The 288358-nt window shown below is 37.0% G+C and overlaps 1 protein-coding gene across 1 annotated transcript; it reads right to left on the bottom strand.

The window, feature by feature from the left end:
* Positions 1 to 62861: 62861 nt before the first annotated feature.
* Positions 62862 to 212105, bottom strand: LOC131044972 (golgin candidate 6). The gene is made up of 19 exons (XM_057978469.2): positions 211676 to 212105; positions 186206 to 186261; positions 148743 to 148870; positions 148599 to 148651; positions 148102 to 148248; positions 147923 to 147996; positions 147761 to 147830; positions 144032 to 144085; positions 143786 to 143881; positions 138183 to 138233; positions 138004 to 138093; positions 137536 to 137649; positions 137363 to 137434; positions 128006 to 128191; positions 70949 to 71058; positions 70640 to 70688; positions 68993 to 69058; positions 64043 to 64846; positions 62862 to 63937 (listed from the first exon to the last, which is right to left on the bottom strand). The coding sequence occupies exons 1-19, from the start codon at positions 211718 to 211720 to the stop codon at positions 63368 to 63370; spliced, it is 2835 nt and encodes a 944-aa protein (XP_057834452.2). The 5' UTR covers positions 211721 to 212105; the 3' UTR covers positions 62862 to 63367.
* Positions 212106 to 288358: the final 76253 nt, after the last annotated feature.

The raw sequence follows: 288358 nt of genomic DNA, 5'->3' as shown, positions 1-288358 counted from the left end.
TTTCTTCAGTATCCATCAAAAAACTTGCAGCAATCTCCCAAGCAAGTTTAAAATCAGGACAACATACCTCTGGGTGCCAATTCGTAAGATGGATTCTACATGAATCACATACTGCAAAATCTTGTATATTACTAGAGTATCTTGGGTTTTCTATTCCAGCACTTAGCTTTGCCACAAGGTTCATCATTCTTTTCACTTCATCTTCTGCAGTGAGTTGAATATAACCTTGACCTTTAACTTGCAAGGCTTTGGGATTCTCATCTTCTTGCACAACATCAACTTCATCAATTTCAGGTAGCTCAACTTCTGACTTTCTTTTGGAAGTATGCTCTCGATCAACTTGACCTTCACCATCCTCAACCTCATCATCAACATTTTGCTGCAACAAATGATTAGTTTCATACAACAAATCAATTTCATCAACATTCATCGCATTGACTGGTCTGTTTTCATGGTTGAGGTAAATCTGATTTAGGCATTCATCAAGGAATTTCTAATTTAGATTCATCCCTTTGTTTGTGTTAAAAGATTGATCCACCAACTCATCATCAAAATGCAAGAAACGATCATCTACAACCTCATCAAGGAATATGTTGTCTTCCTTCTCATCATTGTAATTCTACTTACTTGAATCATCTTGGCCTTGGAATTCAAGTGAGAAAATTTTGTTATCACCATCTACGCAGCTGATTTCAAACTTATTACCCTTGTTAAGACAAATGTAGTTATCATTCACCTTTTCAATTTCACAATCTTTTGCAAGATTAGTCCCATTACTAACAAAATCAATACATAGATCAACGTTGTTGCTTTCGAAACCAATGGGACTATCATTCCTTACTCCAATCACATCAATATTAATCATCAACTCAGCTTCTTTATTCAACAAATCCGAACACCAATCAATATTGTTTTTACATGGTGAATTCAATTTAACATCTCTCTCATGTTCATTGATAGAGGAAGGCATAAACACCACCTTACCAGCTTCATGTGTACTTGTCATAAGTTCTCCATAATGTTGACTTTAATCAAGCAAATTGCCTTCATGAGTGAATGGTTGTGAATCCTCTTGTGCCTTAAGTAGTGGGAGTTGTTATCTCAACTCATTTGTCAACTTGAGGTCCCAATGATCTTCCAAAGGAGTGAATACATCCTCAAGTTTAATCATATGTTTGTTTGTGTAGTGTATTCTCTCAAGGAAAATGCAACAATTAATCTCTCAAGGAAAATACAACAATTAATCTCATAATGTTTGTTTGTGTAGTGTATTCTACATCCATCTATCCATGCAAAATCCTCAAAAGACTTAGAGACACCAAACTCTCTCAAACTTTCATCCAAATGTTTATGCGTAAGTGTAGTATCCAACCATAAAACAAAATTTTGCACACCTTCATCACGTGGTTGATCATCATGGAATTCACCTTGACAATGCATATGAAACCTTCCACTTGTTGATTCTTCATTATAAAAGTGTTGGGGAAGTGTTGTGGCAACTTCAAATTCTCCCAAATCTTTGCCAAAAGTGGTTGTTGAATCACCTCCAAATCTGATTTTCTGTTTGTAATTAGAATTTGCAGCCACTTCTTCTTTATTTTCAAACAACCGGTTCATGTGGCATGACTGATCATTGACTTTCGTAACCACAAATTCATTGTAATCTTCTCTTCTTCTTCTTCCTGAATCATGACCAAAGAAAGAAGTTGTAGCCATACAAAATTCATTAGTAGACATAGCATTTTCATTCATATTTGAAAGTTGTATTCGTTGATTACAACTAGGTTGACCTATCATGTTATTTGAAGTCATAGCAGATAGATTTGGGAAGTTGTAGCTTTTGAAAGCTTGTTGGTGGATAGGTGTGGTGTATGCTTGAGCACAAGTTTGCACATACGAACAACCTCCTAACACAATTTCATTATAATGGTAAAAATTATTATTCACAGCTTCATATCCAAATTGTGCTAAGATTAAGGCTATTCCAAGTGCCTGATGTACATCATTGACTTCACCAAAACTTTTAATCTTCTCTGCAAACATAGCACCAATGCCCCAAAAGTAATGACCTTTCAAAAATCTTGCATCTATTACTCTACTTGTAGATTGAACTCTTTGATACATAAGCAAGAATCTATGATTGAATTGAGCAATTGATTCACCAGGTACTCTTTTCACATTTGCAAATTGAATTAGTGAATCTTCCAATCTTGTGAAAGGATCAAATTGACTTAAGAAAAGGAATTCAAATTCATGCCATGAACAAATCAAGCTAGGAGAAAGACTTGCATACCATTGTGATGCTGAACCTTGAAGAGTTTGAACAAACAAACTACAAGAAACACCCTCTCGTGTGCTTTGAAGAAAAACACTTGATGTTTAAAAACATTTACATGGTTTGAAGCACTTTGTCCATTCTCAGGAAAGAACATGGGAAGCCCATTATACACATGATAAGGAATTGTATGAACAATCTCGGGTATGCACAGTGGACTACCCATTGGAGTCAAAATTTCCCAAGGTCTAACTCACTCTAACTTAAGCAAATTGTATACACATAAAAATTGGCTATGAGCAATTAAATAAATATTTTATATTTATTTAATAATTATTCTTCTATTAAATAGTTAATTTGAAAAGATTAATTTATTAAATTCCTTTTATGTCTTTCTATTAATTAATATTTTATTAATTAATTCATCTATCCTATTCCTCTAAATAATTAAATATCTAATATTTAATTATTCCTCTAGCCAAGTTAATTAAATATCTAATATTTAATTATCTCCTCCAAGCAATTAAATATCTAATATTTAATAGTTATTCTCCTATCCTATAGTCTCAAATATTAAACAATTCTTAAAATATTTAATCTCTTTTCCAACTCACCTTCCATCTCCACTTCATCTTCCCTTTGCCAACTCATCAAACATGTGGCTAAGGAAATTAATATTTCTTAAATATTAATTCATGATTTATCTCCAACTTCCACATTCAATGAAAATTGTGTATGTACACATATTTCTTAACCATTTCCTATATTCTCTCCAACACCCCCTACATCTTAGGAAGGACTTGAGTCCACTTGTCCTCTCATGCCTAAATTTCCTCTAACTATCCCTAGATTCTCTCAGTCAGCAACCTAGTCAAGGTGAGATGAGTGACACTTGTCTTCTCCTTCCCCCTTTCTCTCAACCTTCACCTTTGCTCATAGCCAACCAAATCTACAGATCTGATCATGACCGTTGATCTGAGCCACATCATCTAATCCTCTCAAAGTCTATAAAATCAAGAGCTTCAGTTGAGAGAGTTAATCTTCAAGTTAGACTTCAAGAGACTACAAGTGCATTTTACAAGCTAATCTTATGCATCTGTGAGTTTTTGAAGCAAATAGCAAATAGCAATTATCATTTAACAATTATCATATAGCATAATCATTTTAGCACAATCATGTAGTATTGCATATCATAGTACCAGTTAACTACAAGTTATCAATCCATTCTTCATATGCCATCTTGGAAGCCAAAAGTGCATTGTCTAAGAGCACACTATCTGTAACCAAGAATAGTGGAGTTAGGACAAAATGAGACATAAGTCATGAAGGTAAAATAATGTTTTATTTTAATATGTATTTCATGAAGTTTCATTGGTTGAATTTGGATTTCCTATATGCATTTCCATTTGTATTTTGTGAAACTAACTTATTGCAGGTAACATTTTGAGGATGAAATTCAAGCTCACACATTTTGGCGCCCACCGTGGGGCTGGACCTCGCATATACCTTTAAAAATCTTGAAAAAAAATAAAATTAATGCATTTGTAATGCAAATTCACGCATGTGTGAATTCTGATAGCGCTTTTGTTCAACAGGTTAGCGCATTTGCATCATAGGTTCACGCATATGTCATGTAGGTTAGCGCTTTTGTCTAAAAAACTATGTATTTGCATCATAGGTTAGCGCTTTTGTCTTAAATTATGTGTATTCGCATCACAGGTTCGCCAATTTGCATCATAGGTTAGCGCATATGTCGAAGAAATCGCGCTTTTGTATCCACAGAGCAACGCTTTTGTAGTCTAAGTTAGTGCTTTTGTTCCGCAGGTTAGCGCTTTTGAACATAAAAATAGTGTATATGTTAGGTTAGCGCTTCTATTTATAAGACTGATAAAATTTTCTTGTAGGTCCGAATGTCCAAGAAATCAGATTTTTCAGATTACTAACATGTGTGTGTAGGATGGCATTTAAGGCAAATTTTATGCATTTCCTCATCTAGTTAATTAGAAGTCTTCATTTGGGAAGTAATATACCATATCTTGTTCATCTAGTCATTTTTGATATTTTCTCTAAAATAGTTACACATAGACTTTTAAAAGGGCTAAAATTAACACCATGCTTGTTGGAGCAACATCTCCAAATGGGACTTAGCCAACAATTGCTTTGAAAAGGTTAAAAAGAACAGTTGTATTCCATGTCTCGAAAGTGGTAGGTATATGCTCTCCCTTTAATTGGGTGACTAAAAAGCCAAACCCACTCTTTTACGCTTTCTTTATTTTCAAGCAATTAAATCCTTTAGAGGGCCTACCTTCCTGAGCTACCTTGAGGGGGCCAGTGAGAGGGGAATGACCTAAAGTGGAAATGGGCTAATATTGAGTCCTTCCAATCCACTATAAATAAATCGTGTTTGTGACGAAAGTCACAAGCAACCTCTATAGGCTGGGAACCTTCTGTATTTATAGAGCTGAAAGTGCCGCATGTATGGCCACATGACCGAAAGCCTTTATTAAAAACCACTTATACTAGTTGCCAAAATCCTTCTAGTTGTTGGCGTAGGAGGTCGGACCTCTGAAGTGGCTCACATACATACGGTTCCTAGTAGAGATATAAAGTTTGCCATGGGGAATTTTCATGGAAACTGATGCTTGGCTGCCTTGAAGAAGTGAGTGCTGAGGGTGGAGCCAGTGGGGTCAAGCATCTAAATATCTGCTTTGAATAGCGTAGCCACGGGGGAAACTCCACGTGAGATTCAACAACTATTGTCTCAGCCTGCCATAGGGATTGTACTTGCTTGTGCATTTTGTTTATTAAACATTGTGTCTTCTATGTCTATAACATATTCCAAATGGTCAAAAATTGAAGAAAATTATCATCTATAAGTGAAAAAACCCAACCAATTGCTGAAAGAGTTTGGTCAAAAGAGTAATACAAAAACTTTCCAACACTTGAAACACCAGATCAAAATCTGTAGTACCCCTACCCTAGTCTACTTCTAACCTTGGTTTAATCTGGATTAGTTTATCGTAATATTATGATTAATGTCAGATGTTGATTTTATGCATAGCTATTGATGTGGTTCTTACACTAGTTGTATGCAGGTTATTCAGTGTACCTATTTCGTGATGTTAGTATCGGACTAATGATTTCATTAGATTTTATAAATGTATGCATGTATGATCTTTTGTTGCAGGAGATTTCAGGTGCAAAGTCGCATGAGTGCGAGGTTCGTCATCACCTGGTTTTGCAGGTTTGAGTGTACCCTTGTTAATCCCTAGAGTCGGATTAGGTGGTCGTCAGACCCTAGTCGACCTTAGTCGTGCTCTAGTGAGCATCGCCAGTCGTCGTCGGTAATCCCTTCTTGTTTGGGTTGCGAGTCATCTGTTTGGTTGACCTTCTCGGTTTGCGTGCATGGTGTGATTGGTTAATTGATTAATTAGTCCTTAGCATTATTTTGAGTATTTATGCGTTTGTGCAGTGAAGATTAATGGATTAAATTGATTGAGAATTCGTTATGCGTTTTTCGTTGTTAATGAATTGCTCGTTTTAAATTGGAAGTAAATTTGAATTAAATGACTGATCTCGATTATTTAATGCATTATAATTATGCTGTTGAAAAGAACGTTTTAGATTTTATCGCCATAGAGTTAATTGTGTTCTGTTGGCTTATTTGAATTGAAAGGTTAAATTTGATTATATGAGAGATCGACTTTTGATTTGAAAAGCAAGTTATTTTGTTGTTATAAATAGAAAAGAAGTAATTTTTAAGTATTATTTTTTTAATAAAAGTTTTTATTCCAAAAATGGAAATTTTTGGGTCAACTCTTCCATATAACCCAAATTTGGGGAAATTGGAGAGGATGGACATTTTTTGGAAAGTTTTGGATTGGAGATGGAAAATTGGAGGCTTTGGCAGCTGAGATTGGGATTCTTCAGCCGATCTTGCCAGGATTGCGAGATCAGGTAGGATCCAACTCTTTTTTTTAGTTTTTGGTTTAAAATGAAAATGAAGATTTTATCTTGGTTTTAATATCTCCTTCGAATGCCATGTTTATGGATCGATTTGGTAAATTCCCAGCTTGGCTGGAAGTGATTTAGAGGCGCTGTTAATTCCTCTTGTTTTTTTTTGTTGGGCGTTTGAAACCCTTGGCTGTTTGTAGAGAATGAGAAAACCCAACATGAAAACGTGATTTCAATCTCATTTTGTTTAACCGAATGTATAGTAAATCAAAACTTCCTTATAAATCTTTGGGATGGGCGTTTGTGTTTATTGAATTGAACTGTGGTTTTTTTTATATAGCAAATTTATTGGAAAAAAAGACCAAGCTGTGTTTTATTTTGATGAGCGCTGTGTTAACGCATCATCACCGACTGGGCGAGGTTGAATTTATTTAAAAAAAAAAAATTGAAACCGAAGTTTGGGGAGTGGAGGCGGGGAGCGGAGCTCCACCCGCTCCGCCTCCCCTCTCCCCCACTCCTCCCCTTTCTCCTCCCCTACGTCCCGCGCTCCTCCTCCCGTTCTCTTGCTGTCTCGCAGACCGTGGTGCCTGCGGCTCACGGCGGTGGCCGCAGGGGCCGCGGTGGCCGCAGGGCGTCGCGGCGCCTGCGGGCATCGTCGTGAGCGCCGCCCACGAGGACCCCAATGCTGGCGGTTAGGGTTAGGGTTAGGGCACGGCCCGCCCTCCCCCTTCGCCTAATGCGTTTTTTCTTTGGATTTAAAAGAAAAAGGGTTTATTAAATGTTTTTTTTTTAATGTGTTTTTTTTTATCATTCAAAAAAAAAGAAAATGCAAGCGATATGTTGTTAATGTATGTTTTTTTAAATGATGAGTTTAATTAGTTTTTAATCTTGATTAAGGTAGCAAAAGGATGATAAACGATAATTTGATGTTAATTAACTCTATAATGGAGTTTGTAAGTTAGTCATTATCCAATCTCATTTCATGACTTATGCTCTTTTTCTGTTTAAGTTCTAAAACTATTGATTATCGCAATTGAATATTGTTGATTATATTTTGTCTGATCTTGGATTAATAAACCTAGATCCTACCTGCTAGCTAATTAGAACACTTGGCTAATCGAGGTAGTACTAGTTAAAAATTCTAGAGAATAATATGTTATTGGAAGATCATTGATATTACGAAACTGTAGAGGTCAGTTTTGGACCGGTATGTTAATAATGCTTGTTGGAGATTAAAAATATCTTATTTTAGTGATTAATGGTTGTCTGAGATTTCTTAATATGAATTGGTTAAGACTCTTTATGGCTTAATTTGCCTGTTCGATGTTTTGAACTGTAGGAGTTAGAAAACCAAGAACATCTTAACCCTTGATGAGATAGATAACTGTAATCGGATTTAGATCTTGTAGAAAACTTGATCGTCTGTAATGATTAAATCAATTTAAGGAATATTGTCTTTTCTGATTATTGTCTTGTGAGTTTAATTACTGTATTCGCTTTAATTATGAAATGACATGTTTTGCTTTGTTTAAATAGGACCCTGTCGTATGGATTGACTTGGTGTACCTGTTTCAGTCCTCGAATTTTGAGTTGACTTTGGATTGTGATGTTGACTTAGTTGGTTTTATCCTCTTTGAGTGAGTCGAATAATGATTCGTGGCTAACCTTAGTTGTCAGGTCTCTAGTTAGAGTACCGTCAGTAAGTGATTACCCTTGAGTCGTGTTTGACCGGATGATTGTATCTCTCTTCTTGAACTCCGTTCGTCTTACCATGTGTATTCCGTGGTTTGAGTTCGTCTGAGTTAGTCTAGTGTCGTATGGGAAAGTGGCTTTCGATTGGGGGCCGCGCCCAAAGTGGCTGCTGGATAACCCGTCGAAAGTGAGACTAATAAGTGATAACCTAAGTAGATTAGAAAATAATCTCTAAATAAGATAATGTGCCTCACACATGGGATGAATGCTATCATAGATTCGGCATGTTGTGAGAAGGCCTGAAATGGCAAACCATCTTCCTTGTCTTCACGAGAGGATGTGTGGGTCCACATGAGGCTTGGATGGGCCGGAAGTTCGGATTAGGTTGCCAGGGTTACCAGTGTATGGGCCGGGACCTATGAAGACTTGCCATGGTATCCATACCAGGTTGTGTGATGACACTTGTCCCTACGTTCGCTAGTGTGTTGTTGTTTGTCCTGTTTTGAGTACCTTTGTGAGTCATCCTTTGTCGCTGCCCTTGTGAGTATCGGTTTCATGTTAGACCCTTGGGTGGTGATGGTTCAGTTTTATGGATGCTCTCATGGACTCTTATGCTATTAGCCTTGATTATGTTCAGCTGGATCCTGTTCCTCGTAAGGATCGTTTATGTATTGATTGACCGATGTGGTTGCTTGTATAATGTTTATGTATCGCCTTGATGGCTGGATTGTATAGTGTAACCTCTTGTACTCTTAACCTTATTATTTATCCGAGGGGGTCTTGCAGTTGCGCAGACTCGGAGATGTAGCCCTTTAGGGGTGAACTCCGAGATCATTATGGTGTTATGTGGTGTATTCTCTTATGTCTCTTTACTCAGCTTTATCATGTATGTTTAGCTTATGTAAAATGGTTAAGTGGATAAATGGAATTAACTGTTAATGCTTATACTCAGTTCTATCTTGAATGCCATGTGGATCGAATGCATAATTGGTTGAGATGCGATTTATCGTAATGCATGTGTGAAATCGTCCTTTTTAATGCAATAAGTTGGAATATGGAATAATGTATCTTAGAGTAATAGATGATATTCAGTTGTTGCTAAGGAAATTTAGTATGCTTGCAAAGATCTCTTATGTTATGATGAAATCCTAGTGAAATAGAATGTTAGATGTATGGTTTGTAATTTTAAATGAAAAGCTTGAATGAAGATTATGAATGGAACTTAATGATGCATCTTGCTTGTGATTTATGTTTCCATCCTTTAAAAGAAATTATCCTGATTGTGAATTATCCCGTTATTAAGATATTCAGCTTTTGGATTAATTGGGTGAGTAAAGTGTATTGTGAAAATTAAGTAATCTCGTTGGGAAACTCTTTAGGTGTTAGTTGAAGTCTTCCGCTTTGAAATCTGAATCTTTGATATCTTGTTGCATCTTATGTGTTGTAACTTTAAAAAAAAAAATTGCACTCTATTCTTGTAATTTTGGCTTATCCCTTCGGGGTTTCCTGGCGGGGCATTACAAAATCAAACTGTCAAAACATCAATATCAAAATAATTCTTGGAGTAGGTTTGTCTCTAAACCATCATGTATTTTTCAAAATAGCTCAAACAACTAGGTTGCTAATCCAACAGGTTATACTCAAAAGGTTCTATAAACATCAACATTTAACAAGCTATCGATTCAACCATCTTAAGTGCAAAAATCAACATCTTTGTCAAGTTTCTCATCGGGATAATCAAATCCTCTATCACGAAGCTTGATCAAATCTATACTAGGTTCCTAATCTTGGATATATCTTTCCTATTTTGAACCTAGGTTATATCAAAACCAAAATCACACCAACATTGGAATCAAGCAAACTTGTGAATTGTCAAATGCTTATATGACTTTTAAGTATCACCTTAAGAAAAGAAAACCCAGATACAAAGCTACTTAGAAAAGAACAAGATTCTTGTATATCAATCACAAGATCTTATTGAAACATAGGACATTCCTACACCATTTTCGTCACTACTTACGTGGCTGCAGTACAAAATTTGATGGTGAAACTTTACAAAGACGTGCCTTTCAACAAAGAGACGTTTTATCCCAACGAACAAAAAATAGTGGTAAGATCAATAAAGCATATCTTCCTAGACCAATAATCACCTATTGACCTTGTCCTTTGGAACTTTCAACAACTTTAAAATAAACACATGCTAGTTTGGACTAGAGCCCAACACGAACAACTTATAAAACAACAACAAATGGAGGAAGAAGATACTCCTATATTCCACACTTTTGGATTTACTGTTGTTAACGAAGAAGCAGTCAATAGCACCATTAGAGATCTAGAGAAAGATTTCAAATTTGATAGGCTAATGGAAAAATTGTTGGCAAAACAAAAAGAAAAATATCTCTTGATGTTGGCAAAATTTGGAGCTAAACTACCACAAGACTTTAACATGGAAAGCTTGAAACAAGATGCAGAGACAAGTAACACCCAAAACATAGATGAGCAAAATAACAAAGATATGAACAACGAAGAAACAAGGAAAGAAAGGGATGATAAAAGAAAAGAGCGTACTGACAAAAAAACTCATGACAAAACAGGGAGAGACTATGTAGATAATCCCTTATCAAACCTTACTCAAAAAATACAAACTCTACAACAACAAATACAAGACATGAAAAATGGGACAAGCTCCAAGAAATATTTGTTACAAGATATATGACCATATCCTTTTGATAAAAATCTGAATATGATACCATTTCCGCAACATTGCGAGATTCCTAAATATGACAAATACGATGGAAAATCTGATCCTCAAGATCACATTAGGGAGTTTTGTACTATGAGCATGGAATTTGCTCATGATGAAACCTACCTTATGCATCTTTTTCCTAGGAGTTTAAATGGACAATCAATGGAGTGGTTTTCATGATTACCATCTGGAATCAAATCCTTTGAAGAACTTGTGAATAGATTTATTTCACAATATTCCTACAATATAAGGAATGAAATAACAATGCTAGATCTCTGCAATGTTAAACAAAAGAATGGTGAATCCTTTATGATTTTATTACAACGATGGAAACACATGTTTAATAGGTATCCCAGAGATGTACCTAATCAAGAAAAGATGGACATATTCATTGATAATCTTATCAGTGAAATAAGTTATCGACTAAGGATGCAATGTCCTCCCTCTTTTGCCAAAATGATTGAAAATGGTTTGAAAATAGAAAACGCAATGGTAAAGAAAGGAGAACTAAAACTTTACAACAACAACAACAACAACAACAATGACAAACCTAAGTTCTAGTCAAAGAATAGGAATGTCAGCAATGAAGGGAATGACGATAATAGTAATACAAAACAAAAACAACCAATTTTCAATCTATCAAGTCAAAACCCAAGCAATAACAATCCAGAAAAAAATAAAGCCAAGTCCTTTTTCTCCAATCCTCGAAGGAAATTCACAAACATTGGAGAATCTTTGGAATCAACTCTAAAAACTTTGCTTGCTAACAAATTGATTGTTTTGCCAGAAGCAAGAAATTATGAACCACCAGTCAAGCCTAATTGGTGGAATGACAATCATTTTTGCAACTATCATAGGAATAAAGGACACCTAAAAAATGATTGTTAGAGATTGAAACACCTTATTCAAGATCTAATTGATAATGGAACCATCACAATGGATAGCCATAAAACAAATGAGTCACACTTGGTTTTCAAAACTCCACTTCCGAATTATGACAAAGGTGAATCGTCCCAATTAAAAGATGACAAAGGAAAATCTGAGGTGAATTACACTTATACCTATGATGATGTAGTGAATGTAATCATTGTTAACGAAAATTCATCTTCAGAACCAATCAATGTTATCACGAGAAGCAAAGCAAAGGTTGCTTTCCCAGGTATAGCAAAAGATCCAACATCCAATCCACAACAATACAATTTAGTAGAGCAATTACAGCGAATACCTGCTCAAATATCAATTCTGGAACTTCTCAAAATTTCACCTATGCATAAGGAAATTTTGGAGAAAGCTTTAGTGGAACAACAATTTCAAAAGATTTGGATGTAGATCAGTTCCAAAATATGGTAGGAAACCTTATAACTCCTCATTGCTTATCATTTTTTGAAAATGATGATGTGTCCTTACAACATCCTCACAACTCTCCCTTACATGTTGAAGTCTCCATAAATAAAAATCGTGTCAAACGTGTGCTCATAGATGGAGGAGTTGGATTAAACATTTGTGCTCTAAGTTTGATAAAAGCTTTGGGATATTCAAAGAATGCAGTAGATCCAAAAAAGAAAATAACTATCAAAGCTTATGATGAAGCAGAACATTCTTCTAAAGGAACTGTTGTGCTACCAATAAGGATAGAACTTGTGGAAAAAGATACATTGTGTCAAGTTTTAGATTTGAACCTCTCCTACAACATTCTTCTAGGGAGACCATGGATTCACAAGATGCAAGCAGTTCCTTCTACATATCATCAATGTGTAAAATTTCCTCATGAAGGGAAAGAGATCACTATAATTGCAGACTCTAGTCAATATTGCAATAATTTGAAACCCGCACAAGATACAAGAGTTCCACATAACAGAGAATTAGTATATCCTACCAAAGAAATTCAAGCAAAGTTATGGGAAACTTTTGAAGAAAAGCTCAAGTTAAATGATGGAGGAATGGGAAAGTATTCTTTGCAAAATTTCCCACTTTCCCCTAAATCATATGGAAAACCTACAGATATTCAATCAAAGACATCAGGAAAATCAAAACATATGTTTAAAGGAACCTTTGTTAGTGCTGGAACTCTTGAAGAAGAAAATGAAGACAAATACATTCTTGGTTGGTTGTACAAAGATGAAGATAAAACTACAGCAATAACAACAGAAGTCAATATTCCCATAAAACAATATGGCAAAGGATATGAAATCATGCAAAAGATGGGATATGGAGGAAAATGACCAATTGGTAAGCAACATCAAGGTATTTCAGAACCTATTTGTCCACACTCACAATCCATAGAAGATAAATCCAGGCTAGGATATCTAAAGTCTAATCAAAAGCAACATAATCATCAGCATCAAAAATGGAGAAAGAAAATAGTTTCTAAAGAAGAAAATTGGCAAGAAAAGCTACATCAAGTGGCCAAAACAGTAACCAATAAGAAAAAGAAGCAAGAAGAACATGAAAAGAAAGAAGAAGAGACTACTATCAAAGGTGAAGACAAATCTTGTCAACAAGTTCTGAAAATACAAACAAAGGCAAAATCCGAACAAGATATTCTAGAAGCAGTAAAAATAGAAATGGCAGAAATCAAGGAACTTTTTGCACCACATGACATCCTAGTATAGTATAGTGGAGTAATCTTAGATCAAGATTCAGAGATAGATTCCAATGAATATGAATGGAGTCTAGATACCGTATCCACTACATCAAGTAAGGAACACAATGAAGATCAAGCAGCTATCATGAAAGAAGACTTGTCTATTGCAAAACAAAAGATGAAGTTAGAAAGAAGACAAGAGAAACTCAAAATTCAGAGAAAAGAGGCGTATGCAAAAAGAAAAGGGAATGACAAAGATAGAGAAACAATGCCACAAGAAGTGCAAACAAAGACTAGATATGGAAAAACCATAGAAGAACTAAGAGATAGCCAAGTTGGACTAACTATTAGTCCAGAAGAAGTTGAGTTTGAAAGGAGACAAAATCTATTAAAAGAATCTATTGTATCATGTGCACAAATATGTCAACTTCTAAATGCAAATGAGGTCAATCAAGAAGGAATTTGCAGTATCAAAGATGTGCATGTGGATATAATCCATTCATTTAAGGGACAAATGTCAATTGAAGAACCACTTGAGTGTGAACTACCAAATGCTAATATAAATTTTGTTAAGACTAATTCGGAAACGCTTGCGAAAGACAATTCTCACAAACATTTAATCTATGACATAACCTATTCTATGCCAAGCTATGATCATTATGTCATGAACATTGAAACACCTAATGATGGCGATGATTATGATTTACCCCTTCTGCATCCTGAACTAATTGATTGGGATAATTTAGACAACCCTGAACTGAATGTCTTTTCTAATGACCATGACTTAGCCATATACCTTAACATTGTTTAACCCATCCATCCTAAGATATCTTCCATTGCAGAGTCAAGTGATGTTTCTCATAGTCAGGAGAATGCCAAACGTTTCAGTCGTAAAAGTGAAATAAAACAAGGAAAAAGACCTATTATTGAAAACCATTTCATGGCAACATTAGATCAATCAAAAGAGAAAACAAAAGGCATATCTGATGGTGAAAAACTCCTTGAGGCACCAAAAGATGGAAAGTTTGACATTCTTCCTGCATATTTTCAAGAGAGATCTGCTATCTTGATAGAACCAATAGAAGCAGTAAACATTGATACATCAAAGGATCCTAAAATACTTCATTTTGCTGCCTCGTTATCAGAAAAAGAGAGGAAAGAGTACATGGAATTCTTTAAGAAAAGATAAATAAATTTTGCTTGGTCCTATGCAGATATGATAGGACTTAACCCAGATCTTATTATGCATCATCTTAATGTGGATTTAAAAGCAAAACCTGTTAAGCAGAAGCTAAGAAAGATGCATCCACATATTGCTCTCCTTGTCAAAACCAAGCTTAAGAAACTATTAGAAGTGGGTTTCATAAGACCAGTTGCTTATCTAGAATGGTCTCAAGTATTGTACTAGTATCAAATCCAGATAAGAGCATAAGAGTCTACACAGATTTCAGAGATCTAAATAAAGCATGTCCAAAAGATGATTTCCCACTACCAAACATTGATATCATAGTAGACTTATCAACAGGACGAGAGATGTTTTCATTAATGGATGGCTTCTTAGGATATAATCAAATAAGAATCGCACCTGAAGATAAAGAGAAGACAGCTTTCACCTGTGCATGTGGAATGTACTGCTGGAATGTTATGCCATTTGGGCTTAAGAATGCAGGAGCAACTTATTAAAGGCCTATGATGACAATTTTCCATGATATGATGCATACATTCATGGAAGACTATGTCGATGACATACTTGCAAAATCTCACACAAGAAAAGAACATTTGAACATTTTAAGCAAGATTTTTGACAGGCTAGAAAGATATCAATTAAGATTAAATCCAAAGAAATGTGCATTCGGGGTAACCTCTGGAAAGCTCCTAGGATACATTATATTAGCTCATGGCATTGAAGTAGATCCTGGAAAAGTTGAAGCTATCATGGAGATGGAGTCACCTAAAAACATAAGTCAATTGTGATCTTTACAAGGAAGGTTGCAATCAATCAGGAGATGCCTTCCATTTACCCATCTTTTACATAAAAATGTTCCATTCAAATGGGATACAAAATGTGAAGAAGATTTCTTGCAAATAAAAAAATATCTTATGAGTCCTCCAGTACTGATATCACCAACCAAAGGGAAACCATTGTTACTCTATGTCTCAACAACAAGTATGTCATTAGGCGCTCTCCTAGCTCAACATGATGATGAAGGAAAAGAAAGAGCGGTTTATTATATCAGCAGAACACTTGTTGGCTATGAGTTAAATTATTCCTCAATTGAAAAGATATGTCTAGCAGTTGTATTTGCAACCCATGACATTATATGTTGATTCATTCTATAAAACTAATAGCAAAGATAGATCCTCTCAAATATCTGTTGAGCAAGTCAACATTGATAGGGAGACTAGCCAAATGGGTTATGATATTGAGTGAATTTGACATAGAATATGTTAACCGGAAAGCTATCAAGGGAGAAGTCATCGCTGATCAATTGGCTGATGCACCTTTACAAAATAACATGCCTTTGCACATCGAATTTCTTGATGCAGATATCTTGACAGTAAGTACAAACTTTTGGGAATTGTACTTTGATGGTTCTTATACCCAATATGGTTCAAGCGTAAGAATCTTTTTCATCACACCTCAAGGACACACAATTCCGAAATCGCATACCATGCACCAATAATACTGCAGAGTATGAAGCATTGGCTATAGGGCTTAAAATGGCCATTGAATGGAATGTCAAAGAACTACATGTCTATGGTGATTCACAACTTGTCATTAATAAAATCAATGATGAATATCAAACAAAGGATGATAAGCTTATGCCATACACACAACTGATAGAGGAATTTAAAGGACACTTTAAAGAAATCACATTCACTCAGATTCCCAGAAATGAGAATAAAGTAGCAGATGCGATGGCTACAATAGCATCTCTCTTGCAAAATAAAGAGAATCAACAACGTTACAAATTTCTCGTGGAAGATATCTTAACCCCTACCACCCAATCCTAGCATACCTATCGAATTTGCCATATATCAGGAACTAGTGAATCCTTATACGATCAAACCTACCAATATTTGAAAGATCATATCCTTCCTCTGGAATTATCTCGTAATCAACGAAGAAACTTTATCCGTCAGTCCTCTCGCTATACCATTATTGTTGATATCATATATAGGAATGGTCTAGATGGTACATTGTTGAGATGTCTTGAAAAAGATTAATTTGAGAGAGTTCTTAATGATAATCATGTGGGTATTTGCAGTACACACTCAAGTGGTTTAACATTGGCTAAGAAAATTATTCGTATGGGTTATTTCTAGCCTACTATGGAAAGAGATTCATTCACCTATGCTAAAAAATGTAAACAATGTTAGATCCATGGAAATCTAATTCATGCACCAGCACAAGAGTTATATCCTATGACGGGATCATGGCCATTTTCACAGTGGGGCCTTGATTTGGTAGGAAATATCAATCCCTCATCTTCTAATGGACATAAGTTCATTCGGATTGCTACTAAATATTTTACTAAGTGGATTGAAGCAGTTCCTTTAACAACAGTGACAGGAAAATAAATATCATCATTCATCTTGAATTACATAATCTGTCGCTATGGCGTTCCTATGACCATTATCACTGATAATGGAAGACCATTCAAAAATCAAGATGTGAAAGAGCTATGTGAACAGTTTCATATCCAACATAGGTTCTCTACTCCATATTATCCACAAAGTAATGGTCAAGCTGAGGCATCAAACAAAACTATCTTGAAAATCTTGAAGAAAATAGTCAATGAAGTTGGAAAAGATTGGCACATTCAGCTAAATCCTGCTCTTTGGGCATACTGAACTAGTGTCTGCACTCCAACAGGGGCAACTCCATATTGTTTGGTCTATGGATCCGAAGCTATATTACCTATAGAAGTAGAGATATCTTCTCTACGAGTATCCTTGCACGGTCTTATACCAGAAGAAGAAGAACAAGTCTCTCGACTCCAAGAACTAGAATTAATTCAGGAACGTTGCCAAAATGCAACATAACATTTGAAGGTATATCAACAAAGAATGGCAAGAAGCTATAACCACAGAGTCAAGCCACGTATTTTCTAGATTGGAGATATAGTTCTAAGGGAGAATCCAAGAAATCAGCAAGACCGAGAAAAGAAGGGAAAATTTGAACCGAATTGGCTAGGACCTTTTTTCATAGTAGCAGCATATGGATCAGGAGCATACAAGTTATCTACCCTTGAAGGTGATTGGTTTGATGAACCTATCAATTCCATCCATCTCAATAAATTCTATGCTTGAGATATAAAGTCCTGAAAAAATCAATAAAAAGCATATAAAGTCCTGAAAAAAAAAATCAATAAAACATATAAAATCCAAAAAAAATGCAATAAATTTAGATAGTGAAAACCTGGTAAACATGCGCTATCTAAGAAGTAAGTTCCTCCATCTATGAGATTTCTTTGCGCACCTATCCACTCCATCCTATCACATCTATCGCTTCCATCTATCTTAGCTTATCCATTCCATCTTTCCCATCCATTGCTCTTAACCATTAGCAAGAAATATGCAACTTACCAACTGTTATCAATCTTTGACATACTTGTCGTAGTCACTATCTTAGAGCTTATCAACATCGATCAATCTGCATTTGTATCTCGCCATGGTTTGGATCTTGATCAATTCATACATCCATAATAAATTTTTATTTCCACTAGGGGCAAAATCCTAATTCCTTTTGCTAAGGTGATCTTTTGAATCTTTAAAATCCCAAAACATTCAGAAAACTTAGAAAAACCAAAAGCACCTAGGATTGTGAAACAATTAACGAGCAACAAAGCAATGAAAATCAAGGCATTTTATCAACAACTGAATCATAAACTCATAAAATGAAGAATCAATCAGCAAGTAATAAAGGATTATCAAAGATCATCAAGATGATTATATTAGTTAATGACCATTAGAACATGTGAATGACATGCAAGATTCAGTGTTTTTATCTTGATTTTATTGCTAATTATGTACTCTATGCAACTCAAGGATGTCCATGACTAGAGAAGCTATGATGAGGCATGATTATTTTTCTTTGATTGTTGTATGTGGTTTATCTCTTACTACAGTATGAACTTGTCTCAGGATATGATCGGCAAAAGATCAAGGAGGATGTTCCAAGTCATACATGAAAGGAGATAATCGTTGTCTGTTCTGCAAGCAATACTCAGGTCAACTTGATCCATTATATCAAGTTGCTTGTATTAACTTGCTATATCAAAATCCATGTAAGAAATAATCAGGTCATCTTGAATCTTTATGTCAAGTTGTTTGTATTTTCTTGCAACATTTTAAAGCTCAATGATGAAATCAAGCACTGTTACAAGATCGCATATGAAGAATGGCAGTACAATTTTTAGTTAGATCATTTCATTAGCTTATTATTCGTCTACATTATAAGCATTCATTTGTCAAGTTGCATTATAAGAATATCATTTCATTAACAAATCAACGGTCATAAATAAAGATTGAGTATACTTGGACAAACAAAAATAATTTGCATTTAATCATTGTAGGTGCATTCATTTTTAGAATCATTTAATTCATCATTCAAATCATTTAATTGCATTTTATCATTACATTAATTTGCATTCAATTAAGTGCATTTCATCCATCATGTAGTGTATCATCATCATTATTATTTGCATTATCATTCCATTAACGATCATTTAGTTGCATCATTGCACTTAGATTCATAATCATCATAAACATTGCATCATAAAAACTCAAAAACATTTCATATAGATCATCATCAAAAGCAAAGCAATCATTCATTTGCATTCTCATATAGATCATTACATTTACATATCATTTAAGTTAGAAATCATTTCCATTTGCATCCAAGATCATCAGGAAAAATAAAAAATCAACAAAAGCATTTATCATTGCATCATCATATAAAGCATCATCATAATGAAAAGAAAAGACAACTATCATCCATCTAATCATTGTATCCATATATAATCAAAGCATATAAGCATATAGATCATCAAATAGAATAACATGCATAATAAAGATCATCATCATATAGAATCCATGTCTACATATAGATCATCATAAAACAATAAAAGTCCAAGTATACAATGATATCAGATAAACAATACAAATGCCTCATCAAATACAAATCAAGTCAAGGCTGTCCTGTACCACTACCACCTGACTCTGTCCATCTCTATGGCTGTGGGCGCGAAGATCCTCCAGATGCCTGTCTCCCATGATCACCACTCCTCTGAGGAGGTCCCATAACCCCACCACTGCTAATCCATCAACACAGTGGTATGATAACTACTTGCTCTCTGGATCGCTACAACTACCTCCTCATATCATCATTGCTAGTAGGAAGTCTCCTTCCTAGCCCGAAATAATGCTCTAATAGTATCCGTCGAGAGAGTACCTAATCCAACCTACTAACTATGATCAAGAAGGCCCTGAGTATCATGTTGTCTCCTAACAGCTCTATCCCGCTCAGTAATAAGAGTCTACACCTATGCTCGAAGCTGATCAATCTTTGCTCTCAGACTGTCAATAGTATCTTGCCCTAGCATATCATGCTCTGGTATAACCACATCTGGCATATCATGCACTGGTGCATCCTGCTCTGGTACATCCTGTTGTGGTACATGAACCCAAATCTCCTCACCACCAACCTGTCCAACTGCTAGAATCTCAGTCTGAGTAACTCTCCGAACTCATTGTCTAATCACGGGAACATGATCCTCAGGATTATCATCATCTCCACCATGCGCTGCAATAACTTGAGGATCTGGCTAAATCTATCCAAAATTAATACCTCTCCTACAACCCCCATCCAGTCCAGACACCCTACCTCCTGTCAATGGAAACTCTCTCGGTGATCTCATACCAGTCCTGCCATGCTCTCTCCCAATTTATCCAACATCCCTCCCACCCATAGGACGTGGTCTCTCAATCCTGCCAACTGGTCCAAATGGTCCTCCACAGACTCTCAATCAACCTCCCCTCCATCTAGGTCTCCTACCACCACCACCTCCATCCCCACCATCATCTCCACCTCCTCCAGCCTCATGAGCAGCTCTAAGCTCTTGTCTCTATCTCCGTCTCCTAGAAACTGGATCATCTGAATCATCATCCTCATCTCCTGAGCTAGGAGGAGGATCTATTGGATCAGTAATATGAGGAAATGGATGAGCTAATATATACTGGGCATAATCTGCAGTAACCCCCAGATCAATAATGTGCAATCTCATATCATATGCCACTCACGGAGTAGCAACAAACTCTGCACGAGCAATCTCAAATGACAACGATGGTCCCCAATATCGCCTATCTCTATACCGCTGAGCATATATTGTCACACTAGTAGGCATAGGTTGGATGATACCAAACTATCTCAAAATCCGACCAATCAACTGTCGCTCAACAATGAAAGGTGTTCGCCCAATGAGGTATCTACTCTGCATGATACATGGTAAAGTCTGAGCATCATCCATCCATGGCTCACAATCAAGATATGGTCTCCAAATGATGTTGTCCAAAGAATCTAGCACCCAACGCCAATACTCCATCTTACCCAACTTATGCTAAGTAAGGATACCTGCATAAAAATATACGTATGGCTGCCTCTCTCCATGAACTTTGTGATGGATAGGCTGAGTAACAGCAATATGCTCCCAACACCAGATCTGCAATAAAGTGCACCCAGTCGACAAACTTGCACTCTCATCATACACTACCTGGTGCAGATCATGATATAAATGAGCTAACATGCAAACACCCCAAGCATATCGAGTACAATGTTGCATCATACTCAGGAGAATCTCAACCCATCCAAAAGAAAAACCTCGTGATCTCCTATCAGGACATATAAATCCTCCAATCAAACTAGTGAGAACCACAGGAAGAGCCTCATAATACATCACCATATCAACCCATCTGATCTCTCCTCTACCGATGCTCTCATCAGCAAACACGACTTTGCATGCCTTTGTCCCCACTCGATCCTGATAATCATACTTTACTAGGTCACCAGTCACTGGGATATGCAGAATCCTGTAGACATCCTCAAGAGTCACACTAATATCACTCGTCGGCAGGTGGAAAGTGTTATGCTTGCTATGCCATCTCTCGGCCAATGTTGTCAACAAACCCCTGTTATGCGTAATCTCAGGCATATACAATAAATGACGTAAACCACAAGCATCTATGTGTCTAATCTCAGCCTGGGTCAACTCCAGAACTAAATGTCGCACTGCCGGTAATTTCTCCCGACACTAGAGAACATCCAGTTTCTCCTATTTTGTCAAGAGAATTCAATCAAATCAAATCTATCGATCAAATCATCATCTATCAATCGAAACTGAATCAATCATCAAATCTATCTATCTATCAAATCAAATTGAAGCAACTTAAGCTATCAAATCATTTTAAAACTATCAATCATGGTTTTTTATCAATCACTGAGTTTACTCAAAACTCTGCTAAGCTCCTACATCAAAAACTAAATTGGTTTCTTAGAAGCTACTCAAGCTAATCAAAGCTACCTATCCAATCTATCCAATCTATCAAATCTATCAAATCAAGCTAATCAAAGCTATCTATCAAACGATTCAATTCAAAGCAACCTATCAATCTATCAATCACGCAATCATGCAATCAAGCCCTTATTTTCATCATCAATGCATATTAAACATGTTAAATCTACTCATCAAAGTGATTTTTAGCTTTTGCACTTATCAAAATTATCAAATTTAAGCAAAAACGCTGACCAATTGAGCATTTGCGCTAAACCACAACAAATGCGCTAAATCTAATGGCAAATGCTCTAACCTAGTGCATATGCGCTATCCTTTTTCACAAAAGCACTAAAACTATAGGCATAAGCGCAAATCTATGCAAAAGTGCTACCTTTCTGGGCATATGCACTAACAGACAACACATAAGCACAACCCTATGCATAAGCGCTAACATCTTGCACATAAGCGCTAACATACAGTGCATATGCGCTAAACTAAGCATTTGCGCTAAATCTAGTTGTATATGCGCTAAAACAAATTGCAAAAGTGCTAAACTAATGCCGAAAAAATTGATAAAATTCAAAAAACCAAAAAACCGCCTAAAAACATGAAAATTTGAACGAAAATTTGAAAACAAGGCTCGAGATAAGAAACATACCGGATACCCATACTCGGGAGGTCGTTGATAACGTCGAACATGCTCAAAACGATGGTTCTCCACAGGAATAACCATTTTGCCACCTCAGCAAGAATATTTTCTCCACAAGCTGACAAGGATAACAATGAAATTAAAATTAGCCTTGGTTAATTTTATATTTACTATTTGAAGATTAATTAATTTCAAATAGGGCAATTTAATTTTTTTTTTTAACAAATGAATTTAATTGACTAAATTTTTTATCAATTATCATGAGATTAATTGTTCAAACCAAAATTTTCGACAATTTCACGATCAATCTCCTGAGGGGGCACACAATCAGAATTTTCAATCTCTATCAAGCACATTATCAAGACTTGATTTAATCTTTGAAACAATGTTGTCTCAACATCATTTCAAAGAGGGGCAAAATGTATACACATAAAAATTGGCTATGAGCAATTAAATAAATATTTTATATTTATTTAATAATTATTCTTCTATTAAATAGTTAGTTTGAAAAGATTAATTTATTTAATTCATTTTATGTCTTTCTATTAATTTAAATTTTATTAATTAATTCATCTATCCTATTCCTCTAAATAATTAAATATCTAATATTTAATTATTCCTCTAACCAAGTTAATTAAATATCTAATATTTAATTATCTCCTCCAAGCAATTAAATATCTAATATCTAATAGTTATTCTCCTATCCTATAGTCTCAAATATTAAACAATTCTTAAATTATTTAATCTCTTTTCCACTCACCTTCTATCTCCACTTCATCTTCCCTTTGCCAACTCATCAAACATGTGGCTAAGGAAAATAATAATTCTTAAATATTAATTCATGATTTATCTCTAACTTCCAAATTCAATGAAAATTGTGTACGTACACATATTTCTTAACCATTTCCTATATTCTCTCCAACACACCCTACATCTTAGGAAGGACTTGAGTCCACTTGTCCTCTCATGCCTAAATTTCCTCTAACCATCCCTAGATTCTCTCAATCAGCAACCTAGTCAAGGTGAGATGAGTGACACTTGTCTTCTCCTTCCCCCTTTCTCTCAACCTTCACCTTTGCTCATAGCCATCCAAATCTGCAAATCTGATCATGACTGTTGATCTAAGCCACATCATCTAATCCTCTCAAAGTCTATAAAATCAAGAGATTCAGTTGAGAGAGTTAATCTTCAAGTTAGAGTTCAAAAGACTACAAGTGCATTTTACAAGCTAATCTTATGCATCCGTGAGTTTTTGAAGCAAATAGCAAATAGAAATTATCATTTAGCAATTATCATATAGCACAATCATGTAGTATTGCATATCATAGTACCAGTTAACTACAAGTTATCAGTCCATTCTTCATATGCCATCTTGGAAGCCAACAGTGCATTGTTTGAGAGCACACTATCTGCAACGAGGAACAGTGGAGTTAGGACAAAATGAGACATAAGTCATGAAGGCAAAATAATGTTTTATTTTAATATGTATTTCATGAAGTTTCATTGGTTGAATTTGGATTTCCTATATGCATTTCCATTTGTATTTTGTGAAACTAACTTATTGCAGGTAACATTCTAAGGATGAAATTCAAGCTCACACACAAATAATTCAGAAATCATTACCTGGCCCTCTTTCTAGCACCAATTTCTATTGACGGGTGTTTTGACACACTCACTAACAGTCAGGTATTATTTGTGAACACTCACTACCTCTCTTGAAAAGCAATAAGTTTTTGGAAACTAACTACTCCAAGGTCTCTATAGTCGGGTCTTGACGGTGATGGGAAACTCAATGGTTGATGCAGTTGTACATGTTAAGGGGCCTCCTAGTTGAAACAACTTCCAATAGCTTAACTTATTTATTTTTCTGTATTTTATGATTTATATTCTCCTCCAAAATAAACAACAAAAGATAGATTAGGGAAACAAGAAAATAACAATGAAACCAATACAATAACTTAATGAACTACTCAATTAGCACCCTACAATCTAAATATCATCAATATCATTCAAACCAACATTCAGTAACAAACTTCCAATAACATGCAAAGTCATGAAATCTCACAAATTCATGGAAACGAATATCACCACAATATTGTTCAATTCTCATACACCACTTGCATGCGCAATATTATTCATAAAATGATAAAACATAAGATCAAAACAAGTTGTTGATTTCAAATAATAGACATTACTAGATTGCAAAGAGAAAATTCATAGCACATATGCATAGATCAAGCAATCTATAAGCTGCTTCTTGTATTAACTCCAAAGAATGTATCATAACATCTACTCAAACTCATAAAATCTGCATAAAAATCTCTAAAAGAATTTCTAATTGGGCCTCAAATCATTAATTTTGTGGACCCTTACAATGAAATAACTTCTCTAATTTATATAGTTTCTTGTCCTACTTTCTAGGATATAAACCTATCTAAATTAAGCACTAAAAAAGAAAGGAGTCACAATTGACATACAAATCTCTGTCTCAAACTCTAGTTAACTACTACGAAACTGTGACTAGGTGACCATTACGAAAATGGTGCTCCATGAACCAACACTTCGTAATCATGCAAAACTTGCTCAATAATTAAAGTACATGCCGAAGTAGTAGTTGAAGTCCCAGTACTAGTGACATTCAAAATTCTCAAAATTGCATGTGCAACAACTATATGTTCATCCTCTACTCCTTTTATAGCTCTGCATGATAAACTCAGGTGGCTGCATCGACTGTGGGAAGATAGTTGCCTCTACTAGCCCCAACCTCTTGATCCTTCTATAAGGAGCATCCAACTTGGTTTTCCCAACTGTGTTCTAATATCTTTTAGTTCAATATGTCCTACTTTGGTATCGATCACCCATTTGATCTGATCCTCCAATTTGGAAGCATAATTCTGACCTTGGTAGTGGTACTTCATGGTTGTAGGTAGCTTATCCAATTCCTTAATTTTCTTGCTGGAGGTTGGGTCTATTTAATTGCTCTAATTTGTAAGAAAGAACAAAAAATTAGCCTATCACATAGTCAAAATATCAATTTTATCACCCACTTCGGAACTCCAGGGTTCCAAGGTGGAAAACTCCTTCAAAAATAATTAACTTCATAATTTCAAGGTTCCGGGGTAAGGATAAGCTAAAACAACCAAGCTCGGAGCTCCAGGGTAAGATAAAACAATAGAGTCAGGAACTCTTGGGTTCTGGGGTTTCATTAAAGTCCCAAAAGGATGGTCTGGAACTTTGAGATTCTGGGGTTCCGGGGTTGAAGGCGTGGACAAAGGGAACAACTTTGTAAGCCTGGGGTTCCAAGGTTCTAAGGTTGTGACGGGCAAAACAGAAGACTTCGGAATCCTAGGGACCCAAAATCCTGAACCTAGGGCACGCAAAAAACACCAACATGCAAAACGAGAAGATAAAAAATAAAAAGCCAAGGAAAATCTACACTAGAAAACTAGAAAATCTAAACAAAAGACACAAATTGGAAGAAATCCACCAACCTGGTGGGAGAAAATGTGCAAAATCTTGGCAACACGGAGGCACAGACTTGGGAGGTCAGAGATAGAAAACTAGAAAGCTTGAATGGACAAATGAACTTTCAACGTTCATTTTCCCTATTTATACCCCCTCGATAATTCATCCGTACGATCGCCTTAAACACGACCTCGGGAGCTCGGGGTTCTAGACTTCCGAGGTGACAAACAACAAAAACCATGAACACACCTCGGAACTTCGAGGTTCCGGGGTGTGTTTCAACAACAAGAAGGACACCTCAGGACTTCGGGTTCCGAGGTTCCAAGGTGGAAACACAAAACAACTACAGGATTTCGGGGTCCGAAATTATGAAGTTCACAAACAAACAGGCAACAAAACATGAAGAACTCAAAGTTCTTGGATTCTGGAGTTTCAACAAAAAAGAACAAGGCAAGACCTCAAGATTCCAGGGTTTCGGGGTGAAGACCAAAGATAAGAAACAAAGGGGGTACCTCAGGACTCTGGGGTAGAACTCAAAATGAAGCAAAGAACACGTCGAAACTCTGGGGTTTCGGGGTTCCGAGATGCAAAAGGGAAAAAGATAAGAAAAACAAAACTACTACAAAAAGCAGAAGAGAGGGGACCCATATTTTTCAAGACAAAGAAACTAATGGGGTTAAGTATGCAGGGCATAATAGGACGTGCTGATAGATAAAATTTCTCATCACCAATAGATGGTTAAGAAGATGTTTGACAAGAGAGCCAGGCAGAGAGATTTTACTATTGAAGACATGGTACTCCTTTGGGATAAGAGAAGAGAACCAAAGGGCTTACATAAGAAGTTTTATTCATTATGGAAGGAACCTTTTTAGATCAAGCAAATCCTTGGCAATAAGAGTTTTATTCATGATGGTACTTCATTGCCTCTTGCCTAAAATGGACAAGATTTAAAAATCTTCAGTTAAAGCATTGTCTTTCCCCTTTGTACATAGTTTTGTTTTCCTACTTAGTCTATTGTTCTTGCTTCCTTTCATCTCTGTTGCCCAATGAATAAGGCTTAAGCCAAGTTTTCTAGATCCTCTGCATTCTAAAAGTCCTTGCTCCCATTCAGAGCCAATGTGTTACCCCTTGTCAAGTGGAAAATTGGATCCTAGTGACTCCCCACCTAGGAGAGAGAAAGGAAGCCACTAGGATGATTTTCACTTGGGAGGAACTTAACATTCAAAAGAGGGTCTCGAATCCGCTAGATCCAAATCTAAGGGAAACAAGGATATGAATTCTAAGTGGATTGCAAGTGGTTGAAGTGTGATTTACTCTCTTTTGTAAATGAGAAAGTTGTCTTGTTGACTATGTGGAAAAGAGAGAGGAAATGAGTGAAATGAGAAGCTACCAGTTTGGGATCATGTTGTAACTTTGGATCTGAGCTAATTAGACTGATGCAGATCTTCCTTGCAAATTTGGAGAAATTCATCGAGATCATGGCGGTAATGTACATGGTCCACCACAAAATCCGCGAAACAAAAAGGGTTCTTTCATCTCTACAAATGAAGCCCAAACCTGCAATTACAGCTGCAAACCTGCAACCTACACACATAAAAGAGAGGGAGAATGGTTGTGGATAGGGTTTTGCCTCAGTCAAACCCCGGTTGAAGAATCAACCTTGAAAGAAAGTAATTGCAAATGCTTGAATGTAAACAATGGAGATGTATACCTTATAGATATGCAACTTGTTGATGATGATTGCTTTGCTTCTTGAATGTAACCACAAATGTTGTATGGAGCGGCATGTAACATGAAAAAACCCTAACACACACACATGCTTGCAAATTAATGTTGTAATATTGCTCCAATGGATGAATGAAGAAGACTTGAATGCTTGAATGCTTGATGATGACCTTAAAATATTGTATCTTCTCCTTATGCTCCTTATCCCTTATCCCTTGTTTCATCCGTCCATGAATGAGGGTATTGAATTCTTTTTTATACATGCCTCAATGATTAATTTTCAACCACCGAAGGCTGACAAAGAGGAATCACAAACCCCGAGGACAAATTGCGCCTAGGAGACTGGGAAGACTTGCCATAGGGCCACCCTAAGGGATGGGGACAAGGGTTCCACACCCCTATCCTAGGGGGACAGGGGTGCCATTCCCCTGTCCTGCCCTATTTTGGGGCCCGAACAGGGTCTAGAGCAGCCACAGGTCTTGGAGAAGGAAGGGTGAAGGGGTGAGAATGCAGAAATAGGTCTCGGTTAAGGAAGGAGATGTCGTCGCCAAGGTGAGGACACAAAATGTGGTTAAAATTGCAAGGGTCACAATTTTATGACACTACATTTAGCCCCCACTTTAGTGGGAGTATGGCTTATGCCACTACTGCCGGTAAAGTAGAAGAAAAGAGAGAGATGAAGATGAGAGATGCAAAGCAATACCACAAGGAGTATAAGACATCACTAATATTGAGGATCAAAAAAGACCCCAATCTTAGGGTCTCAACTCACGCCAACATACACAAGAGATCACAAAAACAAAAAGGCACAAGACACACAAAACAAAGACAAAGCCCAAAAAGACACACGACAAGAACAAGACACAAGACGACAAACTAACTAGTCGAAGAGATCTCGAGCTAGACCGGGTGTAACTTCAACTTGGTCCCGACAACTTTTCTTCAAATTTGCAAGGCAGGTCCGTATTAGTCTAAATACCCCAGAGCCGAAGTTACAGTGCGATCCTGAATCGGTAGCTCCTTATTTCACCCATTTTGTCTTCATTTTCTGCATAATCAACAAGTCAACTCTTCTACTTACAAAAGAGGGTAAATTGCAATTAGTATTTAGATCCTTATTGACTCTAGGGTTTGGATCTAGTGAATTCAACCCCTCTTTTGAATGTAAAGTATCTCACAAGTGAAAATCATCCTAGTGATTTCCTTTCTCTCTCCTAGGTGGGGAATCACTAGGGTTCAATTTCCACTTTATAACAATGTTATGCATTTTGTTGGCCTCTCTTGGCCTTCCCCAGATTCAGGATTCCTACCCTTCTTCCTGTTTGATATCTCCAACATAATAAAGTCTACAAAAAGAATCAAGTTGTTGAAGAAGTAATAATAGACTAGACTTTATGATTCATTGGCCCTACGACCTACAATCTAGATGTCTGAGGTCTCCCGGGTGACCACTGACGGGTCCCCACTAAATAAGAATGAACTCAACAGTGAAAACAAATAGAGATGAATTCAGAATAATATTACAACACTTCAAAAATATGATCACTCACCTTTAGGTCACTAGCAGTCATCAATGCAGTCAACAACAATGGTTGTTCCTGGTCTGAAACACTGCTATTGATCTGAATTGAGAGCCCAGAACCAACCAAATTGTGTAGAGATAGATTTGATCTTTGAATGTATTTATACCAATCCTTATTTGGGGAATTCGGTGGGAATTTTATATGGTATACAAATATTTGGCGAATTTCGCTTTACCATAACACGTCTTATGTAATTTCTGAGGTGATTATGGGTCGTCCAATTAATTGGCAAATATAATAGAGTTGGCAAAAATTGGGGTGAATGGAGACACACATCCACAAAATGCTAGGCGAATTGGGTCCTCCTGGCAAATAAATCTTTATATGGCTATTGGCGAATTATGGCCTTCTATTAAGGCAACCTTAGAGAGTGTAGGTGAAAAAATTGAATTTACCCTGTGGAAAACCTGGGTTCTATTGGCGAAATATTCACATAGATACAATTAATTACATAAAACAATCGGTGATTCGATCGTGCATTTGACGAATATTTATAAATTCCTGGCGACATGGCCACCCTCGGTCGATACAATATATTCACCATTTTCCAGGTCGTCGACGTGAAATATTTGCCATTGGCGAATATTCGCCACTAAAGTAAACTCTACTACAATTCTTTGTGTCAGATTGTTGGAGAAGATGTTGAATTAAATATTCTAATTCACTTGAAGATATGATGCATAAGAAAAGAAGGTTTTGACAGGAATTTGAGTCCAAATCATTTTGTTTACCTGATAGTTCATTTATGATGTGTTTGGTTTGAACAAGGCCACAAACAAGGTGATTAAATTTGATGCCTTCAGAGAGACATATCAACTCGACAAGGGTGTATACAGATCTGTACACATCCCAAGACACAAAATCAAAGGCTCAGACACAAAGCCAATCAAGATCTCATTTTTTGAGGAGTATTTTGGATTGGAAACATTTGAAGACTATTTTGTGAAGATCTACCATTCTCTATGTCAGATTTTTGGAGAAGATGCTAAATTGAAGATTCCAATTCACTTGAAGATGTGATGCTAGAAAAAGGAAGGCTTTGATAGGAATTGCAGTCCAAATGATTCTATTTACACAAAAGTTCATTTCTAATGTGTTTGTTCTAAATAGGGCCACAAACAAAGTGATTAACTTTGATGCTTTAAGAGAGACATATCAATTCATAAGGATTTATATAGACTTGCTCACATCCCATGACATAGAATCAAAGGCTCGGACACAAAGTCAATCAAGATCTCATTTTTGGAGAAGGAGCCTTCTTGATTAGATATTTTTGAAGACTATTTTATCAAGAGCTACCATTCTCCATGTTAGAGTGTTGGAGAAGATGTTGAGTTGAATATTCCAATTCACTTGAAGATATGATTCCAAAACAAGGAAGGTTTTGAAAAGAATTGGAGTCCAAATTATTTTCTTTAACAAAGAGTTCATTTTTGATGTGTTTGGTTTGAATAAGGCCACAATAAAAATTGATTAACTTTGATGCCTTCAGAGATACATATCAACTCCACAAGGGGGTATATAGACCTATTCACATCCCAAGACATAGAATCAAAGGATCAGACACAAAGCCAATCAAGAACTAAGTTTTGGAGGAGCCTTTTGTATTGGAAACATTTGAAGATTATTTTTTCAAGACCTACCGTTCTTTGTGTTAGAATGTTGGAGAAGATGTTGAATTGAAGATTCCAATTCACTTGATGTATATGACATCAAACATTCAAGATAGTATGGTCAAAAGTGAATTTATTTTTTTAGCCTTCTTGGTTGAGAAAATGCATGAGCAAATGGTGGCTATCAAGACCAGTGATACAAAATTTGACTTCAATTGGTATTCATTGATCTGCTACATGTTACTATATGTTGGTAGAGGTTTGTGAAACAAAACCTTGTAAATTAGAGATGTTGATGAGAAGAATAATCCCTTCTCGGTGCAGTGTTAGACTTATGTCTAGGATAAGGATTGTGATAATTCAAAAGTTTTATATTTTTTGAAGAATTCTTTATTACAAAACTACTAGAAGTTTTGGAGAAGATGTCGATAGGATTTTAAAGGAGATCAAGGACTTTTTGAGCCCTTTCAAGAGGATTCCACAACTCAGAATCAAACACAATTGGGGTGATTGGTAATTACACACCAACACAACCTCATTCAAAATATATGGTGCCCTGTCAAGCCCCATATCATTCTAAGATGTGTGCCAAAGAGAATTGTGTATTTGGAGATAATTTGGTAGCTAAATGAGCCAGTTAAAAATCATTTAAGGAATTAGAAAAAGGTTCATTCTTTCCTACCTCTTTGAATTTTTTTGATTTCTTGGCTACTGACAAGGAAGGTATAGATCAAATCTATCCAATTTTGTAGACATATAGGATGTCCTTTGAGTGTCCCAGGACTACTTTTGATTGATAATTGTAGACGTATAAAAATGACCATATTCCTAAATGAATATTTTATGTTCATTTCTCTATTTAATTAAATCCAATTTAATTAAATTACCCGCATTCCTCTATTTAATTAAGTAAATTACTCAATTAAATTCACTATACCCATTTAATGAATAAATCATTTTATTCAATTAAATTCCCCCTATCCACTTTTAATTAAATTCAAATTTAATTAAATAGTTATCCTAAATTGAATAAATCTAATTTATTTAATTTCCCCAAATTGCAACCAAATTGAATTAAATTAACTTTAATTCAATTAAATCCTATTATCCCTCCATCCACTTGCAAAATCCTACATCTCCCACTTACCTTCCTAAACCCCTTTCTAATCTCTTCTAGACTCTTCTAATCACTTCTAATTAGCCTAACCCATCTTCTAAACTTTGTCACATCCCTAAGCAAGGGGAGGTCACTTCTCAAATCCTCAAAGTCTTTGATAACCATTAAAGGCTTCAAGCCTTCAACCACTTAATTCCTCAAAGTCTTTGATAACCTTTAAAGGCTTCAAGCCTTCAACCACTAAATTCCCCAAAGTCTTCATAACCATTAATGGTTAACTCAAACCCTCTTACATAGTTAAAGAATTTCTTTTAACTCAACCTTTATCCAACCCAAGGGTCTCATCAAGCCTTTAATGCTTTGACCATGATTATCTCTTAATCATTTGCACAAGGGTTTATCCTTGGATTAACTCTTAATCCAATGGGTAATCTTAATTTAGGCTTGACACTTACCTTCTAGATAACCATAAGGTCTTCTCAGGCATTTAATGCCTCCAACCCCTTCTCTCAACCCAACCCTATGTTGACACTTGTCACCATTTCATTGGTGCAAATTGCAAACATGGATCCCCAACTTTCAAACTCAACCCTTGATCAACTCTTTCAATCCTGACCATCCATTGCCCTATTTTTGCAATAAATAGAGCTCTCATTCCTCCATTTTGAATCATCCTCCAAATTTGTAGTATCACACTTATGCTCAAATACATTCAAGCTTTCATATCTCATTTTATACTCATCATTTAGCCTCTCTTTTAACTAGAAATTAGTCTAAATATGCATGTTTAGAATACTTTCTTTATCATTTAGCTCAATCATAGACTAAATATATCATGTTAGGATAGTATTTATACTAACCTTGTCATCTTATAATCTAGTTTATTGCATTTCTAGAATCATGCATAGTTTAGGATGCATCTCATACTAAAATCTATCAAAGCATCTCTCGTTCTTGCATTTGCCATCCCTAAACCATTTTGCTCAGTAATCTGAGAGCAAAAATATTGGTTTGAGGGACATTTTAAGATAGAGAACCATGGGACCAAACTTGGGAAGCTGAGTAATACTTCATTACTCCATAGCTTGCACCAAGAAGTCCTATGTGTGTGTGTGGACAAGTCTTTTTGAAACATTTTTCACATATTGAGTTCTACCGACCCGCTTTTCCCGCATACATTTCTGGCACCAACCATGGAGCTCAACCCCATATATCAAATCGGTTTTTAAATTTAACCACTTTTGCAGGCACGTGGGAAAAATGAATTAGCGCGTTAAGTTCACTGTTTAGCGCATCTGGTTAATAGCCTAGTGCATCCAGTTCACTGTTTAGCACGTGGAGTCCATCATCTAGCGCGTGTAGTTAATATATTAGCGCATCAAATCACTAATTTTCCTGTAGGTCTCAGCGCAGAAGAAAAACAGAGCAGTGCTTTCGACGCACAGAGTAGCGCATCAAGAAAACAGTGTAGCGCATTGGGACATTATTTTAGCACATCTAGGTTATATTGTAGCGCGTACAGTCCTTTCTATAGCACATCACAGATAGAAGGCAAAAATTAAAATTGTAACCGAAATTAAATTTAGACTTGTAGAAGTCCACCAAAATCTAGATTTTTCTAACTATTTGATTGGAATTTTTGCAGGACTCTGACAATTTCTTGCAGGTAGAGCTGGATTTTATTTGTAGAATTACAAATAGTTTTAGATTTTTGCTAACTTAGTTAAGTTAGTTAAAATTTAGAGTCATTTTAATTCTTGTTGGATAAAATTGAACTCACCTTACTTTGGGCTGTAAAACGAACCACAACAACAATCTTTTCTTACTTTTCTAGGAGAAAATTTCTCAATTTGGGTTCTAAAAGGAACAAAACAATCTTTATTTTTGCAAGAAAGGGCTAAAAAGAATATCACCATCCTTCGGTGCTTAAAAGGATCAATTTTACATTTTACAAGAAAAATGAACCCCACTTTAATTTTTTTGTTTAAAATCAAAAGAGGGAAGTCCTTCTCCTTTTATCGATTTCTTTTGTTGACCACCAAGATCGAAATTTTGCTTTGTTGACCAAATTATTTTCCTAGATTAGAAAATCATCGCTTTGAAGGAAATAAAAAGAACACCATGTTTTCATGGAGCAACAATCTCCATATAGATCTTAGAAAATCATTGACTTGAAAGATAAAAAGAACCTTGTTTGCCTTGTCTCGAAAGTAGAAGGTATATGCTCTCCCCTTAACTGGGTGATCAAAAAGTCAGCCTACTCTTACGCTTTCAGTCATACTACATTTAAATCTTTTAGCAGGCCTGCCTTCCCGGAGAGTTGAAATCAACTCTTAAAGCCGTTTATGGCCGGTGTGAAGGGAATGACCTAAGTGGGGAACGACTTTGACGCCAAGAATTCCAACCCACTATAATCAAACGTGGAAAGTGATGAAAGTCCTTTTCAACGGTTGCGCGCAGCGATTAGCCTTCCCCCAGTATCCTTGAGATACGTAAAGCTTCAGTTCTAAAGGTTGGGAAGCCTCCTGAGGGAGTTTATCACTGACAGCCGAACAGGAAGCCTGATTACGAACCATAGAAATAGAAGCTTTGAACTGAGTTAGTAACCAAACATTTATAACATCATAGTGCAAGGGTGGAGAAGAATCTGCCCCCAAGATTACTCAACTGTGAAGCGATTCACTTTGGGTTAATTTCTAGTAAAAGGCAAAAAAACGGGTGCCCCCTAGGGGGTGACACAGCTGTTTGAGCTGACAGAGTATCGAGACTAGTGGGCTATGATGTTATTTGTGACCTTTGAATAAAAAGTCTTTCTGAAGTGTATTATTCGTATCCAAACCTGTTAAAACATTGGGGATTTGAACACATCCTCACAGAACATACACTTTTTGTTAGATTAGGCAAAATGGTTGTAATTTTTGTGCCGTGCTTGCATTTACTACAAAAAATCATCCATCAAACTTGAAAAATTTACGACAAAAATTCAAAATTCACAAAAAAACCAACCAAAGGAAAAATGGGGCAGTTTAGCACATAAGAGCAACTTCTTAGCGCATGAGGACCTTCTGTTAGCGCATCCAACCAACAAATTAGCGCGTCGGTTCCAAACAGTAGCGTTTCATCTCAAGGCAAAACAGTGTGAAAACATTGAGCGCATCAAAAAAATAGTATAGTGCATGGAAGCATCAGCTTAGTGCGTGGAGGCTAAACATTAGCGCATCAGGTTCACAGGTTAACGCATTGTAGGCCCAGGGTAGCGCATAGATTTTTCAAAACAAATAGAAAACAATTTTGAGCAGTCAAAACTTTAGCGTGTGTCCGGGGGCAGCCTAGAGCGTGGGGTCATTATTTTAGCGTGTGGGGTAATTTTTGTAGTGCATATAGTCTCTGTTTTAGCGCGCGATCCCAAAACATAAAAACAGAGGGCAAAACAGTGAGGAATTTTAAAATTTTCGAAAACATTTTCCGAAGCCTTCTTCATCAAACATCGTTTTTCATCAAAACAGAGTAGCAAAAACAAACCGTGAAGACTATTTCTTGAGCTAAATTTGTGTCAAAACAGATGTTGTAAAATCCTAAACAAATCACACGATAAAACATATCTATCTTATCATAATCTGGAAACCTCATCATTAAGTATCAACAAGATCCTTTACCATCTTACGGATTTTATCTCACAAAAACACTTGTTTAAAATTTTCAAGTTGTCAAATCAAGTTTCCATATCGGGAGGCTTTTATCCATATCATTTGACACACTTTGTCGTGAAGGGGCATCTAAACCTTCACTTTGATAAAGTAAGATTTGAAATTTTTCAAACAAGATCAACTGAATCCAAACAAATCAAAGGAAACCATTGATTACTCATGCATGACTAATCCTCATATTCTGAGAAGAAAGAACCTTTATCGTAACATCACGTTGAAGAAACAACAAAGTTTTTCCAAATTCATCAAGAGAAACAAGTTTTTATACATCAATCGTCAACTATTCAAATCTCATCGGGTATTCCTTCATCACGTCAAACGTTATATCCAAAACAAATCCAACGAATTCGACAAAGAACCCTTGAAGACAAGAGCCTACTGTCAAAAGTCTGCTTTTAATCAAATCATAAACCGCGGAGGAAAAATCAATCCAACATTCTTGCCCGATGAGTGTATCACTTATAACACACCTCAACCAGAACCACCCACCCCCGAGCAACATATCAACAAGGCTTTTGTCCTTTTCATCACTGAAAGTTTCTACTAAAATGCCTGTTACTCGCTCTCAAAGAAACCAACAAAGCGAGACACACGCCGACTCTAGTATGAATCGAAGATTGTCAAATCCTTTTGAAGTTCCAGCCTTAGAAGAACCTAAAATTTCTAAAGCACTTCTTCAGGAATGTCAGGAAAATCCCTCATTCCAAAAGCTTGTAGAAAGGCTCATGGAAAATGACAAAGAAAAATATCTGCTCATGCTTACAAGTAAAGGCGTTAAACTTCCTGAAGATTTAGACTCAAACATCTTTAAAACTGGATCTCGACAATATGCATATCAAGAACAACAAAGAGAAGAAGAAACTCGTAACTTTGAACAACACATACCTGAGCAACACATTCCAGAACAACGCATACCAGAAATGCATATACCTGAACTAGAAACACCAGAGCAAAATATACCATTTACCACACCTTTTCAGCTGAGAACAAATACAAGGGAAGAACTTTTCCCTCAACAAGACAATATACCTTTGGCTGCCCTTACTCAACAAATGCAAATGTTGCAAAGGCAAATACAGGATATGCAACAAGGGACAATAGTGTAGTACTCTTTAAACGAAATCTGTCCTTATCCATTTGACAGAAGATTGAACATGGTGCCTTTTCCTCCCAACTCAGATGTTCCCAAATTTGATAAATATGATGGGAAAAGTGATCCCCGAGATCATGTTCGAGAATTTTGCACCATAAGCCTTGAATTTGCTCATGATGACACCTATTTGATGAGGTTATTCCCAAGAAGCTTGGGAGGGCAAACCATGGAATGGTTATCCAAAACTACACCACCTGTCAGATCATTTGATGAATTGGTTAACAAATTCATAACCCAATATTCCTACAACATCCAACATGTCATAACCATGCTAGATGTTTGCAACACCAAACAAAAGAACAATGAAACATTCATGATATTCCTTCAACGCTGGCGACATATGGTATCCAGATATCCTCGAGATATTCCCGAAAAGGAGAAAATGGAAATCTTCATCGATAACTTGAATGGTGAAATGAGTTACAGACTAAAACTTCAATGCATACCATCTTTCGCTAAATTAATTGAGAATGGCATTCAAGTAGAGGAAGCATGTGTCAAAAAGGGAACAATCAAAATTTACAAGGAAGGAACAAACTCATCAAACTACAATAACCAGAACAACACCAACCTTGACAAATCTCGATTTTGGACTCGAAACAAAAACGAAGGCACCAATGAATCATATGATCCCAAATCTAAGCAACCAGTGCTCGCATTATCTGGGAATCCTCAAAACATGAAAAATCCTAAAAATGCTAATCTAAATGCTAACACATATGCACCAAGCACCGATCAAGGACAACTCAACACAAACAACACCAATGATACTCAAAGCAAAAACATGAATCCAGGACCTAGCAACAATTCATGCAACAACGCAAACAATTTCCAAAAACGTATCTTCACACCACTGGGGCAGTCACTAGAATCAGCATTCAAAGAACTTTTGGCACACAAGATTCTTTCTTTGCCTCCAATCAGCAACTATGAACCCCAGATCAAACCACCTTGGTGGAATGATTCACACTATTGTGATTACCATCGTAATAAGGGTCATCAGACAAACGATTGCATGAGATTGAAACACATGGTGCAAGATATGATTGATCAAGGTGACTTAACAATAGATGGTCTCAAAACAAATGGTGATCATGGAGCCTTTAAAAATCCTCTTCCAAATTACAAAGATGGAGCTTCAACCTTGGATAATACACGCGGAGCTCGTGTCAACCATATCTACAACAATACCATAAATCACATATCAGCTGAAGATCATCAAGTAAATGTCATCACCATCCGAGATAAGCGTGATCATGAATCTATCAATGTAACAACCCGACCTCAGAAATATGTCTTGAAAGGACATACTACACCTACGACTACCACACCAAAAATCCAATATGACTTGGTTAGCCAACTACGTAAAACTCCAGCACAGATATCCATACTAGAATTGCTGAAACTATCACCAAAGCACAAAGACATATTAGAACAAGCACTATTGGAAACCAATGTACCTCAAAATTTGGATACAGATAGATTTCAAGCTATGGTCGCCCATATGACTGGACCTCATAACCTCACCTTCTCAGAGCATGACGATGCTTCCTTAAGCCATCCGCATAATACTCCTCTCCATATCAAAGTCATTGTTTGCAAACACCGAGTAAAAAGAGTCCTAATAGATGGAGGAGCCGGACTTAATATATGTACTTTAAAGCTTATCCATGCATTAGGCTTCTCAGAAGAGTCTATTGATCCCTGCAAGAAAATTACTATAAAGGCATATGATGATGAGGAAAGGTCCTCTAAAGGAATTGTGATATTACCTATTCAAGTGGGACCAGTGCAAAAGGATACTATATGTCAGGTCTTGGACATAGATCTTACCTACAATATTTTGTTAGGTCGACCTTGGATACATGAAATGCAAGCAATACCTTCTACATATCATCAGTGTGTCAAATTTCCTTATGATGGACAAGAAGTCTCCATATTAGCTGATCACATTCCATTTCAACATTGCAACACAATGGGGGTAGCCCAAGACAGTTTGGTTCCTCATAATAGAGAAAAGCAGCGATCTTTATCATCAAATCTACAAACAGCAACACCCAATTCCTTATCTAGAGATTTCGAACAGCACATGCAAATCAAAGACCAAGGTATGGGAGAATACTCTTTGGAGCCTTTATGTTTGGCCAAATTGCCAACATCACCTAGATCTCATGGATTGCCTACTACATCAACACATCTAGTCACTTAGCCCATCACCAAATTTGATGGTACCTTTATCCAATTGGGCACTCTAGCACATGAATCCGAAGACAAGGACGTTCTTAGTTGGTTATACAAAGATGAGAAAGAAGATAATAGAGCAGCTGCCCTGGACATTGTTCTACCTACACACCTATATGGAAAAGGATACTTAATCATGTAGCAAATGGGATATGACGGTAAAGGACCTATTGGGAAATGCAAGGAAGGAGTCACTGAACCTATAGATCTTCCTTCACGGCCCAATGGAAATAAAGCAGGATTGGGTTGTGAGCTCACTTTCCTATTAAAAAGACCACCCCACCTAACTATAAAACCTCAATGGAAAGTGAAGACGAAGTAAAAAGAAGAATCCTGACAGGAAGCACTCTTTGAATCACCAGAAACAATCCGCAAGGCACGGGAACGTCAAGATCAGAAGTTACATCAGGAAAAGCTTCTAAAACACAAAAGGGCCATATCTGTAGCAGTAGCTCATATTCAAACACCCATATCTCAAGAAACAATAAAATCATCTCCGGATACCATTATTCCTCCCCGAGGAAGCACAGTCTATGAACAAATACAGAAAATAGAAGACGGATCTGAAACAAAATCAACAAAAACTATCAAAATGGTATCTATCATCAAAAATTTGTTTTCACCATACAACATACCAGTTTACAACACTGATAGAATCTGGGATGATGCCTCAGAGACTGATTCCAATGAATATGAATGGGGTACCTGCTCCAATGCTACTACAGATATCCCTGATGATACTGATTCTATATTCCTTCCTCAAGAAGAAAATAACGCAGAAGATAGACCTCTTGAATTTGGACCACAAAATATCTATGATGCCAAGGAAAGCGAACAAGAACATTATGAACAAGTATATGCGGAAGATAATACCATCGAAGACCTCAAAGAAATCCTGGACTTCTTTAAAACCAAGAACAATCATGATGAAAACTCTGTCCTAACACTCACAATAGCCGAACTGGATCCACCTAACGATTCCTTACCACTTGTCTTTCCTGACCTCATCAACTGGGATGAACCTGAAATCCATGATATACCAATTTTTCCAGATGATGAATCTATTATCTATTACCTATGTACCATAAATCCGGAAACAGGCTCTACCAGTGAACAAAGTAACAATATCTGCAAACCAGGGAGTGCCAAGTCTCTCAGTCGCAAAAACGAACCAAGTAAAAGATCTGATGCTGAAAACCAGTCAATGGCAGCTCTAGATCACAAAAAAGTAAAAATAAAGGACGCATCGAAAGGTGAAAACCTTTTTAAGGCACCTAACGATGGGAGACTTGACACTCTTCCTGAGCACTTTCATGACCAATCACCCATATTGATTGAGCCCACTCAATCAATCAACATTGGTGCCACAGAAGCAGTTAGAAACCTACACCTTGCAGCATCTCTGACAGAGGAAGAAAGATCAGCATTCATCATCTTCTTTAAAGAACAACAAATTAACTTTGCTTGGTCATATGTTGATATGCCTGGAGTGGATCCACACTTAATCATGCATCACTTGTCCATCTCTTTAGGAGTTAAACCAGTCAAGCAAAAGCTACGAAAGATTAATCCACAGGTGGCACTCATGGTCAAAACTGAACTAAAGAAACTATTAGATGTCAGATTCATCCGACCTATTGACTATGTAGAATGGATTTCCAACATCGTTCCAGTATCAAAACTAGATGGTAGTATCAGAATATGCACTGACTTCAGAGACGTCAACAAAGCTTGTCCAAAAGATGACTTTCCTCTGCCCAGTATCGACATAATTGTAGATCTCACAACAGGCCATGCAATGCTCTCACTAATGGACGGTTTCTCAAGCTATAATCAAATCAAAATAGCCCCAGAAGATCAAGATAAAAATGCGTTCACCTGTCCTTGGGGAACATACTGTTGGAATGTTATGCCTTTTGGCTTAAAGAATGCAGGGGCTACTTATCAAAGAGCAATGACAACAATATTCCATGACATGATGCACACATTTATGGAAGACTATGTGGATGATTTACTAGCTAAATCCTTCACCAGAGCAGAACATCTTGGCATCCTAACAAAGATATTTGATCGATTGGAGAAATTCCAAGTCAGGCTCAACCCTAAGAAGTGTGTCTTCGGGGTTACATCAGGCAAGTTACTAGGCTATATAGTCTCAGCTAAAGGTATTGAAGTAGATCCAGCAAAGGTACAAGCCATTATGGACATGCCACCACCGAAGAATATCAATCAACTCAGATCTCTACAAGGATGACTTCAATCAATCAGGCGATTCATCACTCAACTAGCAGATAAAAGTCTACCATTTAACCATTTACTACACAAAAATGTACCATTCAGATGGGAGACTAAGTGTGCAGAACCTTTTTACCAAATCAAACGGTACCTGATGAATCCACCAGTCGCAGGAAAGCCACTTATCCTATATATCTCAACAACAGATATATCGCTGGGGGCACTATTGGCACAAGAAGATCAACAAGGAAAGGAACGAGCCATATATTACATCAGTAGGACACTAAATGGATATGAACTCAACTATATGTTCATTGAAAAAGCCTGCCTAATAGTGGTCTTCACATCTCAAAAGTTCCGACATTATATGCTAGCACACACCATTAAGCTAGTCACAAAATTGATCCTCTCAAATATCTACTCAGTAAGGCAGCTCTTATAGGCTGATTGGCTAAATGGGTCATGATTCTCAGTGAATTTGACATCCAATACACAGAAAGATGAGCTATCAAAGGACAAGCAATTGCAGATAAGTTGGCTAAAGCAATGCTACCAGGAAAACAAACCATGGAGATTGAATTTCTGGATAGGGATGTTCTTGCTCTTTCTACTAAACAATGGACCCTATACTTTGACGGATCCTATACCCAACATGGTTCAGGTGCTGGCATTCTGTTCATCACTCCTGAAGGACACACTATACCAAGATCATATAGGCTTATGTTTCCATGGACAAATAATGTGGCTGAATATGAGGCATTGGTTATAGGCATCAAAATGGCCGTAGAATGGAAAATCACAGAGTTAAAGGTCTATGAAGACTCACAACTAGTCATCCATCAAATCAACAACGACTATCAGACAAAGGATGACTTGCTACTACCCTACAAGCGAATGGTGGATGACTTCAAACAGTATTTTGTACACATCACCTTCGAACAAATACCAAGGTTAAACAACAAAGCAGCCGATGCAATGGCTACTATCGCTTCACTACTACAAATTCCAGAGCAACAGAGTCGTTATGAGTTCCTGGTAGAGCAATTGTTCTCCCCCGCCTATGACCACTCTGAATCCCAGGTTATCTATGCCTTGACTGGTTTAGATTCTCCACTATATGGACCAATATACGACTACCTCAAGCACAATATCTTACCAACTGACCAATCCCGTAACAAAAAACGTAACTTTATCTGACAAGCTACCCGTTACACCCTTACCGCTGATACTTTGTATCGTCGAGGTCTAGATGGTACTCTTCTTCGTTGCCTTGATCGTAATGATTCTGATTCTGCTTTACACGAGCTTCACAAAGGTATTTGTGGAACACATTCAAGTTGTACTACTCTTGCTAAAAAGCTTCTATGGATGGGATACCACTGGCCTACAATGGAGAAAGACTCATATCACTTCGCTAAGAAATGCCCTAAATGCCAGATCCATGGCAATTTGATACATGCACCAACACAGGAATTGCAGCGATTTACAACATCCTAGCTCTTTTGTCAGTGGGGACTAGACTTAGTTGGCAAAATTCATCCTTCATCTTCAAATGGACACAAGTTCATTATAACTGCAACAGAGTACTTTACCAAATGGATAGAAGCAGTTCCCATGACCACAGTGACTAGGAAACAAATTGCCTCTTTTATCCTCAATTATCTGATTTGCAGATATGGTATTCCAAGTTCAATCATCATAGATAATGGATGGCCTTTCAAAAACCAAGATGTCCAAAAACTATGTGAAAAATTCAAAATCCAACATAGGTTTTCTACACCATACTACCCACAAGGAAATGGTCAAGCGGAATCATCTAACAAGACAATACTGAAAATCCTCAAGAAAACAGTGAATGATGTAGGCAAAGATTGGCACGTACAACTCAATCCAGCACTTTGGGCATACCGAACCAGCATCCGCACACCTACAGGAGAAACACCATACTCATTGGTATATGGATCAGAAGCCATTTTACCCCTGGAAGTAGAAATCCCATCTCTCAGAGTCTCCTTGAAAGGCTTAATCCCAGATGAAGAGTATCGAGTTAACTGACTACAAGAACTTGAACTATTAGATGAAAGATGTCAGCATGCTTATACTCATCTCAAAGCATATCAACAACGCATGTGCAGGAGCTACAATCACAAGGTCATTCCCCGCAACTTCAAGCTTGGTGACCTAGTCCTCAAAGAAAATCCAAGAAATCAGCAAGATCGAGAAAAGAAAGGGAAATTTGAACCTAACTGGTTGGGTCCCTATGTTATCATATCAGTCTATGGATTAGGTGCCTATCAGCTCACAAATTCAGAAGGAGATGTGCTCGACGAACCAACTAACAACATCCATCTAAAGAAGTACTACACTTAAGTAACCTAGTGCACGAAAAAAGCCAAAAACAAGCAAAAAAATAAAAAAAATCCAGAAAAAGCAAAAACATAAAGTACAATAAAAACAAATGGTGAAAACCTGGTAAACAGGCGCTCTTGTGAAAGAATGGCTCCTCTATCTATCTCCATACCATTTTGTCCGTCCAAACACTATCGGCCATTGCCCGACACTTAGCAAATATCCATTCAAGACATACTTAGCGTAGTCACTATCCTGGTTTATCCATATATATTCCTCTTACCACCAATCCACCATGGCTTGGAAATCACTGTACATATTCACATCAAGAGGCACACTCAGCTAGGGGCATTCCAATCGTCTAAATATTGCAAACATTCAAGACATCAAGGCTATTTGCAAAACTCAAAAGCATGACATCCAACAAACCAAAACTACACTTCGTCACAAAACAAAACAAAACAACTCACAAAAATACCAGTGATGGATGATTTTCTGAAGTACTGGATGTTGCATTATAGCATAAAATCTTGACTAGTTTTGCATTTTGAATTTTTTCGATTATTGGATTCTCTTCCTTGTCTCACTAAATGCTTCAAAGTTAGAGATCATGAGGAACTTCCAATATTTTCTTAGTCTTCTGTCTGGGAGGCGATCACTTGTATTGTGTGAATACTTGCCTCGAGACGTGATACATCGAATATCATTGAAGGCCTGATTCCACTTCACGCATTCAAATGATTTAATCTTGTCTATTTATGCAATACACACTCAGGTTGTCCTGGTTCAATTATACCTTGACGCTTGTGCTATCTTGCAAAATCAAATATCATGTAAATTTTTCTCAGGTCATTATGGTTCAATTATACCATTATGCTTGTATAAATTTTCAACATATCCTAAACAAATCAATGCTCAATGATGATACCTAAAAAGACAGCACATAAATATGGCTATATCGGATGGCAAATACAGAATGAGGATGCTACCAAAAACATAGTTGCATATCATTTTACAATTAGTTGCATATCATTTAACATGTTTGCATATCATTTTACATTTAGTTTCATATCAAAACATACATCTCATTTTCAAGATACATCTCACAGCATATAAAAGCATACATCTTGCATCATACATTTAAGCATTGCATCATCACATAAACGAAATAACCCACATAACATGCATCCATATAAACACTCCACATGATCAACGAAAATGGTGCCATATATATATATATATATATATATATATATTATCAACACTGTGTCCAGTACAAAGAATATAATGATAAAAAATACAACAGAGACCCCGTCTCTCAAGTATGACTATCCCTGGACGGAGATGGTCTGGCTCCAGATGTACCCGCCCCTGGATCTCCAAGAGGGTCTTATCTCGATAGTCCTGTGACACCTCGGCTCTCAGATCACGACCCAGTATCTCACGATCAACTGGATCTCGACTGTGTAAAGCTCTGTACTCGCCGGTCCCTGGGTACCGCAGCCTCATAGTGCCGTCGGTAGTACTCCACCTCCTGAGCTCTCAATGCTAGCTCTCTCAGGGTGTCTCTCATCGGACCACCCGCCGCTGCTCTTTACATACTAGATACCAGCTCCTTCGCTCGCCCTCTCCGCTCTATCTCCGTATCTCGCTTAGTAGTCAACTGCGCGATCTACCGCTGATGTGACAAAACCTGTGCCTGCAGCTGTTGTACAGTCACCTGTAGGGTCCGGATCTATGCATCCTCAATATGTGTAGGGACCCAAACCCATAGTGGTACCTGTGCAGGGACAACTCCTCCTACTTGGCCAATCCTCGGTGCTGGAGGTGGGAGCACATCTGTCCTCCTCCTCTGCGCTGGTCGCCTTGCCTCATCAGTACCCCCCATTGCCACTAGCACCTCCCCCGCTCTCCCCTCTCCACCAGCTCCAATCGCCAATCCACCTCTCCCCCTGTCTATCACCCCTTGTCTCACTGCTCTCTCCACACCCCTATCTCCTCTCCTCCCTCTACCTCCCCGCCTCCCTCTGGCTCCTCTCCCTCATCCATCTCCTCCATCCTCTCCATCATCATCATCATCTCCCTCTCCCTCCTCCTCATCGAAATCAAAAGCTAGCCTCATCTCCTCCGGATCCGATATCCTGGCCACCGCCCACGCAACAAACAATCTGGCAAACTCATCGGTCATGCCCGCATCCAGAATCTCTGGGGCATAATCCCATATCTGCCTTGCCAACCCGACAAACTCCTCCACCGCCACTGCGCTATCAATGGTTGGACCCCAATCACCTACATCCTGCCTCCGATGTGCATATAGGCATGCTCCCTGTGGAATACCCTGCTGGCATCCAAATTGTCTCAAAACTCGGGTCACCACAAACCTATCTATCACAAATGGGGTCCTCCCGATCAGGTATCTGGTCATAAAAACAAAAGGCATCTCCAACTCGTCCTCTACCCACACCTCGCATCCTGTATACGGTTTCCAGGTGACCGTATCTATATCATCGAGCACTCTCCTCCAATGCTCTACTTTGCCCAGCTTGCGGTGGACAACTAGACCCCTATATCCATAGGCATACGCCGCTCCAACAGGCCTGTCTCTGTCTGCTAGTGGCCTTGCCGCTGGAATGTGCTCCCAGCACCATACCTGTAACAATGTCACACCAGCTGACAAACTATCGTAACCAAGGTATACCACCTCATGTAGGCCCCTGTACAGATGGGCCAACATAGCTGATCCCCATGAAAATGTCCGGCCCTGTGTGACCATCTCCTCCAATACCAGCCCCCATCCCACAAAGAATCCCTTTGACCTACGATCAGGACAAAGGAATCCACCAATAAACCCTGCTAGTACAGATGGTAGGGGTGCATAATCCAGGTCTAAGAACTCCTACCACGGGATCTCATAACCACAGACCATCTCATCATGGAAAATACGGCGAAGAGCCTCTGTACCACCCTCCTCCGACTGCTCATATGGTAGTAGTGCACCTACTACGAGAATCCGCAGGATCTTATAACAATCCTCTGGTGTGACTGTCATCTCTCCGGTCGCAAAATGAAAGGTGTTTGTGTCACTATGCCACCTCTCTGCCAATGTTGTCAGTAGCCCCCGGTTCACAGTGAACCGAGGCATATCCAAAAGAGAGGTCAAACCACATCTCTCAATGATGTCGAGATCAGCCTGAGACAACTGTGGTATCAATGACCATGGTCTTGAAAATCTCTCTTGCAACTGCACCACACCCAATTGCTCCTGTCAACAAGCAAAACAAATCCAATATCAGTTTCCACATCAAAACAAAGATATCAAAATCAAACTCACATCAACAACATGAAACAATTTGCTCATCTACATCAAGTTCAAAATCCTATCATTTCATCTCAACTTGTAACACAACTCAAGTTCTCACAAACCATATCAAAACTTGTAACACAACTCAAGTCTCCACAATCACATAAACTTGTAAAACAACTCAAGTTTCCCACCCATAGCAGCTTGTAACACAACTCAAGTTTCCAACCCATATCAACTTGTAACACAAATCAGGCTTCACACATTGAACTTGAAACACGGTACGCAAATAAATCATATTTTGATCAAAACACCACATTGATATCTATACCTAACTTGAAATATCGCAAATCAAAACAAGTTATATCGACACTCATATTGGACAAATCCATAAAATCATGACAGACAGACACAACAAATTTACAAACCACCTCATCTTGCAAAGTTTTTCCAGATGCGCTAAAACAGACTCCCGCTGCGCTAAAATTCACCCACGCGCTAGGTTGTCTTTCCTACACGCTAATCTATTTACCCTATGCACTAGACTGACTCTACGCGCTAAATCTTCCCCCCCATGCGCCACCTAATCCACCCTATGCGCTAAAACCTACCCATGTGCTAATCTATACCTCCCGGGCGCTACCTGTTTGACCCTGTCCGCTAGGTTAACCCTACGCGCTAAACCCCCTTACCCATGCAAACCCCTGTGACCCCTATGCGCTAGGTTAACACTACACGCTAACCTGCTGACCTGACGCACTACCCGACTATCGCCATGTACTATTCTGCGTCTATGCGCTAACCTATTTTTCCTATGCGCTACCCTATTTTATTTCGGACGCACCCCTAAAATAGACTTGATGTGCTACTTAAAACTTTGTATGCGCTAATCTATGACTTTGACGCACTAAAACGCTAAAACCGAGTTTTAAAAATTAAAAAAACGACTAAAAACGACCAAATCAAAAATCAAAAGAGGGTAAAAAACGTTGACTTACTGGTGGTCCATACGTTGCAGGTCTCTGGTACCTCCGAACGCGCTCGAAACAGTGTCTGGAATACGGAATAGGCATTTTCTCTTCAGACCAAATTCTCTTTCTCCAAAGTCAACAAGGCATAAATGAATCAAATCAAAGCTCTTTTCCCCTTTTTATAGGAGGAAAATGAAATTAGGGTTAGCCAAACGGCCCTGTAATATGGTCGCAGTCTCCCCTATACCTTACACGATGTACATTATCGAGAGATGAATCAATTTACCCACCTTTCACATAGACGAAATCCTACACATCACACACAACTCATCAAATCAAATCAAAAAATTTTAAAATATTGATTCATCTCTCGAGGGGGCATCACGCATCAAATCAAATCTGGGGCATGACTTGCAAATCAAAAGACGACACAAAATGACATTTGATCATAAATCATGATAACGCATCATTTTCTTTGAAATAACATGTGCACACACGTCACTTCAAAGAGGGGCAAAATGTAGACGTATAAAAATGACCATATTCCTAAATGAATATTTTATGTTCATTTCTCTATTTAATTAAATCCAATTTAATTAAATTACCCACATTCCTCTATTTAATTAAGTAAATTACTCAATTAAATTCACTATACCCATTTAATGAATAAATCATTTTATTCAATTAAATTCCCCCTATCCACTTTTAATTAAATTCAAATTTAATTAAATAGTTATCCTAAATTGAATAAATCTAATTTATTTAATTTCCCTAAATTCCAACCAAATTGAATTAAATTAACTTTAATTCAATTAAATCCTATTATCCCTCCATCCACTTGCAAAATCCTGCATCTCCCACTTGCCTTCCTAAACCCCTTTCTAATCCCTTCTAGACTCTTCTAATCGCTTCTAATTGGCCTAACCCATCTTCTAAACTTTGTCACATCCCTAAGCAAGGGGAGGTCACTTCTCAAATCCTCAAAGTCTTTGATAACCATTAAAGGCTTCAAGCCTTCAACCACTTAATTCCTCAAAGTCTTTGATAACCTTTAAAGGCTTCAGGCCTTCAACCACTTAATTCCCCAAATTCTTCATAACCATTAATGGTTAACTCAAACCCTCTTACATAGTTAAAGAATTTCTTTTAACTCAACCTTTATCCAACCCAAGGGTGTCATCAGGCCTTTAATGCTTTGACCATGATTATCTCTTAATCATTTGCACAAGGGTTTATCCTTGGATTAACTCCTAATCCAATGGGTAATCTTAATTTAGGCTTGACCCTTACCTTCTAGATAACCATAAGGTCTTCTCAGGCATTTAATGCCTCCAACCCCTTCTCTCAACCCAACCCTATGTTGACACTTGTCACCATTTCATTGGTGCAAATTGCAAACATGGATCCCCAACTTTCAAACTCAACCCTTGATCAACTCTTTCAATCCTGACCATCCATTGCCCTATTTTTGCTATAAATAGAGTTCTCATTCCTCCATTTTGAATCATCCTCCAAATTTGTAGTATCACACTTATGCTCAAATACATTCAAGCTTTCATATCTCATTTTATACTCATCATTTAGCCTCTCTTTTAACTAGAAATTAGTCTAAATATGCATGTTTAGAATACTTTCTTTATCATTTAGCTCAATCATAGACTAAATATATCATGTTAGGATAGTATTTATACTAATCTTGTCATCTTATAATCTAGTTTATTGCATTTCTAGAATCATGCATAGTTTAGGATGCATCTGATACTAAAATCTATCAAAGCATCCCCCATTCTTGCATTTGCCATCCCTAAACCATTTTGCTCAGTAATCTGAGAGCAAAAATATTGGTTTGAGGGACATTGTAAGATAGAGAACCATGGGACCAAACTTGGGAAGCTGAGTAATACTTCATTACTCCATAGCTTGCACCAAGAAGTCCTCTGTGTGTGTGTGGACAAGTCTTTTTGAAACATTTGTCACATATTGAGTTCTATCGACCCGCTTTTCCTGCATACAATAATAATTCATCAATAAAGTCAAGGCCAATATCAAGAGGTGTTGTTTCATTCATCAGGTCTATTTTGATGAAAATGTAACAAGGAATTTGCCTCACAATTGAGGAAGTGATGGAAATAAGAAGATAATAGTGTGGGATCATTGGGGGTGAGCATTTGAGAACATAAAAGAACCTTAAGTTTCCTAGGTCATTTGCAGATGAAAAAAATCAAATGGTCAAGATTCAAAAGATGTTAGTAAATTTAGGTCAATTTATGGTAGTAGAGGAGAAAAGGCCATGATTTAGAGAGGTATTGATGCTTTGATCAAACCATATGTCAGAGAAAGGAGTGAGGAGCAAGGTGAGAAATGTTAAGCTAGTGCCATCCTTGAAGGGTGCAATAAATTAAGAGGCAAAAGATCTCTGATCCCAAGGAGAAAGGGGAAGGTATTGAAATCATGATTGAAGATGTGGTAGAAGAGTCGATAGGGAAAGAGGCTATATAATTTGAATCCTCACCTTCTAAGATGATTGTCCCAATCATGCCTACAAGTAGAAGTAGGGATTACCTCAAAGTTGTAACAAAGAACACAAGTGACATAAGGCCTCTAGCTTGTTACAAATTTTTGTTACATGATGAATTTGTTAAGACCCATCAAGACCCAAGTATTCAAGGATTATGTTGTGAGGGTTAGGAAGGGTGAGTATAAATGAAGACTAGCTGAAGAGAGAAATAAATTTGACCATTCAAAGTGGTAGGAGGTGGAAAAGAAAGTTTTGCCTCAAATTTATTTCAAGGTGGACAATATCACTCCTAAACAAGGCATACAAATGGTGAAAGAAAGTGGAATGATATTGTTGCCACACTATGACATAACACATATCTTAGCCTTCAATACTATAAGGAAACAAAATAAACAAGTGTATAGTACAAAGGAACAAGTTGAGCATGCCTTCTTTGGTTAAGGGTTTAGCCCTATTTTTGAGACATTGGCAATTTGGGCATTGGATCCAAATACAAATAAGTGCAATATTGTTAATAGTGTTATGGAGCTTAGAGGTGATGTGATGATAAAAAGAGTGTCTAAAACTCTTGCCTTGTAAGAAATATCATTAGCTGTAATTACCTACTCTCTTCAGTGTGGCCACAATGAAGAAGTTGCAAGCCCTTCAAGCTAAGAAGACGTATTTCCATCTGATGGAGGAAATTTCTTCTTTGAGATAAGGAGTTGAAGGAGCATGTTCAAGGAATTAAAGAAGACAAAATGTAGATCCTAGGCAAGGTGGTAATAGATTTGGTTAACCATAGGTTATCAAAAATAAATAGAAAGGTTGATAAAGCATAAAAAGCCTATGTAGATCTAAATTTTTCCTTAGACAAACATGATTTCAATCCTGCAAATATCAAGGAAATAAGAAATAAATGGATTCCAAGGACCCCAACAATAAGACAAATTGCCAAAGTGTCAAGGTTTTATTGTGATAGAACTATAGAGATAAAAGAGACCAGTGAAATGATTGAGGTCTTGGAGGAACTATTAGTCTATATTTGTAAGATTGACAAATAGTGGAAGGAGAAGATGAAGTTGATTGATTTAGTGGAAAAGAAGGTGATGCTTTACATCAAGGATGAGAAGGGTCAAGCAAAAATCCTTGAAAAATGGAAATAAGAGTTTAACAATGTGGATCTCTTCATTGGAAAACATGTGATCTTTGGTTTTTTTATTAAATTAAAAACCAAATATTGTATTGGGCACAAGTTCTCAAATGTATTTTGTAACAAAAAATTAAAATATTGCAAAAAGATGTTATTAGGTCCTAGGCTGACATGTTTTGCCTTTTTTCTATAAAAGGGAACTTGTAATATTGTAATAGGCAGATCAATTAGTAGTTCGAACTAGATCTAGTTGAAAGCTTTGCGATTTATGGAGATATTCAGTAAAGAGATGTATTGTTCATTATTGTAGAACAAATTTTGCATGTAAGTGGAACACTTTGTATGAAAAATTTATATTCGGATTGCAACATATGAAAAACACTTTATGTGTGTGTTCTCTGTAATTGTCTCCTTGAATGTATGCTTTTTACTTTTAAGAAAAGAAAGCAAGGATTTCTAAGCTTATCAATATACATTTTCTATCTGGTGTATCTTGTTTCCCACTTCAGTTCAAGTAATGGATTAAACATGCTTTAAATAAGATATGGGGAAATATGTGGTGTGTCAATGGATCATTAAGTAGAGTTGTGGATCACACCTCTTTTTGGACATATAATTGGAAAGCAATGATACTCTAAAAACCTTTGATTATGAAATTTGGTTGTTAGATAAATACAATTGCATATGATCATTTGAATATATAGCCCTATATAGGCACTGATATAAGAATATTTGTGGTCCAAAACTTAGATTCTCAAAACCCTAAAAATACAAGCAACATTTTATTTTCTTTTAATATGTTCATGTTGTTCTATGTTCTCAAGGTGTTGAAGTGGATAAGTTCTTAAGGATCTAGCTAATTTGATATAGAATCATTCAAACAATAATAAAAATTGTGAAAACATGTCTACTTTAATCAATATCTTAGTATATAAGAGATAATATTTTAAATATTGCAATAGCGCTATCCCTTAGGTCTAGCAAAGCCTATAATGTAGAGGAGAACAATTTATTGTCTCCTATTTGTTGGCCACTGATATGAGAGTGTCAATGACTATATATAGCTACTTTATATAGATAATTAGACAATTAGTTGGAAACATCGGTAGTAGTTATCAAATTTTTTAGGATGGTGTATGATATTGGATTATGAGTGCAATTTAATGGAAGGTTAGGTTTATATTGGCTTTGGTTCATATTGGTTAAGTGTTGTTGTAAGGTGGTGATATTTTGTAAAAGTTGGATTATGACAGGATCAATAGGTGATGTGGTAGAATGTGATGGACTACAACTAACTAAAGGGTGATTGACATTTTGGTAAGTTAAAGGTGGAGGTGATTGGCTAACAAACTAGTGGATCGGTGTTTGAGAAGTAAAAAGAAAAGTAGAGGAGGGTAGGACAAAGTTATATTGTTTTATAGGATTCCCACATGTAACTCTAAAACTAGTGTGAGCATTGTTACTAGATTATGTAGAAGTGGTTATAACAATAAAATTAAAGGTTGGAATAGGATATGCCAACATGGGTATTGACACCTATGTCTTTACTTGATTTTGTTGAGACACATTATTGAGAACTTTTACACAACTAGTTAAAGATATAATATTTGCGTCTGCTATTTGATCTAGGCTACATAGAATTCACACACCTTATGAATCATTTATTAACAACCTCCTGATATTATTTTATAGAGGAATAGCCTCCTTGGTTGAGGGTTCTAAGATCAATAAACTATGAAATCTAACCAATTTCTTGTCTAGCTTTCGAATTCGAGCCTCAGGAACCTAAAGCGTAGAGTGGTCCATCTTAGAGAGTCATGAGGTGATTGTGACTTAGAGATCATTGAAAAGATAGGAATAATGTTAAAAGAAACTTGAATTCTTGAATTTCTTGAAGCAAAGGTGTCAACGTACTCATACTCGACACCAGAGCTATTCAAAGCATGGGAAGCCATTATTTGACAAATTCTAACAGGAATTTTAGATTCAAAGCACTAGATCATGAGACACCTAAACTAGCAAAAGTTTCAAAACACACACATGCTCCTAGAAAGCAATAGAATGGAAGAAAGTGGTGACATGACATATATGAAAATGAGATGTTAGAAGAAAGTGTTTTAATGTTTTATTTTCCAAGATAGACACTTTTTTTTTTTGTAAATTCCAAATATGATACTCATTGTGACCGAGAAATTAATTAACTAATTAATCAAATAAAATAATATATGAAGAAAAACCAGAATGGTTGCAAGTGCAAGTTATGTTAGATTCACCAAAATGATGTGTGATAAGTGATTTGAGACTAGAAAATTGCATGAACCTAGAATCAATAATTTTCACATACAACATCATTAGAAAGGTTTGAATTGGTTTGACTATAGTCCTCAAGGGAGAGCCAAATTGTTCTAGATCCACACATTTTTCTATTGAGGGAGTTGTATCCGATTGAAGATTGATTGAATGTGTATAATAAACTAAGTTGAAGAAGGCTAAATTGAACAAGTTTGACATAATGGATGAAATATAGAAAATAAGTAAATAAGAGGAAGGAAGAAATGGAAATTAGTTGGAGAGAATAACTTGTAATTGAAATCTAGAGTTGGCTAGGTAGGACTTTAGTGTTGGGTGCTAATGTCCAAGCACTATGCAGACAAGAGCTAATGTCGGGGATGGTTTGAGTAGGAATATTGGAAATTGTCCTAAAATATTAGATCCAAAATAGGAGGATAGAAGCATTGGGCACAACGTGTCTTAGGATTTCAGTCTAGAACTCTTCACCATAGTCTGAATCCTTCGAATTTGCACTTGCACACATGAAAGAGGGAAAACTATCATGTTGTATAGGGGCTTTCCTTGGTCAAACCCCATGTTGGTGTTTCTTCCTCCACAACAATAACAATGATGATGATAACAATCACGTGTTCTCAAAGGAGTAGAGGAAAATAAATAAGGTAAATGATAATGATTACCATAGGCATAAAACCCTTGCTTGGATTCATGCAAAGTGATGATGACTTTCTCTCATGAAGTCTTGCAAGATGTTAGCACAAGTTTATAATGGAAAACAATAAGCAATGAGCAATTCTTAATAGTAAATAAATGTATGCTTGATGATATCTTCAGACTTCTTAGCTTGATAGATCTTGATTGCTTTGGTAGATAGATTGGATCATTAGAGTGCTTATATTTTCATTAGCTTTTTCAAATGAGGAAGGGATTCAAAACTATATGTGTCTTTCATCTTTTTGTAAATAACTGTTTGGGAGAGATCAACAACAAGGTCATAACCATCAAGGGCCTGAAGTCAACATTTGAACTTTCAAATTTAGAGCCAAATTGGAGAGACACTAGGGGATATGATCAAGATTTCCAATATGGATCAAAGACAGGCACATTCACATAGGATTAGGCACAACCACCAAAATAAGTGATAAACCTAATATGAAATTGTAAGTGACACAAATTTATGATGCTATAGGACACAAATTCAAATTGGGTAGGTGATTGCTAGGACAACAAGTCTACTTTAAATATTTTTCTTCTTGCTCGGTTTTGGTCTAGTTTACTTGTCAAGCAACAATCAAATTGCAATTGTTATTTCATCTTAAAGGTAAGGTTGAGTATTGAGGGGCAACTTATACCACTTCTAAGGATATTTTGATTCATAATATTCTCACCGAGCTTGTCATTCCATTTAGAAATCCTAAAATTATCTTTTGTGATAATCAAAGTTCAATACAAGTCTCAAGAAATATAGTCCCTCACTAGTGGACCAAATATATTGAGATTCATATGCATTACATTAATGAACTAACTCAAGAAAACATCACTAATCTTAATTACTATCCCACATTAGAGTAGATCACAAGCATCTTCACCAAACCTTTCATCAAAAGTAAGTTCCATCAACAATGAGATGTGTCAACGGTGTGGAAAGTGTCTACTTGAGGAGGGTCTCCCTCTCTCTACTTTTGGGGGGTATTTTCTCTCTTTTTGAGGGCTATTCCTCTTATGAAGGGCTTCATCCTCGGAGGGGTTTCTTTGTACATAGACACCTTATTTGGTTTTTTCATCCGAGTAATTAGGCTCAAACATGTAATTTGGCATCTACCAAGTAGCTAAAACTCTTGCATGTTTAGAGAAATTGGAATTTTTACACGTCTTGGACATGTGTATGCCCCTATTTGTGCTATATACACAACACCAACCTTTCTTCTTTGTTAGTAAAAAAAGAATAAAGTGAGCATTGATTATACTCTCATGTTTTGTCTCTTTTAAAGATTCTCTCTCCATTCTATTATTTTAATCTTTGATCATGTATTGATTGGAGTGTGTGAGATGTACAACTTACAATTGATCCTAGGTCAGATTCTTATTTCTTATAGAATCTAAAAAAATTAAGTTGTGTATGTTTTTTGCATGAAGCATTTTTTTTTGGAACACAATATCATCATCTGTAAAATTAGCTTCATTTACAGTAAGTAACTAGTTATGAAGTTGCAATGTCGCTGAGAGCTGCTCCCGTTGCTAGGGTTTTGCAGGAATGGAGGCTTCCTTCTGGGCGACCCACGTTTAGAGACCGAGGAAGCTGGGCGGCTGTAGCCAGACAAGGTGTTCTCCGTAAGGGTGTTGTTGATGCTTTGTACACTTTAGGAAAGAAGATGGGGGGTTGGGTTTCAATGGCTCTTGTCGGGGTGCGGAGAGGGGCTTCTCAGCAGCGTGGAATGGTCAGTGAAAAAGGCCCTCGCGTGGCTTTGATGCAGAGAAAGGAGGTTTTAAGGGGGCAAAGAAAGGTAATCCATAGAGTTGGATAGAGTCGTTGGCTATGTCGCATCAGGAATCATAGCTACAATACGTTGGAATTTTGAATGAACCCATATCATTAAATGGAGTTTTAAAGGCTAATCCTATCATAGTTAGTATGATAGAGGAGGTGGATCACAACGAAAGGGCTTTCTCAGGGTTAGGGCTTATTGGTTGTTTCAGAGGTGTATGGCCAAGTTTAGGTGACCTGCATAAATGAATTTCTGCTCATTGGGAACCTGTATTAGATGGTTGTTTTCATATTTCCACGCATGCACGAGGGTTTCTTGTGTAGTTTTCGAAAATGAGGAGGACAGGAATAAGATTCTTTGTGACTATCAATGGTGTTGGGAAGATAGTCGTATGTCCTTTAACTCTTTGTCGGAATCTTTTGATCGGATTCCTCTTTGGATCAGGCTTCCGAATCTTCTTATGCAACTTTGGTTTGACTCATGCTTTGAGGCTATTGGTAACTCTTTAGGTACTTTTTTGATGTCTGATGAAGGTTCTCTAATTCTGCTACATACCACTTTTGCCCAGATTTTGGTGGAGATGGATGTGTCTAAAGAACTTTCATCAGAGATCTTTCTTAAATCTTTGAGAGGGAGTTGGGTTCAGCCGGTAGACTTGAAGGGGTTCCCTTTAGATGTAGGAGATGCTTTAAAACTGGACATATTGCTACTTCTTGTGACGTGTAGAATTGAGCGTCTAGCTTCTTGGTGGAAGGAAGAGGTTCCCTAATTTTACATGGTGGAGAAGGTGGTGGTGGATAATTGCTCCCCTCAAGCTTTGAGTGGTGGGCAAAATGGTGGCAATGAAATAGAGTCAGAGATCAGGGTAAGCTCGGGCCCATTAAAAAGAGGGGAGATAAAGCAAGGAAAGATTGGGGACGCTGCCACAGTGGTGAAAGTGGTTTCAAAGATGGGGAGTGTCACATGAGCCACTGTGGAGAACAATATTGATCCGCAAAGTTCGGTGGTGGGGGGGAGGGTTGTGTTTGGGGATTCAAAAATGAGTGAGCAAAGGCAAGAGTTGAAGGCTAAATTTGGTTCAAAGATGGGGTTCATCACAGGGGTAAATGATGTGAACCATATAGATCTGCAAAGCTCGGAGGAAGGGGGGATGGAACTTTTGGGAGCTTCCAATTTGAAGTTATTGGAAAATGCAAGAGAAGAAGGGTGGATTGAGGTTAAAAGGAAGAGGGATAAGAGAGCCAAGGATGATAGTATTAGGTTGATCTTTCATTCTCATGAGATGGAGGAGGTAAATCAGCATTGTACACAATGCCCTGTTAATGGGTTAGTTGTGACTATGGGGAGGTGGCTCCCTGGTTGTAGCCCCACCTAATTTGGGCCAGGTCAAAACGTGATTTCTTAATAAAATCAACAACTATTATCGACCAAAGAAAAAGAAAATAAAAAATAGTTATTTTTTATTTTTAAATTTTATTTTTATGATAGTTTACAATTAGTTCATATTGTCTTCTCTTCCTTTCACATCATACCTAAAACATGTTCTTATACTACTTTTATATTCTTATTCTTATTCAAAATTATGTCTTCATGTGAACTTCGTTAATTTTCCTTGTTTCATAGTATATGTCCCTATTCCTTGTTTCATAGTATATGTCCCTATATTACATTTCCACTTTTCTATACTATGATTCTATTACGATGATCCTTCTACTATACAAAACTTCCTTTTCTTTTAATTCCGTTACTATAAGAAAAGAGGAGGATTATATTCTAGTGATCATAATTTTACTGTCCTAATAAAACTAATTCCAATCTCTCAAATCCCTTTGTTCTCTCTTGTGTGCATGCATTCTATAATTGTGCTCTCTTACCTACTTGCAATATTTTTCCAAGTTCATTTTTGTCAATTTTCACCTTTCTTATTTCTATTATTATTTATATTTATACGTTTTTTCAATGATTGATATATGTTTATTTTTCTTTCACATGTCCAATGATCACTTTACCTATCTATATTTTGTAGTTTGACATACACACCTAATTTTCTGTATTATTTATTATGCATTCAAAGCTACTATTGATACATACAAACACTTCACTTGATAGATTCTTATGTGCTTGTTATTCACTTCTCTCTTTTCACTTTACCATCTTACATTATGACCTTTAATTCTTATAATCACCTATCTATTCACTACTCAACATTTTCCCTTCTCTTGCTTTATTATGCATTGCCTTTCCCCAACGACATTTATCTTCATTCTTGGGAGAGGGAATTGCCTCAAAGAGCATGTCTTCTTTTTCTCAAGTCACTTTGTATTTTCATATCCTATATATCATATATCATTCACACATGATAGTTGACTCTTATCTAGAACATTGAGCATTTTCCCATCAATTCCAGAGATTAAAAAAATAAAAAAGCTGTTCTTGTCTCCTAATATATCCCTTTGTTCTTAGAACATACTATCCTATTATTTTGGTAAAAAATTCCTTTATCCCTTTCCTTACTTTAAATTGATTTACTTTCTTTCTTTTTTATGATTATTTTAAGGAGTGCTTATTTTAGAGATTATTTATATGATGATTGTTCTAACATTGTCATTTAGCTTAGTCAAGCATCTTTTACCTTAAAATGGCAATTGTAAATAATTGAGTGACAACATTACCATCGGTTTTACCATGTTTTAGCTTCAACCCGATCCTTAAAGTGGTAACATCATATAGCAAGGTGGAACCACATCATATATTTCACTTTATTGTTATTATTTTAGGGTAGGCCTAGCCCCATTTTATTTTGTGAGAATAACATCACCAACTTATCTCTCTCTTCTATGTATCTTGATTTATGAAATGACCAAACCTTTGCCAAGATGTTATTCCACTTTGCATCTCATTGAAATCCTCGTGTCCACTTGTGTGCTATTAAAGTAGTTACATAGATTAATTCTAAGATATTTGTGTACTATTTGTTTCAACATTTTTATTTTAGTTTCTTCTAGCATGATTTTTCTTATGTGAGAGTGATTGTTTTTCTATTTACTTGGGTGCATTGCGAGATTAAAGCATTGTTTTATTTTATTTTATTAAATTATTGTACTCTAACATAGTTCGTCATTTCGTGTCATGAAGCTACTAAAGTGAAGGATATGTAAGGTAAAAAATAACCTACTTTGAAAGTTTCACCTTACGTGTTTGCATTCATTTTGGGCTTTTAAGGACCACTTTACTAATCACAAAAACAAGAAACATGGAGAACTAGTGTTAGGAATCACTTGTAAGACATCCATGAAAGTTTAAAGAAAACAATGTATTCAAGACTCTAATATTATCCAAAGCTCAAGTTGGCACAACAGTTTTACCTAATGCTTGTACCTATGTTCTAATTTTGAGTTTTGATTCCCAATAACCATAACCATAGCTCTTATGTTTTCAACAACCATATTATATTTTATTATTATCAATAACCCCCTAATTTTACTCTCATTTTGTTAGTTAATCCAATCTCACACATGCATCAAAACACTTTCAAGTGATCAAGGAATCTCCATTTTTGTGCAAGGTATCAAGCTATAACTTTGAAGAGTGTACATTGTGATCACATTGAGCCAATAGAGCTATAGTTTTCATTTGATATGTATCCCCTATATATTCTCCTATCCTTTGATCCTCCCATTTCATTCTTTAATACCACGACTCTTATTTCTCATCCCCTTGTGAAGATAGCCTAAAAATATTTGCCATAACCTTCATGTTATAGATCTAGAATTTGTTTACATTCTTAATCTCTGCATTTCCCTTTTTTTTTTTTTTTCAATTTTCATCACCTACTTGACCTCCATCATTTCACACACCATAAAATCATAGATCACTCTATAAATTTTGAATTCTAGACATGATTTATTTGCATACATCATTATTGACAATATCACTAGGGTCTACCCACTCAAAAGTTTTTTGTGTTGTTGAGTTTGAAAGAGCTCAGATAGGGGACTGACTAAAGTATTCTCTTAAAACACAAGTTCAATTTTTACTCTAGAGTTAGTTGAGTAGATCTTCACTTTGAGACATCATATTCATAAGTCTAAGTACAAGAAACATTAGAAAAAATTGATGAGTATTTTTTTAAATTTGAAGTTCACCTAAATGCCCAAATGGAGGCATGGATTGAAGTTTAGTCATGTGGCATGTGTCACATGAGGTGTAAGAGCTAGGAATGCTCACATGTCTGAGAAAGATGATGTGTGGAGTTATGATCACGTGTGAGCAAAGGAGTGAAGATGAATCAAAAGATCAAGGGGTGAGATGGAAGCTTAACATGCCTACAAAATAGCATGCTCACACATGTGAGCAAGGTGTGCATAAGGTTAGCATGCTCACACATGTGGGATAATGGGAGGGTTTAGGTACAAGTAAAAAATGCTTCACATGTGAGCAAGGAGTAGTATAAGATCACATGCTCATATGCGTGAACATGGGAGAGGGGTAACATGGAGATGATGGCAAGTTCGAATTTTATCCATGTAGATGGATTTAATGGCTAGGATTAAGATGACAAGGATAAATGATGGTGAAGATTTAAAAATTCTAGAGGAAATGGTAATAAGAATTAATTAGTCTAAATAAATTAGTTAAATAGGTATTAATTTAATGATTTAATTGGAAGATTTGGGAACCTAGGATGAATTAATTAGTGATGAATGGTGAAGGCAATTGATTAAATAATTAAAAATTCGTCACTTTATGGAAAAGTTAGTATGACAAATTGGTGGTAAATTTTGGATTTTGACAATTACAAATCTGGTAACAAATCTTGTTCATTCCATAGTTAAGTACAAAAGGGAGAAAATTTAGACTACACTCTAAGAAAACAAACTTAGAATGGTAGGTTTAAATACCTTATTTTAAAAATTTGTAGGATTGTAGCTCAATATTCTTGTAGAATAGTTACAAAGATATTCTTAAATCGTGTAAACTTCAATACATATGCTAAATTAAATCTAACTTAAAGAATAAAATAATCGACCAATACACTCATGAAGAAATGAATGAATAAAGGACCATTGTATTAATCAGACTAACCAACAAGTTGCATTCTATAGAAAAACAAGTGGGGATGAGATATTTTAAAATAGAACATTTCTCTCAAAGACTAACTAGAGAAAATAGTAAAGGAAAACAAGCTACCCTTGGAATTATCTAAAAAATATATAAAAATAAGACATTATTTATAATAGCTAGAAAAGCAAAATAAATATAACTTAAGGTGTAATAGTGTAAGATTTACACCAACACCCTCTTGTAAGTGCAACTATAGTGGGTGAGTGTATGTCCCAATAGCTAAGTCAAGTTAGGTACCCATGTATAAAAATGCATCTCCTCCAAAGAGATGTTCCACCAAATAACAACTTACCCATGCTAAGGCTGAAATAATTTGTTAACGAGTGTTGAAGTATGTTCCCCTTCTTCAAATAATGCATCCTTCTTATAGAAGGAACCCCACATGTTGTATATCTTTTGAATTCCTACTCCAAAGGTGGAAAGGAGAAAAAATGATCATACGTCCCTATGCATCAACGATGGCTTCAACAACTTTTTAAGGATCTTTGACACCCACAACTTGATCCCACAATTATGTATTGAAATAAGCAAAGTGTGTTAACGATGTCCATGAATAAAGTGTTTCATGCACACACAGTATATTGAAGCGATGATAACATGTTCTCAAAAAAGAAATTGAGCTAGTTTATACACCAGCAATGAGCAGCTTCCATGTCTTCACCAAACCTTTAAGCAAAGATAAGTTTGTACACTTTTGAAAAGACGATGGTGTTAAATGTTCTTATTTGAAGTATGTAGATTTCTGGATTTGATTGTGTGCAAGTTTTTGAACATCAATGTTTCAGATCACACTCCATGATCCATCATCAAGATGAATGAGAGTTCCTATTTGTACACGGGTTGCTAATAAGCCTATTTGTTCTAGGCAACTGCCCCCCTTAGTTGTTTTGTGTGATGAAATAATTATAGGTGAGTGTTATCCTTAAGCATCTGTTACATAGGGACATATCTGTATGTAGACACATCCGTCCATATATTGTGTCTATTTAAACGAACTTTAGATCCCTAAATAACATAGAGCAAATCTATTAAAGTTTAAAATTCAACAGGGTGGGACCAATTATTGCATTAACCAGTGTGCATCCAAAAAACAGCCTCGGTTCTTCTCTTATTTAAACATGCATAATAGATGCATCCAGGATAATTAGCAATTACAATGAAAATTTACCGGATATGAAAGCAAAGTTGCAACGCTCGATTAGCATAATGGCTAAGCAAGGGCCAAAAAGTCATCTTTAACTTTTATACAGCAACAACAAAACACTTGAAAATGCTGAGTTAGGAAACATGTATAATTGTCCTTGATCAATTTAAACGTGACGACATTTGGAAGAAAAATAAAAATTGCTTTATCAGTTCTGTGATTGTAGGCTTTTTCAGGGGTGTATAAACTGGACTGAACAGAATATTCATTTTTATTTTAAATGCAATGAGAAAAAAATCAGAGTCAAAAAACCATCGACACTCTTCAAACCATGTCATTTGAAAGGGTAAATATAACCATCAGAGAGATGGTGGAATGCCTGATTTGGCATATAGTTGATGATCTTAATTGACAATTTTGCATATTTACAGGAGGCAAAATGGCAAAACCTTAGAAAGTGTTTAAATTAGACCAATTGTTCAGGCCTCAATGGAACTTTGGTAGGTTAAAGCCTGTACCAACGTAAACAAAGAATCAAGGATGTAAAGGGACATCCATAAATGTTTATTTGTAAATATGTTCGTCCAAAATAACATGCCTAATATACATAAGCCTGATAGGCATAAGATCGTGTATGATAAAAGATATCACAATTGAACCCCAACTTCCAATGGTTGAAGAAAGCTGCGAAAGAATTCCAAATTTGAGCAACCTTACGACATTTTTAGGATGAAAACAAATAAAGAATTCATTTGAATCCTAGTCCTCTTCCTCATCATCCCCTTGAACTTCACCTTCATCACCAATATTCTCAAGTAAGACATCAACATCCTCACCTAATTCTGCCAGTCTTGAACTTAGTTTCTCCACTTTACTCTGTTCTTGACCCAGACAAACCAGTAAGTCATTCAATTCAGCTTCACTCTCCTTCTGTGCTTCCTGTCTTCCCTCTTCACGAACTGCTTCAAGATCTGGTAGTATGGACTCATTACCACCTCTCGCTCTCTTCACTTCCAACTCAAGGTGAAAGTTGGCTTGCTCCAGACTGTTATATGCATCAGACAAGCTCTTCAGATCTGCTTCATATTTTACAGCCAGCTGTTTGTAAGTTGAGATCTCATCTTCACATTTCCTTTTTTCAGCTTTCAGTGTTTCAACTCTATTTCGAGTTTCCTGAAGTTCCTGCCTAAGATTATCAGCTTCAAGTCTTGAAGTGATCCCATTTACAGTCCCTTGCATTGCACTGTTATGTCCTCTTATAAATGAGTTGGAATCACCTTTTGTTTTTGCAAGGTCATCAGCTAAAGCAGCATTTCGGCCAAGAAGTTCCTGCATGCAAGCATAAAACAATAAAAAAAAATTCAAACATCAAGTATAGTGTACACAAAAAATACAAGTATATGCAGTTTTTCAAAAATATTTGAAAATGTTTACCTGCATCTCGTGGCACTGTTTTTCCATAAATGACTTTAACCGTATAATATAGTCACTGTCACTCTCTCCATTTTTCTTGTCCAAACTTGCTGGAATTATTGTAACCTTACTCTTGGGACGGCTGAAAAGCTCTACAATCTTTTCTCTTACAAAAGGTTCCAGGTGTTTAATAAAGCTAACAAACGCTGAATCATAAAATGAAGTCAACAAGGGATCAACAGGGCTTGTTCTGCTTTCATCAGTCTCAAACGGTTGTTCTCCATCTTGTGCATCTGAAACACCAACAACTTCAGCAGCTGTTGATCTTGTCAATGGTTTTGGAAGCCGTGATGCAGAAGCTGCTGATATAAACAATGGACTGATTTGCATTTCCTCCCAAATATGGAAATAGGCTGTGAGTCCAATCCTTTGGCTGATGGCATCAACTACCATGAAGGCATCTCTGTTGTCCTTGGCTGCTTTGTTGAACACAATACACTCACCTAAAAGAACAGCTGCCAAGCCAGCGACATGAACACTTGCTGCAGAGCTACGGCTCAAAACCAACTCTATCATGTATGTTAGATGTGCAGGTGATTCAAGAAAACAATTCACAGCATCTGGGCAATCTGCAAGCCAAGTAACCAAGAGCCTCAAAAGTACGGGCTGTAGCCATATTGATTTTTTATTGGATATCATGTGGTCATGGGTCTCTTGCTTGTGTGATATTGGAGATGCAACTGCGAGATATTTAACAATACGAGGCATGAGAAGCTCTGGTGTTGATAAGGCTGAAACTGGAATTTCAAGTTGGATACGAAGCACCTATGCAACACAGCAAGCAATATATATAAGATATCCAAACATCTAATATAAATTAGTTAATAGACAACTGGTTATAAAGCCATATTTTCATTTGTTAAACATTACATCTACCATTTTTTCTGAAAAATAAAGGTGCAGGTGTGTGTGTATGGGTGAATCAGGGGTAGAGGGATGGATCTGTGTGAACAGTGGCAGAGTTTGGAGCATGTGGGAGGAGTATTCAATTTACAAAACAAAACTTCTGTCGGAACCCTACTATTGTTTATTCCCCCAGTGAGTAGGATATTAGAAGCTTTGCAACATCAAATGAGTCATGTGTGTGTGTGTGTGTAAAGGAGATGGCAATAAAAATACAAAAGCCAGACTCTTGCTTATGGAAAGCCTAGAGTTGTGATCATCCATGATGACAATAAACATAAAATTACTAGTGCATGCTAGTTCAACTTTAAGAATAAAAAGCAGAATGTGGAATGCTAGTTGTGCTAGGAGTGGATGGTGAAGGGATCCTCATTCTGTTCCCATACCAATTTCCTTGAAGGTTAAGTAGAATCTTATATAACCAATTTTGGGCTAAACTTAACTCATGCAAACTGAGGTATGGATTGAGTAATTGCATGAATAGCTTGTGCTGTGCAGATGGGCATCTTTAGGGCCATCAAAGCTTGGACCAGGCTACAAAAATTAGGTCCTCCTTTCAGTATTCATAACATTCCTTGTTCAGTGTGGTCAATCAAAAAGTTAGCCAAAAGATCTACCACGCCTTTGTGTCTACTTCATTTATGATAGATTTGAAAATCTTGAGGTGTGTCAAGAAGATCAATCATTTTGAAGACAATGTTGGCCTTTTTTCTTGTTAAATGTGGTCAATTGTAAAGTTAGTAAGAAGATCTACTGCTCTTTTGTGTTTACTCCATTCAAGATAGATTCAAACATCTTGAGGTGCGCCCAGAAGATCAATTATTTTGAACATCTTGTGATCAGAACTGTGAGTGTATACATAGCAGTATTCAATTTGGATCTGTGAAAGAACTCATATTTGTGAAGGAAAGACTTACATCATTCAAAGTCACATTTGTCATCAGAATTGTGAGGGAAATATATCTGTATTCAGATTTTGTGAAGACATATCATCCATTGAAAAAGTTGTAGGTTGGTGCTCACAAATCTTATAAGAGGGGATTGTAGTTTCCAGTGGGTTGGTGCTCACAAAATTTATAAGAGGCGATTGGTATCTCCAGCAGGTTGGTGCTCACGGAGTTTATAAGAGGGGATTGGTGTCTCCAGTAGGTTGGTGCTGACAAAGATTGTAAGAGATTTCTATATATAAAGCAATATTTTGCTGTGGTTTTCTCCCGCAATGGGTTTCCACATAAATCATGTGTTCTACTTATGTTGCGTGATTGTTGCATCTTATGTGAATGATATTGTGCAATTGATATGCTTATTAAGTTTGAAAAAGTAAAAAATTCTATTACACTGATTCAGCCACCCTCCCCCCCAACCTCTCAGTATAATCGTGTGCTCTTCAGTTCCTCCAGACTTTTAGTCAAAGAACATGTCAGGAATCGGGCACTGAGTCATTCATGTTCTGCTTCTGAATGTCAATTGTCCCGTGTCTCCAAGTGCAGAGATGCAGCAGGCTGCCAACAGTGCTCAGGTCCCTTGGTTGCAAGATTTGCAGGGCAATATAAATGTTCTACATAAAAAGATTTTGGCAGTTTTCTGTCAGCATGTAAAGATGTCTAACTTTTGTAAAGACCTGGTAATGGCTGCTAAGCATCTCGCTGTCACTTACAAGAACAAGAGTTTAGGATTACAAATCTGTTTAGTGCGCCCTCTTTTGGAGACAGAAAACTGTACCTCTCTGCCAAAAAAACCAAGGTGTTGGTAGTCCAGTTTTAATATCATGAAGATTGTCCATCTAAATCTCTGCCAGTTAAGGCTAATGCTCCTCGTTCTTCTGTACGTATGGCAAAAATTCCTCTAATGGATCTGGATCAGGTTGGGCTGACAAAGTACTAATGATAGTGTATTGATTTTAATTTATTTTGTTCAAAGCTGATATGAGTCTTATGCCATCTTTTAAAATTTTGACTTTTGTGTTGAATGGACATGTATCATTTTGTTGTCAGGCTTCTGAGGTGAGTAGTGATTTTCTCTGGTATGTATATCCATCTATGGCCGAATGTTGTATATTTTCAATTTTAACTTTCAAACAAGGGCCCCATTGGAACCTTCAATTGCCTATTCAAAAAAAGGAATATGGTAATAATATTTTAAATTTTATTAGTCATAAAACGTACATAACTTCTGTATTATGAGACTGCAGACACTTATCCCCCTTATAATCAGCCTGAATTACTTTAGGCACTTTCAACTCAAATGACAAGCTACCCACAATACAGAGCTACTTCAGACATAAAATGGCCTCTCCCAAAGCACAATATACAAAGCAGTAAAATGTTACTAGGAAAATTAGAGAAGCTTAAGATAAAATTATCAGCATCATTGTTTGCCAATACGCAACTACCTAACTCAGCAAGCTATTCATATCACAAAGTGATAGTTGGTAGAGAAATAAGGTGATTTCAAATTTGAGACCTCAAAAAAGTTTACAATATTAAACTTAAACCTTTAATATTCATGCATAAGTTCTGTCTGCTATTGTTTGTGAATCAAATTAATGGCAATTTCACATACATTTTGGGAAAAACTCATGTTACAATCCCCCTCTTTGATCCAGGTCAATATTCTTGCTTTCCCATACACTTCAGTAGTGTAGGTGTCATCTAACTGAACTGACAAAAGCTGCCGCCAATGAAAAGAAGAGCTACATCTTTAACCATTATACTAAATTAAATCTCCCTTGTTACTTAGCTTCTTTAGGTCTGGACGATATCAGCAGATACATTCTTATTCCATAACTCAAAGAGCTACTCAGTCTGCTTCAACTTCTCAAACAAATGAAAAATGTTATTAGCAGTGTGATGTGGCATAGTAAACCACCAATGTCTCACCTAATTCTTGATATCTCCATGATATGACATCTTAAATATGAAAAAAGTATTAGCAGGTGGGTCATAAACAGATATTCAAACTAATTAGCCAATGCTGAGAAAATGACACCATCTTAACATGCTGAAGGTAAAAAGAAAGCCATTCTTCATCAACATCCCTTCGAAAGATAGACATTTTTCATCATTGTCCCTTAGAAACATATCAAGATAGCCTTCTCAGCTATCATATATGATATGAACAGAATAAACTGCTTAATGAGATTAATATTTGAGGCGTAACCCTTGCAACCATGAAAACCATAACCAAGCTGACGAGCCTAGACAGCATATGTATTCTAAGACCATAATTTTGAGCTCATTGTCAGTAAAGACCGACATCATAGGATACTGGTTCTATGGAACTTGCACCAATCTATGATTTTGATGCACATAAAGTCAAATGTTAACTGGCTAGGTCAAAACACAGTCTGCCAAGAATAATTCGAGGAGCCTTTATTCTAAATCTGCACTCATTCCTATAATATGCATCAGTTTCTACATAGTGAATCAAAATTTATACACAAAAAATCAAAAACTGATAGTTATAGATCAATACAGCTGATACGTGCGCCCAGGATTTTTTCATTTTCCTCTAGCCATCCCCAAAATGTGCCACCTGGTACTACAACATAGGCACAACAACATGGTCACTAGAAAGCTTTTAAGGGATAGGCACCCCGCCAGTTTTTAAACCCTGACACACTCAACTACCACTTTCAAACATTTTCCTTTGTTTGTTATGCCTTCGGCATTTGGACTTCAGAAAACATCACTCCTCCATGTTGACACACTGATATCCTCCTGGAAGTTTATATCCTCCCATTTTCACTACCTTTGTGTACAAACATCGATGTGGATCATTTTTTCCACTAAACTTTGATTCCATGTAGAGTATACAAGATGAAGAGACCACACAATTAAAAGCAGAAATAAGTTTTTGGGGAGAAAATAAAGATTTCCTAAAGATTCACATCCAATCCCGATCCAAAGCAAGCCATGTTGATAAACTATCATTTTACGCAGAAAATAAACTATTCTAGCAAAGAAATGTTGCACAGTGAAAAACTATATAGGCCATTCATTTACATACCCGTTCTTTGCACTGCACATTATCTTTCAGGATATGAGATAAAATACTTGCAGCCCTGCAGCTTGCCTGACATATCCATAGAAAATGAAGAACAAATCATACACCTTGTGAGACTGATTTTATTTTATTTTGGCAAAGAACCAAGATGAGACCTGTTTCTGCTTCTTTACAAAATTATATTAACAGCCAAAATTTCTACAGTAATTATATTAACAGCCAAAAGTTATACAGTAATTAAATTGACAGCCAAAATTTCTATAGTAATTTTGTTGACCTTCACCATTCTGTATTACAAAATTGTAATATATAGGAATATATGGTAATAACAGCAAAGTAATAGTGCAATTAAAAATGGTCTAAAGAAACATATACTAAATAACAACTCTTGAATGATACATCTGTAATGAGGCATGATTTTCCTAATGAAATGAAAGGAGATTTTAACCAACGATGCAGTTCCCTTGCTTGGCTAAAATACGATACATAACTTTCTATATTTGTAACTACCAGATCATCACTCTCAAACCATTATTCATCAAGTTACATCAATATAGATAAGAGAAAAACCTATTTAATAATTTTTTTATGTCCATTGCTGAAAAGCCCTATTAAGGCTAATTTTAATTTTAAAAATGCAAACTCAGTACACAAGTGCAAACAGTTTCAGAAGGTCCAAAACAAGCATCATAGGTGTGCCCAAAATAAAAACGAACACATTCTTTTCTACAGATTCTAAAGGAAGAGAGACGTACATATGAATAGGAGATGTAGCCAATAAGGACCCAAGAGGTTGACACAAAAGGCAGAAAATGGATAATAATATAGCATACAACTAAGTTTATGAAGAAAACTTGTTAGGGAGACCTTCAAGGAGATCTAGAAAATGGGGTGGTATAAAAATATTAAATGGAAAGAAAAAATAGCATTTAATTTAGATACTCATCTACAGAACAAGAGTGCCAGAGTATGCTTTCAGGATAAGTCCAAATCCCATTATGAAAGAAAAACACAAACAGGAAGCAGAAGATCAAAAATAGGAGTCGCATAATCCCAGGAAGAAAATAGCAGATGTCAAATGAAAGTGCAGCTTATGCCATTCTTAATGCCATAAGAATCAGGAAGAAAGTAGCAGATGTCAAATAAAAGTGCACCTTAGGCCATTCTTAATGCCATAAGAATGAGGAAGACATGTGCATCTGGGGATAAATAGGAAGTGTGAAGATTACCTGATGCTACCTAGACCATACAAGAAAAACATACAAACAAGCCTTTTCTGACAGTTGCAATGTTGTGGAACAACATTTGCAGGAGAAAAATATTGCCATGATTCAATGGTTTTCAAGGGAATTTTTTCATGCAGATAAGTACCTTAAGGAGTAAAACAATGCAAAACTCTTTATTTCTTGGGATGACTACTGAAATGTTGTAGCAACAACAATTTTCTATAAGTATACATATTTAATCTGCCACTGAAAACGTTGATGATCCAATGGTAGCATGCCTTCATAAATCAGCATCCTCTGATTTTGGCAGTCCCTATATGATGCTTTCTTCCTGTAAGCGATTCGAGAATTCTATTGCAGTTCTTGTTATACAAACAATAATGCATTGCTTTATATCAATGCATAAGAGGTTTCATCACTTTACCTCAAGATCATTTTGACCTTCACTTGAAATAAGGGCCTGAACAAGGATACTGTGTAACAGAAAAAGAATTCATATTAGCCACTCCTCTCATTATTAGGATTTTTCTACAAGCAAAACTCTAAAAATTGAAATACCAAAGTGAAGCTAAAATTTCATCCTCGTGCTAAACAAAACAATTGACCTTAAAAAAGGGTGCAGATTAAAATTTCAAAATCAGGCCCTAGCATCAAGCCAGGAATTATAATGAGGCAAAATCAATATTATTAAAGATAAAGTGAAATTTTCAACAAGAGATTTTTTGAAGGCAACCTTCCAAATGACACTCGATTGGCATCTTCAATGATTTTTCCACCATGCAAACTTGATTGTGGTAAAGGAGTAATGGTGGATGCTAGCATCATCTGTCCATCTGGGTTGCCCTGCATAAAGCATCAATCATAGATCTAGTTAGAATAAACCTTAACGAACATACATGTATCAAACTGAATATTTTACTAACAAAGTGGTCCCATGCAGCTACTTAACAAACTTTGCCACTTAATTTTTAGCAGCAGAGATGGTCCTATGTAATTTTTTTACTAAGCACTAGGGATTGGAATGTCAGCTGTAAATAAATAGAGGGGCAAAAACATGCAGCCACTGCTTAATGAAAAATGTGCCACATGGCTGGACATATTTCCTTCTTTTCTGCACACATTTATTTATTTATTTATATGGTTAAATACATTACACAACTACTTAAAATAAGCAGAAAATTAAAAAAGAAAGACCACTAGCACCCAAAGAATTTGAGCAGTGACTGTTGGATAAAATTAGCTAAGCAGTTGAATGGAAGCACTCTGTAATTGTTAATTAGTTATATAGTGCAAAAAAAATAAAAATCAAACAAAAAATTATTTAATAAACTATAATTTATTAGTGTTTTTAAAATCGTGGTAAATAATAGCACTACACATTTAGGAGATGAAAGTACTTGCAACACAAGAATGCAACATGCTCATCATGTGGGAATGATTAAAAACAAACCAAAATTAGCACTCTTCAAAAATCATGCCATCCATATAGATCAATTTAAATTTATTATCTAATAATCTACAAAATTGCAGCATGCTAATTACATGGGGAAGTTAACTAAACTAACACTAGCACTCTTAAAAAAAACAGGCCATTCATACAAGCTAAGTTAAAGTGTTAAATTAAGGGTAAATCAGGTTTTGAAGGGCCCCCAAAACCCTTTACATAAAGCTGACCAAAGAGAAAAGCAGGAGAAACATGAACACCGAGAAAGCCCTCACCAGAAAAAACAACAGCTAATAGAAAGCCATCAGTGGCCGAACAACACAAAAAAAAGCAGAAAGAACTAGAAAGGGAAAAGAAACCAGCACCACGCTTATAATTTCTTCAATGTTTCTGCAACCTCCAATTCCTGTTGGTAGAACTACTCCTAAAGGCTAGCAAACATAACCAAGTCTCTCTTTTCATTTTCGAAGTTTCTCTTTTTGCTGCCCCTAGTGGGAGAACTAGGCCTGGCTTGATCATTATTCTAATCTTTTCCCTGGTTGAGCTACTCTTCCTGGAGGTTCTTCAACTTCTCGATGAGGATGCAGATGCCCTTCACACTATTTTAAATTGAGCAACGGCTAACCTTCACCACCCTTTCAAGATTGTTTCTGATGATTTTTACATCATGCTCCATTGCAGCTTTTGCTTCCAATTATCCATATTATTAACCTTGTGGTCCAGGTCTTTTCTAATGCTCCCAAATCCGAATCAATTTTATCAATCTTGGAAGACCCTCCCAGCCTATCAAGATTTTTATCTCCTTTGAGCTACTAATTTTTGCTTGACCTCCTGTTGATGTGTTTTTTAGACACCTCTAACATAGAATAAAATACCAAAGGCATTTTATCCTCTCTTGATAGGATGCGGAATTATATGATCAACCAAGATGACTCCAAGGTTTCTATAGTCTGGTCTTGACGTGTGGATAGCTTAATTGGTTGGTGTGATTGCTGGTAATCCAAGGGGACTTATGTTGAATACTTGAATGTTGAATGTTTGGATGTTGCTGGAACGTGGAAATTAACTTGATTTTAAAAAGGGGCAAAAGGATTGGGTTTGAGAAGACTACACTACTCTAAGATCAAAGATAACAATGAATGTTACTCAGATAGAAAAACCCCTTCATATCAAATCCTGCTTCGCCATGATAACAACAACTACACAAGATTGATGTGATCTTCTAAGGATGAGAAAGGTTTCATATCATGAATACTCATGGAAATACCCATACATGATGCAAGTTGAATAAGCATCCACAATTGAACTAAACACAATTGTAAGGTTCAGGCTACCTTTGCATTATAGCATACAATCAGCAAGCTACAAAAAGTATGAACCAAGGAGTTCATCAAAATATCTTCATAAGCATACATTATAATCCATGAGCTTTAATTAAACTATGAGAAGTAGACAAGAAACCATGCCACAAGTGGAAATAACACTAAATTCACCATAACTTAAATGAATTAAGTATTACTCCAACAAGCCTTTGCAACAACCTCAAGTTTTCCTCCTCCTACTCTAACTATTAGCTAATTGCTATCTAACTACTGCTCTTCTCCTTGTGTCTTCTTATTCTACTACTCCTATGTTCCCCTTTACAAATGAGAAAACCGAGCCTTATATAGATAGCTCTTTACAATGAATAGCTTAGATTGATTCACAATCAATGGCCAAGATTACAAGGTGGAAACCCTAATTAGGGTTTGTTACAACAACTCCGTTTGGCCAATAAGAAAATCACATTTAGGTACAACATTGAATGTGAACCAATAGAAAATGAGGTTAGGTATCTTGAGTTTTGTGCCTCCATGGATGAGTCAGATTCATTGTATCCGGGCATGCTGACTTGGAATCTTTTGGTTGGTTGGTGATGACAAGGATGCCATCTCAACTTGTATTGTAGACTTGATACTCAACATCACAAGCAAGTGTTGATGCCTCGAGCAATATCTCTTGATACTCAACATCTCAAGCTTAATCAATGTGGTGATGATGATAAGAAGCATCATTATGGTCAAGTCAATCCTTTATCTTTGCTTGCTTAGCTTGCTTTGCTCAGCCTAACTTGATCAACTCGCCCCACTACTAGTTGTCTTCTTGGTGATGTTTCGATGTGTACCATGTGATGCTCCCTTGAACCTATCCTTCAAATTGTGAAACCTTTCCCTTTCGTGTGTTGTTGATGGATCATCCATCCATCCTCTTGCATCATTTGACCCTCCGCTCTAAGTGGTGAAAATCCTTCTTGATGTAGCCTTGACCTATCATCCCCTTGTGATATTGAAATTCTAACCTCCTTTCTTGCCTTATCAACTTGATGGATCCTTATAGATTTTGATCATGATCCCATTCCTTTGATGTTGAAACACCATCCTTGGAGTGCTGCTTTGATCACCTACAATAAGGCCTGCCCTTTCGATTTCCTCCTTTGTCACCTGCAAAACAAACAAGAAGGCATCAAACATCATAAGGTACATATTAATTTTACCTATCCTTCATCTCTATATGTATGATTTTGTCTGATCAAATGATGTCTTAAGGTCTGATTGCTCTTTCTCTAGGTCTGATTTTATGTTTGCTCCAGGTCTGATCATGTGAGGAATTCTTCTAAAATCTGCCCAGGTTGCCCTCAAAGTGAGCTGGAAATGCTTCCAAATTAAGTCTAAACCCTTTTAAGCAAAATCGCAATACCTTAAGGTAAATTTTGATCAATGAAATGATCAAACTTTGCTACAAAAATTGCTGCCTTAAACAAAATTCACCTTAGGAGTATGATCAATGAACTGATCAATAAAATCGCTGACATTTATCTTTGCCTTAAAGGTTTTTCGCTCTGCTCTTCAAGTATTGATCAGAATTCTGGTTGCTTTGAATGATGTTTAAAATGTGATGAAGTATCCCCTCTATATAGGCGTGGATAAGTGAGGGGGTATGTCTCTTTACCTCATTAGGCTGGCTTGTTTTAAACAAACAAAATATTTTAATTCCCTCCTTGCTGGGCACTTATAGTGTTCAAGATGATAGCCGACTTTATCATTGTTGCTTGATGGTGTTGGGGATGTCAGCATTTAGGAGTTCATTTGCACATTTAAGTCGGCCTTAAGTAATCCGTTTGTATACTATGCTTTAGGAGGCATGAATTCAGCCTTAGACTATTCATTTGCATTATCAAGTTTTAAGCAGCTTTGTTCTTCTTTATCTGCACAATGAATTCAGTCTTTGATCATCCATTTGCATCATGATTTCAGCATCAAGGGCTTCGTTTGCACAATCTAGGCGGAATTTTGATCATTGTTTGTATATGATGACCTTGCTTGGGCAGTGTTTAGTGCCTCATTTGCACTAACTAATCGGCTTTCATGGTCTTATTTGCACAAGCAGATTTGTTTGATCAATTGTTGGACACTTTATTACATCAAAGCAAATTGGTATTAACTTGGTCATTTGCACAACATGAATTTAGTGGCCCTTTCCTCCTCAATTGCACAAAATTTCGGGCATTGATCATCCATTTGCACAAGCTTTGGGCGGCGATTTGAGTATTAGTTGCACAAGCGAGTTAGTTTGATCAAATTTGAATTACTTTATTGCACCTAAGCAAATCGGTATTTTGTGCCTCATTTGCAAAACTTGCTCTGGATGTAGCATATCCTTGCTTTTTGTTCACACAAGGGTGGCGGCATTTTTGGTGCTCATTTGCACTATGGTCTCTTGCTTGGATCATATTGGGTGTAGCGACATTCAGGGTTTCGTTTGTACAAACAAACTTGATGAAAGTATTTCCTATATCCTTGTTTGAACAAAAACCTCTTATTGCTAAATCGGCCCTTTTGCTTCCATTTGCATAAGGTTGGCGGTATAGAACCTTTCATTTGCACAAACTCCATCTTGCTTAGGCAGCCTTTTATGCCTTATTTGTACAAACAAGTTGGTTTAGAACCTTTCATTTGCACAATCAATTCTTGCCTATATCATGTTTGGTGTGGCGGCATTTAGGGTTCCATTTACACAAAACCCTTTGGGGTGGCATTTTGATCTTCAATTGCACAAGAGGGGCGGCACATGTAGGTTCATTTGCACAATCTGAACTTGCATCTCATCTTAGCTATAGAAGGTTTTGTTGATTGAGATAGTCCATTTGATGCATCTTTATCTCAAACCACCTTTAACCTAGGCGCAATTCCACCTTTCATTCATACAATTACCTCATAGTGAGCAAACCCATGCCAAGATCACACCTTGAGCAAAATCTAGACTTAGCCAAATTTTCATCTCAAAACTTTGATGAGCTTAATGTTTCCACACTTCATCATTTGAATATCATTTCATCATGGAAAGCAATTCATGACCACCAAGCCTAATCTTGACCTAGCCTTTGACATCGAAAAAATCCTAAGACCTATTCATGTTTGCAAATGAGATCTTGATGACTTGATTACCTCATACAACTTAATCGTGCAAGTCTTAGTCCGACAGAACCAACCTCCTCCTCACAAGCAAAGGTTAACGACTAAGAGTGACACCTAACTAAGACAATTAACCGAACACCCTAAGCAAAGCGAAAAAAGTAGGGGTCCCCATTTGCAATGGGGCAATGTGTAAAACGTCACAACACCTCCCCACCTTCAACTAAATAATTTCCACTTTCATGTTGATATGGTTAATATCATAGTTGAAAAACTCGGACTCGGCAATGACTCGACAAGCACAAAATATTTATAAAACTCGGGACTCGCAAAAACTCAAGGAAAAACGCGGCAATAACTCGGCAACTTTATCGAACATTTGAAAGTATATTTTTTAAAATATTCTTCGAAAACACAAATTTATATAAATTTAATGTCATTAAATTTATTTTTAATTATATTAGAATAAACATATATTAATAGAAAACTATTTAAGTCATAATAGTATTAATTTAACATCATAGTATTGAAAATTCATGTCTCATAGTATTAATTTTACATTAAATACGTTAGGTTTTTATGTCTGTGAGTCTTTCTGCGAGTGACTCGGCTGAGCAAATGACCCGCGAGTACTCGCGAGTCCTGCAAGTACTCGCAGAGTTTTTCAACCATGGTTAATATCAACAAAAAACCATTTTGTAATTTTGTGTTGGGAGTTAACCACATCCATCACAAAATCTAGAACCTTCTTTTAAGTTGTTGGCATTGATAGCATTGAAAACCTAGAAGGAAAAATCCAAAGGAATTTTTGAAGTAGTGTCAAAAATGAGCGGAAAGGGGACTCCCACCTTGTGGTCTTTCACCTTGACATTCCCAGTAGAGTCATGATCACCTCCCTCACAAGGTTTGTTCCCCTTCACCAAATGGTTATGCCCCAAACCGACAGTGTCTCCACCCAAGTCCTCTCTATCAAGACTACCCATTTTCTCTTTACCTTTCCTCCTATAGGAATTCTCTTCATTTTAGACCTTTGTACCCTTACCAATCTCATCTTTGCATCCATTACTTTCATCCATCTCTTTGGTATAGTAATTGTAATCCTCAAGCCACAAGGTAGCAGCAACCCTTTTCCATTTTTTCTTAGGCCCCTTGGAAGTATCTACCTTATCGTTCCTTTTATTTGGTAGGAGTAGACACCTCCTCCCAAATAATTTTTTCACACAGTCCTCAAAATTCTATTCGTCAACCCAATCTTCAATATTCTCTCAAATTACTTCCACATAGTCCTCAAATATTCTATTAATCAACCCAATCCTCAATATTCTCCTCTTGCCATTTTGAAAGGGAATCCTCGTTGGTTATTTCCACAACCCTAGGCTTTTTAATCTAATGCTTTGTTCTACTTGAAGTGTTCCTGCGAGGGGTTAGAGATTGTCTCTTGCTAATGTGCTCCCATTAGAAATTCATGGAAACAAACAGGGGTGTCCATCATTTCAGATGGATGGAAGGATACCAAAAATCGGCCATTAATTAATGTAATTGCAGTGTGCCCTAAAGGGGCAATGTTTCTGAAAGCTGTTGATTGTGAGGGACAGGTGAAGGATGCACAATTTATTGCTAACATCCTTATACAATGCATTCAGGATGTGGGACCTCAAAATGTTGTCCAAGTAATAACGGACAATGCAAAGAATTGTAGAGTTGCAGGTATGTTGATTGAGACACGGTTTGAACACATATTTTGGACACCTTGTGCTGTCCACTCTCTCAACCTCATGCTACAAAAGATAGGCAGGAAAATACATTGGATCAAACAAATTTATGCTGAGGCTGAAGAGATCCAAATCTTCATCACAAACCATAACATGTCATAGGCCATTTTCAGATCATTTTCACAGTTGGTGTTGCTAAAGGTAATTGAAACACTTCAATTTTTAAAATCTACATTTCACTTTGGTAATCATTAATTTTTATTTTTTTTTATCATGTCTTCTTTGTATTCTAATTTTTATTTTTAATTTTTGAATAGGTTGCCGAGACTCGATTTGCATCCAACACAATCGTCTTGAGGCGACTTGTGAAGGTGCGACAACCACTTGCTAGCATGGTAATTAGTCAAAGTTGGTCCCTATGGAGGCAATCCAATACTAAAAGGGCAACAAATGTAAAGCACATGATCCTAGATGACACTTGGTTGGATCGAGTGGAATATCTTTTGAGTTTCATTGAGCCCATCATGAGTATGATCCGTTATACTAACATGGATCACCCATGTTTGGGAGAGGTATATGATGGCATTGACTCGATGATTGAGAAAATGAAAGCCATCATCAATGCAAAAGAGCAAGATCTCGAAGAAACTTTCTTCAAAGAGGTTCAGTCAATTTGTGTTGAGCGGTGGAACAAAATGACCACCCCACTGCATCTTCTTGCATTTGCATTGACTCCCAAATTTTATAGTGATGAAATGTTTGCTAAGCCATCAAGGGTACCACCATATAGAGATTCAGAAGTCAGTGAAGGGTGTAGGACAGCACTTACTAAACTCTTCCCCGGTTTTGAAACAGAGGATTTAATGACAAGTGAGTTTGCTGATTTTGTAGCCTCCAATTGTCAAAGTGTTTCCGCTCTCCGTGACAAGTATAAGAAGGATGCTCATGCTTGGTGGTACCTCAATGGCCATACATCACCAAAACTTCAAACTCTTGCAATCAAAGTTTTATCGCAAGTAAGTTTCTTAATTTTTATTGCTCTCTAAATTTATATTTTTTTACTATTTTATAATTGTCGCCCTCTCACTTTGTGTCAATTATTCAACAGGTTGCTAGTTCCTCTTCATTTGGGCGAAATTGGAGCACATACTCCTTTATCCACTCAGTGAAACGCAACCGACTGGCAAGAAGTAAGGCAGAAGAGCTCGTTTATGTGCATTCAAACTTGCGCCTTCTTACTCATAAACAAAATGAGTACAAGGATGGGAGCACAAAGTTTTGGGATGTAGATCCAGAGCAAACTGATTTGGATTTTCAGCTGCCACACAATCTTTACTTTCTGGGGAGTCCAATAGCCAATTTGCTGCTAGTGCAAGTGGCAGTGAGGCTGCATGTGGTTCCAGTACTCTACCTACATCATCTAATGTCAATGATGATGTTGATCTTGATATTCCTAGTGACCCATATGATGCTATTGCTGAGTATTAGTTGTGTTATTTCATTGTTGAACCAATGAACAATGAATTCGATATCTATCATAATATTCAAAGTTTGACAAATGGATATTTCATATTAGATTAGACTTACAGTAAATTTGTAATTTTGTTATAGTTATATGCAAAGATGACACACTCGCCGAAAACTCGACGAGTGACAAAAACTCACCGAGTTTTTGTCACTGGCGAGTAGTAACGACTTCTACTCACCGAGTTTTTGGCAAAAACTCGACACGTTTTTGGCGATTTTAAAAAAAAACTCACCCGTGTTTCCTTTACAGCCGAAAACGGCTTAAAAATTCATTTATTTTTTGTTTTCCAATTATGTTTTAGGCTGAGAAGGGGGAAACTCATTTGGAAGGCTTGGAAGGTGATTTGGGGTGGTTATTGAGTGATTCCAAGTGGATTTGAAGGGGATTTGAAGGGAAAATCAGATTCCAGGTAAGTTTTTTAATTTTGTTTTCTATGCTTTTTTAAAACAATTTGTTTATTTTTTGTTGCATTTAGATTGATTACAAATGATTCCTAGGTAGTCTAAATCATTTCTAAGTTATTTACACAAGATTTAACACAAGTCTTGTTGAATTTTCACAATTTTTTTGAAGAATCTAGTTTTCAAAAAAAAATTCAAACCCTAATTTTTTTAAAAAAAAACTTCGAATGATGTCTAAATTTATTTAAACTAATGTAGATAGTTTGCTTAGTGCTAAATTGTTTAGCTAAAATGTTAATTTTTTTTTGCACTTTGTATGTGTAGGTTAAGTAAGCATTAATCATGGCAAGGGAGCAATGGCCACTAGATCCATGCCCATCTGGATTTATAGGCACCCGTCCTAGAGGTGCTAGAGATGGGGCATGGAGGTATGCCTATGAGGGACCCGATCCTGGGTCAATTATATGCATAAAGTGTGAGAGAATACTTCATGGAGGCATCAACCGCCTCAAATACCACCTTGCAGGAATAGATAGGCATGATGCTAGAGCATGCCTTGGGACCAATGAAGAAATAAAAAGACAAATGAATGCCCTACTTGCAACTGGGGAAGAGAAGAAATTGCAAAGGGAGAGGGCAAAGCTAGCCATGAGATCAGCCATAGCTGAATCTCAAGGTATTTCTATTGACCTTGAAAAGGAAGAAGAAGCACTTGAGGGCATAGTGGGGTCTTGGCGTGGCCCACGTATCCGCAAACCCACCATCAACTAGCCCATTGCTTCTGCTTCCTCTAGTAGAGTACCTGGCCCTGTTCCACTTCCATCACAACGATCAGGGTCGATAGGTGATTATTTTGTGCCCAGAAACACACCTGGAGCACAACCATCATTAGAGGCTAGTGGATGGAATAAGGAGGTACATGAGAAAACTGACATTGCAGTTGCTGATTTTTGGTACTTCAACAACATTGCATTCAATGTGGCGGAGAATGCTTATTGGCTGAATTTGGTGACTGCTGTGACAGTTTCAGGAAAGCGGTACAAGGCCCCTTCTCGCAGGGATTTGAGTGGGAGGTTAGTAAATTACTACATAGTCCACTTGATTTCATTTTTAATTTTTTCTTAGATTTCTTGTTTATTAAATCAAAATTGTGTACTAATACCTAATTTCACTTTGCACTTACAGGTTGCTCACAAATGCAGTTGCTAGGGCAAGAGAAGTGATGGAGGATCAAAAAATTGATTGGGCAAATTATGGCTGCACCATTCTTTCTGATGGGTGGACAGATGGCAAGAACCGCACCATCATCAATTTTTTGGTCGCTTGCAAGGACAATGTAGTGTTCTTGAAATCTGTTGATGCCTCCAACAAGGTGAAAAATGCAAAAACATTGGCTGGAATGTTGGAGCGTGTCATCATGGAGGTGGGGGTAGAGAATGTGGTGCAAATCATCACAGATAATGCAGCAGCATGTGTCAGCAGGTAGAATCCTTTTGAATTATCACCTTTAGGCATTAGCAATATTCTCATTTGTTGTGGGCTTTGTTTTACTTGGTTGCATATTTCTTAAGAATAAATTCTTCTTTTGCAGGAAGAATCCTCCAAGAGAGGCACCCCACTCTTTTTTGGACACCTTGTGCAGCACATGTCCTTGACCTTCTTTTGGAGGACATAGGAAAACTTGAGTGGGTGACTCCAGTTGTGGAAGATGCAAGGAGGATCACCAAATATATCTACAATCACCCTTGGGTCCTAAATTTGATGAGACAACACGCGCAAGGGAAAGATTTGGTGAGAGCTAGTGTCGCAAGGTTTGCAACGATTTTCTTGACGTTGCAAAGCATTCTTGCTGCATTGACTTCTTTGAAACAAATGTTTGTGAGTGGAGAATGGCTTAACTCACCTTATTCAAAGAAGCCTGAAAGAGAGGTTGTCGCATGCATAGTCTTCGACAACTAGTTTGCACAAAGGGCTGCAGAGATTGTGAAGGTTGTTACTTCAAAACTTTAATTTTTAAATTTTAGTTATTCTTGATTCAAGTCTCTCATTACTAATTTGTAACTTCATTATTTAAATTTTGATCTTTTTGTAATTTGTATTTTTCAATTGTAGGTGTCAGAGCCCTTGGTTTGAGTTCTTCGCTTGGTGGACGAGGATAAAACCCCAATGGGATATCTTTATGAGGCCATGGATAGGGCCAAAGTGTCTATCAAAAATTACTACAAGGGGGATAGGCTCAAATTTGATCCCATTTGGGAAATTGTTGATAGGAGGTGGAACAATCAGCTCCACCAACCCATTCATGCAACAGGGTACTTCCTCAACCCTCGTTTTAGGTTCGGGGGTTCTTACTCAGATTTGAATGGAGAAGTCATGGAGGGCCTCAGTACATGCATTGAGAGGATGGTACCTGATGTTGAGGAGAGAGACCTCATTGTGAGTGAGCTCCAAAATTATGAGGGAGGAAGGGGTAAGCTATTCTCTTCAGAGCTGGCTAGGAGAGGAAGAACCACTCAAACCCCAGGTATAACATTTGCCATTTGGATTTTGGGATCTAAAGACTAAAATGATTGATAAATTATGTTTTCTCTTTTCTCTTTGCTTTCTAACTTTTCCATTTTATTTATTTTGCAGATGCTTGGTGGCAAAATTGGGGTGGAAACACCCCACATCTCAAAAAATTTGCCCTCAGAGTCTTATGTCAGCTTTGCAGTTCATCCAATTGTGAGCGCAATTGGAGCTTGTTTGAAGCAATCCACACGAAGAAGAGGAGCAAGTTAGCGCAGAAACAGCTCAATGACCTTGTCTACGTGCAATATAATCTTCGATTGTGCATAAAGAAGGTAGAGGAACTAGAAGGTGGTCCAATTGACTTGGATGATATAGATCCTTACAGTGATTGGACATCACAGGAGCAGCCTCCATTGTTTTCCGACACTGACATCACTGATTTGGAGAGGCAAGCTATGGAGGAGGGGGGTGGATTTGGTTTCAGGCTGGATGACATTGAGGAGGATGAGGATGAGGATGAGGATGAGGATTCATTACCAGTGCCAGAGGCAGGTGGAGACATAGCTTCATCCAGGATGGAGGATGAGTCTCAATCAACCATACTGAGTGAGGAGGCACAGTCACGCCTAGTCCCATAGCAGACTTATACGACTAGACAGTCTAGACCCTCTAGTTCTACCTCTCCCCATGTCTTTGCTAGAGCTGCGAAGAGGAAGTTGTAATTGTAATTTGTAATGATGTATTTACTTTTGGTTTTACAAAAACTATTTAGTAATTTACTATTTTGCTTCAGGCTTCCAGCCATCAGCATTCCTCATGAGGATGCGATTTTGTAGACACTTTGCATTTAAATATATCTAGAATCAGCTTGTTTCTTTTGTGTTATCATTTATTGACTCATTGGATGCATCTTCTCATTAAAAATTGCAAAAAAATGCGTTTTTTACTAAGTGTAAGCATGTTTTTAAGTTGCCGAGTTTTTTTCCCAAGGGCTTAGTGAGTCGAGCCAAGTCGCGAGTAGTTCAACTATGGTTATATGAATCATATATGATAGTTCCAAGTTTTGTGTAGCATATGGATGATATGTGGGATTCTAAATTTAATTTTTGTTTCTACTTGTTAGATTGCATATATGTATATATTTATGATTTTTACTTTTTTTGTACGGACATACCCATCCCCCCCCACCCCCCCCCCCCCCCCAAAAAAGAAAAAATTGCCATACCAGCATGCCGTACCCACGTATCCGTACCCGTACTGGCAACTTAGGTTTGATGGGAAAGGCCTCAGATTGAGGCACTGTCTCATAAAAATGGTGTTGCACCCGCAAAACTCAAGGGGGATTAGGATTAAAAAATTTAAAAACCCAAGGTATGGCATTGGCTGCTAAACGGATCTTCATGGTTGCCCAAGGTATTGAGCCCTACAAGGTCTTAGTCAGGAATAACCTTGCTATGTCAAAACCAAAAATAGGCAGATTTTGGTCCCATATAAATATTTATGACATCCTCTTTGGCCAATTTGAGGTCAAAGCCTATGGCTTGGTGATCTTCTCCTCACTATGGAAGGCTTGGACATATGTGAGAGAATTGATTTGTTATGGAACAGCGGTGGGAAAATCCCCCCCTTACACTATGATTGAAAGGTCTATTTGGTGGGGTTTATATGTGAATAATAAATCCCTGGCTCTTACTCAAGGGTGCTCAACTAAGGCCTGGTTTGCAATCGGGATTACTGCCCTAAAGGAAATCTTGATTGAGGACCGGTTAGGAACATGTGATCAGCTGTCTTGTAAGTTTAATATCCCACCCCCTCATAAAAAAACTTACACTATGATTTCAAAAGCCGTGGGTGACCGGTTTCCTGGTAAGCTTATCGGTGAATCAGAACTGTGTAATGTTCCCTACTTGAAGCTGCCATAGTTTCAATAATTTATCAATCATTACTGAACAAATTACCAATCTATCATACTTAGTAATTAATTCTATTATCCATAATCCATAATTTCCAATGCAATGTTGAATCCTTGTTACTACCCAGTCCTAAAGAGGAAGGAAATAATTATGTTGTCAAGGCGCTTAGAAACCAAACTACAATGGTCTCCCTCAAAGTTTATGGATACAGGCCCTTACCCTATCTTGGAATCATGCCCTCAAGGTTTATGGAACGCTGATCCTTACCCTATCTTGGGATCACCCTATTGGTTGAATTTAGGCTGCCCCTCCCTGAGAACAAATCAGACCCCTTCTTCATAGGTACTAACAGAAATAACAAGAATTGAACCATTTTTATATAGATTCTTCTTAACATTTACTTAAGAGTTCTTTTTGTTAATGCATGGTAGCTTATGCAAGATAAGATCTTCCTAACCTTCCTTGTTCTGTTATTTATCTACATGCTTCATGTCTGATTTATATTGCATATGATTATCGGATTGTACAAACATTGCTTATCATTATGCTATCGGGCTAACAACCCGATAGCATATTAATGTCAATTGTTAATTGGCATTAATATGCTATCGGGGTATTAACCCGATAGCATATTAAATGCTATAAGTTATCGGGTTAAATTTGCCGATACATACTTGCTATCGGGTGCATAAACATTGGCACCGATTCACATCTGTTATCGGGCTTAATTATATCGGGCATATTTGTTATCGGGTTTAATAAATACACCGCTTCATTTGGCATTAACATTGGTTAACAAATGCACCGGTTGGATTATATACATCGTGCACTTTGAATCATCGGTGTTTATATGAACTGATTCATTATATTGATCAGTCATTATATTATGATATTACAATATGCTATCGGGGGTTTTTGAACCGATAATCAGCATTGTGTTAATGGTATAATTGTAAAGGCACCGATCAATGGGTGCATTGATCGGTCATGCCTAAAAGGCATGACCGGTCAATACACCAATTGACCGGTTGCCTAAACGATATATATGCCAATTGAATTCATTTGGAGAAGACATAGAAAATATTAAATGATCTCTCTCCTTCAGACCTGCAGATAAAAATCAGAATTATTAGACAAGACATTGACATAATTCCTCATATCCATATATAGCATTCATAGTTCATAACTTGTTCTTTAATTGAAATTGAAATAACTTTACACTTTTCTGTTTTGTAATCCATTATTGATACTGTTATTTGTCTGATTCATTACTTAAGAATTTATGCATCCTTCCATTTATATTTCAGTTATAATTATGAATTTACTGTGAAATGTTATCAGAATGAATTAACAGAATTGTAATAGTAAGTATTTCAGCGTACCGGCTATAGCATAATGGCGTATTGTCCTACTGATATCTCCCATGGATATCCTTTTCTTTTTTTTCAATCCTTTTCCTGCCCCTTCTACTATCTCGTTTGTTCTTCTTATACCCTCCTCCTTTCGCTGGAAGGATGTGACACTTGGGTGAGTCTTTTCTTTGAAGGGAGGCGTCTCCACTAAACTTTTAATCGCTGTTCTTCCCTTGACTAATCAATGCCTTAACCGTTGTCTTTAACTAATTAACAACTTAATTGGTCGCTGAGTATTATCATTTTTTTCAATCCTCCTTTCGCTGGAAGGAGGAGACACTTGGGTGAGTCTTTTCTTTGAAGGGAGGCGTCTCCACTAAACTTTTAATCACTGTTCTTCCCTTGACTAATCAATGCCTTAACCGTTGTCTTTAACTAATTAACAACTTAATTGGTCGCTGAGTATTATCATTTTTTTCAATCCTTAATCATTGTTTATGTAACATGCACAAAGCACTTCTCTTATCCTTGGTAGTCGCATCCAGATGTCTAGAGTTATGAAATTGTAGAGTCTTGCATGCAAGAGAATTTCAGGTTTGGGTCTGTTGGATCGGGGTCATGACAAACTGTTGGCACAAGTTAGATGGAAAGATGGCTCCAAATTCCCAGAGGTTACTGTTAAGAGATTCTATGAGATGCTTATTAAGAACAATGATATATTCCTATGGCTTAAAGCAGTGTGGAATATTGACTAACCGGACTCCAAATGGCTGAAAACCTAAAACCATTTCTGGCATAATCCAACTGAACCTAAGAAAGTCTGTTTTCGTTGGCTCTTACTGCTAAAAAAGCTTGCTATTGATGAAGTCCTGAATGTGATTGGCTTATCCACTAGAACTTGTGATTTGTGTCAAAGACCTGACACTTCTAAACATGTCTTTTTTGAATGTAAATATGCTAGGTCCCTCTGGTCTTTGTTTTTTAGCTTACCTGTTAATTGGAATGTCAGGGAGGGCTTTTCTTGAATAAAATTTTTGGCTGGCTATGTTGAGATTTTTTATGCTAACTTGAACAGATTTTGGTTTGTCTTTACTAATGATGTTCTTTGGCTTTTATGGAAAAGGACAAATGAAGAGCTATTTCAGTGCAGAAGAAGATATCTTACTGAGTTTGGAAGCAAACTCACCTATCTTTTGATTATGCTACACGTATCTGCCACTATGGAGCTTCCGAAGGAGAGATTTATGTTGTTGCTACAAGGAGGTGTAATGTTAGTCTATAAAATTGACATCCAGTCTGCACATTTCTTCCCCCATGGGAACAATAAGCTGAATCAGGATGAATTAAATCTGCTCAATCAGTACTTAAAAGAAAAAGGAATTACCAAGAATAAAATAGAGGAAGTGAACACGAGGCCCAAGCCCAAACAGGAATTCAGATTGGATGAGGTTGCTGAAGCTGGTATTGTCCCCCACGCCTCCCTGGGTGATTTTAAATGTGACGCTGCAGAATGTAGCAATAATATTATTGGGTCATGGGATTGAATATGTCTCAGCAGTCTTAGATATCTATAACTACTATGCTCATAATTGATCATATGTGAAATAATCTGTTTCAATTTTTTAATGTGGTGGTCGAACTCAATTCTTTTTGTATATTGGTGATCGAACTCAGTACTGATTGGAGCAGCTGCTCCTTATAATGTACAGTTTATATACTATCTTTAATATATAAAAAAAGGGACTCCTCGTTAGATATTTCCACAACCCTAGGATTTTTCATCTAATGCTCTGTTCTACCTGAAGTGTTCCTACAAGGGGTTAGAGATTTCATATGGTTGACAAATAGCAAGATACGCCCCTCGTGGAGAATGAGCATTTTAGGGATCTTTCCATGCTCAAAGATAGAGAGCTCAAGCAAGGTAGAAAGACAAGGAAACTAAAATTTTATGCCTTAAGTGACTTAATAGAGTAAAAGGTGACCGTAAATATTCTTATACCGACCCTCAAGGGTCGCATACCTCATTATCAGCTCCACTATCACAACCCATATGAGTTTGATTGAGGTTCTCTTGTAGCCAGAGTTAAGTTTCACTAATTTCCTCCTTTCATCACCATTAAAGAAACTCTACATGGCTTCTTCACGTGACATTTTGTCTTTGCAGATTTTTCTTCGAGCTATATAAAGCCCAGACACTTGCACAATCAACTCCTTATTAACTATAAGTCCCACCCAAAAGCCAAGATTTTTCTGTTCTTCCTAGTGTTCGCCACAATTTTGGTGGCATTTGGGTTATGGTTGTGGAGTTATTCCATGAGCTAAGCCCGCCCTCCCTCCTTCAACACCTTCCATATTTGAGGTTTACATTGGATTCCAACACAATTGATTCTATTCTATTTCTATCGCCCCCCATCCTTATCAAACTATTTACAATTCTCTTGCCTGGGACCCCACTTCTATTCAAAAAAAATTCTTTTTTGTTAACTTAATCATCCTTAAAACACCTAAGTCTCTTTTCAAAGACTTCAAATGAGGATTGGTTGATCGCCCAGACTATGTGTGAAGTTACCTTGAATTATTAAAGGGATATTGTCCATAAATTCCTTCATGACAGGTTTAATCATTAGAAAGAATGTTTTTGGCTAGTGGACGGATCTTCCCAACTCATTAAGTTGACAATAGTCACAAACAAATTCATGAAAATGTCAACCAACTTATTACCTTCATGTAGCACATGGGTAAACTCGACCTCCTCAAAGTCTTTTGCCAACTCAATCGAATCATTGACAAAAGATTTTATAGTCCAACTAGGCTTTTGAGTGCCTTTTAGGCATCAGACTATGTTCCGGGAATCCCCTTCAACACATACTTTTTCGAACCCTTTACAATGGACCAATTTAATACTATAAAAAACAACAACCTCTTCAACATGCTGATTAGTGTTGAGTTTTGATCAGATTATAATAGGCAGGTAATTTTAAATTTTATTTATGTTTTGACCACAATCTGATACTGATAGAATATATATAATCTTCAATCTGACTTATATATATGTTTGATCTGCTGTATATGATCTGCCACAACCGAATACAACTCCCACAAGGAATTTGCTTTGTCACGAATGAAGATTAATCTGCAGATAATGATCTACACCTGATGCACTATCGCTCTGCAATATTGATTTACAATAAGGTATATTCGATCTGATTCAGTAATTCGATCTGATTCAGTAATACGATCTGATCTTATGATATTCGAATAGATAGAATATCAAAGAACCACGAACTATAGTTTACACCCGATCTGATTCGCCTTGAATACAATGATCGATCTGCACTAAAATAAATCCGATCTGCTATACTTGGTTTACTGTTGTCTATCACCAAACTGATATCCACGGTCTACATTTTTTCTTTCTGAACTGTTTGATTTGGTCCGACAGATTTTTTTTGCCCAATATATCTCTTTTTTTTATCTGTTATGGTTGCTATGTTCTTTATATCATGATGAGAGTCGTATCTCCTCGACTTCTCATAAAGTATCGCACCCTTCCATAAGGGTGACAGGTTATAACAATAGCGCTTGTTCATTAACACAGCGATTAGTAATAACAAGCGATCATCTACTATATCGCTTTTCTTAACAAAATTGATTAGATTAATAATGACTTATCAATACCGACTCTAATTAACACTAATTTGTTTAATAGATATAAATATCAGAAATCGGCTAAGGCAAGAAGTATGATTAAATCTAAGTGATCGAATTACCAAATATGTAAGGTCGATAGGCCATTCACATATTTGGTCTCAGTCGGTATGAAGGATTACTACTGACACTACATCATTAACACTCCCTCTTAGCTAGGGAGGAATCCTTCTTAACCTTTACAAGTTACATCACCTCATTGTGATGATTGACCACAATGGCTACATCCATATGTGGAAAGAAAAAAAAAATCACCTCACTATGATATCAACCATCATGACTCATCCATAAATATCACCTCATGTGATATCAACCATCATGACTCATCCATAGATATCACCTCACGTGATATCAACCATTATGGCATATCCATAGATATCACCTCATGTGATATCCACCATTAAGGTTTATTCATAGATATCACCTCACGTGATATCAACCATTATTGTGAGATCGTCACCTCACAATGATATTCGCCATGGCTCATCCAAAGGGTAAACACACAAGTACAAGAAAAATCATCACGGACTCTCTCATGTGATGCTGTCATGGCCTCACACACATGACTTCCGCCATGAACCATATCAGAGGGTGGAGATAAGGGCTTTCACCTTAAGTCTCTCTCAAAGAGAAATGCATTAACAAGAGTTTAAACATTAAACATCTTATAAAGAGAAGAATACATTAGTATAAAAATATAAACAAATCAATGATGTTGAGACTCAATCTCAGCTAGGGCTTAATTCTCCACCATACCAAGCTTACCTCAAAAGTACACAACTTTATTTTGGAGAGAGGTTTGGTGAGAGTGTCTGCCGTCTGCTCATCAATATTAATGTATCTTAACTGAATAGCATTCCTTTCCATCATGTCTCTAACGTAGTGATACTTGACCTCCACATGCTTTGAGCTATCATCAAATACAAGGTTGTGTTGTGAGGTATTCACACATCGCCCCATTGCAAATGGGGACCCCCACTTTTTTTTTTGCTTTCTAGGTTGTGTTAGAGTCGTTGCTATTAATCTTTGCATTCGAGGGATAGAGTTTCTCAAGTAGCTAGAGGGTCATCAAGTCAGGTTGGTCTCCTGAGTGGAGTGAAGTAAGTCATCAAGCATGTGGTAAGAATGATTTATGGGTGAAAGACTGGAGGATTGAACAAACTGAGCAAAGTCAGGTGAAAAGACTAAGTCACAAGTCTTTCTTAAGGATGCATACCTTGCTCCGTCACTGGAGCGAAATTTGTCTAAGTACCTTGACCCCGTACCTTGCTAAGGACATAGACTCTCGTACCTTCTGAAGGATCCAAAGCGAAATTGCCATGTACCTTGCAAAGGTCCTAGAGCAAAAATCTTCACAAGGACGTGTACCTTCCAAAGGTCCTAGAGTGAATTTTGAAGTCATGTACCTTGCTAAGGTCCTAGGGCGAATGTCCTTGTCAAGGATCAGGAGCGAATTTTGAAGTGATGTCCTTGGAAAGGTCCTAGAGTGAATGTCCTTGGAAAGGTCTTAGAGCAAACTTTGTCCAAAATCAAGCATGTACCTTGTCAAGGGTCAAGAGCGAATTTGGAGAGATCACGTACCTTATTTAAGATTGAGAGCAAACTTTGTTATGTACCTTCTAAAGGATCCAGAGTGAAATTTTCATGTCCTTCCTAAGGGTCCGGAGTGAACTTGAATATGTGTACCTTGGAGACGTCTTAGAGTGAGCTTTGTCTACAATTGTGTGCGTACCTTCCAAAGGACAAAGAACGAATTGCATTTTAGGTCTTGTCCTTGCCAAGGTCAAAGAGCAAATTTCATCATGTCTTTACCAAGGTCTTGGAGCAAAATTCTTACCAAGGTCATGTACCTTACAAAGGACACAGAGCGAAATTTTTATACAAGTCATGTCCTTGGAAAGAACACGGAGCGAATTCTATTTTTAGGTCTTGTCCTTGCTAAGGACATGGAGCGAACTATTTACCTTGACCTTGTCCTTGCTAAGGGCATGGAGCGAACTATTTACCTTGACCTTGTCCTTGCTAAGGACATAGAGCGAAATTTTTTTACCTTGACCTTGTCCTTGCTAAGGTCCAAGAACGATTTTCAAGTCTTGTCCTTCCAAAGGACACGAAGCGAAATTATTGCCTTGACCTTGTCCTTCCAAAGGACATGGAGAGGAATTTTTGCCTTGACCTTGTCCTTCCAAAGGACATGGAGCGAAATTTTACTTAGGTCCTGTCCTCCCAAAGGACATGAAGTGAAATTTTATTTGGGTCCTGTCCTTCCAAAGGACATGGAGCGAATTTTTTGAAATCATGTATCTTGCCCCTTGTCTTGAGCAAATTACTCAAATTCAAGCATTTTGGCAAGAGAGGATCAAGTCGGCTGGCATGATAGAAGCAATTTATTTTTTTTACTAAATCAGGTCGGCTATGCACTCAAGGGACATGACTCTTGCTTTAAGCACCTATAAAGGAAGGGTTAAAACATTCATTTCAACCATTAATTCAAGTATGTTCTTCTCTCCAAGTGCGAATTTGAGAGCAGACCTACTGAATCTGACCAGCAAGACAGCGAATTTCTCCAGCTAGACATCAAATTTTGTCAGCATATAAGCGAATTTTATCAGAATATAGTTGAGTTTCTGCGGCACAAGGGTGAAATTAGATATTGAAGGTGCGGACCTGATGATCAAGGAAGACAAATTCGAGCATTGAAGATGTGGATCTGATGTTTAGGGGGACGAATTCATCATAGAGCATCAGAAGTAAACAGAGGAGGAGCGAATTTGTCAAAAAGGGAAGCAAATTTCACTATTAAGCAGTCCAAATTCATCTAAAGAGCAGCAAATTCATCTTCCACAAGGCGAAATCCCTTCAGCTACAACGAGTTCCTTGATTATTATCAATCCTCTTTGATCAGATTTAGAGAAAATCACAATCAGAATGAGGGATTCAGTCAAAATGGTAGTATGTAAAGGTTATATACCATGTATGTTTGATCCCCAATTGTTTCTTTTGCAGGAGGTAAGGAAAAAGATCAAAAGGATCAGGTTGGAAGAAGATTGGAGTGAGGATCTTAAGGAGAAGTCATACAATCACTCCAAGGCAAGCAAGCAAGGATAGAAGGACTCAGCTACATCAATAATTCCCATCACCACTACTTTGAGCGAGCTAGATAATGTTGAGTATCAAGAGATATCTCTTGATATCCCTTCATGATGATGAATCCAATCAAGTCTACGAAGTGCAAGATAAAAGTAGCATCCCAGATGGCGTCCCAGTCACCATTCCTCTAGTCAATGAAGTCCACATCAGCATGTCTAGATGTAATGCACCTAGTTCATACATGGATGCACAAACTTTAATGTACCTACCCTTGATATTTATTGGTCCACACTCACTAAATGTAATTTTCTCATTGGCTAAGGAGAGTTTGTTGTAAGAAACCCTAATTAGGGTTTTCATTGTAAAATCTTAGCCATTGATAGAGATTTGATCCTGGTTGTTAATTGTAAATGAGCTCTCTACATAAAGCTCAAGCTCTTCATTTGTAAAGGTTAATAGCAAGTATAATAGCTAATAATCAATACCTAATAGTTAATAGATAGTTAGTGAATAGAATAGCATAGAATAGAAGTTAGAGTAGGAGAAGCCAAAGATTGTTGCCAAACATGGTTGTAAAGAACAATTGATTTCATTGAAGTATGGTGAATATGGTTTGTTACTTCTACAACTCGCATGGTCTTTGCTTCTCAATTTGCTTTTATGTTTATTAAATTGAGTGGAGGAATTTATTGAATGTATTTGTGTGGAATCTGTTTTGTACATACCACTAGCCTCTTGCTGATTGTAAGCGTGCCTTGTGTGGTCAACTGGAATGATATGAGCTTAACTTCGAATCGTTCTACACTCATTGCTTATGCTTTAACTTGAATGGTGATCAATGTTTGATGGTATTGATTCAAACATCCTTGAAACGTCCTTAGAAGATTGCACTGAGCTTGTGTCAAATTGTTCAGTTTGATGGTGAGACCTCGCTTAGTAGGATTCCATTTAGTCATTCATCCATCTTCTTACACTCTAGGCCTTAATATAAACTCTCTCAACCCTTTCCTTTTCCCCCTTATTTTAAAAAAACTCTAGCTAGTTTAGGATCAAAAGCATCACCATATTGTAACATCAAATGATCTAAGTTCCAACAAATCAAGCATTCAAGCATTCGAATGTAAGTCCCCTTGTGATTCCAGCATAATCACATCAAACCAATGAGCTTATCCACACATAGTGACCGTACATTCATGAACCTTGGAGTTTTCTCGAGTGATCCTTAAGCTAATCTTCAGCATCCGAGAGATTTTGTTCAAAAGAGGATAAGATACCTATGGTATTTTATTCTGTGTTCGCATGTGCCTACAAAACACATCAACAGGTTGGAGTCTGCATCACTCTTGGTGTATTCCAAGCTCACCAAGTATCCATCTATCCAGGAATATCATGACCTAGGAGTCAACATAAAGGCCTTCTTGCCTACATACATGGGACTCCATCCCATGAATCATAGTCCTCTGACTGATCACTAGAGAAACCATCTCGACATGGTCCACTCCCTCTGAACCAATATGACCAAGATCCTCGGATATCAATCGAAGCACATCTTCTTAGCTGCTCCCTCTATCACAAAAGCATACCCTGCTCACATGGTCCTGTTGTGACCATTTCACACATCGCCCCATCGCAAATGGGGACCCCCTCTTTTTGCTTGTTTTTCGCTTGTTTTCGCTTTCGTTTTTAGGGTTTTGTTAGTCCGTTAGTCGTCTGGATTTAGGGCTAAGCCTTAGGGTTTTAAATATTGCCTTTTCAAGCCAAAATCCAGTCACTTTTGAGAGCTTTTGAGCTTCTTGTCTAGAATGCAAATTTTGAATGCAATGATTTCGCCAAAATGGTCTAATTTTCAATTGGAATGTTCATGTAGAGCTTAAACTTGTTTAAATGATGACCGTCAATGTGAATTTTTGTCTGATTGAATATTTTGACCAAATTTTGACTTTTTTGAAGTTTGATCCTAGGCATTGGAATTGATTTGTTTTCGCCTCGTGAAGTGTTAAAATGTGAAAAATCTTGTTATTTTGGCCTGTAGGAGCAAAATCGCTCCTGTCCCTCAGTGAAGGACGGGAGCTCATTTTCAGATATCTCATCATCCTTGTGGAGTCCGGACAAATTTTACGTTTGAAGTGATAGAGAACGACAAGATCTTTCATTTGAATATAAATTGAAGATTTTCATGAGCGCGGAAAGGCCTCCAGAAGGAAAATCGCCCCTGTCCCTCAGTGAAGGACCGGAGCTACAATTCAAATTTCGCCATGTCCATGCAAGATTTTGATGACTCAGCAATTGGAGGACGTCCGAAGGAAGATACTTTGCCAAATGAATATAATTTGAGATGCAAAAAACGAAGGAAAATGACCTATATTGACTAAATCGCTCCTGTCCCTCTCCAAGGGACCAGGGCGAGGTACCTTGTAGCTCTCGTCCCTCTCCCAGGGACCAGAGCGATTTCCTCCATTTTGCAAAATCCAGACAAGGGTCAAGGCAAGTTTACGTTCAAAAACGAAGGAGAACATGAGATGAATGCATTGAATATAAATTGAAGATTTTTTGGACGTCCATACCAGCATTAAATGCCTAGTTCGCTCCTGTCCCTCTCCAAGGGACCAGAGCGATTTTTGATATAATTGCCTTTGTTGCAAAATTACAAACAATGTCAAGGCATGGGCGGATAGAGTGAAGAAGGACGAATCCGTTGAATATAAACTTGGAACCTGGCAAAGTAAGATGAAGGCCACAAAGGAAGGATCGCTCCTGTCCCTCTCCAAGGGACCAGGGCGATACAATGGTGAAGATACGTCCCTCTCAAGTTCAAGGTCGTCCCTCCAAGGTTCGAGCCCGATCCAAGCCAGGACGAAAGGTGGCGAGGACATTTCAAGGCGCTTTCATCATGCGTAAACACTTAAAGGACGTTAAAATGAAGAAATTGACACCCTATAACATAGATCGCTCCTGTCCCTCAGGAAGGGACCAGGGCGATGTTAGATGCATTGGCCATTTCATGCAAAATTTACGTAAGGACAAGACATTACAATGTTTTAGAGGGTCCATGGTACGACAACAAGATGATAAACAAGAGTTTTGAACGTTAAATAATCACCAAAATGGATCTAGGAACCATATCGCTCCTGTCCCTCTCCAAGGGACCAGGGCGATTTGCTTTGGATTCCTTGTTTGTTTCAAGTTCAAGCTAAGTCAAGACGTCCTAAGATAGCATATGGTCCAAGGCGTCGTTTGAAGATAATTCGCAAGGGTTTTGAACGTCCGAACATCACCAAATAATGTAAAAGCCTCACATCGCTCCTGTCCTTTGGACAAGGACCAAGGCGATATCATCAAAAGCACGCACGTTCCTTCAAGATCAAAGCGAAGCAAGGCTAGGTAAGGTGAAGGACGACGTTTGAAGGACGTTACAATGAAGATCGAAGTGCAAAGTTGACAAGGTCAAGGAAAGGACATGGATCGCTCCTGTCCCTCTCCAAGGGACAAGGGCGATGATCCCTTCAATACGCTCAAAACTTCATGCGAGCAAATGGAATAAGCGCAAAAGACACGAACAAAGGATGTTATTCGCCCACAATAAAAGATCGAAGTTAAAAGATGCAAGATGGACATGAAAACAAGAAGATCGCTCCTGTCCTTTGGACAAGGACCAAGGCGATGTACACTCAAAAGGCACTTAAACACACATGCAAGAGGATCAAATGCGAAGAACCTATCAAGATGATCAATTTTTAACGCGGAGATGAAGAAGTTGATCGTGAAAAAATGCAAAACCAAGACGAAACAATGAATCGCTCCTGTCCCTCTCCAAGGGACCAGAGCGATGAGGTACGTCCCTCTATTTACATATTTTTTTTTTTGGCGCCAAATTAAAACAATTTGAATTTTCTTTAAATGCTAAATCAATTTAAAAATTAAAAATCCATTTTTATTGGCATTTAATATGGCGTTAACACTTATTAATTATTTTTGCCTTATTTAAAAAACCGAAATTTGCAATTTAAAAACGCAAGGCATTAGTAATTAATTAATTAATTAATTAATAAAAAAATCGATTTGAGCGCTCATAGATGGGGTCGGCCTTGTTATGTCATTGCAAATCATTTAAAAAATGGTTTTATTTTTTATTAAGTCGGCCTAAGGGGGTAAAGGATGCAAGCGCTATATAAAGGGGTAAAAGTTATCATTTCTACATCATTATTTTACCTTCCTTTATACGAGTTGACAAGAGGCGAATATAGTGCGAGTTTTATTTATCCAAGGTGGCAAAGACACTCCAAAGGTGGTGCGAATTGCATTGAAGACCAAGGGTGGCGCGCTTAGACATTCCAAAGGTGGTGCGACTTCAAACCAAAGGTGGCGTAGACATTCCCAAGGTGGTGTGAGGCGTGCGAAGTGTGTTGGAAGAGGTGTGAATTGCATTGAAGATCAAAGGTAGAGCGAATTTGAAGATCCATCCAAGACCACGCCTAAGGCGAATTTGCTAAGGACTTGGTGATTTATTTGTGCGAAATTGAAGATCACATTCTCTCCAGAGGTGGCGAAATCAAATTTGAGGGGATCATATTGAAGATTATCTTTATACCTCAATTTTGCTTAGGCAAATTTTGTTTTTGCATTCTAGAGTTAGCTCTCTATCGAGGTATGGCGATTTAATTATTATTGTTTTATTCATTCATCGTCATATTTCAAATGTTGAATTTTAAAATCTCTTAGCTCAATCGTTGTATTTTAGGAAATGATAACTCTAGGGACTTATCATGAGGTTTCCTAAAATCTATCTCTCTTATCTACGTTATTTATTTCAAAAATCTATTTCTTATAATGAAATGTTGTGTAGGTATGGCGACCCCAAAGGCGGGAGCATCCACCAGTCGCTCGGCTCTCATAAAAGAAGATCAGAAGACTGAAGAGGTGGAGACCAAGATCATGTCCAAGTGGAGTAACATTGGAGATACAAACTTGGGAAACTTTAGCACGAAGAAGTTCCGAGAGGTCCCTTACATCGGCAAGCCATCACCTGTCGCCCGGAGAATAATAAAGAGTGGCATCATTAAGGCGGCCGGTTTTCCTCCAGCCATTCAGTGTCACGAGTTGATGATCTAGTGTGCCCGTCATTACAATCCACAGTCCAGGACAATTGTGTCCAATGAGGGAAACACTTTGGCGTACCTTTCAGAGGAGGCCATAAGTGAAGCCTTCCATCTTCCAGAGCACAGGGACATGATATACAAGAGCATTGAAGGAGCCAGATCAGTGTACGATGATGATCCAGATGCTTGCCTAAGCATAATCAACAAGAACTGGCTACTTAAGAGTCGTCCCCGTCTGAGCAAAGTATTTGAGGTACTTCGTACCATTCTTGGCAGGAGGATCGAGGTCGAGACAGATGTGGATTTACAAGAATTTGAAGATAGAATCAAGATCATCTTTCGCAAGGACGCAGATGTTACAGATGAGCAATATGATCAGATGTATGCTACCATGCTCCTGATTGATAGAACAAAGGAACTTGAACCTACTTGGGACACAGCTCTTCTAGATGCATTTGATCAGGTTATCCACTTAGAAGAGAGTATCAAGAATCTTCCCGAGATTCCAAGCACAGAAATCGAAGGAATCGTGGCAAAATTCATTGCATATGCTAAGAAGGAAAATTGGAAAGGGAATAAGATTCTAGATGAAAGGTTGTTACAGATGACATGACATCTTATTTCTCATTGGTTGATACCTCCTAGATTTTTGTGCCAAATTTAATATTTGGCTATGTATTTAATATTGTTCAGTAAAAAGGAGGTCATTTGTAACAAACCCTAATTAGGGTTTAGGTGTCATGATCTTGTCCATTGATTTACTTTCAATCTGGACCTTTCATTGTAACTGGGGATGCTATTTATACCCCCATTTTTTCATTTCATTTGTAACAGAATAGTCAATAGAGAAATAGAGAATAGAGTTGAGAAATTAGAGTTGTAAGCAATTTTTATTTTGTAGCAAGATTGAGTCTTGAAGAGAGAAGTTCAAGCAATTGTTGTATATGATGACTTGGAAATCAATAAAATATTGAAGTTATGGTGTTTTGTTGCAAGTTTCTTGAGTTATCTTCATGGTTGTTGGATGTACTTGAATCACGCTCAATCAAAGTAGTTTGTTAATTAGAAAGACTAAGTGTGAGATTTGATATTTGGTAGGATTCGCAATCCAAACCACTAGCTTCTTGCTGATTGTAGGAACGCCTTGTGTGGTCGACTGGAAAACACCTTGAGTCCTTAACCTTCAAGCATTTTCGTATCTAGGATATGTACTTTCGTAGTAGTGTCCTTGGTCTCTGATGCATTGAACATCATTATTACCTTAGAAGATCGCACTAATTTCAGTTGAGTTGTTGTCTTATGGCGAAATTGAAATTGGTTGAGTCTTGCCAAATCTCATTCATGCTAAGTCGTTCCTAGGGTTAGGCTAGATTAGATTTACTTAAACCCTGTCCCTTTTCCATTTTTTTTTTGAAAGTTCCTTTTAGATTAGTGAAATCTTCGAACTATTGAATCCGTAAGAAGCCTTGAAGGAAACAGCAAATCACATCATACCACTAAAAGCTTGTCCACACGTGGAGACCCCACTAAAAGAACCTTGGAGTCCACCTAACTGATCCTTTTTGCAGATCTTCAGCAGTTAGAGACTATTTTCTCAAGAGAGGATAAGATGCCTAATGGTATTTTATTCTGTGTATGATTGTGTACAAAATACACGTCAACAGGTCCCAATCATGGAAGATATCTTACTCCAGAAGACTCTCATAATCTAGTATGATCTACATACGGCTGAAAGTGCTAGATCCAAGACCACCTTGGACCTACTATCATAAGATCGAGCCCTAGACCATCCTGAGATTTAAAATAAAATCCCCTTGCAATACGTTCCCTCTCAGTGGGAGAGGCTTCTTGTCTCAACTTTGCTTTGTAACCCTAGATGCTATCATCACTTGCACAAATGCCTTGATAGTTTTCCCAAGTGGACTATTGCACTTTAGCAGGTAAATATTTGTTTTATAAAAATGGAAATGCAAAATCTCATAATCTCCACTAAAGTCCCCTGCATATTCCTCCTGAATTTCAATATCTTCATCACAAATAGAACTCCAAAACTCTATAGCCTGAAGAGCAACAGGCTGTGATTCTAAAGATGTCCTCTTTCAAATCAGAATCTCTTCAAGTGCTTTGATGAGTCATGGAGTAAGGCTTGAGGAGGAAGAGTGCAAAGTCTATAATCACATCCATGACGAACTCCAATGACTTGAGTTGTCTTGATGTTTGATTCCTTGGGCCATGCAAGGACAATGCCATCTATGAATGCAATTCGATGTCCTTTGTCTTCCAAGGCTGATATGGAGACAAGATTTCGCTTAATTCTCGGAATGAATAGTACATCATTCAATTTCAAGGAAATGTCTGATTTTAAGTGAAGAGAGGAGGCCCCAACTCCTTTTACGGAGTAACTAGTGTCACCTCCAATGATCACTTCTTCATTTGAATTTCTCTCCACCAAATCATTTAGGTGTCCTCTAAATCCGGTAATATGGCGAGATGCACCACTATCAATTATCCAAGTATTGTGGTTGGTAGGCACATTGCTTGAAAGGGCTGAATAGAATATGAATCCATCTGAATCCTTTTGTGGAAGAGTCTCGCCAACATCCGCAATGGAAGCTTGAGGCATAGTCCCGGTTGGACATTTCATTGTGTAGTGACCATATTTGTCACATCTAAAGCATTGGATTTCTGAAATATCCTTCCTTCTTCTGAATGTAGGAGCACCATTGGATTCCTTATCTTTCTTCCTTTTGAAATGTCCTTTCTTACCTTTCTTCTTTGAGGAGTGTGAGGCAAGAACATGAAAATGTCAGCCAACTTATTACCTTCATGTAGCACGTGGGTAAACTCGACCTCCTCGAAGTCTTTTGCCAACTCAATCGAATCATTGACAAAAGGTTTTATAGTCCAACTAGGCTTTTGAGTGCCTTTTAGGCATTAGACTATGTTCCGGGAATCCCCTTCAACACATACTTTTTCTAACCCTTTACAATGGACCAATTTAATACTATGAAAAACAACAACCTCTTCAACATACTGATTAGACTAAGAACTCAAAGGTATCACCACTATTGCAAGAAAATTACCTTTCGCATTTCTAAGCACTCCTCCATCCCCTACTAGCCTGCGGTTACCTTTGGCTGCCCAATCAAAGATAATTTTAGTTCACCCCTCAGGTGGAAGCTTCTAGAAAACCACTTCACTAGAATTTTTCATGTACTTAAAAAACAGGACCGAAATGTCAAATTGAAGTTCAAACCAGTTCACAATGTCAATATCATAGGAGGAAACTCTAATCTTAGTGTTCTTCAACATTTTATCAGGAATTTGAATTCTAAGATTCTTATTGGTAGCCGTAATAATTCTATTAGCAACACTATCAACACATCCACCTTGATCTCTAAAGATACGATTATTTCTCTCCCAAAGTCCTGAAACAGTGTGAGGAAGCAAGAGAGACCATAGAAGCTTTAAGGAAGGATTAGAAGAGCAACACCATTGAGTGATGACCTCCTAAATATAAGATGGGAAAACCCAACAAACATTCCACATGTTAAGCGAAAGAGCCCAAACCGATCTAGAGAAGGAGCATTCAAAAAACAAATGGAAAACATCTTCAATAGCACATTGGAAAAGAGCACACCTGTTGGGAAAATCGAAGCCCCTTTAGCACAGATTGTCACAAGAGAGAATCTCATTCTGGACCATGAGCCAAAACAAAATATTTATTTGGGAGTAAGCTCAAGCCACCACAAAGAAGCCCAGAAAGAGGGTTTGCTAACTAATGAAACAACAAAAGCGTACCTTGAGGCAATTGAGAACGATCCTGAAGGATTATTATACTAGGCCAAGTCATCATATGGCAAGGATAGGGGAATATGGAAACACGAAAAAATGGAGAGTGAAGCCTGAACAACAACTCCAATGGATCAGCATCGCAAACACACTTCCAAGACCCATCTGCAATGTAGTCCACCACCCTATCTCCAAAAACTACACACAAGGTTCTTTCAAAGATCTAGCCAATCCACAACAGCGGGGGGAATCCAAATCCCACTTGTCATCCTAGAAGTTTATGGAAGGGGCCATTTCACAATTTCCATTTCACCCTTTTATAGATAAAGTTTCTACTATCCAAGATGTTCTTCCAAATATTGGATCCAATAGGGAGATCGGGACTGCAAAGTAAGTCCTCCATGTTTTTGTTGTGATTTGGGTATTTTATCCTATAAATCTTGGCCCACTCATTCTTTTCCTTCATGAACCTCCAAGTAATCTTATAGCCAACATGGCAATGTTGAAGTCCTTAATTTTTCTGATACCAAGGCCTCTCAATTTCCTTGGTAACTCACTTCATCCCAGGCTACCAAAAGATTTTTTTTTCTTATCCTTTGAGCTTGACCATAGGAATCTCTTTTGCATCTGTTCCAATTTCTCCAAAAATCTCCCAAGAATTTAAAAAAGGCTCATATTGTGTAGAGGAAGAGATTTTGTAGAGAAGCTTTAAGAAACTTAACTTTTCCAACCTGGTTGAGCAAAGCCCCCTTCAAACTAGACAACTTGGAATGAAACTTGTCAACTAAGTCCAACCAAAAAGATTCTAACACTTTCTTGAAGAAGAGGGGTAAGCCAAGGTACTTTGAAAGAAGATCCTTGGTCTACACTGAAGAATATTAGCAATCCTTTGTTGAGCAAAGGGTGTGTTCAAAAAGAGGATACAACTCTTGGTGTAATTGATTTTTAACCAGAGGCCTTTTTGTTGATCCACACCAAATGGGCCACCTCATAAATATAAATTATTGAGTCCAGAATTTGTCTTCTACGAAGAAAACTACTTTGTTGGGGAGCACTCTTTATAGGAAGGAAATCCTGAACTCTATTGACAATCACCTTAGAGAAGATATTATACTCTGAATTGTAGAGGCCAATAAGTCTGAAATCTACAAAAGAAATAGTGCCAACCTTTTTGAGAACAATAACCTAGTAGTGTTTAACTCCTTCAACAAGCTTCCATAGCCAAAAAACTCTTTGGTCATTGCGATCAAGTCTCTAGCAAAAGTATCCTAGTAGATTTGAAAGAAGAAATTGGGGAAGCCATTTGGACCAAGGGCTTTAGAGAAAGTAGCTTCTCCAATTTCATCAACTGAAGGAATTTTCAAAAGAAATATATTATCCTCACCCATAAGGATTTTAGGAATCACACTTAGGACATCATTCTCAACCAAAGGATCTTCCACCACACCCTTCGAAAGGAGGCTTTGAAAGAACTCATTAGCCGCTTGCCTAATCTCCAGGTCCTCAATTATTTTTTAATCATTAACTTGGGTAGATACAATACAATTAGTAGACCTATGCTAAAGTGTAGATAGATGGAAAAACTTGAGAGCTGTGATCTCCATTTTTCAGCCATAGGATTATAGATCTTTGTTTCCAGAATTCTTCTTCTTTGGATATGATAGTGTGGAGCTCCACAAGGAGGGTATTTTCTTGGTTGAGCGGGTCTCCAACTACACCGAAGATTGAATCTCTTTTTGAATCGAGTCCAATTTACTCTTGACAATCTATTTCCTTTTGAAAATATGCCCAAACGAGTTTTTATTCCAAGACCAAATTTTAATTTTAACAAAAGAGAGCTTCTTAGCCAATCTGTACATAGCTGACCTTTCCACATCAATCTGCCCACATTCTTGAATCTTCCTCTCCAACTTCGAGTGGCGAGTCCACATTTTTTCAAAGTGAAAGGGAAAGTTTACTTTTGTCCTAGTCTCCCATAGGGAAGTGGTCTAACCCAAGACTAGTGAATAGATTCAATCTTATATATGAGGAAATTAATAAAGACAAGAGAATCAAATGGTGCTAATCTTTTTTATTACTTAGGAGCATGTGATGTCCCCATCTTTGACCTAATAATGAAACAACAATAAATCACATATAAGGTGAAGGAGTGGCAGGGCTTAAGCACCTCAAGATAGTTAGGAAATAGTTAATAGTAAATTGTACATAGCAAATAAGAATTCAAGTAGATAGTTTGCATATTCTTTCCATAAAGAATCAACAAGCATCAAGGGTATCAAGGAAAATCGTGAAGTCTTATCAAAAAGATGATTTTCCTACTTGGCATTAAGAGGCACAGCAAAATGTGATATGAGAATAAGTCAGGATCCACGGTGTCAAGATCAAGGCAACAAGGAGTAAGATACTTAATGTAAATATGGATGTCTCATAGAGAGTATTCATAGCATAACCACCATCACAACAATGATAATGAGATGATAATCGTTAGTAACATGCTGGGGTTATCAAATGGAGGCTCATAGCATAAGGGCAAATCGTCTTCAATATCTCTATCATACCAATACAGAAGGATTAAGTTATCAATCAGCAAATAGTGATCAATCATATATGATATAAGTGGTTGATAATCACCATACATTAGTGGATCGTTCATGTCAAATAATTGGAGAATATATGGTCAGTGCATGCAAAGGAGCAATTAAGGATCAACAAGAGGATCTGATAGTTCATGGAAATGATCAGAACTAAACCATCCATCGAAGGAAGATTCAGTGATAAGTATACCTACACCATTATCATCATTGCACTAAGAAGGCAGAAGAAATATCATTCTCCATGAACCATGTTTGAGCCATTAGACCAAGCAATCGACAACGACTGATCTAAATTAATGTAGCAGCATTCAATCATTACCAAATATCACTTCAAAACCAAAGCAAGTCAATATTAAGAAGAAGTTGACTAATCGAATGATTAGTCATAAACAGTGATTTGGGATACTAATGCTAAACGGTGGTTATGATGACAAAACTGACTTGTCATGAAGAGGAGCGCATTGCATAAGGAGAGGCATTCTTAAGAAGAGACAAATCTCTTAGAAGGCCACCCTTCCCATCGTACAAGGATACATAATAGAGTTTGAACCCATTCAACAAATCATCATTGGAATTTCTCTCGTCTTTTATTTGTATCCTAACGGATCTGCTCTCTTGAGCATTTATTGCCTTTGGCAGCACAGTTGCATACATCAATATATATATATCAGAAACAGCACCATTATTGCACGAGTTTCAAGTAACAATCAGAGACAGCAATCATCTCTCATCACTATTAGTGATTGAGAATCATTATCAGCATATTTCTATTGCCAAATCAGACACAGCTGCATAGCATTATTGCTATAATCATCAGAAGGAGATTTGAAGCATACATTACACCGTGACACATCAGAAAGAGCAGTGACATTGTTTACATATAATAAATAATATCTGAATATAAGTAGTATCAATTATATTTTATAAGGGCAATCATTCATTAAGTGATATCATAAACTATTATTTTGCAATCAAGTAACTTCTTCTATTATTACCTTAAGCATTATTTGAGATTTTCAAGAAAAGAAGTCTCTTGCAATTGATTGATAGAGTAAATTGTTCCCTATCTCATAAAGAATAACATAAGGGGACATTACAGAGCAGTGTAATGTATATATTTATCTACATATATATGCATACACACATATGTATGTATAAACACACACACACACACACACACACATATTTGCAGCCTAAAAACATGAATTAAGTTCCAAACAGCACATATCATGCATATGCTAAACAAAACTGCTATAAATACTACAATTACAATATACTAATTCAACATTAATTTGTCGAACTTGAATGTCATGATAATTATTCATTGTTCAATATTAAAAATAAAATAATAGAAACAGCAATTAGCATCATATGGGTCTTCATCTAGACTAACATAATCGTCATCAACATTAGATGGTGTACGTAGATCGAAAGAATCATAAGCAGTCCCATCTTTATTAAGACCAATGTCATCATCATCATTTTCTGCATGGAAGAAAGTTTCTTGAGGATCTTGCTCTTTTTCATTTATGAACTTCATCTTCTCAATCTAAGTCAATGCCATCACATTCCTCTTCCAAACATGGCTAATCCATGTCAGTAAAACGGATCATACTCATGATGGGCTTGCTGAAACTAAGAAGATATTTCATGAAATTCTACCAAGTGTCATCTGAGATCATTCGCTTTACATTTGTTGCCCTCTCACTATTGGATTGCCTCCATATAAACCAAAATTGATGAATATGCTCAATAGCACTTCGTACACCTTCACAAGTTGTCACAAGATAATTGTGTTGGAAGAAAAGTAGATCTTAACAACCTATTCAAAACTTACATTTAACTAAAAAGAAAAAAGAAAATATACTTAATTATTTTTAAAAATTACAAAAGTGAAACATACAATTTAAAAATAGTATTATTTCAATTACCTTCAGCAGCTACAATTGTGAGAATAATCTAAAAATGGCTTGTGATATGTGGCAGTTTGTAAACATTTGGATCTCTTTGGCCTTAACATGGACTTATTTGATTCAATCTACTTTCTTGCCCTACTTTTGCAACATGAGGTTGAGCAAGTGGACAACATAAGGTGTCCAACATATATGTGAATATTATGCCTCAACTAACATATCACCCCTATATGTTTCCACGAACCTCTAATGGGCTCCAATGAATTTTCTATAATTTTGACCTCTTTTGGCAATAAAGATTTTCACGCCTTTTCATAACCTAGGCCCATATACCATATGGGAGCAACATTTATTTTTCTCACTATATCTCGCCAAAATGGTTATCGAACAATGTTGAAGGGAATATTATTTGCATAAAGGCAGCTTGTCATGATTTGATTAATAATCTCTCCAATAGCAATTTGAAATTCACTCTTTAATAGCCCCTTTGTTCTCTTCACAATTAGAAAGCTCTTCTTCATTCCTAACCAAAAACGAGTGACTCTCAACCATAGCTTTAGAGATGATGCTAGATGGGGAAGTAAGGGACCATCATGACTCCCTTACTCTACTCAAAGGATGCCCTGTTTAAAGGACACCTTCTACATTTGCTTCCTCTTGCTCTTTGATATATTCTTCTATTTTATTAGTTGGGATAATTAAACCATTCTTCCTTGGGCAAGCTTTGATTTCTATGCAGTGTTCCACCGGCGTTGGGGACGGGGGGATGGCGGCGGGGGGGGTGGCGAGGTGGTGGTGCTGATATAGTTATACATATACATATAATACTTGAAAAACTAGTTTTGAAAAGATGTATGACAGTATAACAGTATAAGAATTACATTTCAAATGAAACTATAGGAAATTTGAAATACTAAATCTAAATACCAAGATTTCTTCAATGCTAATTGCTAAATAAAATTTGACAAATGAAATTGTCAAATTGGAGATTTCTATTATATCGAAAAAGGAAAATATGAATATCTGATGCCATTGCAAAGTCTATAATAATAAAGATGATTACATGATTCATCATTACAATGAGTAGCCAAATACAAATACGTGTAGCAATAGCATTACAAAAGAGACTAGAGTCAAAGACAAATGACATAACTCAAAATGTAGCTAATGGAGGCCTCTAATCATCTACAAACTCCTCCTCACTGGAACTCCTGAAGATCAAGATCCCTCAAGCTCACACCAACTAGCCCTGCATCTGAAGTGGTAGGATCATCCTCATCAATCTGTGAAGGCTCCTCTGGCTCTACATCCCATTGTGACACTGGACTTTCCTTGTACACAAGTTTCTTGTGGTCCATTAGACGCAAAGCACTGTGTACAGCCACAAGCTTCTCTGCTCTCTTAGAAGTAAGTTTGTTACTCTTAAAAGAGTGGATGAAGCTATATGTAGACTAGTTCCTCTCAGCAACTAAAGAACTGGAAACCTGGGATAGCAAACGGATGGCTAGAGTGGTGGTCAAAGATTCCGGGCCATGACAATTCCACCACAAAAGTGGGTCCTCTTGTGCCATAGTGTCTATATCCATCTTTGTCGCATCTGAATAACCTCTAAGAGTGGCAAATCTTTCCCACTTAGTGCAAATTGTGTCGACATCTCTGGAATCAAACATCTTCTCTACACACCTAAAGAAACCCGCCTTCACCTCATCATCCTGAATCGGTGTCACTCCACCCGGTCTAGCCTTGTACCACTTAGGATTCAAGGCAAAGGCAGCCATATGCAAAGGAGTGTTCAACTTGTCCCATCTACGCTGAATGATAGGTCAGATTTGCTCATTGTAGAATGCGAGAGAGGGGTCCTTCACTCACACAGCAACCCTCATCTGGTCAAGCATAGAGTCAATGCACTCATACACCTCTCCAAGGTTAGGTGCATCCCCATCCCCATATCTGATTACCCGGAATATTGGAGAAATGATGGAGACAATGTATTTCGCATCAATCCAAAACACATCACTCTTCACTATCTCCTTCACCCTTCTCCCCTGCTCTGTCTTGGCCTCACCCCACCTATTCCACTCATTAGTCATAACCATGAGTTGCAATGCCTCTTGCAACTCAATCATTCTCTCCAAGAGAATGAAATAGGATGCATATCTGGTCTCAACTGGTTTCAAGAACTCCTCCTTCGCGAAGGTCCTCAAGAGTGCATGTGAAGTGTGGTGGTTGCAGATAAACATCTACACATCTCTCACATCAGTGACCACTCCTCTAATCCAGTCAATCTTCCCCATGTCCTTGAGTGCATTGTTCATGGCATGCACACAACATGGGGTCCACCAAATGTGTCTATAGGCTGCCTCAATGAGTCTCCCTGCTGCTCTACACACATGGGCTGCATCTGTCACTACTTGGACCACATTTTGTGGCCCAACCTCCTCAATAGCCTCCCCGAGGACCTGAAACTGGAAATCAACATCTTTATGATGCCCTGTACAATCAACTTCTCTAAGGAAGTATGGGCCCTCTGCAAATGTGACTGTGATGTTGATGAGTTGATGATGGCTAATGTTCGTCCACCCATCCATAACTATGCTGCACCCTGATGCCACCCAACATGCCTTCATCTTCTCCATCAATATATTGATCTTGGAATAGCATTTATCCAAGATCGAGGTCCTCATTTTCGTCTCCCCTGGTGGCACATAAGATGGTCCTCCCTTCACCACCATAGCCATCATCTCCCTATAATAAGGAGACCGTGTAACATGAAATGGAATGCCATTGGCAAAGAAGAACTTGCCAATGGATTCATCTATCTCATCTCTTAGCTGCACATTAAACATATCAGGAATGGGGTTACTTTGTGGTGTCTGCAACCTATGTTTCCCTGCCTTGGCAGTGGCGTCACTAGAAGTGGAAGTGGATGGAGATCCAAACATCATTCCTCCCGTCTACGAAGCATGAGAAGTATGTGGCCGATTTTGGTTGTGCTGAAGGGCTGCCCTAGCAGACAAAGTAGTAGGCATTGAAATATTTGTGTCATCTGGAACCCCCCAAAGCTTGTTAAACTCAATTTTGTACTTTATATTTTTAGCTTCCTCCAAAAACTTACAAAGTCTCACACCTTTTCCTCTCCAAAAAAGAAAGTGTGCATTCACCCTACTAATGCTACCAAACCATTTAGTGTCACAAATGTTGCACTTCCACTTCTTTGTTCCCCCACTTGAATGTGATGTGCCTTGTACTGATATTGTTGAAACAAATTGTTTGAGAGGAGACTTAGGATCAAAAGGACCCCTAGCATACGGTGCCAACAACTCTAAAGGGCAACCTGTACTAGCTGGTGCACTCGCCATAGATCTAGATTGGGCTCCAGGATCAGCCCCATGGTCACCCCCCTCATTTTCAAGTTCAAATTCTGAATCATTCTCACTATGAGAATGGATTTCGATCTCATCCTCACTCATGCCTTGGGAGCTCAATGTGAAATTGACACTGCATTTCACAAAATAAAAATAAAAAATAAAATCAGTCTAGTTTAACAAATAATTTTTTTTTCCTATTCATCCCATTTTGAGATGAATAGGAAAAAAAAAAAAAATTAAAGCTAAACAAACAAAGAACAAAAAATGACATTGAAAATCAGAAAATAAAACCAAAAAAAAAGGAAAAACCCTACCTTGTGCTTGAAAAATCTCTCCAAAATGCAGTAGAATCTTCTTCCTCCTCTTCTTCTTGCTTCTTCTCACTCCTATCACACTTGCAATCACTTTTCTCACCCCTTCAATCGGTCTTCTACAAGTTTTTCCTCCTCTTCAGCTTGCTGGAAAAAAAATCAGTCTTTCAAAATGAGAGTGAAATGAACAAAAAACATGGTTTTGTGCTGTTTTGGGGGAAAAGGTGGGGCCCACATCCAATTAGGGTTACCCCTTAACCCCCAAAAAAGTTTTTTTTTTTTTTAAATTTTCATTTTAAAGCAAGGAAAACACGTGGGGTGACGGGAGACACCCAGACGTCTCCCAAGGAGACATGGAGACGTCTTCGCGTCTCCTCCCCGTCTCCAGCAGCGTTTGGGTGGCGGTGGCGAGACGGCAGGGGATGTCGCGTCCCCGTCCCCGTCCCCACCCCCTGTCCCTGTCTCTGAGACGCAGCCAAAAAGGGGGGGGACGCGTCCCCGTGGAACACTGTTTCTATGCCAAGGATGCCATAAAATTGGGCTTTCATCAAATTGTATGAGCTTGTATAGCTCTAAGCACACTCACTACATATCTAAACATATGTCCCACCACCTAGAACCTACTCTATTATTTCTACATGCCTCCACAGAGGTGAACTTGGGTCAATTTGAAGCAAGGCCACAAAGCAAGAACTAGATGCCATTGCAATCCTTGAGACAACAAGGAAACAAACTTGAACATGTTCTAAAATTCAAGCAAATGAAAAGTTGAGATCCAAAAAATATACATCTTTTAAGGCTATATCATTGAATAATTTAAAATTTTTAACTACAAATGTAAAAGAATGAACATATTAAGACAATATCAATAATATGATAGTGACGAATGTATATACTTCTAATTTTTGTGTTTTTGCCATTTTGGTTTCAAAATGAGGTACCCAAGCAATTAAAGTCTAAATGTTTCAAGCAAGTGTAAGACTCGCCTAGACTCACCAAAACTTGGTGAGTCTGAGGCGAGTCAAGCTCAATTCTGAGGGATCCAGACTCGGACATGGTTGAGTCTTTCCCAGGCCTACTGAGTCTATGGACTTGCAATACTCATTGAGTCTAGGTGAGCCTGGGCCTAAGACTCGGAAATTTTTATTTTTTTTAAACTCACAAATTTCTATGCATTTTTGGTTTATGAAATGCCCATCTAGGATTTAAGAAAAAGCATAAAAATGGACCCTGTGAGGGGCATTGCCTGCATACCTCAGCAAGGGGTGCTACCCCGAGACCTCCATGAGGGGCATTGCCCCTTGACCTTGCTGAGAGCGTTGCCTTGCGGGGTGCTACCCTCAACCTCGTTTTGGTGTTGCCCCCAAACCACCATAAAACTATAATCTAAGCAAGTGATAAGCCAATGTTGAGTCATGATCATAAAATCTACATGATACATATCTCTTGCTAAAAATCTCTACATATTGTAATGTCCCCTTCTCAATGGTGAGAAGTTCAGCTGGCCATTAGCCTATTCCTGAGACCTGTAGGCTAATTGGAGGCAGAAATTAGGGTTTCCAACTTTTGTGGAGGTTTGCAAGGGTTGTTTGATGATTGACGAGTTGGAATTCTACAATTCAGATTGCGGATTCCTTCTGGGTTTTCCGAGAGCTTCGTAGGGTGTGACATGCATTCAGTTCAGAGAAGTTTTTTGAACTTACTATTTTTAGTAAGTTGGTGGCAGCTATCAAGATTTCAGGGTTTTTTTGGGTTTTTTGAGTTCACCCATAGGGTTCAAAGAGCAATCTTTTTGGTGATGTTTTCAGGACTTACTATTTTTGGTAAGTACTATATTTGGCAATACCATTTTTAACAGTGCAGTTCAGAGCTCCAACTCAGTTTAGTTTGGTGATTTCTAGCACTTCAGTCTCTGACTCAATTTGGCGATAATCAATATTTGAGGAGAAGGTATTTTTAATATATTAATACCTTAGGCATAAGGTTTTAATATTTGATTATTTTGGACTTAGGAACGGAGGAAATAATAATTTTATCCTAAGTCTACTTGGGCGAATTATTTCACCCTCTTGACGCCAAAGTACAAATGCATTATTATTATACACCTTAAGTTATTTCCAAAAGTTTGACTTAAGGAAGGGGTCATGTTTGGACGCCATATGCTACGAGGAAAATATGAAATGCAACGCCAAGTCTAGGTGGTGTCATGAAATGAAATGAAAGTGAAATGAGGGGAATTTGGGCACCATTTGGATTTGAATTTGAGCCTTTAGAATCTATAAATATGAGTGTTGGCCTCTTATTTATGACCTTTGAGAAAATATTATAACAAAGTGCTATCAAAATGCAAAGTGAAGCTTTAGGGAACGCTTACCTCCTAGCCATTGCTTGATTTCTTGCTTGCAATATAGCAACTAATCGAGCTAGAGCTTGCTCTTCATCTCAGAGGAGTGGATTGAAGATAATGTCGCAGATTTCTGTATTGTTTTCTGATTTTTGGAAGTGTTTTAGAGCGTCCAGGTTGTTGTTCATGTGGTGTGCTGAAGAAGGTTTTTGTTCGTAAGTCTTAGTGTGTTATTCTTCTCGTTCTGGGTATTTCCTCTATCTCTCTATTTGGTTTAGGCGATACATTTTGTGAGTTTATAGAGCTTCATTTGGTGTCTTGGATTTTATCTTTGCAAATCGCTCCCTTAGTTGGCCGTACCATGTGGCTAAGTGCTTTGGGATGCATGAGTAATGTATTTGGGTCAGTTTGATGTAGTTTGTTGTTCTAGGCTTGATCGCTTACCTCCTAGGAATCATATGCTTTTAGTCTCATGTCATTCGGTTAAGATTTGAGGGAGTTGTGAGTGTTTTAGTGGGATTTGGTGTTGTTCGTCTGTGTGTTTTCAGCGTGCTGGAAGTTTGTCAGATTTTGAGTTTTCTGAGTTTGGAGTGATTTTTCTTGTGTGGAGAGTCCCTTGTACCTTGTGGAGCTGATTAAGCTATATGTGCAACTGTGTTCGGTGATTTACCTTTCTTGCAGACATGATAATTATTGTAATGCTAAATAGTAGTACTATCAGCAAGTTATATTTGGAATTGCTCTTCATTTCCCACTAAACAAGTGGAAGAGGCTGGCTTGCCTCCTATATCTTATTTTGTATTACTGTCCTCCCGCTGCATAAGCGGTAGAGTTGATTATTAATTTCATTCCCAGTCCTCCCACTGGATAAGCGGTTGAGTGATTGTTATTTCAGTTTCTTGGCTTGTCCTTGGCTGGTTTACCGCCAAGTGATTTCTTCAGGTATTTATGTCACCCGTTGTATAAGCGGAAGGGGCTGTTGTGCCGCCCAAGCATTGTAATATTTCCAGTTATTTGAAGCTAACGATCCCCTCAACACCGTATGCTCTCACCTTCCCATATTGGGCACTTGGTGATCAGAAAGTGGAAGGGTTACAATTTCAGCATTATTATATTTCGATTTCCTAACCTTAACGGGTTCTTGTTGTGTTGTAACTGGAAATTAATTAAAAACAATTGTGGGGACATTACACATATTCACAGTCATGCCTTGCATAGACAACAACTAGAAGAATTCCATCTACTAGTATCCTAGCTAAAGTCAAAGTAGAACATAACCATATATCTTTTTACTTAACCACTCCTCTTTGTTAATGAGCTTGTCAACAAAACATGCTATATTGAAGGCTTCAAAAACAATTACTAATCAATTCCTCACTTGAATATACACACCAGTCATTGAGACACAAGCAAAAATCATGGCTACATCTTCATCCAAGACCCATCTTAGGTGCCAATGCATGACTTGTCATGATGTTGGGATGAGTGATGCAACCTCCTTTGAGTCATAGTCTTATAAATTTAGTTTTCATGTTTGTTTTGAGCCATGGATTTCATATTCCATTAGTTTTGTATACATTTGACAATACTTATATATCTAAGTGTGTTATTTCCTTCAGCTACAATTTGTGTTTATACTTATGCAATCGATGTATACTTGTATATGTGATCAAATTAGTTTTTATTTGATGATGTTATTGTGTCTTTAAGGTTTATATATTAAAGGGTGCATGAAACAAGTTTTAAATCCTTTAAAATCTCTTAATTTCTTGGGCATTTCACTTTGTCGAGTTTTTGCTGATTGTTTTCGCAGAGTCTAAATCCGAGCCGAATACATGCTTGACGAGTCCAAGGCGAGTCTGAGTCTCCTAAACTATGGTTTGAATACAAGGTTCAAGTTTGGGTTCCCAATATAGTTGTTTTTTCCCAACTTCAATATGATTAGGTAAAGCCATACATATATGCTGAAAATATATACAAATACTCATAATTCATTGATTCAATATCAAATGTCAAAATGAAAATTACAATCACATTGAGAGCATCAAAGTCAACAATTGGTTCATTTGAATGACAAGTGCCAAAGTGCCACACCTACTAGCCATGTTATAGCGCCCACCATCTTAATGGATTCTATGGGGATCTTGGCAATGAAGTCTGCATTTTCACTTGCTTGTAACAACTACCTTAAAAAATGTTGCCCCTTTAAAAACACTACAACATTAATTAATGATCTATTTTTGTAATCCTTCCATCCATAAAAAATGGATGCTTCTATTTTGGACCATATATCCTTGATTACCTACAATGATGTCTCTTGAAATCTTTTTCCTTGGACAATAAGGTGGTGGGCACCTTTTCGTACCTAGGACTAATATAATTAGCGGATGCATTAGTTATCATCATTTCCTACCAATATGGTGAAACTACAAGGTTGAAAGGAAGCCCATTGCCATGAGCAATGCATTGATTTGCAATCTCTCTCAATTCATTCTTGAAAGCATTTTCCAATGGGATCCTTTTGTTGGAAACAAAGTGGATATCATCTTATCAGAAAAATGATGGTGGAATACAAGGATGTGGGTAGCCGATACTATAGAGCCAATTGTAGGCTGTTCAATCTTTTCTTCAACAAAGGATGTGATTTTCTTTTTTCTCTCACTTACAATGTCAACATCTTCTCGTTCTTTGATTTGTGTCATAATTTGGTCAATTGGCAGCCCTTTTTGTTCAGCCTAAACAAACTTTTCTGCCTAAGTTGATAATAGCACATAGGTGAGCTTTCACTCAACCATACAAACTCTTATACTTATTCCCATATTGACTACTCAATCATGGTCACATGTTGCTAGAAAGGTTGCATTGAATTAATTTTGAACTACCTCTCTATCATTTGACCAACTAAACAAGAAGCAGCCATTTTGTATGAACAATAAAATAAAACCAAACAAACAGAAGAAAAGCAAGATTACAACCCTAAAAAATGTTTTAAACGTGGGAAAAAAACAGCAACAAAAAAAATTGAAAAAAATCTTGATAACTTAAAAAAAAATTAAAAAAAAGAACCAATCACAAGATAAACTTACCTTTGATTGACAAATCTTATAGGTGCCCATGCATCCATAACATTCAACAAACACAATAAAATCCCTTTATCAATCCTTTATGTTCAAAAAAGTAACCGCCAACCTTCAGCAATGAAATATGATAGCTTGGAGGCAAAGTAGTGTTTTTGCTTCTTGTCCTTGTGAATTGAATGTTGTTTGAGTGACTTTAGGCAAAATAGGTCAAATTCATGCAGTTCAGGTTAAATTAGGCTTAAATTTATGTTTTTTGGTTGAGCCTTTTTCTTTTCTTTTCTTTTTTCTTTTTAATTAAATTCTAAATTTGTGTTTTTTTGTTGTCTTTTTCTTTTCTTTTTTTAATGACAAAAATTGTTTGTTTAGTCTGTGGATTTGATTGAGTATGGCCCAAGTTCACCCAAGGTCTAGACCGGGCACCCTAGGTTCCATGTGAGTCCAACTCAGGGGACTGAAATCTAGACCAACCACAAATATCTGCAATACATCGACCTATATAGAAGAACCCTATATTATTTTGTGTACACTTGCACCTCTACATACCTAAGTATGGGGAGTTGGCCTAGGTGCCACATACCACACCTTGCTTAAGATGTGCAAGTACACAAGATGCAAAGATGCAAAAGTTGGGTCACAAAATGATGCCAAAAGTAAATTAGTGAACCTTTAAACATCAAAAGTAAAAAATATAAACTTAACAAATGAAATCATCAAATATAAAAGTTCACAACAGGAGATCATCACAAAACTTAATAGCTCCAATAAAATAATTTATAATCGAAGGGTTTGTAGCATCTAAAGTCAAGAGATCCTTATTCACAACATTGTCATACGACAATGAGGTGATACATCCAAATTCAAACTCACTTTTCTTCTTCTTGTTATTTACGCATGTTTTTATGCTATACACAAAGAGGTAAATGAAAAAGGCAAATAAAAAGAGATGCCTAAGGTTTTCATTTTACTTGTGATGTTTTCTTTAATGTGTTGACCTAATTGGGGAGTTTGTTAATTTAACTGTGTCTCTAAATAGACTCTAAAATTTAGCTTCCACTCTTCTCTAAAGTACACTTATTTTTCTGCTGACTAATTTCTTTTTAGAACTATCTATTTTTGTACTTAGTTTTTTCTCCTAATGCAAATGAGCATTAAGTTGCGGAAGGTGTGCTGGATGCACACCCAAACTCAAGTACATAGTGCAAGTCTATCCCCAGTGCAACCTATTGATGTGCGTTTTATGACACCTCAAACACAAAATAAAGTATTGAATGCTCTATCCTCTCTTGAACAAAATCTTCTCAAATGTTGACTGAAAGGATCACTTGAGATGATTCCAAGGTTTATACTATTTGGTCTTGACGTGTGGATAGCTTCAATGGTTGATGTGATTGTTGGTAATCCAAGGGGACTTACATAATAGTTCTTAGGAGATGAATCTCTCAAACGCAGGGAATGCTCTATGGGTCTAATTTATGCTTTTGAATGATATGCAATGAGGCTCTTTGATTACTACTACTAATGAATGCTTGATTAAAAAAGTGCAAAAGGATTAAGGGTTTGAGGAATGCTAAACTAAACCTAGGAATGCAAGAACAATGGATGATTTTGGTGAAACTAAACTAGGCTTTGCTTTGACATGCAAAGAACAACTCCGCAAAGCTAGTGCGATCTTCTAAGGTAAGCAAATGATATTCAAATCACAACCAACAACATGGACACCATCAATGTGATGCATGTCAATGGGCGAGTAGCAATCGAAGTTAAGCTTATATAAAGAGTTCAGTTGACCACGCAAAGTATTTGGCAATTAGCAAAATACCAGTAGTATGATCATACAAATTTCACCATTAATCATCAACAATGATCTTTCATTCATCTAAAACACTTGAAGCAAATCTATTCTATTCTATGTTTCAAAGGATGAAGAAACATGCAAATACTCCAAACACAATAAGTCACCAACACTTCAATGATTTTATTATCTCTAGCAGCATCAAAGCAACAATCTTCAAAATCTCACTCTCTAATTATATGAAGTACAAATGAAATGACTTGATCTTATATAGAGCTCTCAATACAAATGAGTAGCCAAGATCAATCCAAAATCAAGGGCCAAGATAGGACCACCTAAACCCTAATTAGGGTTTGTTACAACAAAATACCTAATTATTGCATATCCTTAAGTATCGGCCACTAAGAAAGTAACAACTTTCTGGCACAAACTACAAGGATGAATCCTCCAATGAGAAAATTCAATGCCACATGGGATCATAACAAACTTTTATCTAGAAGTTTGTTCCACTTATCTCTTTATCTACAAGCAAATTCAATGAATCTAGACATGATGCAATCAAGCTCATCCATTGGGACACTTGGCATGATCTTCAATTGATTCTCCATGTAATCTAACTCGGCTAAGAATGAAATAGAAGTCTTCTCCCACTCAAGCCCCAAGTCCTAGATATTACTCACAAGCATCATGAATGACTGAATGTCCTCCAGCTGCTTCTTTGAAAGTGATCTAACTGTCCGGAAGAAGATATACCTCACTCTTTTTGTCAATCTATCAACAGTTATTTCTACCTCTTCCTTCACCTCTTTTCCAAGTATTGTTTCAGCTACTGCCACAATTCTATCATTTATCACCTTGATCATTTCTTTAACGCGAGTGCAACCACTGTTGATACCTTCATATATGTCCCTCCTCATTCTAAATGTGCAATACCATCTGTGGAAGTCACATATCTGTCCCTCCTTCACCACTCCAACATTCACCAAAGTTTTCTTGGGGATATCCATCAATACTTGCAACCTCAAAACGGTTAACTCCTTGGGTTGACTAAGACATCATAAGAAGTAGCAAGCGCCTAGATCCTGTCAAGAATAGCTGAAACTCTCTCAAATATGTGTGATAACTCTCCCATGAACTCATTTGCCTTTGTGAAGGCATTATCAATCCAACTCTTCACCACATGAGAGGTAGTCCTCATTTCTTCCAAATCATCAACTGAATCAGGTGGAAACAATGATGGAGGAATGCATGAAGGGTCAACTTGCCTTATCAGATTCCTGAGTTGTTGGACATAGCCTCTCAAGACATTCAATTCTTTCCCTAGCTTCCTCTTATCTTCTTGCACAAGCTTCAATCTATCCTGGATTGTCTTCACTGACTCACTTAGCTCTTCCATCTGTTGATGGTAGCAGAACCTAACTCAATGGTTGTTAAGTCATAGTCGTCAACAGTGATCTGATCTTCTGGCTTGTCCATTTTTGGAGTAACTATCTATATAGTCCAGGACCCTGTATTATCTCTTGTAATCTTAGAGATCTTAGTAGCTTTCTTCTTCTCAACTATTTTACCAATTCTCTCCAAGAAGCTATCTAAGTCATTTGTTGTCTCTTCTTTTGCTACTATCACTTCCCTAGTCACTCTTTCTCTAAGCCATGTTGGGATAGTGGACTGCTCCTTCTCTACTTCCACTTCCTTTCATTGATGATTTTCCCAGGGTGGAGAGATTATTTCCTCATTATCATCTTCATCCATAATATCCACATATTCATCCCCTACGGCTGTGTTGTCTATAGCTTGCTCTTGCACTGCTAGAGTATCCTATGTTTGAGGTTGCTTTCCTTTGACTGATCTTTCACCTTGATTATTTTGTATAGTAGATTCCAAGGACTCACTCATGCTTTGATCTACGCCTCTCTTAAGTGATTGACCTTCATTGGTGGATGCTCAGTTCACTGCGACCTCTTGTATGAATGAGGTGTTGGTGGAAGGATGATTTGAACTTGTCTTGATCCTTCTTTGTGACTTCCTTTCCTCTTAGAACCCTTAGGTTGAGATGACTAGATGGTATCATCACTCATGCTTATTCAGTTTGTCTCTTCATCGAATGAATCCAGATCTCCCATCATATCATATGTTAATTGAACATTTTGACTCTTCAACTTGTTGGTTTGAGCATCCACCCACCTTCGTATGTTTGCTAAGACAAATGTCATGAACTCTTCTAATTCTATGATCTTAATGTCAATCCAATAGACTTCTATATCCTTGTCCTTTTCTTGGTCATATGCACACTGGAGGCACCTTCCATCATCCTGCACTTGATCAAGGATAGGGAATACTCTACAAGTCCTAATGATCTCTATAGGTAGCTTGGAGAACATCTTCCTTCTGATCTCAAAGTCATCCTTGGCATTCATCTAGTAGCCCTCAATATGCAGCCTGTGCTTGTGCCTACCACCATTTATCCTCCTTATGTTACCATATGGATCAAAGTTGGTTCGTGAAACATATTCAACAAGGGGATAGAATTTCATCTCCTCTTTTGACTTCTTGGTCACTTGTATAAATGGACATACATTTGTTGACCGTCCAACTAAGATAGGAAAGGAAATTCTAGCTTTATGCCTATTCTTCTAAATCTTATCATAGATGACCAATTGCCTCAAGAGTTCCAATAATACCATCTTATCCGTAGGATACCATGGAAGCTTGTATGGTGGTGATGAGCATCCTTGAACTCTTATGTATGTGAACTTGGGATATTGAATGAACCAAGCTCCATATTTCTTCACTAATTCCTTCGCTTGTGAGGATAGCCTCTAATGGATGCCACCTTGCAATGTTCTTACTATGTGCATGGAGAAGGCATCATTCGCTCTCTTGAAGTGTGCCTTGTTGTGGAAGTGCAGTTGTGTGCAGCACTCACACACCCTTGTCTCTCTTTCTCCGTTTCCAACTGTGCCTCTATATGTTAGTGCTTTGTATCCATAAGCCCTTGCAAGTGAGTAGATGATATAGGAACTCATGTAGAATTGCTTGGTGCACTCTAGCCTTCTCGATTGTTGATCAATGTTATTACTTATGATCCTCGCCCAATTGACCTTCTCTCCACTTGATGTCACTGCTTCCATGTAGTAAAACATCCAAGTCTCAAAACAAGAGGCTTGAAGACTCCCCATGATTTGGCTGAGTAATGTGATCAAGTCACCATATTCCTCCCTGAAGTCCACTCAGTGAAGCTTATTAGGCATCTTGAAGGAATGAGACCTAGCCTTTAATATCCAGTATTTGTTGATGATGCTCAAGCACTTCTCAGGGTCGTCTTCATAGATCATTTTTGTTCCTTCCTTATTCTTGTATATCATGTTCTTGTGATCTAATATGTTGAATGCTTCACTGATGGCGACTTCCAATAGGGATGCTAGGAACTTGCCATCAGGTGCCACTTGCTTGGTACATTCAACTATCAGCTCATTGCATTGGATAGCTGGAGCAAAGCCAACTACTTGCACAATTCCACTCTCAATCATCTTCTTTGATACTTCAAAGGGTTTGCTCTTGTACAAAGGTCCCTAGAACTTCTTCATGTCGATCTTGCCTAGGTTGGTATCTCCAATGTTAGCCCATAGTGATACGATCTTCGACTCTGGTAGCACTCCTTTTGAATCTTCTTTAATAAGAATTTGCCTTGAAATTCTTCCAACCTTCAGGGCCCAGTCCTGAGGACATTCCGGGGACTTGGGGACAGCCAGGGGTTGTTCCCCCCCCCCCCCCCCCCCCAATTTTCTAAAATTCCCAGGGGACGTCTTGAAAATGGGGGGGACTTTGGCCCCAACCATGGGGGACGTCCGTACGTCCCGGGGATGGTCAGACGTTCCCCACAGCTGAGGCCTTTTTCATAAGTTAAAAAAATAAAAACAAAATGTATTTTTAATTTTTTTTGCCTAAAGTGGGTCCCATAAAGAAAAACCCTGAATTGACTTTTCAACAATAACAAATATTTATTATTATGAAGTTATGAACGAATTTTATTTTTCACAGCAGAACATTCCTCGCATTCCTCTTTCTATGCAGTATTGTGCGAATTATTAAGGGCAGCAACGATAATTTTTGTTTGACCAAGTTCAACGAAAATCATAGGAGGCGAAGACATTTCGGATTTTTTGTTTCCACTTTCAACTTTTCATTGTTTGGCTTCAGCGCATCATGGGGATTCTGGATTATAGGAAAGAAATAATAAAAATCAGGCTTTGGAGAGGATTTCGATAATATTTTGGCTGCATGGGGATTCTCACATATTTCTTGGGTTGCGACTTGCGTGGCTTTGACAGGAGAGTGGAGTGAGTATCGTGGTCATGTGGTCATGGTGTGAATGTGGGACGGTTCAGATTTCTCATTTCAGTCTTAAGGCTTAAGACTTGAGCAATTAGCAATTGATACAAATTCACCATTAAGCATTTGATACAGCATACAACTGATAACTCAGGCTGCCAAGCATTATTGGTCCCGCAATTCAAGGTTAGGCTCCCATATTTTCCATATTTTGTTTTTTTAATTAATATTCTTTTATTTTCAAAATTTTTGAATTTGTCATTTGAAGAATGAAATGGAGAAATGTCTGATTTTTTTTAATTTTATCAGTTTAAACCTAAGTTACCGATTTGGGTACGGATATGGATACGGATTTGTGGATTCAGCAAAAAAAAAAAAAAAATCTTGGATACGGGTACAGGTACATCCATATATATATATATGTGTGTGTGTGTGTGTGTCATATATTATATATGTTCAAACATACAAATATGAAACATACAACGTAACGTTCCCATACAATGATACATAAATGATAACAGATAAATGATACATAGTTGTTTTTTAATTGTTTTTTTTTACTTTTATGACCCGTGGGCCCCGTTTTTGGGAACCCACGGGGCCTTGGTTCTCTCAAGTCCGCCTGGGTTTTCCTTGGGTCCACCCAGGTCCCGCCCAGGAGGTCGGGTTCTTTGTGGGTCCTGCGTGGTCCTGCCCAGGAGGTCAGGGTCTCTATGGGTCCTGCCACACAGAAAACCCGACCTCCTGGGCAAGACCTAGGTGGAACCCAGGGAGAACCAGGCTCGGACCAGGACCGGGCAAGAACCAAGACCCGGACCCAGCCCTTTTCCCCAAGAACTGGTATCTTAGGTTTAAACCTTTATTCAAAGAATCAAACTCAAAAAATATGAGCAGCAGTGGGGGTGACAGTAGTAGTGACAATGAAGTGGAAGGGGTTGGTGGAAATGCAAGTGGAAGTGCTAAGAGAAGCAATGGGCAGCAACTTGGCATATTTAAATGCCCTTCAAAAATTATGGAAACATATGCAAAGGGCCCTTTTAATAAAAACAAACCTCTTCTCCAATATGTTACACCTAGGCCTAGGGGTGAAAGGAAAAGAAATTTGGGAGGGAGTAGGGTGTGGGATTGTCATGTTTGTTTGAAAGAATTTAGGGGCAGCTACACAAGGGTAAAATCTCACTTTTTGGGTGTTCCAGGCCATGGGGTCATAGCTTGTCCAAAGTTAACAGATCAACAGAGGATAGAGTGTCATAGATTGCACATAGAGGCGAAAATGGGGAAACAAGGTGTGGCAATACCGACACCTTTTGCATCTTCACAAACTTCTGGTTCTATGGCATCCACTATTGGTAGTGGTAGTCAAATTGAGACAAGAGGAAAGAGGAAGGTGAGTAGTGAGAAGGGAGGGTCAGTAGAAGCTTTGTTTAATACACAAGGACGTGAAGCTACAGAGTCATCCATTGGTAGATTCTTTTTTGCTAATGTCAACCCATTTCATGTGGCACGTTCCTCTTACTTCAAACAAATGGTCAAAGATATAGCCACTTTTGGTCTCACATTCACACCCCTTGGAGATCATAAGCTACGGACTACTCTCTTAGAGAAAGAGTATTCCAAGGTTAATGTGTTAATGGAGGATATGAAACGAACTTAGATGAGGACAGGTTGCTCTATTGTGATGGATGGGTGGACTGATGTTAGACATCATCCACTCATCAATATCATTGTCATATGCCTTGTTGATTTTTATTTTCTTAAATTTGTGGATTGTTTAGGGAAGCGTAAGGATGCAGAATTTGAGTTTAGCATTTTGAGAGATGCCATAGAGGAGGTTGGGGCTGCTAATGTTGTAAAAGTAATCACTGATTCAGCAAATGTGTGCAAATCAACAGGTTTGATGGTGGAGGGTGCTTACAAGCACAACTTTTGGACCCCATGTTGTGTTCATGCATTGAAAGACATAGGAAAAATAGATTGGGTGAAGCAAGTGGTGGTAGAAGCTAGAGACATTCAAATTTTCATTTGCAACCACCACACCTTACTTGCTCTCTTTAGATCATTTTCAAAGGAGTTCCTCAAACCCATTGAAGCAAGGTATGCTAATGCCACTTAATTTTGTATCAAACTTCCAATTTTTTATTTTAATTCTCATTGAATAAAATATAGATACGACACTTAATTTTTTTATTATTTTAATGAATGTAGGTATGCCACTTCATCTTGTTGGAGAGGATGCTTGAGGTGCATGATCCTCTACAGTTGATGGTGGTGAATCCTAAGTGAGCTAGATGGTGAGAATCAAACTCTACTAAAGGAAAATCTGTCAAACAAAAGATCCTTGATGACAATTGGTGATCCACTGTGAGGTAAGACATCGCTGATTTTATTATTAAATTGTTGAGAGTTTTAAAAATAAAATATTAAATTGTTGATTTTCATATTCTGATTTTAATATTTTGAACTTTGCACTTGCAGATATGTTTTCTCTATCATCTCACCTATTGTAGATGTCATCCGATATGCTGATACACTCTCCTTGACATTTGACAGTATGCTTGGGAAGATTAAGCAAACAATTTTGGCTAAGGATCCTACTTTGGGGTTCCATGAGCAACATATTAGGCCCATTGTGACACGGAGGTGGAAAATAATGAACACCCTGCTTCATATGGCAGCCTATACAATGAATCCCAAATGGTATGAACCAAGGGATGGAAGGATGCCTCCATGTAATGATGATGAGGGTTTCGATGGGTTCACGTGGGCCATTGATAAGATATATACAAAGGAGCAGGCTTCCATACTTCATGCACAATTCCTTGACTTCACAAATCTTTGTGGTCCTACATTGAGTAAACCACAGGCAAGGTTGGGCATAGCTATATTAGCCCTGAGAGACACTATTGGATGGTGGACATGGCATGGGTAGGATACACCACAATTGAAATTGCTTGCCACTCGCCTACTTTCACAGGTTGCTAGTTCCTCTGTTGCAGACAGGAATTGGTCCACATATAGCTTTATCAACTCTATCAAGAGGAATAGACTTACCTCTGGACGAGCAGAGAAGCTAGTGGTCGTGCATAGTGCTCTTCAACTTCAGGATCGTCAGACTCCAGAGTATCAACAAACTCTAGCTTTATGATGGGATGTTGATCCCGAAGATGTGGCCCAGGTTGATGAGGAGGAGGCACCAAAGGGATTGGTTGGGATTCTATTAGATGAGGTGGATGTGGACCATGACAGTGGCAGAGACTCAGAGGACTCTAATTTTGATGCAATGTTAGGAGATGCAGATTATGGGCAGCATTATACTTTGTTTTTTTGTATTTACTATTTTGATTTTCATATCGTAATTGACAATGAAACTATATGGCAGCAGTGTAGCCTTTGGGCATTTTGTATGTTATTTATTTAATATCTATTATGATATGCATATTGACAATGTGAATGAATTGAAATTCTGAATTATGAATGCATATTGAGTATTGACAATGTTTTATGTTCAAAATTTACGTTCTAAAATGTTTTCAGAGTATCATACACATGCTATATCCATGTTTCCGTATGAATATAATATATATATGCATGCTTTATCCATGTTTTCATATGAACATTTAGAATTTTCCTATATATTTTAAATTTTCCCTATATTTTATATAGCCATCTTGGCGTCCCCGTCCCCAAAATTGGCAAAAAAAATCGCCATCCCAGAAACTCGTCCCGCCGTCCCTATCCCGGAAACTCGGGGTAACGTAGATATAAACCTAATGAATTGCTATAGCTTAAGTTTCAATTCAAACCCTAATCCTCCATATGACTGAAATTTTGCTTAATATTGATCATGACAATGCAATAATATTCAAATAAGAGCAGAATTCATCAATTAAGGGCTGAAAATAAATAATATTGAAAGAATTTAACAATCTACAACCCTTTATAACTCTGATCTGGACCTGCGCCTACCCAAAATCAGGTCTAATTCTGGTAAAAATGCTTCAAAATCGCTAAAATCAGACCTGGTATGAGTGCTGAAAAATAATCAAATGATGTTTATGCTCAGAAAAATCGTCTCTAAAGCTGATGGAATTCACCCAAACACTGATTGCCAAGATAAAGGTCGCTGAATCTTGCTTGAGATGTTGATCATGAATCACTGCTATAATATGTAATTTGCTGGAACTTCAGGTCTGCTGATTGTTGTTTGAAAGGATTCGCTTGAGTTTATGAGAGAAATCGTTGGTGATTGAAGAAAATCGCTGCTTATAACACAAAATAAGCTCTTTCCCTAATGCTTCAGGCCTGCTGATTGCTGATTGAAGGAGGAAATTTGCTTGGATGCTGAAGAAGTTTGCTGGAACTTGTTTCAGTGTTGATCAAAATTGCTTCTGATTGAAGGAAATTTGCTGTATGAAGTAGTAAATTGCTTGAGTTGATGATCAAATGGAATGATCATCAACTCCTCCTAATAGTCGCTACACCCTAAAGACGTGACCTTTGGCGTTTTAACTCCCAAGTAAGGCCAACCCTTCACATTAATTGTTTGCAATGATTCAAATTCCCATGTGAGGCCAACTTGTTTTTGCTCTTTTAAAATTTTGAATTAAAACAGTTATATTCCAAATGCCGACCTATGCCTTAGTGCCAAACATACTATCTTATCACCTTAGGTCGCAGATTTGAACAACCCAAGGATAAACCTTTTCCTTGCTCATGGATTTTATCAACCCAAGGATAAACTTTCCTTGGTCACGGATTTTGGCAAGTGAAGGATAAATTGTATCAAGGTCGTGGATTTTGAGGGACATAGGAGGTGGTTGATCACCCAGTAGCAGAGAGGGCCCTGATATAAGTATTTCAGCACCAGAGACGAAGGTGGCGGAGCCTAAGACCAAAACCCCGACCTTCCAAATAACGCGCCCGGTTCAATGGGAGGGAATAGTGAAGGATAAATTTGATCAAGGTCGTGGATTTTGGCAAGTGAAGGATAAATTTGATCAAGGTCATCAATTTTGGCAAGTGAAGGATAAATTTGATCAAGGTCGTCAATTTTGGCAAGTGAAGGATAGTTATCATCATTATTCATTCTCGCCAACTCCAACACAGTATGTTATTTTGCCTTCGCCATGTTGATCTCCATTCTCCAAGCAAGGATCAAGTTAGTTCATCGTTTCTTCTCTCTTCATGGATCAACCTTACCAACTTTCATGCTTGAGGAGTGGTTTTTAGCAAGTCAAGGATTATCTCAAGTAATGAATTGATCGTCGTCATTCACTTTCAACATCAAGATGTCCTCATTCAATTCACTTCAAGGCATCTTCATCATCATTCACCAAGGCATTAGGATAGCATCGTTCTCACTCATCATTGCTTTCAAAGCTCTTCAAGCATTGGGCCTCCACAAGTTGTGTATTCTGGCAACTCAGGGATAAAAATCATCATTCACCTCCTAGGTCGTGGATTTGAGCAACCCAAGGAAAATTGTCACCTAGGTCGTGGATTTTGGCAACTCAAGGGTAAATCACCTAGGTCGTAGATTTGAGAAACGCAAGAAAAAATGTCACCTAGGTTGTGGATTTTGGCAACTCAAGGATAAATCACCTAGGTCGCGGATTTGAGTAACTCAAGGATAAATTTTATCACTCACTTCCACTTCAAGTTGATCACTTCATTGCTTGCCTAAGTTGATCATTTCAACGGCTTTGCTTGCAGTCTTGGAGGATTCAAGGGATAAATTCACTCATTGCTACTTCTATTTAACATCATCATCAAGACCTTCAAGGTCGTGGATTTTGGCAAGTAATGGATAATTCAATCCGACCTCATCACAAACTGATTTCACCAAGTGTATAGTGATTTCTTCATAGAGTTGACTTGGTGCTCTCTTTCCTACTATCATTGCTAAGACCTTGATTCATCTTCATCAAGCACTTCATCTCGGTTAGTTGATCATCACTTCTTGATCGGTTCTCGCTTCTACCTTCTAACCTAAGGGCATTCACTCACTCGCTTGACTGCTCATCTTATCTAAGACTCACTTGACTTGACCTAGAGGTTAAGCATGCCTTAATGACCATCTTGACCTCTATCTATTACTCAAGCACTGAGAGCTATAATGACTTAAATCTGATCTAACGAGAGACTTGACTGCTGCTAGACTGCCTAAGACCTAAAACTACCAGTAAAAAGAGGGGGTCCCCATTTGCAATGGGGTGGTGTGTGAAAAGGTCACAACACAACCATATCTAACACGCATAAAAATAATATATATATTTCATTCATTTAAAATTTACTATGTTGAAATGTCCCCAACCCTATTATTGTGAAGTGCTGAACAAAGAAAACATGTTTTGATTCAAAATTTGCATGTAAAGTACAGTAACATATGTGGAGGGCATCATTGGGGCTAAGACCTATCCTCCTAAGCTATAAGAAAAATGACTCTAATCAGTTCTAATAAAGCAATTTTAGATTAATAAAAATTCATTCATTTGCTTTGGAGAAATAGGAGATTTCTTTATGTAGGAGTGTCTCCCTGAGGTGCTTAGGGTCGTCCATGTTATGGATTGTACCTTATAACAGATATATGCATCTGACTGTTTGTGTCTTACTCTGATATTCAAGATAGTCTATTGCTAAAAACAAACTTTGTTGAAGCACAAATTGATAGAGCAAATCTTTAACCACATAACTGTATGTCAAGATGCAACTTTTAGGCTAATCATTTACAGGGCTATACGGTGATTAGTTGCAATTCAATATGTTGCGTTTTTCCCTAAAGTTTATTCCTGGATTTGCAGATCTGATACTGCATATTCTAGCCTGACTAATTTTTCCAGAATTTGACCTGCAGTGTTTTGCCTGCAACTATTATAATTTTTACTTTTTCTGAAAAAAGGTTTTCCTAAATGAATTTTTACATTTCACGATCATATAAACAATTGCATTTGTAGGGGATCGAAATGAGACCAGAGATGAGATAGGTATGTTAAATAATATCTTTGCATAAGTCATTATTTAAACTTGATGTAGACAATGCAAGTTCATTAAAACCTTGCCTCACAAAAGCACTTGAAAACAAATTCAGCTGCAATACACTCTTGTAGGCTTGATGTGCGAAGGAATATCCTCAGAATGGAATTAAGAGCAGGTTCTACATCTGGATCCTCCCCAAGAAGTTTACTGCCAAGAGCATCACGGTTCTGAGCATGCCCAAGAATCAAGTCCCCAATGCACCTTAATGCCTGCAGAAGGACACTAATATGTTAAACTCAAAATCAAGTTAATGCACAAAAGAAATATTCAAATGAACGCTTTTTAAGCAGAAAACAAATCGAGACATATCCACCAGGCCAAACTGCAAAATTAAGAATACTGAGCATCAAATTAAAAGTGCGTGATGAATTTCCACCTTCAATCATTGACATTTGCTGAATTGAAAGCAAGGATTGCAATTGCTCAACAATCTAGAAAATGAATAATCATGATTGCACTTGCATCTGGATTGACAAATATAGCAAAGTTGTACAATTATGATTAAGCCAGCTAGTCAAGCTTGAAATAAGATTTAAAAGATTTTGATAAAAGAATATGAATCTGTATTCTTGATTAAAAAACATTCAAATTTACAGCTAGTCACCTTACAGAAACAGTAAAAGTTTTGAATAGTTTCATATCCAATTGTATTAAGTGGTAAATTCTACTTTGAATTTCACAAACAATTTAAATCTCAACCATATCTACTAAGCATCTAACCAAGAAAAACGTAATTCCTCCAATTTTCAAGTTCTCAAATGAGCAAAAGCATCAAATGGGACTGGTACACAAAAAAATATATTGCAAACAATTGGTAGAAAATATATACCTATGCTAGCTGCCATAGAGCAGATAATCATGTTATACGGCTAACATGGACTTGACAGGGTGCCAAGATCTTACATTACAGATAAATCCCATTCGAGAGATGATTGTTAAATGGACATTTGTTCTTCCCATATTTTTGAGAGAGAGTTGGCATATGGATTATTGTCTTTACACATTAAAAATTTTCAACACTTTAACGTTGTACCCAGAAAAGTTTCCTCAGGGATGAAAACACACTACCAAATTATGACAAGAAAGGGAGATACAAAGAGGTTAAAAAAATTCTGCCCATCCCTTTGGTCAGTGACATAGTGCAGACACCATCTTCTGGACTGACCACATGCTAGGGATGTTTAAATTCCAATGATTCCAGAGGATAGGTCTGGAGTTCCACCAACTCCAGAGAAAACTATTAGACGTCAGAAGGTCTAACATCATAAATTGATTTTAGAAGCCCAGCAAACAACTACATAAATCTGATGATATAAGATTGCAATAAAGTACTAATTCCAGGGAAAAGTTATTATGAATAGAAATCTTCAAGTGAATGGGAAACCAATATTTTAGATTCAGAAATTAACAATAGGCAATCTAAAATTACCTAGAGAGTGGCAATCTAGAAAAACGTTACCTCACAGGAAAAATGATGATAAGTTATTCAGCAAACCATGTTGTAAGACTGACTTCCTTAGACCTAACTATATTTATGCTGATCAGAAAGAAAACATAAATTGGCTTAATGGCCATGAACCTAAATTTTTAGACCTTTCCAGTGTAATGATTTTGAGAGCTGGTGATGAAGAATTGCTAGCAACCAAGAAAACAAACAAACACTAATTAGCATTGTAAAGTGAATTATACTTAGGTGAGTTAAATATCACACTTTCATATATGCATATACTATTAAACACAAGTATTGCATAACAAGATACTAGAATCAATGGCTAATTTAAATGACCAGAGATTGGAGCTACAAATCTGTAGCAACCCCTGCAGTCCTGTTGATGTGTGTTTTATGCACATAACATTTCAGAATAAAATACCAAGGTAATTTACCCTCTCTTGAACAAAATCACCTCAGATGCTAAGAATGAGATCAACTAAAATGATTCCAAGGTTTCTACATGTCAGGTCTTGACGAGTGGGTAACTCAATGGTCGATGTGAATTGTTGTGTTCACTTGGGGACTTAGGCAAATGTTTGGATTATCTTCTTCGATCATGAAAATGCGGAATAGGTGTACTAACAACTTAGGTTTATCAATGAAGCTCCGGACTTAATTCTTCCTAAAAAAATGGGCAAAAGGAATAGGGTTCAGGAAATCTATTCTAAGCCTATGAATGTAGGAAATGATAAACAGATCTAGTGGAATCAAACTAGGCGAGGTCTCACAAACAGGTATTGACACAAGCTTAGTGCAATCCTCTAAGGTATACTTAAGAATTTTCAGACCATTACCATTACACATTGACACCATCCAAGTTGATGCTTGTCAAAGGTTGCATAATAGTTGAAGTTAAGCTTACTCAAATTTCCAGTTGACCACACAAGGCGCACTTACCAGCGGCAAGAGGCTAGTGGTATGGATTAAGGATTCCACACATATATATTCAACAAATCTTTCACTCAATCTAACATACATGAAAATAAATTCTAAACTAAAATTCTAATCTAACTTGGAGGAATTGAGAACCATGAATGCAAATACAACACTTGAAGAGCAAAATCACCAACAATTGAACAATGATTATGATTAAAATAGCTGCAGCATATACCAACAATTCTACAAAAAACTCTCCCTTACAAATGAGAGACAAGGAGGTATATATAGAGTCTCTTACAAAATGGATGGCCCAGATTGATCCAAGATCAATGGCCAAGATCATGCCAACAAAACCCTAGAATTGCCCTAATTAAAGTTTACATTAAAAATGGTGCCACCTACATATGGCCCAATAAAAGATACCTAGTCATCAAATAGGGAATCTTCTAGAAGATTCCTCCCTACATCTCTCTCTCTCTCCTAGCATACTCCAAGAATCTAGCTAATACTAAATCTAACACCTCCATGGAAATGCTAGGCAAGGTATCCTGTTGTAAATCAATCACATCCAGCGAATCCAAGCAAGCGTCCAAAGTGTTCTCCCAATCTGGCATGAGCTTCTGCGAACTATGAACATGAATCAACAAAGAGACCAAGTCGTCTATCTGACTCTTCTTTAAAGAGTCCAACTGGCAAAAATACATAAATTTCATCTTGTCTCTTAATTCGGCTAAGTGTAAACCACTAGCATCACTAACATCAACACCCAATAATTCCTCAATTGAGGCAAGGATCTTCATCTGAATGTCCTGAATCAATCCCTCCATCTCCATAAAACTTGATTGGGCGTTCTCATAAGTTGATCTCTTCACAACTAATGAACAATACCAGCCATGGAAATCGTATTTGTCTCCAATGTGCACAATGTTCTCGCTGACCAAGGTGGAATTAGGAATCTTCTTCAAAGCCATGAGGCATGGAATAGTCTTGGCCGGAATTCTTCCCAAACTCCCTCCAAATACAAGATTCTAAATACGAGCCCTGTTGTCCTATCATATGCCTGGACAAACTGAGTAAGGAAATCATCTGCCTGCATTCTTGCACTCTCAATCCACTTTTCCACCTCCAAGAGTGTATCTCTCGCTGCCTCATAGTGTGAATGTATTCCATGGTCAACTGCAATAGGGGAAATAAGGGTGTGATTTTCACGCCTTATCCCTGCAATATACTCTCTAAGTCTAATATTCTCTTCTTTGTACCTTTCCTTCTCTGCAATCTCTCTGTCTAACCTTGCGTTGATCGCCTTGAGGTTCTCACCAACCTCCTAAAATTCTTGCTTTCTGGATGTACGACCAAGGGCAACTGAAGTGATTTGGAAATCCATAGGAGTAGCAATGTCCGTTGTCACACCTGCAATAGGAACAACCTGTGCAATCTGCATTCCTGTCTCATCTCTAGCTATGTGCGACAAAATCTCCGATTTTTTGGGTTCCTTCTCCTTAGCACTCCTAGCTAGGTAGTCATCAATGCTATCAATAGGCTGTACCTCTATCATTTTCTTACTTTTCTCCATACTTCTCATCAAACAATCAAGAATAGCAGCCATCTCCATACCATCATCGAGACATATTTCTCGATCAAGTCCTCTCAATGCCAAGATAACATCATCATCATCATCATCATCATCAAGATTATTCCTGGTCAAATCGTATATCTCATTTCCCAAACTAACTTCCAAAAGGACAGTAGAGGATCCCGGTTGATCATCATTCTCATTTGGAGGTGCAGATGTCGTTGTGGCATGTAACTCTTGAATATTCTCTGGTAGTATCACTATGTTGGAACATTGTTGGGTTTCCTTATTCTCCTCTATTATTTCAATCACCTTAATTGATGAGACACTGAGAGGTGGTGAAGGAGTGGTAGGTGGAGGAATGATAGTCTTTTGTTTCTTCTTCTTCACCTCCAAAATCTTCTTCCCTCTGGCCCTGACTTCTGGCGTGTTCTTCCTTCTCTTGGGAGCTTGACTCTCTTCGTCTGCATAAATCCTGACATCACCGATAGTCCTCTGATCATATTCGAAAGTAGACTCTTTCGGCTTCATCTTTTCATAAGTGAAGGGAACACCCATATCAACTAACTTATTCATCTGTATATATCTACCCATGCACGGGAGAAACTCAAGACCTCTCTCATCAATACATTCAGGTCAATCTCTTCTGACTTTGACCAATTAGGCAATAAGATTGCCTTCTTCATTTCATTCTCATATTGTGGATGTGTATGATCCCTGTCATCTAACACCTGATCAGGAATGAGGAAAAGTCCACACTTCCTCATGAAATCCACTAACATTCTGGACCACATTCGTCTCTTCACTACTTGCTCGTCTAATCTTCTATGTCTACTTCGTGGATGAACTTCTATCCCTTGAGCCTTCCAACTTTCTTACCTGGATCAAATCTTTCTCTTTTCTTGAAGGTTGCAAATCGATAGAATGCAAGCTCCTCACTCGCAGTGCTAGCGGCTAAGGCAGACTGGCAAACCTGTGATGTCTTCCCAACTGAAATAGGGAATGTCATGCATGTCCTATGCTTCTCTCTTTGAATGGCATCAAACTCTAGAAGTTGTCTCACCACTTCCAACAAGATCATTATGTCGGACGGATACCTAGGAAGTCTGTAGGGTTCGGATTGAAACCCATGGATCCTAAGGTACGTGAAAGTGGGAAATTGAATATACCACGATCCATATTTCTCTATTAGCTTTGTCGCCTCCTTGGACAATGTTTTGTGGATTCCGCCTTACAGCATCTGCGTGATGTACATAGTGAATACGTCATTCACTCTCTTATAGTCTTCAATTTTATACATGCTCAGCTGGGGGTAGCATTCATGACTCCTGAATTGTCCTTGCCCACCCGACTTCACCTTTGCATATCAATCCTCTGTATGAAACGAACCGTGCAAGCAAGTATACCAGGTAAGAATTCATGGCGAATGACTTGGACCGCTCTACATTCCTTAGCTGAAAGTCCAGATTGTCACTTATAATCTTAGACCAATTTACCAATGTCCCTCTAAGACAATCCTGGATGAAATAGAACATCCATCCATCGAAAATTGCACCCTGTGGCATCCTCATCACTCTGTTGAGCAGGAATATTAAGTCACTATACTCCTCTTTGAAGTCTGTGCACATGAGTGTCTTGGGAGCCTTGGAATGATGAAGCCTAGGTTCAATCATCCACTCTTTATCATATTCTTGCAAGCACCCATCTTCTTCGTGTACCGCTCTTTATATTCATCCTTGGTCGCATCCTTCATATCCGTTCCGCGTGGAATTCCAAACACCTCAGCAATAGCATCCTCAACAAGGTAGGCAATGACAACGCCCTTAGGAGTCTTGATCATTCACGTGAGAGGATCATAACATCGTGCACACTCCAGGATGAGCTCACTGCACTGTATGGACTGTGGAAATCCAGCGGCATGAAAAATACCTCTTCATAATGTTCACATATGTCAGGGAAGGAATCTAATTTCCGACTCCGAACATCCGCTGTCGTATCTGGTTCATGTCTAGGAAATGCATGTTTGTATCTGTGATCTCCTTCCATCTGGATGAAATCTTGAGCTCTGGATAGAATCCAGTCTCCAGTATCTTCAGTAGTTCTTTCCTTTCCTTAAATCCAAATTTTGACATCGCGCTTGTACGAAGCTTGAAGTTAGAACTTAGGAAAATAAAATAAAATTCCTGACTTTCTAAAGATTTTGTGCTAATTAGAGCATAAAGTCGGGAAAATAGTCCACACTCTTGGTAGATCTTGACAATTAGATTCAAAATGTGACAACACTAGGGCATGGATTCCCTCTATAAAATTCATTAATACCTCCTTATACTTAGAAATTATGCAAACTAAAGTGCAAAGGAGTATACCAGATCAACGATGACTAAGGAAAGGTGTGAAAGGTTGTGCTTTCACACAAAGTATGTCTAAGGACACCTTCCGCAGTCGACAATGGAGGTCAACAAAATCTGAAGACAACTTGAAAATTAGACTTCTAACACATGTTGTAATCATCTAGATATGCATAAATTGATGAGAATTATCCTTCCAAGGCAAACACAAGAAAATGTGAGCATATATGTAGGGCTGGAAATGAAAACTTAGTCTGAAGACAAATCTGGAAATGAAGTTTTCAGACTTACCAGCACCCTTAAGAATGATTAAATACTCAGAAATAAACTCTGGAATGAAGCAAAAATGCTTCCCAAGTGAAATCACAAAGTAGGTAGGTGGCTGGTAAAAATTGTTTTCTGAGGACAGCACCCCTACAATGGAGTTTCAGGTCTGCAACAATGGAAGACAACTCTGAAAATTGATTGAAAATGCCTCCAATCAGCTCCTTGGATAAAATTTCTTAAGGCACAAAATAGCTAGGAACAAGGTACAAGTCTGAAAATGATTTTCCAGCCAGCTATGGAGGTCAAACAAGCTGCAACAATGGAGGACTAACTCAGATCTGCAACATATCAACAAGTTGGGAATGATAGCAGCCACCAAGTGTGAAAGGAATTCACCAAAACAATGGCACAAAACACTTGCCAAATCAAAATCACAATTTCCAGCTATGCCGCCATCCTTGGAAAATCTGAAAAATGTCTTCAATGCACCTCCAATCTGCCAACATTCTGCAACTCAAATCTGGAACAGCAAGCAATAATGGTGGAAAATCACCAAAGCTCATCAAACACCAAAAATTGCCACCTTCCAACAAAATCGTGATTTTCACCAAAATAGGCGAACTTCACCAAAATCGAAAATCTAGAAAATATGGAGGCAATAAACCTCAATGGCAGCGATGGAGAGGATCGCCAAGCTGGAAAAAATGGAGGCCTTCAATCAACACTTCGCCAAAATTCGCCAATAAGAGAGAAAAATTGCCAAACATGGAGACACCTGGCAAACTTAATAATAAAATATTGTTGGAGACTCCTGTCTTATACTTGCTTTTGCCTCTCACTTTCACCACACAAGCAATGTGGGATAAAACACTTGCTTATATACTTGTTTGGTAAAACTAACTTGCTTCTAGAAGAGAAAAAACATTAAATGCTCATTGCAAGTTATTTAATTTTGTTTTAAATTTTAAATAATCCTCAATCATCATTTAAAAACAATTAAAATGGGGCTCATTTATTAAATATTTCAATTTTAAGTCAAAATTGAGCCTCTGGGGAAAATCGATATGGGTAGGGATTAAGAAATCCCATTAAAAATCATTTAAAACACCCAAATATTCCCCACAAGGGAAAATCGATCTCAATATGGACAAAAATCCATGCTAAAATTCATCAAAATGCATACAAAACAGGCCAGGGGAAAATCAATGGGGGCATGGACAAGAAATCCACACTCCAAATTGACTTCGTTTGCAAAAACACTCCCTGGTGGAATTTCGACCTCAGTCTGGATGAAAATCTAGACTCAAAACTCATCATGTTGCTCTCAGTGGAAAATCGACTTGGGTATGGACTGAGAGTGCACAAAAAACCGCATTAACTTGTCACAAAACAGCCTAGTGGAAAATCGATCTAGGCATGTAATCATCCTCAACTTCATCCGCACTATAGTCTGCACTCCCGGTGGAAAAACGAAGGCAGTCAGGACAAAATCCTGACACTTAGTCAAATTTGCTGCTTCCAGGGGAAAAACGACTTAGGCATGGATAAACAGTTGTGGAAAATCATAGCCGGTATGGATTTTAGGGGAAACCCATGTGTAGTGTGGCTTTTGAGTGGGGGAAAAGGATGGGTAGTCTGGAATATGAGGGGAAAAGCACCTCTAGCATGGAATTTGACCTTCCGACCCTTGGAATATGGATTTCCCTTAGGGATTTGACATTTTAACCACTCAAAATCGCTTAGAAACTTCAAAACTTGACTGGACTTAGGCAAATTTTCCAAAAAATTGAGCAAAACGCAAGGAAATTTATCAAGATAAAATGCGAAATCAACCTGAATAATACTTAGGAGCGAGAAAACAACTCCAAAAGGTCTAAAAATACCTTGGAACTTTAAAATCACCGACGTGGGTGTTTAAAAACACGTTAACGCTCAAAAAGGTCAACACTTCGACAAAAATTAGGATCATTAAAATTCCAACGTTTGCAACTTGATCCTATAACCCCAAAAACCCTAAACAGCACTAGGCATGATCAAAACTCCGAGACTCGGGCATGAGAAACACAAAATTGTCCACTAAGCAACCAAAACCCTAACCTAACAACGCAGAAAGCCAGAAAAGAGGGGGTCCCCGTTAGCAATGGGGCGATGTGTGAAAAGGTCACAACAAGTCCCCAAGGCCAAAAACAATGTTAATCACCTTGAGAATATCTACCTTTGTTCTTAATTCTAAGTCCCGACATATAAGTCCAACTTCATATAGCTTATTTTGTGGTCTTCCCTAAGCTTAGATAATACCTTACCGAAAATCACCCTTTTGTGCCATAAGTGACCATAATTCTTATTGACTGATCACCAATCCTTGCCATAATTTTTGTTTAAACACCCCGAGGGATGGAGAATTTCAATTCAAATACTTTAAAAATAGTGGAACACAAAAATGATAGTAGAGGCAAAACTTAAAGATTTATAGAATTCAGTTTGTTCACTTAGGAAAAGCAATACCATAAACAGGAGTGATAATGAAATCTATCTTTGTAAACAACTATAGAAAATAGTAAAAGAAAACGAAGAACTATGCAAACCTGGACAAACAAAACTAATGCTACTCACCACTGCATATACTAGAGCAAAAAGAGGCATCATAGATCTTATCAAAAAAAATGAAAAGCATAAACATTTCCCCTTAACCATTAAAAACTAAAGCGAAAATTGGAATAACATGCACATCCCATGAAATGGATATTTCCAAAAGTTCTAGCCATAGAATTCAAAGCTTCAAACTATAAAAAGTTTACTAATCAAGAAAAAGAAATCTTACCGCACAACGAACTACAATTGCAGCCCATCTACTTTCAACACTCAACATCAAAAGATGGTCCAAGAGTTTATTCTGCATTCATTAATGAAATTTTCAAAACATATTATACATGCCAGAATGTGACAACTAATATCAAGTCAAAAATGAAAAACAAAGATATAATGGAGAACCACCTGGGAAAACACTGTCTGATTGGCTATTCTATTTGCATCCTTTGTAGGTTCCACATCTGAACTTCCAGCTAAAAGCAATGCAACAGTCTCTAATGCTCCTAGCAAATTCACAGTCTGCAAATATAGTGAGCAGTATAAAATTAAAAATAATCAAAGATGACTAAAACTAAACTATTCAGTCTCCAGATACATTGAGAAGTACAAATCTACATAATAAAAAATGAGAAATACTAAACTAAAAATTAGTATAAAATTACAAAGGACCAAGTATGAGTAAACCTAAACAAAGGGTTTAGGAAGAACGTTTCATATGGTTTTCCAATGGACTATTTAGAGATGAAATTTGATTGAGAAATGAACTGATTAGTCAATTATTCAAAATATTGTACATCCCATCCCTGGAAAAACCAGCAGACTAACTAAACTAGTTAATTCTGTCAAACAAAAATTTCAAGAACAAGAGCTCACCTTTTGTTGTGTGAAACTATCAGCAATACCTTTACGAAGCTTTATAAGGGATACCACAGATTGCAGCCCTATTGTCTCTCTCAATAAAATCTGGAGAAAAGAATGTGAATCTTAAAAGTTGCTGGCAACAAAGATAAGGGACAATAGAGAGATGGGCTGCTCCCAACAGCATCACAAACCTGATTTGTTGGATTGTTTCGAAGAAGATTGTTGAGTAGCTCAAGACAATCCTGTTTTACAATGATCAGTGAATTAGAAGACAAATAATTGGAATTAATTGCCACAAGCAATTCAAGACAAGTACATGCATACACTGTTCTCAATAAATGGCATTCTTACTGCAGTGGATGACTTTATTGAACTAGATCACTTATATATATATATATATATCTGTCAGTAATGCTGCTCAGAGAAGCAGAATTCTTTTACAGATAACAATTAAACATGATAAATTTGCACTGTCTGCTGGTTGAATTTTTGTTTGAAGATTTTGGGAGCTTTTTCATAAAATCAGACAAACCAATTGTTTAGAAAATTGTGATTCTTTGGCAATAACACTGCAGTTTTTCTGAGTTAGAGTTAGAGGTTTCTTCAGATTTTTGCAGAGATATTTTTTTCCCCTAACCCAATTTTTCCCTGATTAATTGAAAAGAACTATACGTTGGTTCGCAAATTTATTCCCAAGGAAGATTCGCTGCTACAATGCTGTGTACATTCAAAATGGCATGGAGAACTGAAAATTCCTAGATGCAAGCAACAACGGAACAAAATTTGTGTCTTGCAAGGGATGTAAGGTTCACATCATAAAGAATCTCCACATAGTTTCCCTAACAACCTGTAAATTGTAATAATCAAAATTTCTCCAGATATAGTAATTGCAAGCAGGCTACCACAGCTGGATATTTTTCAGGAAAATTATAAACTTGCTTTTGGGTAAAACACTGATATGCAATTTTTCTTAAGTGTTAAATGGAGGCTCAACACCAACATAAATAAAATGTATCAGGTTGATAGAATATCAGCACTAAATTACAGACCAAGAAATCTGAAAAATTCACTTGATAACAAAACATCCTTTGTTCATGACAAGAATATGTTTTCCCATTAGTCATATCCATACCTTCATCATCACCAAGTGTCACTGCACATTCATTGCTAAGAGTGAATTGAGAAATCAGATTCAACAATTAGATTTTAGCTCCTCATCCACATTTGTCACATCCCATATTTTTTATCTATTAATCTAGAACTAATAATCATGTTTGATCAATATTTCTATGATTGACAGTCTTATCTAATTGAGCATTATATACCTACAACATGATTTAAGGTAGAACTCAAGTTTTTGTTTCATTTTATTTCCTATGATTTCATTAAATAAGTTGACTTTATTTTTAGTATCATATATGATTAACTGCCACCTGTTGGCTTGTGGCAGATGCAGGATGGTTAGTTTAAGTTTTTAACCCTCACAATTTATAGAGAGAGCATCATACAGGAGAGCGAGGCAGATTGTGATAGTATGTGGAGCTTTTAACCTATTCGGAACCATCACACACGTATACTAGCTCACTGAAAAATAATTGAATAAATTAATTACGAATATACAATGTATATAAAGGAATTACAAGACGGTGTTCTAAAAAGAACGAACTGTTAAACTAAAACTTCAACATGAAGCTAAAAAGCTTAAAACGCTAAATAAAGCTCAAAAGCTAAAAACTGAAAAGCTAACTATGCGTTCTTATAAAAGAAGCAATAGTTGCACTTAAAAGACTAAACGAACTAAAAAGCTAAATGATGAACTAAATGACCATTAATAGAACAACTAAAAAGGTAACTAACTAAAAGAATTAATTATTCTAACACTCACATGCTATCAGTTTAATTGAATATAGGCATGATAGTGGTGTTAGGTATGTTCCTAAGTGTGAAAAATAGTTAATTAATCAAGATAGTTTATATTGGTTCATAATTAAAAAGTTTCATAGTCATTTAACTATGAAGTCATTTGGAAATTAATTCAATTGATTAATTAAGATGATATTGATTTGCCAATAATTAAATATTTCACTATCATTTTAGTTATAAAGTCATTTGGATATTATTTTAATTAATTATCTAATTAGGATCAATTTCAAAATAATAATTTAAAAGGAACTTTCTTGTGCTTGGAAATTTCTTCTATTGTATTACTCTTATCTAATTTTGCTTTATGATGATTTAGCAACTTAAAGATGCATCTTTGTTTTGGAAAGAAAAAGAAAAAGAAAAGAAAGTAACTAAAACAAAACAAAAATGATAGGATTGAAAAGGAGAGACAGAAAAAGAAAGAGAATAAGAAGGAATAAGGTTTTCAATTTATTTATTTTTGAATTCTTTTTTTTGCATATGAGTTTTCGTGAAAAATAATGAGATAACAAGAAGAGGTGAATTTGCAAATCTGTATCAACAAATAGATGGTCTTCAAATAAAATTCATGAAAATTGTTCATTAGTGTTGATTTTAGTTATTTTGTGAATATACATAGGTATGTCGTTAGATTGAATTAAAAAAAGGCATGTACAATTATTATAAAGATTCATATTAAAACCTACTCCACTGCTGTGCAAAAACATACTCTAGATTTAAAAATAAAAAATAAAAATATAGTTTTGCATAGTTTATGCATCAACTTACTTTAGTGACAATAAAGTTTGATAAAGTTTTACCTTATATACCTCCACACTTGAAAGTTAATATCATTAATTATATTATGATATGGCACTAATTCAGAATATTCAAAACCATCATATCAGGCTAATAACAACAAGAACCACTCTTTCATGATTTTTGTTCTCCTCAAACCGCTTCTGGGTTTTACACCTTGAATTTCACAATTTTATTAAGATATGAGAAATTTATGATCATTTTAAGACTGTTGGGTAGCTTTGTATCATTTAATAGAAGTTATTATTTACCTTTGCATAAGTATAATTGAAATTTGTTTTGAAAGGTGTTAACATGTGGATTTCCAATTTCTATTATCATTATTAAGAGCTACCTTGATCATAGGTTAGGCAAGGCTAGGTCGCAAAGATATATTGGTTCATGGATTCATGATGATATAGTTCATTAATATTTGATAAGGTATCCTGACAATGCAAACTATTTTTGGGAAAGCAGCCAACAAAGAAAGATATTGAGATTGGCTCAAAGCATTTATTTATATTCGTATAATATCTCTGTGATTATAATATTTGATTTGAACTTTAAAACCTTTCATGATGATCTTATATTGTGTCAACTTTTAGATTTGACTATTTTTTTAGTGCTACTTGATGTACCCAATTTTAGAAGAATTGCACCTTGCTTGCCCCTACATACCCATGTTTTGGGGGTTTGCACCAGGAGCCTTCTATCTTCGCCATTCATACCCCCACACCCATGCACAATTTTTTAGATGCCTTCAATATAATCAAGGAAAACCCTAGATTTGTATTGATTTTTACCATATCACCTTTAAAATTTCCTATAAAATAATATAACTCTATGTTCAGTTTCTACACAACTTCAATAGAATTCATTTGCATAGAATTCTTTATGCATTTAAATAGTCATCAACATGCTACAAATATGTCATCAAAGAATGCCAGAGCTTAGGGAGAAAGAAGCAAACATCTTCAATGTCTTGATGGGTAGCTGAAAGGTTGTTGAACCATTTGTCATCCAAAATGACAAAACACAGAACCAATTAGTATCCTGAATAATTCAAGTTTCTGAAGTACTTATATCCATGTGGTTTGAGTCGTTTAACCAACATTTGGTTAACTGTAAGAATTGAGAACTTGTTCTCCATTTTGACCTTGATTTTTTTTCAATGATCCAAAATTAATAGAGAGACTGGAAAACTGTAAACTTTTAATAAGAATGACTAAGATAGCATCAGCCATCAAGTTGCTTAGATACATGATTAATCTACATATACTGGAAAGCTGTAATTTTTTAACAAGAATGTCTAAGGTAGAATCAACTAACAAGTCGCTTAGATGCATGACTAATCTGCATATCAAAACTTCTTGAACTACTCTCTCTCTAATTACTTTTTATGATAGTGGAAAAAACAGTAGGTTTTGTCAGCAGGAATTGACTCCAATTTAGTTCAGTTATGTTCAATATGCTTTATTGTCATGTCCCCTTTTGGGATTCACCTTGATTTAGTCCTAAAACAATAATTCTAACTTAAAGTGAGAATTGTAAAGCATTTATAAATATAATTTCATTAATTCTGAAGACATTTTTCTAAAATATTTAATTCATAATGCTAAGAATAATTTTGGAAGATAGACTTATCTCGATAACTTCCTCTTGATTTGTCCATGGGAGATATACTATGACTGAAACAGTGATGTCTGCAGATCTCAAAGTGTTGCTCTTGAATTTGGTTATGTTTCCTTCACAAATTCTTCTTTTGACAAAACCTTCTATTATATTTTCTTCATATTATCTGTCCATGTATATCCCATCTATTTTCTTTTCTTATACCTTTACACAATGGGAAGGGATGCATTTTTTGGGAGGCATGTCTCTTCTCTCCATAATCAGTTTGCACCTCTTCATAACATAACTACATCGATCTGCATAATAATGATTATTTTATTACCTCTTTAATCGCTGCTTGCTCATTAGATAACTAACCTTCTGATTAGGATAATCATTGGTTTATGTCATTGTGACGTTATCAACTCCCTTAAATAACTCTTCTCCAAATGATAACCTCTTAAATCGTAGCTCTTGTTGTATTAATTGTTGCTTAATCGGCGGTTCCAAAACATAGACTTTTATTACAGAAATTACTGCTCTTGTACATCGCTGTCACTCTAAGATTGATGTATATAACCTCTGAGGAATTCCTTTTAGAAAGTCAGCCACCATGTTTCTTTAATATATCACTTTTGAATCATTTAATCGTGAAAGAAGTTGACTGTTTCCTAAATTCGACCAGTCTTCTACTGGTTGTCCACATATTGAGATTGAGATCATTGCATCACATTCTATTCCTTGTCCCCTTTATTTGAAGTGATATCCCAGTCTCTTTAATATGAGATGGGGAGATATAGATATGAAGAGTTATATCTCTTCTAGCAAATCGCACTCTTTGGCATGATATTTATTAAAATCAAATCACACTTGTTTACAATTAAGAATATGTAAGTTATGTCTATAAATTATATGTAAATTATGTCTATAAATTATAATATATAAATTATGTTTATAATAATATTAATTTATTATTTTTTTATTATTAATAAATATTAATTAAAATAAGTATTTAAATGTTTCAAATAATCATTCATTAATAGATATTATATTAATTAATATTACTTCATTTAGATTATATATAATGATCAAGGAGGGGACATGACATTTATTCTGGAAGTAAGCTAACCAGTCTTGAAACACTTGTCTGTAAACATGGTTTCTTTTTCTTTTTGATTTTTTAAAAATAATGTTCAATTTTCTGTAACAAAATATTGAGCATCATAGTAAGGCCTCTCTTTGTAATTATACGTTTCCACTTTTTTGAAGGGAACAATCAGTGTTGATAGTCAACAACACTTTCCAGTTTGTAGTTCTTCCCTTCTACTTTAACTCTGAATCACGAAACATTCTTAAAATGTATCACCATTGGAAAGCCCAGCCCAAGAGATTCCTCTCTAACACCAAATATTGAAAACCAACTTTCTTTGATTGATTGATTCTACCACTTAAAACTAAAATATAATGGATCAGAAAGAGATACCTGCACAACAATCCCCCCTTCAGAGCCACCCTCCTCTTTGATGATATTGAAGATTTTCTCAAAAGCACCTTCAAAAACAACTATCTTCTGAATTTCCTGTTATGTAAGCAACCAAAAATTGAGAGTGTAAAATCATAGAGGTGAGAATAAATTATATCATCTAGCATGCAACATTTTCAAATAAACTGGCAAGACATTAGCATCAAACAATAGGTTATATTTCGTGAATCATAACCATTTACATACCTCAGCATCACGAGTCAGAAAGGTCAGAAGTAATAACGCTTCATTCCTTATAACCTATATAATCAATGTAAGAACCATCCATCAGTAACAGGATTGATAATGTGGCAGGTAACCAATATGAACCAAAAGGAATAATTTATGAATGTGAAATCTCCAAACAAAATTATTTTCTAAACAAAAGGTGTGTACACAAGAAACAAGATGATGCTGGTAAGACCTGCACAAAAGTGAAATCTAGACCTTATTGACTGGTCTTCAACTTATCATTAACAATGACAATGATGCTAGAAAAGCTTGAACAAAATTGACGTCATTGTACAAGACAATATATTCATATAGTGCAAGGTGCATGAAAATTCACTTAATCAATTTCAAGACAGTAAGAGGGTCAATCTCCAATTCTCTTTATCACACAACAAAGTTAGCGGGGATAGAAGTTGGTAGAAAAGTTGAATTGGGGAGATAGTATCCTTGACATTGATAATCTACCAAAGTCATTTAGAGCAGTCAAAACAATGGTGAATATTACAGAAAACTTAAAAAGGTTTAAAAAGACAATAACCTTGAAAGAGTAATAGGGTCACTCCAACAAGAAAAGTTGAACAACAGCAAGAGGATGGTGCAAAGCATAAGTATCTGTGAATTGAGAAAATAGAGAAGGAAAAGGTACTATTAAAGTTATTTTGAAATGTGTCTATAATGGTCATTCAGTTAGCTAGTTAAGATCTTTCCTTTTCATAGTCAGTTCTTATTTAGAATGTTTCTCTTCAGTCTTTCGTTTCTATTTTAGAAACTTTGTTTGTAATCTCTATATAAGGAGCTTTCGGCCCCTGTGTATTATAACGAATTATCATTTCATGGTGTATCAGAGCCTTGGTTCCTTTTTGGTGGCTTTTTTAATAAAAAAATTGTGGCTCAATTACCTAGAAATTTTGAGGAAATTTTTAGAAATCTTTTTTAATAGATTTTTTTATGAAAAAATTGTGGATCTTTTTACCTGAATTTTTTCAAAAGTTTTTAAAAAAATAAACATCGAGGGTTTGCAGAATCGTAGTGATTTTGCAGGTCAGATTTGTGGAGTGTCAAGGGTTTCCTTCTCGCAATTGTTCTTTTCAGGCAATGTTTCTGATTGCATGGGTTTTCTTTCTTCATCGTGCAATTTTTGTCTTTTTTTTTTCTAGGTTACGCAATTCTTTCCACAATGCAATCTTCTACTTTGGCTCCGCGAGGACCTTCTCCATCAGTCCACAACCCCTGTTGTTTATCCCGACCATGCAAAGGTTTCCTCTGCCTGTGGGAAGATTTTTTTCTGCCCGTTCTTTGCTGTTTTGTCTGTTTCGTTTCCATGCGAGGGTTTCCTCTTCCGCAACGACCCTGCATTCTTCCATGATGACATTGCATGTTTTGACTTTTTGCAACCTATTTTCTTCAGCAATTAAATTGTGGGTTTCTTATAGATGGTTCGTGGTTTTTGTCCCTGATCCGGGTTATGTTAAGCGCCTAGGGTTTTTGTGACGTGATCCTCTTCGTTTTTGCACGATTTTTCAGTAAAAATTGTGGGTTTCCTACAATGTTCAACACTTACGGTTTCAAACCTAGGTATTTAAAATTTTGCAAAAAAAATCCGTTTTTTTGACTTTTTGATTGATTTTTGCAATAAAATCAGGAGTTTTAAGTTCTAGGCTAATTGCCTCAAAATTTGTGCTAGCTGCTTGCTGACAGTTTTGACTAATTTTTGACAGAAAATTCAGACCTTTTTTACCAATTTTTTTACAAAAAACAAAGGTTTTTTAACTTGACCTCATTTTTCGTGTTATTGGAAAATAGGAGGGATGGCGTCGTTGACCAACATCATGTTGGAAGGCAATCAACGCTTCAACGGCAAGAACTACAATACCTAGAAGCTGCTCCAAAATATAGCCTACCAGCTAATTAAAAAATAACAGGGTGAAAGGAGGTGACCACCCTAGGGATGTAGGAGTCTATTTGAAAAAGTGGAGGCCAGCAGAAGACTTTATTCAATTCATATTTCTTCAAGTCTTTAATCTGAACACTTGTTCATCCAATCCAAAGGACAAAACCCTCAAATTTTTATGGGTGATCGAAGCTCTAGAATTGCTCAAAACTTCAGGAATTTCAACAAGCAATATAGCAATTGATATTAGCATCACTCTAGTTGCAGCATAGTGGTTTCACAGAGTTTGAAGCCTTCAGGGATACAGTCTATAGCAACACACCACCCAGTCCACTCCATTATTCTGAAGCAACAGCATCCAGTAAGAAGTTTTCAGTTTATCAATGTATCTCTGGTGAATATTAGCCTTTATTTGTACTCAGAAAAACCTTATTACAAGCTGTTATAGCTGCACTACACAGGAAACTGCAGTTTATTGTGTTCCTAAACTAGGTTATCTAATAACTCATGAATTTTGGACTGATCTTCCCTTCATATATTTAAATTTATTCAAATCTGATCTGATATTAGCTATATAATTTCAAGTTGGAACCTCAAGTGATATTAATTGCTGGCTGCTTGTGAAACCCTTGCTGGAGTAATAATAAGATCATGTGTCGAGTTTTATGTTTTTCTTAAATAGTCAGTTATAATCATTGCCAATAATCAAAAGGGGATATGACACGAGCAACTTGAAGACAGTTGTCATGGCATGAGTGACACTAATCATTTGAAGAAGAGAGATACTCACCAGTTATAGATTGACGATGGTTATTTGCATAGGAAGATAAAAAAATATCTGTGAATTGAGGACAGCCATTCAAGTGAGAAAAAGTCAAACTCTCAGGAAGGTCATACTGAAGTAATAGACAATGATTTTATCTTCTCAGATCCTATTGTAACTCATTTGGCAACAATGCCTTTTGCACAAGGAAAATGGTACATTTGATATCTTGTAAGACAAACAGATATTTTCTTTGGCCAGTCATTTGTGTATCCAGGAACATTGAGTAATGAAAATGATAGAATAGTTTAGATGGTTAAGCTCATAAGCCAAATGATTTAATTTGTGCAGCATCAAAGAGGGTTAAAAGGGGATTAAAGTCAGTTAAGGCAAATGTGAGACTTACAAATTAAAAGCCAATTACTTATTTGCTAGAAACTAAAAGGCGGTATTCTATTAATTTACAACCAGATATATCTATTACTTATTTGCTTCAAGGTCAGCAGAGTAATAGAGATATTTGGTTGTAAAGTGATTACAGGATCTATTTTAGGATAATTAATAAAGCCTGTTGGCTGAAAATCAGCTGGACTAGAAGCAGTGTACCTCATTAGAGATTTATTGAGGCCAATTGTGCTAAATTAAGCTAGTTAATTGCAGTGTGATTAATAATGTTTGCAGTGTTTGTCGGAGTATTTATAATGAGATTGTGATAACATTAATAGCATTCTGCCTCTGGACATCAAATCTCAATGCAATGTAATTAAAAGATTTTCAATATAAACGTGTGAGACAATCATCCAATTTTTCAGATACATGATTTACATGGGGAGCATGTTCAATAATATTAGTTGTGAATGGGTTATTTATTAGATAAGAGAATGAACTATAAATCTCTGACGCAAGTGTCAAACAAAATAACTTTAACGAATAAGGAGCATCAAATTCCAACATCCACTCATAAAAACTTTACCCATGTAGATTATATGGAAATAATAAATGGCAAATTATTCTTTGAAGTTAAACTACACTAGAAAAGATAAAGTAGTACCTCACGGTCCATTAGCATATCCATTAGGCGTGTCAATCCACGGGGTGTTGCCAAAATTGCTTCTTGCAACCTTTTTCATATTAATATAAGCAACAAGAAAGATGTGGATTAGAGTTGTTCAAAAACAAATTTTAATCGTGTATTATATGATTAATCCAATACCTAGTACGGCAATTTGTAATCAGGGCTGTCAACAACTGCAGGGTATAATATCTCATGTAAAAGTCATCCTCTGCCTGTCACAATTGCCAGCCAAAAATAAAAATACAACACAATGTCGAGCACAGATAAAAACTGAAAAATATACTTTTGCAAAGGAAATGAAAATATATAATTCATACCAGTAAACTCAATAAAAGAGAAATACTTTCTGCCTCCCTGGACAGCAATTCAGAATTCAATGATGCTGGTTGAACTTCATTAAATACTCCAGGTGTGCTTTCAATAGGAGTCAATGCATTTACAAGTGTTTCAAGTGCACCTCTGACCTGTGTAAAACATCAAATGTGAGATAACAGAAAAAATAATCTTCCACCTCCTCAGCTAAAACAATCTTAGTTTCAGATTAATCAAAAATCATCCGCAAGAGATTCAACATGCAATACCTCTAGATTTTAACCACCACTTGAATTTACAAAAATGAATAAAGCTATATTACTGTTAAACTCAATAAATAAAATAAATTATGTTCTACAAACATAAAACAAATTATCACAGTAATAAAAGCATTAGGAGTACAAGAAGCAACACACTTAAAAAATTAAAAAGGTAACAAACACAACCACCAAAAGAGGTAAAACGATAAAAAATAATGGAGTAGTAATGCACATATACAAACCATTTCCACATCATCGCGCTCTTCCTTTAAAACAGACATAAGCACTGGGAAACCTGAGAAAGAAGAACATATGGTTTATCTTAGCATATGATGAGCACATTAATAAAATTTACACTGAACTAAAATTTATCAAAGATAACTCACCCATTGCACCAAAGGCAAGTTGTGCTGAAACACTTTCTGCTACAACAGCCTGGAGCTCTGCAACTGCAGCACGGCGATCATCAGCTAAAACACCATTGCTAATGCGATCAAGCAGGCGTTCAACACCACTGCAATAACATTAAAAAAAAATTAGTAACAAATATAGCATTGAAATGAAAATGAATAATGATGAAATTATATTAGCATCAACAAATTCCCAAGCTATTTCAATGGAACTTGAAAATTATATGCATTGCCAACAATAACGACAATCCACTACTACAAAACTACAAAAATATGAACGTAAAGCAAAAAACACACAGTACAACACTAACCATGTAAAGAAACAAAAGTAAAACAATAAGCAAGTGAATTTGCAAACATGACTACAAAAGGCAAATCCAAGGCAGTTAAAACTCCAAACCATATGATCCAAGCACAAGTTCAAATATCGATAGGCAGACAGGACACAGAAATAGGAAAAGAGAGCAGAATGAATGTGCGTATGCATGCACATGTGAAGAGAGCAGAATGAATGTGCGTATGCATGCACATGTGAAGAGAGCAGAATGAAGGTGTGTGCATGCGCATGTGAGTCAATAAATAACGTGCGTGTGCGCATGTGTGCATGTGTGTGTGTGTGTAAAAGAGAGAGAAGGAAAAGTAAGCTATGAATGTAGACTACGTTCTCTACTTTGTTCAAACCTAATCAGTTCCTCTTCCATGAATGAATGAAACCATAGATGAAAATATCGCTGAAAAATCGGCTAAATCACGATTTATCGCAAGGCAAATAGCCAGCCGATTTAATCAGCCATAAAATCGCAACCGATTTTTTCGGGAAAATCGTGAGTTTTCGACGGAGAAAATCGGGATAAAATCACGATTAAATTTTAAAATATCGCGTCTTAAAAAACGAAACCCTAATTTCTGAAAAAATGAAAAGTAAAAACAAATAACCAAACGCAGGCCGAAAAAAAAAAAGTGATTTTTTCATTGCGTGATTGTGCTCCCCGACGCCAACGATTTCGGCTTCCTCCGCGCGATTTTGGCTTCATCTGTCTGACGCCATTCAACAATTTTTAACAGGTGTTTTTCTTCCTTATCTCATTCTATAACATGATTCTGAAAAACAAAAATTTCATAAATATGTAGTGCTAAATTATAACATTTTATATAACCAGTAGAACTGACATATTGCTGTCCACCCCAATAATTTCATATATGATTTATATATGATGGAAACCAGTAATATTTTATTGTGTTCTTAAATTTAGTGTATATGTGTGTTTTTTTAGAATATTTTAAGAAATTATATATTTTCAAATGTTCAATAAATTTGCCGATTTTTTGCCGATTCCCGATTTTTTTTAAATTTTGGTCAAAAGATTTATTGTCGATTAAGAGTTTTTCATCTTTGAATGAAACCATAAGTACTTCAATTCCTTTCACAAAAATGAAGAGTAGGCTACTAGTGAGAACAATCTTAGTGCAAATAATTGCAATTCAGGTGTTTTCACTTCCATGGTTCCACCACCACTCTATAGGATCTTTCTTTACATGCATGTCATACAAGGCTTCCACATGATCAAAATCACCTTGCCCACATGAAAACTTATTCCACTGACTCAAAATAATTGAAGAATCTTCACCTCAGCCATAAAGCCTTTTATCACAGCCCAAAACGCCTTCATTACCTCTCTACCCTCATATGGTGAACTCTTCTTGGTCAATTTTGTAACATAATGCTTAGGATTGAAAGCATTAGCAACACAATGAAGGGATATGTTAAGGTTGTTGCATCTTCCATGTATATTTTCTTCCATCAAAGGATTAAGAAAAAATTCTCCAATATCTGTTATTTTCTTAATTCTTTCACACATAGAATCCATTTCTTCATAAATTTCTCCCAAACATGGCTTGTCTAAATCTGCAAATTTGCTCATCTCACATATGGGCTGAATAAAATCAACAATAAATTTAATCAGCCAAAAAAAGGTCATCAAGTACCATACCTCTCACCTCAACTGTAGAATCTAAACTATCTCCATGATGCCCAGGCATCACTAACTATTGCAGAACACAAATCTCTTTTGACTGCATAAAGACACTCAAGGAGTATAAAATAAGAAGCAATCCATGTATCAGTACATTTGAGGAGATCCACCTTGGCAAATTTTTGATAAGTGGCTTGTGTGTGGTGCCCTTTTGTATGAGATCTAAAATTAATTGAAACTTCCTAATATCTTTGAGTGCATTATTCAACGAATGAACACAACATGGTGTCCAAAATATATGCATGTGCTTGTTTTGTACCAACAAGCAATCTATTTTACAAACAAGGGCAACATCTATAACAACTTAACCTACATGCAATTCCTCCACCTCCTTCAAGGCATCACAACTGATTCTAAAGGAACTTTGCATTTTTTTCTTGCCCTAAAAAGTCTATTGCCTTCAAAAAATAAGGGACTTTGTTGTATGTTACCATGATATTAAAAGGTGGACAATTTATTGCATTTGTCCACCCATCTATTGATGTGTTTTTATGCAGTTCATACACAGAATAAAATAACAAGGTATCTTATCCTCTCTTGAACAAATCTCCTCAAATGCTGAGCTAAGTGATCACTTGAGGTGACTCCAAGGTTCCAAATGTCTAGTCTTGACGTGTAGATAAGTTTGATGGTTTGATGTGATGTTGCTGGAATCACAAGGGGGACTTACGTTGTACATGAACTCTTGCTTGAATGCAGCTGGGAACTTAAGATCTAATTGACTTGAAAAAGATAAAAAAGGATGCAGGTTTAGAGAGACTACACTACTCCTAAGATCAATGATAGTACTGGATCATGCTAGGATGGACACATTCCTTAAATCAAGCTTTGCTTCGCCATGTTGCCAACAACTACACAAAACCGATGCAATCTTTCAAGGGAATTGAAAGGTTTTCATATCATGAATCATTTATCCAAATACCCAATACACTAGCACAACTTGAACAAACATATCCACATATGAACTTAGCACATTTTAAGGTCCAAGCTAACAATGCAATGTAATTGAAAATCATCCAACCACAAACATTACGGACAAAGGAATTATCAACATCCACACATTACTCAATCACAATCAATGAACTTCATCTAACATGAGGATAGAACAAGAAACCATGCAATATGTAGAAGAAACACCACTATCCACAATGAGTTCAATGAAAGGATGTTTATTTACAAGCTTGGCAACAATTTTTGCCTTCTCCTCCTACTCTACTTTAGCTAAATGCTTGCAATCTAATGTCTATTACTGCTAACTATTCACTATTAACCAGAGTTACAGGACTCTGGGAGTCTAGCCCAGACTCTACAAATCCAAAGGTGGGTCGACTCTGCAGAGTCCAGAGGACCTTGGACTCGGACTTCATGGAGTCTAGTCGGGTCTGCTCAGACTCACCGAGTCTTTCAAACTTGGCAAACTCGTCGAGTCTGTCAGACTTGGCACGGCAGACTCGCTGAGTCTCGAGCCTAGGACCTTGTCGCACCCAATCACAAATAAGCAAAAAAAAATAAAAAATGGTTTGTTTTAAGTTGGAATCTAGTAATTTCACAGGAATGCATGTTTATGACTACAATTTATGAATAAATATATCCCATGGTTTAAACTATAAATTGTTACTTAGAATTCAGGTTTTGTGTATCCAATAAAAACTGACAGGAACCTGCTTGTATATTTGCTACAGCAATATCTAAGAATTAAAAATAGACACGAGTTTACACACGGATGCACAACTAACGAATGATTATGTGTAAATGAGCATCGTGGACCTTAAAAGGTACTTGCCTTTTTTAAAGTGCATGCCACATTTGAATTTCTCACCATGGTAAAAACACCACATGGTTGCTTTTCCTAATTTTTTTGTCGGCATGGAAACAAGTTCATCAAAAAACATATATAGCTATACAATTGTATTTTTGAATTTTCAAGTATACTTTTTGTAGATGGTGTTTCAAGAAAAGATATGTTAGTATTGATGTACTACATTGATGTTTATGATTCCTTGGAGGTCTTGCAATTTCATACAAGAGTGTGTGGTATATAAATTCATGAATGCATGGACTACTATGTGATGGAAAGAGATTTATGATTAAGGTTGTCTGAAGTGGTAGCTACTTTGAGGTATCAGTCAGAGAGTAGCTGATCAGCTTTTGATTTGATCAATCTATGGACCAAAGCACAAGGAAGACTACCGTGTTGTTGATCTTGTGTGTGCCTCACTGAGGATTAAGAAACTTTGGATTTTGTACAAGAACTTTGTACTTGTTCTTCATATCTATACTTCATATATTTGGTTATTGGAACTCTCCCTCTAGATAAAGTAGAGCCGATGAACACTGCTAAATAGCAAAATTCTCTTTGTAAGTTATTGAGACTTGGAAGGTTGTTGTGAGTAGTTTTAACTTTTGATATTAGTGAAGCAGCTTAAACTGCCTAATATTTCCTGGATCATTTTTTCATTAAGGGTTATGCAAGATATTCTTTGCATTATAAATTAGTATTTAAATGGAAAACATTATTGATCAAACAATCATTTATATTTGGGAGAGTACTCAAATTCAGCACGTTTATGAATATGTTTCCACATTTAGTATTAGTTAAGTACATGATAATTTTGTCTCTTATTTGAACATACTTTTGTTGCCAAAGAAATCCTCGTCAATACATTAGCAAGGAATAGAACTATCTTGGAAATTTTCATTGATGCCATCTACTATATTTGTTTTGGGAATTCATTTCAACATTAACTATAATCTGTTATTTAAGTTTAAAATTGATTTTTGATTTTAAATACTTAAAAATCTTTGAATTTCTCGGTTTTTTCAATTAGCCAAGTCTTGGCCAAGTTTTCACCGAGTCCGGGTGCCAAGTCTAAGTCAAAGTCCAAGTCAAAAATCAGCTTGCTAAGTCCGAGATGAGTCCAAGTCTTGTAACTATGCTATTAACCTTTACAAATGAGGAGGGCAAGCCTTATATAGTGCTTTGAATGCAATTGAATGGCAAGGATCAAATCCACATCAATGGCCATGATTGAAAGTTAAAAATCCTAATTAGGGTTTGTTACACCCGTTACATAGCATTTAATACTTGACCAATGATAAGATTACATTTTAGGACACATGTCCTTTTTTGAATGTTGACCAATGAATGATGAGGTTAAGTACATCGAACTTTGTGCCTCCACATGTGGTAGTTATCCTCCTCATTGGATGAGTCAAGTACATTGAATCTAAGCACCTTGATTTGGAATGATGTGATTGGGTTGGTGATGACTAAATGCCACCTTAGCTTACTCCTTGTAACTCATCACAAAGAAGATTTTGTGATTCGGGCAATATCTCTTGATACTCAACATTTCAAAGCTCGAAATGTGATGATGGTGGGAGATATTCCCAAATTGCATCATCTTATCTTACTTGATCACTTTCACCCATCCTTCATCAAATTTGGGAATTTCGCCCTATGATGTGTTTCACCTTTCAACCTTGGAATCCCACACCTTGGAATATATACCTAGTCTTGGAATTTCCTTGAGGTACTCACTGTGATCTTGGATTTCTGGAGGAAATTCAAGATTGTCATAACATTTCCTTCATCATCAATATGATGTCTTTGAATATCTTAGCTCTTGATCTTGCATGCTCTTTGTTGTCTTCTTCATCTTTCAGTCAACGGCATCCTTGAAGGTATTGACTGCTCATCACGCTTAAAACTCACCTTGTCTTGAACTATAAGTTGCACTACGAAGCATCACTCCAAGACCACCTTGACTCTCACCTATCACTTGAGCACTTGGAGTTGAGAAGACTCCAAACTAGTCTAGAGGACCTAACTACTGCTAGACTGCCGAACTTGATCACATCCTGACGACAGGGCATTACATCCCCTCACAAACAAGAGGCTAAAGACTAAAGAAACTACTACCAAGCTAGACGACAAAGCTAGGACAACAACGCTACCAATCAAAAAGTGAGGGTCCCCATTTGCAATGGGGTGATGTGTGAAAACATCAGAACACCATCCATCACAATGCTACATCCCCCTGCAAATTACACTTTTTCCATTAATACAATTTGTTGCTCTAATTAAATTTTCTCTTTATCAATCAAAGTAGTGTGAATCTTTTCATACCCTAGTAGTTTATAACCTACTAGTCCATTATTGATAGCTTGATCATCTGCTTGCAAAGAGGTCAGCAAGTAACATTATATGGTATTCCATTTGAATTAAAGAAGTGTTCAATCATTGCATCAATTGTATCTCAACTGAGCCAATCAAATAGTTTTCTAATGGGGTTTGGGTTGCCAATGTGTGGTCTCTTGCAAGAAAACCCTATGCCTTCTCTTGTCACATCTCCAAAAGACACATCCATCTCTGATTCTGACTCTCTTTGTTGATTTTAAGTTACCCCTGTTGCTGAAATATGAGAGCTCAAATGAGACACTTTCCCATCAGCCCTTTCATGATCTCTAATAGCTTCATATTGTTCTATCTCATTTAAACAAAGTTCGATGCCTTTTCCCAATATGTGAAGAGAATGAGCCCTCATCCTCAAGTAAGTTTCTTTAAATGTCTTAGGACAAAGTTTACATTTGATGGTAGTTGTTCCATTCAACTCCTTCAACCTTAATACGTGTTCACAATATTTCCACAAAGGGTAAAAACCCTATTCTTCCACCTAACATTCTAAACAAAAAAATAATTAGATTAAAACCAACACACTCAATCGAAATAGATTGTTAAATGAGGCTTTAAACAATCAAAACATTTTTTTACTTTGAGGCATTTCAAGCATCTAAATTTATAATAGTTGCATCTGCATGAATAATGGCTTGAGAAGTTTTAACCAGCAACAGCTCTGACTTTTAACTCTCGAGTTCAACTAATGGCATATATTAGCTTGTAAGTAAGTCCTAAGTTCCACTAGAATTATTTACAAAATGTTTGCACCTATAAACTAGTAATTAGACTTTCACACCTACTTGTTTGTCTCTAGTTGCACAAAAGAAATAATGTAAAATGAGTTCGAAACTTTCTGCTCCCATGTCTGCTCCAAACTAGCAAAATGGAAATCATGTTTTCTTGAGTGTTGGAAAAAACCCTTGTGTGATTCTTTATAGGTTTTCTTTTTTCGTTTTTAAATTTTATGCTTTCGGGCGATGATGCTTGACCTAGGTTTTTTTCAAGGGAGATGAAAAGAAACACGACCATGACATTTCCTACAATCAAGAGCATCACCATTCCAGTTTTAGTGTTGGGTATGAGATGCATATCCCTACAACACTAATATATATGCATGTGTAATAAATTAAATGCATGTAAATAAATAGTTAAAAGTATGAAAATATATAGCACATATACATTAATGTACATGAATGTGTATGTGACATATATGTGAATGTGTTATGTGTGGGTGTGTGCATGCATGCTTGCGTGCATGTGTGTGTGGCGTGTGTTATATAAATGTATTATATATGACACACAACAAAATGTGTTTAAATTTATGATACATAATATATACGCATATATATGTGTTGTATAACACATTTAAGTATATGTAAATATATAATGCATATGCATACATATGTATACATTTTATATTTACATACATTTAAATATATGTATATCTATATACATTATACATATGCACATGTATATGTAACACCTACACATAAACATATGTATACATAATATGTAAATGTGTTATATATAATTTGCATTAAAATATATTAAAATGTAATACATAACACATGCATATGTATATGTGTTACATAACATATTTAAATCCATGTACACGTATAGCCATGCGTATATAATGCATAAACATATACATATGTATATGTGAATGTGATATTAAATGTGTGCAAATATGTGTGTGTGTGTGTGTGTTTATTTATTTTGATAAAGTTGTTGTCAAGGGGGAAGCTCCCTTTCAATTAAAACCAATCCTCATTAGAGATGCACCAAATACAATCCTTTATCTAATTAGTATTATGTAGTAGATACAAATGTCCTTACTTCAATTCTTCAAGCCTTTCCTTCTAGTGAAGGGAGAGTAAGTTTGGTTGTCCATTCAAAAAGCCCCTGAATTCTTCCAAGTTGCATTTCATGAGCCCAGCTTTGAACAATCTGAGGCATTCTTCCAACTTTTTATTATTCTTTAAGGCCATTCTGTTAAATATTTCACCAATGTGTTGTGCGAATCGCACACCCATCCACGTCTTGGACAGGGACCCCCCAATTTGTGCTTTTCTGTCCTTGCGGAAGAGGAAGGGGATATGAAGGGTCAAGTGCCACTAAAACCAAATTCGGCCTCTAGGGCCATATTGCGAACTTAAAACTCCCCAATTCTCGCAAAATCGCCTAAATGTGAAGAAAGAGTTAGGCCTGCAATGACGTTGAAATGCCGATTTTCGCCAAGGGATACAAAGGAGATAAAGAATGCAAAGTGCCAAGGTTGACAAACTCGCCCAAGTGCCAAAACTCGCACTTTTTGGAAAAAAAATCAGAAGTTGGCAAAAGTGCCCAAAGGGCCGAATTTGGACCTTTAAGTGAAAATCTGAAAAGTGAAAAGTTGGCAAAAATGCCCCAAATGGCCAAATTCAGACCTTTTAGCCAAAATGTTAAAAAGTGAAAGTTGGCAAAAGTGCCCAAAGGGCCGAATTTGGACCTTTAAGTGAAAATCTGAAAAGTGAAAAGTTGGCAAAAATGCCCCAAATGGCCAAAAATTCGGACCTTTTAGCCAAAATGTTAAAAAGTGAAAGTTGGCAAAAGTGCCCAAAGGGCCGAATTTGGACCTCTAAGTGCAAAGTTGGCAAAAATGCCCCAAATGGCCAAATTCGGACATTTTAGCCAAAATGTTAAAAAGTGAAAGTTGGCAAAAGTGCCCAAAGGGCCGAATTTGGACCTTTAAGTGAAAAGTTGGCAAAAATGCCCCAAATGGCCAAATTCGGACCTTTTAGCCAAAATGTTAAAAAGTGAAAGTTGGCAAAAGTGCCCAAAGGGCAAAATTTGGACCTTTAAGTGAAAATCTGAAAGTTGGCAAAAATGCCCCAAATGGCCAAATTCGGACCTTTTAGCCAAAATGTTAAAAAGTGAAAGTTTGCAAAAGTGCCCAAAAACCCGAAATTCACCATTAAGGGGTGAAAATGTCAAAGTTTTTAAAACTTTTCGAACGCCCCTCTTGCCTGAAATTGCCAAGAACAACTAAATTCGCGGAAGGAGAAAAAGCGTTAAAACTTGGGAAATTTTCAAATGACCCTCCAGGCGTTAAATTTTAATATTTGTTAAATTAATTAATTAATTTTTCAAATTAATTTATTAAAATGAAATTGATCGTTCACAGGTCGCAGGACGTCATTAGAGAACCAGGAGAAAGACCTGAAACGCAAATCGAAGAAGGATCGCAATCAAAGCTAGGCGTTGAAGACTGGAAAAGAAAAAGATGTGGGAATGTGCTGCAGGAGCGCGAGAGCAACCAAACATTGGGAACCGTGCCGCTAAACAAAGATGAAGTCCACCATCGGGACCAAAGACCAAAGAACACTCTGAATGCTGCAAGTTTATGCCTTCTCGAGAAAAAGCACACAGCTGGATTTAATTCCAGGAATTCAATTTCTAAAAAGCTGAAATTGTTTTATTGTAAAACTGCTTGTAGGTCCCACTCAGATATTTTGAAAGAAAGGGGAAACAAGTCAGTGTGGACAGTTATGTCCAACTACCGGATAGACTCAAATTGAAGCCAAATAGTGGCAGGTAGTTGAAATTGTGGTTGAATGGATGAGTGAGAATTTAATGGGCATGGGTTAAGGCTGCTAGTTTCTGGAAGGCAGATCAGGACCCTTGGATGCAGTCCATCTTGGCCTTTGATTCAAAATTGTAAAAACTATAAAAGGCAGAGGCCTCTCTTTTGTAAAGGGTTAGATAGTTAGAGATTGTTGGATAGTTAGACTCTGTTGAGAGAGTTAGATTTTAGAGTTAGAATAGGTTAGATTTTAAGCAGTAGCATAGAAATGCTGCAGAAATTGTTGTAATAGGCAGGCAGCTGAAATCAATATATAAACATTGATTTGGTGTTTATTGTCTTGTTTTCATCCTGTTTGCATGGTTTCTCTCAGCATTTTAGATAGATCTTTCTATTTTGAGTGTGCAGGTATTTGGTAGATTCAGGCTCATACCATTGAGGATATACTGATTGTGTATCCTTTTGTATGGTTAACCTGAGCCTTCGATTGTGCTTAGTTCAATTGCAGGTGTCCGTCTGAGCTGCACCAGAATTGGGTGCTTAGCCATGCGTCTCCAGTCTGAAAATCTTCCAAGTCCCTTTGAAGATTGCACCGTTCCTGCAAGGTTGTGAGATATTCTGGCCAAGCAGGAATTGGTTATGTTGAATCCGTCTACCCGCATACCCATGTTGTTAGTTTTAGATCTCCTAACCCTTTCCTTTTGCTCTTTATTATGTAATTCGAGAATCACAGCAGACCGGCTTGTTGCAAATCGTAAGTCCCCTTGTGCTCCCAGCAAATCACATCGACCACTGAGTAATCCCGCAGTCAAGACCTGACAATCAAAACCTTGAGGTCGTCCCCTTTGATCAAACAAAAAACAGCATTAGGGATTTCCTTATCTCAAGAGAGGATAGGATACTCAGCGAGTTTATTCTATTCTGCGCTGGCCGGATGAAGTCACAAGTTCAGCGATTTTAGACACGTCAACACAATGTTACTTGACACATATAATATTGGTGGGGTGACCAGCAAACTTTGATGAAGACCCTCCAATGTTGGGAATTACCTCTAAGATAGCTCTGATTTATGCACTACAAATAGGAAAATCAATTAGAGAAGGTTAGGGTTTGGTGTTCTAACCTTGTGGGCAACTAAGGATTTCGTCTCAACCCACCAATTTAGGTTATTTCCACAAATTTCTAATATACTTTTCCTAATGCTTGACAACCAGAAAGAATAGAATTTACAATCCAGAAGAGGATCTAGGACCCAAAAAGTGGCACCATTATTCAAATTCAAAATTCACTTTAACTAAATTTCATTAATATTAATTATTTTATATTTAAATATTTAAATATCAGCAACGTGGTTTTTAAAACACCCTTTTTTAAAAATGACCACCTAACCAACACCTAAGAGAGGTACATGACAGTCCTCCCTTCCCCAATTGCTTATCCTCAAGCAATTTCAAATTTGAATGCCCAAAGATTTCCATTCCCTCCCATGTGGCGTCCTCTAGTGAAAGATTCTTCCATTTCACCAAATATTCTAGAAAACCTTTGCTCCTCAACTTCTTTTCTCCCATGTCAATGATCACTTCAAGCTCCAGAATCAATTTATCCTCATCAAGTGGTGACAGCTCTAATCAAAAGTAATTTGCTGACCAAGGGCCTTCTTCAAACATGACAAGTGGAAAATATTGCGAATTCTGCTATTCTTAGGAAGTTCCAGCTCATATGCAACCTCATCAATCCTTATTATGATCTTATAAGGTCCATAAAATCAAGGTTTCAACTTCACCACCTTGAGGGAGGATTTGCTATAGACCTGCGATCTCAAGTATACCATGTCTCCCACCTCAAAAACCCATTATGTTGGGTGACGATCAACATACAAATTTTGCTGGTTTTGAGACTGTTGTAGGCTTTCTTCAAATGCTTTCACAACATCTAAGCTTTGTTGAATCAAATCTTTAGCCCCCAATACTCTACTATCCGAAAGAATCAATTCTATGAAAGAAACAGCATCATACCCATAAAGTGCCTTGAAAAGATTCATGTGATGTGTAGAATTGTAGGAATACTCCCCAAGGTGCAGCCATTTAACCCATGTTGTTTGCTGCCCTGTAACATAATTTCTCAAGTAACCTATCAATTTATACACAATTTCTGTTTGCCCATCAGTTTGAGGATGATAGCTAGTGTTTGGAGTCAATTTTATGCCTATCAAATGAAAAGCTCTTGCCAAAACAATCCGGTAAAGCTGTTGTCCCTGTCACTTACAATGTTCCTTGGCAGCCCATGAAGTTTAAAAATCTCTCTAAAAAACAGATAAGCAACTTGTCTTGCCTTGTAGGCTGAAGAAATGGCATGGAAATGAACATATTTAGTGAGCCTATCAACAACTATGTAAATTCAATCCTTACCTTGCACTTTTTGAAACCCTGTGATGAATTCCATAGAGATAATCTCCCATTTAATATTTGGGATGGGTAGGAGTTGTAACAAACCAACTAGAAATACATGCTCTATTTTGTTTTGTTGGCAAACCAAACACTCCCTAATATACTTCAACACATCATTTTGAGCCCTTCACATGAAAAACATTCCCTTACTTGTTTGTATGTCTTGTCATAACCTAGATGACCAGCAAGTGGTATGTCATGACGTGTCCTCAAAACTCTAACCTTCACCCTAGATTGCGGTAACATAGACCCAATCTTTGTAGAGGATAAGTTCATCAACCTCCTTGCACCTGTCATCTTGCAACTTCCCATCCAAAATGTCAATAGCAACTATGTCCTTTGCATATTCAGCTATCATGGAAGCCTTTCCAATAAGCAGATATATCAGTCATAGAGTAGAAAAAGGCTAGTGCATCAGCCACCACATTGTCTTTTCCCCTTAGCGTACTCAATGTCAAAATCGTAGGCTTGAAGTTTGCTTACCCATTTTTGTTGTCTATCATTCAATTCCTTATAATTGAGGAAGAACTTTAGGCTGTTATGATCTCTTTTAACCACAAACTTCTCACAAACCAAGTATTGTCTCAATTTGGCTAGTACATGCCTAATGGCCAACATCTACTTGTCATAAATAAAGAAGATTCCTCTCTGTCTCCTCGAGCTTCCTACTCTCAAATGTTATGGGGGTGCCTATTTTGCATCGAGACTACTCCAATCCCATCTCCTAAAGCATGACATTCTAGAACAAAAGGAAGTGAAAAATCAGGAATAGCCAAAAACAGAACATTAATTCATTACCTCCTTGAGCTTGTCAAAAACTCTTTGTGCTAAAGAGCCCCAAGAGAAAGCTCCTTTTTTGGTCAAATCTATCAATGGGGTTGGCAGTTGTGAGGAACCCTTAACAAACCTCCTATAGTAGCTGTAAAGTCTCACAAATTCTTTCAAATGTGTCAAATTCCTTGGTCTAGGCCAATCCTGTATTGCCTTGATCTTTTCCTCATCCAAGCTAACCCCTTGGACACTAGTCTTGAATCCCAAATTTAATTTTTCAATCAAACCAAACTCACATTTGGATGCCTTGACATAGAATGAATGCTACTCATGTATGCCCAACACCTCATCTACTTACCTCAAATGATCTTCCCATGTTTTCCCAAAAATCAAGATGTCACAAAAAAAGCCAACACACATTTCCTAAATTGCAAAATAAAGACTTAATTCATACAAGACTAAAAGGTGACAAGCGCATTGGTCAACCAAAATGGCATAACCAAGAACTCATAGTGCCCATGGTGACATTTGAATGCTATCTTGTACACATCCTCATCTCAAACCCTTATCTGATCATACCTTAATCATAAGTCAATCTTGGAGAAGTACACCACACCATGAAGCTCATATGTCATCTTATCGATTCTAGGTATGAGGTAGCAATTTTTTATTGTCTTTTTGTTGAGGGCTCTATAATCAATGCACATCCTCATAGTCCCGTCTTCTTTCTTCACCAATACTACGAACGAAGCAAATGGGCTAGAACTATGACATGTGTCCCATGTTCAATAGCTTAATTGCCTTCTCAATCTCTTCCTTGCATCTCCTCAAGTGCTAATAAGGCGTAGTGATGACAGGTTTTGCTCCTTTCTCATGATCAATCACATGTTGTAAACCCCTATCTGGTTGTAACACTAGAAGAATTTCATTGAATACCTTGTTATGTTTATCCAAGATGGACTGCATATCAACATGGTAGGAACTCCCATTCTGGGATGGACCTTTATTTGTAATCAAGCACTCTACTACCCAACCCACTTGGTCTTTCCAAAAATCTCTCTCCATCTTTTTGGCTAAAACCACCATAGGGACCTTATTGGAAAGTCCCCGAAGAACTACCTCCTTCCCATTAGATTTGAATTTCAACACCATGATTTGAGAACTCTATGTATATTCACTGAGTGCAACCATTGCACTCCAATACCAACTTTGTCTCACCAATGCCAATCACACATAAATCATCTCACATCTTGTGTCTTCCTAAAGTTAACTACAATTGTTGAATCCTTCAGTTGCATAGAATAGTACACCCATTTGCCACTATAACATTAAACCCTTCAAAGTCTTTGGTCCTCAATCCCATCTTATCCACTAACCCCTCATTAATGAAATTGTGGTTGGCCCCACCATAAATCAAAAATGTCACTCTTTGTTCTTGCAAAACTCTAACATGTAAAGCATGATATCTAGTTGCCTTCACTAGTACTACAAGCATGTTTCATGGATGTTGCCCTCCTCGAATTTCCTGCTTTACCTTATCCACCTCCAAATTCTTGTCAAAAACTACTTCTATAGTTCTAAGTAATGTATTTGATCCTTCCCCAAACACTTATGGTTGGCTGGCATGGATCTCTACAAGTGAAGCATAACTTTTTCCTTTGGAGCTCATTCTTTGATTCCTCAACCCTGATTGGTTTTGGGGGTAGTGCCTTCAGTTGGGGGAAAGTCTTCTGAGAGGCTTCTTGTGTTGAATTGGTGGTCCATTCCTAGAGTAAAATTTTTTTTGGGCCACTAAGTCCTCCAAGCTTAGGGTTATCCCGATGGCCTCTTGCAAGGAATTTATATCAAATGCCCTTACCAAACCCTTGAGTGGTTCAAATAGGCCTTGTACAAAAGGAACTATGAGCCTCCTCTCTATCACATTTGGAACCATCACTAATAGCCTCTGAAATTCTGCCACATAGTGCTCCATCGTGCCCTCTTGCCCTAATTATGCTAGTTCTCTAAAGTGAATTTCTGCATCCTTCCTATCAAATCTCTCCCTCAATATTTGGTTGGACTCTTCTAAGGTATTGATTAAGTCATGTCCTTAGGTCACCATACCATGGTACCACCACTTGTTGACTACACCTTCAAGAGGCAAAGTGGCAAACTTGATGACTTCTTCTTCAAACATGGGGTTCAAAGAGAAGTATGTATCTAATTTCTGCAACCATGCTCTAGTAGAACAACTCTCCAATCCATCAAAAGTAGGGATCGTAATCTTCCCCAAACAATGTTGGATGTCTCTACAGGGCTGCTCTTCATACCTTCTCCTCCTATGCCCATTTCTTGTTTTCATGTTATAATACTCCATGAAAGTCATGTCATGACGAATGGCTACACTTAGAGCACTGTAATCAGCATAATATCTTGCCACCTCATCATTTGAATAAGGTATCTGCAGCTCTTCATCAAGTGGATCTTTTCCTTTTAACAAATATTTGGCTCTAAATGTCTTGGTTTGACAATTGACTGAAATTCCATTTTTGGCAAAGTAACTTCCTTCAACACCATTGGAATTAGACCTCCTAGCACTCCATTGCTGATTCATTTCCCTCAAAGTCCTCACCATCTCAACCATATACTCCCTTATGGTTCTATAATTCTCTTCCAAACTCTATGTTTTCATTTCTGATGACTTCTTGGAGGTTGATTTCCTCATTCCTTTCACCCATGGCTTCTTCCTTCCTCCTTTTTCATCACTGGTACCTGATTTCAAGATCACTTTTCTGCATACACTCACAAGTAAACAGGAAATAATGGCTCTAATACCACTCTAAAGTTCCTATGGTTTTCTCCACTAATTCACCAATAACAAACTGTAATTTTTTCTATCTGGGAAATTCAACAGCAACAACATTCAATAACAAGAACAAATCTAGTCTCAATTATAACTCCAAAACGGTCTTAATACACAGCAAATATATCAAATATTCAGAGGATAGCTTGATACAATCTTACAAAACTTTGTTGTTGAGTATTCACAACGCAAGTGAATGATGATTCCTTAATCTTTTTAATGCCTAATCCCTCATATTTGCACCCAGATCTGCTTGTAGGGACCTTGTAGGTGATATTTGAAGACTTGATTTGAGAAGAGTAATCTGCCCTTAGGCTGCCTTGTGCTGAGGCATGGAACCTATTGTGACCTTTTCATACATCTCCCCAATACAAACGGAGACCCCCCTCTTTCCTTCTTTCTGCGTTGTTAGTTTAGGTTTTTGGCAGCATAGTGGGCAATTTTGGTTTCCCGTGCCCAAGTCTCGGAGTTTTTTATCATGCCTAATTGTCGTTTAGGGTTTTTTTTTTAAGTTAAAGGATCAAACAAGTAAAGTTGAGATTTTAAATGATCCTAATTTTGTCTAAGTATAGACCTTTTGAGCATTTTTTTAAGTGCTAAGGTGTTTCGGGACCTTTAGGAGTTGTTTTCTCGCTCCTAGGAAGTTATTCAAGTTGATTTTGCACTTTATCCTGATAGGTTTCCTTGTTTTTCGCTCAAATTTTTGGTAAATTTGCCTAAGTCCAGATGAGTTTTATTGAATTTTGAAGTTTCCTAGTGATTTTGAGTGGAAAAATCATCATTTTCCGGATGAAAATCCATATTCCAATGGTTAAAAGGTCAAAATTCCACACTAGATGTGTTTTTCCCCTCATATTCCTGACTACCCATGATTTTCCCCCACTCAAAATCCAAATTGGACATGGATTTCCCCTGGAATCCAGACATGTCCCATTTTTCCACCATTCAAAATCTATACTGGGGGGGATTTCCCACCAAATGACTGCAAATTTGATCAAGTGTTGGAAATTTTCCTCACAGCTCACGTTTTCCACTAAGAGTGTGGATGAAGTTGCGGACGACTTTTATGATGATTCCTGACATCAAGTGATTTTCCACCAAGGCCTTTTGTGACAAGATTTTGTGGATTTTTATGCGGATGGTGATTCCAAACCCTAGGCGAATTTCCACTAGGAGTGTTTCAGGGATTTTGTGTCTGGATTGCTATCCAGACTGGGGTCGATTTTCCCCTAGGGGAGTTTTTTGTGCTAAATGACGAAGTTTGACTTGAAATTCTCATTCCAAAACCAAATCGATTTTCCCTAGACCCATTTTGTGCTAGTTGATGAATTTTTTATAGGGATTTTTATCCCTACATGGTGCGATTTTCCCTTGAAGGGGATATTTTAATAATTTTAATGATTTTGTTGGGATTTTTTGTCCCAACTAAAATCGATTTTCCCCCTATTGGCCATTTTGATTCAGATTTTGAAATATTTTAAATAAATGGGCCAAAAATTTAATTGTTTTTACAAAGTGTGACGATTATTTAAATAATGAAAACAATTAATAAATGATTTGCAATGGGCATTTAATATTTTTCACCTTCTAGAAGCAAATCGACTTTTGCCAAGCAAGTATAAGTACAAGTGTTTTATCCCACATTGCTTGTGTGGTGAAAGTTAAAGGCAAAAGCAAGTTTAAAAAGAGGAGGCAAGCATTATAATATTATTATTATTGCCAAGTGTGTTGCTGATTTGGGCGAATTTTCTCCAGCTGGTGAATTTGGTTGAGTATCAAGTTGACACCATTGAGACTTGAAGTTGATTTCCTTGTGCATTTTCCTCCATTTCCTAGCTGGGCGATTTGTTTTGGCTGCCATTGAGGACCATTTGACATCATTTTTCAAATTTGGCAATTTTTCCTTCGGTGGCACCATTTTGGACTTAGACAATTTTGTTTTGGGAGGTTTTCACCTCCATTTTTGGTGATTCTCTTCACCATTTGTGGCACCATTGCTGGAAATTGCAGTCAAACGTTTTCAGACCTGATTTATTCAATTTTTTCAGATTTGTATGACCTCCATCGTTGGCTGGAAAATCGATTTTCAGACATACATTTTGTTCCCAGCCAAATTCCACCTAAGGCGATTTGTCCAAAGGGCTGATTGGAATTGTTCTCAGTCAATTTTCAGAGCTTTTAAGAGTTATTGCAGGTCTGAAACTTCATTGTAGGGGGGCTGTCCTCAGAAACCTATCATTTCCAGCCACCTACCTGTTGATGTGTTTTTTATGCACATGCGAACACAGAATGAAATACCAAGGTATCTTATCCTCTCTTGAACAAAGTTATCCGAATGCTGAAGATTTGCCTAAGGATCAATCGAAATAACTCCAAGGTTCTTATATGTAGGGTCTCTATGTGGGGATAAGCTCTATGGTTTGATGTGATTATGCTGGAATCACAAGGCGACTTACATTCGAATGCCTGAGCGTTTGAATTTGTTGGAACTCAAGTCCTATCTACTCACCAGGAAATAAATAAATAGCAAAAGGTAAAGGGTTCAGAAAGTCTACTCTAAGACCTAGAATGCAAGAAGATAGATGAATGACTAGTTGGAGTCCTACTGGGCTAGGTCTCACCATCAAACTGAACAATTCAACACCAACTCAGTGCGATCTTCTAGGGTAGTTCTGAAGATGTTCAAATCATCACCGTTAAACACTAATCACCATTCAAGTTAATGCATGAACAATAGACACGTAACAATTCAAGATTAAGCTCATTCAATGCCAGTTGACCACGTAAGGGCCCTTACAATCAGCAAGAGGCTAGTGGTTTGGACTAGGCGGATTCCACGCGAGTGCATTCAGTAACTTCCTTCATTCAATCTAATTATCTACCATCTAATATGAAGATTCAACAAGAAACCATGCACATTGCAAAGGGATAACAAATTTCACCATATCTTCAATGAAAATGGAATCTTTTACAATTAAAGCAACAATTTCTTGCCTTCTCTTCCTAATCTACTCTAATTGGTATCTAAGCTTGTATTATAGCTACTAACTTTTGACCATTAGCTATTCTCTTATTATTCCCTATTAACTAACTATTAATTATTGACTCCCTATTAACCTTTACAAATGAAGAGCCAGAGCCTTATATAGAGAGCTCTTTACAATTCAATGGCTCTGATTGATTTACAATCAATGGCAAGGATTACAAGTTAAAAACCCTAATTGGGGTTTGTTACAACAAACTTCCCTTAGCCAACGAGAAAATTACATTCAATGCTTGTGAACCAATAGGAAATCAGGGTAGATGCTTTGAAGTTTGTGCCATCACTGGTGAGTCAGGTACATTGAATCTAGACATGCTGATGTGGACCTATCTGACTGGAGGAACAGTGACTGGGATGCCACCATGTCTTGCGTTTGTGCTTGGTTAGGGAACTTTGTATCTCTTGATATTTGATGAGAAGCTTAACTTTGATTAACTCTTTTGAAACTATCTGCTTCTTCAACGTACCCTTGCACTGACCTTGGCTGATCTTCCTTCATCCTCAATGTACTCGATGAATGATGTAACTCTCCTTGACTCTTTTGTGCTTGATGAAGCCTCTTCACGGTCGAGTCACTCCTCTTCTAGTAGCTCACTTCGCCTTGAAGTGTTTGTAAGATCCTTTTTTTTGACATCTTGTGGTTTCTCCATGTGGTAGAATGAGGTCCTTGACGATGGTTAGCTTTACTGTTTGCAACTCCTTGAACACTTGAAGTCCTTCAACTTAGTAGCACCTTGAGTCCTCTCTCACGCATTTGAAGTGTCTTTGATGATGATGAAACTTGAAGAGGTCGCCCTTGTCCTGTCCTGGCCTGATCTTCCTCCATCAATTTCGCTTTAGACCCTTGGGCAAGGTCTGGACCCTCAAGAAAAATTCGCTCTGGACCCTCTGGAAGGGTCAAGAGCGAATTTTGCATTTTGCACAAATTCTTCACTTTCTCATCAAATCTTTGCCTTGAACGCAACTTATCAAACCTCCCCCTATCATGATCAAGTCAATTCACCATCAATTTAGCTTAAAACAAGGTTCTTTTAGGTGCACTAGGCAAAATAGGGAGTCCTTCTAGGAATTTCGCTCTGGACCCTTTGGAAGGGTCAGGAGCGAAATTGGCATTCTTAGGCTCAATTCACATTCAATTTGCCTTAGACTTGTCTTTTCCACCCTTACCTTATCATACTCAAGCCAACTTGCTCTCAAAGTGATGTCCACTCAAAGCTTTTGGTGAGGAAATAAGTCTTTTGGAGGATTTCGCTCTGGACCCTTTGGAAGGGTCAAGAGCTTAGATAAATTTCGCTATGGACCCTTTGGAAGGGTCAGGAGCGAAATTGCTCCTTTAGGCTCAATTTTTCCTTCATTGACTTCATTTTCAACCTTTCCTCATCAAAAACAAGTGTTTTGCCTTCAAAAATGCTTGGGAATGGATTAGTTCAAAGGTATGAGCAAGGTACAATATTTCTTGAAGAAATTTGCTCTGGACCCTTTGGAAGGGCCAGGAGCGAATTTGCTCCTTTTGGCTCAATTCACATCCTTTTTCACTTACCTTTGCTTTAGACTTGACATTTGGGTGCTTTTCTTGCCATGCATGACCACCATTCAATGTCTCTAGTGAGCGATTAGGTCTTTTGGGGAATTTCGCTTTGGACCCTTTGGAAGGGTCAGGAGCTTAGATAAATTTCGCTTTGGACCCTTTGGAAGGGTCAGGAGCAAAATTTGCATTTTAGTTCAAATTTCATCATTTCCTTTGCCCCAATCCACTTCTCAAGGCAAGTATACATCAATCCTCTCTCAACCATGCCTTAGGAACCAAGATTTCAACCCCAAACAAGGACCAAAATAGAGGTTTAGGAAATTTCACTCTGGACCCTTTGGAAGGGTCAGGAGCGAAATTCTTCCTTTGACGCCATTCATCTTCTATTCATCATTACTTTGCCTTGAACTCAATTTTTCAAACCTCCTTCTATCACCATTAAGTCAATTCGCCCTCAAATCTACTTGAAATAGGATTCATTCAACTGTTTGAGTGAGATAAGAGGTCCCTTGAAGGATTTCGCTCTGGACCCTTTGGAAGGGTCAAGAGCGAAATTCATGTTTTAGGCTCAATTTCCTCATCCCATCTCGTTCCTACTTGCTCACAAGGCATAGATATGTCATTCCTCACTCAGTCAAGGCGTAGGAGCAAGCTTTGAGGTCTTAACTGGGGGCAAGAGAAGAGTCTAAGGAAATTCACTCTAGACCTTTTGGAAGGGTCAGGAGCAAATTTTGCAATAATGCTCAAATTCTTGACCTTTTCTCCAAATTTCCAAGTCTAAGTTTGATCAAAGGCATCCAAAAGGTTAATTCAAGCTAATTTCCTCCCCATCCACGCCTTAAAGTCAAGGTTTTGTCCAAAATAGGAGTCAAAAGGGAGCTAAGGAAGATTTCGCTACTGTCCCTTTGGAAGGGTCAGGAGCGAATTTTGCATTTGTGCTCAAATTCTTATTCAACTCTCAAGTTTTCAAGTCTAGGCTTGGTCGTTAGGCATTTCTAAGGGCAAAATAGGTCAATTTTATACCAATCAATGCCTAGAGGTAAAAGAACTTCATCATTCATTAACTGGACCAATCTCAAACCCTCAAAGGGAAGAATCATTGAGAACACATACTCACAGACCTCCATTCACTTCCTTAACTCAATGACATAGGTCTCAAAAGGCAAGATTCCTAGCATGATACAAGGACTTCCTCAAACTCAATCAAGACTCAACCCTAGAAGCAAGACCCAGGCCTAACTAAGAGGAAACTTTCAACAGAGACCCTGACCTGGACCACCTACTGACCCACTTGAGCCTAAGCAAACCATCCTATCCTAACAAGCTCACTGGCAACTCTCCAATGCAAAGACTAATAGCCAAGAACCTAAAAGACCAAAAACACTAACCCTAGAAAGCAAAAAGCAGGGGTCCCCATTTGCAATGGGGCGATGTTGTGAATACGTCACAACACTACCTAACTTGGTGATTTCATTCGGGAAGCATTTTTGCTTCATTACGGGGCCATTTTCTGAGTTTATCTTCATTTCTAAGGGTGCTGGTAAGTCTAAAAACTCCATTTTCAGACTTGTCTTCAGACTAATTTTTTATTTCCAGCCCTACATACATATTCAAATTTTCCCATGTTTGCTTTGGAAAACCGATTTTCATCAAGTTTGTGCACATTCAAGTAATTGCAACATGTTTTTTAGAGATTAATTTGTGAAGTTGCAAGTTGTCTTCAGACTGGCAGCCAGCCATTGTTGACCTCGGAAGGTGTCTTCAGACATAGTTTTGTGTGGAAACACAACCTTTCACACCTTTCCTTAGTCAATTCCGATTTGGTATACTCTTTTGCACTCTATTTAGGTAAATTTCCTAAGTATAAGGAGGTGTCTTCAGACTTTGGTCTGAAAATTATTGATTTTAATGTATTTCATTAGGGTTTTATACCCTAATCTTGTCACATTTTGCATTCTATTGTTGAAATCTATTGAAAATGTGGATTATTTTCCTGATTTCTATACCCAAATTTGTCTAAATCATTAGGAAATCAGATTTTTTTGTCAAGAATATTTTCCAAGATTCTAACTTCTAGCTTCATACAGGTACGATGTCGAAGTCCGAACTCAAGGAAAGGAGAGAACAACAGAGGATAGTTGAAACGGGATTCTATCCAGAATCCAAGATGTCATCCAGATGGAAGGAGATTACAGACACGAACATGCATTTCCTGAACATGAGCCAGATGCGACAGCGTATGTTCGGAATTGGAAGCCAAATTCCTTCCCCACCCTATGTGAACATTATGAAGAGTGGCATTTATCAGGCCGTTGGATTCCCGCAATCCATATAGTGCAGTGCGCTTATCCTGGAGTGTGCACGTTGTTATGATCCTCGCTCCCGAATGATCAAGACTCCTAAGGGTGCCATCATTGCCTACCTTGTTGAGGATGCGATTGCTAAGGTGTTTGGAATTCCACGTGGAGCAGACATGAAAGATATAACTAAGGATGAATATGAAGAAAGATATAAGAAGAAGGTGGATGCATGCAAGACCGTAGTAAACAAGGAGTGGATGATTGATCCTAGGACTCATCATTCCAAGGCTCCCAAGACACTCATGTGCACAGACTTCAAAGAGGAATATAGTGATTTAGTAATCCTCCTTAACCGAGTGATGGGGATGCCGCAGGGTGCAATATACGATGGATGGATGTTCTATTTCATCCAGGATTGTCTGAAAGGAACGTTGATTAATTGGTCTAAAATCATAAGTGACAATCTGGATTTTCAATTGTAGAATGTGGAGCAGTCTAGGTCATTCACCGTGACTTCCTATTTGGTGTACCTGCTCGCACGATTTGTTACCTACAAGGGATTGATATGTAGAGGTGAAGTCAAGAATGGACAAGGACAATTCAGGAGTTATGACTGCTATCCATAGCTGAACATGTATCGAATTGAACATTATAAGAGAGTGATTGATGTATTCACTATGTACATTACGCGAATGTTGCAAGGCGGAGTCCACAGGAGGTTGTCCAAGGAGGCAACAGAGTTAATAGAGAAATATGGATCGTGGTACGTACAACTTCCCACTTTCACATACCTAAGGATTCATATATTTCAATCCGAACCTTAAGGCTTCCTAGGTATCCTTCTGACAAAGTGATCTTGTTGGAAGTGGTGAGACAGCTTCTGGAGTTTGATTCTATCCAGAAGGAAAAGCACAGAACGGGCATGTCATTTCCTATTTCAGTGGGGAAGACATTCAAGGTTTACCAATCCGTCGTAGAAGCTAGCACAGCAGTTGAAGAGCTTGTATTCTATCGATTTGCAACATATAAGAAAAGATAAAGATTTGATCCAGATAAGAAAGTTGGAAGGATCGGGGGAGATAAGTTCATCCACACGGTAGACATAAAAGATTATTGGGCCAACCTGATGGACGAGCAAGCAATAAAGAGAAGAATGTGGTCCAGAATGTCAGTGAATTTCATGAGGAAGTGTGGGCTTTTCCTCATTCCTGATCAGGTATTAGGTGATAAGGATTATACGCATCCACAATATGGGAGTGAAATGAAGGTGATTTTATTGCCTAATTGGTCGAAACTAGAAGAAACAGATTTGAGTGTGTTGATGCAAGAGGTCTTGAGTTTCTTCCGAGCATGGGTGGATATTCAGATGAGCAAGTTAGTTGACATGGGTGTTACCTTCACTTATGAAAGGATGAAACCACTTCCAAGATGATCAGAGGACTATCAGTGATACCAAGATTCATGCGGATGAGGAGAGTCAAGCTCCCAAGCGAAGGAAGAACACATCAAGAGAAGTCAAGGCTAGGGGAAAGAAGATTGAGGAGGTCAAGAAGAAGAAGCAAAAGACTATCATTCCTTCACCTATCATTCCTTCACCGCCCCTCAGTGTCTCATCAATCAAGGAAGTTGAAGTGCCAAAACAAAACAAAGAGGTTGAGCAATGTTCCAATGCAGTAATATTACCAGAGAATATTCAGGATTTGCACGCCACAGCGACATCTGCTCCACCTGATGAGGATGATGATTAGGCGGGATGCCCTACTATCCTTTTGGAGGTTAGTTTGGGAAAGAATGTATATAATTTGACCAAGGATAATCCTGATGATGATGATGATGTTATTTCGGCATTGAGAGAGCTTGATCGAGAGATGTGTCTCGATGATGGTATGGAGATGGCCACTATTCCTGATTGGCTGATGAAGAGTATGGAGAAAAGTAAGAAGATGGTTTAAGTCCGGCCTATTGATGACATTGATGACTACTTAGCTGGGAGCAATAAGGAGAAAGAACCTAAGAGAGCTGAGATTTTGTCACACATAGCTAGAGATGAGACAGGAATCCGGATTGCACAGGTGCTTGTTCCTATTGGAGTTGTGACGACGGACATTGCTACTCCCATGGATTTCCAGATTACTTCAATTGCCCTTGGTCGTACTACAAAAGAGCCGGAATTCCAGGAGGTTGGTGATACCCTTAAGGCAATTAGTGCGAGATTGGATGGAGAAATAGAGAAAAGAGAGAAGTACGAAGAAGAGAATATCAGGCTTAGAGAGTACATTGCGGGGATAAGGAGTGAGAATCCTACCCTAATTTCCCCTATTGCAATTGATCATGGACTACATTCACATTATGAGGCAGCGAGAGATACACTCTCAGAGGTGGAAAAATGGATTGAAAGCACAAAGAGACAGGCAGATGATTTCCTTACTCAGTTTGTCCAGGCTTTTGATAGGACAACAAGGCTCATATTCAGGATACAGTATTTGGAGGGAGTTTGGGAAGAATTCTGACCTATTCAGGAGAAGACTATTTCACACCTCAGAGCTTTGAAGGAGATTCCCAAGTCCACATTGATTAGGGAGAATGTTGTGCACAATGGAGATAGATATGATTTCCATAGCTGGTATTGTTCATTAACCATGAAGAAATCAACTTATGAGAGCGCACAAATGAGTTGTGCAAAGATGGAAGGATCTATTCATGATATTCAATCGAAGATGCTTGCCTCAATTGAGGAACTATTGGGAGTTGATGTCAGTGAAGCCAATGGGTTACACTTAGCTGAATTGAGAGACAAAATGAAATTCATGTACTTCAATCAGTTGCAGTCTTTGAAGAAGAGTCAAAGAAATGATTTGGTCTCTTTGTTGATTCACGTTCATAATTCGCAAAAGTTCATGCCAGATTGGGAGACCACTTTAAATGCTTGCTTGGATGCATTGGGCATGATTGATTTACAGTAGGATACCTTACCGAGCATTTCCTTGGAGGAGTTAGATTTTGTATTGGCTAGATTCTTGGAGTATGCTAGGAGAGAGAGAGAGATACAGGGCGGAATCTTCTAGAAGATTCCCTATTTGATGACTAGGTATCTTTCTATTGGGCCATATGTTGGTGGCACCCTTTTTTATGTAAAACCTAATTAGGGCAACTCTAGGGTTTTATTGGCATGATCTTGGCCCTTGATTTTGTTTGAATCTTGGTCATCCATTTTGTATGAGACTCTATATATACCTCATTGCCTCTCATTTGTAAGGGAGAGATTTTGTAGGATTGTTGGTAGATGTTGCAGCTTTTGAATATAAATCATTGTTCAACTTGATGGTGATTTTGTTTTTCAAGTGTTGTTTTGCATTCAAGGTTCTCAATTCCTCCAAGTTAGAATAGACTTTTAGATTAGAATTTGCTTTCAATGTTTGTCAAATTGAATGAAAGAATTGTTGATTATATTTGTGTGGAATCTATTAATCCATACCACTAGCCTCTTGCTGATTGTAAGTGCGCCTTGCGTGGTCACTTGGAAATTTATGCAAACTTAACTTCGATTATTACATATCCATTGTTATGCATCAACTTGGATGGTTTCAATGCTTGATGGTAGTAATTTGAATATCTATGAGATACCCCTTAGATGATTGCACTGACCTCATGTCAAAATTTGTTCGACATTCCTAGGCTTAGAATAGATCTCCTAAACCCTATTCCCTTTTGCCTTTTTTTAGAAAGTCATGTTAGAATTGAGTCCAGAACTACATTGCTAAATCCTAAGTTATTTGTACCCCATTCCATATTCATGATAAGCGAAGTTAATTCGACCAATTGTGTAAGTCCCCAAGTGAAAACAGCAATTCACATCGACCATTGAGTTACCCACTTGTCAAGACCTGACTGTAGAAACCTTGGAATCATTTTAGTTGATCTTATCCTTAGCATCTGAGGTGATTTTGTTCAAGAGAGGGTGAAGTACTTTGGTATTTTATTCTTAATGTTATGTGCATAAAACACACATCAACAGAACCCTCGGCTAGATATGGTCTAGGACCGACAAGCCAGTTACTCAGATCTTTGGCTAATGGAATATGGCAGAACAACAGAAGTGTCACTGCAACCCTTGATATACCTCTATGGGGCAATGTTGACGTGTATTTTGTACACTATCAAACACAGAATAAAATACCCAAGGGTACCTTATCCTCTCTTGAGTAAAGCCTCTGATTGCTGAAGATATCGCGGAAAAGGTTCAATCAGGATGACTCCAAGGTTCTTTGCTGTAGGATCTCTACGTGTGGATAAGCTCTCTGTGGTATGATGTGATTTGCTGGAATCACAAGGGGACTTACACTTGATGACTGAACTTCTGATTTGCTTTGAATATTGCTGGAACACAGGCTCTTACTAGCTTTGATTTGGAAAAAAAAGGAAAAAAGATGAGGGCGAGGAAAGAATCTAATCCTAATACTAAGGAATGTAGGAGCAATGATTGATCTTTGATGAAATTCTATCTAAGTCTTGTTTTGACATCCCAGGACCATCTCCACAAGGTTAGTACGATCTTCGAAGGAAAGCTTTATGATGTTCAAATCATCACTGCAGGCATAGACACCATCAGGTTGATGCATATCAATGAAGAAGCGACAATTGAAGTTAAGCTTAAGCTAAATGATTCCAGTTGACTACACAAGGCAAGTCTGCAATCAACAAACTGCTAGTAGTATGGATATACGAATTCCACCATCAATCAAGCACATTTCTTCCACTCATCTAATAACATGAAATCAAATATGAAAAGTATAGAGACCATGCAAATTGTCGAATCGACCCATAAATTTCACCATTTCTTCAATGAAGTTACAAGTCTCCTACAACAACATCTTGGCAACAATCTTTGCCTTCTCTCTCTACTCTATTCTAATTGCTATTCTAATCACCTTCTAACTACTCTCTATTCACTAACTCCTTTCTAACTGCTTTCTATCTATATCCTTTACAAAATGAAGAGTCGGGGCTTATATAGTGCCCTCAATACAATTCGATGGCTTGGATCAATTCGAGATCAATGGCCAAGATTTTACAATGAAAACCCTAATTAGGGTTTGTTACAACCATTAAATAACATTTAATGCTTGATCAATGAAATAATTGTATTGCTTGGACACATGTCCTCTCTGGAAAATTCCACCAATGGATAGTCGGGGTAGGTGCATCGAAGTTTGTGCCACCTTCCATGAGTTAGGTACATTGAATCTGGACATGCTGAGGGGGACCAATCCGACTGGAGGAGTGATGACTAGGATGCCAACTCGTCTGACACTTGTAGCTTGGTATATCTTCAATTTGATGTTGTTGAGAAGCTAGCTTTAATTAACTCATCTGGAACTATCTGCTTCTTCAACGAACCCTTGCTCTGACTTCTTGTGTCCTTGATGTGCAGGATGATTGATGTACCTCGCCTTGGAATGCTGGATTGGAGAAGTCGCCCTTGATGACGCTTGACTGAAGAAAGCCATCCTTGTCGATGTTAGACTGAAGGAGGTCGCCCTTGTCCTTGCTTGATCTTCTTGGAGGAGACCATCCTTGATCTGGCTTGATTTTCCAACTCTGGGATCTCCATTTGATGCCTACACAAAATATTAAAGTTAGTCTTTTGAGCATCAAACCTCAAAGCATGAAATTTAAGACCTTTCAAAGGTAAAACTTGAGATATTAATTTGAAAAAAGTCATGATAAATCAAGAACTATACATTTTCAAATTAATCATGAATGGAAATTGGATCTTCAAGACTTAGACTTTACAAAATTGCAATGGGATCACAATAAGTCTTGAATAAGAACTTCAAAAAAGTAATTCTTCATACCTTCCCTTGAGTATTTAAGTAAAAAACCTTGAAAAATGAAGGAAGAAGACCGGATTTTGTTGGGCAAGATTTATAGTCCTTCCTTGGATGAAGTATGCCTCCTCTAGTTTGAAAAAGAATAAACTCCACTAGCCTCTTCAAAAATCTGGAAATTCGCCTTCAAATGGGCTAGCTTTCGCACCTCCTTCCTTGCTCCTCAAATCGCACTTGAAATAATGAATGAATGATTAAAATTGCTCAAAACACCCCTACTATATAGGGCGCTCACCACTTCATCTCTCCATAGGCCGACTTGGCAAAAAAGGCCAAAAAATAAATAAATTTGCAAAAACAAGAGGCCGACCTAATAAAATAATAAAACATGATACCTCAAGCACCCCATTTTCAATTTTAATTTAATAAAAATTAATTTTAAATGCCTTAATAATAAAAAATCGATTTTTTGAGGCTCAAAATTAATTTATTAAATGCCATGCGCCTTTATTAAATGCCAATTTAATTTAAATTTTTTCAAATATTTTGAAATTGGTGATTTTGGCATTTCATGCGATTTGGAGGACATCAACGTTGGGATATGGCAAAAAATAAAGAATGCTAATGACTTCACTCTGGTCCCTTGGAGAGGGACAGGAGCACTTTTTCATTTTTAGGCTAGGATTCTCAATTTTTTGAAGTCAAAGCTTCGTTCACCATGCTTTAAAGGATCCTTACCATCTCACACAACTTTGCCTTAGCATAATCTCGGAGGGAATTTGTTGTTTTCATAAAAAGTGCTCTGGTCCTTCAGTGAGGGACGGGAGCACTTTTGAGTCCATGTGCAAATTCTTGATCACATTAATCTTCAATTTACCCTCAAGGCGTAGAATATCACATTTCACTCCATCTTGAGCCTTGGTAATAAAAATATCCTTTCAAAATGCAAGGTAAATGGTCATATTTGGAAATTGCGCCCTAGTCCCTTGGTGAGGGACGGGAGCACTTTTGCCAGTTATCGTCAAAATTTGCAACTCTCGCATCTCAATTCCACTTCAAGGCATTTTAAACACTTTTTCAAACTTTCGCCTTGGCCTCAATTTGTCCAAAATTGGCGAGAAAGGCTAGATAACATGTTAAGTGCTCTGGTCCTTCAATGAGGGACAGGAGCACTTTTTCAACTTCAAGCTTATCCGTCCTTTGCTAGCTTCCCAAATTATCTTCAATGGGCTAATCATGTCCTCTTCCATTCATTTCAATCACAAACTTGCCTTGTCTTTGCAAGAGATTCACACTTTTTGGAAAATCGCTCTGGTCCCTTGGAGAGGGACGGGAGCACTTTTTACATCTTGGCATACTTCTTTGTTCTTTAAACCTCTCAATTGCGTCTAAGGCATAAAACATCATTAGTCCTTCCCATCCAAGTCAAGTTTTGCCATAAAATATCAAACAAAGAAGAGAAACTTGAAAAAGTGGCATGGTCCTTCAGTGAGGGACGGGATCACTTTTTGTCATTTGGGTTGATTTACTCCTTTGTGAACCTCTTAAATTATATTCAGTGGACAAAACATGCCTCCCTTGACCTCTTCAAATCATAAAATCACTTTAATCTTGCAAAGGCAGTGCAAATTTGAAATTCAAGCTCCGGTCCTTCAGTGAGGGACGGGAGCACTTTTTGCCCTCTAAGCCAAATTGTCTCACTTTTCACCTCGAAATTCCTTTGCTAGGGAAGATTTCATCTTACTTCATGCTATGAATAAAAGTTAATGTCCAATAAAGGTCTAAAATTGTGCATATAAAGAAAAGTGCTCTGGTCCTTCAGTGAGGGATGGGAGCACTTTGCCTTGGTCCCTTGGTGAGGGACAGGAGCACTTTTTCCTTTAACCTTCAAAATTCACCATTTTTGTGCCTTCAAAATCTTCAAAAGTATCAAGTCATGTCCAATTATCATTCCGGAAGACCCTGCACAAAACAAAATAGAAAAGTCAGTGACAAATATGCATAAAATAACATTTGTGCTCTGGTCCCTTGGAGAGGGACGGGAGCACTTTTGTCCTTTCTGGCTAAAATATTCAAAATTTAAGTCTCCAAACATTTCACAAGGCAGAGTTAGGTCATCATCAAGGTCAGGAATCAGTTAGCAAGCCCTCGCAAAATAAGAAATTGCACTTAGAATGAAATTCGCCCTGGTCCCTTGGGGAGGGACGGGAGCACTTTTGCTGTTTCAGGTATCATCTTGCCTCCGAAAAATGATCAAAATTTACCTAGGCAAGAATACACAATTTCATCTTCAAAATGCTAACACTTAGACCAAATTTGAATTTTCCCTCAAAAACCCTGACTAGACCTAACCTGGGACATATCTGACCTCCTGACAGACTCACCTTACTTCAATAATCAATCCTCGGAAGGATGCTTAATAACTTTCAAAATTTGACTGGACTCAGCTTGAAAAACATCCAAAAGAAACCCCTAAGGTTTAGCCCTAGCCCAGACAGACAACTCACTCATTCAAAACCCTAAAAGCAAAGAGAAGAACAGGCAAAACAAAAGCGAAAAGAGGGCGTCCCCATTTAAATGGGGCGATGTGTGAAAACGTCACAACAGGCAATAAGTGGCCTTTGGCATCATGGCAGAGCTAGAACGGGGATTTAATTCACTGGTGTAAAGTTCACTACATCGTAGGAAGATGGTTATCCATAACTGAAAAACTACAACTAGCACCTCGAATTCTACACTACACTCTAAATTTTGGCAACTGGAGTGTCCACAAAGGCAGGATGACCACCAAATTTTGATGAAGAGCCTCAAATGTTGGCGAGTACCTATAGGATAGCTCTGATTTAGTTTAATACTGAAAGTAGGGTAAGAACTCTTCACTGCAAATAGGAAAATCAATTAGACAAGGTTAGGATTTGGCATCCTAACCTTGTAGGGAACTGAGGGTTTTGTCTCATTTCGCCAATTTGGGTTATTTCACCAGATTTCTAATCGATTTTTCCCAATTCTTGACACCCAACAAAAAAATAAAATTTATAGTAGTCTAAAAGGGGCGCTAGGGCCCAAAAAGTGGTGCCTTATTCAAATTCAAAATTCACTTTACAGCATTATTAAGAATGATCAAGATGCTAAACCACCAAAAATAAGCATCAGGAGCAATTACTTTTTTGTATGATCTCAGGACAACAGAACTTAAGGAATTGATCCCAAAGTCTCAAGCTAAATGATAATATCTGTGATCAATGCAAAAGGTTAAAGGACTTGGAACTGTTGTGAGGTATTCACACATCGCCCCAGTGCAAATGGGGACCCCCACTATTTTCCTGCTTTCTAGGTAGTGTTTGAGTCCTTAGCTATTAGCCTTTGCATTAGAGGGGTATAGGTGATCAAAAGGCCAAGAGTCGGGTGGATAACCTTGTGTGAGGTGTGAAATGAGTGAGTTAGAACCTTCGCTTCATGTGCATACCCTTAGGAACATACTTCATGACCATCACCCTTGGAGCGAATCCCCCTAAAAAGCCTTATTTGAATGTGAATTAGAACATTTGAATGAAAATAGTGAGCATGGCTTTGATTTGAGATCACCTCATTCTTTCGAGCGAAGTTTCCTTCATGTGCTCCATGATAGGAGCGAATTTTGCATTTTAAGCCTTCATGAGGTAAATTTGACATGTTTTGAGAATGAAAGCTTGAGAAATCTAAGGATTGACATTGAAGTGATGAAGGCACATGAGCGAACTTCATGAACTCAACAAGATGAGCGAACTTCATGAGTTGAAGGAGAAGAGAGAATTTGTTTCATTTACTCAAAATAGGATGCCAAACATCCAATAGATCATTTCCTTGTGCTAATTTGATGTCTTAACAAAGAACAACTTTGAATTTGAATGACGAAAGGTAAGTTAGAGGGCTACTTCAAGATTCATGATACATGAGCGAACTTCATAACTGGAGATACGTGAGCAAACTTCAAGAATCCATGCATATGAGTGAACTTCATGATTCAAGGGAGATGAGCGAATTCAATGTCCAAGCACCTAAGAGTGAATGTCATGAACGAACTTCACAAATTATCCTAGATGAGCGAACTTCACAAATTATCCTAGATGAGCAAACTTCAAAAATTGAGGTATATGGGCGAATTTCATATTTGAAGGGAGATGAGCGAACTTCAAGATTCAAGGGAGATGAGCGAACTTCAAGATTTGAGGTAGATGAGTGAAATTCATGTTGGAAGTGGAGGAGCGAAGGAGATTTGAGAGCATTTACCTTGAGTTGATTCAATTTGGAACAAACTTCATGTTCAAACACCCAAGAGCAAACTTCATGAACTCAAGAGTGTTCACCCCAACAATAAGAATAATAACTCTAATTGAAGTCTCAATCCAAAGTTTGAACATTCATTTGGTAAAGTCGCTATTTCCATAGCTAGTGTTCATTTGATTGTCAACCCAGGGACGTAGTACTTGAAATGGGTCTGCACTATATATGCACTAAGTTCCTGTAACAGCTATTATGCATTACTGCAGCAACTAACATTATGCGGAAAAGGGTAAAAGGCTACATGAAGAATTCTGCATAAATTCTTAAAAGTAATGCTGGATAAATTCAATATGGATAAACAAGAATTACTCTGTTCTGGTTTGGCTGCAAGAACAGTCAATGGATCTGTTTCCAGTGGCTGTAGGGACAGTCAATACAAGAACTTCTACTGTTGCTAAAGAAAGAAAACTAATTTTAACAAACACACGAGATCACTCGCCAAGTGGGCCCCCTTGGATGAGTGATACCAGGCTTCCCGAAAAACAACTCTTAAGAGATCAGAATAACATAACTTTTATTCATCCTTTTCTGAAAGTGATTACATAGTTTTAAAAAGAAACTCAAGAATGACTATCAAAAATTCTCTGCTCTATTCTTCTCCTTTTCTGTCTAACTCTTTGGAAGAAGAAGAGCTCTTTATTAAAAAGAAATTAACTACAAAAGACCACACAAATCACGCCCAGAAGAAGAGGCAGATGATTGACTGATAAAGAAGATAACTGGAGCTATGCTGCAGGAAACATGGATCTAAACCGCACCACAGTCCTTACATGTCGCGGCCGTATTTGTAAATTCAATGCCCACTGAAGTTAGACATTGGTAATGTCGCTTGACTGCTCCGCTTACGTAATACCTTGTGCTTGCTCAGGTCCTCTATAGTTTGATCTTCAGTTATCTCATACGTATCCTTTCCTTCATCAAGCGCGATAGGAGAACATCCACCGTGGTATCATTTATTACCTGCACTACAACAGAAATAACATACAAGGACATACATATGCATTTTATCTAATTAACACATCTATTAATTCACATATGATATTACCCTAAATAATCCGCATGGCTACAGGAATAAATCACATGGCTGCAGGAATAAATGACTTGGCTATAGGAATAGACTGGCAAAGATAGAACATGATATAATAAGTTCAAGCTTAACATATGGAATACATATAGTCAACTTCCAATACATTACTACTACTATGCAAACCAAAAGATAACAAAAACTCAAGAATTCTGAGGATAAAAATATAACAAAGAATCAACTCATCAAAGAGGATGAGCAAACTTCAAGAATCAAGGTACATGAGTGAACTTCAAAAATTGGACAACATGAGCGATCTTCACAAATTGGACAACATGAGCAAACTTCAAGAATTGAGGTAGATGAGCGAATTTCAAGATTTAAGAGAGATGAGTGAACTTCAAGAATGAAGGGAGATGAGCGAATTTCAAGATTCAAGGGACATGAGCGAACTTCACAAATCAAGGTACAAGAGCGAACTTCATGAACTCAAGAGGATGAGCGAACTTCAAGAATCAAGGTACATGAGCAAACTTCACAAATCAACCTACATGAGCAAACTTCAAGAATCAAGGCACGAGCGAACTTCATGTTTGGAGGTATATGAGCGAACTTCATGAGAATAAGTTTGAGAGAGAATTTCATGTGATGACCTCCAAATGCAAAGAAATAGTGATTTTGAGTTGAAAGCGAACTTCATAAACTGAGCAGGGGAAGCGAATTTCTTCTAGTAGCCTTCCTCAAGGACAGTTCATCATGTTTGCATCAATAGATGGTGGAAAGGCTCAATGTTGGAACCCATAGAATGGAGATAAATGAATGAAAGTGAGTTCAAAGGCAAGTTAAGTGTAACTTCATGAACATCAGGGGGTGGAGTGAACTTCAAGAGCTCCTCTCTAAAAGCAAAAAACAACTTCAAGTGCTCCTTCATGAATGCGAATTCTCTCTAAATGCGCCTATCAAACCTTCAAACCACATGAAATCACATAATTATATCAAACTAGGAGGTTATATAAAAGGTATATCATGTGTGTTTGATGCTCATTAGTTTGTTTTGCAGGAGATGAAGAAAGAAATCAAGGGGATCATGTTGGAGGAGGATCTAAACAAGTGTCTTAAGGAGGAAATTTCAATGTCAAGGTTAAGAAGATGTCCTCAAAAGGAAAATTTCATCAGCAAATACAAAGATATGAAGGAAGGTGACTATACAAGAACAATTCACATATACAAAAGGCATGATGCACAACATCAACGACATGAAGGGAGTCACAGAGAAGGAATTCCAAAGGAGAGAGGCAGTGGTGACATCAAAAGTTCATTCTTGGGCAGATCAATACTTCAAAACCAAGATCTGTACCATAAACTTCCATGATTGAAGCATTCAAGAGGATACTTTCAGAAGAGTTAATCAAAGATTTGAAGATCATCATCATTATCGCTGAAGCTGGATAATGTTGAGTATCAAGAAATATTCCTTCATGATGATCTATCAAGCCTACAAAGTGCAAGTTAAAGGTGGAATCCTAGTCATCATCCTAGTCACTATCTCTACCAATTGAAGAAATTCCACATCAAAATGTCTAGAGGCAATGTACCTGACTCGCCCGTGATGGCACAATCTTCGAGGCACCTACCCTTATGATCTATTGGTCATGCCAAAGTGTTGTAATTATTTCATTGGCCAAATTGAGTTTGTTGTAACAAACCATAATTAGGGTTTTCATTGTAAAATCTCGGCCATTGATCTCAAATTGATCTAAGCCATTGAATTGTATTGAAAGCACTATAAAAGGCTCAAGTTTTTCATTTGTAAAGGTTAATAGTTAATAAATAGTGAATAGAGTAGTGAATAGTGAATAGAGCTAAGAATAGAATAGCAATTAGAATAGAAGTTAGATTAGGAGAAGGCAAAGATTGTTGCCAAACCTTATTGTAAAGAACAATAGATTTCATTGAAGTTATGGTTATTTTGATTTGTTGCTTCAACAACTTGCATGATCTTTACTTCTCAATTTACTTTCAATGTTGATTAGATTGAATGGAATGATTTCTTGAATGCATTTGTGTGGAATCCGTTTAGTTCATACCACTACCTTCTTGCTGATTGTAAGTATGCCCTGCGTGGTCAACTAGAATGATATGAACCTAACCTCAAATTGTTATGCGTCCATTGTTTATGCATTAACTTGAATGATGAGCAATGTTTGATGGTAATGATTTGAACATCTTTGAATTGTCCTTAGAAGATTGCACTGAGCTTGTGTCAAATTGTTCAAGTTGATAGTGAGACCTTGCCTAGTAGGATTCCATCTAATCATTCACCCATATTCTTACATTCTAGACCTTAGAATAGACTCTCTCAACCTTTTCCTTTTGCATTTTTTCAAACTCAAGCTAGTTTAGGATAAAACAAAGCATCACAATATTGAAATATCAGATGATCGAGTTCTAGCGATTCAAGCATTCGATAATTCAATGTAAGTCCCCTTGTGATACCAGCAATCACATCAACCAACTGTGCTTATCCACACGTCGTGACCCGACATACAAGAACCTTGGAGTTGTCTCAAGTGATCCTTAAGCTAATCTTCAGCATTTGAGTAACTTTGTTCAAGAGAGGATAAGATACTTTTGGGTATTTTATTATGTGTTTGCATGTGCATAAAAAACACATCAAAAGGAACCAATTAAATGTTTTCAGCAAAACTGTTTCAAAAGAGGATATCTTTGACTCCACAATAAAGAGTTTGTCAAAGTCATGTGAGAGTTAGATTACAAGTCTGAAAGTAGATTAGAAGCTAGGCACCACAAAGTTCAAAGAATTGGAAGAGTCACTACTCCATAAACAGATGTTATAAGATCAATGGTGAAGAAGAAGCCTCAGGTGCCTTTGCCACAAAGTATAGATGGCAAAAGGTCTCAAATTAAGAAAAATATATTTTAACACAACATCAAGAAATAAAGAGTTATTCAAAGGTGTGACCAGCTATTACTGTGGCAAATGAAGAACACTTCCCACAATCCTAAGGAGTAGCTAATTGAAGGCATGACCAGCTATTGATGGCTGCATACAAAACAAGCATGGCAAGAAGTGGATAAACATGGCAAAGCACTCAGATTATTTCGTAAATTAAAAGGGGGACAAACTCATTGTATCTGTATACCAGATAAGGTACGTAAGATGAAAAAGTCTGGCAAATAAATTATGGTTCCTCATGCCGCATTACTGGTAATGAGGCGTGGCTTCACAGAATCAAAGAAGCTGAAGTAGATCAAGAATGCATTGCAAATAAGACAGGATTGCAAGTCAAAGGAATTGGCAAAACTCCCATGCAAAACTTGAAGCAAACTTAACAAATCTGAATTTAGAGGTATATTAAAAATTAAATGATTTGTAATACATTTTGTTTGTTGTATAAACTCATAAGATTTATTTTGGTGTATATGCTTCACACAGGCATAATGAATAAAGCTGTCAGATAGGTGGAGTTATTAAATGCTATGAGAATTATAATTTGGCAAGTTCTTTTCAAAAAATATATAGAATGGCAATGATACCTATCATCATCTTCGGATCCATGATCCCCACTTCCAAATGCAAGTCCTCCAACCCCCTGCATGGATTTCACATTTAATAATAAGCAATAAAACATGTCTTAACAGAGAGCCAAAGAAAAAAAATTACTAAACTAATAACTATAAAGTAATGCAAATAACTTCCTCATCAAAAAAGGGGAATTATGGCCTACTTTTGGAAGCTTTCAAATGCATACCATACAGATTGATCATTGTAAAACTTATGAATTAATATAATTCAACGTGAAATGCAATTGAAATAACCATAAAACTAATCTGACGAATGCATGGTTAACACCTAGGGTAACTTATCTTATAGGAAACTGCTTTGCAAGAATTTAAATCAATACTAGTCACATCTTGGATACCACTTGCAGCAATTAATGCATGTGAATGCAGAAGGAAATGCAAAGGGAGATATCCTGCTCATTATTCAAAGTTGGCTTGCATTATAGGAAAGAGTTGTTGAGCTTCAATATCCAACAAAACTTGGTAAAAGGACACCACCAAGATGAAAAGGAGTATAAAGAAATAGATAAGTGGGAACCTATAAACACCAAATTCTCTCCCTGATATTTGCAACCCGACTTTATTTGATTTACCAACAGATTCTTAAGTAAAAGACAGATATCGCCAAACTGCATAATTGCAACCTTGACACACCAGAAACAAACAACAATAAAAGCGTACTAATAACTGAAACAAAATAAAGTGTAAACTTGGGAATCCATCCAGAGAAACTCTAGAAAATAAAGTTACATCATACAATTCAAATTTCAAACTGTGAGCTTGTGGAAACAACTGAATTTCAAAGCACAACTGATTGGATTGAGTGGAACAAAAAATGTTGCCATTCATTAATAATCCATCAAAAATCATTCCAATATATTAATGAAAATTTGCAGGTAATTGCAGTAGTCAGTAGCAAACCAAGTCAAAAAGGCACAAAAAATTATGAACAAACAGTATTTGCAATTTTTCAACAATAACACTCATGATTTGATAAATAGATCAACCCTACCAAATTTTTCACTATATATTCCAGTAAATCGTGATCATGATTTTATTACAAAAAACTGTCAAGAGCACATTTAAATCATGAATTTTGTTGAGTTTTTGTCAGGTTTGATCATTTTTTTAGGTTAGACAATGTTTTCAATGTGAATTTATTGTTTTGTCTGTTCTTATTTCCATGCAATTATTTTGACAAATGAGATTTTTTTTTAGCTTTTTTTTTCGAAGTTATATAATGCAAAGCAAGGTAAAAAGTTCTAACAACTTTGTGCCCCAACATTACAATTTCATCCTCATCAATTGCAAATTTTTTCAACAAAATTTCTTTATATTTATTTTTTGAATTACAAAATCAATATGCCCTACCTTTTTGCAAAAATGGCCCCTAACGCTTTTTTAAACCAAGAAAGCCACAACCCTAACTCTAAATGCCATTTTTTAGCATTTAGGATTAGGATTAGGGTTTTTATTAGCAAAAATAGCCTAACCCTAAAACAAATGCTCAGTTTTTTCAGCATATATTGTTAGGGTAAGGCTTTTTTTTTGTTAGCAAAAATGGCCTAATCCTAAGCCTATGCATTAAAAATTTTCAATGTTTAGGATTAGGTTAAGATTTTTAAAAGGCCTAACCTAACCATAAATTCTGACTTTTTCCAACATTTAGGCTTAGCATTTTTAATGAATTATTTTCGTTGTTCGCAGTTAGGGTTTTGTTTATTGCATAACATTATACATGTTATGCTTGAAATTATATCATAGTAAAATACTTACATTTGAAAGGGATTCGATATACTCAATTACAAAATATTAGTCCTTATGCTCCTCTATAGTGCATCAAACACAACATTTAGCAATATTACCCTCTAGTATCTTAGGAAGAGAAGCCCCAAAGATATATATGAGGGCTATGGAAGTTGAGTGATGAGAAAACTACAAATATTTTTCCCTACAATTATCTTCTGCTACATTTCTTCTCTCCCTCTCTCTCTTTCTTCTTCTAGTGATTTTTCATTCAGCCATAAATCCAACACAAGGAAATTGCAGAATGACAGAGCAAGCATGCCTACACACTCTAAATTACACCTTGTGAGCAAGTATGCCATAGACAAACTCAAGACCATTCACATGCTATTTCTTTCGATGTCATTGCTCTCTCATACCACTCTACTTTCATGTACCTCTCTCTTCCATTTACTACCACTCTTCCTTTACTTCAGGTATATAGGTACGTGAGATATATTAGAAGGTGGTATATTGAGAGTTTTGGTGTATTTAGCGAATCACTCTTCCATACCATCACTTTAATATATTGGACAATTTAACATTGCCATCTAGGTAAATCACAAGTCTAGAGCGATAAGCATTTCTTATCACCGTGATAAGGCAAAAATTATTACCTTCAAACATATGAAAGACTTAATTCGAAAAAATGTTGATTTGTTCATAATGCAATGTGAGAAAGACTTTACATGGACGTATTGGGCAATAGTCTCAACTAGAAATGAGGTGAAATGCAATTTTTGCAAGTTTATTTGCAATGGAGTCGTATGCTACTTTAAATAGCATTTGGTGAGGGAGTCAAAGCATGATATAATTCCTTGCAAAGAAGGCCCTATAGATGTCACACATCAAGCACAAATGGCTCTAAAGTCATTTTCAAATAGTAAGGCCAAAAAGGCAAAAAAGGGGGTAGAAGTGAGTTATAGTTCTTCAAATGCCAAGGCTCAAACATTGGATGAGGCACAACCACCACAGTAAGCTTTGGGAATATAAATCTATAAGGAAGCAAGGTATGCAGAAATAGCTTCCTATAGTAATCTTGAAAGGAGTTGTTGAAGTTATAGCTGCGATAGAGATCTAAGATGCATATCTATTCTCCTCTCCAACGTCTCTTATTTATTTTGTATCTCAATCATCTATATTATTATTTGTCTCCGTCTTGGTGGCTTTAGTTACCTTTATCTCTCTTGTACCGTTTCATTGGCTTCCATTTTCCTCTCAAAATTCTTCTTTGTTTATACGATCGCTTTGAGGTTGTCGGTGAGATGTCTATATGGCTGTCGGTGAGATATCTATGTGGCCGTCGGTGACTTTTCCTCTACCATCATGGAGTCTTTTCATTTGCAATTTGATTCATTATTTAGATCGCTCTTCTATTTTCGTGGAGTCTTCTTCTTCGGCAGTTTGAGAATCATATTGTGGGCTTATCATTTTGTCTCATAGCAAGTTGAGAGTAATGTGTATGAATTTTGTCATAACAGATATTATATTTTTTCTCTGTTCATTGTCATGATTGATTTGTAGAAAATCAAACTTGTCTTAGTGTGATTGATAGTAACCTGAAACTATCAATAGTTGTACTCATTTTCAGAGATTTAATAAAATTCATTTTTGAGTGGGCTGGGTTTTTCACCCTCAGGTGGAGGGTTTTCCCAGGATAAAGTTCTTGTGTTTGTGTTGTTCATAAGTTTAGTTTTCTGCTTTCTATTTATTTTGGTTCAAATTTAACATGGTATTAGAGCGGGTTTAGAAGATTGATCCAGAACCAGAATCTTTAAGTTCTTTATTTCTTTCTTTTGTTTGCCTAAGTTATCCATAATGGTGAACGGATTGAAAGTAGAAGATAGACTAGATGGGTCATCAAATTTCTCTTCTTGGAAATTTAGAATTCTGATTACTCTAGAAGAGAATGATCTCCTTGACTATGTCTCAAAAGGTGTAGAAGAACCTTCTGCTAATGCAAAGAAAGTTCAATGGAGAAAGAATAGGACCATGGCTAAGAAAATTCTGATTGATTCTGTTAAGGATCATCTAGTTCCTGTTATTTCTAAGTTGGGTTCAGCCAAAGAAATGTTTCAGACTCTGAAGGACCTATACGAATTCAACAACACCAACAGAGCTCTAGCCCTGAGACGTCAACTGCTGCATGTTAAAATGGATAAAGAAGAATCAGTTGTTTCATACTTCATGAAAATTACAGAGTTAAAGGATCAGCTCAATGCAATTGGAGAATCTTTTGCTAATAAAGACTTGGTGATGTTAGCCATGAATGGACTTCCCAACTCTTGGGAATCTTTCATTCAAGGTATTAGTGGGAGAAATGATCTACCCAAGTTTGATCGGTTGAGAGCTGATTGTATTCAAGAGGAATTCATATTGGAGGCGAGAGGTATTGGGCGTAATCATCATGATATGGAAAATCAAGTCCTTGTTACTCATTCTTCTATGGAAAAAGGCAAAAGAAGAAAGAGGGATAGAGACAGAGAATCAGATCCTGTTTCAGAACTGAAAAAGGACTTATCCCACATTCAATGTTATAGGTGTGGCAAATATGGTCACATTGCTCGAGATTGCAAATTCAGGTCTTCTCATCTAGCTTCTTCTGCAGAAATCAACATAGGGACACCTCAGGAGGAGCCAAGGTCTAATGTAAATTCAGAAGGCTTCTTATTTTAAAATGAGAATGACATTTCAGCTTCAGAGGGAGCCTGACATTCCATCTTCAGAGGGAGTCTGACATTTCAGGAGCCTCATTGTCTTGAAGATTTTGTTGATGAGTTCTCTACAAGAGAAGTTCGAGGTGAAATCCCTTGTTAATGAGTTCTTCTCTGTGAGAGAAGTTCGAGGTGAAATCCCTTGTTAATGAGTTCTTCTCTGTGAGAGAAGTTCGAGGTGAAATCCCTTGTTAATGAGTGAACTCTGCGAGAGAAGTTTGAGGTGAAATCCCTTGTTCCACCCTCTAGGAGTAGCTATGGTGGATCCAGCCTCTGGGAATAACCATGGTGGAAGTCATGCGTGTGACTCTATGACTTTATTTTCTGTTTTCTTATTCACCCTCTAGAAGTAGCTATGGTGAATATTGTTAAGCTGAGATAACAATTTTATTGAATAAAATTTGTGATCAGACTCTGTTGACTTTCTTTGGTTGCAGCTGTATATACCTATCATAAGATGACGAAATGAAGATCTCTCTCTTGCTAAGAGGGAGTGTTGAAGTTATAGCTGTGATAGAGATCTAAGATGCATATCTATTCTCCTCTCCAACGTCTCTTATTTATTTTGTATCTCAATCATCTATATTATTATTTGTCTCTGTCTTGGTGACTTCAGTTACCTTTATCTATCTTGTACCGTTTCATTGGCTTTCGTTTTCCTCTCGAAATTCTTCTCTGTTTATACGATCGCTTTGAGATTGTCGGTGAGATGTCTATATGGTTGTCCATGAGATGTCTATGTGGTTGTCGGTGACTTTTCCTCTACCATCGTGGAGTCTTTTCATTTGCAATTCGATTCATTATTTAGATCACTCTTCTATTTTTGTGGAGTCTTCTTCTTCGGAAGTTTGAGAATCATATTGCAGGCTTATCATTTTGTCTCATAGCATGTTGAGAGTAATGTGTATGAATTTTATAAGAACAGTAATATTATATTTCTTTTGTGTTCATTGTCATGATTGATTTGTAGAGAATCAAACTTATCTTAGTGTGATTGATAGTAACCTGAAACTATCAATAGTTGTATTCATTTTCAGAGATATAATAAAATTCATTTTTGAGTGGGCTGGGTTTTTCACCCTCAGGTGGAGGGTTTTCCTAGGATAAAGTTCTTGTGTTTGTGTTGTTCATAAGTTAAGTTTTCTGCTTTCTATTTATTCTGGTTCAAATTTAACAAGAGTAATGTATAAAAAAGTAAAAATTTGATCCAAACTTGGTACAAAAACTAAAGAAATAAATGTATTTATTGATAACACAATAATACCATAACACAATGATTTGTGTGGGGAAAACCCTTTCCAGAGATAAACCCCATACTCCAAAACCTACATAATGTATTCCCCATACTTCAAAACCTACATAATGTATTATCAAATCTGAAAGAGGATTACAATAAACTTGCAATAAAAGTATTTATAGGAGAATTTCACCAGCGATAAACTTCGAAAAAAAATTACACCATTCCACCAACCCCTATGTAACTACAAATTCTCATGCGAAACCACTTCCTCAAGTACCAATTTATAGACAAATCAAAAAGATGGAAACCACAAATGATTTTCGAAAACCACGTTATCATAGTTCAACTACTTGCCAAGGCCCCAAAAAAAACTCAATAAAAACTCGACAACTTAAAAAATTGCTTAAAGTTAATAGAAATGCATTTTTTTTGCAAAATTCAATGAGGAGATGCATCCAATGAGTCAATAAATGATTACACAAAAGAAACAAGCTAAATCTAGATATATTTGATTGATTTAAATGCAAATTGGGTTCAAAATGGCATCCTCTTGTGGAATGTTGATGGTTGATAGACGAAACAAAATGAAATAGCAAATTGTTCTTGTAAAACTAAAAGTAAATACTACATCAAAACATTTTACATCTTTCTCTTCCCAGCTCTAGTGAAAACCAGGGGAGAGATAGAACTAGAGGGTCTAGTCCTAGGAGTCCGATGTGGCTTCTCCACCTCGCCAAAATTAAGTTGAGGGTAGCACCCCTCGCAGGGGTCTGAGGGGTGAGAGAGGGGTAGAGAGATAGGTCTAGATCTTGCGGGAGAGAGGAGAGAGTGAGATAGAGAGTGGTAGAGATAGGGAATAGAGGATTAGTGATGGGGAGACGGATAGGTCTAAAATTTAGGGCAGATAAAGTGAGTGAGATAGAGAGAGCGAGAGAATGCTAATGGGAGCCTACCGATTACTAAATTTGACTGTCTGAAAATTTAAAAGATCTTCTAAAACCCTAGAGATTTCAAACTACTCTCAAACATCCTACCAATATATACATGAAATATAACTTAAAGTACTTATACTTAAATGTTATATTTCATGTATATATTTTGATGAAGAAAATGAGACTGAATTGAAAAAAAAAATTAGTTAATTTTTTCACGTGTTTGGGCCTCTCTTTTTTATGTTGTCGAGTTTTTGCAATTTTTTGTGAAAAACTCGACGAGTTTTTCCCAAAAATTCTGCAAGTTTATTTTACGAGTTAATGGCGTAAATACTTGTCGAACAAAAAAACTCACAAGTTTTTCAAAACTCGACGAGTATTCCATCTGTGCATGTTATGATACACCAAAAAGATGGTGCCCAACTTGGGCACAATTTTTCGACACCACCCATGAAAATTCCTTGCCACCTACTAAAAATAGAAAATCAATAAATCATTTGTAACTCCCAATTTGACCCACTCAACGTGGGCCTCCAACTTGTCATGTCATACTATCTCAAAATAGGCACCACATAAAAAACAAAAAAGCCTATCATAGCTTGTCAAGATTCCAAAGTAACTCCCCTATTCTGTCTCTTATGCATAATAAGATATCATCACAACTTGTCATAGAATCCCACAAAAGAGGAGCATTCAAAATCTACTAAATATATCCACCTTGTGACAAAATCAACTAGCACAACAAATGTAATGTCCCCTTCTCATTGATGTACTTCCAGTGGTCCATTGGCCTATTCCTGAGACTCGTAGGCTATGTGGAATGAAGAATGAGGGTCAAACATTGATGAGGCGAGAACTTACTATTTTTAGTAAGTCAAGGGTTGGTTGTTTTGGTGATACTATCCTACTGAGCTCTCCATGCTCTGTCACTGGGTGCGAAGATCATGCTTTTCGGAGCAGTAGTTCATGACTTACTATTTTTAGTAAGTGGCAGTATGGCATGTTTCTATTTTTGGCAGTGGACAAGGTCCTGATCCTGTAGCAATTCAGTGGTCTTCCTTGCTCAGCTTCATCCTGGTTTTGTTAATAATCAGTATTGGAGTCATAAGTGATGTAATTAAATATTATTTCCTTATCCTAAGGTTTAATATTTAATTAATTTGATTATTTTTAGTACTGATTAATGACTTTGGAAATCGTGCATAATGTCTCCTAAGTGCTAGGCGAATTGTTTATGTCTGAAAAGGGACGCCAATATTAAAATGGGAGATGTTATGTTACTCAACAAAAGTACTTGCTAAGTCAAATCGTGGTCTTTGCTTTCTTAGTGTGGGTTTTGACTTAAAGTATGGCGCCATCCTTGGGTAAATGAAATGCAAATGGGAAAGTTGAATTTGGGCGCATTTGTGAGCATTTGCATTTGGTTTTGGTGAGTTAGAAGTTATAAATAAGAGCCTTGGGCTCTCATTTTGATCATCTTATGAAATTGCATCGTTATGCTGTCGGATTGGCGATTGAACAATCTGAGCTTCGAAGTGTGGCTTCCTAGCTAAGTCTCAGTTTCGTACTTGGAAGATAGTACCTAGCTGTGTCCTTGTATTTCCAGTGTTGTTAGTGAGGGGGTTGCAGATTGTGGAGTGTTTTATGTGGGATTGGAGTGTTTTCTGGTTGCTGGTCGCGGAGCTGCTGAAACTATATTTTGCTCATACCTCTTGGCCAGGCGATTCCATCATTCTAGGTACCGGCTCATCCATCTTTCCTGCCTTTGGCGATTCATCTTGTAAGTTTTTAGTACCTTGCATTGAGTGTGGAGTTTTATAATGCAAATCGAAAATTCCTTGGTTAGGTGTTGGGCTTAGGGAGTGCATTGGGATGCGTGCTAAATAAATGAGAGTGTTTTGATAGCTTCCTTTGGGTTTGTTTTCATTGCTGCAGGTATAGTATTGGTTTAGAACTGATTTGGGGTGAATTGGGTGAGAAATGAGAGAGTTATGAGTGTTTTAGTGAGTTCATAGGCTGCTGGTTTTACATTTTCCAGCCTGCAGATTTGATGTTGGCAGAATTTCATGCTATTTATTTTGGATGTTCAGCATTGCTCTTCTACTCTCACTCTCTCTGTTATTGTAAGGTTATGTAGTAGTACTACTAACCATTCTGGCTTGTAAACTCTCATCCCACTGAAAAGTGGAAGAGGTTGACTTGCCGCCTATTTCAGTTAAATTGTAATTCAGTCCTCCCGCTACATAAGCCGTCGAGTGATGATTGGTTGTAATGTTCCTCCCACTGCATAAGCGGTTGAGTTGAGTTTATTTGTAATTCAGTCCTCCCACTGCATAAGCAGTTGAGTTGAGTTTATTTGTAATTCAATCCTCCCACTGAAATACCGTGGTTGAGTGATTTGTGTTTGTTGTATGTTTCTCTTGGCTGGTTTACCGCCAAGTTCTTGCTTTCCCGCTAGATAAGTGGAAGGGGCTGGCTTGCCGCCCATTATTGCATTCATTACATCTTTTCAGCAGATTTGAGATCTAACGATCCCCTATTCACCGTATGCTCTCACCTTCCCATGTTGGGCACTTGGTGATCAGAAAGTGGAAGGGTTGCAATTTTCAGCAAGCTTTGAGTTTATGTTTTCTAACCTTAACGGGTTATCTGTTGGTTGATGATTATTATTGGTCCTAAAAACAAAACAAAAAAATATCTGGGATATTACAACAAAGTACTAATACATGGCATCATATGCCTTACAGAAATTACATCGCCACATTTGGGGTGGAGCACAAATATTAATTAAAATAAAATATAAAATGTGTCAAATAATTACAAGAAAAGGCCAAATAATAAATAAATTAAATCAAGCACTTGCAAAGGTTGAGAGATCTTAATTCCCAACATTCTCTCACTTATCAAATACCTTACAAGAGCCTAGGGGTAACATGCCATCATGGAATCAACTACTAGGGGCCAAGAGGCCCATAGACTCTAAACACCATCTAAACTTATCTGTGTTCACAAGTTTAGTCAATGCATCTACAACATTCATCAAAATTTCTACCTTTTCCAACTTCATCTTGCCATCCTTGACCTTGTTTCTCACAAAATAAAACTAAACATCTATATGTTTCATCCTCGCATGAAAAGTTAGGTTCTTTGTAGGCAAATCGCACTCTAACTATCACAATAAACTATAACTACTCCCTACTTTAACCCAATGTTTAAACAGTGTCACTTAACCCAGACTTATCTGCAAGCATGTGTTGTTGCCATATACTCTGACCTTTGTAGTGGACAAAGTGACTACAACCTATTGCTTACTCATCCACTTTATAGCACCATTGCATAGAGTTAAAAAATAAGTATTGGTGGATCTTGTATTATTGACATCACCAACCCAATCTGAATCCACATAACCATGAATATCCACGAAATATTTGTCTCTTGTACCATGAAAACACGAGGTACCACACAAATATCTGGAGGCTTTTAACTACATCTCAATGAGCTCTTCTAGGATTAGACATATATTAGCTAAGTACTCCCACTACTTGGGCAATGTTTGGTCTTGTACAAATCATAGCAAACATTAAACTTCCAACTACACTCTGGTAAGGCACAATACTCATGTTTCTCATCTCCAAAAAGGATGTACGACAATGTGTAACATATAACTTCATTCCCACTACAACAACACCACACAATGATCTACAATATTGCATGTAAAACCTCTATAAAATAAATTGACATGCATACTCTGGCCAAGCCATAGCTTTCTATTCTCTCTATATCTTTTGATTTCCATCATGAGAATGTGTTTAGCCACACTGACATCTTTCATTCCAAACTTTGTTGAGAATTAAGATTAAAATTGTCAGATCAAACCTTTCCCATTGCTATAAACAACAAATCATCAATGTATAAAGCAATAACTTCAAATAATTATTACCAAATTTGAAATTAAAAAGGTGATCATATTTAGAACTCTCAAATCCCAACCTCAACACATATGTATCAATTTTTTGGTACCACATCCTAGGACTTTGTTTCGGGCCATAAAATGATTTCTTCAATTTACAAACCAAATTACTTTTAGCTCTAATCACGTACTGCTTTGGTTATCATATAAATATTAGCCTCCAAATCACCATAAAAAATGTCATTTTTCCATCCATTTGTTCAACTTCTAAGTCATAAGCTATAGGAAAGATAATAATAATCAAATGGATGTCATTTTTGTAGCACGAAAAAAAAATCTCACTGTAGTCAACCTCCTCAATCTAAGAGTAACCTTTCACACCCAAATACATTTTGTTTTCTCAATACTACTATCTAAACCAATATTCTTTTGAACATCCATTTGAATCCAAGAGGTTTACATCCTTTTAGGCAATGGTACTAGGGCTCATGTATCATTTTTTCAGTTCATCAATTCTACATCATTCATACCTAATGCATCTTGTACAAATCTCAATTCATCAATATTAGTATTCAAATCAAATATACATCCCCGATTATCAAGTAAAAACCTTTATGATGGTTGTCCACACCTCATAAACCTTCAAACAAGCTAAGTTGGAGGTTCTTCCTCTTCAAAATATTTAAGGATAGTGAACTCTTATCAAATTCTTGTATATCTAAGAGTCTCAATTCAACTTTCTCAAGTGTAGAAGAATAGTGAATCACATCTTTATTTTTTATTTCTTCGGGCTACAAGACAACAAAAAATACTTTGTTTTTTTCTAAGAATAACGCTTCTAATGTATGTCACCTTTTGTGCAACAACATCCCAAAGCTTGCATCATTTCACACCATAACTGTAACCAATGAAGATACATTTAACAGTCTTTTTCTTCAACTTTGTTCACTTCACCCTTGGCACATGTACATATGCCTCACTACCAAAAACTCTGATATGTCTCAATGAAGGCTTGTGACCTAACCATGCCTCCACAAACATTTTATCAACAAGAACTAATGTGGGAGACCTATTGATCAAGTACCAAGAAATGGCAACAACTTCGACCCAAAAATTTTGTTTCATGCTAGCTCAATAAGCATACTCATAGCCGTTTCCATCGGTGTCTTCTTATTCTTTTGCAACTCCATTTTGTCGCAAAGAATACAAAATTCTCTTTTGTTTTTTAATATTGAAATCTTGACAAAATATGTCAAAATCGTTAAGAGCAAAAATCACCACCATTATCACTCCTCAAACATTTAATTTGATCCAATCTACAATTCAACCATTGCTTTATATTCTTTAAAACGATTAAAAACTTTAATTTACTCTCTAGAAAGTAAACCTGTCCTTTTGCTATAATCATCAACAAATGACACATAATAAGAAGATTTCAAAATTGAAGGAACATCAACTAGACCAAACACATCAAAATGAATAAGATCCACAATACCAAAAAGATTATAAGAACTTGAGTAAATATGAACACAATTTTATTTTCCAAAAATATAATACTCACAAATATCATATTCAAAAATACAATCCATCTAACCTTCAACAAGGTTTTTATTTATCAAAGTCCATTGACCCTTTTCTCTTATGTGGCCTACTCTTTGGTGTTATAACATAGTCTTTTCTACAAGTAATTTAGATTCAGCAAAAAGAACACCCTTATATACCCAAAAGCCACAACCACCTGTTAAAGAGGATAACATCTCTTTGCCCAACAAAGTAGCCATAGACTTAGTTTTCACAAAATACTGTTGCACTCAATAGTGCATGCATCAAGCTGAAACAAAGTTCCCAATCTACTACTACTAGCAATCACCATAAGATCTCTCACCATCTTAACACTTGCTTCAGAAAATACCATTTGCACACTTGCATCTATTATTTTGCCATGAGTAAATTAACCAATGTCTATTCGAGGTCATATGAAAAGATGGACCTAAGTAAATTAACCGTGCATTCTCACCTACACGAGTGGTCAAAGTTGCAACGAATGGATCACCAACTTATTTCTTAGACTCCGAATCAAGAATCCACCTTTTTCTTTTTTCTTCTTTGTACTCCTTTCAAAAGTGACCATGTTTACCGCAATTTCAACAAATAGCTTTGGACTTTCTAGAAGATTTAGATCTCCTCTTAAACTTGGATTACGATTGGTCATGTTGTTTATTGTTCTTGTTGGCAACAATGCAGCAAACTAAGAGAGGGGGGGGGGGGGGAGAGGAGTTACTCAGTTTGCACAAAAACTCACTGCAACTTAAACCACAAATCAAATCTGATAATTAACAGTTAAAGCATGAAACAATGCCACATCAATAACACACATAACACCAAGATTTTTGACGTGGAAAACCCAGTTAAGGGAGAAACCACGGTAGGAACCTACCCACAATGAGATAATACCTTGTTGGGAGTAAATGTGAATATTACAATGGGGAATGCACATGCATTCAGGCACACTGCCTACAACTCACTGCTCAAAATAAGAAACCCAGAAAGGCTACAACCTTTAGGGAAGGCTCATTGCCTTACAAGAAGTCTCACGGACTTACAAAATCATTCAAACAACAATCCGGATTACATGAACTATGAAAGTAGCATCTTCATATGCCTGGGTACTATTTCGGTTAAGCTCACTGTCAAATCTTCTCTACAAAACATTTCTTCGCACAACTTCCCTACTACTGAATGATTGATACAATATTCACACATTGCATGATCACTCTTAATGATTATTACATTTATTTATACAAGTCATCAACCCATGAAATATAGGTCGGCCAAACCCTCAATACAAATAACAAAATAATAACCACACGCTACAACAATACATGCGGACCAAAACAATGTCAGCTAAGACATAGTCTAGACCCAGATCAATACCACAAACACACAACACTTCCAACAATTGCGCCTCGATCATCCGCAACACGCTACAACCACCAAGAATGTCGCATAACACGAAGAACATCACCGGACAAAGAAAATCTTCAATAACGTGCACAATAATCAATGCGGACCACCAATACGCATAGAACATGATCTAGAGATATTCACAAGCAACATGAATTATATCACAACCACCGCAACAACTCGGATTACCAAAATCAACATCATCTCTCTGTCGGAGCTCAAGAACACCAGTATAACTGACTGTCAACCTAAAGGATTTGCTTGTGGATTTCCAAATCATGAACCACTCGAACTGAGGATACACATCAACGTCTTGAATACATCCCACACATCCACAACTAAAGATATAGCAATTCCGAAGCAATACGGAATACAAACCAGAATACCGAACAACACGAACAACTGAATAACATCCATAATACCGGATCTCATAACTTGATCAAAACATCATGCGGACCTCTGCAAATGGGAATGAACCATCTACAGACAACATACCAGAAACCCTTTAATCCGCATCAGCTCATCTGCAACACACAGGCTAAACCAACTCATCCAACCAAACTGCAACACTGGAATGCACAAAGGAATATGTTGACATCAATGACAACACATCATTCCAACAATCTTCTCAGCAACATCCAACAGTTCTTGCCTTTTTTTTTTGACTTCTTTGAACGCTAGAAGCCTATTTGGCAATTTGAGAGAAATTCCTCATCTCTTCAAAAAGAAAAGAATCAACAACATCCTCTACCTTCAAAGTGATAGAAGTTCTCCCAGTGGCCATGACCAAGTTGTCTCATGAGTCTGGCAACAAATACAGGAAATTTTGACATCTTTCCTCGTCATCCATCTTTACATCCACAAAGTTTAATTGAGCGACTAACATATTAAAAGCTTCCAAGTGGTCTACAATCCATCCACCTTCTTCCATCCTCAAGGAATAAAGCTTCTTCCTCAAGAATAATTTGTTCACCAAGGATCTTACTTGATAGATCTCTCAAAATAAAAATCCATAAAGATTTTGCAGAGGATTCTTCATCGACATTAATAAGAATAGAATCTACAAGACACAATCTAAATGGACCCTTTGCTTTTTGGTTCATTACATCATATTGAGATGCTTGAGTAGCATACATAGGTCTTTGAACATTTGCATTAATAGCATCCCACAAATCATGGTCAATCAACAGATCTTCCATTTTCAATTTCCACATCTAAAAGTTTGTACCTAAGAACTTTTCCACCTCAATCCTCCCTGACGTGCTTGCTATCTTTATTTCCTACGATAATGATCACAAAGTTCTCCTTCTACAAAAGCTTCCACTCAAATCATAATTAACTCAAAAAAATCTCTACCTGACAACTAGAAACAGAGGTGATCAAGATCTAATACCACTTGTAAGGAAGCAAGATATGCATAAACAACTTCCTATGATAATCTTGAAGGGGGTGATGTATCAAATACTTAAAATCTGATCCAAACTTATTATTGAAAATAGAGAGATACATGCATGAACTAATAAAACAATAATACCATACCACAATGATTTATGTGGGGTAAAGCTTTCCCGAAGAAAAACTCACACTCCCAAACCTGCACAATGTATTATCAAATCTGAAATAGGAGTAAATTTTAATATGAAACCATTTTCTCAAGTACCAATTTATAGACAAATCAATGAGCTAAAAAAACCACAAACGATTTTCAAAACCATGTTACAAAACACCCAAACGGTGGCACCCAACTTGAGCACAATTTCCAAAGACACCCATGAAAATTCCTTGCTACTTACTTAATATAGTAAATCAATAAATCATCTGTACTTCCTAGTTTGACCCACTCAACATAGCCATCTAACTTGTCATGTCATAAAATTTCAAAATAGACACCTTATGATAAACAATAAAGCCTATCATAGCTGGTCCCCCTATTCTTGGCTCTTCCGCATCATAAGATACCATTGTAACATGTCATAGAATCTCACAATAGAGAGGCACTCCAAATCTACTGAATATATGATAGCATCAACTAATGCAACAAAGTACCAACACATGGCATCAAATGTTTTACACAAATTCCAACACCCTATTTGAGGTGGAGCACAAATATTATTTAAAATACAATATAAAATATGTCAAATAATTATGTGGAAATGCCAAATAATAAATAAATTAAATCAGATACTTGCAAAGGTTTTAACACCATAATTCCCAACATAAGCGACACCTAGTTCTAGAGCACGCGGCCCAAATACAAATGGAGGAAACATCAATGTCTTCTTTGCACCTCATACTTCAATGGGATTGCAAGCCATTTTGAAGGTTACAAGATGAAGAAAGAACATCCATGAATAGGCACTGATGGCAACTAGGAATTTATGGTGCCACACTACACTATCATTTGTTGTGGTTGGATCTCCATAGTAGCAAGCTATGGTGGAAGCTTTTGCATATGCAACGGACTTTATTCAATCCTAATGACTTTGAGATATTTGGGGAGGCCAACATTGATAGTTATGTGGTTGGACGAATCAAGAGAAGCACTAACTCTGGAGCTTCTTCACTAGGGCTTGCAACCCTCTAGTGTAGCTCTCTTTGTAGTAGCAAGAATCATCAACTACATCCTATTTTTTGAAACTTTGTACTTCATTTGTAATGGACTTTATACAAAGTACATTGTAATTAGAAATTTGAACTATTAGTATCTATTTATCATTTTGTAATGTCCCCATTTTACGCCAACCTTTAAACAATTTTTACGGTTTTCGTAGGTTTCTCGATGTGTTGGGAGGGTTCCAACGTTCTTGGTGATCTCAATTCTCAATTTTAGTGGGTTTCGATAGCAATTGCTATTTTTAGTAAGTGTTTGCATGGCACCAATCTTTCTAGGTTTTTTTGGGTTTGTTCTCTTTGGTTTACTTGTAGTAAGTGGTTGCATGGCACCAATCTTTCTAAGTTTTTCTAGGTTTACTTTCTTTGGTTCTCGGAAAACATTGCTATCTATAGTATGTGCTCATTCCAACATTGGGCATCATTTTTCAACACCAGTAATGTCTCAACATATTTGGTTTCAATTTTCGATGCTTTGGTAAGCCTTTCCGCAATGTGCTTGGAATTATTTTAATATTTGCACTAAAGTTATAAAGTTAGGTTTTAATATTTACTTTACTGTTGAATATTATAAAGTTAAGTTATGCTCCTCAAAAGTTGACATCTCGGAGAGATGGGGGGGCCTTTGCACATGAATTGTTATTAATATTTCAAAGAGGTCTTATTGAGTGGAAAATTGTTTTTTTGAAAAATCAACAAAAAAACACATTTCTGTTAAAAAAAAAAAAAAGTAGCAAAAAGCACACCCCCAAAAAGGTAGAAAAAAAGCAAAAAAGAGATTTTCCAAAAACTAGCAAAAAAACAAAAGTGTGTTTTTTCTAAAAAGTAATGAAAATGCAAAAAAAAGAATTTTTCACAAAAAACACTTTTCCCTAGAATAGCTCTCAAAAGTTATAAAAGAAGGATTTTCAAAGTCTGCAAACTTAAGGAGATGTTGTAGGAATGAACATAGAAGTTCTTCTAAGATTGATTAAGGACAGAAACCCTCATCAAATACACTAGTTTCAGGGATGAACGGTCTTCCTTAGCTGGTTTGGTGTTTTCATACTGGACACACATTGGTTTTCACAAATTTATCGAAATCGGGGTTTGGAGAAAATGAAAATATACAAGGTATTCTGATTATAGATTTGTGGGTTTTCTTTTTGGTGATTCGCAAAGATTTTTGGGTGTTTTTTCGGTGGTGTTTTTAGGTACTCTTATTGCTGGTCGTGCAACTGAGGGTTTTCGATGATACCCTAGTTGTAGAACCTTCTTTGGCATTAAAATAAAAGAAGCTAGATAAGGTTTAGATTTTGTGGGTATCTTGTTGGAGATGTTTTCAAACTTGTTCCATGCTCCATTTGTCATTTTGCTGATGTTCCACTGAGCTGGAGACTTGACCACATATTATCAGTCCATTCCCTAGGGGTTTGAATGTGAAATTTCAATGGTACAACCTTAGAACAATGCAAAGAAGCAGAAGTCAACATTGAGCCACGATTAATTGCGAGTAATCATGGATCATCGGAAGTGCCGATTTTTTCCCCATATAAACCCTGAGTTGGGCCAAAAAGTCAACTGATAGTCAATGACTTTGGTTGATTAATTGTGGCTAAAGTGCTGCAAAAATCACGTTTAATCACATTTAAAAATCGCATATGTAATGTCCCCTTCTAGATTTACCCTAGAATTTACCCAAAAATCACAAATGCAATTAAGGTAGGAGATAAGATATGGTTAGAGATATTCTAACCAAGTACTATATCCTTTTTAACGATTTAAACCCAGCAACCATAACCAAGGATATATACATATATACTTTTCAATCATTAGGGTAAGATGATATCATGTAATAATCTCAAATCAATAAAATAGACAATATCTATATTACTTCTTATTATTCAATCACATTAGGGTTTGGAGGAGGAAGTATGATAGGGTCACCCGAAGACATCCCCGTGCTAAGCCCAAGAGTGGACACTGACCCTCTTGACCCCAGTGGCAAGCACATTGGACATCCATTAAAAGTACTCTACCTAGTGGGGTGCTTGTATCTGCTTTCCCTATCCATGCCTCATCCCTCTAGGTCAATAACCAATCATCGTAGAGTTGGGATAGGAGATCGTAACAGGGGGCCTTGTAATCTTCCTATCTAAGCCCAAGAGCACATCTTTGCCCTCTTGGCCCCAGTAGCAGACACATTGGACATCCACTCAGAGTGACCCACTTGGATGGAGATCTTATAATTACTCCCCTTCCTTACACTGCCTTCCTTTCCCTGCGAGATTGTTTGGAGGTTAAAATCAGATTTATGTTCAAGCATATGTATTCTACATTTAATATGTGTAAGATATTATATCATAAATGCTAACTTATAGTGCATAGGAAAAACATATACCACAAAGATAATTATTTATGCTATTAGCTGTTTGGTATAATAAATCTGGATCTGATCTGTTATAGGTCTGATCTTGGTTTGTATTTGCTGCTCACAATGGTCATTTTTACTGATCTGGATCTATGATCTTTTATTGATTACTGCAGGTGTTTGAATCCATCTTGATGCATTATGAGTCTGCTGATTTCTGATTGCAGATCTGCATTTCGATCTGCTTTCTTGTTCTTCATCTGCTCTTCAATCAAATGATTATCTTCCTTCCCAGACCTCCCTTTTAATCCCCATTTTATCTCCTTTTATACCATACCCAAGGGGTGTGATTTCTCGAAGGAGGACGTCTTGTCCCAAAGAGATGTGACTAATTGACGGAGGTCAGCTTCCTCAATTAATTAAGTTTATTTTAGTCCTCTCCAAAGAGGTGGCCACATAGAGAGGGACGACTCTTACAAGGAAGGCCTCTCATTGATGAGGGCATTAGAAATAGGTTAGCCTACATTAATAAAGACATAGATCGGCTAGCATGTGTGTTTGTCTTGGCAAAGGTGGTCGGCCAGAAATATTAATTTGTATTGCAACTAAGGTCAGACAGCATAGAAAATGTCTTGCATATATGCTAATAAGCAAAGAGAGGTCGACCATTCATGTAGATTGGTCTTGTATATATATATATATATAGGTTATTCCTGATCGCTGCCATTTTTAAGTTTATAATTCTACGTCGTCCTTAATATCTGGTCCTTGATGAGGTTGGCCTCCCTTAATCTTCAATCCCTAGTTTAGTATAAATCAAAGTTGAGATTGGCTATATTGGTTATCTCTGCTTTGATTGTAGCCAACTACTTATTTTGTATTCGTTAGTAGAATATATGTTATGTAGTGGTTTAAGCGGGCACATTTATTATAGACCTATTCTTGCATGATATCTAGTCCTTTATTTAGTTCCTCAATAATGGGTTGAGTAGAAATAATGATAATATTTTCTGTAATTAGTTCCTTCATCATCCATTGTGTTTTAAACATAGACATTTCCTAACATGCCAAACCATCATCATTTTCTTCTTCAAAAGGTTCATCTGGTTTCTTTTCTACTAAAATTTCCTTTTCTATTAGAACAATTATTTTTCTGCTAGTCACCTCTTCAAAAGCATTCATCTATTATATTAAAAGTGATAATTTCTTGTTCTGTTCAAAAGAATTTGTATATTTTGTTGTCCATTTTGTAATGTCCCCTTTTATAAATGCCCTAATATTTTCCCTAAAATCCTACTAGGGTTAGGAACATTAACTTAATCATAAGGTATCTCTAATATATTGGAGAAATTCAACCATAGGGAAGCTAGAATAAGGTGACTTGATAGGGTGCCCTAGAGATCCTCTACCCTAGGCCCAAGAGTAGATATATCATCCCCCTTGGCCTCATGTGGCCCGTGCCATCCATATGAGGTGGTGTACCTAGTGAGGTGTCCTATAACCGTTCCCCTTCATCATGTTATCCAGTTCCACTTCCTATGATTGGACTCCTTAGTATGTTGATCCACCATGACAGAGGGTTGAGGTGTATTTACAATAGGGTGCCCCAGAAATCCATCTCTTCTAAACCCAAAGGCAGTACCCCTTGTACCCCCTTGGCCTCATGGGACCATGAGGTGGCGTAACTAGAAGAGTACCCCATCGCTGCTCCCCTCCTTGGAATCCCTCATTGCCCCTATCATGGCTGAATATAACAATCAAGCAGGATATATAATGAGTTCTAAGCAAACATAAACATACAGCATATTACAAACAGTCATAAACAGTCAGATATGTATTAAAAGCAGTCATATATATTATAAACAGTTATAAACAACAGCATATTATTAATCATCAATGAGCATAAAGAATTCATACCCAAACCCACAAGTATATTAGAACTGCTGTATATTTAATTATTAACATTCAATCTAATTTCATTCCCTAATGGCTCTTGGTGCTGGAACGCTCCTTTCTAACCTTCACTTGGTCCTGGAAGGTCATGACTTTCCCTATGGGTGGCAGTCATTTTGGAGAGAGGCATCTCTTCAAGAATGTCCACTGTCATTTTGTAAATTAACTTAACTAATGATAATCGCTCCTTGCTAATTGTCAATGATAATCTTATTTCACCCACTCCTTATTAACTTTTATTAACTATCCAATGACAAGGAATGGTACCATGGGGAAGAGGATCAATCCTTAGATTGATGCAGATCCAGGAGATCGGTGATTAAAGTATACTAGTTGGTTTATGAAATTGTGAAGTCTTACTTTGTAAAACAATTTCATATTCAAGTTTGGTGTTCGTGACATGGATATCAGATCAAGGCCATGACAGTCTGCCCTTCCCAAAATTGCTTGTCCTCAAGCAATGAAGTCTAATTTTGCAATCCACCTTTCGCTATGCTACTCTGATATCATCATAAGTTGAAACTAGTACTACCCTAAGTTGCGAATTTGAACTAAAGTTGCAACAATGTAGTCTAGAGTTGGAAATTGGCAAGGTTCAAAATTTAAGACAAGATTTACCTCATCAATTGTAATCATAAGAACTGTGTTTGGTTGTTTCCTCGAGACAAACAAAGGCAAACTCCCCATTCATTGAGAAGAGGATTAGAAGTATAACACACATCTATGACCTTCATATCCCTTTCGGTTCACTCTTGTTATTCTCATATTCTAGATTAACTAAAAATATAGAGCCAAACATGGAGAATACACTTAAAAACACGGAGTATACACGAATGTATGACGACACGGAGCATACACAAAGTATATGCATTGTTAGACCCTTCTTATTGGCTAGAATGCATTTACTGATTCATCTTTCCACTGCAAGCTGGCAGGATCATGCTCTAATACCATTTGTAATGTCCCCTTTTATAAATGCACTAGTTTTTGCCCTAAAATCCTACTAGGGTTAGGAACATTAACTTGATCATAAGATAACTCTAATTTATTGGAGAAATTCAGCCATAGGGAAGCTTAAATAAGGTGACTTGATAAAGTGCCCTAGAGATCCTCTACCCTAGGCCCAAGAACGGATATACCATCCCTCTTGGCCTCATGTGGCCCATGCCATCCATATGAGGTGGTGTACCTAGTGAGATGTCCTATTACCGTTCCCCTTCATCATATAATCCAATTCCATTTCCTATGATTGAACTCCTTAGTATGTTGATACACCATGACAGAGGGTTGAGGTGTATTTACAATAGGGCGCCCCAAAAGTCCATCCCTTCTAAGCCCAAAGGCAGTACCCCTTGTACCCCCTTGGCCTCATGGGACCATTTGGTCACCACCATGAGGTAGCATACCTAGAAGAGTATCCCATCCCCATTCCCCTCCTTGCAATCCCTCATTGCCCCTATCATGGCTGAATATAACAATCAAGCAGGATATATAATGAATCCTAAGCAGTCATAAACATACAGCATATTATAAACAGTCATATACAGTCAGATATGTATTATAAACAGTCATAGATATTATTAACAGTTATAAACAACAGCATATTATTAATCATCAATGAGCAGATAATATTCATCAAGCTGTGCATAAAGAACTCATACCCAAACCCACAAGCATATTCGAACTGCTGTATATTTAATTATTAACATTCAATCTGATTTCATTCCCTGATGGCTCTTGGTGCTGGAACGTTCCTTTATAACCTTCACTTGGTGCAGGAAGGTCATAACTTTCCCTACGGGTGGCAGTCATTTCGGAGGGAGACGTCTCTTCAAGAATGTCCACTGCCTTTTTGTAAATTAACTTAACTAATGATAATCGCTCCTTGCTAATTGTCAATGATAATCTTATTTCACCCGCTCCTTATAAACTTATATTTAATATCCAATGACAAGGAATGTGGTTTCCGTACCATGAGGCAGATTCAGGAGATAGATGATTAAAGTATACTGGTTGGCTTATGAAATCGTTAAGCCTTACTTTGTAAGACGATTCCATATTCAAGTTTGCAGTTCGTGAAATGGATATCAGATCAGGGCCATGACACATTTCTGAGACCATTTCCTGTTGTTTCTCCATTTCATGTATTTAATTTAACAAATCTATCCCAAAATCTCTATTGTTTCCTGACATAGGTGTCTCTGCTTACATTACTTGCTTTTTTGAAATTTTATGTCCCGTTAAGAAAAAATGCTGAAAATGTTAATACTGCCAATTTAAATGATTTCAAAAAATATCCTATTATCTTGCAAAAAGTCAATAGAGGATACCTTTACACGGGGCCATTATGACTAACATTGTTTATCTTTACTTTTTAAAGATTCTATATAAAATGATTTAATAAAATAAAATATCAAGCTGTTTCATCATAAATTCATTTTGCAAATGTTCATTTCTCAAGCAACATACAAGCTAAAATCTAGCAGACCTAACAATTTTTAGCACACTTAGAAGAGCATATGTTTACATTGCATATAAGACATTAGGCACTTACTAGCATTCATTACTATAGGCGAAAGGGAAAAGTTGAATTGTCTTTTATTATTGTTTCCTTGAATTATTTTCAGTTAAAGAGCAATTTTATCTAGGTATAGCAAAAGGCTTCCTCTCATGCACATTTATGACTTTCTTCAAACCACATGCCTTCTTAAACTTACTCATTCTCAAATTCCTTTAGTTATTCATTGGATTACCAGTTTGATATTTCATTACCATATTGACACTTAAAGTCAATTTTACATAGGCAACAGTTTCTGTTGCAATCAGTTTGGTTGCCACAGACTTAACTCCATATAGGCAACAAAACTAGTGTCACCTTCAAGTTCATTTGCGTCACATTATGTCTGAATTTTTTGATGGCGTCAATCACATTTCAATGGCCCCTATGGAAGTTTTGTAATGCCCACAGTGACTATCATTGACTACAATTCATGGATTAAACTCTCTATCTTATTTTCTCTCTATACTCTATGCTATGGAAATGCCCTTAAATATTTTTTAAAATTTTCTCTTTTTCTATAATTTTTCACGTTTTTTTTAAATCTGACTTTTTCCCCATTTTTTCAAAAAATACTATACTTTTGGGTTGCCGATTCTTTCCCCAAAAGATTTTTGCTGCTATGAAACAGTCTAATGGGTGTGGTTGGTGAGCTGGACAAGTATTGGGTGGTGTTGATGTCGCAGCCCTTAGAAGATTTGTATCAGACTTGTAACCTTCAGATTTGTCTTCAATATAAGGTACCTTATTTATGTTGGTTTCATGTATTCCTCAAGCCATGTATTGAAAGTCCCTTGGGGGTTGTTCATCCACCAAAGACCATGTAATAATGTGTATGTGAACTGAAACAAAATCAATATCAGACTATTGCAGCCAAATGTTCTCTTTGCATATTTTGTATGAGTTTCATTTGCGGATAATTTTTCAAAAAAAAAATCAGGGGGTAACCATTACACATTTATACATTTTTGCACTAGGCAATATGCATTGTGCAATGCTACGTAATCAGCAATAAGAACATAAACGAAAAAAAGTCTGTATTCTAAAATTCATTAGGTAGACTTTAATTTTTATTATCTCTCTATATATCTCTGCAATTAAAATGCCTCTAGGTTTAAAAGACAGCAGTTTTTTTCTCTTTTTTTCTGCATTTTTTCAGAATCTGATTTATTTGTTTAAATTCCCAATTAAATCCTCTCAGTTTTAAAAAAATCTTCTCTTTGATTCTTTTGGTTCCGCCAATTTATTCCCCAAAGCAATTTTCGCTGCTATGTGTAGTACTACTAATCCAAGTCCTTGCCAAGTGCTTAGCTCTCCAAATTAATGCATTTTCCAAGCAGAGTAGGATATTGAGAAGTAATTACAATCAGCGACACTACAGTCAAATTCATGAGCTGCAAGTTTCTATAGTTCTTACATCATCTTCTAAGAACAAAGCTAGCAGATCCTAAAACCATTTGCGTGATCAATGCTTGCTTATACAAAGGCCACATGCACATTTAGTTCTATTATACTTTACACTATTATAGCATTCGTTAGTAGAAATTTTTTTTCAATTATAAATTAAAAGAGGAAAACTTCTTCTCTGTCCATTTAGCTGCATTCTAGTGGTAAGACGGGGCACTTATTGCAAAAACTACCCGGGTTCAGTAAAGTAACGTCAATATTAATGCAGCTTTGGTAGATGAAATAGTGGAGTTGACTATAAAAAAATAATAAATCTAATGGCAATCTGAAAAAGTGTCAGACTTCTCATCTTACAATATAAGGTGTGCAATGATGAATATTGTAAAGCATAGTCTATAAGGAGGACTTATTTACACAGTAAAACAAACATTGTTCTGCCAGTGTTTATTTCGTATATAGTTTCCCATGATATATAATCTCCAATTAATAATTACAAATTGTAAATCAAAACTCGACAATTTCCAACAGAGTTCGGAACAAAATTGAGCAATACTATTTAACCGTAAACAAGGCAATAATTTCTGACACTAACCAGGAAGCCGCAAAAAATAAAAAATCTTCCCATTTCAAAAAAAAAGTAGGAGAACATATATTTTCCACAATTTACCACAGAGATTACAATTTAACCATTATAACAGGTCCTTAAAGGTTGCAAATTTATCATGCGATCGATCCCCACAAAACGAAAATTTAACTCTATTTAAGTTTAACAGATACGAAAATCTAAGCTAGGGCATATAACATAAAAATTTGACAGTCCATGTCACTTCGGTGTAAAGTCAAAAGAGGGAACGCGTGTAAGTTTCTCTCGCAGTAGCCAGGTACCTAGGGCTTCAAGTGTGTTTTAATTTAAAACAGAAAAAAATTAACGTTCTCCCGTGTGAATTGAACTCCTGACCATTTTTCTTTCAGTCAAAAAAAACTGAACTGATTGGATCGAAGAATAAGCCCAAAGACGTACCTGAGCAATGGCGTTAAGATTTATGGGGCCAATTTTGAATGCCATGCGTATAATTTGGCGAATTTCAGTTCCTGTGGAGTCGAACCCTAAACCAGAGAGACGAGCAAAAATTCACAAAATTATTACCGCGAGCAAGACACCCAGGCAATATAGTGACCAAATTTCTTTTTCCCGAATACAGGTGTTTGCAGGCGTACGTCATCCGCTGGCGTGTCGAGGGCCCCTCCTATTAGATGAGGTCAAAAAATGAACCCATGTTTAGCTTTGGTGAGTTGTATCCATTCAAAGAGTAGGGTTTAGGCCACGTGTCATGTGGACATGAATTTACAGATTATAATCTACACTTGGATGGAGGGATTTTCATAAAGGTTCCTTTCCTATTTGAGAGTCACATTCAAGCTTGATGTGAAATAGGTAAAGAGAGAAACGTTTGGACAGGTTGGCATAAAAAGTTTGTGAAGTGTATACAAGAAAGTATATATATAAGTTAATACTGAAAATTATTTTTTTATTACAGAAAAAAAATAATAAGAAAGATTCAAAAGGAAGAGAATTTTATAAGTTTAAAAGAAATTTTGGTATTGTAAAAGAAAAGTAGTGAGATTGAGTTATGGGACGTGGTTTAATTTGAGTTATTAGTGATTAGAATGATGTTTTATGGGTGTGAAGTGTGTGCTAACAATGCATTAGAATTAAAGATAATAGATTTTTACAGTCTATGTCTATTGAATTTGAGAGCTTCTAGATTTGACTATTTGTATGTTTCTTGCATCAACATTTATTTATTTTTTTGCATCAACGTTTTGAATCATACTCTATGATTCATCATCAAGATGGAGAGCTAGAGAATAGAATGTAATGGAGCCAAATAAAGAAGATTTAAAAGCATGCAATTACAAATAAATTCAAAATAAAAGTATTAAATCTCTTCAAGGAGCTTCTAGCAAAAATGGGTATCTTATCTATCTATGTAATAGTTATGGATCAGTTTTTAGAATATCTTAAAAAATCTGAATAAATGAAGCTAAATAGGTGGGTTAAGATTGTCATCAAAAAAGTTTTGAACAAGAGAAAAAGGATTTGAATGAAACAAAAAAAATAAGTGGATGAACAAATTGAATATCAACTTGAGTCCATGCCCAAATAATAACAAAGACATTAAGTGATTTATTATTGATAAATTTTGCACGATTATGTGAGACAAGACAATTTAAGAAGAACTAGATAATATTATCTTGATGAATTCAAACCTACGTGTGATAACTACTAAAAGACCTATATAGGAGTAAATATCACCTAGAAAGCATAGATGTGTATAGCCCAATTAAGGACTAACTCATATCATCTTCTATGTAGAATAGAGAAATAGAAGATACCAACAAAAAAATGGAGGGAGAGTATGTGTATCTTTTACATAGTCAAGGCAATTGAATTAGAGAAGCACTTTATGTTGGAGTGGGGGTGCTACAATGACATCCACACCATGTATGCATATTTATTAGCATCAATTTCCTTCAAGATTTGTCTATAAAGAAGGTTGATAAAAAAAAAATTATTATCAAAAAAAAATAGCAAGCTCGACAAATATTATAAAAATAATTTGTCAGTTGTCCTATAAGCTACCTTTAGCCTCGTCAAAATTAAAATCATTATATTTTATTCTTTCTTAAATTATGTTGAATAATATATTTATTACAAATGGTCTCATGTGACTACTTAATTATAGTAGTACTAGTGGTCCCTTGTAAATTTATGGTTAAGCAATTGAATCTTAATAGAGGAGCTACTATAGTTTAGAATAAAATTTAAGTTGTAGATAAATAGGGGGTTCAAAAGTATTCAGCTTCTACTTGATGAAATATGTGTTGCACAATTGTACACAATTGCTTCCCTCCTTTTGAATATAATTATTTTCCTTCTTTTTTGTATATATATATATATATATATATGGAAAAAATATATTACAATTAATAATTGTTCAAAATACACAAATTGTTTTTAAACATGGGACCACTAGCTCCAAAACTCCTAAAAAAAATGAGCACTTGCTACTAAAAAAAATAGCTAAGCAAAAACACATGACCATCCTATTACAACACAAAAATTAATTAAATAAGAAAATTATTTTGAGCATTAAGTTAATTATTATCATTTAAATTATTGTTATAATTTAGTTGTGTTATTGCAATGGTGAAAACATATAGCCATACCCTTCTTTCCTATATTTTGCACCAACAACAACTAGATTGTCCTTGTGCATTGACTAATATGTAAGATATATAATTTTGAATAGAATCTAGAAAATAACATTATTATCTTAGTTATATTCCATCTCCACACATCCCAGAAATCTAGACATGGCTAATCAACCCATTATTTGCAACCTTGATCTAGATCCACAAGTGTGGAAATTACTATAGTTATTTCCACATACATAGATTTAAACTTCAAACCTTTAAATTTAAATTTAATAAATGGAGCCCATGTTTTTCTCCCTCACACATTATAAGAACTAGAATATGAACTTTTCAAATTGCATGCTAGAGTGGTACATTTAAGGGGTAAACCTAGTTCATTTAACTCATCTAGTTATTTTTTGAGCACATCTAGAATTTAATTACAAATAAATAAAAAGTGTTACATCCTCACGTTGTCTTTGATAATCGTTATTATGTCAACTTACATAGTGACTTGACCAAATGAGAATAAATCCTTGTTTAGTAGGCTCTTAAAGAATGTTTGTAAACATCAATTCCCCACACAAATCTATCAATATAAGGCGAATCTTTTTTAGTCATCAAAATTATGCCAATTCATTTCATGACTAGAAGTTTAGATCTATGTATTAGGTTTTCTTTCACAATGTAAAGTTGATTTCTATGCACATGTAGATTAGATCTTTGAGTGTAACATTGATATTGACAGTTAATAGGAAAAATCATCAATCTAAGATCATCATCTAAAATGTCTAAATTTTCTAGTATAATGATGGATGAATTTAATATTTGTTATAGTCATTTCTTCATTAAAGTTAGCTAATTTGTAAGGGTCACAAGTGTATGTGTCTTATCATTTTGTTTGATTTTGATTTTTATCCTATAATGATGTTTTGTGTTGACATCAGGGCATTTGATAATTTGTTTTGGATGCATCTATTATGATTTTGTGTTTGAACCTATAATTGTATTTTAGCTTCACTATTTTTGCTATGTGTATATAATAACTAATGATTGTATTATTCGGTTTGACATTATGATGGTTGATTTATGCATCTATGATATTTGGATCATGCTAGTTATAGATGAATTTCAATCAGATGTAGTTAGTCAATATTATTTTATTTTATAATATCATGTTGTTTGTTTTATGTTGTGCTTCAACTATCCTTGTGTTTGTAAATACACCTCAATGTTTTAATTCAATGTGCAGGAACAAGTTATCCCATGGTTGTTAATTAGTGATATTTGATTTATGTAAATATTGCATTCTTAAATTCCCCATATATCTAGATTCAAGTTGTGGTATGAGCCTTTTTAACCTTGCGGGATTGTGAAACCTTGATCTAAATTAGTGTTGATTCTAGATTTTTGTGCCATGAATAAACTTGTTAACTGTTTGGTTTCTTTATGTGAGCTTATTCAGCTCTTCTTACACTTGCATTTACTTGATTTATGAAATACAAATGTTAGGGTGTTTGTGGAATATCTATTATGGTTGAGTCAAAAGAGTTTATTGATTTATGTCTTAGTGAGTGCATGCATTTAATATTAAATGTTGGAAAGAGATTTGCAAGGGTTGAATAGATCTGTTGAAATAATGCATTAGTTATTTGAAATAAAAGTACTTTATGAGTGAGCCCATTACCTATCAAAAAAAAAGAAGTGCTTTATGACTGAGTTATTTAAGAGAAATTTTTATAAGATATAAATCTTTAATTATTTGAATGAAATGTCTAAAATGAACATATCTCTTCTAAAATACTCGATTTTGAAACAAGTTCTAAGAGTGAAAATAGAAAAAAATATTAAAAGGTTTTTTAGATTTTTTAAATCAAAAAGGAAAATGAAAGTCGTATATAAAATATGTTCATTTTTTTAATAATAATACTTATCTTATTATTTAGGAGAGAAAAATGGCACTCAGGGGAGCAAGGAGTGCAGACAAGCTGGAGAGGAGATCAGAAGAGCAGGTGATCTCGGAGGCAAGCGTTGGGGAAAGGTGGAGGAGACAGATTAATTGAGCAACGTCTCTACCAAAAGAGATAAGGATATTTACAGACCACAATGGGTATACAAAAATGGAAAATGGGTGTATAAGTGTCATAAACTGGTGCAGGAGCACCTTGGTCATATTGATGCCTTATGAAGGATTTTGTCATGATTTCTTGTTTTGGTGTTGTGTCAAGTTGTAATAAGGTCCTAAGGACCATTTATTGTCATTTCAATCCATTTTTAATCATTTCAAATCAAGTTGTAAGGCCTTTGATGCCATTTGAGTCATATAGGTCTATAAGGTCCTGATTAGGTCAATATTGGTCAAACCACTCCAAGTGTGTCCAACATGAGTGGAAATGATTTAATTGATGTTATATTGTCTATTTTGAAATGTATTAGGGGTAGATGTGAATTTTTGAGTCAGTAAGTTGAGTAGGACAAAAGTTGTCAAAAGATGTAAAAGTTGCTTGCCAACTTTTACATCTTTTAGTGCAAGTTGAATGTTGTTTTGTTGTCCAATGGTCACCCCTTTCAAAAATAAGTTGGGTTTAACTGGAATGGGGCATTAAAAGTTTAAATAGAATCATTTTGAGTTGAGGTAGTTTGTTGATACTGTATACATCGAGATTGAAGAAGAAATCAATAAAATTTGAAGCATTTTTTCTGCAATCTCTTGCAACAGTGCTACACAAGTGATCATTATTTTCTTGTATGGTCGAATGGAAATTTGAAACCAATTTTATCTTAAATCCCTATGAATTAACTTTCCATTGATACCTATTTTGTGATATTTCATTGAGTATTAAGCATTTGGTGAACATTTTTCCAAAAATTGTCTTGAAACCCTAGTTTCAAGGGTTTTACCAAAGAAATGTAGAAAACTCGTCATTGTGCCCATATCACCAAACTTGGTGGAATGGTAGAGTTAGGTATGTCTCAAGTGGTTTTTCTTCCATTTTTGCGGGGACAAAGCTTTGAGGCTGGTTTGAGGTGTTCAATGCCTAACATCTCTATGTGTTAGGTCGTTGAAGCACAAGTAGGGTGAAGGTATGGTGTTTGGTTGCAAAACAGTGCAAGGTTGTGTAAAAACCTTTGAAATCTCTCTATTTTTGACATTCCCCTACCTATGGATGTGGATTTTTATATGGGTGATTTGTTTTTGAGACACTTGGTGTGTAAAAGAGACCTAATTATGATCCCTGAAATCTACAACGGTCCCAATTTGACCCCAATGTTCCAAAGTAACCCATAGAGGTTTTGACATATGTTGTGTAACTCTAAAAAGGGTATCTCAAAATGCATTTTTTTTGTACCCATGGTTAGGGTTTGTGGAGTTGGGGACCAAAAACCGTCTTGACTGTCCTAATAGGCCTAGTATCCTTTAGTGAAGAAAGTGGCCTTGTTTGGGATTCCTATTCAATGCTAAGAAATGGAAAGGTTTGTTTAGATTTTCTTAAGGCTCAAAATTTCCAAAGATCAGTGAGTGCAAGTTTGTAGCTAGTTGTAACCTATTTTGACCTTTGTAACCTAGAGTTGTGTTCTCGAGTTGCTTGGTGAGATGGGCATGAAGGCTCAATACAAGTTGGAATCACTTGTCCATATTGAAATGTGTTTTGTCTGACCTTCCATCCACCCTGAGACCTCTGCATCATAAACATGAGTGGCATTGGAATGGGAGATATAGCGAAGAGTAAGGGTTTGCAGGATGAGCCAACCCTAGGAGAGACACTTTCAAATTCTCTGGGACAATGTGAAAAGGTTAGGGAGCAAGAGGGGGTCATAACAAAATGCAAAGGAGGAAAAAAAGATTACCTTGGTTGCAGCTCGAGAGAATTTTTGATGAGACGTCTTCTAATGTGGACCCTGAGGTAATCAGAAGGACAAAAAAATTTGGACAATGCAAGGCATTTTGAATTCCTATTCAATAATGGATTTGAAAAATATAGGAGTGGGTGGAACCTCAAGAAATCGAACGTAGCAAAGGTGCATAACAACAATAATTGGCGCAAGCAAAACTCTACTTCATCAAAGGTTGGCATAGAGGAGCATCCAAAAGGAGCTTGGAAAGGGAAGGATAGGGTTGCAAGCAATGAAGGACCATCCAACAAGGATGTGATGGTAATAGATAAGTCACCTGTGCATCATTTGCTTAATTCTACTATTTTTGTGGATGAAAATAGAATCATGCTAGCTAGAGGAATATTAGAGGAAATGGTGGTATTTATCAAATGGGGTGGTGGATTGAAGGAGTCGGGTTGCATAGAAAAATGGTCTCAAAAATAATGGGGCAATTTAATTCATTTTATTTACCTCTCCCTAATGGCTTTTATCTAGTTGAATTTCCCAATCAAACTGAAAAATGGAAGGCCCTAAACAGCGTTCCACACTATTTAGAGAGTTTTAGTGTACATTTAATTGAATAGATCCCTAATTTTAATCCATGGAAATATATAGTCAAGGAAGGGCCTGTAGGGATCTATTTGTCTAACATAACATCATAATATTGGGGGTAAAAATTCTCAAAGAGATCGGAAAGGGTTTAGGTACTTTCATATCCGTGGATAAAATTATGGTGGATAGGGAGTGGGGAGAATATGCCAGACTAAGTATTGGATTATTCCCTAATCAGATTTTGCCAAGGGAGATTGTGATTCATGCTATTGGTGGATATGGAAGCAAAAGGTTGAAAGGGAGGATATGTTGGTTTTATGCCCCAAATGCGGATCTAAAGAACATGGAGGAACAACTTGTAATGGACACATAGTTGTTAATAGGGGCAATGGATATGAGTATAAGAAAGGGCATGATAGCTTGTGTGATAAGAGTCTATTAAATAAGGACGCATTTGGTCCTAAAATGGTAGGGGCTAATTTGGGGCAGAAGGAGTAGGATGGGGTTTATGAGGTTAGTGGAACACTTATAGTCGATGAAGTGTGTAGCATGGGGACTACTCAAGAACAATATGGAGGTCCACAACAAAGGGATGATAATATTCAGGAAAAGAAAATAAATGGGATGGTAAGGGACTGGATACTAAGGAAGAGAAATTTGGAGAGGAATACTCAAAACAAGAAATTACATACATAAATTTATGCAACAAGGAGAGCCATAGGATAGAAGAAGTTATGAGCGGAGCTGATGATAGTCAGAATCCACCTGAAGAGCTAAGGGTTTGTCAGACAATTGAGAATATTGAAAGAGAGATTGATGTTGGAAGGAGAGGGACTAGAAGTGGAAGAAGGAGAAAATGTTGACTAGAAGTCAGAGGCTGATGGCCTAGCTTTGAAGATGTATAAATAGGACTCTTAATTGAGTTGAGTATTGAGAAAACAAAATCTAAATTGAATAAACCACATATAGAAGCTAAGAAAAAAAAGGGTGTCATGTCCAACAAGACAAAGTTGGCTATTACAAGAAAGTGCCAAAGGTCAGAGGAAGTTGAGCAATGGGAAGGAGATCATCCTTCCTAAGGAGCAATGAAGCTCATAACTTGGAATGTTAGGGGCATTAATGCCCCTAGCAAATGGTGCTTGATCAAGCATCAAATTGATTCAAGTTTATATATTCATGTTGCAAGAAACAAAATGGAGTAAGGAAGAGTATCAAATGAAGTTAAAAACTTGGAGACAGTGGGAAGCGGATTTTGTGGAATATGAGGGTGCTTCAGGTGGATTGGGGTTGATATGGAATCTACTCACTGTTAGGTGTGAACTAGTGCTTGCAAGGAAAATTTGGATGGTTGATAAATTTTGGACTTTGTCATAATAAGGATTTTGTAGTAATAAATGTCTATGGTCCAATATCCACAATATCCAAAAGGGGAGCTTTGGAATTAAATAATGCAGTGGATGAAACTATAGAATGATATGAGATTTATCATTGGTGGAGATTCTAATGCCACATTGGATAATATGGAGAAGCAGGGAGGATTGCAAACCTTGTCAAGAGTCCAGTGTGATTTTTAGGCATTTGTAGAGGAGAAAAATCTAAGGGGAGTCCCTACTAAGAATGAAAAATTCACTTGGACAAATAGGAGAAAGGGTTTTAATATAAGCATTACAGAGAAGTTGGATCGTTTTTTCTTGTGTGGTGATTGGGAAAATCATGCAGATGTTTGTGAAGCTGTCATCCTCCCATACATAGGATCAGATCACTTTCGAGTATAGCTAAGCATCCTTTAGGAGTGTCGCAAGGGTGGATCCCCCTCCAAGATTGAAATCATGTGGCTTAGAGATGATACCATGCATGATTGTGTCAAAGAATGGTGGAAGGAAGTCAGATTTGGGAACCAATCCAAACTGTATTATTTCTGCAAAAAACTAACCCAAACCAAATACAAATTAAAGAAGTGGAATCAAGAACACTTCAAAAATACCTTTGAGGAAAGAGCTAGGGTGGAGGATGAACTCAAGGAACTTAATGAGGTTGTAATTGAAAAGGGAATGGATGGGGCATATTTTGTGAAAGAGAAAACTCTAAGAGAAGAACTGACAAAGCTTATGGCGAGAGAGGAGTGTTATTGGAGGCAAAAATCTAGAGAAATTTGGCTAAAGGAAGGAGACAAAAATACCAAATATTTTCACAGGATGACTATTACCAATTAGTGTATGAAGAGGATTGTGGGAATTGAAAGGGAGGATGGTACAAGGACCCAATCCATGGAAGAAGTCAATGAAGAAGCAATTAGATACTTTCAATCCATTATGATTTGAGAAGTGCAGGACAATGTAGAGGAAAGGGATAGTTTTTATAAAAAAAAATCCACACTTGATTAGTGATGCAAATAATTTGGAGTTATATAGACCAGTTTCAATGGAAGAAGTTAAAGTTGCCACCTTTCAGTTTGGTCCAAACAAAGCTCTGGAACCTGATGGCTTTACTACAAAATTTTATCAGGTATTTTAGGATATCTTGAAGGGTGATCTCCCGAAGGCAATGGAGGAGTCTAGGAGAAGAAATACAATGTTAGGTGTTATCAATCATACCTTCTTAGCTTTAGTTCTAAAGAAGAAAGAAGCACCGAGTATAAGCGATTACCAGCCCATTGCATTATGCAACACGACATATAAGATCATAACAAAAGTGATAGCAAATAGATTGAAAAAAGTGATCAGTAAAGTCATCTCAGAAGAGAAAAGTGGTTTCTCGCATGGTAGATCAATTGTGGAAGGAATCATAATTGCTCATGAATCTATTCACTCGGCCTAAATGGCAAGGATTCCAAGCTTGATCAACAAATTGGATATACTGAAGGTGTATGATTTTGTGGATAGATAGTTCTTATTAGAAGTTTAAGCAGGTTTAGATTTGGGCAAAAATGGGTTGACTGGGTTGGAAACTATATTAATCTCCCAAATTCTCAATATTAGTCAATGGGGTGGTGCAAGTTTTTTTTGATACCTCTAGGGGGATAAGACAAGGGGATCCCTTATCCCCCATTCTTTTCATTACCATGGCAGTAGCCTTAGGGTGAAGCATATCAATGACCAAATCAGAAGGACAGTGTAAAGGGATAGATATCACCCTCGGTGTGAATGCGATCACTCATCAACAATTTGCTCATGATACAATTCTATCTGGCAAGGCCTGTAGAGTTGAAGCTAGAAGTATAATAAATTTGATGGATGACTATAGTAAGGCCTCTGGGTAGAGCATTAATTGGACAAAATTAGAGGTGCTTTTTTCTAAATGTGCAACCCAACCTGTAAAGGGAGGTCACTAGAATTTTGGGATTAAGAGTGGCCAACTTTCCATGGAAATTTCTAAGGATGCCCTTATTTGTTGGACCAAATAAAAAGGACTATTGGGAGAATATGATAAACAATTGTTGAAAGAAAATGGAACTTTGGAAAGGGAAATGGCTGACCTCTATTGGTAGAATACTCATGATAAAAGTGGTTTTTTTAGTCATCCCTGCATACTCCATGTCATGCATGAAAATTCCCAGCTCTATGGAGGATATACTAAATTGGACAATGCAACATTTCTTTTGGAATGGGTCTAATGATTCAAAAAAATTCATTACTTGCCTAGGATAAGGTATGCAAACCCAAAGGGGCTAGTGGAGCTGGTGTAAGGTAATTTAGAATTCTGAGTGCCATAATGGGAGCCAAACTCGTTTGGAGCATGTATAAGGGCACAACCAAAAGTGGGTATAAGCGCTAAGGAAAAAATATTTGAGTTGAAATATCTCATTAGTATACTCACTACTAGGAATCCTCCTAGAGGGTCTGCCATTTGAAATTTCATTCTGGATAGTTGAGAAAATATCACTAAACATATAACATGGGAAATAAAAAATGGACAAAGAGCCACCTTCTGGGAAGATTCTTGGGAAGGCTTTTTAGAACTAAAAAATGATCCTTATTTGGAAGAGTTGAGGCAAGAAACCACCAGAATTTGTGGCAACAAGGTGTGTAACTATGGATTGATTAGCAGGAGGGATGAATTGCCAAAGTAGGAATGGAAGTCCTTAAGTGAAATCAATGAACCTCAAGATCAGAAAGATATCCTCATAGAGATTTTGAAAAGTCTAAGTATCTCAATATTAGAGCAGGAAGATGAGATCAAATGGAGCGCCTCAACAAATGGGGAATGCAAGTTCAATATTAGGTATAAAGTTAAGGAAGTTGTGATGGAGGACAAGTCATGGCTAAAAGATTTGTTGTGGGCAAAGTATTGTTTACCCAAGGCGGGTGTGTTCTCTTGGTTGGCTTTACAAAAAAGGATTCTTACCCAAGACAGGTTGGCTAAATTGGGCATACCTGGACTGGGTAGGTGCCCTCTCAACAAATGCAAGGAGGAAGATGCAGACCATATTCTACTCACATGCCCTTATGCAGAAGCCTATTGGAAACACTTCACTTCTAATTTGAATTTTGAAGCCCCTTTTCTGCATAAATTGATTGATTGGTTTATCATATGGCCAAAGTGGCATAAATTGGGTGTATTTGGAAGCATCTGACAGATCGTTCCCTCCTTGATTATATGAAAACCGTGAAAGGAGTGAAACAAAACGATTTTCAAAGACAAATCAATGGCTAGAGAGATGTTAGTCTTAAAAATAGAATCTTTGATCATAGAATTAGTCAACATGGATGTCAGGAGCAAAACAATCAAATAGAATATTTACACAAACAAGAATGAGGAGTTGGTCAATGCATTCAAGGGGTTGATTATTCCTTCGATGGCTGGGAATAATTCATCCAAGAATCCAACTATTATGAGGAGAGAGACTAAATCGAGTGTCCCTAAAGTTGGATGGGTCAAGATAAATTTTGATGGTGCTACTCTAGGAAACCCTGGCCCCAATGGTATGGGATGTGTGGCTCGCAATGATTTGGGAATAGTGCTAGTAGAGAGGTCAAAGAGCATTGGTGAAGCAACAAACAATGTGGCTGGATTTGGAGCAACCTTGAGGGGGCTTGAATTAGGTAGAGAATTGGGTGTGGATAGAATTCATCTTGAGGGGGACTCCTTGATCACCATTAATGCGATCAGAAAGAACCATGCACCCAACTGGAATTAAGTAGGTGGTTAGAGCCAATAAGAAATTTGACTGGTAAATTTCAAGAATTCAAAATTAGTCATGTTTGCAGGGAAGGAAATGGGTTGGCTAATGAATTAGCAAAAGAAACCACAAAGGATTAAGTAGGAATAAATGGGATGGGGTGGGGTACTAAGACAATGGTTGTCGAGGCTAGATATTCAGACACAATGGCAAGTTGACTAGACCAATATTGTCCTAACATTGCAAATAAAATCATACTTTCGATTCGTTGGCAGGTGGGTCCTAATTATTGTAAGTTGTGAAATTGTATATGGATGGTGGTTTGTAATGTTTTATGGGATGGGCCAATTTATCGACACATAGTGATTCAATGGACTCATTGGCAATCCTTAAATGTCATGTGTCATTATGTCACCTCATCTCAATATTAACTACTTAGAGTTCCTAGGGATGGGACTTATGTCACTGATGGAACATTTGTTCTAGGATTTTAAGTGAAATCAAGTGCCATTTGTACTCCAAGACAAAATTTAACATCAAGGCAATATTCGTTAATGCCATGCCAAAGATTGGGAATGATGAGAAGGACAAATTTTTCACTTAGCGCAAGGTAGCCTCATAATTAGCCTTTTTGGAAAGTGTCTATTTATAGTGTTTAGGGAAGGTCATTAACCACATTTCATTCTTCATTTTCTAAAGTCTTTGGCATTTATTGTGCTATGGATATGTCAATTTTGTTGGAGTTCACAAAAACATAGATGGCCTTTCTTGGTGAAGTCTCAAACAAGCAGTTGCTTGCCATTCTGGCAATCAGGCACCCCTTCGTCCTGCATGCTACTAAGAAGGTGTTAGGTATGGAGTTTTTGAAGGCTTATCATCGCCATGGAATCAATACTGACATCAATATGATTTTTTTGGCTATGTTGGTATATATGGGGGTGAGTGAGGCTAGGGCAAAAAAGATAAGCGAAATGCTTTTTCGTCACACCTTTCCAGGGGAGATTGACATTGTGTTGGATAATATTAATGATAATTTTCTCACTTTACTTCCACAAAATTTCTACATGTCTTCTGGCTACGGGGTGGAGGTCCATAATTTTCCCATTATTTGTACATTGGAGCCGACAAGTTTGGAGGGGATTCGGGCATAAAAAGAGAGGAGCATCACCTTCCTATTGTGGTTGGCAAAAATATTACTAGAGCTTGAGAATGGGTGGGTCCAGAATTTCATGATTGATGAAGCAATGTTGGACGAGGATGGAGATGAGTGCAGTGAGGAAAAGGAAAATGTGCTTGATGATGAGGCAGACTAAGGTCTCGAGAGTGGGGAAGAATGGATTGTCGAGGATATTGAGGATGTGGAGGAAGTCGCGACCAGTCAAGCTCGCATAATTGCGACATGGAGTGCCCTATCATAGAACACGCCATTGTTGCATGCCATATGTGGGAGACTAAGGAAGACAATGATGAAGAAGGTGACAATGACGATGACAGTGGTAATAATAGTGTATAGGGTTATTAGTTAATCTTATGAATCTTGAAATGGGAAGCATTTTGTATGCAGTATAGTGTATAGGGTTTATATGGTTGAGGGTACCCTCCTCTTTTAATTTATCTACACGTGCATAATAGATTCATGCTTTATCATCCACCACACATGATGATTTACATATGACTCCTTTGATTAGGTTTAAATTTAGTTTAATTTTTGTAAAATAGTTTGCTAGGTAAATTCAATTAAATTTTAGGTTTTGAATTTTTGATAAATGTTAAATAACACGTAGAGTATAGAAAAAATCTAAGACTATTGTGCTTGGAAAAGAGTAATCTACTCTTTTTTTTAATGTATTTTTCGTTTTGATAAAATTATATTTTTTAAATTTTTTTTTTTTTCAATTTCACTAATGGTATTTTTGGGGATTTGTATGATTCTTGATTTTTTTTAAAATTAAATTTAAAGTTAAGAATATGTGGAACCTTTCTCTTTTACAAGATGAAAAAGTATTTATTGGACTTAATTATTGAACCCGCAACTCACAAAAATCATTAACAACCAAAGCGCCTTTTACATGGAGAGATAAAAGCCATTGATTATGTTATGCAACCTTAAGAATTTAATTAACACAAATAATTGATATTAGTAGTAGATTGATTGAAGATAGAACAATAAAAATATCCTACTACAAACAATTGCAAAGGCGGTTGCAAAGCGCTTGATTTAAGAGGCACCCCTGTTGAACCCAAGGTAGGATTGAGAGGGGGGTGAATCAGTCTAAATCTTCCAGATATTTAAAATATATTAATTATAAATAGAATTTAACTATTCTACAACTATACTAAAAATACATGAACACCAAATTTACATGGAAAACCCAAATAGGGAAAAACCACGATGAGAATCAAACTCACAATATGAATAAAATGATCACAATGTTTTAGGCTTACTGCCAAAGAGTAACATGCACCTGATGGACTTGCAATACTAAGGCACTCTACCTTAGGGAAAGATACAAGGACTTGCACAATTGAAGCTCACTACTTCAAGGCAAGATACAAGATGTTGTTGAAGGACTCGTTATCAATCAATAACAAAGGAAATAGAATAATTGATATGAGAAGAATCTCTTGATCATTAAATTTTCCTTGAACATTTGTATCAAGTGACCAAAATCATGGCAAACATATATGGAAATTATCACTATCTCAGTGCACTTTCTCACAAAATATATTACCTTCAAATCTCTTTACAAACTAACTTTTGTACATCTACAATCTCAAATTTGCTTAAACATCATTCAAATTCACTTCTCATCAATTCACACAAAATCCCATACATAATTCATCCAACCACACTCCTTAAATATAAGATAGATCATTGAAAACTTAATTAAGGATCGAACACAACCAAAATAAACATTATTCCACAAAATAAGCCACTTGAAACAAAAAAATACTCAAGGCAGTTCACTCCAGGAGAAAGAGGGAACCCAAATACATCATTCAACATCCTTATAATATGAATCCAATGATTTGAACATGCTAACACATCCTCCAAAGATGCCACCAAACATAACATGTAGATAGACAATAAAGCTTGTCATTCGGCCAGCCAAAAACACATCTTCCAAACCAAATTATACCACACGGATCTCCACACACAATGGTGAGACCAATAACAAAATTTTGACTCATTCTCCAATGCATATCCAAACCAAAAACCATGATCCAAATAAGATAATCTAACTAGACACACCGAACCATAATACAACTAAATATTCCAAACATAAATCAACATAACACATTTGTAGAACAAAAACACCACTAGAGAAACACACTGAAAATACTGCACGAACCACATAATCATGCCCAGTAAACCAGAACATAAACTTCAACATATCTAAAGTCCACTAAAGACTTCCCAAATCAGTCTGACAGACACCCTTATCGTTAGAGAATAGTAATTGTAGGCACCTAAAACTTGCACAACTAATTAAATAAATTTTATTCATTTAATCATCATTTATTCGCCTATTAATTAGACTAAGTTTTAATTAATATCCCTATTCTTCCAATCAACATATTAATCAAATTAAATATTTGATTAAAATCCTTTTCTAACCTATTAGTTAAACTAAGGTTTGATTAAGTACCCTTTAGCCATTTAATTGAATAAATCTTATTTATTTAATTAAAACCCCCCCTTTTCCCTTTTAATTGAATTTACATTTGATTAAAATCTCTTTGTATTTAAATAAATCATTACTTATTTGTGAATAGTCCCCCCACTTGCAAAATCCTACAAATTCAAAGTTGCACCCCTTTTGGCTAAAATAAATCTTTTATTATTTAAAAATGTCGATTTTCCTCCACTTGCATTCTCCTACATTTTCCAATAGTGTGCTAATATTCTTCTATAACCCCTCTAATCCCTCATTAACTAGCTCGATTCCTCTAATCATGTCACATCCCTAAATTTGGGGGAGTCACTTCTCCAAATTTGTGGAAAGTCTTCAAAATGTATTGAAGACTTTACCTTCTTCAACAAGTTAGCTTGTTTAGTCTTCCAAACTTGTAAGGCTCTTACAAAATCCTTGAAGGTTATCTATCTTTCAACAAGTTAACCTCCAAAGTCTTCAATGGCATTTAATGCCTCTTACAAGACATCGCCCTAGCCCATGATGGTTGTCCCTTTGGCCATCCCTCAACTCTGCACAAGAGTTTGCCTCTTGGACAATAGCATGCTCCCTTGGATAATAGAATTATCCAATGATGTCATCTCTTGAGGTTATCCCTATGCTTACTTAGCATATAATGTTTGCTTAGCATCCTCTCAAGCCATCTCAAGGTAACATTTGTTAACTTGGGATTGGATTGAATCCCCCTCATGGATTGATAACTTTCAATCCTAGCCCTTGTTAAGATTGCTCAATCTTGGCCATCCATTTCTCTATTTTCTCTATAAATAGAGCTCATTTATTCAATCTTAGGATCCATCATCTTGTGCATCAAACTTATAGTCATTTTGCAGGTTATCAAGGAACTCAATTTGTCATCTTCAAGCACTTAGATCATCTTAGTTGCATGCTAGTTTAGCTTTCATCAAGTTGATAGTATCATGCTAATCCCATTTTCATACTAGCTTAATTCATAACCATTGCATATCAAATTCATATCAATCTACATGTTAGTTTAATTAGCACATCTAAGCTTTCAATTTGGAATCAATCTTAGCCTCATATCTTACATTTCATCTTTTCATATATCATTTGATCATCTAGCTAGGATCTTACTTGCATTCATTTTGATCTTGGCATATCCTTCAATCTCATTCTTTAGGTTGAAATCTAAAATATCAAGTGCTCTTCCAAGTGAGAGTCACCTTGAATCTTGAAAATCCTTGGAGATAGAGGAACATGAGATGTGCTTGGGGTTCTTGATTTTGAAGCTAACTTAGTTTTGTTTCTATTTTGATTTCTAACTCTAACATAATGTTTCATGTGTGTGTGATGTTGTTTGATTATCCTTTGGCAAATTCCACACTTTTTGAGCACACATTTTTGGCGCCCACTATGGGGCTTGGCCCCTAAATTTATCAAATTTCTAACATTTTTGTGCAGGTTCGACCAAGAAATCTTATAGAAACTTCTAGCGCACACGTTGTACATTGTAGCGCATTTGGTCTCTTTTATAGCGCATACGCTCACTGTTACAATGAATTTGAAGTATGTCGCAATGCATACATCTTTGTAATAGCCCATTTGTATCAGGGTTACAATTTCTATCTTCCGTTTATTTTTTGGTTTTGGACAATTTAGCGCATTTAATGCATCTTGTAGTGCATTTGTTGTACGCTATAGCCCACCAAGTGATTGGGATTTTCACTAACTTCTTTTTTTGCAGGTTTCTAACAGTTTCTTGCAGATTGGAGGAGTTAAGTTAGGATTTTTTTAATTTTCTTTGCTAGCTTTTTCAAAGTTGGTTAAAAAGAATTCACATTTCCTTTGGTAAACAGAACTTCATATTTTCAATTTGGTGCTTTAAAAGGAATCACATTTTTTTTTGGGCTCTAAAAAGAACATTAGTTGCAAAGGTAAAAAGAATCACAAATCAAACTTTGTTTTCTTGCAAGTTAGGAGCAAAAACACTTCAAATTTGGGCTTAAAAAGAACAACAACTTTCATTTCTTGCAAAGCTAAATTCACAATCAATCTTTATTTGCAAGTTAAAAAGAACAATCAACTTGTCCCTTTTTTGCAAAATCAATTTACTTTATAGCAACATGCTTTCATTTTGTTTACCAGGATTTCACTTTCCTAGCTAGAAAACAATTGCTATGTGGGACTAAAATAAACACCATGTATGATTGGAGAAACATCTCCAATTAGGACTTAGAAAATAATTTCTTTGCAAGGGTAAAAAGAACTTTGTGTGCTTTGTCTTGAGTGGTAGGTATATGCTCTCCCCTTAAATGGGTGACCAAAAAGCCAAACCCACTTTTCATGCTTTATTTACTTTCAAGCAATTAAAACCTTTAGAGGTTTTGCCTTCTCGAACGCCTTGAGGGGGCTAGCGAGAAGGGTACGACTCAAGTGTGCAATGATTAAAGCCAAGTTTACCAACCCACTATAATCAAATGTGGAGGCTGATGAAAATCCCCTCCAACGATAGTGTGTATTTGATAGCCTTCCCCTAGTATCCTTGTGATGCAAAAAGCCTTTGTTCTAAAGGTTGGGAAGCCTCTTGATTGAGTTTATAATTTGTCGCGTCGAACAAAACCTTTACTACAAACCATAGAAGTAGAAACCTTGAGCCAAGTCAGTTGCCATACATTGGCAATATCATAGTGCAAGGATGGGGAAGAATTTGCCCCCAAGATCACTCACCATACATCTCCCAAGATAACTACTCAATTGAGGACCAATCCTCTTTGGGTTAATTTATGTAAAAAGGAAAAAAAATGGGCGCCCTCTTGGGGGTGACATGGTTGTTTGAGCTGAAGGAGTATCAAGTTGTGGGCTATGGTATTGTTAATGACCCTTGAATAAAGAGTCTACTTGGTGTGTCTTATTTGTATCCAAACCAGTGAAAACATCAGGGATTTGAACACATCCTCAAAGAACATGCACTAAATATTTAGCATTAGGATGTGTTGAACACAAGATGCCACCGACAGGGGGTGAATAATTGGTTTCCAAACTTTTCCCTTTTCTATCCCATGTGTGTGTACCAGTTAACAAATCTAACGTAAATCTGACATACCGGTTAGATGGGAGGATGATACAAATGCAACCACACATAAAAGGGACATCACATAACACCAAATGTATGAGGAAAACTCAAAATGGGGAAAACCTTGGTGAGAAATGTTGTTGGAGACTACTGCTCCAATCCAGTCTCATAGTGAAAACCTCGGTTACAACATTTAGGGCACCAACCCAAGGAGTATCACTCCTATTTTAGGGCACCAACCCAAGGAGTATCACTCCTATTTTAGGGCACCAACCCAAGGAGCACCAACCTTTGCACTGAGCTCCAACTCAGTGATCTATAATGAATATAATCAATTACAAAAGTGATAGCCTTGTTACAAAAGAACTTTGTAACTCTTATGCAAATCTCTCCACCGGTTCTCCTCTCTCCAATCCACTGTCAGTTCTCTGCTCACCTTCTCACTGCCGCAACCTTATCTCCTGCTACAACTTACTCTCTGTCGCAACTTACTCGATGTTGCAACCTTATCGGTTCAGCCTCTACTTCTTCTTTGCGAGATCACTCTTCTCTGATTCCTTTGCCAGTTAACTTCTCACAAGTTCACACCACTGTCAGGCTCAGTGACAGTTTGTTGGTTGCATCACCCTCGCCAGTTACACTCTTCTAACTGGTTCTCTTGCGAGCACTTAGTCACCGTCACCGTGATCTTCAATGAACTCTCTGACTGGTTGACTCTTTATTGCTCTTTCACTCTCTATCCTTCATCACCTGACCTGCAACATCATCAATCCTCTTCAGTCATGAGTCGACATATTTATTCTTGAGTTTTCCTGCCATGGCCAACATTCAAACTTGTGGCATGCTAGAGTTTCTTCATCGACCTCGAGGCAAACCAAATCCAATTAGATCTCCTTCTAGAGATCGACCTCCTGCAACTGATCACCTATCATCGTCAATTGCGCTATGTCCAGAACATGTTTACCCAATTTGGCAAACACGACACCTTCTTTGATCTACACTTGTCAAACACCTATGAAGCGATCACATAGATAGATTCACCTACCCCTGATTAGCGCCTGGACACTTGATCTCAATCATGAAGCCATTGAATCAGATCCCTATCCTCTGATCAATCTTGAGCTGCACTCTTCTGCAATCGACCCGTGAAACACGCTATCAACATTAATGTCGACCAGTCACAACCTACCTCACTGACAACACTTCACCGTCCACAACATGCATGACACCTATCTCCTATGTGTCATCATAGTCGACATCCACCTCTGCTAAGTCATTTATGTCGATCTAGACAAGATCACCGTTCAACCACACAACCGGGTTCATCTATCAGTTCACAGACCTTGCCAGTTATACCCTAACTGGTCTGTCTTCAACCTTGCACTTTGATTCTCTTCTGGTGGAACACCAAAACCGGTCAGCACTCTTGTCAACCTACCTCATGCACATCTTCAACAGATGGGAGCCTTCCACTTTTGCACCTAGTCAGCATTACCAGTGGACATACTTACCAACAACTACCTTGATGACACCATGTCATCAACCTTCAACAAACTCCATCTTCAATCTGGTTGCTCTCTCTATCTACAATTGCCCAACCTTGCCTTCTTCATCATTTGACCGGTTCACCTATCAAATAGTTTATCAGAATGACAAACATATCCTTCCTTCTCTATACCAGCAACTCATCATGTATGCCCTTGTAGATTCGGTGCATATCTCTGATCTCATGCACCTAAGGCAACTTAGTGTTTCACCGCTTGATCTAGTGTGAGCCTTCAATCTCCTACCTTTAACACTTCTCTTATCTCAGAGAACTATGATGCATTCCATGCATAATAGGAGATAAGCTTCACTTACCAGTGGGAGTGGATCCTTGTCATCTGCATCCGTCAATGCACCAATATGGCTTCCCTATTTGAGTAGGCATATCTTCACACAATCACATATGATCCGGTTGGGCACACTCACTATCAGTCATCAATTCATATGGTGACTTCATCTTTATCCAGTGGTTGTTTCACATCCACACAACATATCAGTGGCCTGCACATACTTCACCTCTAGTGTTGATGTGATTTTTGTAACATTCTGCCTCTTCATCACAATAAATAGCTCAACATCTTACTCTTTTGTTTGTTGGCAACAATGCACTTCCAACATGTCACTCATCGGTCCTATACCATACCAGTCTCCTATCCATGTCTTCAACACAAGTCAACACTAACTTGTGTACCAGTGACACCAATGACCATTATGCTATATGACCTTCTCTTCCTTACTGGTGACCTGCTATGCTAGTTGACATCAATGGTACTATTTCTGGTATGCATCAATGACAACACTATTCATCAATTTCCCATACTGGTTGCCATCCTATACTAGTTGACATCAATGACAACACAATGCCAACATGATGAGCATTGTCTTCATGTGTGCTATGTATTCTTGTCACAAATGATAAAACATCTTGCAAAAATATCAATCAATCAACTAATAAATCAGTTCAAACAAAGAGAAATCATAAGTGGAGGAGATTTTCAATCTCCAACAAAGCACCTTTTGAGGTGGTTATCAACTATCTTTAGGCAAGACTTTCATCCAACAAGATAAGAGGTGTATCAAACCAAGTGATCACAAGTTATCATCCAAACCATCTCAAAACAATACCTATCTAGGAATTCAAGTTTGTCGAATTTGGTTTCCATATCAAGAAACTTGATCAATATCATTTGATGTACTTTGTCATAGGGGCATATTGAACAAACCCTATATTAAGACTAGTAAGCTTGAGTACCAAAATGAAGTATCCCTATCAACAGATAATGAAGGCAGATCTGTTAGCAGCTGCAACAATGATGAAGAAGGAACCCACTTGTTCATGGCTCAAGAATCAGAAGATGAGAGGCACACATCTGAGAATGATCATGCAAATCATTCCTATTGACAAGATGTGTTTGGCAGTGATAGTGATGGTGAAGAAGAAGATGAAGCAAAAGTTGATCTTGAAGGAGAACTTATAAGTGCACTTGAAAAACTTAGTAGAGTGTCGAATGAATACAAGTTATTCAAGAATGTTGTAGTTGTGGAACAAAACCGGTTGATCAGATGCCTTGAAGAATTTGAGAAATGTATCTTAGAGTTGAAGACTCAACAAGAAGACACCAAGGAATGTAGGTGTAAAGATCTAGCATCTAAGCTAGAGGCAAAAGATAAAGAGTATCAACAGCTAGAAGGAGAAATGGAGAATCTCCGAAAGGACCTTGAGAAATTTCAGGATGAGCTCAAGGTGAGAATCCGATTTGATGGTAGCAGTGATGCCCTGGACAAAATGTTGAAGAAGACAAATCATTCCAAAGATATCAGAGGATTAGGAAGTGGTGTCGATGAATGCTCCACCAGCAAGAATGTCCCCCACAATGACATTTTGTTTGTCCCCTCAAATGGAGATAACAAGGGACACACGTTCACTGTCCAGAATACTCCCCAGAAGAAGGTTGATCTAACCACTATCGGTGAAGACACGAAGTCAAGGATGAAGACCGGTTCTGCAAGAAGGAGCAACAATGCAGATCCCAAAGGAAAAGGGAAGATGGGAGAAGGCAGCTTCACCGGAAGCAAGAATAGAAGAAGACAACATAGAAGACCCCCTACCGGTAAAAGACAAGGAAATGCTACCACCCACAAGAAAAATAAAGTGTGGGAAAATAAGAGATCAGATGGAAGAGTTTTAGAGTGTGGACAATCCAAAATCCATCCCCGGAGAAACAGTCATGGAGATACTAAACCAATAAGATCTCCTCATGCATGGTATAATAAATTTGTAATTCATATGCCATCCTTTACCGACTACTGCTTATCTTGCAAAGATTATGGTCAAAGGGAAGATGAATACATAAAGAGGTCTAGAAATAAGAATATTGTTTGTCCAAGAAGTAATGCAAATGGCCCTAGTATGTCAAGATGTAAAACCATGCATAGATCTACTCTTATGCATAATAAGATGGGTCCACTTGCTGCCGCAAGAAATGTAAACCATGTATGTTATATCTGCAATGGATTTGAGCATAGAAGTCATGAATATAGGAACATGAAAGTTTAGTCACATGACAACCAGTATTGTAGCTATGCTCAATATGAAAATCGGTATAGAGCATATGAGAGACAAAATGTTGCAAGGACACAAGTGGAGGGGGGTGAATGATATGGTCAGTGTACCACTCCCCCTAAGGTACTTCATCTCCTTTAAGCCTTAGGAAATATAACTCATGCATTGAATGCACAATGTCATTCCATGGTCCTACTCTCTTCCTTCTTCTTCCCATTTTCAATCTTGGGAGAAGGTCTTACCTTCTTTTGCTGATTGGTCCTTGCTTTACCGGATTCTGCCACATGACCGGAAACATTGTTATAGAAGCAAAATGTGTTCATGACATACGCATGATTGGAGGACCTACTATCAAACTGGTTTGACCATCTTCTTCTGGTCATGCTATTGTAACTGGTTACTAGAACCGGTGTACCTCTTGATCTTGTAGGAACAAAACCTCTTCTCCTTTTGTTCCGTGCAACATTTTGTCTCTCATATGCTCTATACCGATTTTCATATTAAGCATAGTTGCTATACCGGTTGTCATGTGGCTGAACTTTCTTGTTCCTGCATTCATGACTTCTATGCCCAAATCCATTGCAGATATAACATATATAGTTTACATTTCTTGCGGCAGCAAGTGGACCCATCTTAGAATGCATAGGAGCAGATCTATGCATGTTTTTACATCTTGAGATACTATGGCCATATGCATTACTTCTTGGACATACAACATTCTTATTTCTAGACCTCTTTATGCATTCATCTTCCCTATAACCATAATCTTTGCAAGAGAAGAAGTAGTCGGTAAAGGATGGCATATGAATTGCAAATTTATTTTGCCATGCATGAGGAGATCTTACTAGTTTAGTATCTCCATGACCGTTTCTCCAGGGATAGATTTTGGATTGTCCACGCTCTGCAGCTCTTCCATCCGATCTCTTCTTTTCCCACACTTGATTTGTCTTGTTGGCGATAGCATTTCCTTGTCTTCTACCGGTAGGGGGTCTCTATGTTGTCTTCTTTTGTTCTTGCTTCTGGTGAAGCTGTCTTCTCCCATATTCCCTTCTCCTTTGGGATCTACATTGTTGCTCCTCCTTGCAGCACCGACCTTCATCCTTGACTTCATGTCTTCACTGGTAGTGGTTAGATCAACCTTCTTCTTGGGAGTATTCCGGATAATGAAGGTATGTCCCTTGTTATCTCCATTTGAGGAGACAAACATAATGTCATTGTGGGGGACATTCTTGCTAGTGGAGCATTCACCAGGACCACTTCCTAATCCTCTCGTATCCTTGGAATGCTTTTTCTTCTTCAACATTTTGTCCAAGGCATCACTGCTACCATCAAATTGGATTGTCGGAGATTCTTTATTTCTCCTTCTACCTGCTGATACTCTTTATCTTTTGCCTCTAACTCAGATGCTAGATCTTTACACCTACATTCCTTGGTGTCTTCTTTTTGAGTCTTCAATTCTAAGATACATTTCACAGATTCTTCAAGGCATTTGATCAACCGATTTTGTCCCACAGCTGCAACATTCTTGAATATCTTGTATTCATTCCTCACTCTACTAAGTTCTTCGAGTGCACTTACAAGTTCTCCTTCAAGATCAACTTTTGCTTCATCTTCTTCTTCACCTTCACTATCACTACCAAACACATCTTGTCGGTAGGAATGATCTGCATGATCATTCTCATATGTGTGTCTCTCATCTTTTGATTCTTGAGCCATGATCATGTGGGTTCCTTCTTCATCATTATTGCGGCTGCTAATAGATCTGCCTTCATCATTATTGCGGATGCTAATAGATCTGCCTTCATGATCTATAGATACATGAGTTGTATTTTTCATCGTCTTCACAAACCGGTTTTGCAGTGGTAGGCTCATTTTCATAGAGCTTCTTTAATCTTTCCCATAAGCTCTTTGTTGCTTTGCATTTGTCTACCTGTGAGTAAACATCATCTGAGAGCCCACAAAATATAGCCTTCATTGCTACATCATTACACCGATTTCTTCTTTTTGTTTTTGAATCGGTGGGAGGACTGACTTGACTGGGGCAGCCATTAACAACCGACATCCACACATCAAACCCTATGGAGGATAGATAGACTTCCATCCTACTACTCCAAATAGAATAATTTGAACCATCAAGAACTGGAGTGGGGATTGACACTAAACAAACAATTGTGTTAAAATACCAAAATCTACCCAAGCTACATAAAGCTTATCGATCGGGAACCTAAGCTCCGATACCAATTGTTGAACACAAGATGCCATTGAGAGGGGGGTGAATCAGTGGTTTCCAAAATTTTCCCTTTTCTATCCCATGTGTGTGTATCGGTTAACAAATCTAACATAAAGATGACTTACCGGTTAGATGGGAGGATGATACAAATGCAACCACACATAAAAGGGACATCACATAACACCAAATGTACGAGGAAAACCCAAGATGGGAAAAACCTCGGTGAGAAATGCTACTGGAGACTACTACTCCAATGTAGTCTCACGGTGAAAAACTCGGTTACAACATTTAGGGCACCAACCCAAGGAGTACCACTCCTTCTTTAGGGCACCAACCCAAGGAGTACCAACCCTTGATTTTAGGGCACCAACCCAAGGAGCACCAACCCTTGCACCGAGCTCCAACTCAGTGATCTATAATGAATATAATCAATTACAAAAGTGATAGCCTTGTTGCAAAAGAACTTTGTAACTCTTATGCAAATCTCTCCACCGGTTCTCCTCTCTCCAATTCACTGTCGGTTCTCTACTCACCTTCTCACTGTTGCAACCTTATCTCCTACTGCAACTTACTCTCTTCTGCAACCTTACCGGTTCAGCCTCTGCTTCTTCTTTGCAAGATCACTCTTCTCTAATTCCTTTGTCGATTTACTACTCACAAGTTCACACCACTGTCAGGCTCAATGATAGTCTGTCGGTTGCATCACCCTTGTTGTTTACACTCTTCTAGCCGGTTCTCTCTTGATAATTTAGTCACCGTGATCTTCAATGAACTCTCTGATTGGTTGACTCTTTGCTGCTCTTTCACTCTCTATCCTTCATCACCCAACTTGTAGCATCATCAATCCTCTTCATTCATGAGTCAACATATGTGTTCTTGAGTTTTCCCGCCATGGTCGACATTCAAACTTCTGGCGCACTAGATTTTCTTCATCAACCCTAAGGCAAACCAAATCCAATCAGATCTCCTTCCAAAGATCGACCACCTGCAACTGATCACCTATCACCGATAATTGCACTGTGTCCAGAACACGTTTGCCCAATTTGGCAAACAAGACACCTTCTTTGATCTACACTTGTCAAACACCTATGAAGCAATCACACAGATAGATTCACCTACCACCAATCAACACCTAGACACTCGAACTCGATCATGAAGCCACTGAATCAGATCCCTATCCTCTGATCAGTCTTGAGCCACACTCTTCTACTATCGACCTGTGAAACATGCTATCGACATTAATATCGACCAATCACCACCTACCTCACCGACAACACTTCACCGTCCACAGCATGTAGGACACCTATCTCCTATGTGTCATCATAGTCAACATTCACCTTTTCTATGTCATTTATCTCGATCCAGAAAAGATCACCGACCAACCACACAACTGAGTTCATCTACCGATTCACAGACCTTGTCGGTTATACCTGAACCGGTCTATCTTCAACCTTGCATTTTGCTTCTCTTCTGGTGGAACACCAAAAACAGTCAACACTCTTGCCAACCTACCTCATGCACATCTTCAACAGATGGGAGCCATCCACTTCTGCACCTTGTTAGCATTACCAATGGACATACTTACCGGCAACGACCTTGATGACACCATGTCATCAACCTTCAACAAACTCCATCTTCAATTAGGTTGCTCTCTTTGTCTGCAACTTCTCAACCTTGCCTTCTTCATCATTTGACTGGTTCACCTATCAACTAGTTTGTCAGAATGACAAACATATCCTTCCTTCTCTATACCGACAACTCATCATGTATACCCTTGTAGATTCAGTGCATATCTTTGATCTAATGCACCTAAGGCAACTTAGTGTTTCACTGGTTGATCCAATGTGAGCCTTCAATCTCTTGCCTTTAACACTTCTATCTTATCTTAGAGAACTATGATGCATTCCAAGCATAATAGGATATAAGCTCCACTTACCGGTGGGAGTGGGTCCTTGTCATTTGCATCCGTCGATGCACCAATATGGCTTCCCTATTTGAGCAGGCATATCTTCAAACATGCACATATGATCTGGTTGGGCACACTCACTATCAGTCATCTCTTCATATGGTGAATCCATCTTTATCTAGTGGGAGTCTTGTTGTTTCACATCCACACAACATACCGGTGGCTTGCGCATACTTCACCTCTAGTGTTGATTTGATTTTTGTAACATTCTCCCTCTTCATCACAATCATTAACTCAGCATCTTACTCTCTTGTCGGTTGGCAACAATGCACTGCCAACATATCACTCACCGGTCCTATACCATACCAGTCTCTTATCCATGTCTTCAACACAAGTCAACACTGACTCGTGTACCGGTGACACCAATGGCCATTATGTTGGATGACCTTCTCTTCCTTACTGGTGACCTGCTATGCTAGTTGACATCAATGGCACCATTTCCGGTATGCATCAATGACAACACTTCTCATCAATCTCCCATACCGGTTGCCATTCTATACTGCTTGACATCAATGACAACACGATGCCAACAATCTCCCCCTTTGACATTGATGTCAACACACGTAGTATCTGACATACTACAAATTCTCTCTCCCCCTTTGTGTGTTCCATGAATTCTCACACATGCAGCATGCAACATACTACAGAGTCTCTCTCCCCCTTTGACAACAATGGCAAAGGGTATTGACATGGTTTCTCTCCTCCTTGTGTCTACCAGACACTAACACTTTTCTCTCTCCCTTTCACCTTCATACTTTGCATCACCCCAAATCACAACACTTGAGAAGGAGGGCTCAACCACCAACTGACACTAGTTGCTCATCAACCAAGTGTATATGCAAACTAGAACCCTATTGCATATACAAGTCTGAAACCAATTGAAGGAACATGTGTCAGTGAATACGACATACCTATCGGCCAGACTGCATCATCTCCCCTTGATATGCAAAAGCCATTCTGACCCCAAATTGTTGATACCAAGTGTTGAAACTAACACTAATACCAATTGTATCTCTTTCGATACCAAATGTATGTTTTCCTGTGCAGGTAACTCTCCCTCTTTGCAGGCAACACTCTCGATGGTCCAGTTGTGATTTCAATTGGATAGGCATTGAGATATTTCACAACCCCAGATACTTCCAAGGAAACAATCATACCAATACAACCATAAACACTTGCACACCTTTTGTGTCCATCAAGTCTGATACAATTCAGAAAACATGGCTTTTAACTCCCCCTGAGTCATACATCTCAGGTCATCATTACTTATCAGGTTCAAAACCAGAGCCAAACTACCCCTTATACCGGTTGAGCTATGCATATGTGATCATTTTGATGATCTATTAGATCTACAATTTCCACCACAACATATGACATGATCCTAAGTGTTCACAATGCCATAAATCAAACCGGTTAGCCCAAAAAGATGCATGTATACATGATTAACTATTGGGCCGTCATATTTCATTAAGGTCTTTTCTAATACCACCTGAGATATAATCACCTCATTTCATGCTTTCAAAGTTAATGCAATGATCTTGGACCTCATTGTCTTACATAACTTGCAAATACCAGTTTCCTGCACCGGTCCATCATTTCTACCGGAGCACCTTCCTCTAACTCCTATCTTCTTGTGTCAATTTGCTTCCGATCCCAATTACAAATTTTCCATCCATTGACACATGCACTGGTGATCCATCTTTTCTCTGTAGGTGTGTAGCCACTACACACACTTGTCATCTCATTTTCTTCTTTCTTATTGGTAGCAACTTGTTCTTCCATTTGTCCTCTTCCACTGAGGGGGGTGCATGATATGGTCAGTGTACTACTCCCCCTAAGGTCCTTCATGTCCTTTAAGCCTTAGGAGATATAACATGTCCATTGAATGCACAATGTCAGTCCATGGTCCTACTCTCTTCCTTCTTCTTCCATACCTGCTTGGTCTCATTCTTCTTCCCATTTTCAGTCTTGGGAGCAGGTCTTACCTTCTTTTGTTGATTGGTCCTTTCTTTACCAGATTCTGCCATAGGACCAGAAGCATTATTGAAGAAGCAAATTGTGTTCATTCCATACGCATTATTGGAGGACCTACTGTCAAACCGGTTTGACCATCATCTTCTGGTCATGCTATTGTAACCGGTTACTGGAACCGATGGACCTCTTGATCTTGTAGGAACAAAACCTCTTCTCCTTTTGTTCCATGCAACTTTTTGTCTCTCATATGCTCTATACTGATTTTCATATTGAGCATAGGTACTATATCGGTTGTCATGTGACTGAACTTCCTTGTTCTTGCATTCATAACTTTTATGGCCAAATCCATTGCAGATATAACATACATAGTTTACATTTCTTAAGGAAGCAAGTGGACACATCTTATTATGCATAAGAGTAGATGTATGCATGTTTTTACATCTTGATATACTATGGCCATATGCATTACTTCTTGGAAAGACAACATTCTTATTTCTAGACCTATTTATGCATTCATCTGCCCTATGACCACAATCTTTGCAAGAGAAGCAGTAGTTGGTAAAGGATGGCATATGACTTACAAATTTATTTTGCCATGCATGAGAAGATCTTACCGGTTTAGTATCTCCATGACTGTTTCTTCGGGGATGGATTTTGGATTGTCCACACTTTGCAGCTCTTCCATCCGATCTCTTCTTTTCCCACACTTGCTTTGTCTTATGGGCGATAGCATTTCCTTATCTTCTATTGGTAGGGGGTCTTCTATGTTGTCTAGTTTTGTTCTTGCTTCCAGTGAAGCTACCTTCTCACATCTTCCCTTTTCCTTCAGGATCTACATTGTTGCTCCTTCTTGCAGCACCGGTCTTCATCCTTGACTTCATGTCTTCACCAGTAGTGGTTAGATCAACCTTCTTCCGGTGAGTATTCCAGACAGTGAAGGTCTATCCCTTATTATCTCCATTTGAGGAGACAAACATAATGTTATTGTGGGGGACATTCTTGCTGGTGGAGCATTCACCGACACCACTTCTTAATCCTTTGGTATCCTTAGAATTCTTTTGCTTCTTCAACATTTTGTCCAATTTATCACTGCTACCATCAAACCAGATTCTCACCTTGAGCTCATCCTGACATTTCTCAAGGTCCTTTCAGAGATTATCCATTTCTCCTTCTAGTTGTTGATGCTCTTTATCTTTTGCTTCTAGCTCAGATGCTAGATCTTTACACCTGCATTCCTTGGTGCCTTCTTGTTGAATCTTCAACTCTGAGATACCTTTCTCAAATTCTTCAAGGCATATGATCAACTGGTTTTGTTCCATAACTGCAACATTCTTGAATAACTTGTATTCATTCCTCACTTACAAGTTCTCCTTCAAGATCAAATTCTGCTTCATCTTCTTCTTCACCTTCACTATCACTGCTAAACACATCTTGCCGATAGGAATGATCTGCATGATCATTCTCATATGTGTACCTCTCATCTTCTGATTCTTGAGCCATGAATAGGTGGGTTCCTTCTTCATCATTGTTGTGGCTGATAATAGATCTGCCTTCATCATCTGCTAATAGGGATACTTTGTTTTGGTACTCGGATATACCAAAGTATGACAAATACAATGGTAAGAGTGATCCTTGGGATCGCATTAGGGAATTTTGCACTATGAGCTTAGAGTTTTCCCATAATGACACTTACATGATGAGGCCATTCCCAAGAAGTTTGGGAGGACAAACAATGGAGTGGCTTTCAAAACTCACACCTCCTATCAGGTCATTTCATGAGTTAGTGACAAATTCATTTCACAATACTCTTATAATTTTCAACTCGAGGTCACCATGCTTGATATATGCAATACAAAACAAAAGAACAATAAAACTTTCATAGTGTTTTTACAAAGATGGAGGCGCATGGTCTCAAGGTACCACGTGATGTGCTTGAAAAGGAGAAAATGGAAATTTTTATATATAATTTGAATGACGAAATGTGTTATCAACTCAAAATACAATGTCTACCCAGTTTTCAAAAGTTGATTGAGAATGAAATTTAATTAGAAGAAGCCTCAATAAAAAAAGGGAACCTTGAAATTATCTAAGGAAGGTGCTAGTTCATCAAACAACAACACCTATAACAATCAATACAACATCAACTTGGACAAGTCCAAGTTTTGGAATAGGAACAAGAATGTTGTTAAAGATGGTGTGGTTTATGCCAACAATGTAAAATCAAAGCAACCAGTGCTAAATTTATCAGGTAGTACACCACCCAACAACAATCTAAGAAATACCAATCAAGGCACTAACAACTATCAATGCAATACCTATCAAGGAAACACCAACAATCGAGGGAACAACAGAAATCAAGGGATCAATAATCACGGAAGTAACACCAACACTCCACCTCCCCAAAATAGAAGAACATTTAAACCATTGGGACAAACCCTAGAGTCCGCATTTGTAGAGCTCTTGGCAAACAAACTTATGACATTGCCAAACATAGGCAATTTTGAACCCCAAGTCAAACCACCATGGTGGAATGACTCACACTATTGCGACTATCATCAAAACAAGGGGCATCGCACAAATGATTGCCTAAAGTTGAAGAACCTAGTTCAAGACATGATAGAGAAGGGTGATATCATGGTTAATGGCCATAAGACCAATAGTGATCAAGAGGCATTCAAAGATCCCCTTCCTAATTATGACAAGGGAGGAGCAACAACATCCAACAACAACAAAGGAGCCCACATAAACAACATCTACGACAATGTCATTAATCACATATCGGCATATGACAACCAAGTGAATGTCATAAAAATCAAGGATAAATAAGAACACGTGCTGGTGAATGTGACAACAAGGGCACAAAAATATGTCTTGAAGGGGAGCACATCTAAATCAACAACTCTTCCTAAAACTCAATACAACTTGGTAGATCAATTGCAAAAGATACCTTCCCAAATATTGATATTAGAGTTGCTCAAAATCTCACCAACACATAAGGACATTTTGGAACAAGCTCTTATAGATACTACAGTTCCAAACAAACTGTACATCAATCAATTCCAAGCCATGGTGGCACATATGACAGTGCCTCATAACCTATCTTTTTCAAAGCATGATGATGACTCTTTGAGTCATCCACACAACACCCCACTCGATATCAAAGTTCTCATCTACAAACACTGGGTAAAACATGTGCTAAAAGATGGAGGAGCTGGCCTAAATATATGTACCTTAAAACTTATCTGTGCATTGGGCTTCTTAGAGAAAGATATTGATCCCAAACAAAAAATCACTATCAAGGCATATGATGATGAAGAAAGGTCGTCAGAAGGAATAGTGGTGCTACCCATTTAGGTAGGACCTATGTAGAAGGACACAATTTTCCAAGTCTTAGACATAGACTTCACATATAACATACTCTTGGGTCGTCCTTGGATCCATGAAATGCAAGCGGTACCCTCTACATATCATGAATGTCTCAAGTTCCCTTACAATGGACAGGAGATCTCAATATCAGCGGACACCAACGCCTTTCATTATTGCAACACTATGAGGGCAACTCAAAATGTTCTAGTACCACATAACAAGGAGGCCCAAGTTTCCTCATCATCCAATAATCAGGAAAAACTCAAGTCTTTGTCTATAGACTTTGAAAAGAAGATGAAGATAAAAGACCAAGGCATGGGGGAGTATTCTTTTAAATCCCTGTTTGTCACAATTACCCATATCACCAAGGTCTCATGGGCAACCTTCAACATCAAGGCACAAAGAAGCACAACCCATCACAAAGTTTGATGGCAAATTTATCCAAGTAGGGACACTCACAAAGGAATTAGAAGACAAGGATATCCTCAACTTGCTATACAAAGATGAGGAAGAGACAAGAGTCGCTACTCTAGAAGTTACCATCCCCACACAACAGTAAGGTAATGAATTCAGAATCATGCAACAGATGAGATACAAAAGAGAGGTACCTATTGGCAAGCATCAAGAAGGCATCGCAAAACCAATTCAACCGCATTCACAACTTACCAAAGATAAATCTGGACTTGGGTATGGCCGACATATTCAACCTATTAAAAAACAAGATCATTATAATCCCCGATGGAGAAGAAATGTAACATCATGGTAAGAAGTCTCTTAGTCACAAAATGAATAAAATAAAAAATTGATCTAATGGTGAAAACCATTTAATGGCAGTATTAGATCATAAAAAAATAAAAAACAAAGGATGTATCCAACAGTAAAAACCTCTCTAAGGCGCTGAAGGATGAGAGACTTGACACTCTTCCTGAATATTATTAGGAGCGATCACCTATATTGATTGAGCCTACTCAATCAATAAATATTGGTACACGAGATATAGCAAAAATCATTCACCACGTTGAATCACTTATAGATCAGGAAAAGTCGAGTTTAATAAGGTTTTTTGAGGAAAAGCAAATTAACTTTGCTTGGTCTTATGCAGATATGCTAGGAGTTGAGCCATACCTTATTATGCATCATTTATCAATCGCTCCAGGAGCAAAGGTTACTTTAGTGGTGAATATTCACCAATGGCAAATTTTTCACGTCGGCGACCTGGGAAATGGCGAATATTTTGTACCGACTGGGGGTGGCCATGTCACAACTCGATCGCCATATGTTTTATGCAATTAAATATTTCTATGCAATGATTTCGCCAATACAATATACGGTGGACACACGGTAAATTTTTTTTTTTTGCCTACACTCTCCGAGGTTGCCTTAATAGACAACCATAATTCGCCTACAGGCATGTGAAGATTTGTTAGCCAAGAGGACCCAATTCGCCCGACATCTTGCTGACGCGTGTCTCCATTCACCCCAACTTTCATCAACTATATTGTATTTGCCAATTATTTGAACGACCTATAATCACCTCGAAAATTACATAAGTCGTGTTATAGTTATGCGGGATTCACCAAATATTTATATACCATATAAAATTCCCGTAGAATTTGCCATATAAGGATTGGTATAAATACATGCAAAGATCAGATCTATCACAACACAATCTGGTGGGTTCTAGGCTCTGAATTCTGATCAATAGTGAAGTTTCAGACCAAGGAAAATCATTGTTGTTGACTACATTGGCGACTGCTAGTGACCTAAAGGCGAGAGATCATATTTTTGAAGTGTTATAATATTATTCTAAATTTATCCATACTTGTTTGCATTGTTGAGTTCATTTTTTTTTTGTGGCGACCCGTCAGTGCCAAGTAGTTAGAACTCAAGGGGGACATTCATACCCCAGACATCTAGATTGTAGGTCGTAGAGCCAATGAAACATATATTATACATTAGAGTCTATTATTGCTTCTTCAACAAATTGATATTTTTTTGGCAGCCTTTATTTGGTTGGAGATGTCGAACACAAAGAGGGTAGGAAACCTAAATGTAGGGAAGGCCATGAGAGGCCAACAAAAAGCAGAACGTTGTCTTCGTACTTTGGCATCGGAAAAGATTGTGGTGAAAATCAGGAAGGTACATCATCACAAGTACAAGTACAAAATTTGCCACCTACACCGCATATTGAAGACGACGACAAACTTGATATCTAAGATCAGGATGATCTTGAAGAAGATTATCTGGTAGATGCCCAAGTTAGCCGGAATGATATAATCGACTTGGGTGATAATGCCATTGATGATAATGCACAAAAGGAGAAAAGAAATTCCATATCAAAAAAGGGTGAACCACAATCAAAAAAGGATCGGAAGTGGGATATGTCAATGAAGAATTTTCAAATTAATTGGGCATCAAAGTATCCATTCATTGAACCAGTGGAGAATCCAATTGAAGGGGAGCCTCCAATAGAATGCAGGTGTAAGATTTGCACTTGGAAACATAACAAGGAAATTCGGTTGCAACTAAAATTTGACACCATAGAAAAGCATATGGGTAAAGTTTATGAAAAACAAATGATAGACGGGGTTGAAAAATCAGTGATAAGATGGAAAACAAAGGAGGAATGTAAGCATGTGAGGAATGCTGAAGAGTATTATTTTCATGAGAAAATGCAGACGAAGCTTGTTGAAGTTAAAGGTTCTATTGAAGCTAGTTTTGGAAAAGCAATGTAAATAGAACAACTGGGAAAAGTTGTTCAGTTAAGCGTTGTTTTTTATATTTTGAGCAGAGGACGTGCTATGACAGATTTCCCATCAATTAGTGGTTTATTACACTTTTTGAAAGTTCCTAACTACCTTAATAGACACTGGTCAGTAAACAGTGGATGGGAATGGGCAAGTTGTCTTGCTGAGGTTGAAAAAGAAGATGTAAAGGAAAAAATAAGAGTCAAACTTTATTGCATTTTCTTTAGACGAAGTTATGGCAGTAGACAATACTTCATGGGTATGCATGCATGTTTATACTGTAGAGAATCATACCCACCAACCTCATCTACTTTCTATTGCTAAAATGAAGGAGAGTGTGACAACGGAAAATTTATTTCAACTAGTAAAGAGAAGTTTAATTGAATATGGAGGTATGGATGACATGACGGTAGCCAAAAAAATGGTTTATGTTGGAGCAGATGGAGCTTCAGTAATGCAAGGTCACATGAACGGTCTTTGTATAAATATTGAAACTTCATTTGCACCGTACATTACTGCAATTCACTGCATGGCTCACAAAATGAATTTAGCTTTTGGAATTGTGAGCAAGTTTGCTTTGATTAAAAAAATTGAAATTTTAATCAGAGAGCTCTACTCACACTTATGTCGAAGTCCCAAGCGATTTATGGAATTTCAACACTTTGTTGATCGAATAACTGATGGTAACAAGCTTCTCAAGGATAATGATACCAGATGGATCTCTTTGGATGGTCCAATGCGTCGAGTATTTTTAGAATTTCCATCCTTGATTGGACTATTTCACACAACTCGCGATGAATCAAATCAACCGAAATTTCCTGACCTTCTTCAGAGGTTAAGTAATTTAGAGACACTCTTAACTTTAGAAGCTCTTCTGCCCATGCTAGAGGAAATGAGGAATATTATGAAGGCTGCCCAAAAAAGAGCTCTGTATATTGCAAAATATGTCATGTTGCGTAAGATGACATGCATGACCCTTGATAATCTCTATCGAAATCAACCAACACTATCTGATGAAAAATTTGTTAAGTGGCGGACACTCACAGATTTGAACAATCCTGATAACTTTTTACAAATCGGTGCAGACAGGGAGGTATGTGCCAATGTACGGGGAGTTGAGATACCAATGCACTTCTATTCCATGGTCGACCCCGAGGAACCAGGAAAGCACCGAAGAAGCAACTAGCAAGAGTTACAAGGGAAGATTTTGATAAGATTGTTGAAACTGTAACTACTTCTGTGAAGAAAATTGCGTATGATCTTTCCTCACAAATTAGAAGCAGATTTCCTCTTGACAACCTTCTCGAAGCCATGTCTATTGTGTTTCCTCATTATTGGATCCTCAACATTGCATCTGATTTTCGAAGTAAGCTACTGATTTTGATAAAACAATTTTGCATATCCAGAGAATTGAATGGAGTAACTATAAATGGAATATTAGAAGAAACTCATCTTTGAGAGCAATCATCTCGTTTTGCATACACTATGAGAATAATATGGAAAAATGGAGAACCCCCACGAAGAGGGATCAGAAACAAGGCTTTGGAAAATTATAGCTGAGAACTTAGCGTTGCGTGATTCAATGCCAGAATATTTGAAGCTTACTTATTTATGTCTTACCATGATATTGGGTTCAGTGGAAGATGAGAGAGTTTTCAGTGCTTTGGGGTTCCTAAAATCAAAGCTAAGAAACAAACTAGACAAAAATTTGGAAAATTTCTTGAGGCTCTATACATCTAGGTATGATGTCCACACTTTTCCTTACGATAGGACACTGCAAATCTGGAGGTCCAAATGTGAAAGAATAGGTTTGGGCAACACTTCAAACCAAAGTGCTAGTGGGACTATTGACTCATGTACTGGACCTACTGGTAGCATTAAGATGCAGTTCAGTGAAGGTATGCAGACTCAAAGTGAAGAAACCACATACAAGAATCAAGAAAGCTCTGAATTTGATGAGGATGAATGGCAACTCTAAGAGATTGGTATTTATTAATCTTATTATTGTATCTCATCATTCATATTACAAAAGCATATTACTTTTTGCAATTAGAATTTAATATTGATTTGTAATTGTATTTTTCAACTTTCTATTTCCAGATTTAAAATAGCATAATAAAAAAAAGGACCATAATGTGTTTATTGATACAAAGATGTTTATTGTTTATTTAGACATGTTTGACTCTCAAATCTATGTGATACATTTCAGAACCATATGATACAATTCATTCATTAGTAATACACATGTCGAGAACTTAGATTTTCATTAATTCTTTCAAAATATAGCCATGTGATACAATTCATTCAATAGTAATACACCAATCTATGTGATTTTCCATGCAAATTGCAAAAGTGAATACAAAGTTTCAGAACCCTTTGCAAATGACCCTGAATTCCCTTTTATAGAAACAAGAGAGAAACAACAACTCATGTGTGATTCTCCAATGTCCATGCAAAAGTGAATACAAAGTTTCATAATCCTTTGCAAATGACCCTGAATTCCCTTTTATAGAAACAAGGGAGCAACAACAACTTCAGGTCGAATTGCAAGTTTGCAACATGTGAAGACTCAACATCAAAATCACAAACTCTACACAGATTTATATGGCCATCACAGGCCATATTAGCAATTTAACATCTGCTACATGTCTAATGTCTCCTGTTCATTAAACAAAGTTCAAAATTAAATTTTAATTCACGCCAAGACAAATTAAATATAGATAATAGCAGTGCCTAAAACCTAGTAATCAGAAATAGAGAAATGCATAAATGTTAAAGCAAGGGAGAATTTGAGAATACAAATTTACTGGCTGAAGTTTTGCACTGTGCATCATAGATTCATAGGCTGGATTAGCAAAATAGCAATAGCGAGTGCTGGTTTTTTCCTATTCACAAAACAAAGTTATTTCAAGCGATGCCAAATTCCAAACAGAAAAAACATAAAACCTTGAAATTAAGAGTAAAAGAAGAAAATTGTGCAATACATACTATGATTCTTAAGATTTTTGTGCCAGTTTTTGTAGGGTGATCCACTCTTCGTCTAATGGAAGGTCAATATTCTGTAAACTATGGAAAGTCAACTGCAACTTCATCAACATTCCATATTTAGAAGATTGACTTGACATCACTGTTTCATCCAATAGCGAATTTAGAGTTGTAAGTGGTTGGATGAATTCCAGAAAGCTTTGGGGAGTTGTGTCCTTAGGAAGCAAGTCTAAGTCAGACTTCATTTTTATCTCCATGTTTTTTTTGTAAGCTTCTTCTCCAATGAATTTATTTGATGGGTCAACGGTCTTAGGCAAACCAAGTTTAATCAAATTATTTTTCTTTTCTTGCAGCTTAAATATCTTTTTTCCACAATTTTCCATAACTTCTGATGTTTCCCTTAGTTTCTAGCATTTTTGAATGATAGATGATGTCTTAATTGTGACATCAATGTGGCTCTTAATTCCCTTGGATGCCAAGTAGCTATCCCTGGAACTGTAGACTACTTGCATAATCTTTTTTGCCATATCCTCTTTTGAATAAACATGTATGCTCTTCTCAAAGTGCCCTTTGATTTTCATATACATTACTCTCAGACTTTCATTCAATTCAAACCATTCACACAACTTGTCACTCCTCTGCATTATTTGTCTCCAAATGTTTTCTTGTATATACTTCGTTGTATTTTTCATATTATCTTTCAATCTATCCTCCAAAGTTTTTATTTTATCATTTGCATTGTGCAGGTCTTCTTTCATTTGTGCACATTTTTTTCTTTCTTCCTCTACTTCCTCTTGCAAATGTTTTTCTTTTTCCTTCCACGATCCAATAGGTCCTATATTTTTCTCATTTCGACAGCAACAAACTCATAACTTTTGTATAATTTTTTAAAACTAGCTATTTCATCATCATTTTTTTTTTACTTCTTTTAGCCAGTTTTTCACTCAGGTCCTTCAATTCTGCATCCATCTTCTCCTACTCTGTTTTTTATCCTTTTCTGTAAATCATTGCACTTGTTATCTGTTGTTTTCCTCCTTGATTTTTTCGTTTTCCAAGTCTGCCTGTAACTTTTCTATTTGTTTCTCCAGTTTATTTTTTTCTCTCTCCACCTTTAGTAGTGAAGTGTAGACCACTTCATTAGTCCCTTTCAACACACTAATTTTGTCCACATTATGTACTTTGGAAAAATCCATTTGGAGGGTGCTAACTTGAAATTCAGAGGGATCTATTTGACCGTGTGGTGGATTTTTATCTTTAGTTGGGGCCAGGGGTATAACAACCATGAACTCCATCATATCTTTTTGTGGGTCATATGTTGGAAATACCCTGTTCCTTGCAGGCTGTTCATTTAAAACTTCAGTCAGGGAAACCCTATGAAATGCTTTCCTTTTTTCTTTATTTGATTTTGTTGTGTGTTCATATTTTTCATAGTAATCATGAAATTGAAAATATGGGCTTGCTGAAGCAATTGAATGTTTGAAAGGTGACATAGGAATACCAAAGGCTCCAGTTCCACTTATTCATGTGGTTTTAACTAATGCTTGACTAGGATTACCAACAACAATTCTTGATTGTGTCCCACTCCCACTGACACTTTCATGTGTAATTTTCATAATCTTTTTAGGTGTGTGATCTGAAGCTGCAAATGATTGTTTTGTAGTGTCAGTGGCACTTGATATAGGATTCTGAATAGTATGAGTATCTACCACTAGTGGCCTCTTGCGATCGATATTTTGTTGTAGCCCTTGTCCAACAACAAGACAACTAGTATCAGTAGTAGTACCCATGCCAACCCCACTAATCACAACATCACTTGACTGAACAATAATGGGAATACTATCCCCAAATTCCCCACCTGTGGCAGTGGCACTTGATTCACCACCAATGGGAATACCATGATGTGGTGGTGGTTGTGGATTTGAACCTGAAACAAATGTAGGTGGACCCTAAGGATAATGAGTAGTACCTATCCATGATGAATTTGAAGAATCAAGTCCAATGACTGGTTTAACAAGAGCTTTTGATTTTGACTCTGATGGAAATTGTACCTGAAGTGGATACCAAATGCCCTCTCCTCTGGCACCTATACCACCACCTTCAAAACCCATTTTTTCCACAATGCTTGCCCCTTTGCTATATTTTTCTTTCATGGACTCATTGATTGCACCTAATATTTTAGGGACTGTAGTAGTTGTTGGAGTGGGCTCAACCTCATACTCATCATCATCTTCACTCCTGTCATATGTTGTTGTGGGATGCTCCATATTCCACAATTTGCAAAACTCTCCATCCTTGTCGATGGTCTCAAATTCTGCATTAGTCTTTGGTTCACCGAGATTCTTCCTCATAGTCCAAAAATCATTTATTTTGGTTTGAGTCCAAAAATCTCTTTACATTCTTGCAGAATTGATTTGGGAATAGATTTCTTAGATGGATTAGCAGATTTTAGGTAGAAATTGTAGGACCTCCTATTTTGGATGCCCTAGCCCTCCTCTGTTGTCCTCTGTGTGTGCAATGCCATAATTTGTGAAGAAATTTTTTCTGTTGAAATGTTATTGTGAGCTGCAATTTTTTCCCTCTTTTTTAACCTAATCCCAGGAGTCCATGTTTCTAAGCTTTTCTAGCAATGGTTTACTTTCATGTCGATATAATGCTGAAGAGTTCCCATTTTTCTTAAGCCTTGCTTGAACTACACTAATTGGATCATACTGCCAGAGACCCTCCTCACCAAAGTTAAAAACTATCAAAAAATCATGTGCCACATTGAATGCTTTTCTCTCAAATGTGAACCCTCCACATGAGAAAGGTAAGGAAGGAAATATGCTCTTCTTTTGCTAACCATGGAAGTTCCTATATGTGCTCTCCAATTGCCGTACATACTCCAATGCAAATACCCTCTCTGTCACATGTATTGGAAGTCTATATGGTTTTACTGCCGGTCCGTAAAACCTTAACATAGTGAATTCTTCCATGAAGAACCAGTCAGCCAATTCTATTTGACTTCCGAGGTGAATGCAATCTCTACAAGACATAGGCAACCTAGGCATTGGAGTGCTTGTAATTTCATTGTACATTGGTGCCAAAAAGAAGTCTACAAAATGGTTGTAGTTCTTTCTGTTATCATGCATCCTTATCTTTGGTGTCCATTCATATATTGGACACTCTGTTCTCTTCCCAGTCTTCTCATCAATCTTATAGTTCACAATTTGAAGCTTGTTGGTCTAAAATATTGCACGATACTTGGATAGAAGGAGATAACACAAGTAGGATGAGAACCTAAATGTCTTACAGGAACCTTTAATGATCATTAGTAATTGTTTTTGCATGGATTGAACAATGTGCTCAATAAAATTATATCTTAGTGGCTGGCGTACACAATGGATATTATAAATCATTTCAAGAAGGCTTGCACCCACTTCCCTATCATTTTCCAATCCCAGGCAAAACGACAGCAAGGAAATAGTATCCCCAACCCATGGAACAAAAATGTTAGAATCATAAGGAGGCTTATGATTATGATCCAACACAATACCAGTACCACTCTTTATTAGAGCTTTGATAAATGAATCTCTGCAACTTGGATCGAGACTCTCATAATTCCCTGCCAACTTTGCAAGGTCAATTTGGACGTTTGAGTTTTGGGCTTCAAATCCTAGGTTCAACAAATGAGCAAATTCTCCCTCCTTTATGGATAAAATTTCCTCTTTTGTATTTTTATTGAAAATTTCTTTTTTATCTTCATCATAATTTTTGGTGCAGACCATGACAAAATCAGGGCAAGGGAATACTTTAGGTAACACCATGCTTCTGAATCCAGCATCCCACGATCTGATTTTATATGTTCTTTGTTTTAACATTAGGTTGAAAACAATAAATTTTGCCCTGCATGCATCTGCCGCCTTACTAGACAATGCATATCTAATATCTATGATACACTTTTCACCATGGATAGCAGGGTCATAAATATCATGGTATTCATCAGTGAAACCTGATGTTTTAACGAGTTCGGTTAGGTACATTTTGTTTTTCACTTGGCTTCCTGTTGAACTACTGCTTCCCATTTTTCCCATCGTTGTTATTGTTAATAATTCAAAATAATGCTAGATAAAAACCTGAAAATGTTAACCCTCAAATTGGACCACGAGAATAAAAAAAGCAAAAAAGGCGGGATGTAGGTGTTCTAGATTTTACCCGGAATTTCTATTTCACTAGATTGGCGTAGACAATCTCTGTTGCAACTTGCATTCCTCAATCTCGTAGCTGTTTCTGAATCTTCCTCGATTTACAGGTTTGTCCATGAAATGAAATACGATTATGATTTACGAGTCTCTTATTTTGAAAACTCTGAAAAGTACAAAAGTAATACCTAAAGGGAAAAATATCTGGAATCATGCTGTAATTTTATTAATTATTATTAATAACTATTCGATGCCGAAAGACAAAACATTCATTACTTCAGTATAAATTCTGAGGACATTAAATGTAAAATGTTCAATTCTAGGCGAAGTTCTCACAAATGTGTTCACTTCCCACATTCGGGCTGAAATCCACCCTAATCCATTGATCTTTGCTCATCCAACGAACGATGGTACCTATTGTTAGATGTCGTGGGTCCCATGACTTCTGCCATTTTTCAGGCACGTCACCATACTCGTGTGACTTTACGGGTCTGTTTAATCATTTTAAACTTCTGCCCGAAAAAGAGCTTTATAGACTTAATTATATTTAATTAAATTTAAAACATTTCAATTCCAGGCGAAGTTCTCAAAAATGTGTTCACTTCCCACATTCGGGCCGAAATCCACCCTAAGCCGTTGATCTTTGCTCATCCAATGGATGATGGTACCTGTTGTTAGTTTTCATGGGTCCCATGACTTCTGCCAGTTTTTGGGCACATCACCATACTCGTGTCACTTTTCGGGTCTGTTTTTCAAGTCTGTTTAATCATTTTAAACTTTCGCTCGAAAAAGAGCTTTATAGACTTAATTATATTTAATTAAATTTAAAATGTTCAATTCCAGGTGAACTTCTCACAAATGTGTCCACTTCCCACATTCGGGCCGAAATCCACCCTAAGTCGTTGATCTTTGTTCATCCAACGAATGATGGTACCTGTTTTCAGATGTCGTGGGTCCCATGACTTTTGCCATTTTTCTAGCACGTCACCATACTCGTGTCACTTTTCGGGTCTGTTTTTTAAGTCTGTTTAATCATTTTAAACTTTCACCTGAAAAAGAGCTTTATAGACTTAATTATATTTAATTAAATTTAAAATGTTCAATTCCGGGCAAAGTTCTCACAAATGTGTTCACTTCCCACATTTGGGCTGAAATCCACCCTAAGTTGTTGATATTTGCTCATCCAACGGACGATGGTACCTGCTGAGTGTTGTCATATGTCATCGGTCCCATAATAAGAGACATTTAAATTTTAAAGATGTGCAATAGTTTGAGATAACTATTAAATATAATGTTAATATTATTTGTAAAAATTTGAAATTCAAAATAGTATAAAACATGAAACTTAGTTTCTAGAATAAAACAAATAACCAAATAAAAATATAAATTTTGATATACAATTTGAAAGGTAAAAGTTAAATATAAAAAAGAAAACATTCAATATTAAATCAAAAATATTAATTTAAAGTTTAACAAAATTCTTTAAAAATATGTTTACGATATATAATTTTAAAAAATAGTTTAAAAATATATATAAAAGTTCAACATAAATTTAGTGTATTAATTTAAAGTTTAACAAAATTCTTTAAAAATATGTTTACGATATATAATTTAAAAAAATAGTTTAAAATTATATATAAAAGTTCAACATAAATTTAGTGTAATATAAATTTTAATTTAATAAATAAATAAAGACTAAAAATATATATAAAAGTTCAACATAAATTTAGTTTAATATAAATTATAATTTAATATAATTAAAATAAGTAAGTTTAATATAATTAAAATAAGTAAATTTAATATAATTAAATTTAGTTTAATATAAGTAAGTTGGAGTTTTAGTTCAAATATTAATTATATATTTATAAAATTATAATCAACCATAATCAATGTACAAATAATTAATGGAACGAATTGGATTTTTTTGAAGAAGCATTACATAAAAAAGATCACAGTATTAAATTTATTTCCATTGTTTAACAAATAATTAAAATAACGTAGCTCATATACAAAAAGCATTTGAAAAAAATTAATTAATAAAAATGAAATAGAATTATAGAAAATATTTTTATATCGTCCAAGGGGTTGAGCTTAGTTGGTTAAAGCATTGAGTTCTCAATGTGGAGACCCAAGTTCAACTCCCATGAGGGACACCTTTATGTAGACTCTTGGTCTTCCTAAGTGGATTTCTAAGTTGTGACCCTTGGTCTTCCACTTGTTGTTAGTTTGCTCGAAAGGAGCTGATATTTGTAATAAGTTGGATGCTCGAATGAGCTGATATGTAATGATTATATGATATTTAATCCAAAAAAAAAAACATTTTTATATCCATAAGACTCTAAGAGGCAAACTGAAACAAACTGGAATTTGAAAAATTATCATTAATATTTATGCTTTGGAAATTTACAATTTTTACATCTGAGACTTGAGTCCCTCAAAAACTTAAAAGCCAAAATGAGTGAGCCACTGAGCCTGTTAGGTTTCAAGGACATAGGAAAAAAAAACTACTAGGGGCCTAGGGGGGCGGGGCTAGGGCACAGGTAGTGGATGGTTTACAACTTTGCCCTAAGAATTTGGCCCTCCTTCCATGTAGAATTCTTTAGACAACATAAGCTGAGAGAATTCTTCAAGCCACGTGTAGTTTGGAAAGTCGTCTAGGAGCAACCATTTCCGGAGGAAGTCCCTACCAATCCGCACCCATTTCTTGTGACGCGTCAAGTGCTCCGCAATCAGGTTCAGGATAAACGGTTGCCTGGCCACTGTCACTGTTTGGTCAGGGAGGAGAAGCTTGGATAATTCACTTGCCCAAGGGATCCCCACCCCTACTTCTGCAAGGATGACAATAGTAATGTTGTCTCCAAGGAAGTCTTCCTTAAAAACCTTTCTCAACAACATCAACATATCCACCTTGTCTCCTCTAAGGTCCAGAAGAGATGCTAAGAACTGGGATGTAATGTCCATGTTAACACGGTATCTATTTTCATTTCGCAGAAACTCTCTGCCCAGCACCATCTACATAGCCTCATTGGTGAACGACCCAACCTCCTTGCAGACTGATTGGAGGGTTTGGTCCTTAACGGAGCCCAGAAAGGCCCTCTGGTCCTCTGCAGAAATGCTTCTCAAGTGGATGGGAGTGTCCATCTCGAGAAAACAGATTAACAAATTAAACAACCTAAGCCTATAAACCTAAACCAAAGGAAGAATTTAAATATCGTGAGCTTCGACAATTTATCTACCAAATGGCAAAGGCTAATTGAAGATGAAAGAAGCAGAGATCGTATATAAATAAAGCTCTTGATTGTAATAATTACTTCTCTAACTGTATTATTTGCTTTAATTTTTTTAAAATCTTTCGTATCTCTGCAAATCTTTCCCATAAATGCACGAGTGTGCGAAATTGGAAACAACTATAAACTAGTACCAAGTTGGCAAGTACCACATTGGAAGTCATGGGGACAGAGTCGATTGTAGTAAGTGAATAGATATATATTAAATAACTGAAATTATCGATTGTGATTCATGACATTTGATACATGTCTATTGAATCCAATTCCATTCTGGGCACTTTCTGGTGAGCTATGTTCTCTTCAGAAAACTGGGCCGAAATAAAACTTTAGCCATTGATCTACGATCATCGAATGGTTTAAAATCATTGATGGATTTTAGGTATGTGTCACCCTTCACGTGTCAAAGAGGCCACACTTATTGATACATCTTGCAGAGTCCGAACTCAATGTGATGTACTAATGTGATGTGATGTGCCTTGTCTATTAATGGTAATGAATTCATGAAATTGCCAATAAATTATATATTTTTCCATAAATAACAAAATATTCGCCAAAACAAATTCAATAATTTTCAAGAGGTGGATAAAAATCGCTAATACATTTAAATAATTTTTCCTTCGGAGTAAAAATTTTCACCCATACAATTATATATTTGTTCCTTTTAACAAAAAATATTTGCCTCCTATAATATATATTTTCCCCATAGAACAAGGTATAATTCGCCAGAAATTTATGGAATTTTCGCACCCTAGAAAAAAATCGCCAATACAAAATAATTTTTTGCCCTATTTTGAAATTTTTTTTTGCCATCCATATGAAAATTTTCCCCCGAAAATAATGTCTGATTCGCTAGGATTTTACATAGTTGCCCGGGGGGTGGTTTCTTAAAGTTATCCCTGTCCAAGAGCTTAGCCCGTAGAACAAAAACTCAAAAAGATGAATCCACATGTGGCATTGCTAGTCAAAACTGAACTAAAGAAACTACTAGATGTTTGTTTTATCCGACCTACACACTATGCAGAATGGATTTCCAACATTGTACCGGTCTCCAAGTCAGACAAAAGCATCCGAATCTGCACTGACTTTAGGGACCTCAACAAGGCTTGTCTGAAAGATGACTTTCCTCTACCAAGAATTGATACAATTGTGGATCTCACGGCAGGGCACGTGATGCTATCACTCATGAATGGTTTCTTAGGTTACAACCAAATAAAGATAGCTCCCGAGGATCAGGATAAAACAACATTCACATGTCCATGGGGTACATATTGCTGGAATGTCATGCCTTTTGGTTTGAAAAATGCTGGTGCGACCTATCAAAGAGCAATGACAACAATCTTCCATGACATGATGCATACTTTTATGGAGGATTATGTAGATGACTTGCTAGCCAAATAATTTACAAGAGAAGGACACCTAGACATTCTTGATAAAATCTTTTAGAGACTAGAGCAATTCAATGTCAGATTAAACCCTAAAAAGTGTTTTCAGGGTCACATCCAAAAAACTCTTGGGCTACATTGTATAAAAAAGGCATCGAGGTGGACCCTGCAAAGGTTCAGGCAATCATGGAAATGCCACCTCTAAGGAACATTAGTCAGCTACGATCTCTTCAAGGCAAGCTACAATCTATTAGGAGGTTCATTGCTCAACTGCGGTTAAATGTCTCCCATTCAACCATCTACATTATAAAAATGTACCTTTCAGATGGGAGGACAAGCGTGCAGAATCATTCCATCAGTTGAAGCAATATCTCATGAATCCACCTATTTTGGTGCCACTGATAACTAGTAAGCCACTCATTCTCTACATATCAACAACAACAGTGTCATTGGGGGCATTACTAGCACATGAAGACTTAGCAGGAAAGGACATAGCCATTTATTACATTACCAGGATGCTAAATGGCTATGATCTCAATTACACCTTCAATGAAAAAGCTTGTTTAACTGTGGTGTTCGCTTCCCAAAATTTGCGACACTATATGTTAGCTCATACTATCAAGCTAGTGGTGAAGATCGACCCATTAAAATACTTACTCAACAAAGCCACTCTCATAGGGAGGTTAGCTAAATGGGTCACGATCCTAAGTGAGTTCGACATTCAGTACACAGAATGGAGGGTTATAAAAGGACAATATAGTAGATCAACTGGCAAAAGCACCACTACCAAACAAACACCCACTACATGTGGACTTTCCAGATACAAATGTGCTCACTGTTACACCAAAATAATGGATCTTATACTTTCATGGGTCCTATACACAACATGGATCAGGTGTCGACATCTTGTTCGTCACTCCAGAAGGACACACAATTATGAGATCCTACAGGTTGATGTTCCCATGCACCAATAATATCGTTGAGTACATTCTCTAGTAATAGGTATCAAAGTAGTCGTGGAGTGGAAAATCACAGAATTGAAAGTCTATGGAGACTCTCAATTAGTTATTAATCAGGCCAATGATGACTATTAGACGAAGGACAATAAGATGATGCCCTACAAACGCATGGTGGATGATTTTAAGAAATACTTTGTACACATCACATTTGAGCATATTCCAAGGCTAGACAACATAGATGTTGACGTAATGGCCACCATTGCCTCGCTCCTACAAATTCCAGATAGACAGAATCATTATGAATTCCTGGTGGAGCAATTGTTTTCCCCTACCTACGACAATTCAGAATCCCAAGTCATCTGTACCCTAGATGGTTTTGATTCCCCCCTATATGGAAAGATCTAAACCTACCTAAAAGACAATACCCTTCTACCAAACCTATCTCGTAACCAGAAAAATAACTTCATTCATTAGCAGCCCATTATACCCTAACCACTGACACACTTTACTGCTGAGGTCTTGATGGTACTCTTCTTCAATGTCTTGATCATTACAAATCTAAAACCGCCTTACAAGAGCTTCACGAAGGTATTTGTGGAACACATTCAAGTGGTCCTACTCTTGCCAAGAAACTTTTAAGGATGGGCTATTATTGGACAACCATGGAAAAATAATCGTATCAGTTTGCCGAAAAATGTCCAAAATTCCAAACTCATGACAATCTTATACATGCATTGGCACAGGAGCTGCAACCATTCACCACATAATGGCCTTTCTGCCAATGGGGACTTGACCTCACAGGAAAGATTCATCCTTCCTCATCAAATGGTCACAAGTTTATCATCACAACCACTGAGTGCTTCACAAAGTGGATTGAGGCAGTCCTGTTGACCACAGTTACCGGCAAGCAGATATCTTCCTTCATTTTGAACTACCCCATATGTCAGTCTGGCATTCCTAGTTCTATTATCATGGATAATGGATGACCTTTCAAGAATCAAGATGTGCAAGAACTATGTGAACAATTCCATATCTAGCATCGTTTCTCCACACAATATTATCCAGAAGGGAATGACCAACCAAAGGCCTCAAACAAAACAATCCTGAAGATCCTCAAGAAGACAATGAATGATGCTAGTAAGGATTGACATGTCTAGCTTAATCCTGTATTATGGGCATACAAAACTAGTATCCTCACACCCATAGGAGCTACACCATACTCACTTGTGTATGGATCAGAGGCTATCCTGCCTATTGAGGTAGAAATTTCATCACTCGGGGTATCATTGAAAGGCCTCATTCTAGATGAAGAGTATCGAGTCAACAAATTGCAAGAGCTATTTCTGTTAGATGAATGCCGACAACGTGCCTTTGATCATCTCAAGGCATATCAACAATGAACGTGCTGAAGCTACAATCACAAGGTCATACCAAGGGCATTCAAAATTGGTAATCTAGTCCTAAAAAAAAATCCTCGAAATCAACAAGATCAAGAAAAGAAGGGAAAATTTGAACCTAACTGGTTGGGACCCTTTGTCATCATATCAGCTTATGGATCAAGGGCATATCAGTTATCAACTTTAGAAGGGGACATGCTTGATGAGCCAACCAACAACATCCATCTAAAGAAATTCTACACTTGAGTTGTCCAATGCACTGATCAAGCAAAAAAGTTAAAAAATAAAAAAATTATCAAAAAATCATTACTAGGGTTAAAACCTGGTAAACAGGCACCTTGTGGCATAAAAAAATAAAAAAAATTAAGAACAATAAAAAAATAAAAATGAAAAACAAATCAAAAAGTGCAATAAAAACAAGTGGTGAAAACTTGGCAACAAGCGCTATTTGTGATAGAGCAACTCCTTTATCTATTAATACATGTATCATATCTTTGGCTCCATCTGATCTAAGCCAATAGCCATCCCAGAACGCTTATACACGCAGCGTTATCCCAGACATACTTAGCATAGTCACTGTCCTTGATTATTTGAATAAGTTATCCAAATAATATCCCACCATGGCTTGGTAATCAGTGTACATATCCATATCAAAGTAGTATCAACGGCAAGGGGAAAAATCCTAACCTCATTGGGGGCATTTCGCCTTGTGGGTTTAGACACCAGACCAAACACGTAGTAAGACAAAAAGGATCAGAACAACCAATAGTGAACATAGCAATATGAGAGCGCAGCCATCAAGGACTTGAACTGATTCCAACCAAACAAAAGATCTATTTGCAAGATGTTTTATTTGACAAGAATACACTTCAAATAGCATACATTCTTACTTATGGTTGTTAAATTTTGCTTATCATGTCTCTTGAGCAACTCAAGGATGTCTCAAAGACTAGAGAAGCAAGGAAGGAATGTGATGTTTTCTTTGTCTGTTGTTTGAAAGTGAAGCCTACTACTATGCAAATTTGTCTTACGACGTGATCAGGCAACATATCACTGAGGACATTTCAGATTTGTATTGGACTAAGGTTAACTCTTGTCTATTTTATGCACGCAACACTCGAGTCACCTTGGTTCAATTATACCTCGATGCTTGTGCAATCTTGCAATATCAACATCTATGTAAGTTATACTCAGGTCATTATGGTACAATTATACCATGATGCTTGCATTAAATTTCAACAAATCAAGGCTCAATGATGAAATAAAAAAAGGGGAAGCACTGGCAATTTGATCAAAGCAGATGGCAACATTAGTAACGAGAGTGCACTTCATGCCGTGGTCATATTACTCTTTGCATTAGATTGCATTCACATTATCATTTTCATATCATGTTAAGGTTGCATTATCATTTTTATATCATTTTAAGCTTTGCATTAGATTGCATTATCATCATCATTTTCATATCATTTTAAGGTTGCATTATCATTATCATATCATGTTAAAGTGCATTAGATCGCATTTTCATTGCATTATCATGGATCATTAGATTGCATTACCATATCTCATTTCATATCATGTTCCAATCACATTTAGTTACATGTACATTTTCATATCATGTTACAAGTGTATTAGTTGCATTACCATATTAAGATTTGCATTAGATTGCATTATCATTATCATTCTCATTTTACATCTCATTTTCAAGATACATCTCACATAGTCTCATATCATTATCATTATCATTCTCATTTTACATCTAATTTTCAAGATACATCTCACATACATCTCATATCATTATCATTATTATTCTCATTTTTCATCTCATTTTCAAGATACATCTCATATCATTATCATTATCATTCTCATTTTACATTTCATTTTCACGATACATTTCACATCATTATCATATCCTAATCAAATTGCATTAGATGCATCATCATTATCATCTCATATCAAAGTAAATTCACATACATGAACATTACCATATCAAATAAAAAACATAAAAAAAGAACAAAAACATGTTAAGCATATTCACATATTCATCCATGTACATTCATGCATTGCATTTAGCAGCACAATAAAAGGCATACATTCATCACATTTATCATAAAACACATTCATTTGCATAATCATCAAAACATCTTAAGCATATCACCTGCAAAAAATATAGTTAATCATAATCATCAAAACATCTTAAGCATATCACCTTCAAAACATATCGATCATAGCGTTAAAAAATTATATCATCAGACACATCACATAGGCAATCATCTACATTATCAAAGAAAAAGTCATATAGATCCTGCATATAATATAAATAAAGGCATCCATAACATGTAGAAGCACATCTAGTATCATATCATCATGTACATGTGTTACCCATGCTGATCCAAAGGAAAATCAAAGATATAAGTCAGAATGAATCATTAGTGAAACAATAAATGTCTAAAGTCCCTAGATATCACATCAATAACAAAGTCATGAATCAAGAACATCAACATCAATGAATCAATGGGTATCATATCAAAGAAATCAATCAAATGCAACAATATACATATCGAGGGAATCATAAAAAAAACAATGATGTGTGTATATAATCAACAAAGTACATCAAGGGTACATCATCATCATCAAGGAGGAGGCTAAGAGTGGATGCCTCCTAAATCTGCCTGCCTAGCCCCAAAGCTACATGCACTTTCACCACCACTAGGAGTATCTCTCCTAGGACCCATGACACCCTCACTGGCTCTTCATCTCTGGAAGCCCCCGCGTTGAGAACTGGCAACATAGATAGGGGCACATCAATCTGGGGGCACGACCTAAAAGTATAAAGTCCTATAGTATGCCACCCTGTCAATCTGATAAACCAGAGTCCTAATACTCTCAATAGTGGCACCCTATGTTGTAGTATGCTATAGGGAATGGGCAAGCTCCTCTGCATGACCTTACCATTGTATCTCGGTATCTCACTCAATAGTCAACTGAGCAACCTGCGCCTATAACTAAGCAATTTGTCCCTGAGCCTGGACAAGCCAAGTCTAGACACCCTGTAGCTGAGCTATCAGACTCTGTGCCTATAATAATTGTGCCTACATGCTCTCCAACAAGGATTGTAACCCTGTTATTTGTGCCTGCTGGTGGTCTGAGGGCACTGTAATTCAAACTGAGGAAGGTCATGGTGGTTGCGGGTCCTGTGCTACTGGTACCTATGAGGAAATCATTTGTCCTATGGCTGGCGAGGGCATCTCTATCCTCCTACATCATATCAAAGGCTGGACATCCTCCTCCTCCTCCGCATTAAAGCCCATGCCACCCAATCCTACCATCCCACCACCCAACTCCTCTGACTCCGTCTCCTCATCAAATCCATCATCAGATCCCTCTCCCTTAGTTCTCTCCTCCTCATCTCTGCCTCCAACTGCATCTATGACCTCTAGTTGTATAGGCCCTCCTCGACCTAGCATTCGTCGCCAATCACCACCACCTACCCCTCACCCCCTGGTTGTTGGATCCTCCTCCTCCTCTCCTCCTATCTCCACCATCATCCCCACCACCATCCCCACCTCAGTCCAACTATCCTCTACCTTAGCCTACTCCCCGATCTCCCCCTCGGCCTCTCCTCCCTCTCTCTACACCTTAGTCCCATCGGCTCCCTCATCGTCCTCCATTGCCATCATCATCATCATCATCATCATCATCATCATCATCATCATCATCATCATCATCATCATCATCATCATCATCATCATCATCTACCTCCTCTAGTGGTGGTACCGACTCTCCCGACCTTGTCAATCAAGGGAAACAACGACTCATCAAATATAGGGCATAATCCTGGTGCATGCTCGCGTCGGTCACTATCAGCCTCGTATCCAAAACAACAAAAGGAAGATAACAAAACTCTATGCAGGCTGTGGTGTAATCTAATGGTGGCCCCCACTATGCTCTCTCCTTGTACACTCTCACATACGAGGTTGTACCATGTGGCATTGATTGTGGCCGACCAAACTGCCAATATACTTAGGACAAGAGGAATCTCTCTACTACATAGGGCATCTGCCCAATCAGATATCTTCTCTATAGAAAAAATGGAACCTATGTGGCATCCTCAGGCTATGGCTCACAATCCAAGTACGGCCGCTAGACTACTGCATCCATGTCATCTAGAACACGCCTCCAATACTCTAGCTTCTTGAGCATAGGTTGAGAAGCTACCTTTCTGTACATGTAGAGATATGGGTACCCAACTAGTCGAGATCTCTAAACAATGGGGTAAGTAATAGCTATATGCTCCCACACCCAAATCTAAAGCAATGAGCAAGCTACTGCTAGACTAGACCCCTGATCCCTGCCATATACTGTCTGGTGTAACTCATGATACAGGTGGGCCAAAACGTATATTCCCCATGCATAACAGGTCCTCTCTCACACCATCTGTCGAAGCACACGACCCCATCCAACTGATAACCCACGTGATCTCCTATCCGACAAAAGAAAACCACCTACCAATCCAGCTACAACTGAGGGGAGTGGGGCATATCTGTCCATCATATCCTTCCAAGCCACTGAATATCCACCAATATGGGGATCATCAAAAATCTCCCGCAGCGCATCGGTCCCTCCAACCTCCTCAACATCATAGACTACTAGCTTTGTGGTGATTGGAATCCGGAGAATCCGATAAACATCCTCAGGAGTGATTGTGATCTCTCCTGTTGGCATGTGAAGGTGTTATGCTCATTGTGCCATCGCTCATCCAAGGCCATTAGAAGTGCTCTGCTCTTCCGGTAGGAAGGCATGTGTAGCAGGTGTATCAATCCGCAAGCCTCGAGCACCACTTGATCATCATCAATCAATCATCCTCGCATGGAGAGTGTCTTCGGGTATCGCTCCCAAAACTGGATAACACCTAAGTCCACCTATATCAACACATGAGTACCATATCAGTTCCATCTATTCTAAGCCATTAAGCATCAACACTCAATCAAAAATGGGTACCTATCAAAGTGATGACAATCACGATATCACACAAAGAGTTCCAAATCAAACACTCTTGACAACTAAGTGGGTTCAACTTAACCTATCTATCGAAATCGAGTCCCATATCGAATCAATTTGACCCATATCGACAAGTTTGACCCATATCGACAAGTTTGACCCATATTGACAAAGTTTGACCCATATCAACAAGTTTGACCCATATCGACAATCAAGTTTGACCCATATCGACAAGTTTGACTCATATTGATAAAGTTTGACCCATATCGACAAGTTTGACCCATATCGAATTAGTTTGACCCATATCAAATCAGTTTGACCCATATCAACAAGTTTGACCCATATCGACCAGTTTAACCCATATCGATAATCAATTTGACTCATATTGACCTTTGAACCATATCGACGCTTGACTTATATTGACAATCGACAACCAGGATCCATACCAACATGACCCATATCAACATTTGAATCATATCGAACAACGACTGATACCAACCCTAGACTGACTTTTCAACATTCCACATCTCAACGGATGCAATCGACACATATCAACACATTGAAAAGGTGCAAAACATCATAACGAACCCAAAAATCTAATTTGCACATGTTAAAAATGTTAAAAATTTCAAAAAATTTAACACTGTTTCAAATGTGCTATACGACTTTGCAAATGCGCTAATTAAATAGACATATACGCTATGAAAAAATTCAAATGTGCTATTTCGTATGGAAAATGTGCTTCACAACCTAACATATGCACTAAAACATTCAAAAAAAATTTTTAAAAAAAGAAAAACACTATAGTATGAGCGAATTTTTTTGAAAAATCTAACCTAAAAACATGAAAATCTAGCTAAAAATTCACAAAAGAGGGTTAGAAAATCAAACTCATTGGTGGGTTGTACTCTGTTGGTTGCTGATGGTGTCTAACTCACTCAAATTGTTGCTTGTGATAGGGGGGAGGGTCCATTTCTTCTCTCCTCTCCAAGCTCCACTCTCCAAATGCCAAGTGCACAAATGAGGTGGAAATGGGCCCTTGAGGGTTTATATAGCCCATGCTGATGCAGGTGATTATGGTGCCTCAGTGAACATGTAGGGCATGTACTTGCTATGCCCACCTAGTCTCTTCATCGTTGTAAGCTATTATTTTTAATAACATTTATTGGCAGATAAATATCAAAAAATTCAAAAAAAAATCAAAAAATTTAAAATCGTCCAAAAATTTAAAAAATTGTCGTGCATCGCGACACTGCACAGAAAATTGTAATTTTTTTTCAATTTATTTCGCAGGGGGGCATATGGACATCAATTCCATATCAATTCCATATCAACATTAGTTCTATCATCGAATCTCATATCGAATCAATTTTTCATATCCAGGGCTTCATATCGACAATTTTGACGACAACACCATATCAAAAATTTTGGCGACATATCGAGCGTTTTTATTTGAATCAACATGTGGTCACACGTCGCTTCAAAGAGGGGCAAAATGTAGACACCTAAAACTTGCACAACAAATTCATTTATTTGCCTATTAATTAGACTCAAGTTTAATTAATATCCCTATTCTTCCAATCAGCCAATTAATCAAATTAAATATTTGATTAAAATACTTTTCTTCTAGCCTAACCTATTAGTTAAACTAAGGTTTGATTAAGTACCCTTTAGCCATTTAACTGAATAAATCTTATTTATTTAATGAAAACCCCCGTTTTTCCCTTTAAATTGAATTTACATTTGATTAAAATTCCTTTGCATTTAAATAAATCATTACTCATTTGTGAATAGTCCCCCCACTTGCAAAATCCTACAAATTCAAATTTGCACCGCTTTTGGCTAAAATAAAACTTTTATTTTATCTAAAAATGCCTATTTCTCTCCACTTGCATTCTCCTACATTCTAGAACCCCTCCAATCCCTCATTAACTAGCCTAATTCCTCTAACCATGTCACATCCCTAAATTCGGGGAGTCACTTCTCCAAATTTGGGGAAAGTTCAAAATGTGTTGAATACTTTACCTTCTTCAACAAGTTAACTTGTTGAGTCTTCCAAACTTGTAAGGCTCTTACAAAAGCCTTGAAGGTTATCTAACTTTCAACAAGTTAACCTCCAAAGTCTTCAAAGGCATTTAATGCCTCTTACAATACATCACCCTAGACCATGATGGTTGTCCCTTTGGCCGTCCCTCAACTTTGCACAAGAGTTAACCTCTTGGACAATACCATGCTCCCTTCGATAATATCATTATCCAATGATGTCATCTCTTGAGGTTATCCCTAATGCTTACTTAGCATCTAATGCTTGCTTAGCATCCTCTCAAGCCATCTCAAGGTGACATTTGTCAACTTGGGATTGGATTGAATCCCCCTCATGGATTGATAACTTTCAATCCTATCCCTTGTTAAGATTGCTCAATCTTGGTCATCCATTTCTCTATTTTCTCTATAAATAGAGCTCATTTCTTCAATCTTAGGATCCATCATCTTGTGCATCAAAGTTATAGTCATTTTGCAGGTTATCAAGGAGCTCAATTTTCAAGCACTTAGATCATCTTAGTTGCATGCTAGTTTAACTTTCATCATGTTGATAGTATCATGCTAATCCCATTTTCATGCTAACTTAATTCATAACCATTGTATATCAAATTCATAGCAATCTCCATGTTAGTTTAATTAACACACCTAAGCTTTCAATTTGGAATCAATCTTAGCCTCATATCTTGCATTTCATCTTTTTATATCATTTGATCATCTAGCTAGGATCTTAGTTGCATTCATTTTGATCTTGGCATATCCTTCAATCTTGTTCTTTAGGTTGACATCTAAAAGATCAAGTGCTCTTCCAAGTGAGAGCCACCTTGAATCTTGAAGATCCTTGGAGATAGAGGAACATGAGATGTGCTTGGGGTTCTTGATTTTGAAGCTAACTTAGTTTAGTTTCTATTTTGATTTCTAACTCTAACATAATATTTCATGAGTGTGTTTGACGTTGTTTGATTCTCCTTTGGCAGATTATACACTTTCTGAGCACACGATAATAACTGACTTTTGCAATTTACGAACCGGAAAACCAGTAGATGTGAGACATTAAATATTGTCCTACATACATTTAACTCTTTCTTGAATATTGACATAACCAACACTAAAACATCAAACTCAAATTCAACACCAAACACAAGACAAAATAGGAACATATCCATACCAAAATCCATCCAAACAACCAAGTTTGACATCAATGATAACCATAAAAACTCATATTTTCAACAATCTCCACCTTTTTCATTGATGGTGACATTCAAACTCTTCAGATCATCTCTCCCTCTATCAACAAGATCTATCACCCTTTGACATCGATGACAAAGGGAACAACACAATACATTGATCATCCAACACATACTCCATTTCTCCCACTAAGAGTAGCAACAACATCAATCTAGAAGATAAAGGATAAGCTTTGAGTCTCCCCTTGGAAATATGCACCCCTATTATGCATCTAGTTAGAGAAAGGAAGGGCAATAAACCCAAGTTTCTGCTTGAAAAAAAAAACTCAAAAGTATCCTTCGCCAATGCCTTAGTGAAAATGTCTGGAACCTGTTCTTCTGTAGAAATATACTTCAATTTGACTTCCTTTTCTACAACCTTCTCCCTTAAGAAATGATCTCGAATTGAGATATGTTTAGTTCTTGGATACATTACCAGATTCTTTGAAACATTTAAAGCATTGGTATTATCACACATAATGGGAATATATTCATCATATACCACTCTGATATCTTTAAGAGTTTGTTTCATCCACATAACTTGAGTACAACAAGATGTTGTTGCAATGTCCTACTTCTATAGTAGATAGAGATACTAAATCATACTTCTTACTTAACAAAGAAACCAACATATCACCTAGGAAGAAAAATGAAACACCACTAGTACTTTTCCCATTATCAATACTTCTAGCCCAATCAACATCTGTGTATGCTGTTAGCATGAAATCTCCACTCTTCTTATACCAAAGACAAAAATTTGGAGTCGCTTTCAAATACCTAAAAAATCCTTTTCACTGCTTGCTCATGTGATTGTTTTGGATTAGCCAAAAATATCGCAACCAAGCAGACAACCTGCATGATATCTAGTTAGTTAAATATAACAGTTCTCCAATCATAGATTTGTACTTCTTCTGATCAACTTTCAAAGATGTATAATCTTTTCTCAATTTACAACCAATAATGAAAGGGGTTGCAACTGGTTTACAATTCTTGATTTCAAACTTATTTAGCATCTATTTGACATATTTAGCTTGAGAAATAAAAATTCCCTCCTCTAACTGAGCAACTTGTAGACCAAGAAAGAATGACAACTCAATAATCATTGACATGTTTCAAATTCCTTCTACTTCTCTTTTTTTAACTCTTTACATAGACCATCACTTCCTCCAAATATATTATCATCAACATAAACAACAACAATTAGCAACTTGTTACCTTCAACTTTAAAATAAAGATTGTTGTCAATACTAATTTTCGTAAAAAAATGTCACAACAGATATCTATCCAATCTAGCATACCAAGCTCAAGGTGCTTGTTTCAGTCCATACAATGCCTTCTTCAATTTGTAAACCATATTTGGTTCTTCTAACAATCTAAATCCATTTGGATATTCAATTTATACCTCTTCCTCAAGTTCTGTGTTTAGAAAAGTTGACTTAACATCCATTTGATATACCTTGAAGTTCTTATAATTAGAAAAATCAAGAAACCTTCTTATAGCTTCCATCCTAGCTATTGGAGCAAAAGTTTCCTCAAAATCAACACCTTCAACTTGTGAATATCCTTTACATACTAGTCTCACTTTGTTCTTTGCAACTTGTCCTTGGTCATTTAGCTTGTTCTGAAACACGTATTTAGTTCCTATCTCATTTTTGTCCACTAGTTTGGGCATCAATTCCCATGTTTGATTCTTTTGTATCTGTTTTAGTTCTTCCATTGCTTTTACCCAACTATCTTCTTTGCTTGTATCCCTGTATGATTTAGGTTCCACTAGCAAAATAAAAGAGTAGTTTTCTTGCTTATTTGCTTTCACAACTCTTCTTCTTGTCTGAACTTCTTTGTTTTTATCTCCAATTATCTGATATTTTGAATGATTCTTTTGTACATATCTGGTTGGGGTTTTAGTGACTTTCTCAGGTTCTTCTTCTTCTTCTTCATCTTCATTTGTATCTCTGTTGTCTTTCATATCAGTCCTCTCTTCTGCAATAATCAAGGTAATCTCAAAATCAGTCTCCTGTATGGGTTCAAGGGCAATCTGATCACATTATTCACATACTTTCAGATTTATGATTTCCACTATCTTGTTTAGTCTCTTGTTGTAACACCAATAACCTCTGTTGTTTGTAACATATCCCAGAAATATTCCTTCATCTGCTCTAGTATCAAACATTCCAAGATCATCTTCGTCTCTTTTGATATAGCACTTATTTCCAAAGATCATGAAATACTTCATAGTAGGAGGTCTTTTATTCCATAGCTCATAAGGTGTCTTAGTGTGATTCACTCTTATTTAAACCTTATTAATAATGCACACAACAATATGCACAACTTCTTTCCAATACACATTAGCAAGGTTAACATCTTTCAACATAGTTCTAGCCATCTCAATAACAACCAGGCTATTCTTCATTTCTACAACTCCATTCTGCCGAGGGGTTCTTGGGGTAGAACAATGTCTTCTAATTCCATATTTTTCACAAAAAATATCAAATTCATTTGAAGTAAACTCCCCTCCTCTATCAGATTTCAAACACTTGATTTTAGTATCTACTTGATTTTCAACTGTTGACTTGAAAACTATAAACCTTTCAAAAGCTCTAGACTTCTCTTTTAAGAATGCAACCCATGTCATCCTAGAGTAATCATCAATAAGTAACATATTACCTTTCTCCATTGAGTCCTCTTGTCCTTTCTGGTCTACAAAGATCTATGTGAATCAGCTCCAAGGGTTTAGAAGTAGAATATTCCTTGTTCTTGAATTTCCTCTTTGTCTATTTTCCTAGTTGACATTCCTTGCACACAGTATTAGTAGGTTTGATAATGCTTGGTAAATATCTCACATCTTTAGTATTACTGATCTTTATCATGTTATCAAAATTGATGTCTTATCCTCTTATATCATAACCAACATTCACTACTTTGTGTCACAAAACACCTGCTTTCACTCTTATCCTTTATATAGTAAACATTTCCAGTTGTCCTAACACCTTTTGCTAACATTATTCCAATTTTTCCTTTTCTAATTACACATATGGTTTTTCTAAATAAAACTCCATAACCTTTATTGCACATCTTACTAACACTCAATAAACTATGTTTCAGACTTTCAACATAATAAACATCATTAGTTTTATGCTTACCATTAATCGAGATACTTCCTATCCCACAAATAGTTGCAGCTTCCTCCTACAAATTTCACTAATCCTCCTATAGACACCTAAAATTAACATTTGATTAATTTAAGCCTCTCAACATAATTAATTAACTTAATTGTGTTATCCTTATTCCTCTCAGAATCAATTAAATCTAATTTAATTAATCCTGTCACTATAGTCCAATAATTAATTTATCAAATAAATTAATTATTCCCCTATTCTTCTAAAGTCCTCTCAATAATCATTTCCTCTAAACCCACTCAGTTAATTAATTCTAATTAATTAACCTAGTCATGTGATTCCTACAAATCACTTTTCCTAATCCCACTTAGCCTAATTAATTCTTCTAGAATCTCTCATAATCATGCTTATCATTATTCTCCAATTTTTAATTCCCACTCATGTCACATCAACTTTGAATCTCTCAAAGAAATTCAAATTTCTTTGAATCCCTCAATGCATCCTTATTTTGGAATTTTTAATTCTTCAAGTTTGAAATTCAAATTTCTCCCCCCTTTTTCCAAAGGAATTTTATATTCCTGTTTATTTTTCCAAGGCACCCTTGATCCATGCCTTCTATCTCAAATCAATCTCAACCCTTCATAATCAAATCAATCTTGGCCCTCCATTGGCCTTCTCCAATCTATAAATTGGAGCCAATCCTCCTCACAAAATATATCGACTTCTCATAGCATCCTCATGCTGCCATTTCTTCTCTCATCTTCTTCTAATCCTCTCTCAAATCCATCCAATTCATAATCCATCACTCAAATCCAATCCAATGATCCTTAATCCATCTTGTTGAGCACAAAGGAGAGCATTCCACATCACAAGCAATCAAAGGAGCACATCAAGTGGAGCATCATCAAGGGGCGCCTTCACTTCATCAAGCTCAATCAGAAGGAGAAGGTAAAATAGCAAGGTGAAATGGTCTCTTTATGTTTTTAGCATTTTCATGTTTATTTCATTATGTTTTGATCACTTTCCCTTCTAATCCATTTTCCCCTCTTCATTTTGGCACGCCCGATGGGACCCACGTCCCGAATTTAACAATTTTTTGAGTTTTTTGTGAAGTTTTTTTTTGTAGGTTCACGCTTCAGCGCGAGCGCACGCGCATCTGCGTGACCATTTCTGAATCAATGCGAGCGCCTCAGGTTCAACGCGACCGCATGAAAAATTAAAAAAATAAATTTGGCGCCTCTGTGTTTCAGCGTGACTGCCTCGGCTAAAGCATGACCACCGCGAACATTCTTCTATCTCCTCTGCATTCTTCCTCTTCTATCTTCTTCTATCTCCTCATTTCTATTTCTTTTCTATTTCGGCTTCAACGCGATCGCTCTGCGATTAACGTGAGCGTTTTTTAAGTAAAAATTTGAATTTTGAATTTTGGGCGCAAACATTAGTGGTATTAGCACGAGCGCCTGATAATCAACACGAGCACCTGATAATCAACGCGACTATAATTTTTTCATTTCCTGTTATTTGCTTTGTTTAATTTAATAATCTGTCTGTTAGCGAGAGCGCCCGCGCATTAGCGCGACTGTTTGCAAATCAGTGCGTCTGCAAGAATTAAATAAAAAATCATTGCACTTGTTATTTGCTGCTTTCCTCCTTGATTTATTCGTTTACCAGGTCTGCCTATAACTTTTTTATTTGTTTCTCTAGTTTATTTTTCTCTCTCTCCACCTTTAGTAGTGAAGTATAGACCACTTCATTAGTCCTTTTTGACACACTAATTTTGTCCACATTATGTACTTTGGAAAAATCCATTTGGAGGGTGCTAACTTGAAATTCAGAGGAATCTATCTGACCGTGTGGTGGATTTTTATCATTAGTTGGGGTCGGGGGAATAACAACCATGAACTCCATCATATCTTTATGTGGGTCATATGTTGGAAATACCCTGTTCCTTGCAGGCTACTTGTTTAAAACTTCAGTCAGGGAAACCCTATGAAATGCTTTCTTTTTTTCTTTATTTGCTTTTGTTGTGTGTTCATATTTTTCATAGTAATCACGAAATTGAAAATTTGGGCTTGTTGAAGCAATTGAATGTTCGAAAGGTGAAATAGGAATACCAGAGGCTCCAGTTCCACTTATTCATGTGGTTTTAACTAATGCTTGACTAGGATTACCAACAACAATTCCTGATCGTGTCCCACTCCCACTGACACTTTCATGTGTAATTTTCATAATCTTTTTAGGTGTGTGATCTAAAGCTGCAAATGATTTGTTTTGTAGTGTCAGTGGCACTTGATATAAGATTTTGAATAGTATGAGTATCTACCACTAGTGGCCTCTTGCGAGAGATATTTTGTTGTAGCCCTTGTCCACAAACAAGACAACTAGTATCAGTAGTAGTACCCATGCCAACCCAACCAATCACAACATCACTTGACTGAACAATAATGGGAATACTATCCCCAGATTCCCCACCTGTGGTAGTGGCACTTGATTCACCACCAATGGGAATACCATGATGTGGTGGTGGTTGTGGATTTGAACCTGAAACAAATGTAGGTGGACCCTAAGGATAATGAGTAGTACCTATCTGTGATGAATCTGAAGAATCAAGTCCATTGACTGGTTTAACAGGAGATTTTGATTTTGACTCTGATGGAAATTGTACCTAAAGTGAATAACAAATGCCCTCTCCTCTGGCACCTATACCACCACATTCAAAACCCATTTTTTCCATAATGCTTGCCCCTTTGCTATATTTTTCTTTCATGGACTCATTGATTGCACCTAATATTTTAGGGACTGTAGTAGTTGTTGGAGTGGGCTCAACCTCATACTCATCATCATCTTCACTCCTGTCATATGTTGTTGTGGGATGCTCCATGTTCCACAATTTGCTAAACTCTCCATCCTCGTCGATGGTCTCAAATTCTGCATTGGTCTTTGGTTCATCGAGATTCTTCCTCATAGTCCAAAAATCATTTATTTTGGTTTGAGTCCAAAAACTCTCTTTACATTCTTGCAGAATTGATTTGGGAATAGATTTCTTAGATGGATTAGCAGATTTTAGGTAGAAATTGTAGGACCTCCTATTTTGGATGCCCTGGCCCTCCTCTGTTGTCCTCTGTGTGTGCAAGTCCATGTTTCTAAGCTTTTCTAGCAATGGTTTACTTTCATGTTGACATAACGCTGAAGAGTTCCCATTTTTCTTAAGCCTTGCTTGAACTACACCGATTGGATAATACTGCCAAAGACCCTCCTCACCAAAGTTAAAAATTGTCAAAAAATCATGTACCACATTGAATGCTTTTCTCTCAAATGTGAACCCTCCACATGAGAAAGGTAAGGAAGGAAATATGCTCTTCTTTTGCTAACCATGGAAGTGCTTATCTGTGCTCTCCAATTGTCATACATACTCTAATGCAAATACCCTCTCTGTCACATGTATTGGAAGTCTATATGGTTTTACTGCCGATCCTTAAAACCTTAACACAGTGAATTCTTCCATGAAGAACCAGTCAGCCAATTCTATTTGACTTCCGAGTTTAATGCAATCTCTACAAGACATAGGCAACCTAGGCATTGGAGTGCTTGTAATTTCATTGTACATTGGTGCCAAAAGGAAGTCTACAAAATGGTTGTAGTTCTTTCTGTTATCATGCATCCTTATCTTTGGTGTCCATTCATATATTGGATACTCTGTTCTCTTCCCAATCTTCTCATCAATCTTATAGTTCACAATTTGAAGCTTGTTGGTCTAAAATATTGCACGATACTTGGATAGAAGGAGATAACACAAGCAAGATGAGAACCTAAATTTCTTACAGGAACCTTTTTTGATCATTAGTAATTGTTTTTGCATGGATTGAACAATGTGCTCAATAAAATTATATCTTACTGGTTGACCTACACAATGGATATTATAAATCATTTCAAGAAGGCTTGCACCCACTTCCTTATCATTTTCCAATCCCAGGCAAAACGACAGCAAGGAAATAGTATCCCCAACCCATGGAACAAAAATGTTAGAATCATAAGGAGGCTTATGATTATGATCCAACACAATACCAGTACCACTCTTTATTAGAGCTTTGATAAATGAATCTCTACGACTTGGATCGAGACTCTCATAATTCCCTACCAGCTTTGCAAGGTCAATTTGGACGTTTGAGTTTTGGGCTTCAAATCCTAGGTTCAAAAAACGAGCAAATTCTCCCTTGTTTATGGATAGAATTTCCTCTTTTGTATTTTTATTGACAATTTCTTTTTTATCTTCATCATAATTTTCGGTGCAGAGCATGACAAAATTAGGGCAAGGGAATACTTTAGGTAATACCATACTTCCCAATCCAGCATCCCATGATGCGATTTTATTTGTTCTTTGTTTTCACATTAGGTTGAAAACAATAAATTTTGCCCTGCATGCATCTGCCGCCTTACTAGACAATGCATATCTAATATCTATGATACACTTTTTTGTATTCTTCTTCTTCTTCTATCTCCTCATTTCCGTTTCTTTTTTTTTTTTGCTTCAGCACGTCCGCTCTGCGATTAGCGTGAGCATTTTTTAGTAAAAATTTGTGTAGATCAGGAAATTGAAAATCATCAAAACAATAGCAATTAGGACAACCACAAAACCTAAAGCTGCTATGAAAGCAATCCCAATCCAATCAATGAAGACATAAAGACAAGATATTCAAATCAAATGAAATCGAAATAAACCGACGCAGATATCTCCTTCATGTGGCTCCATTGTTCTTCTTTCACCTTCAAATTTGATGTGGATCTCACCTACAAGTGCAAAATGCAAGTTGAAAGCAAGTTGTTGAGAGATGAAATTCGCAGTATAAGGTTACTCAAAAATGTGATTGATCCTCTTTCATTGAAGAAAATCATCCAATTTATAGACAAATTGGAGAGAGGACAAGATTAGCATGAAGAGATTTGAAAGGAAATTCAAATCAAGAATGGCAAAATTATGACAAATTATGACAAGATTGAAATGTCATTCCAATGACAAAAGGGAAGAGAGAAAATAGCCTCCATGATTGCAACAAATGGAAGCATAAACATAGGAGAAAATGAGGGAATGAAATTAGGGGAAATCTTAGAAAAATTAAAGACAATAGGAGAAATAGAAATTAGGTGAATTAATTAATAGGTTTTCATCCATTAATTAATTCATGAAAGAGACCTAGGACTAAATAAATAGATTTATTTAACCCACAAAGAAGAAGAAAAAGATTAAATGAACAAATCATAAAACCCTAGAAATAAGAGGACAAGGAATTAGGTCAAGACAATAAGAAATTAATGTAGGTTCGATCATGATTCTGATTGACAAAGGACCAATGTTGATAAATGATTGAGATTGGTTGACAAAAATCAATGACAAATTGACCAAGATTGACAAGGAGATCAAATTGATAGGCGCCTATTGACGAGGAACAATGAATAATCAATTCAAATTGACATGATTGAAAAGGACAAGGATCGATGATGAATCGATCACAAAATGACAAGATTGACAAGGACAAAGATCAATGACGAATCGATTGCAAAATGACGAGATTGACAAGTTGATAATCGCAAATGATTATTAACAAGCTAAAGATGATTGAAAGATTGACAAGAGGACAAAACCCTAATTCTATCATTGATTAGGATTGACGATGTCCAAAATGATGATAAATGAGCATGCACCATGATGCGACAGGATAAGATCGACCAAAATTATGACTGAAGATTGCTATCGACAAGACCTAATTCGAAAGCGAAAAAAATGAGGAATGTAGAAGGAGGACTTGATGCTCGCAAATGATAAAGACCAAGTGTGCAACATAGAAGAAATGTTAATGCGATGCAAGAACCCTAAAATAAGGCAATGCGCCAATGTTAAAGTATGACTCCACAAGCGTTGACCATTTTTAGACATCTACATTTTGCCCCTCTTTGAGACAATGCGATTCTAAGCGTTGTTTCAAAGAACAATAATGAAAATGCCCCAGACAATAACAATGACATATGCATGCCCCCTCGAGGAATTGGCTGGAAAAATCCAGAAAAGAGGCCAAGTGATCGATAAGAATGACAGAAGACGATAGGTTCGAACGGATAAAAAATCGAAGGTCGGATGCACAAAGGACAAGCAGTGGAAGGCGCAAAAGACCGCGACCATCATAAGATAGCATTTTTTATTTTTTATTTTTTAGAGATCGGAGAACTAGACCGAATGGACTGCCAAGACTAACGGAAGAAATGTTAGTAAGAAGAAATTGGAGAGAGGACAGTTAGAGATGAAGGAAAACTTGCTTTCACAAATGCACATAAGTAGGTGAGAACCTTTATTTATTGTAGCAAAGCGGATGCAAAGCATCATGGAATTGAAGGCCAGAGCTGGAATGCAACCCCTTTTGCAAAAGACAGACACATTGCACACAAGGAATGAGTGAAGCATCCTAGGGTGCATACATCAAGGGTCAAGTTCTGTGCAGCGTTCACAAAGCGACCGTACTTATCACAGACACCCAATGATATAGTTGCCCCAGATTGTGACAAACATTCCACAAACAACAAACACAACAAAAAAAGGAAAGGGACCATGAACCATCCCAGTCACTCTAAATCACTCAGTGACATCATCGAGCAACATAGGAACATGATCGAAGCCAAAGATAAATCAATAAAAAGATAAGACGCACAAATTCAACCAAGTCAAACAACAGTCTGATCGTCATTGTCAAAGGTGGAAAACAAGAATGATCATGCTGTCTGGTTTCAGGGAATGCGGTACCCCATCGAAGATAGGACACAGTCTGGTTTCGAGAATACCGCACCCTATATAAGACCCATGATAATGTTAACAAGGACCAATGGTAATGTTGATGCTATTTGGATTGATATGACAACTGTGATCAGGTTGAATGCTTGCTTGGTCGAACAATTCATTTGTTAATGCGTGATTTCATTAAAGAACAATGTTTGATTGATTGTCGTTAGATGTATGCTCAGCGATCTGTCTATGCACAAAGGGGACCATTTATTGACAAAATACAAAATGCCAAAGAAATTGTTTTTGGATTTTGATGTTTTTCACTTTGTAGGAATTTCGAGTTTTTTACAATTTTTTTGTTCGTTTTTCAGGACTTTATTTGACTTTTTAGGGATTTTTTCAGGACATTTTATGAATGTTTTTGAATTATTTCAAGACATTTTTCAAATTTTTATAGGACTTTTTTTTTTTTAGGACTTTATTTGATTTTTTTGGATTTTTTTATGATTTTGCCCCTAGTGTCTAGCAAGGCAAGGAATATGACAGGTGAATAAATAAGCTTGTTGAAATGATGGTAGATAGAGGGAAGACAAAGGCCTTTTATTATGGAGACAATGGGACAAGAGATTGGATATGGCAATGTAATGCAGTGACATGGCATGAGGGACATGTCAAGAGGTTTTTGAATCCATGTTTAAATTTTGCATCCTTATGTTAGATCAAGCTCAAGGAACAAAAAAAAGAGTGTATGGATAGTGATAAGATATGGAGAGGATAAGAAAGACCAAGAATGGATAAGGCACATGGACTGAAGGTCGGGATTGGCTAAGGGATAGTGGCAGAAAGTTGCAATAAGACAGGGAATATGGATGAAAGGTTGTAATAATCAAATGGATAAATACCAAAAGCTATGATAGACTAAAAGCTACAAACAAGATGCATGATGCTCATGACGATCCTCAGCCTTATCAAGATCAAAGGTGGAAAGGGAAACTTGACATGAGGGACAATAGGATATGAAGGGTAATGACAGGGGTTCAATAGGATAATGGAACAATGAAGGACAAAAGGATATGATAGGATAAAACCTGTCCCCAAGTACGGTATGCAAGAAGTTCATAGATTATGCATGACGCCTATTTGCCAGGTTTTCATCACGGTACTTGCCCAAGGCGCCTGTTTGCCAGGTTTTCACCAGCGGACGAATTATTTTTGATTTACTTTTTTTTTTTCACTTTTTTTTTTGGATTTTGACATTTTAGTTGAAAATGGACACATGATAGGGGATGGAAGAAGGACTCAAACATCTTTTTGTTTGGATAGTAGCCTTGAAAAAAATGGACCATGACCTTTAAAAGTATGCTCAAAGACGTTGGTAGGATAAGGACATGGAAAAAGAGATGAAATTAAGGCAAGGATTTATGCAAAGGATTGGACCAGAGGGATGGAAGGATGGAAAATATGCATTGGATAATAGGTAGGGTATTGGAAGAATTGGGCTTCAGTGGATGGAAATGAAGGCAAGGTCAACATTGGAACACACCTTGATGGGTGGTGGATTGATGGAGGAAAAATGGATCTCAGATTGTGAGATTTGGATGGAGGAATAGCTTGGGATTTTGGGACATAAGGGCCCAAAATGGATGAAGAAGGTGATGGAGGAGCAAATTTGAGAGGGTTGGATGGAGGAATAGAAACTTTGGATGCCAAGTTGGATGTTTCTTTAGGCTTTTGTGCTTCAAGGAGCCGCTTAGGGATCCACATGGTTTTTGATTTTTCATGCTTTTGTGGTTCCTTGGAGTGTATTGCCAACACAAGGGATTTAGGAACCCATATAGATTTTAACTTTTGTTTTTGAGCAATGGGCCTTTGTGACCTTTTGGATTTTTCCTTTTCTTTTTGGATCATATTTTTCTTTGCTTTGACATGTTGATTAGATTGGACATGTTTATCCTTGAATACATGTGGATTTTTAGACTTATGACTTTTATGCTTGGCATCCAAATTGCTTGGTGGGGGAAAGGAATGCATGGATGGATAGGAATGAAGTGGAGGTCTTTTGCATGGATGAAAGTTACTCAAACATGTGTTCCTTTGTTGACCTTGCATACAGGACGTAGGGATATTATAAGGACCTAAGATGGATGGAAGGGATAAAGGGGAAGGGATATGTCTGGATTTTGAAGGGATGTTGGATTTAGTAGGGGTACCCACGTCTTGAGGAATTTCACTGAGTCCATGACCCTTAATATTTTCTTTAACATGAAGGGATTCATGCTTATGGAGATCTACTCCTTTGCCTTTATGAATATCTTGACTTGTAGGATACTCTTTTCTTTGGGAAGAAGACGCGAGTCCATTATGAGGTGGATATGATATGAGAGAAATAATGAGATCTTGAAGTGGATCGGATTACACCAAAGTGGAAGAACCCATTATGCATGTCGAGGGTTCATGAACATCTTGCACTGACATGTTAGAATCATGAGGGGGATTAGGATCATGAGGGGGACTAGGATTGTGTAGTGGACATGGTGCAATGACAGGCTCTTCAAGAGATGGAATGGGAGAAATAATGGGATCATCAAAAGAAATGAAATCTTGGAGTGTATATGGAGCATTAAGACAAGGAGATAGAGGAAGAAAAGGATCTTGTGGAGGATTTAAAGGAATAATTTGATCTTGACAAGGAGGAAGATCATTGGAATCCTCTTTAAAGTTGCTTTGCTTTGGACTTCTAATGGGATCATCATAAAGGATGGAAAGGATATCTTGATCTTTCTTAGGAAGTGGAATGCCAATGGGATTTGAAAGGATGTTTTTTTCATGAAATGGAAGGGGATCGTTTGGGATTGGATGGACTGGGATATCTTGATCTTGCTTGGGGAATGGAGTGTCAATAGGACTTTGGCTAGGATGGACAAGAATAGGGGAATCATCATGAGTGTCTGGGAACATGGGGTTCTGGTCAACAATTGGATGGGATGATAAGGTTTCGGGATCTTGATCTTGATCTTTTTTAAGACACGTTTCTTCATGCTCTAAAGTATCCTCTTGACATGGGGTTGGACTTTGGATATGCATGGGGGATTCTGACAAGGGATCAATGTTTTGGCATGAAGGAAATGCACTTTGAACATTTGTGATGGATTCTAGCAAGGAATCAATGCTTGAACATGAGGAAGAGGGACTTCGAATGGGGTCCTCTAAAATAGGTAATGGCAATAAAGTGCATGGTGGCATTGGGTCTTGTATTTCTGAAACATGACAAGGATGTGCATCATGAATTGGATTATCTTGGCAATCAATTATGGATAGCCCTTGGATAATTTCATCCTTGGGTGTATTGTTTGATGAGGACAATATGGAAGGTTCTTGTGAAACTTCTAAAGGTGTAGGGATAGATGCCATTGGAGAGTCAATTTGTTTGTGGGGGGATGAGGCATTGCTAGACATAAGTGTCTTATCTTGATCTTCCTCAAAGAACTCACTTGGTAATTTCCTTAAGATCCTTGCAATAAGGCCACCTTTCTTTCGAGGTATTGACATAGTTGTATCTGGAATTTGAACTTGTTTGGAAAAGAGTTGGTTCTGGTTTGATGTCATGTTTTGATTTTGAACTAGATGTTGATCAAATTGGTTTGACATGTTCAAAATTTGGCTTGGTGCATGTTGCAAGTTTTGTTTTTGAATTTGTGATTGTAGTTGTTGATATTGAGTTTGTTGTCAATAATTAACAGTTGGTTGGACATATTGTTGAAATTGGACCATTGGTTGTGTTGGTTGTATATGTTGGACCATTGGTTGTGTCTGTTGGAAATGTTGGAACTGTTGAACAATTGGTTGTGATGGTTGAAAATGTGATTGATAGTAAACACCTTCTTGTTCTTGTTGTGGAGGCACATAATGTTGTTGTCTCTTTTCTTGAAATTGTTTCATCATCTCTACTTGTGAGAGGAGAGCTGGTATGTTAGATTGTTCAATAAGAGATCTTACATCAATTGGCTCAAAGTTTGGGTTTGGACCTTGAAATTTTTAAAATGTTTTGGACATTTGGGATCTAATCTTCTCACTGTTTTTCACCTTTTGTTCAATGATCTTTGTTTCTCGAGCTAGTTTCTCCTCTAGTTTTTGTATTTGGAGACTTGTTTCATCATAAAAAGTTTGACCAATATTGCCTTGTTGTTGGGTTGGATATAGTTGTGAAAGAGTTTGTTCCTCATGTAATGTTTGAGTTTGAATTTCATGTTGCAGGTTCAGTTGATTCCAGTCAAAAGGTGCATTTTCCCTTGGCGTTGGTGGAATACTCCCATATCCCGGTTTCATGGGTACAAACACTGGCTCATATAATGGAGGTGGTCCAAGTTGAACCATTCCATATTGTGGTAATGATGTGTTTGACAAACCTTCAATTTGTAATGTTTGACTAGGTTGAAACTGTGAGTTTAATACGTTGTCAATGGGTTGATATGTTGGTTCGCCCATCTTCTTAGATTTTGACCTTGTTTCAATAGGCATGTCACTATGCAAATGCAATATCTTTGAGATTTTTTTGATTTTAAAAGGATGATGTATGATATGCAACTAAATGCAACCTAAATAGATGAAAATGCAATCTATGGCAAGAATGCAACCTATGTTTTTGTTGTTTTTCAAGATTTGGACAAACTTTTTGGAATGCAAACCTAAAGACTCATCCTTGGGAAGTTGAAATGAAGCCAAGATCTTAAAGGACAAAGGACCAAATGATAATAGGACAAATTGACAACGTCTCACCTATATGCTTGGATACTAAGCTAGGTTTGACAAAAATGATATTAGTGAAAGGACACATTTTAGACAAGGTCAAGACTCCCTAACAACAACTTAGGGTATCATCCAAAGTTTTGATTTTTCAAGTTTGACAAACCAAAATTTTGAGTCTAAATGCAAGAAGGCAATGATTATGACAATGACTTAGGATATGACATGAAAATGATCTAAGGATATGATATGACAAGATGAAGCCAAGACAAGATGACAATACAATGATAAGGATATGCGAAGACCAATGACTTGGAATATGCAAAATACAACCTAGGCAAGACCTAATTTTAGCATGACAAGGATAATGCACGAATGTCACCTAAATGGAAATCTAGCTTGGATATGACAATGAAATGCAAACTTAGGGAAATGATTTTGAACCTAAGTGCAAAACGAGGATGCTTGCAATGAAAAGGACTAAAATGAAGGGAGATGACAATATGCCCTAGGACCTAAGTTGGACTATGCAAAACCTAACCTGAAGTGACATGAATTTTGAAACAAAGATATTCAATGTTTTGACAAGCCATGTTCAAATGTTGGATGAATACTTGGACAAATTTGGACTTTTGTTTGGATTTTGTTTTGAATTGAAGGTTGTTTATTTTGAAAACCCAAGTTGATTATGAGCACTTTTGAAAGTTTGTTTTTGATTTAACCTTTGACAATCATGGAAGACAAAATGTTTGTTTGACTTTGACTCAAGACAATCAAGCACATTCACAACAAATCCTATGGCTGGAAAGGGCAATATCTATTGAATCCTCTAACCATAAAATACAACACTTAGTCGGATAGCTAGATGCTTGGGAGCACTGGCTCCCCTTTATAGTGCACTCACTTCTCGGGCATACCAAGCTTCGAGTTCAAGGGGCATCACTTCCCAAGAACTTTCTATCTCTAACTGAGGAGTACATGAGAGGTGTCTTCGGCATGCACGTATCACAATGCCTGAGCCAACATATAGAAGGATTTTGGCATCTAAAAACAAGAGATTCTAGTAAGGGCATCCGTTCGGGTGGGTATTGATCCGGTGAATAAATCATCGCAATACCATTCCAGCACCCATTGTCTACAACTTTTGTTGCATCCACATTTATTTAGAGTGGTTCCGAAGAGCTTGGCTGTAGCCCGTCACCACTTTGGGTCGTTCCCTCTCACCAATGCCTGTGCCAAGTGCCAGGCAAATCGGGAGGCAGGCCCAGTTCTAAGGGTTAAAACATGCAATCAAATTAAAAACAGACAAAGCATGCATGGTGTTCATTAAACTTTAAGAAATGAAATGTGCAACTACTTTAAAAATCTCAAGCAAGATGTTTTAATGAGAGTCTTTGATCACGTCCTGCATAAGATTCGTTAGTAGTTGCATTTTTAGTCTTCCTCACACGTAACACCAAGATGCTGCACAAAGAATTAGTACCAAAGAAAAACCAGAATGCAAGAAACAGAATGAAAACAAACAAATTTGCAAGTGAAAACAACTGATTTCACCTCTGTTTCTGGCCTTGCACAGGCGCAGAATGCCTCAACACAGGCGCATAAAACTTCAACATAGGCACAAAAAACTCAAACACAGGCGCAGAAAACTCAAACACAGGTGCAGAAAACTCAAACACAGGTGTAGAAAATGTCAACACAGGCGCAAAAGTGTCCAAAAAGCTCTGAGTCACCCTGTTTCTTGATTTTTCACCTGCAAACAACTCAAAAGCACTCAAAACATGGTTAAAGGGGGCCGTTCACGTCGGGTTCACCATAAATGTAGATCAGGAAATTGAAAATCATCAAAATAATAGCAATTAGGACAACCACAAAACCTAAAGCTACTATGAAAGCAATCCCAATCCAATCAATGAAGACATAAAGACAAGATATTCAAATCAAATGAAATCGAAACAAACCGACGCAGATATCTCCTTCATGTGGCTCCATTGTTCTTCTTTCACCTTCAAATTTGATGTGGATCTCACCTAGAAGTCCAAAATGCAAGTGGAAAGCAAGTTGTTGAGAGATGAAATTCGCAGTATAAGGTTACTCAAAAATGTGATTGATCCTCTTTCATTGAAGAAAATCATCCAATTTATAGACAAATTGGAGAGAGGACAAGATTAGCATGAAGAGATTTGAAAGGAAATTCAAATCAAGAATGGCAAAATTATGACAAATTATGACAAGATTGAAATGCCATTCCCATGACAAAAGGGAAGAGAGAAAATAGCCTCCATGATTGCAACAAATGGAAGCATAAACATAGGAGAAAATGAGGGAATGAAATTAGGGGAAATCTTAGAAAAATTAAAGACAATAGGAGAAATAGAAATTAGGTGAATTAATTAATAGGTTTTCATCCATTAATTAATTCATGAAAGAGACCTAAGACTAAATAAATAGATTTATTTAACCCACAAATAAGAAGAAAAGGATTAAATGAACAAATCATAAAACCCTAGAAATAGGAGGACAAGGAATTAGGTCAAGACAATAAGAAATTAATGTAGGTTCGATCATGATTCTGATTGACAAAGGACCAATGTTGATAAATGATTGAGATTGGTTGACAAAAATCAATGAAAAATTGACCAAGATTGACAAGGAGATCAAATTGATAGGCGCCAATTGACGAGGAACAATGACTAATCGATCCAAATTGACATGATTGAAAAGGACAAGGATCGATGACGAATCGATCGCAAAATGACAAGATTGACAAGGACAAAGATCGATGACAAATCAATTGCAAAATGACGAGATTGACAAGTTGATAATCGCAAATGATTACTAACAAGCTAAAGATGATTGAAAGATTGACAAGAGGACAAAACCCTAATTCTATCATCGATTAGGATTGACGATGTCCAAAATGATGATAAATGAGCACGCACCATGATGCGACAGGATAAGATCGACCAAAATTATGACTGTAGATTGCTATCGACAAGACCTAATTCGAAAGCGAGAAAAATGAGGAATGCAGAAGGAGGACTCGATGCTCGCAAATGATAAAGACCAAGTGCGCAACATAGAAGAAATGTTAATGCGATGCAAGAACCCTAAAATAAGGCAATGCGCCAATGTTAAAGTATGACTCCACAAGTGTTGACCATTTTTAGATGTCTACAATTTGAATTTTGAATTTTGGCTGCTAACATTAGTGGTATCAGTGCGAGCGCCCGCGTATCAACGCGAGTACTTGATAATCAACGCGACTATGTTTTTTCATTTCATGTTATCTGCTCTGTTTAATTTAATAATCTGTCTGTTAGCGTGAGCACCTGAGCATTAGCGCGACTGTCTGCAAATCAGCACGTCTGCAGGAATTAAATCAAAAAACTAATTAAAAAAAAAAAGTATAATTTATTCTATTTTTTTAGTCATATCTTCTTTATCTTAATTCTGTTTTCTTCCAAACTCCACTAGATTCCCCACAATATCATTTTGCACATTTCCTTCTTTGGGGACCTTATCCTAAAATCCACTTTTTGAAGCCCAAAATCCCACATTCCTCTATTTTGGGGGTTTGCCATAACTCCTTCCACTTTTATCCAATCACCTCCAAATTTTCCCATATTGTCTATCTCCAATTTTTGCTTCTTTGTCCCTCTTGGACAAATTTTTCCATTCCTTCACCTCTCCTCCAAAATCCCCATTTTATGCTTGCCTATCCTTTGGAAAGTGGCAAAAACCTAGTCAAACCCCATTTACCCATCAAACTCTCCTCCAAATCCACATTTGTCATTAGTAGAAAAGTTTTTATTCATGTTTTTCTACTCATTCCTAAAAAATAATTTTTTTTTTTTTTTTGTCATTTTGTTGTCTTTTTGCAGGACGCTTGTTGAAGACTTCATTTTCAAACTACTAATCAAGTTGTTTTGCAGGTTGCCTAAGAAAATCCGACCAAACATTGTGTTTTTCTTAATTATTTTATTCTAGGCACCTAGATCTAATTAGGGGTAAAAGAACTCTTGCTTTTTGTGTTTGAGGAAAGTGTAGAGGTAGGAGAGTATGCTCTTGTCTACATAGACAATTAGAAATCCTCACCCTTGAACCTTTTCTTGTTTGATTGCATGCTTACCCTTAGTGGGCTTACCCTCCCAACTTTCTCTTTGAGAAGGTAAGAGGGGAATGACCCAAGTGAGTACACCCGGACCTGGGGTTCCCAACTCACTATAATAAATAGGCCATTGACTACGAAAGGGTCAATGGTTGGGGCTATATGAGAGTTCACTCTCACATTGGGTGCTTAGTAGGATCCTAGAGATCTCAATCACACTTGCATGACTACTAAGTTCTTGGTGCTTCATTGGGCTATAGGCCTCAATTGCGCTTGCACAACTTCGAAGGGTAGCTCCTAATGGGAATACTTACTAAACACCTTGTTCATAGTGGCCAAAAACCTTCTAGTCATTGGTGCAGGAGGTCGGACCTCCGAAGCCGCCCATATTTTTATGGCCCTTAGTAGAGACACAAAGTTCGCCATGAGGAGTTTTCATGGCAATTGATGCTTGGCTGCCCCGAGAAGTGAGTGTCGTGGAGGGGAGCCAGTGGGGTCAAGCATCTAAGTGTCCGCTTTGGGTAAGCGTAGCTGGGAAACCATTTGGGATCCATTGAATATTGTCTTTTCTCGCCATAGGATATGTTGTGAAGGAGCATGAGTGTCTTTGAGTCTAACTTATTTTGGCCATTGTGTTTTCTTTACTTG

Source organism: Cryptomeria japonica, chromosome 1 (genome assembly GCF_030272615.1).
Source record: "Cryptomeria japonica chromosome 1, Sugi_1.0, whole genome shotgun sequence".
Taxonomy (NCBI): domain Eukaryota; kingdom Viridiplantae; phylum Streptophyta; class Pinopsida; order Cupressales; family Cupressaceae; genus Cryptomeria; species Cryptomeria japonica.
Note: the sequence above shows the minus strand (reverse complement) of the source record. Positions and strands in the feature narration are given on the sequence as shown.

Excerpts from the sequence above, each read along its gene's own strand:
- LOC131044972 (XM_057978469.2), bottom strand. The coding sequence starts at position 211,720 with ATGGCATTCAAAATTGGCCCCATAAATCTTAACGCCATTGCTCAG. Across the intron at positions 147,831-147,922 it reads ATTACAAATTGCCGTACTAG|GTTGCAAGAAGCAATTTTGG; the intron begins GTATTGGATTAA and ends AATATGAAAAAG. Across the intron at positions 64,847-68,992 it reads ATGTGCAGTGCAAAGAACGG|GTGCTTCGTATCCAACTTGA; the intron begins GTATGTAAATGA and ends TGTGTTGCATAG.